Source organism: Sinohyriopsis cumingii, chromosome 16, assembly GCF_028554795.1.
Source record: "Sinohyriopsis cumingii isolate HCF-2022 chromosome 16, ASM2855479v2, whole genome shotgun sequence".
Taxonomy (NCBI): Eukaryota; Metazoa; Mollusca; class Bivalvia; order Unionida; family Unionidae; genus Sinohyriopsis; species Sinohyriopsis cumingii.
Genome location: NC_142976.1, coordinates 9,019,212 through 9,246,609, shown reverse-complemented (window position 1 = coordinate 9,246,609; position 227,398 = coordinate 9,019,212). Strand labels below are relative to the sequence as shown.

The following is a 227,398-nucleotide window of genomic DNA, read 5'->3' as shown; positions in this document are numbered from 1 at the left end:
AATACTTGTCTGAAATATAATATGGATGAGTTTGAGAGATTATCCCGAATAAAGCCCTGGAAAACAAGTAAATTCAACCTTGACAGGATATCTCCTGACGTGCCAATACGAGATCTGGTTGATCGGAAAAATAAAGGTTTGATCAATAAAATTCACGACGCCAAGAAAGAATTTCACGCAGATGGTGCAACTCATGTTTGGTCAACGTTCAAGATTATTCGCAATGACAAGGTCAACGCCAAAGGTGTCGACGCTACGACGAATGACAAAAGATCAGCAGCTATTATTAAACAGCTCGATGATAGAAGTTATCGTTTCAGAATAAAATTTGTCATACTTGCAGAAACAGATAACTGGATTATCCGTGACAAAAATGATCCCGTCCACGGTAATAAAAAAAATGTCATACTAAGTAGAAATTCCAAACCAGGTCTATTGACCGGTATTGACAAACCGTATTATGAGCGAGCGTATCCTGTAACGGCAGTTATTTATGGAATCTATGTGATAAACGAAAAACCTAGCGTTGATAAAATGGCGCCAATGAAATTTTCAAAAATAAACTGTGTAGCCGAGCGAGTAATAGAACATTTTACAAACGCGGCCCATGGAAATGGTTTAACAGATAAAAGACGTAAAATAATAAACGAGTGGGGCGAAACAGTTAAAGATACCGGGGCGTCTATCAAAGATGTCACTGAGTTAGGAGAAAGATTAAAATTCCCAATAACCGTAGCGACGATAACAGGAGAGATTTTGTATGAATCAAAGTATAAATCAAAAGGAACTCCAATAAATATCATTGATCATAACGCGCATGCATGGACTAGCGCAGTACCAATATTTCCACGAAATCGAACTGTTAAATTTTATGATGATAACATGTTTGATTTTATTAACAAAATAAGTAAAAACGATCCTGTGTCAGTGTGGTTATTTAAGAGCTCAGATGATGAAAAATATGATCAATTTGTGCGACCTAACGGTGAAATATATCGTAAAGAATCCCTTCATGAAGAAATGAAAAATCTTGCTCAAAGATATTCAGAAAACATTGATGAGTTACTCAGCAACTGTTTTACTGTTCCATCTGTTGCAGCTCATGTTGCTAGAGAAAAAAACTCGTGGAAACCAACCCGAAATGAATTTCTTTTGGATATACAATCAAGTTGTGTCGAGTATGGCCACGGCGGATTGTGGAACACCAAATATAAGTACAACGATATGATATTTGTTGATATGGTTGCGTGTTATCCAGGAAGTTTTCTCGGATACGGAGATTGTTCTAATTATTTTGCAAGGTTCGGTCATCCAACACATGAAATGACGCGAGTATCGATAAATGGACCATTGCCGGATTTTGACCTAACTGGATTTGCTTACGTTGAATCATTCGAGTTTGCTATGGATCTTCATATGATATGTTATGTTTGGTTTGGTAGACATTTCTCAGAAAAACGCTGGGCACCAATAGTTTTATTACGATATATTGTGCGATATTGGTATCGTTGGTGGTTAGTGAGGCAATTATATCATATAAGAAACAAACCGAGGTTTGGTTACCGCCGAGGGAAAATATCAGTCTCGATGAGGTCATTAAGGAATTTAAAGAAAAATGTCCTGACGCTTCCCCCGATGACATCATCATAGAAGCTCTAGAATCCTCGAGATTAAACTCAATAATAGCGATAAAACAGCAAAAGGTCTTGGAAGAAAAATAATAGGAAAGTTTACTCAAGGTGGAGCATATGATCATAAACAACGTCATGCATGATTAATACTGGATGATACCGAATACGATTTTATAGTTGCTGATGCAGCAGCGAGAAATATATTTATAAACCGCGAAGATGTTTATTTATCAAATGAAACACGATTAGGTACGATTGTAAGCTATACGGATGGAGAATCGCCTCAGTATACGCATTTAAGATCATCGATGTTGGCCTACGTGAGCATAAACTTGCTATCAATGATAAATAAATTTCCTGATACCGCAGTTAGGGTTGCAACGGATTCGTTCTATATTGATAAGAAATATCCAACATTGTTGGATGATTTTACGGACGATAATGCATCGTGGGGTTCATGGAGAATAAGGAAAGAAAATATACTTGATTATTCAGAATCAGCAGATGTTACGATCAAAGATGATTATTATAAAAATCAACGATCAGATATATCATCGACAACTTCGTTGTTACCATCGGTATATGATCCAATAGCTAGATATAAAACGATATATATAAACGGACCGGGAGCTATGGTAAAACCACTCGAGCGATCGAACATTTTAGAACTCAGATATGATCGTGCTGACACCAACACATAGACTCGCGCGAGAGATGAAACAACGAGGAATACAATCATGTACTTATCACAGCTTCTTCCGATGGAAGGGTGATACATGGACATCTTTAAGGATGGGCGAGAAATACATTCCAAGGATCATCATTTGGGATGAAATATGCACTGTGTCGTTGGAAACATTAAAAACATTTCTAGATTGGTTGTTAACAAGAAATACTGCTGTAATAATGTGCGGCGATCATGGTCAACCACCACCGTTTGTTGGACCATCTCCACATGGATGGCTAAAACACTTTGTCGATTATTACGAAGAAATGAATGATGATCATAGAGCACTTGATGCAACGTTGAAACAGTTTAAAAAATTAATCAGACTACAACCGAATAAAACTCAGTGTGAAGTAATGCGTGGAATAATTTCAGAAACACCCATGAACGACTTTCTGCAGACGTGGCGACCAACCGATTTAATAGTTACAAGTAGAAAGATAGTTCTTGATACATTTCAACGAGAGTTGTTTCAGTTGCATATAGAAAAATATCCAACATTGCCAGTTCCGTTATGTTATCGACCAGCAGATACACGGCGGCAGAATATTGACATTAATATACCAGGACACCTGACAGAGTCAAGGAAACAGAATCTTGTGCTGAATGATATTATCACAGTTGATATCAACGCTGTTGAAGATGCTCTACGTGCTGATAAATCCCCGTGGACACTTGGATACGCAATGACGATTCATTTATCTCAGGGATTAACTATTACTGATACAGTTGTTTGGATCGTCGATGATCACATCGAATAGTCGAACTCAGTTTATCTTGCAGTGTCTCGAGTTAGAAAAATATCTCAACTGAGACGTCTCGTCATGAACTCGTCAGTGACTAATGATGACCTCGATAAATGTCGAGGCCTTGACGAATGTCAAAGTGATATAATAAGAAAAAAATTAGCTGGTTATAAACAATCTGATAAAAAAAAATAATCGAGAATTTGATCTAGACACTGACGTTGTCATTGCGCTGAAACAACAACAGAATAATCATTGTGCAAGTTGCAATTGTGTAATGTTATGGCGGTATCTAAAAAATGATCCAAGACAATTTACCGTAGACAGAAAAGATAACAGTCGCGGTCATACACGAGAAAATATCATGTTGACCTGTCTTGAATGTAACCGACATAACGGAGCTAGTTAAGTGATCGCGGTGGTAATTGTGTATCCTCGGGAATTACTTGTAATTGTTCACGTACAAATCCACGTTGAGGAGCAGTTGAATCCAGCCTGTAGATTGCGGGTCTACCTAAGGATCTAGTTACGGTGGATATCTTATGTGTGGTAACACTCCAAATAGGATCAGTCGCTCTTTTTTACCACCTTCGAGTTCACCGGGCTCGTATAAATACCTGACAGTGATATTACCTAATACTGGCTGTGCTGAAAGATCACGTCGTTGTGTAGGTATATTTTTTTTTGTAATTGCGCTAATAGGTTTCATGTTGGTCGTTCGAGTGATCTCATTATTTAATGCAGTTATCACACTTGGTAATCTTGCAACCCATTCACGAGATCTTTTATCTTGAATAAATTCCTTCGCGTATTGATATCCAAATAACCGCTCAGCAAGTGTTCGATTAAATCGTTCAACAATTGCCTGATCACGATGAATCTCAGTATGCCCTCGTCGTATTTTGGTATTATGTTGTTTCATCAGCGATGATACTGGACCAAGAAATTCCTTGCCAGGATCAACCTGTAGCAGCTGTGGCCATCGTAATGGTCCTCGTTGATAAATTCGTTTAAAAGCATCGGTTACTTCAAATGCTGTCTTCGTTGATAGCGGTTCTGCATCTTTATATCTACTTGCAACATCAACAACGGTTAGCGCGTATTTGTACGTTTTTCTACGTACAGTATCATGTAGTAAAAACAGAATATCAGCTTGATGAACTTCATTAGGAACACTAACATCGAAATGTGCAAATCGAATTTGCTTAGGTGGTGGTAGGTAAATTTGCCATATTGCCTGTTTAGATAACCACGCTTTAGCAATAGAATGTTTAACCGCTGCTGCATCAGCAAGTTTACTAATTGCTGCTTTATCTTTCCAGTATCCTCTTGGAGAATAATAAATCGATTCCATTTATATATTACCAGCCCCTAGCGCTAATTTACCTTTCATCGCGGATCTTACTAACCAATTAGCTAATTTTTCTTTGATATTTTTATTTTTTATAGAATCTAGTGCATGAATTAATTTCACATCTGCAATATGCCTATGTTGTAGATCATTGCTTTTAGACGCAACATCATGAGCATGACATGCTTTATCAATAGCGTTTATTGGTTCCTCGCCTGGTTTTGGTTGATCCTGATTATCAAGCCTGATATCGAGTCGAGTACCAGGACCGCAATAATTATATCCTGGTAGATGTTTTTCTCCTGGGTATTTAGCCCACGGAGTTTCCGGTAACTTTGTTAATTTTACTGCAATATCACCTCCGCGTTGCTTTTTTTTTTTTACTTGACCTTGGTTTTGGTTTTTTACCTGACTGCACTGACTTATCAGTAGAGATAAATTTGAATTTCTTTGTACCACACCGCGTACACTTATTCGTAACTGCTGATTTATTATTTTTTGTAGTAATAGTTGTTAGTGTATCCGTCGGTGTACGCGTCCTGCACTTCACACAATATAAATCCATAGATATTTTATATAGCATGGATATAATTGATTTCTCAGCGACAAGAAAACGAGAACCTGTCAAACACCATCCTGCGTTACCGAATTCCATCAGAATGATAATAATAGGACCATCTGGAAGTGGAAAGACACAGTTGTTACTTAATCTTATAATGAGATGGTTAAAGTGGGATAAATTGTATTTGGTAGCCCCGTCAGTTGATGATCAACGATGTTATGATGTGCTCAAGGATTTTAATGAAAATGCGCGATTACTGGATGACGATGTTATCAAGTTTATAACTGATATTGATGAAGCACCATCAGTAGATTCCATAGACGGATTTATTAATAATTTAGTTGTATACGACCATGTGATGCTGGATAAACAAACAAACCCAGCTAGAATATTTTCTCGAGGTAGACATAAAAACACTGATGTCATTTACGTTACTCAACGATACACACAAATACCAAAAGTGATCAGAGATAACTGTAATATTTTAGTTGTATTTAATGGAGTTGATACACACACGATGAGAAATATTCATCAAACTTGGTGCAGCGGTGACATGGATATAATTAAATTTAAAAACTTCTTTTCACGAGCGCAAGCTACTCCGCATGGATTTATAACAATAAATTTGCACGATCCTAGAACAAGATATCGTGTAGGTCTTGATAAAATATTTGGATCAATAGCAGCAGAGAGGGTGTAAATTTAATTAAACAGATATCATTAATATAATGCACAATTGTACGTGGTTGATTCAAGGAACAACAGATAAATGTGATAAAAGGTGCCATGGAGAATATTGCAGGAGACATAATTATATTTTATCAAAAAATCCTCATGCTGGTTCACGACATTGTGTTGGATGTAACAATGGCGTTAGAGGATTATATCAGATTTGCAAAAATTGTCACGGAGATCGATATAGAAGTCTGATGGCGTATTACAGAAAAAGAAAATAAATAAATCCAAAAATAGAAAAACCACCAACAGAGATAGAGTATTATTTAAAATTTAAAGATCCTCAAGATTACTCTGATAGCAGCAGAAAGGGTGACGACCGCATCCCTTGTTTGTTTGGGTCAATCAATGACGCGGTATGGTACTTACCTCTATGAAGGGTCACTATTTTTTTTTTTGGTCTAAAAAACGTACGTGACGAATTAAGTGGTCTGTTCACCCTTTCTGCTGCTCCTTTAGAGGAAAGTCAGAGCCCTTTTGAAATGTTGGACCCCCCCCCCCTCCCCGTATACTTGACTAGATCCGGTGTAGTGTTAAATTTTGACCCTCGTTGAATTCTGACCCTCCGGGTCTGCTTTTAACGTTGAAAGTTGACCCAGGGTCAGTTCTTAACGTTGAATTTTGATTTTCACAGTCGTTGAAAACTGATCGCATCGTTGAATTTTGATCAGATTTCCGGGTCATTTTTTAACGGATATTGTTTTAAGTTATGCATACATGGGTTTATGAATCGTCAATAAGGAAATGCTTAGTATGCATAAAATCAACAAAAGCAATGTAATGCAGTACATGTAGTAATGAAATTATGAATATAGTTATCTTCCATATTTGAAATGGATATAATGTAATTTTGTTTGTACTTCGCCTGCTGCGTTCCATCAAACAATCAATGACCCTCTTCGAGCCTTAACCAAACAAAATCAACCATGGGAATGGAGTGAAAAACGATAAAGCGTTTGAAAAACTCAAACAGAATTTAATAAAATAACGCAATAATAGCGTAATTCGATCCTAATAAGGAAACGCAATTACTTGTATATGCAATTCCTGTCGGTCTAGGCACATTATTAACTAATAATGGAAAGATTATTGCCTACGCCTGTAGAGCACTTTCAGATGTAGACCAACATTTAAAGAAAGACATCAGAGTAGTATAGTGGGACGATAGGGCGATAATGGGAATTAGCATTACAAACCACCCTAGGACGAAATGGCGACAACAGTTATAGCGACAATGGGAATTACCATTACAAGGTCCCGTGCGACGATATAGCGACAAGTACTTTGAAGTACAACCTGGGCCTGTATAGCGTCAAGGGAAAATTAACATAGGAATATATCACGGGCCTGCCTAGCGTCAAGGGGAAATAAACATGGAAATATATCGTGGATTATAAACACTGATACTACATTTAAAAAATAATTTTTTTTGGAGGGTTAGGCATCAAAGTCATTTGGTTCTTCTGCTTTTTCTTCTTCTACTTTCTCCATTTCTTTATCCATCTCCTAAATTTTCCCAACATTCCTTTCTTTTTGTGTTCCGACTCAGGAATCCAGTCTGGATGACCTATCGCTCTACATTTCTCCTGGACATTCATCCAGTTTTTGTTCATTCTCTCAAATGCTTCTTTTTCTTTCTGTTCTCTTGTTCTTTCCTATCTTTTGCCCATGTGTCTTTAACGTTCTTGACTTCTTCTTCCAAGACCCTTTTCATAATTTCTTCTGCTTTATGGACTTGGTCCCGTCCCCTTTTGACAAAAGCCCACTCTGTCAAATTGAAGATATCATCCAAAAAACACCTGACTTTGATAACAATTTCAAGAGACTGCTTCAATGTTCCGACTCTTACATATTCAGGCGAGATGAAACCTCTCAACTTCTTTACCTCTTCTTCTATCATCCCTTCAGTGTTCTCCCTGGCTATTTTCAGATTGTTTGCAAAGTCCAAGCTGCCTGGGAACTTCCATTCTCTTTCAAGTCTTTCCACTACATACTCCGGATCTATCATCCAATACCAACTCTCCTTCAACTGGTTAAACAAGTCAGATACTGCTACCACCTTCTTTTCGCTTATTCCGTAGAATGGCGCGAATGACGGGCCCTTTTTACATTTATATCTAAAGCACGGACGTGAAGGAAAACATCCCCTACTTTTGTCTTCTCATATTATCTACTTTTCACACAAAGGTAATGAGACAAAAAACTAACCACATTATATACTATCCACACATGCAGAGATGCCAAATCAAACCCCAAAATCTACCATCCACACACGCCAAGAAGCAGAAACAAACACACCATTTACTATCCACACACACAGAGATGCCAAATTAAACACAAAATCTACTATCCACACACGCGGAGAAGTCAAATCAAACCCAAACTATACTATCCACACACGGGGAGAAGCCAAATTAAACCCTAACTATACTATTCACACACACCGGGAAGCAAAAACAAAACCCAATTATACTATTAATACAAAAGGAAAGTTAAACAACCACACTCTACTATCCACACAAACCTACGTGAGCGCTTACAAACCCCAATAATCTACTATCCACACACGGAGAAGCAGAAACATAACCATAATATACTATCCACACACGCTGAGAAGCCAAACCATAACCACAGTCTACTATCCACACACGCCGAAAAGCCAAAAACAGAACCACAATCTACTATCCACACACGAGAAGAAAGCAAATCAAACCCAAAATTTACTATTCACACACGTCAAGAAGCAGAAACAAGCCCACCATTTACTATCCACACACGCAGAGATGCCAAATCAAACCCCAAAATTTACCATCCACACACGGGAGAAGCTAACAACATAACCACAATCTACTATCCACACACGCTAAGAAGCAGAAACATAACCATAATATACTGTCCACACACGCTGAGAAGCCAAACCATAACCACAATCTACTATCCACACAATCTCAAAATATCCCATCCAATTCATTTTACAAAATATGAATTTGTTACCACCACCCCCCGCCAACTAATACTAAAGGTTAAAGTCAGGTTGCATTTTCTTTATAAACATTTCTTGTTTCATCATAATTTGTGATATTTCGTCTACACTGTAATTAAACAGTATTTGTTTTTTATTGTTTCAGGAAACAAGTACATTGTTGTGTACACCGAGTATTTAACCAAGTGGGTAGATGCTGAGGCAGTGCCTAACAAAAATGCTGTAACTATAGTTAACAGCTTGGTTAAATTCGTATGCATCCACGGAATTCCGGACACTTTAATAACGGACCAGGGCAGATAATTCTGTAATGAACTGAACAAGTTATTTTGTGAGAAAATGGGAATAAATCACAAAGTTGCGTCTCCATACCACCCACAAACTGGAGGTCAAACGGAACGTTTCAACCGTGCTCTTTCTAACATGATCGTCAGCTTTGTGAACAAAACCTGCGACGACTGGGACTCGAAGTTGCCATATGTGTTATTTGCATATAGAACAGCAGAGCACAGTACTACGAAAAAAGATCCATTTTTTCTGGTATATGGTAGAAAAGCCAGGTGTCCTGTCGAGTTACAGTTGCCAACAACATCTAGCACGCAAGATGACTTAAACAACCAAGAAAACTTAAACAAAAGAGTAAACATGTTTATGAAATTAATAGAATGTCGGCAGTATGCAGCAGAAAATATAAAGAAAGAGCAGAAAAAAAACAGAAAATGTATTATGATTCTACAATCAAACCGTCTCAGTTTAAAGTGGGCGTGCAAGTTTTGCTTCATAACACTCGAAAGCTTACAAGAAAAGGTGGAAAACTAAATCCGTTATGGTGTGGACCTTACACGATTCAAAAAGTGTTAAAATCCGGCTGTTATAGACTGAATGGTCAAAATGTAGCTGTAAACGGATGCAGACTAAAGGAGTACAAATTTAAAAATGAAACAAATCAAGACACTGACCAGCGCGGTTCTAACATGGCATATAGTGGCGACAAGAAAATGAAAAGTAACAATTCCATAAAATATGGAAGGAATGATTATATCGACATAAAGCAAATTTATGTCAAGGGCAGTGAACGGAATGTCGTGAGTAATGACAGAAGTACTGTAACTGATTCACCTATATTACCAAATGAAACATCATCTCCTAAGAAAGATGAACATCAAAATGATGGGTATTGTAGTGAAAAGGTGAACGCAACGCGTAGCGCTGGAAAACGCAAAAGGGAACCTGAAGTAACCATTAAAGACCATCAAGAGTACTCTAAACTAAAGTCGAAAATAAGTGGCCAGAAAAATCCAGACGATGAAACTTTCCTACCTCCAAAGAAAAGGAAAAGATCTAGAGGTGATTGGAATGAATATGAGGCAAATGATGTTATAATTCTTCACGTTGGGGTTCAAACAAGCATTGTTTTTGACCCACCCAGTAAAAATTGGCAGAAGGAAAAGTCAAGATTTTTTGGTCTTAACGTTAAGAACTATCACAAGCCAGTTCCTACCAGACATGTGAGCATCAATGCAAGTCCAGTAAAACATGCGCAGATGAGAGGTGACGGTAATTGCTTGTTCCGCACTTTTATCTACATCATTTTTGGAGTTCAGACCTATTATGCTGAAATCAGACAGAAGGTTATAGAATACATGACAAAGAACAGCAGAACATATGAACAATACACTAATAAAATTTTAACACAATATTTAAATCAAACACAGATGTGGGAAGACGGAAAATGGGGTACGGATGTGGAAATAAGAGCTGTTGCAAGTATGTTAAACACGAACGTTTACGTGTACTGAACGTACAGTACAGAACATAATTGTTCTTGGAACAAGTATACTCCAATTAATTCTACCTCAGAGAGTAGCATGTACATATTACACCGGAATGACCATTATGAGCCAGTATTAGATGTTGAAGACTGCGAATTCCAAAACCTCTTCAGCAGACCACCTTACGTTCCTATACGTCCCTGCCGAAACACTCGTAGCTGTTCTTGTCAACAACTATAATGATGAAAAAATACTTCAAGAAATGAGAGAATGCCCGGATACTGGCTATGTACAGAAATATAAGGATGCGCACTACAAAATTCCAGGAACCGAAGATGCCGTGAAGGAATTTGACCCTAACGTTTTTAATCTGCTATGTGACCATGAGAACTTTCTTGACTTACTGTTTTGATTGTCAGCTTTTCAACAGATGTGAAAGGCAGGACACCAAATGCTGAAGTTTTGTCAGAAGTGACCAATAAATTAAAACAATTGCATACAGAATCACATTTATAAATCCTGAACAATTTGCAACTGTTCAGGCCATCGCCTTGCTCTTTGTAATGACAATAATACTGTTTATTGAAGAAATATTACAGTTGAAGTTATTATTAAATTTCGAACTTAACGTCCATTTAGGTCGATTAGTTCAAAACGCTTGCTTTTGAATTGAATTATTTACAGTTTATTTCTTAGTTTTCAGATTCCAACTTGTCTGCCAGCTTTCATACTACTATGGTGTTTTCTGTAGATGAAGCGTTTATCGAACATGTTATTTTTTGTTTGCCTGCTTCCTATGTTGTTTTTTTTTTCATTTGTCACCCAGTCCAACTAACTAGCGTACACGGTGTTTTAAAGCAATATTTCTTAACATGGGGAAAAAGATGACTTTTCTATTGCTGTATTCAAGCATTCATAATATTTTTGTAAAATTATATCTCTCCCAAAGAATGGGGAGACGTAGTGCTTTTTGGTTTAAAATGTTCATCATACCGAGACGATTTGCAGAGCACAAGTTTCGGCCACGTAGGTTTAAGGTCAATATAATATTTTGATGTTAAATTGAATATAGTTCATGACCGGTCCATATATTCCTTACGTCTCGAGGGATTTGATATTACTTGGCACAAATTTGCACAATATTGAGAGTATGCTCAGAGAGCCGATTCCAGTCTTGTCGGCTCATGCTAAATGTGATATTTTGTGATCAAAGGTCCAATAGACTATATATTTGGTTTCCGCTCCATATCACCCTTACATGTTGAGGGATTTTGAACAAATAACACATAATACTAGTTTAAATGTAGCAAAAACTTAAGAGATTTTGCTTGCTTTTTGGAAACTTGATTGCTCCCAACTATTCAATTGTATTCGTCAGAATTTAAAAGATTAATGGAATGTTCGCTACCCAAGCACAATATAATTTAATTCCAAGTGAAGGAAGCCATTTTTGGAAATCTTTTAATACAGGTAAATCTTGCTAAATTAGCGATATTTTACGGCCGCGGGTTTTACGTTTTTCTTGTAATAAAATTAAGAAATGTATTTTTAAAATTTAAATATATATATTGTTTACATTTGGTCTAAACGTAAACTTTGTCAATTGATCTCTGCTTCTCTTTATTGTCGGCCAATAGTTACATGATAACCGTTATAAACATTGGTGTATTTATAGGGAGATACGTTATACCCATGTATATTGATAACAGTTGAAATGATTCGCATTAAAATGCATGCCATTGTAAGCTTTTTAAAATCTTGTCTATCAAGAAAGGGTCATTGGTTCTATTCCCAATCGATATGATTTTAAAAAAAAATATATAATGCATAATACATGCCGATGCATATCTGAGATTTTTATTTGGTGTAATATCATGACAAAACAGTTAGCATTATCGATTTTAAGAGTACTGGTGTGCAATTTTAAGATCGTATCAAAATGTCTTAAATGCACGTATATATAAACCGCAAGCGAAGGCGCGGTCACTTCAGAAATATACACGGCATATTAGGTCTAACAAGAGTTACATCGCCACGCCTTTTTTGTCGTATCGCTTGAATATTATTTTGTAATTTAAAATGCAGAATGTTTATGAAAATAAAATAATATGCATTTACCAAAAATAATTTCAAAAATACATTATAAACTAGAAAACGTTAGAACAAATTGCATATCAATACTTCAAAATTCGATTTGAAATAAATTAATAAAAGAGTGCCCTCACTGGGATTCGAACGCTTATACGCTTATACACATACTAAACACACACACACACACACACACATATATGGTTTTCTTAAATAATACGCTGAACCGCAATTGATCCATCACAAACTTTAAACTGAACGTTAATTCTTATATATATATATATATATATATATATATATATATATATATATATATATATATATATATATATATAACCTGCATTTTCATTTAATAAAATCCTAATTTTACCCGATTTACCTACAGTAATAAATAGACAAAGTCGTTCATTAGTATGCATCTTTAAACCGACTGTAGATGGTTTATTCATTATTCACGGGTTCTTATTTACTGTTATAATTATCCTCAGGGACGTAGCTAGTATATGATTGATGATTAGGCATGTTGAACGGCGAAGTCTCGAACTGCTAGAGGAGTGGGGTGTGTGTGGGTACGGGGCAACATTGTTACAATCTAGAGGCTCTGAGATAGCATTTCATGCATTTTGTTGAGACTTTCTGAACCTTGGTACTGTTTTAATACTGTAAAAATAAAAAGAAAACATCAAATTCTTATGAACAGACTCAATAAAATCGAGTTTGCTACTATCTTGTTCGTGTTTTTGCTTCTAATGAATCCTCTTTTCCATATGTATTGTATTATATAAATATAGATTTCATATCGGTTTCGTGAGTGAAACTTAAACCATTGAAAAAAATCGTCAAAATTCTGTGTAGGCAGCTGCCTTGTAGGCAAGTGCCTTTTAGGCAGCTACGCTCCTGATCATCGCTAATATACTGTTCAGTTGTTTACCTGCCCTGTTGAACTTTGCGACTTTACCGAAGTGAAACATAGTCATTCATTTATCAGTTTGTCCAATTTGTCCAAAGCAAAGTTCAGCTATTTTGAAAATGTTCCGCATTTTGGGACATTTTAAAAAAAAGTATAACGGAGAGAATTACGATAGTGACAGATTAACAACATTCTATTGCACACAATTGTTTCCTAAAAAGAAAGAAAAAAAAATTAAGAAAGACACAGCTCAGTGAGTAATAAGTTGATTTCATTTTAGAAGTGGTTCGAAAATCAACGTTGAGTTTTGATAACAGAACATTTTACCCTAAGGTCATAATTTCACCTGAACGGGTCGTTATTTAACAGGACATTAAAAAAGGGTCAGTTTTTAACGTGAAATTTTGATCACGTTGAAAAATTACCGACCGGGTCAGAATTCAACGAGGGTCAAAATGTGATATTACATCTGGGTCGTTATTTAACAGGACATTTTTAAAAAGGGTCAGATTTTAACATGAAACTTTCATCACGGTCGTTGAAAAATGACCCGGCGGGTCAGAATACAACGAGGGTCAAAATTTAACACTACACCGGTCCTGCTTATCTGTATAGTTAATAATCTTGAAGAAATTTTGTTAGAATGGCGCCATCTCTCCACAATAAATAAAAAGTAAAGAAATTAAAACGTATTACAACATACATTCATTCTCGATGAATTCTAAACTTTGTTCGGATTTCTTTAATTGGTCATATAGTGCGGGTGCTTGATTCTTACATCCGACTGGGCCTATTTTTTAAAATAAAATTTATTTTATAACCTTAAATGACATTGTAAACTTTTAACCAAAATTTCCTCGAACTTTTGATAGGACTCTTCATAAATATTTTGTTGTTTTGTTGTTGTTATAGGGTTTAACGCCATTTTTCAGCACAAGATAGACTATACATGGCGGCCAGTTTTAATGGTGGAGGAAGAACCCGGGAAAACCCCGGAAAGAACCACCGACCCACGAGAAACTACCGGCAAGCTTTCTCACATATCCATATTGGCCGAGCCCGAGACTCGAACCCAAGCAGACAGAGGTGAGGTGGCAGTGATCCGTGACGGAGAGCACTTTTGACCACTCGGCCAATAGGGGCCCCCATAAATATTTTGTAGATAACGAGTTTGAATGATACAATTTGTAACAGTTATTCTTTGCTTTTTAATGATGTTCAACCGTTGAAATCAATATTTTCGTACTATTGTTGTCGTTGTTGCTGTGATACAACCACGACAGTTTGCACAACTACCAGTCCGATAAATCAGCCCTAAAACTGTACTTGTATGGATTTTTTGGGGGGGTGGGGTGGGGGATTTTCGGACTACGCTAGGCCTACTCTACTGCTCTTAATCCAAGTCACTATACTTAAATTATTTATATAACTGTGTCTAAGAAGGAACACTTGAACAGGGTCTTAAAAGTTACCTAATCACATAATGCGGTCAGAAAATTCAAATAATGCCTTAAACTAGTTATTTCATGGAGGTTTGGGAACATTTAGCTCAGCCAAAGATTACTTGAGAATATCCGAATAAAAATAAACCTATCCTATTAGCGTGTGAAATTAGCACGGACTTTTTCCCTTCTGCGTCATTTCAAATATTTCCAGGTAGAGTGAGATTACGATCTTAATATGAAATTCATACTTTCTGTTTTCCTTCCTGTAACTGAGTGCAAATGAACCACATAATGATACGATACGAAAACGTGCTTCTACACTGAAAGCTGATCAGCTGACTGAAGTTAGTACAGTAAACTCACCGTCAACATTATCAAATGCTTTGCATTCTGGGATTGAGTGACATCATAACTCATTTACATATTTGTTGTGTACGCCATTTTGGTACGAAATTTTTTAAAAGAATAAGCGTCACAATCTGTAATACATCACAAACATCGTTTTAGACATATATCATCTAGAGGATATTTTATCGTCTTTGAATATCACCCAAGAGAACGGGCCTGCGTAAGTAATATTTTGCGGCGTCAGTATGCAATTATTTCAGTTTTAACCTCGGCACCTGCACTTGTGACAGGTTCACCAAGGACGCTTCTACGAATGGGGAAAGCGACCAAGTCCGTAGTTACATCGTAATTTGCATCCACTTGTGATGCTGTTACATTTTGCAGTTAGTAATAGATTGAAAAAAAGAACTCTTCTGAAAGTATAGAATTTATGCATTTGAAATTATTAACATTTTATGGGCATTCTTTTTCAATACGACTGAAGAAAAAAATGTCGGAACTTTGTCATGCTTTGTTCACATTCAGAAGCACTGAGTTTAAATTTGTGTAAAATAATTTTCATGTATCATATCAATATCACAGTTATGAGAAACAAAGTTTACATTTGACATCGGGATGAAGATGTACAGACGTTTAATGCACATATGAGACTCGCATCTTCGCGTTGCATGTGAACGGGCCTGTGCAGTGCCTCTGCTGTTGCAGATTTCTTGTACGATTAACATTAGCAGTATATGTTGCCAATGCCACTAAACATATTTGCCTAATAAAAAAAAATCAAACTAATTTTTGTATTTCCATGAGAAGTTCTATACAAGCTCCATAGTTTCATTAGGTGAAGTGGAAGAAATGCTTATTAACATTTCCACCACATTACATTAGCATTTTGTTTCTTTTTTTACACACACCTCCCATCTACTCTTTTCACATAGCAATGGTTAACATTATCAGGTCATTCAACAGAAATAAAGATTTGATTACTGACATGGAAGTACTGCACACAAATTGCTATTTTGTTAAGAGTGCATTTTGTGTACATTGCCCCCAGTTACTAGTATTTGTACACCCTCTCATTTGTTGGTACCTGCCCCCACCCCCAAACATTTATAAACATAAAAACGCATTAGAGACATTACAAATCTAGGCCATTACATTTATTGTTGTTTTCAAAGATGTCACGATTGTGTGTGCAAATACCCACAATACAATGTGCATGCACCTTGCACCACCATTTTGAATCCGTAACAAACCTTTATCAGAATTAGTCATCATGCATTTTGAAGATAAAACTGATTTAATTGTTGACAAGGATATTTACGTAATTGAAATGATACATAGATTGTACTTGAAATTAAGTGCCTCTATAACAACAAAATAAAAAACAAACTGGAAGTTCCCTGGCTTACATTAAAAGACGGAAAAGTGAAGTCAAACCATAATTATGCATATTGCAATCAATGTTGACATTTTTTAAAAATATTTTGTATGATGCCCCTAAGCTTGTTTCTTTTAAAGTATTTCCAGGCAGTGATCTTCGGGATACAATATCAGTTATGGAAATGAAATTTCATAGCATGCTAGAACATTTATGTGCAAATACTTTTCACGAAAACAAGTTATTGTGCCAAAGTCAGCTGACAAACCGAATTATTAGTATGGTCAGATATTGTATTTGTGGTGGAGAAGATGGACGTAAGATATTGAATGAAAGCAATGTTTTCTCATCTTCAGTGTATTAAAAAGAAACGTGTCCAGTGGAACATGAATGTGATGAATGTCAAAACTGATTATTCTTTAAATGGTTTTTGAAATACTAAATTATATATTAACGATTGGCTTCTTAACTTTAACAATAATCAGTGATCAATTTCAGCATATAAAAATTGAAAATTGTTACATGTTTCTACTTGTTTGTGTATTTGTCTGTTTACTGACATTTCTGTTTGTTTTTTGACAAATAACAAAGATGGTTGAATTTCAGTCTTTTACTTAAAGGAAAAAAGTGAAAAGTCGTGCATTCAGTCCTTTGGCTTGATCATTATGCTTTTTTACACTAAATTATGCCTTACACGTATCTGTGTTCGATTGCGCGTTTTCAGTATATCCCCCTCCCAAAAAAAATATTAATAATTTGTTTTCTTATACAAGTGCCTTTGGACGCCTCTACTCCATTTGCATACAAGCGCTTTTTGACGCCTCTACGCCATTCTCATTCAAGCGCCTTTTGATGCCTGCTGTAAACAGCAATTTTGAGCAGGTCTTCGTAGTGCCACCTTCGGGGGAAAACCTGTTAGATACTACATTCCTTGCTGTGAATGACCATTACGTCAGATCACTTGGTCGCTGTTTATGCTCAGGTTGAAAATGTGCTATTTAAAGTAACTGGGTCATACTCTCCACTTTACAAACTGGAGGCCGCGGATTTCATTCAGTACTTCCCAAGAGTTTTCACGATTAGAATCACAACAGTGGAAGCTTCAATGACTTCGGTAAAGGCTCTGATATTGATGTAGGCAGCAATTAGTTTTTATAAATTATCAAATTCAGATGACAGATGACTTAGTGATGAAGACACAGACAAAGCACTTGTAAATTTAGGGTATGAGAAATGGCAGCTACGGTTGGTCACGCTGCTTCATTGACTTGATGATAAATGAATTCTCTGAAGATTTTAAAGCACATAAAAAAATTCTTCTTGAAAAATAATTGCACAGCTATAACGATCAGACTTTACTTTTAAATTTTTCTATATGTGTACCGAAAAAGTAAAATGGTTAAAATTGCTGTTAAACGTAATATACACTGCATTTTTTAACCGTTAACAGGCAGGCCAATGTGTATGGAGTCAAATAGCTTACAGGTTTTCTATTTATAGTGCACTACACTGGGTATCTTTGCTGTATGTGTATCGCAGAGCTAAAAAGCCATACACTCTTTATAGGGTCTGTGTAGGAGACTTTGACAATCAAAAGGGCAAAGTTAGAGTGCTCTTCTTTCATTACCAGAATGAACAGTAGATTCCACTGGAGAAAACAAATGTTTAATTGCTTGATAATGCTTTGAATAAACATAACTGTGAGAGATTGTTAAGTACACCGCTCCCTCGATAACTCGCGATCCCGCTTATAACGCAGTGTCTGTCTTGGCTCCCAATTTTTCCAGAGAAAAAGTATTTAAAATATCTTTAAAATATGTTGAACATGAAAAAATTACTATAAGAATTGATAAATTAAACCTTGATACATTGCTCGTTTTATCATCGAAAATGGTGATTAATGCCCGTAAAAATATAATCCATATTTTGAAATTTGCAAGTTCTAAAGAAGAAATAATTTCAGAGATCTCGAAAACGCTTAATTACGCGTATTTGGACGCCAATTTTTGATCTCGGACGCAGAAAATCACTGAGGCGGGAGTCCTCCATACGCATGTAACAGGTGCGCGGGAAAATTCAAAGATTTGCCGGTCCTGTTTCAGCCACCTGCTTTGTGGGAAAATGTGTTGATCAGTTAACTGTGCTGATACTTACAATGACAGAATTCAGTGACTGAAAGACTCTTTGATGTACTGTTGTCATTTTATAAGAGTACATTAAAAAAAAAAAAACACGATGCAACAGCTAGGCAGCTAGTTCAAAGGCTTTGACTAGCGGCTGAGTGAGAAAATGTACTGATATTTAGTGATTGACTTCAGAGGCAGAAAGACCCAGTTTTAAAATCTAGCGAGACCTCTGTTTAAAGATATCATATATTATGTAAGTTTTTATGATAAATAGTTGTCAGTATACTGTAAATAAACAGTCTGGTGAAATAGCGATCAATGAAAACTTCTGGTAAATGCTAACAGGTGGCAACAGAGAATGAAATAAATACCAATTAAACATCTTCCTGTGTGAAAGTCACATTCTAATCCTTTAATTCCGTTTCAGTGTAAACATTATAATCACAACATATTCTGTTCATTGAAAACATGAAAAGAGTCAATCGACCGTCACATCGAAACTCGTGAGTACTTCTGTGAGAACCTAATTACATGTACATGTCGGCTTTGTTTTGATCAACAACTTGGGGAAGTGTTTGTTGCATTTTTAAAAAAATCGATTACAAGAGACCTCGGGTGCTGGATTAAGGGTCTTGGAGCTGCCTTTGACGTAAAGCAAAACAGTAACAGAGACAACGACGATGATAGTGACTTCGAATGTTTCAGTGAAACTGATGTCATTAATGCCGAGGCTGTTTGGGAGAAATTCGTACAGACTCGTGGTCCTGAGATGGGCGTTTCTCTTGATGATATGGAGGAGTGGATTTGTGCTGACAATGATTGCCCCACAGCCGAATACATGTCAGATGAAACTATAATTATTTCTATAGCGAACAAATTTGCAGCAGAAGATGATTCTAACTGGAGTAACACAAGTGTTGAAAGTGATGCAGATGCAGATGTTGCACCCCCCACCCCTCGGCACAGGAAGCAATCAAATATTTTGATATTGCCATAAGGTGGCTGGAGACCCAAAATGTTGACTACGTAAAGCTCATGCAGTTGAGAAATCTGAGGTATTTTGCTCAGCGGCAGAGAAACCAAGGAGTAACACACACACACACAAAAAAAATAACTGATTTTTTCAAAAAGTGAATTGATATTTGTCAAGCGTGGCACAAACGGCAAGTATTAACTTGTTCAAATTTACATTGTTTTAAATTTGTAGACCAATTAAATACGTCTGTGCTGATTAACCCTTGTTTTTTTTGTTTTCCATTTTACTTCTTTCACATTCAAAAATATTTATCTATCTATCGTTCGATGACACTGTTTCTCGAAAAGAGTCGATCTTTTGTATATAAAAAAACGTTTAATTTGGATCAAACAAAACTAGAATGTATCCAATTCAACATAAAAATTAGTGACGTAGTACACAATGTGTGAAGTGGTACACATGTTAAGCGAACGGAAACCACGTGGAATAATGTTTTCGATGATCGCCTCAATATACTGTAATTTATCCTGAAATTAATGTTGTCCTGTGAGGAAATAATGAAGTACACCATTATGAAGAGATATTTATTAACATTTAATCTCAGAACGATTATAAAGTGAGTATTCAAAAGTATAATCTGCCTACACCCCCACCCCCCCCCCCCCCACCCCCCGGGCTTATTTCTCCGTTATGTCGTCAATCACTATTGGTTTTGGGCTTATTTTATAGGTCCCTCGATAACTTGCGTCTCACTTACAGTGCGGTTGATGTTTCTGGACCCTGATGTGCGCGAGTTATCGAGGGAGTGGTGTATTGTTAACAAAATAAAAAGACTGAATTCAGGTCCAGGCTCACTAACCCAACACTTACTGCTCTACTACTGTGCATAGCAATTATAGTCTCAGCTGGTACAAAGTGTTTTAAAATGCAATACGAGAGTCTTGCTTTTTAAAGCTTAAAGTATTACAGGGATGGTCCTGGCTTTTAAAAAGCTGTCGCCAAAAAAATCGCCAACCTCAATATTTTGTCGCCAATTTTCAAAAAGTGTCGCCAGAACAAGTAGTGTAAATTTTTCCAAGTGTTAATTTAGTCTATTAATGTAACAGGGAATGAAAATTACAGAAGATGAGTTAGTTAATACTTTAATTACAACAAGCATTAACAAAATGTTACAAAGTGTTACTTGAATATCCGTCGCGATTTTAGGGCTGCCCACTTGTTGAATGCAGTTGCAAAGTCTAATTTTTCACATCTGTACATGCTGATTCTCATTAAATTCTTGAGAGATGAGATGCAGAGTTTATTTCTGATGTCAGTTTTTATGAGGTTCATCTTAATGAATCCACGTTCACAGTCTACAGTGCTGACAGGCGACACCAGTAGTCTCTCAGCTGCCGCAGATGCGCAAGGGTACATTGCCCTGGATCTCACTGCCAACTGAATCAAGTCCTTAACACCTCTATACACCTTACCATTCCTGAGAACTTGAACCCTAGCATAAGCCACAAAGCCAGCCAACTCCTGACTAACCAATGCATTATCAACTTTTGTTGACATTTTAATAATAATAAAACCCTATGATCGTACATTGCAATGTAAGATAAGTGACATATAATGTGACCGTCGATTGCATGCATTCCGTAATTAAATGCCCCCCCCCCCCATGGCTAGCTTCACAAAGCTTGTAGTGAATTGCTTTTTAAATCCCAAGAATGATTACTGAATGCTGTATAAATTTTCTCGACAAGCAAAATAGGATCTCCATTCCCACGAATGAAACTTACACGAGTCAACACCTGGCAATATTGGATCATATATATAAGCATAAATTCACACCCAATTTAGGGATTCTTTCACTCCTGTATTTTGAGAAATAAATAATTATTTTTGTATTTAAACACAGTAGTCAGTACTTCAAAGGTTATCAGTTTTCTATGATGGTTCAGCAAAACTATTGATATATGTAAAAAAAAAAAAAAAAAACAGAAGAATTAGCCATTCAATTAATTGTATCTGTTCTATTCGCGTCTTCAGAAGTCGGTCAGTTGTAGGTATAGTTCCGTAGCATGATGGACTGTATCACAGCATACAGTACTCGGCCCAAATGTCAGCATAAGCAGATTATGATGTAACAATGCACTGTAAAGATGGGGTTGTCAATACGAAGAAAGGATCATTTGTGTAACAGATAGATTCCAATGCATTGCTTAGTCAAGTTTGTGGCTTCCTTTCGTTCTTCCTTTTAATTTATCCAGTCCAAATCTATGATTGTATGTACAAATTAAATAACCAAAAAGTCGGCCGCCAAAAAGATCGCCAATAAGGAAAAGAAATCGCAATTTGCGACATTGGCGAAGCCCAGGACAATCCCTGGTATTATATACAAAAACCTGAAGCATTAATTGATGCTAAAATCCCAGACGGATAAATAAATCTTTTTGTGGATATGCTCATTTAATTTTTATCATGTTATATGTGGATTACTCTCTTTGTCCACTTGGATTACACTTTTTCCTCACCAAGGGTTGGCATGTATGAGCAACATAATTTGATGTATTATTAAATAATAAGTCACAAAATGAGACCTTCATAATTATGTGGGAAGAACAGTGTTGTTAGAGAATCAAAATGGCGGATATGGAAATACGCACATTCTGTGACATCACATGAAAACAAAGGTTTGTAATTTCTAACCTGACTGTTACCAAGGATTCTCTAAAATTTTTGACTTGTTGGCATTTTATAGCAAACATACTCTGATATAAACAAGCAGACTGCTCACTGTCTTTTTTGGTGGGGTTTCTAGACTAGTCATTTTTATTAAGGACTAGAGATGTCAAAATTTTTTGAAATTTCTACGGGTACCTGTCAGTCCAAATGATCGATTACCTAGGTACCTAATCAAAGGGAAATTTTATTAAATATGAACCTGGCCTGCTTTGTTGTAGGTTCACATGTGGTAAAACCACCAAAAGAGGTATACACATAATTTACTAGTACAAGTGGCAAACAAAAAGCGTAATGTGAGCATAAAAAGAGCAGTCTGTATATTCCATGCTATAATACTATGAAAAACGTACATTTAATTTTGCTACTTGTCTGGATGTGCAGTTAAAATTTAAGTCGTAAATCAGCTAAATTCATGTGGATTAGTAGTTAATAGACGAGTATAGAGGTATAAGTATAATTATTACTAATATAAGTGGCCAGAAAAAAGCATAATCTGACAAAGATATCGGAAACGCTTAATTTCGCATATTTGGATGCCAATTTTTTATCTGGGGCACAGAAAAACATTGAGGCGCGAGTCCTCTGTATGCATGTAATAGGTATGTGGCAAAATTTAAAGACTTGCCAGGCCTGCTTCAGCCACCTGCATTGTGGGGAAAATGTATTGATCAATTAGCTGTGCTGATATTTACAATGACAAAATTCACTGACTGAAAGACCACTTGATGTACATACATGTTGCCATTATAAGAGTACATCAAAAAGAACATGACACATTAGCTGGGCTGCCAGTTCAAAGGCTTTGACTGGCGGCCAGGTGGGAAATGTACTGATATTTACAGTGAGTCAGAAAGACCCTGAGTTGTACATGTGGTTATCAATAAAAGTACATCAAATAAACAACTTGAGCTTTCGTTATTGTGTTCATTTCAGAATGTATCCGAATAAGTGGTGCATGAGAATCACGACATGTTGAGGCTTAGACAAAATGCCATTCGTAAATTTGGATAAGTATTTTGGGGTTAAATTGCAAACTTATGAAGATTGTAACAAGATTCAGAAGGCTGCTAGAATTGATAGTTCGGATAAGACGGTAGCTAAGTGTAAGAAAGTGTGATGCCTAGCTTAGCTGCTAGAATTGATAGTTCGGATAGGACGGTAGCTAAGTGTAAGAAAGTGTGTGATGCCTAGCTTAGTGTTTGGAATAAATCCTTACTTGGATTGACAAAATTCAGTATCACTGTGATGGACGAACAAGAGCTATTTAAGACGTACATTGACTGACCATACTTTTTTAAAAATGCCCCTCGCCTTAGCCCGGTTAGTTCTAGTGTTGTAGTGAAATCTATTCATCAATAGATCAGTAGCTGGGCCAAGTTTTGATATCAATTACGTTGACAAACAAACTCCTGCCTATTCACAAGCATATGTTTTGATAGCTGATTGACCATTAACCTTTTCTCGGGTAAGGTAGCAGCTATCAATTTCCTGTATCATATCCTTTGATGATAAAATGTATGTGTTTTAAGATCAGAATCGGTGATCTAGATATATAATAACTGCATCTTGTACACTATTTCGTCATAAAATTAGTTTGAAACTGTAAGTGAACCAGTAGGCCTAACGGGAAATAATGGCGGACTTAGCTAAGTCTGGGATGTACCAGTTCATTAGATTGTCTGTTTTCGTACATCATTGTTCAGATATTTTCAGAAAAATTTACAAATCATTGAAAGCAAAGCCAAGGTATTATTTTATTAAAGATTCAACTTTAAACTGCAAATTATATAGGTCAGAAATGTAGAGGACAATGCTTTGTTGTGGAATTCGCGAGATGCGCTTTAAGGTCTAAGTTTTTTTCTGAAGCAAATCAGATACTATTTAACCATTGCCTAAAATTACTACAACGACGTAGACAAATAAATAAACCATAAATTTGCAATCCTGTCAATGGACTGTTGTAATGAAGCTATATTAAAGTGAGTGATTACATTACGAAACCCTCTCCATCTAAATATAGATGCACTCACGTCTGTGTTGATTCTGTAAGAAAGAAGTGACTGCAACTTTTGATGGTGGGACTCCTGTTTTAACCAAAATGGAAGTCCGGTACTCCTTGTTTTAAAATCCTAGCGAGATCTGATCTGAGCATAAAAAGATCAGTCTATATATTACATGCTTTAATTACAGAAAAAAAACTGCTAAATTCAGTAGTATTTAGTACTAGAGTATAGACACTGAAGAAATTAATAAATTATTTATGCATAACACTCACTTCAACTAGTCTACATGTTTACTGTAATTTTCGTATATAGTCGCAAGTCCACAATGATGATTGTTGTATTATCCTCAACCTGCCATGGTTCGTCCCTTAACGATGTTCATGTGCAACATGTTTTTAAGTTTAACAAAATCCTTCTCCTCCAACATTTTTCAGTCATATCGATACATGTTTTTGTATTGGTTCTTATTTTATATGTATATACCGGGTGCCGTTTTGTTTCAGTTTAGATTGGTCCACTACGTTTGTAGTATTAAAATAGAATGACTCTAGGGCACGTATTTTCACATTCAAGAAGCTGTTTTCTTCTGTTTGATGTTAAATTCATGCAAAGATTACATTTACACACATGGTGAATTTTGATTAGATTTTTTTGATTGTTATTAAATAACAAAGATTTTTTCCCTCTTATATTTAAGATGTCTGTTTTGTTCATTTTTCACTAACATGGTATAAGAAGTGCATGTTACAGTAACCAAGTTTTAGTTTCCTTTACTGTGAAAAAAATGTGTTGGGATTTCTCGCTACTAAAAAGGGTCCAGTAAACAATCATATACACCGTGACCCTGACTTAAACAGTTAACACTTACTCCAGGGCCATAAACTTGAGCCAAAAATGGCATTAGTTAAACTCCACATTTCTATTGTGCTTTCTTTTATTTGAATTGTAGTACATATTTAAAAATTTTATATTCAAATATTTCTTAATCAGTACTTACTGTCACTGCTGAAGAAAGGTATTGACCCAGTTAACCCTTTAAGCCCCGATCCCGTCTGTAGGCGTGATCCGGTTTCTGCATTCAATGGCCGATCCCGCCTGTAGTCGTGATTTTTTTACTGCATTCAATGGCCGATCCCGTCTCCAAGCGTGATGAATGTGTGTTAGATTCAACGTCTCTAATTGGTTAGAAATGGGTTTATTCCAAGAACTAACAACTATTAAACCAATCAGAAATGATTTTACTTTCATTTGCGGAAATTTGAATTGTTCAGAAGCTAAGGGCTCCTGTTTTGAAAGCGGTTTAACTACACGTGTTCTGGTCATGAAAAATCGTAAATGATGGCGGACGTAAGAGTGATTTTTGATGAGAGCAAAAATGAGGAGTTTCTCGGGTTTGATCTTGAAAATACTGAGCAAGCTGAGGAAAGATATGTTCGGCAGTTGGATATTTTGTGAGATTTCGATTCGGACATAGAAGTTTCTGAGACTGAATCGTCCGAAGATGAGGATGCTGACAGCGATGATGATCGAGTTCTTGTGGATAAACGTTGCATATAATTTTGTAAATTCTGTATAAATAAGTCGTGAAAGACTTGGACAAATAGGGGAAAAAAAATACATCACTGTGTAGACAAATTCATTTGTAATAAATGGTGAAACTTTCTTGGATTTTAATTGGATATAAGCAGAGAAATTAAGGTAAGAGTGAATGCATGTGCACGATGCTTACAAAATTTTTCAAACAGGTAAAAACTCTGGGGCACACGCAGCTAGACACAGCTTAGCGCTGCTAGGGCATAGCAGCAGTGATACTGATAATGGGTCTGGGGCTGAATGAGTTAATGTCATCAGAATCTCAATACGAGCACGTTTAAGTCGTGAGAAAAATGGCCCACGAACCATAGGCAGGCACGAGGTTAGGATGGTCAGGCTTGAAATATCAACATTGATTCTTAAATAGCTCACGTGAGAAAGGATTGTAATATTGAGGATGGAAATAAGAATATAATGCACCCTTCACTATTGATGTTAATTCAAGCATTTATGTCTTGTTCAGAAGCAGTTATTAACTACGTTTATTTGCTGAGGGAGGGGCTTGGTTTGTATTTTGCTGCTTTCTGCTCATCGAGACCACAAGTCTTGATTTAAAAGCCATGCTGAAGTTGCTAGAATTGATATTTCATGTAGAACACTATGTGTGATGCCTAGCTTAGTGCATGGAATAAGACCTTTGCCTGACGTAATTCACTCTCACTCTAATGAACAAACAAGAGCTGTATGTCACTGGTGTAAAGAAGAAATTTCAACTCGTTGGCAACAACTGGTTCTACTCATCTGGAAATTCAGCCACTTCAGGTATGCCCAATATGCTTCTGGTAGGTGTTTGCAACTTTTGATGATGGGACTGTTTTTTCCCCAGATACGAGTCCTGAACTAGTTTTAAAATCCTAGTGAGACCTCGGAATATAAATCTATGGTCATATTTTCATGATACATGACCCCTCCCCCAAAAACTATGCAAACATTGCCATATATTAGATGATATGCAGCCACGTTTTTAAGAAAATGTATTTATACATTGATAAAACGTTCTCTTCATAAGTGTGTATGTGTTAAGCAGATATATTGACAATGACAGTGTTTTCAATAAACCTGTATCCTTGGGTTTTGACACGTGGAATTGAAATATGACCCATTTTTGACTTGCAGAATTCGGACTTGTGCCTCTTTTATGATGCACGTAGATTTGGGCTGGAGCATCAATCTTAATTACCCTTGATTCACCTCCGTCTTAGTTTCTTACTAAGAGTGTGCTGTCCATAATAAATTTACTGTAGGAGGCACTAATTGTTGTTGTTGTAGGGTTTAACGTCATTTTTCAGCACAAGATACGCTATACATGGCGGCCAGTATTAATGGTGAAGGAAGAACCCAGGAAATCCCCGGAAAGAACCACCGACCCTCGAGAAGCTGCTGGCAAGCTTTCTCACATACCCACATTGGCCGAATCCGAGACTCGAACCTACGCAGACAGAGGTGAGATGGCAGTGATCTGTAACGGCACTGATTGTCATCTGGTAGAGTTCAGTTTTACATGTTGATGGCCAGTACTATCTCACCAATGGAAGATCTCTATGAACTGGGTGGAGCTAACACTTAAGTGCAACAGAATTCGGTTGAATTTTTTGAGTTTATTTTGGAAGTTTATGATAGAGGAAGAGGAAACAGTTATTTATGACATGAATGGATAGATGTTTTCCTTTTAAAACTCAAATTGATAAGTGTTATCAGATGATACTTCCAGAAAGCTGCGTTACCTTGGTGGTGGGTAATGTCAGTTGGCTATTGAAACATGTGACTGAATGTACAAGAGTTTGTTTTCTCTGCATTGCCAAGGCCACGTTGAATATATTCGACCAGAGCATAAACAGCGACCATGTGATCTGACGTAATGGTCATTCACAGCATTGAATGAGGTATCTAATAGGGGGTTTCCCGGAAGGTGGTGCTACGGAAACCCACTAAAAATGGCTGATGTTTACAGTAAATGTGAAAAGATGCTTGTATCAGACATGATTTTTCTCCGTTTTAAAAGTGGAATTCCGCATTTCTCCTGACTTGAATCCGATTATTTTTCTTGATATAGTCCCTTTTTTTACAATTATGTCCTATCCGGGTTTTTTCCAGTTTTTTAAACGGTCTGTTCAAGCCCATTCCGCAAAGACCCATGTTATGTATTCCCTCCATATATTAGTTAGCCCATGACTCTCGTAAAGAGTATTCTGATTGGTCAAAAGTTTAAATTCATCCAATGAATCTTCGTGTAAATGAAACTCGTGGCAGTGGAAAGAAGAAGCGTGCTTACAAAAATGGCGTCCCGAGTTGTTAAGAGAGACCATGACATGACAAGTTTTAATATAGGTTTTAAAAATGTATGATAATGGCTGGAGCGAAAAGTCTACGGAAATTTAGTTGGTCATTTGTAAGAGGATTGGCATTTTGTGACCTCTGCAATAAATATATAAATTACGGAAGTCATGGTTGGAATAGTCTGGAACAGATGTAGCCCTGTCAGAATATGTGCACTGCATGTCACCAACACAAGCTGGGGCTTGAAAGGAAAAAGGCTCATTGAGAAGGAAAAGAAACGATTGCACATTGAGCCAACAAAATCATTGGTGAGAAAAAGGAAGGCTAAAGAAATCTTTGATAAAGCCGCATAAAGAGCTCGACTGGCTCATCAAAAGGTTTTGACCAGTGGACATAAAGACATGTGAATATATGGGATTATTTGTATATAGGTGATGTACTTGGGTGTTTATTTTACAGATTTGTTACGAAAAGACAAAAGTATAATATGTTGGCAGCAAAAAATGCCTAATTATTGACTTAATTACAATGTTAACACTGACATGCGCATGAAATAACTTAGGCGCCAATAGTATTGGAGAACAAATTCATGTGACAATAAATATTGTGAAATTATTCACGTTGAACATTTTTGGCAAGTTTGTTAATTTTTTGAATGATTATTTTGTTATATATTATGATCATAAGTTGCACCAGGAGCAGCTTTTCGTGAGTGTAAAATGCATTTTTGATTGGGGGCACTGCCCGTCAAAACCCAGTAGGGGGAGGACGCCCAAACCCCCCTTTCATATTTTCAGCTTTTTACAGAAGACCAAAATCATGTCTGTTGTATGATAATCGGGTACAGGCATCCAAATGCACTTGTATGCGAATTGGGTCGAAGCGTCCAAAGGCGCTTGCATGAAGTAAAGGGTTATACCAACGCCAACACAAGTTATTCTTATGGATTCAGCAAGAGTATCAACACTCCTCTAGCACCACTACTTTATTTTAATTAAGTTTTGGCACAATAGTCAGCACTTGTACTCCAAGCTCAACACTGGGAATACCTGTTAAATTTTTATAAAATGAATAACATTTGGCTACTGTTCTAGTTTACTTGTATATTCAGCTCTAGTTGCTTTACGCAGTGTATTGAAACACAGCGAATGCATTGAAATTCTTGCAATTGAGGAATATGACATGCATTTCCGTAACTAATCCATATACAGTATTACACGATGGATAGATACTTCAGTACTTTTCCCATTGAAATGATGGCTGTTGCTAATGTTGGTAACAACTCTAGAATGGGTTGCATCTTCAAGGTACTCAGTTTGATGGATAAACAAATTGAAGACCATTAGATGTATCCCATGACTGAGTGATGTCTGGTTGCCCAGTCTTCACCAGAAGGCTTATTGAGTTCTTGTGGCGTGTACTTGATCCTAAAGGAAACCTGCTAACCCTCAATATGGCCACCATGGCTGGTTTGAAACTGTTGCCTCTACTCCCCAAAAGGATTGCTATATGAACAAAGAGTTTTTATCAAAAGACTTGTGATACCTAGTTTGTCTTAAAACTGGCACCAGTCACACATCCATGTCTTGAAAATCTTGTCATCACTTCTAACCTAAATGGATGGGGTTTCACCAAAAGACATCTGACATAACCACCACATGAGCTAATTTGAAAATCTTGTCACTGAACAATAACATAGTTTCAACACTTGGCAATTAAAAGGAAGAAATGGTCTTGTCATGCACTATATAATGATTACTGATGGAACATTTATTTTCAGAAATCAATCTGATTAAAATCATATCTTCACAGCCCTGCGTAGATCTGACATACACTAACGAGGTCGTGTTCTGTCAACCTTGTGAAATCACTGAAAGTGGTATGTGTCATTCAGAACATATAATGACTAACAATAATTCTAACACAAGTTTGCAATGCTTTATCAGATGGGTAATAAAAATAAGTGTGCTGGAAATTCGAAAGGTCACCACAACATACTTTTATTAACCCTTTACCTCATGTATGTGGCTTTGGATGCCTCTACTCCATTCTCATTGACATGCCTTTGGATGCCTTTACCCGATTTGCATAGAAGCGCCTTTCGACACCTGTACACCATTCTCATGGAAGCACCTTTCAACGTCTGCTGTAAACATCAGTTATTTTGAGCAGGTTTTCAGTGTGCCATCTTCAGGGAAACTCCTGTTAGAAATTCTTTCATTGATGTGAATAACCATTACATATGATCACATGGTTGCTTTTACAGATCTGGATGTAATCTGTTATTTAAAGTATCTGGGTCTTATTCTTCACTCTCCAAAATGGAGGCTGCAGATTGTGTTCAGTATTTTCTGCAGTTTTCACAATTAGAATCACAACTATGGAGGTTCCGTTAACTTAAGTAAAGGCTCTGGTGATGCAGGCAGCAATTAATTTTTATAAATTGTCAAATTCAGATGATTTAGTGATGTATACGCAAAGAACTTCAATTACGAGAAATGGAAGCTATGGTTGGTCACACAGCTTCACTGACTCAACAAAGAATGAGTTCTCTCAAGATTTTAAAGCACATTAAAAATTCTTCCATGAAAAATAATTATACAGCTTTTACAATTGGATTTTACTCTGAAATCTTTCCATACATAATAGATGTGTACCAAAATGTAAAATGGTTAACGTAACATACACTACACTGCTTAACAGTTATCAGGCAGGCCTGTGTATGTGGAGTCAAATAGGTAACTATACTACGTGTATATCAAACGGCTAAAAAGCCATACACTTTTGTGAGGTAAAGGGTTCATGTTTGGCAGATCAACAGGTGGGAATAGGGACATTTGATTGTAATCAGATTGTTTCAGCCATGAAAGATGCACCCAGAGTCCTTAGGGTTTCTTCAAAGGGGGTGGTAATTAGTGTATAGAAATTGATGTGCACATCTGGGTATAGGTTAAGTTATTACATCTTTGAAGAACATTATGAAGTGCAAGATCCATTCTGTTGGTTCAGAGACTGAGAATTATTGTTCTATTTTCAGATCCCAGCGGTTCGTTCATAGGGTACTCACTTAGAGAATCTTCAATGTGCGCCCTGGCAAAATGTCCTCATTCGCTGGGCTAGGCGGCAAGGCAGATAAGGGAAAAGGGAAGTTCACATCGATAAATATCAATGACATATATAGAGGAAAAACTGTACCAACTCTAAAGACATCAGGTAAATAGTGCATCTTCACTATCTTCTTGTCGCTCCCTTAGAAATGCAAAGCTGGTGGAAAATTGTCTAGATTAACAATTTTGTGTCGTCTGCAAAGCTGAGGAGTGATAAAAATCATGTTTCCAATTGTCCTGTTACCATTTGTCACTTATGAAGAAATTGACAAGTGTATTTAGACAAACCACCAGGCATTGTGTACATGAGCCTCTTTCCTCAGACAAACTGATTGTTGCAATAATGAATGGGCAGTGCTCAAAATATCCAGTAACCCGACGGCCCTTCTAATTTTAGATCGAGACCGTCCTGTATTTAAAGTGAGTGTCCATCAGGCTTGTCAAAATAAAAATAGTTTGCCTAAGAAAACTTTGATTGCATTGATGAGATGAGTACTTTTAAGATGTTGACATACATGCCATAACACTGCAAATCTGAATCAGGTTACTAGCTCTATGTGAATTTGAGATCTAATTTTAATCACATGGAATTTTTGCTAAAAATATAGTTTTGTACTCCCAGAGCCCCCTAACATGGTCATGTTTCGAGAAATAATTTTCAGTGATCTTTAAAAAAAACAAAAAAAAACCACTTTCAGACTATACCTGCTACATGGAGTATGTATAAACGGTGATCAGTAATCATTGGAACTGGTTTATAACTAACTATCCCTTGGGCAGTTTAAATGGCGACAATTAAAGGAAAAGATGTCGGGTATAAAATCGAAAGTTTCACATTAACTGGCCTACAGTAGCTAGTGAGATGTGCTGAAGGTTGCAGTGGGTAAACCCATTGTGCTAATTTGCATTGAGATGATAGATGAGTGTACAGTAGTTATTACATATTATTGCCTTGTATGAGAATGTTTTATCAGCTATACATGTGAACAGCAGCAAAGTTTCTTTGAAGTCAGATTTTACTGCATATATGAATGAAAAAGCATGATCATTTCACTTATGGGCATGGTGTTCATGTGCAATTCATTTTTATTAAATTTATGTTCAAATTTTAACTATTGCTATGTTGTGTGACAATATTAACATATTTTTTGCCATTTTAAAGTTCAGTTCCGCTTTTCTCCTGACTTGAATCAGATTTTTCTTGATATAGTCAGTTTTTTTCATGTCGTCTCCAATCTGGTTTTTTTTTTTTTAAAATGGTCTGTCCAGTCCCATTCCCTAATGACCCTTGTAAATTATTTGTTCCATATATAGTTGGCACACGGAATCTTGTACCGATTTTTCTGATTTGTCAAAGGTTTAAATTCATTGAGTGATTCTTTGTGTAATGGAAACTGATGGCAATGGAAAGAACAAGCATATGTGCCACAAATTTTAATATTGGGCATGGTGGCAGAGACGATGTGATGAAGCACATCGGTTGCACACAAAAAACACGTAGAACTTGGGGAAAATTAAGAATTCAGAGATTTCAGCTTAGGGATATTTTAAGCCATCAGCGTAAGACCAGCACGCTACCAACGCTGAAGCATTATTTGTGAGTTTTCTTGTTGAACACAATCTACCTTTATCAGCAGGAGACCATGCTAATTATGTTCCCAGACTCGAAAATCGCTTCAAAATTTTTCTGTAGAAGAACCAGAAGTGCTGCAGCTCCTGTGCATTCCTAACAGTGACAGCGAAAGAGTATTTTCTCTAGTGAGGAAAAAATAAGACCGACTTTAGGGCCTCCTTAGCTGCAGAAAATTTGTCAGCAATTTTAGTCACCAAAATCAACCAGCAGACAAGAAGTCTGAACTGTTTAGAAAACAAATTTATGATCAGGAAGTTCAAGTCTGCCACAGTATCATGTCTTGGTTAATGACCACAAGAACAAATGAAGTTTATGAATACCATAATAAATATAAATGCAGATATATTTCTGCATATATGTAGTGTGTTAGTTTTATATTGCGATCTTGATATAGGGAAGTATTGACGGTCAGAGTGGATGGAGTTATTGTCATAGTATTTTTCACTACTTTTTATCCCTATTTTCACTAATTGCGAGCCTGGAAGGTTGGCAGCTATGTTTGCATAAGCATTGCCAACATGATTTTTCAAAACAGAGTATTATTTTTAAAGGGATTGCACTATGTGGTTGCATCTATAGTTATTTGGCAAAGAAAAATGATTGAGAAAGAAAAACTCGCTGATTAATCTGTGAAGGCTTCAGAGCTAGCAGACACTCAAAATATTAAACCAAGCTCCTCCGACCCGGGGTCGAGCAACTGTGAAGACTATGAACCTAGCCAACCTGATTTTTGACCCAACAAAAAGGGCAATATTCCTTCCAGGAGAGCTTTATAGAGTCGCAGCCCAACAAGAAACATATACAAGTTCCAGAAGAAATATAAGAAAAAGCATCATGGCGATGATGTTCCTTAGAAAATAATATAGTTCTGGAATTTCAGTGTTTCATTTTATTGGGCAGAACTCATTTTGGTCTATAAATGGATCTTTGTCCCAATAATAAGGGTTTAATAATCAAACCAATTTCCCAATTTTAGCAACGTACTGAATATTAGCCAAATTTTTTAGGACAATGATGATCTCTGATCCCCTTCACACTTCTAGAGAAAAATCCTTTCTGACAAGTGTCCCAAATCTGAAACAGAAAGATTGAAAATCTGTATCAGATGATCAACTTGTTTATCAGGGCTGTATATGTACTGTGCAGAAGAAGCACTCTTCCCTTTGATAGATGTGCAGTACTTGAATGGGGTTGATAACATTTTTAATTTAAAAATTCACATAGGACACTATCATAGATATTCAAAGCTAGATGACTAATGTTATCAATAGATTTTTGTTTGACAAGATAATTTCCAATCATTGTTATCATGGTTGATGAGAGTACTGACCTAATGGTAGAAACACTGCACGATATCAGGTCAGGAGTTGCAGTTACAAAGTTCCTTGTTATGTACATTAAGAAGATGGAGGTGCCCTCAACAGATTTGCTGAAAATCTTTATTCTCTTCATCTGGGTTCTGCACATATTGTATCTTTAGCAACAGCAGGGGCTCCAATTATGACAGGTAGGCTATCAGGTGTACAAGTTAAGTTGAAAACAAAATGTATTCCAATTACTCTGTGTATTACCAGACAGTATCTTGCTGTCATTTGATATAGTGAAAAATTGTGATATGCTTTTAAAAAAAAACGGGCTTAATTCATTGTATCATTGTTTTAAGATCACTCCATAAATATACCCCCTTGTAGTATGTTTCAACAAGAGTGTGTTGTATAACTTGAATAAAAGTAAAAGTTGCATTTGTTTGTATTCATTATCAGTACAACATTGATTTTATGATGGTGTTACTTTGTTTTATGAATTCAAACTGCAGTTAAGTCAAATGCTTAACCCTTTCATCACTGGGTAACTTTGGGAGCATAGAGTCTTCAACACTACGTAACTTTGGATTTGTAAAGCAAAATGACTTGTAGATTTTGAAATAACATAACTGCGCCATTTTTAAAGATATCTGCTGGATTAAGTGTCAAAATCAAGGTTAAAAATCGATGTATGACTAATTGACTAAAATTGCATATCTGTTTCAACTGTTAAAATACAGGTGCAGACAGGTAACACAACAGGTAAAATACAAGTAATTGTCTACTTACCTCTTAGAAGACTTAGAAAGTTCCCAAAACTTGTTCAGTTGACCCTAGATGTACTCATAAATAATTCCAGTAGCAACATCCCTGGCAAATTTCATGGTGTCCATAATAATTATAATTCCATAAAATGCCTTGAAACAAATGTTTTTGGTTTTCCAACTTCGATCAAACAAAACCACGTGGAGCGTAGACTTCCTCCGGTTCAAAACCTTCAAAGTCCTCTTCATCGTCATCACTGTCACCCACAAGCACATTCTATTGCCTCTCCAGTCGCCTTCTCTCATCATCTGACTTTACTAGGTCGAAATCCTCTGATAATTCTAAATCTGACACTTCACTCTCATCTGATCTTTTTTCTAACTCTGCCATTTTGGATACAAATTTCACCATTCGGAAGAGTTGTTAAAAGTACCTACTTTGTTTGATATTTTTAGTTGTATACAAGCTAAACTCGAGATAATCCAAATATAATATCTACATTACAAGTAGGAAGTTATTAGAGGTAAACCGGTCCATAGTGTTGAAAGGGTTAATGGTCAGATAGAGCTTTGTTACTATTAATGAATGTGAAGGATTTGTTACATTCACAACTAATCCACCATGCTAATTATTTTTAGCATGCCCCCTTTTTTCATTGCATTTTCAGTAGTGTTGTTTTTTTCCAAAGAGGTGAATGTAGACTTCAGTTTTCACTTAATATTTTTATAATTTATTTTTCTTTATCCTTTAAGGTAATATTTAATCTACAATTCTACTTCTAAATTTTGAGTGAAAGTTATGAAATGATCCCGTAAATATTCAGTGGCAAAGAACTCTTGATGCTTTTCATCAATTAATGAATTTGCATTTGTTTCAGCACCTCGGCAACATGGGTTGCAGAGTCTGGGTAAAGTGGCCAGTGTGCGGCGTATGCCACCTCCAGCTAATTTGCCAAGTTTGAAGAGTGAGAATAGCGGAAACGACCCTACTATAAATCTAGTACCTACAGGAGGAGCAGGTATGTAAAATTTTCAGATAGTGAATGTTGGTGTTAACTGTGACATTTTCAGACATTTGTGTGAATTTTCTGATATTTTTACTGAAATGGTTAGATACACCAGAGCTAGAAAATTCTCCTCATCCACATGTGGTGGCTGGAAAAGAGCAAGCTGGGGGTGTGGGGGTGCTCTATAGGTCATAAACCAGAAGAGCTTATGGAATGGTCTGTTGTTTGTTTTCTCTGCTCCTCTTGAACTACTTGGAGGATTGCAATGAAACTTCATTTGATCATACATCTTGTGGCCTAGTTGGTATCGGATGAAATTGGTGTTTGGTTGCCACAGTACCCATTTAGAAGTTGAAGATCTCATTGCTAGTCCTTTTGAATGGATGGCAGAGGTCTCAAAAACGCTTAATCGCGCGTATTTGGATGCCAATTATTTTTCTGGGTCGCAGAAAATCACTTAGGCGGGAGTCCTCTGCGCATGTAATAGGTGTGCAGCAAAATTCAAAGACTTGCCAGTCCTGCTTCACGCACCTGCTTTGTGGGAAAATGTGTTGATCAGTTAGCTGTGCTGATATTTACAACGACAGACTTCAGTGGCTGAAAGTTGTACATGTTGCCTTTATTATAAGAGTACATCAAAAGAACATGATGCAAAATCTGGACGGCAAGTTCAAAGACTGACTGGCGGCTGGGTGAGAAAATGTACAGATATTTACAGTGATTAAATTCATCAGGCAGAAAGACCTTTGAGATTTACATGTGGTAATTTATAAGAGTGCATTAAATAAACAGCTTTAGCTTTCAGTATCGTGTTCCTTTCTGAACATGGCAGAATAAGCAGTGCACATGACCTTAGGATCGAGATATGTTGAAACATAGACAAAATGCAATTCGCAAATTTGGATAAGTGTTTTGGGTTTAAATGGTCAACTGCCAATGATTTAAACGAGATTCAGAAGACTGCTAAAGTTCTTGGAACGAATGGGACAGCAGCTAAGTGTAAGAAAGTGTGTGATGCCTAGCTTAGTGTTTGGAACAAGTCCTTACTTGGATTGACAAAATTCAGTCTCACTGATGGACAAACAAGAGTTATGTCGGTCTTATAAAGAATGTAGAAATTGAACTCGAGGGCAAGCAATAATTCTTGTAATTTTCATGGTTTTTAGGGAGGAGACTGCAACTTTTGCTGGTGGTACTCCTATTTTGACCAAAATGGGAGTCCTGGACCCCTAGTTTTAAAATCCTAGCGAGACCACTGGATGGTCTATTCATCATGGTGATTTCACTAAAAGACACGATGTCTAGATGGTCCTACAAAACATGATGCCTATTTGGCATCCTGTATGGCCAATTCAGCAGCCATTTTGAATTTTTTTCTATTGCTACCTCTCTCGAATGGATGGTATATCAGCATGGGGTTTTCCCTCAATGCCTTATTGAGATGTCTAGTTCTAAATGAAAATGGTGCTATCAGGTATTTAAAATGGCCTTTATTGCTGCTAGTTCTGAATTGTTGGTCATATCAACATTGTTTTTTTTTTATACAAAAAGTGTCTTTACAGACTGCTGAATTGAACGTAATTTGATAGCATCCTGGCATGGAATACTTGTTGCAAGTGATGCAGAAGTGCCATCAGATTTTGTCAGAAGCAACCTGGTATAAAACCATTAGTTTTGCACACAAAAAATGTTTGTCTATTGTTCTGTATGGCCAATGAAAACCTTTTTAAAGACTCGTTACAAACTATTCAAGAGAGGTTCACCAAGTTAGAAAGCATCCAAGCATGCTCTTTCATGTTTGCAAATAATGCTCATTCATGAACTTTACCATCTTGCATTACTACATGTTTTCATTGCTTGTAAAAGTTTGCTTGAATTGTTTTGAATTTATTTTTCTTAACATTATTTTAGAACATTTAGTTAGCACTACATTTTGCAAATATTGTGCTGAGGTACCATTCACTATATAAAAATATATATTGATCTGCCATTTATTATAGATGCCTTTACTAAAAGAATTTCAGAATTGTTAAATTAAGAAAGTAATATAGTAAAAAGTAATTTTTAGCTACTCTGGCATTTGGGCTGTTGGTTAGATGTCAGGAAGGCATTCTCAAGCCTACTTGTCCCTCTTTTTATTGTTTTTTTACCATTCTTTAAAGAATCTATTCTAGAAAAGAAAATTTCAGCTGGGTGGGGGAATTTTCAAATGTAGCAGAGCTTGGACCATGACTTCCCATGCTCAATTTCATGTTGCTCTTTGGTCTTTTCTAGGATGGGGCACGAAAGAGAAGGAGAAGGATTCCAGCGGAAGTCCGCAGCCCTCGTCGCAGCAGCAGCAGGCTACAACAGCACAGTCGGGGCAATCAAACAAGGTACACTAACTATTCCTCAGCGTCTTCAGGCCATATGGGAGAAGTTCGAGTACTTTTGTTCTCTATGTGTCAGTGCCGCAAGTTGTGATTTTTTTTCCTACTTTATTACTTAGTTATGTTAGTACAGTAGTCCCCCTCTTATAAGGCCACCCCTAATGCAGCAGGGAAGTGGCCTTATAATGAGGGTGGCCTTTCTAGAGGGGGATGACAAATGCAAATAGTAAATACATATGAAGAAATTCACAAGTACATTTAATTCTAAAACATTTAATATTACATTAAAAAAATCACATGCATGTTGTGAAATAAATGTAAAACAAACTGTCGTCATTTTCAAAAGAATGCTATGAATAACCGTTGATATAGTTTTAAAACTGTCTTTATAATTATGTTACAGATCGCATCATCTGTCACTTTGTTGGTAACAGTCTAAAAAACCAACCGGCCTCGTCACAATTAAAAATATCCTTGCTGTCATATCCCCTGCATATATCGATTAGTCTTTTGTTCCAGTCTTCGACAACTTCATTATTAACATCAGCTGATTCTCCACTAAGGACAGACCACTTAAGTATTGTATTGCACTTGAAATCTGTGTTACCATCCGTTACTTGTGGTAAAGTCGTCATATCCCAAGACAAAATTGTTGCTTTTTCTTGTCATTCAAATCAGGATACAAACGTCTCCTGGCTGAAACAATCTTCCTTTCTCCGTCCATTTCACCTTCCCACTTCTGCAGAATTGTTTCATTATCTTTCATGATATTGTTTATCTGAGTCTTCCCGACATTAGTTTTCTGCAAGGATCCTTGACACACCCACCATCCATCAGTTGAATTACTTTCACTTTCTCTTCTAAACTGAGCATTTTTCTTTTCCTCGATGACATATTGATCTTTTTGCAGTAAGTTATTCATGTTGCCAACTACAATACTGATAAAACAATTTTGTATGCATCTAAACAAATGGCCGTGTGTTTTTAAAGGAAGTGATCTTTTTCACGTGATTCGTTAGACACAGTCTGGTACCCTATTGTTGTTATATATTTCTTTACACTAAGTTAATTTACATCTCTGATCGGGTTTTTAAAAAAATGGTCTATTTGGTCCCATTCCACAATGACCCTTGTAATGTATTCGTTCCATATATTAGTCCACGACTCTTGTACAGAGTATTCTGATAGGCCCAAAGTTTAAATTCATCCAATGAATCTGCTTGTAATGGAAACTGATGGTAATAAGAAGAACCGTGTTTGCAGCATAAAAAATGGCAGCCTGAGTTGTTGAGAGAGACCATGACACGAGAAGTTTAGATAAAAGTTTTAAAAAACTTATGGGAATGGCTGTAGTGAAAAGTTGATGGAAATTTATTGGTCAGATTATAAGAAAACTGACCGCTAGAGATCTGCGTTTTGTGACCTCTGCTCTACGTCAATCGCGGTTGGAAGATTTTGGAAAGGCACCTATAAAAGAAGTTGGATACCGAAAAATTGAAGCTCAGAAGGCATCTGGAAAATGCAGTTAATTACTGTAAGAAGAAAGATTTCTTGCATGAGAGAACAGATGTAGCTCTGTCAGAATATGCACACTGCATGTCGCCAATACAAGCACCAGCTTGAAAAGAATAAAGGCTCTTAAATGATTGCACATAGAGCCAAAAAAAGGCAGACTAAACAAATCTTTGCCAAAGCCGCAATAAGAGCTCGACTGGAATATCAACATGTTGTGTCCATTGGAGAAAAAGACAAGTGAATGTATAGGATTATTTGTATATAGCTGATGTGCATGGTTGTTTATATTACAGAGTTTTTATGAAAAGAGAAGTATAATATATTTGCTGCAAAAATTGAGAAATTAGTTTGACTTAATTACGATGTGAACACTGACATGCATGTGAAATAACTTAAGCACCAATAATATTGGATAACAAATTCATGTGACAATAAATATTGTGAAATTATTCAAATCAAGTTGAAATTTTTCGGCAAGTTTGTTTGTTTTTTTTCTCCAGATGATTATTTTGTTGTATATTATGATCATATGTTGCACCAGGAGCAGTTTTTTATGATTGTAAAATGCATTTTTTGCCGGATTGGGTGCGCTGCCCCTCGAGACCTTGTTGGGGGAGGACTCGTAAACCCCCCATTCAAATTTAAAGCTTTTGGGGGAATACCAAAATCGTGTCTGAACTTCATCTTTTAGGATTACATTCAAAAGATGTGAAAGTTTGAAGAGTGGAGTGGACAAATGAAATTGATTTTTCTAGTGGCAGTTGTCATACTATTATTCTTTCAAAATTGAATTGGCAAACAGCAAATGTGGCACCATGCATGCCATGTGGGTACATTTGTTTTTAGAAATTGCGTTTTGGTAATATGATCACTTACATTTTATAGCTTTGGATACAAAAATCCATGACCGCTCTGGTGGCCTAGTGGTTAGAGCGTCTGCTTCGGATGTGGGAGGTCGTGGGTTTGATCCACTGCAGAGTCATACCAAAGACTTACAAAAATGGTACTAACAGCTGCCTCACTTGGCGTTCACCATTAAGAGGTTAGTGTTAGGATTGGTTGGCCTGGCGTCAGGATAATGTGTCTGGGTGGGACATCATGCTACATGTCTGTGGCATGATGCCCCAGTGCTAGACATCACTATAAACTGCCACACTGCAGACATCGTAGTGATATGACAGAACAATTGTTAAAGTTAAAAATCCAAATCAAAACGCACATATCACAAAAATCCATAGATATGATTGCAGATTTATGCTTTTAGTTTTTGTTATGCATTGGTTATATATCATTTGTTTTGCCACTTTTTATTTTCATTTAAAAAAAAAGAAGGAAATAACCTTGACCATACATTGCTTTTGAAATTCCAGAACATAGAATTGTTCTTTCTGTTTCTGATCTGAAGTTCTTTGATGATAAATCTTGTCTCACATAACATTTAGATTTTGCTTTCTATGAATTTTATATATTCGCTAATTTAATGTGTCCATTAAATGACGAAAACAGTCTGTTGGAGAGGTACTTCTAGACAGTGATGTGGGCCCTGGGTGGCCAAGTATTCTAAAGCACTCAACATTACATATACGTGTGGGTTCGATTCTTTGGCTTGGCCAATGTGGGTACATGATAAAGCAGACCTGCTAACCCTTACAATTTTGCTGCAATTTTTATATAATTATCCTTAAGATGGACTTACAGCATAAAAGCAAAAACTATGGGAAAATGATAATTGCCAAAAGCGCTGGATAACTGGTTCATCTTCATCCATGCTTGATTTGGATCTGGCTTTCATATTAGAATTAGTGAAATTAGTTAGGGAACCAGACTAACTTTATAGCTGCACCTCAGATGCTTTAAACTGTACCTGTTTGTTCATGGCGAAGCTTCTGCTTCTGTATGATCTTACTGTTGATTATAGATTATTTTTTTAAAAATTGCATCCAGTAAGTGATGCATGCTCAAGTCAAAAGGGAAATAAGCCTCTTGAAAAGTGTTTTTAATCAGCACAGAAGAATAAAAAGAAATTTTCAGGTTCTTGTGAATAAAATGCCAATTTGAGTGTCTCGTTGCTGGAGATAAGATGACCATCGTCATGTGAAATGTAAAAAGCCTTTCCAAGAATTACATCAAGTTGAGAAATAGCAATAAACCATTGACTTGCATATGGTTTGGAACAAAAGTTTGCAGCTGTAAAGTCTACGTGTACTTTACAAACTTTTCATTTGATCATATTATCGCCGAATGTTTAGAATACCAAACTTATAATTTCGTTTTCCAGCTTAACAATAGCAGTTTATGATATTCTGTTACACCTTATTTAAAACTGGTCAAACTTGTGGAAAGAAATCAACTGCCTTACTGAGACAGACTTGTCAGGGTTGGCAGGTCTGCCCATGGATCAGTGGTTCTTCCATAGAGTTTTCTTCAGTTCACCAGTTACACTGGCTGCCATGTATCCTGTGCTGAAAAAATGGCATTAAACCCCATAACAAGAAGGCAGTGATGTCTGCCATTAGTATCCCTCAACATGTTCACTTATGGCTTCACATTGACTTTACAAAGAATAATAATGCAAGCACAACAGTTACAATTTTCAACAAATATTTTTAGAAAATGCTTTCTTCGATTCTATCAAACACAAATTATTGTTTACATATTGATCCAAAACACAAGTTGATATGTTTTCATCATCAAATGTTTACTTGCAGAAGTCTGACAGTGGTAACAAATAACAAATTATCAATGGAATTTGGTTTATTGGCACATGTGATATTGGCATGAGATAAATTTTGCCTGGGTTTCACCACATAGTTTCTTGGCCGGACAGAGGGAGAACTTCAAAAAACAAATGCTCTCACTTGGTTTATGTCAATAAAATTAAGTTTGACTCGTGCATCAAAACAAGTAGTAAACAAAAGGATACCAATTACAGTATGTACTTGATTGGAGACTTTGACTTTATGTTTATTATGAAACTGAACTTTAGCCTGCATGCATGGCAGATGTCTGTATGACTAGGAGCAGTGGTAATTTTCCAGACACTAGACTGGTACACAATCTTCAGAGAGGGAATGTACTCCAGTGACATACTCTTGTACCTTGTCTAAAGTTGTTTGGATGTATTCCAGTTTTCATGGCTATGATTACTGTAATTCACTGTTGGAAAAGAAGAGAAAAAAATGGTTTTTGTTGGTATTTTCTGTTTCTTGTAGTTGAAGTGATCATCCATGCAAGGTTTCTGGGTTCTGTCTGACTTAAAGCCTTTAGATCAGGGGTCGGCAACCTTTTTTACATGCATAGCGTGCCACTTTTTTTTTGATTAATTACAAAATGAATGAGCGCGTGCCACCAGTAAAAGAGTAACACTGTTAAAATTTAGATTTTTGGCTGCCCTTTGCATGCCACAAAAAACCTCTTGACGTGCCACCTGTGACATGCGTGCCTTAGGTTGCCGACCCCTGCTTTAGATGTTGCTGGTTGAGTTTCCAGAATTTTAAGATTCGTTTTTGTACTAATTGTACAAATTCTATTATTTGTTCTCTGCATTGGGTTTTTTCATTAGACATGGCCATTACGATTGAAGCATTTATCAACTATATTTTTATTCGTCCTTCTGAACAATGTCTTATCAGTTTTAGTTGGTTTCAACCATTAAAAAGTGACATGGTGAATGGCAGGTTTCATTTGTCATGACATACTGGATAAACTAGTTGCACAAAAAGGTGTTTCAGTATAGACTTGATCATTTGAAAAGGGAGTAAGAAACAAATTTAAATGGGAATTGCTCCAGGAAATTGAATGTAGTGGGATATACATGTTGGACTTCATTAAGAAAAAGCAACATCCCTAGGATGTGCATTTTGAACCGTATGCAATGGCAAGCTTATGCATGGGTCAATTGTGGGGGCGAGTACACCATTTGAAGTCAGAAAATTGTCAAGAAATGAGAGCAAAATGAACTTAATACAAGAAATATTCATAAAAGAGCTGGAAAGCAAAAAAGGCAAAATTGCAGATCATGTTTACAAGAAAAGAGGCTTGTAAGGCACAAAAGATAGAGCCTATTTTAAAATGCTCCAGAACTATTTCAGAGTAAGGCTATTATATATATCATTGCAAATTCCTATTTTTGCTTTCATTGCTGATAAATGTCTTAATCAACTGTCTTATATTTGAAATTGTAGATTTATAAAGAACTTGTAGTATGCTAACAAACATCATGTCCTGCAATAAATAAAATATGTCTCCCTCTAAGCTGGTTTCGCAGCATTGACAAAATACAATCCAGGAAATTGCTAAATCCTTTCCAGATATCAAGAGCCCAGTAGCTTCAGGAGACCTAGAGGCCCCCAACCCTCATCTTCTTTTGGTTATTGTCATTCAAGCATTTTGATTTCAGGCTATTAATCTCTAATTGGTGCAAAGTATTTTTCCTGTTCCATTGATAGATTGTCTTGGTTCCAGTTGCACTGCTATCAATCAGACATTACTGATCCCATCCGATACATGCATTGGTGGATCATGATAAATGTAAGCATTGGTGTATTGTTACATCTTTGAAGAACAGTTAACCTTACCCATTAAAATCTCTTTGCAGCAACAGACAGGTTCAACAACAGGGGCATCTACACCACAGCAACAACAGCAGCAGCAGCAGGGGCAAACAACTCCCTCATCTGGGGGCACGAACACAGCAGCAGCAGGGGGCAAGTCATGGAGCAGTGTTATGATGGGCGAGCCAGCAGCCAAGGGAGTGGTGGGGCACCAATCCCCCCTCTTTCAACAGGAGTTTCCAACTCTAGCTGCATCTGGGGACGAGAAAGAGAAGGAAGCAAACAAGAAGGAGGAAAACAAGGAGCCGCAATATGGACCAGGGCCAAGCTTGCGGCCGCAAAGTAAGATAAAACTAGCAAAATTTATCTTTAGTACTTTGACCTTGGCAGGCAGTTGTGATATTTCTCCCGATTTCTCTTTCAAGTTGAGATGGTTTTACTATAGTTTTTGCAGGCTTGTTATATTTAGGGTTCTGGGCTCTCAGTCTTGGAAAATGTTGGGGTCTTGAAAAACTGGAAATCAGAATATAAAATTAATTCTTATAAAGCAGTTTTGTAAATGATGGGGCAGGTTGGAGTTTTTTGTATGTTCAAACACTAAGCATCCAGGCACGGCTTTATTTAGGAGTTTGCTGGGGCTGAAAAGGTACCCCTTTACATTTGCCAGAATCAACCAGAACTTTTAACTTAAGCTGATCTGACCGTTGGGCCAGCTGAGCTTATGGTATGTCCCTGTATATTGCGTGATACCCATCTGTCCTCTTTCAACGTATGCTTATTCAGCTTCACAAAAACCACTGGACCAATTTTGATTAAACATGGCAGAGTGCATCGAGGCATTCGGGCCTTTGATATATTTACAGATAATTCTGATTCATTGTCAAATATGGATAATGTTGCTAAAAATAGAAAAGCCTTCAAACAACTTCCTAAAAACCACTAGACAGAAAATTAACCAATGTTTTTAGTATCCTAACATGTAAGGTTTAGGGTTTGTTCAAATGATGTTGATCTGCCATTACATTTGTTAATAATAAAAGCCTTTAAATTACTACTTTCAAGTGGCTGAAAATTTGAGAGATTCTTTTTCTAAAATTATCACTTGTTTAATGCAATACCCCCACCCCCTATGACAACATTAGTTTTGCAATGAAATTTCAACATTTCAAGTTCACTTGCAATTTGAGGATATTCATTGTTAACCAGGAGCAAGTTTGTATCCTCACTTTTTCATTACATCAGGTATGTGCAACTTTCTCTAGGGCATAGCCTTCATAAGCGATTTTCAAAGCCACACCCTATGGTCTAAATAAGTGGATAAAAACAGATAGTGAGCCATCAGTTACATATGTCTGCATTGAATCTTGATTTACAAGGTAATGACATCAAAAGTGTTTTAAAAATGGGTAATTGATGGCAAGATCCATCGATAAAAGTACACGGAAGGACCTTGTTTGCTTTGACAGTTTTGACACTGAAACCCATAAATTGTTGTATAGTTTTGTAGTACAAGATCCCTCACTAAATTGTTCAAGAAAAGAAGGGAAGAAAAAAACTACTTTTCAAATTCAATTTTTTTTTTATTACTGTGCAAAATCTATACATAAACCATGTATGAAAAATAACTTGATTTTTTAACTTTATGAGCATCAAGTCACATGCCAACTCTAAAGCTTTCAGTAACTGGTGAGTACCATATTTGAGGTGCTAAATACTGCAACTATATCTTATTTCGATCTTGATAACATTTTTTGAAAAACTAGTTAATATTGGTGTTTCTTTGTGGTATTGGTTTAGCCCATTGGCTTCCTCATGTTCATTGTACAAAAAATGATGCCATCCAAGTTTTCTATCACTATACTATTATGACAAGACCTATTTCACTAGCTGTTGCATAACTACTTGGCAAAAGATCATCTAAAGTTTTCGCCCAAGAATGTGTCAGTCACTTAGAGTGACTTGTGTTGTGGGTTATGGTGAATTGGATTGTTTCTTCTTTTTTTTCCCCCCAGCAAGTATGTGATATCTGATGGGTTTTGAATGTATATATAAAAAAGCCTTAAACTGTCTCGAGCCCTTCATATGATTTCAGATGCAGGTCATTGTATATAACTTGACCCATGTTTGTAAAAATTTTGTGCAGTCTGTGTTTCTGTTTTCAGATGTAGGGAATTGGCGAGAAGGAGGTGGTCGTGGCGTCATGCAACAGCAGCAGCAAAAGACAGAGAGCGAATCACCTCCCTTGTCACAATCTCAGCCGAACCAAAGCGAAACACAGCAGAATGGCCCCCAGATGACCGGTGGGGATGGCCCTGCCCTGGGCCCCCACCCCCAGCAGTCCCCCATGCCTCTAAGGCCGGGGGCCAGTCAGGGGCCCATGACCATGGGGCCTCCACCTATGGGAATGCCTCCACAGTTCAGAGGAATGATGCCACATTATGTAAGTTGGACAAAATTGATCTTTTTTTGCAGGTAGTTTTAGTCTGAGTTGTTTGGTGCTGTTAGTAAAACGTGAATTAGGGAACGAATATCATGGCAAATTCCCAAGTTCATTGTTTTGCACTTGGAAAATCTGACTTGAGCTAACAGTGTCTGTTTATTGCAGCATTTATTTACTAAAGTTCTTAAATTACCCACATTGCACCACATTTCTTTCCTTATTTTGTGTTTTTGTTTTAGCTTGCCTGGCCATAAGGCAGAGAGTATCCAAGTATAGGTGACTTCAAGTTGCATACAAGTGATGCTGATGGACTGTTAAATATGTCATAACTGTCAAAAATAAAAAAATAAAAATGACTTTCAGAAACCACTCAACAGAAATTTGACTAAACTGTACAGAAAGCATCTTAGTATTGTGGGTTCGAACCCCAGCAGAGTCATACCAAAGACTTGTACAGTGGTAGTAACAGTTGCCTTGCTTGGCGTGCAGCATGACTGGTTAGCTTGGTGTCAGGATAATGTAACTGGGTGGGACATCATGCTGCATGTCTGCATCAAGATGCACCAGTGCTAGACGTCGCTATAAACTGTCACACTGCAGACATCATAGCAATATGATTGAAATTTTGTTAAAGCTACATTAAAAATTTAAAACACACACACACTCTTAGTATGAAGACTTCAAATTTATATGGTGATGATCTTGTCAAATATGGCTGTAATTACTAAGCATAGTAAAACCTTAAAATGACTGCTTGAAAACCACTAATAGAGTTTGTTCATTCGTGAGAGAAAGTACTATACATGATTATTTTTTTCTGTTTAAAAACATATATATTTAATTTCAGTAACTAAGAACAAGTGAAAATTCAGGCCCAGGTAAACAAACCCACGCATGTGATGTTGGGCTATTCTTCAAGTCACACAGCAGTATGATCACACATTACATTTATATAATTATTTAATGAATGTAAATAAGCATTACTTGCCTTGTTGAATCTGTTCTGTTCTAATCCACAAAAAAATGAAAGCATGTTAAAAAACAAAAATTGAAACTTTAATCCAAAGAATCAGTGATGTTTAATTCTATGTGTATGTCAGCTTAGAAAGATCATTAACACTAACGTTTTTAGACAATGTAGCAGCCAAGTACTCCAAAAAAGTACTGACTGGGACACTGGGTGGCAGAGTCACTTGAGCTTGCTAACATTGGTACGTGAGAAAGTTTTTGCTAATAACTTCCTTTGGATTGGTATTTTTTCGATGTGATTTTTGTTTTCATTTTCTATATATGTATGATCATGCTTTAAGCATTTTGTATGTTGCTCTCATGTTTTACTTACATTTAACAGAATTTGAAAACTTTGTACATATTATATTTTGTTATATTTAACATGTACATATATTTGGAAGGGTTTATCTTGATGTGGTTTTTGTATGCTTCATTTTTATAATAAAAAAATTTGAACATCTAGCGTTAGTTGGTACCACATAGCCTCTATTGTGCTGAGATGCCATAATGTGCTGCTACAGATCTTGATTGATTTAATGCCCTTTAAGAGTTAAAGCTGTTAAAGGTCTTTCAATCAGTTATGAGCTGACTAAATTCTTTGCGTTACTTATATTTACAATACCAGTTACAGGTTTTGCTTTCATGTTTTTTCAGCTGTACAGAGGGTTCCCACCATACCCACCTCCAAGTTATCAAGGGATTCCAAGACCACCATATCCCTATGATGCAAGGTAATATTTACAGTGGTGTTCCTCATGTTCAACATTAGGAAAAATAACAATGTCTTTTCTTCATGTCCAAGCGTTCAGTTAATGGCACAAACCATAATTTGTTTTTGTGATAAAAAACATCAGTTCCCCAACAATTTGTTGTTTTATTATGAAGGAGAAATGGTTGACAGTATAACCTGCATCTTGCTTTGTTACTTGCTGAGTCTAATCTATCTTTAGAATTGCTTGATTTGTCCATTGTTTAAATTCAGTGCGGAAGAGTACTGCTGATGCAGGCTTCATTCTGTTTCCAAGATAATAACCACAAGATTTATGGTTCCTTGAATATATACATCTTAATATCATTTTAATAAGACCATAATCTTGGTTCTAAATAACATTTTAATAAGCTACTTTCTATTCTGAATATACAGAAATTTTGTGCATGTAAACTGTTGTGATTTAGATTAGTCATTACCATAGATTGAAAATTTCCATCAGTTTAAAATTATATTAGAGTTGTTCGCAAACAGGTTGCTTGCAATGGCCATTTTCCATTTTGGGCCATCTGAAATATATTAATATACATAATATACTTGATGGTGTATTAGCGCACAGTCAGTAGCAGGTATTTCAGTCTTTTGCCAGTCTTGCAAGCATAATATGGAACGTATTCATCAAGTATTGGGAGTTTAATTTTATGTGGGTCACAAAAGTTTGATGATACTTATCCATTGTTGAAAAATGCTGGTTTTATTTGACAAAACTGCACAGTAGTGTTGAGATTGGGTTTCAGAATATATTTGAATTCTTTCGTCTTTCTATCTTTGTCTTGTTTGCCATCATTTGTGACAGCATGAAATGTTGGAAAGACCATAATAGGATAAATTAAGCTAAACAACACAAAAGTCTAGTGATAAATTGTCTCATTTGTTATTCTGTGTAAAAATTTCAAGCAAACATTGGACCCTCATTTATCAAAATGTGTTTGTCATTGTCGATTTAGGTAGCCAACACCTTGAATCCTGATCTGTCAACAGATCATTTGGAGGCAGTAAGCATCCTGGGTCAACAGATTGTGATTGTAGATCTAGGTAGCAAACTGCTTGGGCCTGATCTGTTAGCACTGTATGATTGAAGATGTCGGTAACAAACTGCTTGGGCTTTGTTCTGTCACCACATTGTGATTGTAGAACTATGTGGTAATTGCCCCGAGTTGATGTGTGATTCCATATCTAGGTATCAGACAGTTTGGGCTGTCAACGTCATTGCACATGTAGATAGCAAACAGTTGAGTGCTGTTTACATATGATACCAGATCTAGGTAGTAAACATCTCGCGTCATTACATTGTGATTGCAGATGTGGCAAATAAAACAGCCTGGGCCCTAACATGTTACATTGTGATTTGAGATATAGGCTTGTATCACAGCGTGGGATGCCTGTTATATACAGGTAAATAATGTAGACTGTAGGGCTTGGCTTTCCTGAAGTTCCAGTGTGCTCTTGTTCAAGAGGTACAGTTTTATTGCCGACTTGTACTATGTGTAGTGAATTTAATGCTACATCATTATAGCCAACCATTCAGGATTTTGCAGAATTTTATTGTGAATTATTTTTTTTAGTGTAAATTATATATCATTACAGTGACAAAATTCCAGAAAATCTAAACTTTTGGGGCTTCACATTTGAACAGGATTTTTCTATGTGCACATGGGTAGGGAGAAAAGGACTTGAGCACTAATATCTTGCCCTGGTACATTAAACTCTTTCTCAGTGTAAAAAAAAATAACAAAACAATTGTATACATAAACAGAACTGAATAGATGAAAATGCTGACAGAGAATGTGATGAAACAAAAGGTAACTATTATGACCAAAAATGTTGATGTGATTCAAGGTTCTGAAACTGAAGCAATGGATACCGCATTTACTCTCATTGGATTATAGTTGTTACTGACTGTGTATAGGTATGTATGGGCTTGTAGAAAGATGTGGTATGATCATACAGAAGTTTATTACATTCAGTGAACTTGCTAATAAATTCCGGACAGGCTTCCAAGATTCTGAAAAGTAGATATGATTTCTGACGAGTATGTTCATGGATTGGCATCTCTGTACCAGGAGTTACGATGGGTTGGTGTTTAACCTTTCTGATGTTCCAATGTACTTTTGCTCAACAGAGATGAAATTTGACAGTTGTTTTCTACCTTGTGTAGTGAATCTAGTGATTGATATTCCTCCAGTACCAGGATCTGTGATGGTCCATTTATTCAGCGTTCTGGATGTGCAGCCAGACGTGTGTTCTGATCCGCCCAGAACAGGGCAAGGGACTTGACTCCAATTGCTTCGGCATGATATAACTTTTAATTTATTGCCATTAAACACCAATCAATCCTGTACCTTGTAGATACAGGCACCCACCCCCACCCCTGCCTCAACAGAGACAGCCACAGCAGCAGCAGGGTTCTGATGGTGACGAGAACTTCAAGAGACCAGCCATTATCACAGACAAAGATCTCAGGGAATTTGATGAAATCCTTCGCCTAGATGATAAAGGAGGATGGGCTAACCCACAGGAAGAAATAGACTACACGTATGACAAACTTTTTTGTTGGGTTGAGATTACGACTTTAAGCACAAGTACTGTTGATGTATGGGATATGTGGATAGTTATTTACCCCACATCTCACAGCATGAGCATATAAATTTTGTCCTGTCTCTCCATCAGTGTTAACTTTTTATTGTAATTAATTTTATTGCTGAGGAAAATGTTGTAAACATTAAAACCACATTTACACAAGTATAATGCACAGTCCACTTAAAACAGCAAAACCTCTAATCATATATTACTTTATATCAACTGGGATGGCGTTAATCTCTGGTATGCTTGCTTATTTCATCAGTATGCATTGTTAAGCCCACCAAACACTTCAAACGCATCCATAATGGCCTGTTTATAAATTATATAGTTCTATATTTACATCTGTTGAACTTCTCCCCCAATCCGACTGGTTTGCTCAAGACTAAATTCCCTAATTTGGCAGTTTGTAAAGAGAAGTGAAAACAGTTTTTCTACAAAGTTTACAGTTTTATTTAAGAATGCGTACACGAGTGCCATGGATAAAGAACAATTTTGTTTATTGTGTGATTAGCAGATTTGGTGGTGGTGCAAATGAGTATGTCAGGATTTTGAAACTGTTTAAGAATTTTAAACAAAATTTTTAACAGGGAAGTCTTCATAAATTTGTGTTCATTTTTATTTAGGTTGCATATGTGTTAGCCTATTGACCTTTCTTGAGAAACTATACTGTTGAGATGGAACTGTGAGGTATATCATGAAGTAATCATAAAACACTGATCTTTTTGGTCTTGTGAATGGCAAGTCTCATCTGTGTATGGCAAGACATATAGGTATTAAGAATAATGAGACATTGTATTAATGTTCATGAAAGTCATGTGGATTCTGTGAGTCATTGTATTCAACTGCTACTTTGGTATAATACTGTATGACTAAAGTCTTGATATGCTAGGAGTTAACTGACTTGCATGCAAAGTTACACAGAATAGTAATGGCATTGACATGTTAGACACTTGTACATTTCATGAAAGACTGGTGTGATGTGATACATTGGATTTCATGGAGGAGTATGAGAATCAAGAGAGGCCACTAACATTGAGAGAGTAATAGAGATCATAGAGAGCTTATCTTACTGAAGTTTTGATGTTAGAGATTCTCATTTGTTTTATACTTTTCCCTCTGCAGTGAGAAACTGGTGTTCAGCGATGAGGAAGATGAGGATGGCGGTAGACGTGAAAAGAAAGATAAAAGGTAGAGTGTCAACTTCAGGGGCAGAGGTGTGTGATAAGGATAACTTCAGTGATATTGGTATGGTTAGGATGGTTATGTTTGTGTTGCTGGTGAGAATGTCTTTTTTTTTCACCATACAAGAAGTAAAAGGTATAAAATAAGAGGTACAAAATAGTGATGGCTTGTGAAAATATCCAACCATCTACCATCTGGTCTGCTTTCAAGACATAAGCTGAATATTTAAATAAATAATGTCCATAGAATGGAAAGTTTTCATTAGTTGTACAAACGTCTAAACTTGTGAACTTAGTTTGTGCTCGGGATTTTGTCAACCAGTCCAAGAGGACTCGCCTTCATAACAGAACGTTTGATTGGCTCAGAATTAAAACTCTACCTCAGACTAAATTCTAAAGAGTAATGGTCTTCTGATCTGATATTGTACCCAGATTAGACCCAAAGTTACAGGGCTTTTATTACGACGGTTCATAAAACCTTGAGAAATCGAATCATTTAACTTAAGGTTACATTGAAAACTTCTTGAATTGAACAAATGAGAAATAATGTTTGAATTTATTGAACATGTCGAATTTTGCCAAAAGGTCATGGAGTTTATCTGAAGAAAAAATGTATCAAATTCATAGTTTTTATGTGCATTTTCAAAATTAAGAAGCAAAATGTGATAAAATTAGTTCATCAAAACAATACTGGTTGACAAATGGAGCAGCAGTACTTTCCTGTAGTGGTTCAGTTGTTTTCATAATACTTCTGTTGATATTTTTGCAATGTTTAACAAAGTTACATACGGAGAGTTAAAAATTTTGTATGTGAAAAACATAACTCTTTGTAAGCATTTTGAAGACAAAATAATTCTGGTCCAATAAATAAGGCGAAGAATCACTAGACCTGATCAAATTCTTGTAGAAGAATGGGATGATGAATATGGTTGCTTGGATGGCTAGATCAGATGGTTTTATTTTGTATGATACTGTTAGGAATGATGCAGTTCTATTATCCTTTACAGTAATAGTGTTGTAAGAAATGGGACAAAATGGTTGTCATAGCATATTGAGCTATATGGGCCATTTTTTGGCATTTTTGTATTGTTGAGCATTAGGGATGTGTATATTGTTGAAGGCTAAATGATGTCCATGATAATTTGTATGCTTCTGGTAGTGATGACTTGATGCATCACCCACTTGGCAGATAATCTTTCTTTCCACTTGTACCAAAGCCAGATAATTGAATTTTTTGTGTTCAGAAATGTTGGAATGTGATTTTTTTTATATATTTTTTTGCAATGCATTGTTTGAGCTTCAGAAGGACATACTGTTTGAATGTGATTTATGTTTGGATTATATTGCTTGAGCTCTGTAATCACATAATGTTTGAAGATTTTGTAATTATACCCAACTACAAAAGTCCATCTTGTGTACCAATCTGTTTTAGAAAATATTCACGTACAGGCAAACAGACTTAAGTAATATATAGTTTTTTAAAATAAAAAAAAATAGTTTTCAAATGCACTGTAGAAAACCATTATTTGGTTATCAGAGGACACAGAAAATTGTCAAGTACAATGCCAGAAGTGAAAGAACAGTCCCTTAGCAGAGGGCTTGAATATGGTAAAGATGTTAACCATCTTAGTCACCACCATCTGTTGCATTGAGAGAGGATTGTTTACCGTCATATGGTGATGGGCTGCTTCAGAGTTAAACCATTGCTTGAGCAAGATTTGGAGGGTGGGGGTGGGGGGGTGGAAATGTACATTTACCTGCACTTGAAGGTTTTGTTTGGGATTTTGGTGGGGTGAAGTTGGTAAAATATTGCAGAATATTGGAGTAAATAGTGTTCGAGTTCATTGTAACTGTACTCCATGGACAAATAAGTGGCGTAGACCGAAAATTACATGATGTTTTAGATAATTACTGTAGCTTTTCAGACAAGATGACTTTGTTGCCCACTTGCCTGACGATCTTTCTCTCCAGTGAAATGTGTACTTGTTTGTGTCTTTGTCATCACTACAGCTGTCTGAGTTGATGTAAAACATTTTTAATATTTTACAAGCAGTGCACAAAGTTCTCTTGGGGCAGAGAAGTTATGATAGTGTTTCTGCACAGGGCACATACAGCATATTTCTTGATAATATATAACAACAGGATTAAACTGGATTATCAGAAAAGCTAGTCTGGGACCAGAATAAAATAATTTTGACAGGACATCTTCTGTCTTAGTTGATTTAAATTGCTTTTCACTTTTAAGGGTGGGGGATACATTTATTTTTTAAACCGAGAAATCTATTCACAAGTAAATCTTCAATGCTGAATTCTGTTGACTCCACTGGCTGTCTTTGTGTTTACATGCTGAGCTTTTGAAAGGGTTTTTATGATTGACTGATCAGGGATTATTGTCTGCCCTTGAGATACCAGCAATTAATAAACTGAAGGAATATATCTTCACAAATAATGTAAATGAAAAAGAATGACCAACGTATAGGAGGCTCAAAGACCACATGATGTTTTAGATTATTGACAGTAGCTTTCAGCTAAGATGACTTCTATCTATCACCCACTAGGCTGATGGTCTTTGTCTCCAGAGAAATTTGTACTTATTACACATGTCATCACTAGGACTGGCTAATTGAAGTAAAATTTGTAATTGTTTTGCAAGCAATGCATACATTTCATAGGGCAGAGAAGGAAAGTTATGATGGTGTGTTTGCACTGAGCACATACTTTGTACTTCTTGATAATATAGCATCTCTAAATGACTGGTGTAACAGGAAAGCTTGCCAAGGGCTAGAAGGAAATAAATTTGACAGGACATCTGCCATCATTTGTTATTTAAATTTCCCTGGGGTTTTTTCTTTCCTTTGGAGGGTGATGGTGGCATTTTTTAATGATATATTTGTTGCTCTTTACGTTGCTGATTCAAGGAAAATGACGATGACGATGCCAAATTAATAATAATTTTGCAAGCAGTGCACATAGGTCTTCTGTGGCATAGAAGGAAAGTTATGTTGGGTCTGCGCAGGGCACATTGTACTTATTAATAATATGAGATATTTCAAGGACTGGTGTAACAGGAGTACTTGTGAGGGTCCAGAATTATGGGTCTTTTTAAATTGTGGAGTTTTATTTACTTTGGATGGGTAGTGAAAAAATTTTCAAATTCAAGAAAGCTATCCAGAAGTATTAACTTGAGTCTCCAGTCACGCTAATGCTGAACTCCATTGTAGCTAGTGGTTGTCCTTGTGTTTACTTACTGAGCTTCTAAAAGGATTTATGATTAACTAATCTGGCATTACTGTCTGCCCTTAAGATTCCAGACATTAATAAATTGAAGAAAAATATCTTCTCAAAAAAATGTAAAATGAAGAAGAATGACCCAAGTATAGGAGACTTTTAGACCACATGATGTTTTAGATTATTTGCAGTAGCTTTAAGCTAAGATGACTTCCATCTATCACCCACTAGGCTGATGGTCTTTGTCTCCAGAGAAATGTGTACTTGTTTGTGTACTTGTCATTACTAGGCTGGCTAATTGGATGTAAAAATTATTGTTTTGCAAGTAGTGCATAAAGATCTCTTGGGCCAGAAATGGAAAGTTGTGATGGCGGGTCTGCACTGGACACAGATTTTACTTGATAGTATAGAATATCTAAATGATTGATGTAACAAGAAAGCATGACAAGGATAAAAAGGAAATAATTTGGACAGGATATCTTCTATCTTTGGTGATTTAAACTGCCCATGTGGACTCCCAATCACACTAATGCTGAACTCTGTTGACCCCACTGGCTGTCCTTAAGTTTATGCCTTGAGCTTTTGAAACAAGTTATGGTTGACTAATCTGGGATTAATGTCTGTCCTTGTGATGTCAGACATTTATAAAGTGAAGGAATGTCTTCACATTCATGTAAATGAAAAAGAATGACCCAAGTATAAGAGACTCGTAGACCACATGATGTTTTAGATTATTGACAGTAGCTTTCAGCTAAGATGACTTCTATCTATCACCCACTAGGCTGATGGTCTTTGTCTCAAGAGAAATATGTACTTATTACACGTCATCACTAGGACTGGCTAATTGGAAGTAAAATTTGTAATTGTTTTGCAAGCAATACATAAATTTCATAGGGCAGAGAAGGAAAGTTATGATGGTGTGCTTGCACAGAGTACATACTTTGTACTTCTTGATAATATAGCATCTCTAAATGACTGATGTAACAGGAAAGCTTACCAAGGGCTAGAAGGAAATAAATTTGACAGGACATCTGCCATCATTTGTTAATTAAATTTCCCTGTTTTTTCTTCTTCTTCTTCTTCTTTTTTTTTTCCCCCCTTTGGATGGTGATGGTGAAATTTTTTAATGATGTATTTGTTGCTCTTAACTTTGCTGATTCAAGGAAAATGATGATGACGATGCCAAATTTATAATAAGTTTGCAAGCAGTGCACATAGGTCTTCTGTGGCATAGAAGGAAAGTTATGCTGGGTCTGCACAGGGCACATTTTACTTCTTAATAATATAAGATATTTAAAGGACTGGTGTAACAGGAGTGCTTATGAGGGTCCAGAATTTGGGGTCTTTTTAAATTGTCGAGTTTTATTCACTTTGGATCGGTAGTGACAGATTTTTCAAATTCAAGAAAGCTATCCAAAAGTATAACTTGAGTCTCCAGTCACACTAATGCTGAACTCCATTGTAGCTAGCGGTTGTCCTTGTGTTTACTTACTGAGCTTTTAAAAGGATTTATGATGAACTAATCTGGGATTACCATCTGCCCTTGAGATTCCAGACATTAATAAACTGAAGGAAAATATCTTCTCAAATAACGTAAAAAGAAAAAGAATGATCCAAGTATAGGAGACTTTTAGACCACATGATGTTTTAGATTATTTACAGTAGCTTTAAGCTAAGATGACTTCCATCTATCACCCACTAGGCTGATGGTCTTTGTCTCCAGAGAAATGTGTACTTGTTTGTGTACTTGTCATTACTAGGCTGGCTAATTGGATGTAAAAATTTGTTATTCTTTTGCAAGTAGTGCATAAAGGTCTCTTAGACCAGAAATGGGAAGTTGTGATGGCGGGTCTGCACTGGACAAATAGATTTTACTTGATAGTATAGAATATCTAAATGATTGATGTAACAAGAAAGCATGACAAGGATAAAAAGAAAATAATTTGGACAGGATATCTTCTATCTTTGGTGATTTAAACTGCCCATGTGGACTCCCAATCACACTAATGCTGAACTCTGTTGACCCCACTGGCTGTCCTTAAGTTTACACATTGAGCTTTAGAAATGAGTTATGGTTGACTAATCTGGGATTAATGTCTGCCCTTGTGATATCAAACATTTATAAAGTGAAGGAATGTCTTCACATTCATGTAAAAGAAAAAGAAGGACCCAAGTATATGAGGCTCAAAGACCACATGATGTTTTAGATTATTGACAGTAGCTTTCAGCTAAGATGACTTCCATCTATCACCCACTAGGCTGATGGTCTTTGTCTCCAGAGAAATTTGTACTAGTTCGTGTATTTGTTATTACTAGAGCTTTCAGATTGTAAAGAAAAATGATGATTTGTTGGTGGGTCTGCAGAGGTCACATAGAGTTAATTCTTGACAATACACAATATGTATATGGCTGGTATAACAAGAAAGCTTGCCAGGGTCTAAAAGAAAATAAATTGAACAGAATATATTTTATCTTTTGGTGATTTAAATTAGATATGATTTCGACTTTAGACTGAGGAGGGCATTGTTTTAAAAACCAAAAAATCTACCTACATGTACAACTTGTGGACTCCTAATTACGCTAATGCTGAACTATAGTCGTCACTGGCTGTCCTTGTGTGTTTACTTCATAGCTGCCAAGTGTCCCGTTTTTTTCTGTATTTGTCCCGTATTTTGGACCTGAATACAGGTGTACGTTTTTTTGGCAAAAAATGCATTTATTATTTTTAAAAAAATATTTTAAAAATTCCTTGCAATTTTCAGTTTAGAACGGGCACTCGGTTCCATTCTGATATAAATGTATTGCACGCATATAGGAATACAGTTCTACAATATGATTGGTTCATTTGAAATCGAGTCTACAATGCCTGTCTTTATCCGCCATATTGGATTTCGCAAACAATTACCGCTGTCACTGTATCTCATTTTTGTAATATTCAACTTCTAATCATGTTGAATAGGAAAGCAGAATATTCAGAATTTTCTCTAGGAAATACAGGAAAACTGAACTAAAAGGACAATTGTGCCGTCTTGTTTAGATTTGTGAAACCATCTAGTAAAGGAGAAAACTCTATGTTTTGCAAATTGTGTAACATGATTTCGCTATTAGGCGCCTATGAAATAAAGAGCACAAAAAAAGCTAATAAACATCAGCTTGCTGCTTCATCATACACAACTCAGCCTGAACTCACGACATATGTAAATACCAGAGAGAACCTTGATGTAATTTGATCGAAATTCGGTTTATTAAATTTCTTTTGGAAATTAACCTTCCTCTTTCAGTTACTAGTGTTGCTGGCGATTTATTTCACACGTTTTCCAGACAGTAAAATCGCAAAGGATTACTCATATGCTAGAACGAAAACAGTTCAATAAGAAAATCACACAGAATTGAGATCATCAATGAAAGTTGATACATTCAGATTGATAATGATTGGAAAAAATAAGGTGTGGAAAAGTGGAAAAGGCTACTATAAAAAGTCTGTGTCTGAGTCTCTTGCTCATTCTGAATGGGCACCCAAATGGAATATGGTACAACACAAGCATCTTTGACATTAAATAATTACATAAAGCACTGTCCTACTTTACTGATGGTTGTATATGTTGTAAATAGTTACATATGCATTAAAATTTTAAAAATCAGTATTTGTCACAAGAAGTCAATATTTTTTCATTTGGGGGTTGGCAGCTAAGCTTTTGAAATGGCTTATGGTTGACTAATCTGGGATTACTGTCTACCCTTGAGAAAGTTCTTTGAAACAAATCTCACAGTATTTAGATCATCAATGAAAGATGGTTACATTGGAATTGGTCCTGATGTTTTAAAAAAACAGGGTGTGGAAAAGCTCTTTAAACAGCCTGTGTCTGAGTGTGAGAGTGTTGCCCATTCAGAAGGTGCAAGCAACACATGCATCTTTGACATTAAATAAGTTAGTGTCCTACTTTACTGATGGTTGTAGATATAAATAGTTACAAATGTGAAGTTTTAAAAATCATTATTTTCTTCTGAAAATTGTTATTTTTGTGTTGGTGGGGGTGGCAGCCATGCCAAAGGCAGTGGACAAAGGTTATGTTGGTGGGTCTGCACATGGCACCTACATTGTACTTTGCCATTTTCAGATCTCCTAAATCGTCAGTTTAGTGGGAAAGTAAATTTGAGTGCACATCTTCCTTCTTTTGTGATCCAGATTTCCGTGAATTTCACTTGCTGGAGGAGGAATGTGTATGTATTTTCCAGGAAATTTGTTAAATAGATAACCATGAACAGATTTGTGAGCAAGAAGAAGCTGTAGAATTGAAAGGGTTTCTTGGAATTCTAACATATGCACACACATGCACAGCTTTAAACAAGCCTACTGTGCCGGAATTTGTTCACCCCATATTATCATATCATAAAATATGGTTGCATCATTGGGCGTTATTAATATTAATTTAAAATATGGACTCCAGACAGTGAAGAAAGAGGTATCTTGTGATCCACAGCTTATTAACAACATTAACTGTGAATTTTTTACTCTGCTTTTGTATCATAAAATGGACAGGTGCTAATTAATACTTTATTTGCAGGAGTGGTGAAAAGTTGACCAAGGAAAACCACAAAGGCAGCCAGGATAGAAAGGCAAGTGAGGAAGAGAGTAGAAAGGATGACGAGAATGATAGTTCAAAGTCCCAGCAGGTAAACTAACCGTCAGACTGTTGCAGGCTGATTGGTTGTAGCTGTCTCCTCTGCCACTGCTGTTGCTGATAACACACTGCTTTAGATCATTCATTAGTATTGAATATTGCAGATAAAGATGTATGTTTATTCATGCACAATGTACACTATCCTCCAAATTGCATTTACCCAGAGCTGACTTGGCTTAATTTGCTGGTATATTGTTGTGTAAACTATTTTCTAGTTCATTACATACTCGTTTAATTTTACAGTGATGATCTGGCATCTGGAAATTTTCATTCATTATTTTCTTAAGGTACACCGAGAATGGAACTGTTTGGCCATTTTCACTGTTCAGCATATGTTGATATTAGATGCACCTAATCAGAATCTTATAAAGTTTTATTCTATTTACACTTACAGTTATAAAACTGGCTGTATGTTTTAATCCTAGTTAGGAAAGTTTGGGGGGGTGGGGGTGTTATGGCATATGAATACATATTGGCCTCGCAGTCTCTGTTTCCCTGCATCATATCAAAATTGTTCTTTACACTGACTCGGAACATAAAAATGTTTGTCAATGTTACACTGACTTGGATCATGAAAATGTTCAGTTTTGTGTATTTATTATATCAGGTAGATAGCTTATACACTGATCTACTGTTGGAGGATGGGGTTTGCATAATGCATGAATAAACAGACTTTTCACTCAATGTGAAATATAGCTCTTGAGCTTTAGCTTTCTGATGGGTGACTGGTCATGTCAGAACCTGTGAGTGGTTTTTGGGGTTCTGAGAGGCACAATAGTAGTTATGCTTGTCGCAGTTGATACTTTTTTCCTGTTAACAGTTTTAACATCAATAACCCCAAAATTTAGATATGGTTGTGTTGAAAATGATGCAATTGTACTCTTACAAATAAATTTCTCTGACTTTAGATGAATACAGTATGAACAATTTAAAAATTGCACATCTGCGATTTATATCCCAGCTGTGATAACAGAAGGGGAATAAATGATTGTTTTCAATCTGTATATATATTGCTTTGCATCTGTCCAGAATTGGAAGCTGTGGTGGTTCAGTGGTTAGTGTGCTGGACTAATGAATGCAAGGGTGTTGATTTGAATCCTATCATTGGAGGGCCCCAAGTGGTCTAAAGTGCCTTCCATTACGGATCACTGCCATCTCACCTCTGTCTGCACCGGAGTATGTGGGTATGTGAGAAAGCTTACCAGTAGCTTCTCATGGGTTGGTGGTTCTTTCTGGGATTTTCCCAGGTTCTTCCTCCACTATTAATACTGGCCGCCATGTATAGCCCATCGTGTGCTAAAAAATGGCACTAAACCCCACAACAACCTATCATTGGATCAGCCATTGATGCTTACTGAGGTTGTGTCCTCAGAGAAAGGACTACTTTGATTGCCTTGGTACTAAATAACTTATTGCTGTGCCATGAAACTTGAAATCACATGTTGGTCCAGAGCACAAGTTTGTTGTTGATACTCTTCTTAAACTACTTGAAGGATTGCTACAAAAATGTACACACCTTTTTTTTCTGCTTCTGTTTTCTTGTGATGGCTAGTTCCACTGTTGCCAACACAACAGTCGTCTTAAAAACTTTGTTGCTGTTACTTCTCCAAAATGGATAGTGGTATCAACATGGGGTTTCTAACCAGAGAATTTCTTGTGATGTTTTGTTGCACCTAAAGAGAGCATCACTCAAATCAATCGACTCTAAGTTTGTATAGAAATTTAGAACTTTTTGGGTTTCAACATTTTTGACAAAAAAGGCTTGTTAGTATTATTTAGTTTAAAAAAACACTCGTGGTAGACTAATCAGCTTTGTGATGTTTTTATTTTTGGCAGTCTGTTTAGATTTTTTAATTGCAGTTGAGTGGTTTTAATTTTTTTTCGACATCTGGCTAAACAAGGATTTGCAGCAGCAATCTTTGTGTTTCATCAACAATGCAGGATTATTGTTAAACATTTCTCTTTGAAATATTCTCATTTCCTTTGCATTACTGGCTATTATTCACTGGCATTGTGACAAATAAAAAGTGGCTATATGAGGTTACTTTTTGAAGAATTCCAAAGAGGGGGTAGGCATGTAGTGCTAACATTAGTATGATTGCTTATGCATTTTGCACGTTTTCACACTTGAATAATCAAGAATTCTTGATTTGCAGTTTGTTCAATGAATAACATTACATCTGCTATAATATTGTCGGTTGATAGAAAAGGTTATAAGGAAATCTGCTGGTGCTTTGCGCCATGTTCTGCATTATTTTCACTTAAATAGTCTGGCACGGTTGCACAGAAAATGATCCATGACTTGTGGTTGACAAATGTGCCTAAACAATCCTTTTACATTAAATGTGTAATGCAATGAAAAACATTGAGATCACAGATTTGAGCTCTTTTTTAAAATTGAGATAACAGAACACAATCCTTTTTGGTCCCATGTTTTCTCAAAATTGTAGGGACAGCTTTAACAGATTTCACTTTTGTTTAATATTAACAGTATTTCATTAACAAATCGGGAAGGAAACCTGATCAAACTTAATTACTTCTGCATGAATACAGTTTATTGTTATACCTCTGTGGACAAATGGTTATAAAAACCCGCATAATCATGGTGTATAACTAGCAGCTATCTATGCTTAGGGCTGTTCCAGTAAAACATACTTGGGACCCAGAAAAGGCACCAATAGATCTGACTTAGAATTTTGTACAATTTTCACATGGACTGTCAGGTTTCCCTGGAATATATAGACCACAAAAAGATGCCTTCCCTGCTAACCATCTGTATTTAAATGGAACTGCCCTTGTATTATTAGCACCTTTATGCCAAAGTAACGAGGTTACACATTTTCTGGAATGGCTCTCGTAAGGTGCTTGTTGCTTTTGTCAGCTTTCTTGCCATGCACAAGGCAAAATATTCAATTTTTTAATGAAAGAATTGCACATTGTAACTTGAAACATTTAGTCCAGAATTGCCAATGTATTCCTAGTCTTCAGCATGGTCCATTTAAGCTCCAAATGGTCATAGACCAGTAGCACTTCTGTAATGGTCTATTGGCCAGCATCACTTAGCACTAGTATGTTGTTGCTCCATTATTGCACCCACCTTGAAAATCTTGTCACTACTCCTCCTAACTGAATGGTCATATCAACATGAGCTTTTCTTTGAAAAACGTCTTAAGAAGGCTGGTTGGACCTAAATGAAAATTTTGTTATTGTGACTTGTGAACAATGGTCACATTCATGTATGATTTTTGCTGAAAGACTTATGATGTCTACTTAGCACTAAATTAAACTAGTGCCCAGCTGGAAAATCTCATTATTGCTGCTCCTGGATAGTCATATTGACCTGAGTTTTCACTAAAACTTCACCGTCTAATGGATCCTAAATGAAAATGGTGTTGATCATTCTGCTGTTATATCTGCTATGATGGCCATTTTTTACTCTTTGAGGATGGTCATACTGAAGTCCAGTTTTTTCGAAATTACTTATGTCCGATTTGTCCTAAATTGTCATCCAATATAGTCCCCACAACTACCAGCTTGAAAATCTTAGTTCTGCCTTCTGTATGGTCAGATCTACATGGAGTTTTCACCAAAAGGCCGATGTTGATCCCAAATGAACTGGTGCTTATTGTGTATCAAATATGGCCACCTGATGGTCTTGACATTTGGTAATGCAAAAGAATTGGTCTTGCCTTATATTCCAGAGTGTGTTTTGGGCCAGTAGAGTGTCCGCCTCTTTGAGGGACTCTAGTTTTATAACAGCATATTTTACCAGTGTAAACTATGCTATATAAACATTTCCAGATGTATAATACAGCAACATAATTGAACACTCTCTGGATTTATCTTAGTCACTAAATTAGGTGGTGCATTCAAAAAGTTCTGTTTAATGTCTCTGTTCATTATTGTAATTTTATTTTGCATTGTTAACAAAATAACCTTGAAAAACTGTTCAAAACTAAAGATTGAAATACTAGATTTATACAGTGGTTGTCTAGAGCTCTTGGCAAATTGTAAACCAAGTTGATGCAATAGAGGGAGGCATATTGCATTTAGTAAGCTAATCTTCATGTGGAAAGTTGAAAACGTTGGCAATTCACTTTAGCATTTTAACTTTACCCAGGTTTATAACATTGTAGAAGTCTGGACAATTATCTGTTTAAATATCTATTTATTATAAAGGAGCATATAATGTATTCTATATATTATCATCCTACAATAAAAATAAACTATATATAAAATAATTTAAAAAATTTGGTAAATCGCTTTAGTCCTGTATATTGTATGATGACATTAAATATGAACCAGATAATGTAAGTAATGTCATCATAAATGTCAGTGATTAGTCTTCCTGTAGTACAGATTGTGTGCAAGAAATGAATGTTCTACACACATATATTTGTTTACTAAATACACAGGGTCTGTAGGGGCCTTGAAAACACCTTGAAAATTCAATAATATGAGTGAAAAACAAAGGGTCCCCGTTCTGGATCACTGCCATCTCACCTCTGTCTGCGTGGGTTCGAGTCCAAGGCTCGGCTAGCGTGGGTACGTGGGAAAGCCTGTCAGTAGCTTCTCGTGGGTCGGTGGTTCTTCCCTGGATTTTCCAGGGTTCTTCCTCCACCAGTTATACTGGCCGCCATGTATAGCCTATCTTGTGCTGAAAAATGGCGTTAAACCCTAGAACAACAACAACAACAAAAACAAAGGGAGGTACTGAAAAAAGACAGTGACAGCTGCTGATGATGACTATGCATTGAAAGCAGAGATCTATAGGAAAACTTCCTTTATCGTGACATGAAAATAATTTGAGGAAAAGTGAAAAGGACAAAATTGCTGAACTTTGAGGTCTTGAAAAACAACTTGATGACAAGCTACAAGAACTGAAAATTTCGCTCTAAAATATTTTGGACTTTGTAAATAATGTGGTGTCAAATGAAAATTTGTTCAGTGACTACATTATTCTAATGCCCAGATGTAGGATGTTTAAAATAAATGGGAAAGATATCAATGATCATATTACTGAATTCATGTTTTATTTTGTTTTTTTTTAAATAAATTTGCAAGAAATGTTCCTCGTATTGAGTAATAGTATTAACTTGTGTTTACATACAGTTTCATTTATGTATCCTTTAAACTTAATGTCATAATGCATCTTGAAAAACACTATTATGAATCTTGAAAAACCTTGAAAACTTTGAATGAAATATGCTACTAACTCTGAATACATGCAGTACATTGTCTGTTATTGTGTCTCTCATAATAACAAAATTATAGAGAATGAGGTTGAGAAAGATTAGAACATGCCCAGTTGCTTTAACATTTTAAAAACAGATGTAGGCAGTTTGATTGCTATTCCATTTGTAAGTCCAGTTTTAATTACTGCAAGGCTTAATGGATCAAGTGATCATTTTCAGGGAGAGGATCGTCCCTCAGGCCCACGTGAAGCCTGGATTCAGGGAGGTCCTATGCCACCGCAGTATCGAGGACCCCGCCCACCACACCCTGGCATGGATGGGGTGAGTCATGTTTATGTTTACAAATCTGTTGGCTTTATTTTCCATTTTATATACCTTTTATGGAATTTTCACGTTATCCATTATATTCTATTTTTGTTTATTTTTTGCTTACATTTGCACACTCACTAGTTAGTTTTGGCCATATATTCAGTGTTATTTTTATTAGCAATACAGGCGAATTCTTCTATAACCTAATTTATTATAAGACAGATTTGGATATGATAATGTGATATCATGACCCTTTGTTTTCCTTTTAGCTTTTCTGGTCATGGATCAGAAGAGCTTACGGGATGATTTGTCAATTTCCCTTCCATTAGCTCAAGTTTGTTATAGCCACTCCTACCTTATGTGAAGCAATGCCATGAAATTGAACACGTGCATTGATCCAGTGGTTTAGCTGGTCCTAAATGAAAATGGTGCACTTCTGACTTGCCGCATGGCTGCCACATTAACCAGCCCTCTGGACAATCTTGACATCACTACTGAAGGGTCATATGTACATGACATTTTTTAACTAAATGGCTTTTTTATCATGTGTAGCTGGTCTTCAAGAAAATCAGGTTGATATGATGTCCGATAGGGTTGTGATAATGGTCATATTGAAAATCTTGTGATTACACCTCCTGCACAGTCATATTGAGATTTTTTTTAAATGTGTTTTTGCCATTGGTGACTATTCTGGCATCTTGTTTTGTCAGCTCTGACAAGCAGAGAGATGCTGCCTGGATGCATGATTATGCAGATCTCACAAGATTTGTATGAGTTGCATATGCCAGAATTACTTTAAAAGTGCATATGAAAATGTACTCTGCATTGTATATAGTTACTATTTAACTGTGTACCCTTAAAGTGCTTTTCAGCACAAGTCATATCAGTAGAGCAGTGGTAATATTAGACAAACACAAGTCTTTTTTTTTCAGGTAGGCATTTGTTTACACATCCAAGTCCTTAAGCTTGGTATGAATGGTTTTTAAACTAATATCAAATGGCTGATTCCCAGTGTGGTTAGTCTACAAATGACAATTTTGAATGGTAAATATTGGTTGATGACATGATTTTTAAAGTTATGATCTATAACAATGTTAGAGTTTGGAAAATATGAAAGGTGAAACCATTGAGTGATTTTGAGCCCCCAAAAAATGGGGTTGAATACAAGTTCATTGTACATGCTGAATGGACAAAAATAGATGACGTTCATGTCAACCCCCCTTTTGTGGTATTGGTCTATTTTGAAATGTTGACTTGGCAGAATACCAAGCCAGAGTAAAATATAGCCCATTTAAAAGTAGGGTGCAATTTTCATTTCTTTGCTTGAACAGTTTAGCTCTGCATAATCTTGTGCTACAAAACTACTTAGCCTTTAGAGGGTTAAGATAAACTAAATCAGTGAGAATACGGTATTGGTGGACATTAAAAACCCCAATACTGCATCAAACCAATGAAAAATCTGTCATAATAGTTTGAAGAGCACCAGTTGAAGAAAGTTAAACTTTGTCAGAGCTTATATTAATACAGAAATTTCTTACAAAAGATGATAGCTGTGAGGTGAGGAAAATTGTACACAACAACCATAAAGAGCAGTTTGCCAACTTGTTCAAGCCGGCTAAGCTTGCTGTGTATATGCTCTATCAGATAGCCAACTGTGAGTGGGTGGTTCTTGGAGCAGTAATATTCATAAACAAATAACGTACAGATTAGGCTCAGAAACAATTGTCAGATTAATGTTTATACTTTTAAAAATTTAGATTACATTAGATTTCTAACAGTGGAGCATGAAGAAAGGCATATTGAAGTGGTAGGGAAATATTGAACTAGTCATTTCCTCTCTCTACCCCCCCCCCCCCATTTTTTTTTTTAGACTACACACTTGTTTTGGTGATGAGGGGATCTTCCCCCTTTTGATAAAATCATGGCTTTATGGATGGTCCTATCAGCATGGAGTTTTCACTAACTGGTCCTAAATGAAAATAATGCCAATTTGACATCATTATGGCTACCACGGCAGCAGTCTTAAAAATCTTGTTATAACTACTCCAGAAAAGTCTTATTGAATTGGGGGATTTCATCAACAATCTTCCCATGATATCTTGTTTGTTGGTCCTAAATTAAAAAGGTGCTTAATATGTGAGCCAGTATGGTTCCAACAGTAGCCATCTTGGAAATCTTTTTATCATTGTTGCAGAAAGAAAAGTCAAATTGACATGGTCCTTTCACCATGCTTAGTCCTAAATGAAATGGTGCCAATCTAGTGTGTAATACAGCCGCCACAGTTGCCAGATTTAAAATGTCACTATTACTCCAAACAGAAATTCAAGTATCACTGTTTCTCCTCGTATAAGAATATGGTTTTGACTAAAACACTTAACTTATTTCCTTAATTAAAATTATGCTAATCTGATGTTCAGTATGTGGCCATCTTGAAAATCTAGATTTTTCAGCTGTCTTTCAATGGAAAGTCATTTTCACATAATGGTTTTCATCATCAAAGTTCCTGTGGTGTCCTGAATGAACAGAACTAATCTGCACTATGGCCACCATGGTGACTAACTTGAAAATATTGCTATGCTGCTACTCAAATGGATGGCTGCTATCAACATGGGTTTTTCACTGATAGACTTGGTATGACACCTGATTCATCCTAAATGAAAATGGCACCAATCAGAAATGGATACCACAGCCCCACAGTAGCTAATTGAGAGGTTTTCAAGGCTTGGCACTTGAAAGGATGCAATGGTCTTCCTGGAAATTATCTTTGCTCAGTAGAGCTTGAGTCCAACTGAGGCACTATCACTAGTCTTTTGATCACACTTTCTTATATATGTTGTAACATTTATTATCTGATTTGATTCAAGAGTGCAGGAATATAATGCATTATCTTGATGTTCCCGTAAATGTTTGCGGAATGAAATATATGATTGATCGATTTGGCATTTAGTAGCACAAAGCCCTTTTTAGTGAATATGGAGGCATTGGAAGTAAATTGTCACTTCCAGAGATACATAGTTGTTTCCACCATGGGCTGGTCAGGGCAGAATTAAAATCCATAGCCCACTGACTAGCTCGGAGATGCTGTGGTATCTGACTTTGACAGGTCTGGGCAAAATTCATACCAGTAACCCACTGAATGTGAGTTTGATAATCTAGCACCTGAGCCACTCAAGCTTCAGGTGGTCAGGATGGGTAAGGGTGGAATGTGTGTTAAATTGTTGTATGGAAAGTTGTATATAATAAGAATTTTTTTTTTCTCCCCATTTATTTTTATTTTTTCTTTGGAATACGCTGAGGCACCATCTCATCCTTTCCATTAACCTCTTTTGCACCTGTGCCACTTGTGCAGCTTTTGTTGCAATAAATTTACAATATATTTCCATCACGTTATCTCAATTTTTTGTGGTATTGCTTTAGTTCAGGCTTTAATGGACTTTGCATCGAAGCCTTCCAAAAAAACAGACCATTCTTCTTGCAAGGTGAGACTAGTGTTGCAGTCATATTCACCCCTATGTGCTGCATTAAGCTTGTTAGATGACTTAGACTGGCTAGAACAGAAAACAAACTTTGTGAAGGAATGGATCCTAATTACTCTGGTCAGTGTGTCTCTGATCTGCATGGCTAAAATATTGTCAAACTTCATATCTTGGGCACTGCTTATGATAATGATCATTTTGATGTCATTCTATCTGCACTTTTATGCGATAATTCAGTGGGCTTAATTTCTAATCAGATTTTGACTGGGTTTGGTATGCAAGCTTCATTCATCAATACCTTGGATGATTTTGATCTGATTGACATCTGTTGGTATTAATGAGATGATTTTGCATCTGATTGGCCAAGTATGTGAACATGCCAGAGCTGATACAATTTTTAATCGGACCTGGTATGTAAATTTGTATCAAGATCTTTGAGTTTTGTTATGGCCAAGATTCACCTAGTTTAATGAAGGTTCAGGCTGTAACATGGTGAGAATTGAACACACAATGCCAAACAAGTGCTTGTATTTGAATCAGGGGTCTAGTCCTGGGAGGTAAGGAGAGATTCACAAAATTAAGTTTGTTTTATAATTATGCTCATTTGTGCAGAGAAAATGGTGCTACATGCATATTTTGAACAAAGGAATAAATTAATAGACATTGTAGTAATCATATGCTTCAAGCTTAGATGTGTCAATTATCAGGTGAGTGATATCGGGCCCACTTGGTCCTGTTTCTTCCCTTATCAAATTTTGCATTTATTTTCATACACTCCCCCAGGAATTTTTTTTGTAATTTTCGTATTTGCTTAAGATCACTTTACCAATGTTTATACATTCTGATACATGCACCCGAACATTTTACCAGTTATCCAGATGTGCCGCTAAACACATGTAAGTATTTTCATTAATGCAATACTTCTGATGGCAGCTTGATGACCTGTACATGATATTGATTTTAACAGCGAGGCTGGCAGATGCCCCCATTTGACTTCATGGGACCCCGAGGACCCTACCCACCGTACAGAATGGCTCCTCCTCCCCTTCAAGGACAGGTTAGTAGTGATGCTGTATTAGGGCAGATAGGAGTAATAATATTGCATATGCAACTTAGTCCCATCATGTTTGATCATATATTCATTTTCATTTTTTTAAATAAAAAGACAAATTTTACAATTTGATTGGAAAAGATCAGGTTGGTCTTTTTGGGGACAGGGCCATATTCTATAAATTGTTTCAAAACACTTAACAGAAGGCAAAATCAGCCTCCTCGTGGTGTATATACTGTTGTCTTCTATCACCTCCACTCCTTTTTTTTTTTAACCTCATTTCTTTGCTGCATGCTTTGATCACTCCTTTATGAACCTTGGCTCCCTGTTTAATACACTATATTTAAAGGAAAAAGCACACAATAATTAGAAAATTAATTCTGGTGTGTATGTGCACGTATGCAAGTAAATAAGGTAAATGATGATTAAGTGCACATTAGCCCCACCCATACCCAGTTAGGTGCACTGACATTTGCACTAAAGTAGTCGTCAGAAATTTATTGGCAAAAAAAATTGTTTTGGATCTTAACTTTTTCCTTCATGGGAAGACTTTTTACGGTGTATAGTTGGTCGTAAATGAAAGTAGTTCTGTCTGGACATCCATTATAGCCACTACACTTGCCACATTAAAAATGTTCACCTACCTTAATTGGTCTTGTGCCATCCTGTGGTGGCCACTTAGTCTATGCGACCCCAGATATTTGCTTTAGTGGGAAGGCTTTATTTAGATAAAGAAATAACGTGAATTGAAGTGCAGATATTTCTTATCTCACTGGTATTTAATATATTTTAGATAAGATAAAAATGCATCCTTTTTCATTATGGTCAGGAGTCATTGATTAAAACTTGTCGGTAAGGCAGGCAAAGTTCTGCTTGTGTCCCAAAGAATAGCCTTAAACCACATCTTTTGATTTTTTTTAAATACATCACAGGCTTCTGACAGAAATCCAATCTCTTTAACTAGGCTAGACTTCTGGCTTATCCAGATCTTACTTGTAAGGTATGAACAGCTGTGTCCAAGTGAAACTTGAGCAAGCTGGCTGATCAAATAGTCCTTTCTTTTACCATTATGTAAGCTGTCAATCTATGGTGAAATTATTGTTTTATGATGATGCACGATACAAATTCAGATTAGTTACTATTTTAAATCCATAATATTTAGTTTAGAGGATGAATTAATTTGAGAAGGTTATGTTGATAATGTGGAAGAAATTTGGGAGAGAAAAACGTATATTTTTCATGATTTTGTTGAGGAAAGCACATAAAATAATCAAGATAACATAATAAAAATAAGAAATATAATCCTTATCTTTCTGTGAGTGAGATTATATTGGGTACTTCACCTGTTTTGACATCAAGTTTTCCCAAAGTATTAAGAGTACGGGGAAGAGACCATTGACTCTGGAGGTAAGTATCACTATGTCTTTATAAGGGTTGAACTTTTTCCCTTTTTTTTTTCTTTCTCAAGGTTTGGTATTGAAGAAAGAATATTTGCTATTGGTTAAAATTCAATAGTAAGAACAAATAAGTGCCAGGATAGATTATATGCCATCTATTTTTTTCACCTCCCCGCACCCCAACAGAGCATTGCCTCCTCAGATCACTAACAGAGTTCATTTTGACCCACTTTTGAGTTTCGGATTTGTAAATTGCTTAAGTCTATTGCCAGCGTAACTCCTCATCTACTACTTGCTATATATTCCCATTATTGTTGGTTCATAAATTTGTAGAGCAAATCTTTAATAAAGAGATGATTACAGTTTCTGTACTCCTTTGAAAATGTAGAACTGAATTTACGGTATTTGTCTTTTTTTTCTTCTTTTAATTCATTAACAAAAGATTACCAGTGATCTATATTCAACCCCTATATTCCACTTGATTCATGGATATAGGGTTTTCTAATTTAAAATTGTGATACACCAATAATTCTTGCATTTATCAGACTCGATTATTCAAACTCATGCTGTCTGAATACCTGGTGTGTGTGTGTGTGTGTGTGTGTGTATATATATATATATATATATATATATATATATATATATATATATATATATATATATATGCATGCATGCACATAGAGAAGCAGTATATATATAGAGAGAGAGACACAGTTGCAGGTTACAAGTGGGTAATCCAATAAATTGGCCCCTTGAACTTGTTTTGATAATGATGGTTGATTTGAGGATTTGACAACATCTATTCATAAAAGCTATAAAGTTTTGCAGACCATCCTCAACACATCAGTGTTAGACTTATTTTTTCATGTGTTATGAGCTACAGTCTGTTGAAAGGTCCTCTGGATGGTGTGTACAGGATATTTCTGTATCCAGTCCCATGTTTGAGAACTTTTAAATGTACATGGAATAATGCAATGCTATGTCCTGTGGCTACATGTCATTGTTGCCAAATACTGGTGTGCCTAAACTGTACACTAGTGTGTTCCAGAATGATTTGTATGCAAAATAAATTGCATATCCTAATGACATCAGACCCCCATTGAATCATCCAGCAGTATCAAAACGGGTTTCCGGGTTTGATTTATTGAATAAATGAACGAATAGCCACTTCATAATTACTAACACAGTAATATTGGTTTTGTTGAAATTTAAGATGTAAGGTATCAAAAAATAAGAAGATAAAAAATAGTAGTGTTTTGTAATGGGTCCCTTTACTTTTTTGACAGACTTAGTTGCTTTGGTTCAGTGTTAAACCCAATACAGACTATCCAGTCTCACTGACATTGAGATCATCTCTTGTTTTAAATTTGGTCAGTCTTTTTGTAGTTTGTCATTATTGTTCTACATGAATTTTCATTGATGTTTATGTCTGGTAGCTAATGGCCAGAGAATAATCTGAATATTGTTTGCAGCTTTCCTCAAGTTGCTGTCCTTTATATATTCACAAGACAAGTGTTTTCTTGAAGACTCTCCACCCACACAAAATATTTACCAACAGGCCATAAATTCTGATCAATATATTCATGAACCTCTCTTAATTGGTAATGACTTCAACGGTTGTCGGTAGGCTGATCCTATTAAAAGTTGCACTACCCCAAAACATTGTGGCGTTATTTTTACAGGGAAAGTGACTACTGTACATTCCCAAACATTCCAGTCTCCATTCCTCACTGGGACTTTTTTTTATTCACAAGTACCTCTGTCTGGACTAGTAAATCCCATGTCTTGTCACCAAAATTGAAATGTTGGACCAACCTCTATCAAAAGTCCAGTTCCTTTACTCACAGCACTAAAACAAGACAGTGACAGTATTTGTTTTTGTTTTTTTAGACTGGTCTTCTTTCCAACAGTGTATCTTTTAAATTGAAACATCTAAATTTCCTCTTCAAATTCTGTGAGAAACGGGTAATGTCTCTGCGGTTCTTGTGCACCAGACAATAAAGTACATGATTGTTCCATGTGTTTTGCCTCCTGTTTCAAATTAGAGTTCCACTATGACCACAATCACTAAATCTTTTAAATAATTTCTGGATCATAGACCTGGATATATGTTACTTTTTATACATTCCTGCCAGTGATGTTATTATTTTGATTTAAATGCAGCGTGGTCTTTTTACGCTCATGTGACAACTACTTGCTTTCTGGTGCCAAGGTTCTACACTGGATGTTTGCATTCTAATTACAGCAACAAGATGCACTGCTGTGTTATATTTGATTGTATTTATCCCCAATAAACAGTATATAACTCAAATGTGAGCCTTGAAATTGGCGCAGATTTCCTTGTAACCAGATGGATTGAAAAAATTCCTGATCCTGCTTTATTTTCACTACAGGACAACTAGTGTGAAGGGAAATGTATTAGTCTTAGCAGGGTCTTCCAAAGTTGTTACCATAGTTTACTGGTGGGGGGGGAGGCTCCTAGTTGATATATACACACACACACACACACATACATACATACGTGTATACACACATACAGGTATTGAATACACAGTGAAGTTACAACATTAAGCTTTTATATTACCTGAAAATTGACAATAGAAAAACTTGAGTGATTGGCACATAAAACTAATTTGTCACCAGACAGTGGTGGGGGTATTCATAAGAGCTGTGGTTATCATTTTGGTCAAATATGGTTGCAGTCTGAATTGCTGTTAACTGATTGCAGATTAAGTAATGTCACAATAATTAAATAGTGGCACATAATGATTGCAGATTAAGTAATGTCACAATAATTAAATTGTGTCACATTAAAGTTTGAAATGAAGTATAATTTTCATTAGATTAGACAGGCTGCATCTTTGTTAAATGGGGGTGAGAGTTGTATATGTGTCACGTTTTTTGTGTTGCATGTGAATCGCATGATGCCTGTACGACTTTCTCAATCAGTATATTGTTCATCAACAAGGTTGCAATCTTTATGAAGTTTTTTCTTTCTTTCTGTATTCAGCTGAACTTTGGTACTATTTTAGTGTATAAAGTTTGTACCCTTCTGGCAGGATGCGAGTGGCAAGATGTGGGTATGACTTTACAATATTGACGTCAACAGTGGTAGATCTGTATCGAGTTGTTTCTTCTGTATTCAGCTGAACTTTCACTTTTGTACCAATTGAGTAGATACTTTAAGTTTTTATCTGTCTGGCAGGATTCATTGCATCTCATATAACAGCAACATAAAGCTACATCATTACCAATACCTTTCACAAGCAAGAAGCTGCTTGCAGTGTTTTCTCCATGAAATATGAATCCTGCTAAGTTTAATGAGTCGTCCTTAAAACAGAACAAGCAAACCACTCGATTAGATGTGAATGGAACAAAATCTGAAATGTTAATATTAATATTGCTCAATCTGATTATGTTTTTCTAAATCAACTGTAGTAATCAAGTGCTTACAGAATGTTTTTTGCCATTGAGCATTGAGATACTTATATTGTTATTGGAAGCAGTATGCCAACTGTACCTGGTGGGGCTGTAGAATGGTGGGCATTTTTGTCTGTATTTGCTGCTAATGTCAGCTGTCACACAGTTCTAATGCATATGACATGTCATTGTCATATGATTACTGCCACTGTGCCAGTAATGAAGACAAAGAACCAAGATCTATTTCTACACGCTGAAAGTTATGAATCACATGTTTGTAGAAAAATACTTTAAACTGTCTCTTGATAGGTACTGTTTTCACAAGACAATCCTCCCTCCCCAGTTAAAAATGGAAGATTCTGCATATAAAAAGCCAGAAGGGGAATTTCATAATCTGTTAAAATCCGGGAGAATATGATGTTTTAATAAATTGTAATGCAGGCACATTTGAGAAACTTGGTGTAATATTTATTGTCTGGTTAATGATGCTGTTTTTTCATATTCACATGTATACTCAAGTGTGTACTTTAGATCCATGCATACAAACAGACGCCTTTTTTGACAAAAATAAAGATGCCAGTATTTTGTCTGCAGCGTCTTCCCTTCCCACCTCACAGTGGACCCAGTCCAGTACCAAGTCCCAGTACTAGTCCAGGTCAGGGGCCACCAAGCTCTGGGCCAAGTCCTGGTCCTCCAGTGACCTCCCCACGGAAATCTGGAGATGATGATGATGAGGTGTGGCGACAGAGACGACAGGAGAGAAACCAGGAAGTGTCCTCAGCCATCGAGCGGGCTCGACAGAGACGTGAAGAAGAGGAGAAAAAGATGGAGGCAGAACGTAAAAAGGGAGCTGCTGAGAAATTGAGACAGCTTGATGAAAGAACAAAGAGAAAAGATGGTGCTGCTGTAAGTTACAGTACAGATAAAAGGAGAATGTGTCAGTGGGCTAATGTTGTGATAAATGTAAAGTACACTTTGGTATTGGTGGCAAGTGCAACAGCATAATTGCTATGATTAATGAAGTAAAGTACACTTTGGCATCGATAGGGAGTACAACAGTAAGCAGGTGATTATGGTACACATCTCACAGTTCTCGCTTTATTAGCGATTAAAGTAATACTTAGTTACATTGATACATTGGAGGTGTCCATTGGTTATATTACAATAACGCGACCACATTCTTCTTATAGTTTTGACCTGGACATCTAAGTCTAGTCTAAATTTCAGATATGTAAATTCAGGACTCTAGTTCAGATATGTGTTGTCTTGTTGTTCTCAGATTTGCTGACTTTTTACATCCACATCTCGATAGAGGATGGTAGGTAGGAATCCTAATATCAGTTCTTCCCAACACCTTCATACCATCAGATTCTTCTGGACACAGATTGTCCCTCAGGTTTTAGTTCTGCTGCTTTTAGACTAATAGAGCTTATGGAATGGTGTGTTGTCCATTGTTCGTCTTCTTTCTATCAAATAGCTTGAGCTTGTTATCAGTATTCCTTAACTATTTAGTGGATTGCTATTAAAACTTTATAGACATTGATCCAGTTGTCTACTTGGTTATAAGTGAAAATTTTGGTGCTTGGACATGCAATATGGCTGCCCACAGTGGCCATCTGAAAATCTTGTTATTGCTGCTCTTCCTTAAAGGATGTTCATATTAAATGGGGTTTGGGTTTTTTATTAAATAAATGTAAATGTTGCAAATCGGACTGTAAATACGTCCACAATTTATCTGTCATGAAAACCTTGTTTTTGCTACTCCACCTGAATGAAAAGTAATATTGCCATGGAGTTTCCAACAGAAGACTTGATGGTTGCTAGCTGGTCCCAAATGAAAATGGTGCCAGTTGCTCATCCCATATGGCCACCACAGTGGCCATCTTGAAAATATCATTACTGTTCCAGAATAGATTGGTGGCCCCGGGTGGCTGAGTGGTCTAAAGCGCTCTCAGTTACGGATCACTGCCATCTCAACCTCTGTCTGCATGGATTCGAGTCTTGGATTCGTCCAATGTGGGTATGTGAGAAAGCTTGCCAGTAGCTTCTCGTGGGTTGGTGGTTCTTCCCGGGGTTTTCCTGGGTTCTTCCTCCACCGTTAATACTGACCGCCATGTATAACCTATTTTGTGCTGAAAAATGGTGTTAAACCCTACAACAACAACAACAACCACCAGAATAGATTGTTGTATGAACAGTGGGGTTTCACCAGGTGACTTGTTATGATGTTTGGTTGGTCATAGATCTGACATGTATAGTTGCCATAATGAGTCTTAAAATCATGTTGTCACTTCTTGTGAGATCTGATTGGTATTAAATGGAAATGGTACCACAATGATATCCATCCAATATGGCCACCATTGCAACCATTTTAAAAATCGTAGAGTAATTGCTCCTTGTAAATGGAAAGTCATTTAAACATGGTGTTGACTTGTGATGTATGGTTGGTTCTGAATGATAATGGTACCAATTCTACCTCTAGTTGTACAATTGTGGCCACTTGAAAAAGTCTTGTTGCTGTTCCTACAGAACATACGGTTGTATTGAAATGAGGTATTCACAAACTTGTGAACTGGGCAAAGCTAAGGCATATAGAAATCACAAGAGCATAGTTGTGATCCACAATTAATAAGAATTCCACACTTTTGCATGCAGAACTTGTGAAATTGTTGGAAGTTTCTTTGGTTTTGAGCCCCTCTATAGTGTAAAGTGAATGCAGGTTTAGTCTTGTGAACATCATTACAAGTAGAAACAACCAACCATTTAATATTCAAGACTAAGTTGGGTGTTTCAGAATAATTGTAAAATACATGTGGCTTTGTTGAACAAGCAGATTTTATGTCTGTGCAAGTGACCTGTTCTCTAGCCACTGCTGTGTCACTGTTTGAATTTTTTTTTTTTTTTAAAATCTTTGAGCGCTGAATAAAAAGTGTTAACAGAAATTGCAAAGCATGGATACATGTTTGAACTTAAACAAATACCTCTGTCCATTAAAGAGTATTCGAACTAAAACAAATACCTCTGTCCATTAAAGAGTATGCAGATGTAGGTAAATACAAAAGATTCTTGGAATCCCTATAATTTGTTGCAACAGAAAAACGTGTAATAAAGGGTTTTACAATTTATGCCTTTCCTCCAAGTGCAACCTTGGTTTTATTTCCAGAAGACAAGATTATAGTCGCGCATGGCTTGGTGGAGAATTGCTGATTTTTTCATCAACTTCAAGTTGGTTGTAGCAGAAATGTGCAAACTAAATGGCTGAATGAGAAAGTGAGGGATGAAGTGGTGTTGCTATCAAACAAGATTAAGATACCAGGTTAGATGAGCTACCAAAGAAGAAACCAGATTTGAGTCAAAGTTTCAGAATATTTGCTGTTATAGTAGATATTGTTACAGCATAGCATCAAAACAGGATGTATGCTGCATAATAGATGCAAATTTGTGGGGAAACGAACCCTTTTATGTCGGCAATTGAATGTTTGAATTTGAGGACAAAAGCTAGCACATGCCCAACAGAGTTGACAGATCACTTTTGGAGCTGGGGTATCCATCAGAACCTGTGAACTGTGGACACATTTACAAAACTGCCATAAAGAACAGTTTCCCAGCTTCTTGAAGCTGGCTAAGTTAGCTATGTTTATGCCCCTTTAGACGATAGCCTCTGAAAAATGGTTCTTATCACAGAACACTGTTCAAACATGGGTAAGGAACAAATTAAGCCTGGATACAGTCAGCAGATTAAAGCTTAAACAAGAGGAAGAGGGTGCATTTTGTGAGGATATGTATATCAATATAGACCAAACAGTGCAACAGTCAGATAGAAAACAAAAGTTTAAAGAACTCTCGATGACCCCCTCCTCCTCTCCTCCCCCCACCGATTTTTTTCTTCTTCAGCTTCACGCTCATTTCCATGACTGATGGGTGGGTGACTATTGTGATTGCAGCTAGTCTTTTATTTTTCATTAGATCACCACAAAATTAAAGAAATGTCATGGTCATCATCTGGAGATGTGCATGTTAACAGCAGCGCTCATGCAGTCTTCATTCAAATTATCCTTTTTTCCCCACAGATGAATGCAATGCTTGACATATTCTTGTGAATGGAGCTTTTTTGGGATTGCTGTTAAACTTTTAATATTATGATTGTCATCTAAACATGCACATACTGATGAATAGTTGTGCTCCAGTGATTCCAGTAGATGGCTGTGAAATTTGGTGTAAAATCATTGTACATGCACTGTTCAGGAACAAGTTATGCACTTTTTTTTAAGTTGTAGACACTTCATCAAGTATGTGAGAGATACTTGGGTACAGATGTATCCATGTATGTATGGATGGAGTTTAAGGCACATCAGCACAATCCTGTCTAGTGTCACTTCATTTCAGGTATCCCCAGAATGGTATATAGAACAAAGATGGTGCCAATAAAGGTTTTAAATTCTTAAAATAAGAAGTCTGATTTTTTTAATATCAACTGAACTCATAAAATCAAAGTCCAAGACCTAGTCTGGAGCACCATCAGAGATTCCCATATTCCCAGATTGGGCATGAATGTCCTGAAATTGCTGAGCCATGGACCAAAATAAAATTTTTAACAAAAATAAACACAAAAATTCGCAGCGTTTGAAGCCATATGAGAATATTTTCACCCCCTTTAAAGTCTTCTCTGATAATTTATGTGCTGTCAATTTTTCGGTCTTCTCCAGTCTTTTCTGGCAATTTGTGACATATGATCAGAGTCTGCCATAAAATAAGCAGTAATAATGAGAACAGCTTGTTTTGGTCCTTCCTATTCTTTTTCTGGAAATTCGTGTTGTATGATCAGTTTTACACTAAAATACGGAACACTTCAGTTAGCTTGTGTTTTCTTCATCATTTACTGTGTTTGTTTTCTTGAATTTGATTTCTATAACATTTTTATTTATTTGCAAACTGTAATTGGCATTTGTTTCTGTAAATCTTTAATGTGTGTCTTAACTTTAAAATGCTGGACAGGAATTGTAAGCCTACCCTGATTAACATGAAATGTTATTGGAAAAGTAGCTTCTGGCAAAGCTGAAAATAACCAGAGGCAATTTGGAGAACAATTAAAAGAATGCAAAGAGCTGTTTACTGTAAATAGTGTTATATAACTGTACATAGGCAGTTTTTTAATGTTTTTAAATGAATTTATTCTTCTGGCTTCCGCCTGGAATTTTTCTTTGTTGCAATAAGTGTCCCTAATTTTTCACTAGAATCATGAATTTTGTACCCACTCTTAAGAAAGCATGTATGGAACGTTAAGCCTGTATTCCGTCTCCCACAGGGTGGTGACTGTAGGACCTATGTATTTGAACAAATTGTTTTACTATTCCCTTTTTTTAAAACTTGTTTCAGTTTTTATTTTTTATTTTAAAGAAAGGAAATGCAATCATTTTTATCTGACATTGTGAAGCTTTAGGCTTATAGGTAATTTGTATCACCAAATATCCCACCCAACCCAAATTGTCACAAGGAGGAAGGAAAAGTTCTTAAATCAGAAATGCATATTTTAGATTATTTAGCTCATTGCTTATGGTTGAAAGTAGATATAGTTCAGCAAATTATTCTTGGATGCCAACTTTCATATTATAGGATGAGAAAGATGGAGACTTCGAGAACAAGTCAGATGGCCGAGCTAGTGAAACACTAAGCGACAGCAGTGAGAAGAGTGATAGGCCTCAGTCTCGGGATGGGAACAAGTATTCTCAGGTAGTGGAAAATTAGTATACAAATATAGATACCTTTCATGGATATTCCATTAACAAAGATCTGCCAGGTTCAGTAACCAATTTGCATAGAGATCCAAAATAAATGTGATTTTCCTGTGATACCTGGCACAAAAAGAAGCTGAATTTTCTGCATATGAAGATCAACCTACATAACTTGTAGCTTGTAACATCGGTATAGCTCTACATTCATTGTTAGAGAGGCCTACAGAGCTGCTCTACTTGAAAAGATAAAACCATTTAGATTGTCTTAATTTAAAATTCATGTGCAAAACTGGTGTGAGAAAAATTACAGGGTCTGTTAAGCTTTGTCTAATTGCCATATTTTTATATATTTTTTAAAAATATATTTGTTTGTTTGTTTTGGGGAGTCTTTTTGAAAAATTTCCAGAATAAAAGCCAATCTTGTTTCATGCGAGATATTTTCCATCCATTTATTAAGAGCTGATCCTAAAATGTAAGGATTTCACAAACACCTGTCAGGGAGGAGAGCCTTTCAATTAACAAAGCATCTTATAAAACTTGCTAGTCTAAATGAACCATGAACAAGAAGAATCAAGCAACAGGAGCTGTGATACACTTGATTCAAAGATGAGACAATCTTAGTTTTAAAAAAATAAGATTTGTACCATCTTGCATAAGCGGAATTATATCACGTGTGGGGGGAGGGGTTGCTGAAGTGACAAATATGTTTTTGCATCAGTAGTGGAGATAATGAAGAAAAGAAGTATGCAAAATATGGCCTGCGGACTGCATCCAGCCCATACTCTGGTTTGATATTTACATGGTTTTAAAATTCACTTCTCTGGCCCATGTCTGCTCTAGGAGATATTACAAAAGTATTGATTTTGTACCTCAGTTACTTTGAAGTGGGTTATGACAGACTACTAGGTATGCAGGTTGCCAAAATTACAAGCTATGACTTTGGTTTCTTTTGCACAATCTTGGCTACAGACCTGCCAACTTTGACTATTAGTCCTTTTGAAATTACCCTTAAATTAGAAGACTTGAAAAATAACCAAATTTAAAAAAATGAAAAATATTATCTTTACTGTCAAATTCAGATACTGGCATTTCAAGGTTTGGAACATATCCTAGTTTTCATACTAGGTTAAGTGGAATTGGTATCGAAACCTGATTAGCTTTACATGAGTGCTTGAGACACAACAATTGGCATGATTTTCATGAAAAATGCCTGCTCAGTCAAAGCTTTTGCTTAATCTTCAAATGTGGTCCAGCAAAAGAAAATGCATTGAAAACTTGTTGGCACAAATTGCTTTAACATTTGTACAAATGATGATGATGATGATGAATTTCATTATTACAAGTTCCATCTGGACTTTTAACACTCAGAAATTAAGCCACCTACCATTTCCTAAAAGTAAAAAAAAATCCATTTAGAAAGTCCCCATCATTTCTGATAACTTCTCGTGAAAGTGTTGTTTTTCTTTGCTTTGTTCTTTTTGTTTTAAAGTTAATAATTCTAAATTTGTGGTAGGTAGTTACATAGATAAATGAGTAAAACGAGCAGTAAGTATTGCTTTGAATAGTGTATCTCAAACACACATGATAACCATTTCTAAAATTAGAAAATCATTTTAACTTCTCGAACTACTCTTCAAAATTTTGACCAAATTTAGCCGAAAGCATCCAAACATGAAGTAATTTAAGGTTATGCTAATGATGCAGATTAACCATTCAGTATTGTTGGATGAAGATGCAAGGGAAAAAATACGTAAATAGTTGTTTTCATTATATGCACAGTGAACTGTTTTGGGAAAAATTTTGACAGTGCTTTATACCGAGTCATATTTATTGGCCAACTTCTGCAGTTTGCCATGTGGCAGATGTTTTCGAGTTAGGAGTAATATCAGGATAATTAGCACCTTTGTTCAAGTGACAGACTATGATTTTGCAAGATTTCTTAAAGAAACTACTTGCATAAATCCAGGAACTCAAGCTTCTGTTGTATAGATGAAATTATATTGACAAAATATTAGACCTTTGATTTCCGACTGCTTTATCAGTCCGGTAACTATACAGAGTTGTGAATTTGGCAGAGATGTTATCTTTGACCTTTTCTTATTGCCTAACTGTTTTACTTGTTTGTTGTTTTTTTTTAAAGAATATAGAAATGAAGATTGTGTAAGAATAAAAAGTGACATGTTGCAGACACTGGCAAGTGGTCAGAAGGAATTTGGTTCACAATAGAAATCAAAACAAATATACTACCAATCTTTTTTTGACAGCCTGGAGGTCAGTCAGCTCAGTATGGGGGAAAGCAGTACAGCCGCAGTGTCCCTCCACGTTTCCAAAAACAGCTGTCTCAGGAGGGGGCTCCTCAATCTGGTGGCATGCGACAATCGCCTCAGCAACCTCAACCCCAGTCTCAGCCACAGCAGGGCCCTCCCACTTCTCCACAGCCTGGTATGCCCAGCCAGATGCGGCCAGGTCAGGGCCCCCCACCTCCATGGGCATCTTACCCCTGGGCACACATGCCACCACATGCATTCATGGGATTTAGACCTCCTTTGGATATGCAGGGTAAGTTGAATGGGTCTTTATTACCATTATCATTTTGGTTTAAATTTTGTTTGCTGTTTCTTGTATTTCAAATTCAAATCGAGGAGTACAGAAGTAAATAAACTCTGGATCATTTTTCTTATATCTTCTTTGGATTTAGCTCAGTTGCTTGAGTGCACTTATAAACTTAGCAAGGAGAACCCTGTCTTTTTATTAAGGCTATATAGTTCCACATGAGCAAGATACAAATAATGTGGCAGATTTCAGCTCTGGAGTACTTTAAGCCACTTAAGTCCAGCAAGTTACCAGTGCTGAAGCATTGTTTGTGAGTTTTCTTGTTGAATATAACCTGCCTTTCTCAGTCAGAGATCAGCAACAGTGGCAGTAAAAGAGTATTTCCTATTGTTAGGAAAAATAAGACAAACTTTAGGTACAGAATATTTGCAACAATTTTAGTCACCAAGATTAAACAACAGGCAAGAAGCCTGAACCGTTTTGAAAACAAATTTATAGCCCAATTAAGGAAATCTGCCACAACACCATATTATGACAAATAGCATGAAGTTTATGTCGGTAAATTTTTCTGTAAATAAATTTGTACATGTAGTCAATGTAAATAACATGATTTGGTTTTATTTTGGGATTTTCATATAAGGTAGTATGTACTGGCCATCTAATTGATGAAGTTTGTGTTAGGGTATAATTTTTCACTAATTAAGAATTCACTCATTTTTATCCCACTGTTCACTAATTGCGTGTCTGGAGGGTTGGCAGCTCTGGACAACTTGCAGCTCCAAGTTATTGTGGTCTTTGCTAAGAAATTACCATGCAAGGTTTTCAGTGTGTTTTGAAGTCCAACTTTACAAGGAAACCTCTTGACAGATTCTCATCTGTGTACAGGTATACATGCCTTGCACAATATAAATGTATAGCATTAGACAAATGAAAATATTAGTTCTTTTCATTCATAATTTTGCTGGCTTCCAAACTGTCAATCATTATCTGTACAAGTTTGGGGACTGATCTATCAGACTATCTTGTTCTATGTTTTATAGCACTTTACTGACATTAAGAATTTGTAACATGTTTTTAAAATTCTATTTTCACCAGGAATGCCCATGTACCAACAAATGAGACGAAGAACTGACAGTCATGGATCGGGACCAGAAAATGCAGAGGACTCTGGTCGTCCAGACATTTATGACCAAGTGACACGTGACCCAAGAGCTTGGTATGGTACAACCCACCCTTATGATGATATGCGCAGGCCACCAATGTTTGATCAGAGGATGTACGCAGAATTTGATGCCAGGGGACATGAGGACCACAGGAGGTAATTTGCTCTTTATTATATGTTTGACTGGGATCTTTACCTCTCTTTATTTATCAAAAACATTTTAAAATTATTTCAAGATTATTCCCCTGTAATTTCTACAAATCTATAACTTAAAGCAAGGGGGTAAGTATTTTAACTTTAATTTGTAAATAGTAAATTTGTGGTCATATTCTAATTTAGGAAGGATAAAAAATACACCGCTGGTTTTGTACATACGTAGAAGCTTATGTTTTGACTGGTTATTGCAGGGAGATGGAGAGGAGAGGTGATCGGGAGTTGGACAAGGATCCTTATGAGCCCATATCTGATAAGGAAGATTTTGACGACTATGAAGAAGAAGACGTGAGGAGGGAGAAGGAATTGGACCATCAACCCATTGTACAGAAGGACCCTATTGATGATACCCCAGAGAGGGAGAATAGACGAACTCCAGTTGAAAAACCTGAGAAGATTGACAATAGCAGACGACCGATTGACAGGTGAGCTTAAGTCTTTTTGTTATTCTTGTCTGGAGTATAACACTTAAGATATGTTAATGTATACAATATAGCAGATAAACTGCATGTCACATATGATGGCCTAGCCCATATCCCCTGATAAGGAACTTGAATATATCATGGAAAACAATCCTCTAACGTGAGCCACTTGATTGTAACTTTCAACATTTTGACCTTAAAAGCAATGTCTTTCTCATCTCGAATGCATGCCATTTGCTAAGTTTAGCTGAGGTATCTTGGTATAAGAATGAAGCAAAGTTATTGTGCATAAACATTTTCTTTTTTCAGTCACTTTCATGGAAACTTTACTTTAAATCTGGACCTCACAGTCGGTACTGTAATGACACATTGTTAAACTCTAATACATACACATTCCTGTACATGAACAGAGATAACATGAACATATTTTCCCTAACTGTAATCTTGAGTGGTTTAAATATTGCACTGCAGATAAGGATGAAAGTCAAGGGTTCTGTTTTCCTTTGCCATGGCTTTCATCTCAAGGAAGGCAGTATGGCCAGGATATGCAACACACTGTCTATATATGATGTACAATTGCCCAGGATACATTAAAGTATCTAGAGCGATTAAAAACTTGTACCCTGGACATGATATAAGTCACAGAATTACATTTTCACTTGCCCTGATCTTGAACTTTGCTGTGGTATGTGATACATCCTCCATATATGATGAATAATTAGCCACGTTTCATCAAAATATCTTAAGTTGTACTAATGTTATACTCCAGACATGGATACAAGTCATGGAATTACATTCTCCCTTGCTGAAATCTCGTGTCTGCACCTTGATCAGATTTTGTATTTGAGATGTGGATTCATGCTAGGTTTAAAGGTCAAGGTCCCATGGATTTGTTGAAGGAAGAATGATTTCCACAAAATGAAAGTTCTGTACCACATGTCTTGACTAAATTTTGTAGATGGCTTGCATTGGATACTGCTTTCTACTTATTTTGGGGGAATTTACAGGTCATTGTTAGAAAGGCTTCATGAAGGAAAATGGCTTTTACTGTGATGAACCATGAAAAACAGTGGACAACTTGCACACTGAAAAAGAGAGAAGCCTTTGACTATTGGGGCTCAAAAGATCAAAAGTTACAATCACGGTAAATGAAAGAGGAAAAATTTGTCCGCAGAATAACTTTCGGACTAGTTCTTTTACCAAACTTTGTGGATAGCTTTCGTTTGTATTAATAATTGAACAGTTAGATTTTGGGTTCTCTGGTTAGAGGTCACAGCCACAATAAGTACTATGAAATAATGGTTTCTGCATACTTACTTTACTTCAGGAATTCATACTTTGACCTTTATGTCAATAATCTCCCTATTCAACCATGCCCTACTTGTGCATTCATTGAAAACTTTTAAACACGGGACAGGCATTTTTTGTGCTGTTGTGGGATTGCTTATATTAATGCAAACCCCCCAAAATAACAATAAAAGACTTAAAGGTAATAAAACATCAATGGAAATATGGCTGAGATAATCTGGAAGAATGAGGCAGGGCTGTGGACAGTGTAGTACAAGTGGCACACAAAATTTCATAGGGCCCACTAATCCTGTCAGCTGACCTGGAATGAAGTTGCAAAAATATTAATTACGTATGGTCTGTTGTAATATTTTTCCAGTATAAATGAGGTGATAGCCCTTCAGTGGCCGTAGTTTTTTCCTTTTTTTTCCCTCTCATCTCCATTTTTCTTGTTGGACACACTTTTTTCCTCCTTTTGGCAACCCTACTGACCAATTTTTTATATATATTTTATGCCGAAAATTTATTATACACAACATGTAAGGTGGTTGTAAAGTGAATTGTGATGCATGTGAAGTGGGAATTTGAAGAAGTTTGCATCTTGGTCTAAAAGAGACATGTGTGAAAGCATGCTTTTTATGAAGGGCAACCAGATAAAAAATCCCCACTAAAGTAATTTACTTAAATTTTGCACAGTTTTTTTAGTATAAAATATCCTTATTTTGCCCCTTGACCCCCACCCCACCCACATTTTCTTTTATGTGGTAAGTAGCCCTTCTTCGTCACTAGTTTTTGAAAGCGGGTTGCTAGAAATACAGAGGTCCTTCTAAGTACAATATGTGTCAAGTAATTACTGTAGTCCGATAGTTGGTGAACTAAAATGTCTTTATTTTCAAGTTGGCAAAAGACATAAATATGCAAGAAAGAAGTAAATATGCACAGAAAAGAAAAAACTAAAAACCATCACAGTAGTGTAGTGTACAACTGTACAGTAGTCCCCCTCTTGAACGGGTCCCCTGACCAGCGGCCACCTGCTCCTTACATCCAGAATCCGTTGGCACCGACGAGTTTGTGTTCAAAAGTACCCCTCGCGAAAGGCCACCCGGCTAACGCGACCAGCGGCCAGCATATTAGTGCAATAATATAAAATTTACCCCTCACAAGTGGCCGCATTTTATTTGAATATGTATCCAGAACCAGTATTTTATTCATAACGTGTGTTAAGTAATCCGATTTCTGTTTCCCGATGTCAGGTTTTCGTTACTGAAAGAAGTGTTGAGTAAAGTACATGTACCACAATGGTTAATATTATACCATTTACGCCTCACGAGAAGCCAAATTTATTCCATAAAAACTGAGAAAGACTCAAATTTTAATCCATACAAAAGGGTAAGTATATGTATATGTAATCCAATTAGCCATACTGCTGTGTTATCATAAGATGTCCGGTTTAGTCACTCCGATAATTGTTAAGATTACAATTATTGAACAGTCTAACAGCTGAGAAGTGGCAGTATCGATGTACAGTACCCAAGTCAGCAAGAAAATGGTTTGATAGTTTTTATGGCTTCCCTTAGTAAAATGTTCACTTTGATAATTAGTGGCTAATACTACTGACAATAATTGTCAAAATTACAAATCCTAATGGTCGCGAGGTCAAATCTGCGTGATATTAAATGGTACATATCGAAGCCGTTTTGGCTTCACTCACTTAGTGTAAAGAAATGTATAAAAACAATAGGGTACCAGACTGCGACTAACGAATCACGTGACAAGATCACTTCCTTTAAAAACACACGGCAATTTGTTTAGATGCATAAAAAGTTGTTTTATCAGTATTGTAGTTGGCAACATGAATAACTTACTGTAAAAATATCAACATGTCATCGAGGAAAAGAAAAATTATCAGTTTAGAAGAGAAAGTGAAATTAATTCATCTGACCGAGAGGTTGGGGGGGGGGGGTCGAGGATCCTTGCAGAAAACTTGTCTCGGAAGGACTCAGATAAACAATATCGTAAAAGATAAGGAAACAATTTTGCAGAAGTGGGAAGGTGAAAAGGACGGAGAAAGGAAGATTGTTTGAGCCAGGAAATGTTTGTATCCTTATTTGAATGACAAGAAAAAGCAACAATTTTGTCAGTTGAATTGGGATATGATGACTTTACCGCAAGTAACGGATGGTTGCACATATTTCAAGTGCGACACAATATTAAGTGTTCTGTCCTTAGTGGAGAATCAGCTGATGTTAATAATGAAGTTGTCGAAGATTGGAACAAAAGACTAAACGATATATGCAGGGGATATGACAGCAAGGATATTTTTAATTGTGACGAGACTGGTTTGTTTTTTAGACTATTACCAACAGAGTGACAGATGATGTGATCTGTAACATAATTATAAAGACAGTTTTAAAACTAAATCAATGGTTATTCATAACATTCTTTTGAAAATGATGAAACAGTTTGTTTTTCATTTATTTCACAACATGCATGTGATATTTTAATGAAAATATTAAATGTTTTAGAATTAAATGTACTTGTGACTTTCTTAATATGTATTTACTATTCGCAATTTGTCATCCCCCTCTAGAAAGGCCACCCTCATTATAAGGCCACTTCCCTGCTGCATTAGGGGTGGCCTTATAAGAGGGGGACTACTGTACTGGCTTGATAACTGAACAAGTTGGTTACTGCTGATGTAATGTTTGGGAATCTTGTTGATTGTCTTAAATTATCTGTAAAAGCTTGGTAACAGAAAATAAATGTGTACATAAATAAAAGTATATACTTTAGACTTAACATATAATTTTGTTCTGTTATAAATAATTCTTTTTCCTGTCCCAACACTTAATTCCAGTAATTATGTGCATGTGTAATTGTTTCTCCCTGATGATTAATACTTTCATGTTAACAGGGAAGAGAGGATAAAGCCCATTGAAAATGAGAGGAAGGATGATGAAAAGCGGCAAACAGAGGAGGAGAGGGATAAGGGGAAGGAAAGAGAGCGAGACGATAGGGATCGCCGAGCGAACCGTGAAGAGACGGATAGTCGCAGGGATCAGCCATACGATCGTAGAGGTCAGGAGTCGAGGGATCACATCAAGCGGGATACCCCATGGAGTCCATCAGTCCAATCTCGTAGTAGCGGTTACCACAGTATGTGCAGCTTGTTATTTTAATAGAAATGTGCTGCAGGTTAGGCTAATTAATGCCATTTTCCATAACAATGCAAATGTATATTAACATCAATTGTGAAAACACATTGTTTTACTGGCAAGACGGTCAAAAAAGTGGTTGAAAAAGGTATTTAATGTTATATTGCTAAGACTCGTGAGTATTTCATTCAGCTTTGTCTGCTAAGATAAAGAGAAACAAGTCTTGTCTCCACTAGGAGTACCTGTTCATGTAATCAGTAAATGCTTACCTAACCTGCAACTGTTCATCACCAAAAGTAATGCATATAAAATGGGTATTTGAAGAAATTTGCACCTTGGTCAAAAAGAGACGTGTGTGAAAGCACGCTTTTTATGAAGGTCAGCCAGATAATGATCCCCACTAAAGTAATTTACTTAAATTTTGCAGTTTTTCAGTATAAAATATACCTATCTTGCCCCTCCCCCCTTTCTCTTTTATGTTGGAAGTAGCCCTTCTTCATCACTAGTTTTTGAGCTGTCAAGAAAAAGAGAAACAATTCTTCTCTCCACTATGAGTACCTGTTTCTCTGATCAGTAAATACTTACCTAACCTGCAACTGTTCATCACCAGCAGCAATTAAATTTCTTTTCATTATGTCTTCAAATACCTTAGCCACACACAAAAGAAACTAGGATCAGCTGTAAAATGATCTTGAACAATAATGAAAGCAATGTGAAATATTAATATCTCGGTAGCCACAATTGAAAGTACCAGGGGAAGTTGTGTTTGATGTTGACAACATCAGGGATGTTGATTTTCCATATGTAGGTGGAATTCCACATTCTCTGGAATTGGTTTTGCACCAGATATCTAAGCTGATGCTTGTAAAAATTAATTTCACTTCCCGGTCTGTCGTTAATGTTCTACATTGATATAAGGTGGCATATACATGTAATCAGCTCAAAAATTGAAGATTAAACTTGGTTGTATTTGATCTATCACAAGTTAGGACAGAATAGGATTCATATTTCATTACAAGAAAGTGTCAGATTTAATGTCCCTTGACATTCTTTGTTCGTAAACCCAAAATCACTATTTGAAGTTTCAGGAATATTGGAATATTGTGCTGAGACATGCGTCTGTCATTCGGTGAGCTTTTGTACTTTTTCATCTTGCAGAACGAGAGCATCCAAGCTGTCCACCCCCAATACCATTACGAGAATCTCAGCAAAATCTGCCACCAAGGAGCAATTACACTTCACTGAAACGGACAGCTTCCAACATGTCTACTGCCTCCACAGCTTCTAATGACAAGAAAAATGATTCTCCAAGAGACGTGCAAAAGACTGAGACACCTGAGATCACAGTGAAACCTTCCAAAATAGTAATGCATTTTGTTGAAATGTCTGCTTTCTAGACATAACTTGCATTTGAGATATTTTATAGTGTTTTGACAGAGTTGTATTCATATCATGAAAATTGAAGCTTCTCTAGGGAATTTTCTTCTAGTATAATTTAATATATTGAGACATCTCCATTGATGCAACCACAACATATTTCCGCATTCTTTGATCGATGAAATGTATCTTCTGAAACCCAAGTCTTCATTTGTTTGCCCTCTTGCTGAAAATAATACATGTAAATTGATTGACTTAAGGAATTTTTTTTTAATAAATGTATGTTACAATAAGCAGAAACTTTCTTTTGTAGGAGCCCCTTAAAGAACATGACACTATAAAAGAAATTCCAGCTGAACCCAAGAATGACAAGCTTGAAGAGCAAAAGAAAGAGGAAAGGTAAGATTCTGCTTTTGTCATTATTAATATTCCAGAGATGAGCCAAGTTGATTGTTGAGCAAAGTTCAGCAGTACGCATCTCTGTAGCATTTCGTTTTTTCTTGATTACTTATAAAAGTGCATTCAGCCAAGAATGTAAAGTAACTGTATCTAACTTTATCGCAATGAAAATTTTAAGTTTGTAGTATGGAAGAGACAGCTGTGAACTCATTTGCATGGATGGCGAGGTGGTACTATTTCTTGTACATGTTTGTAAAGATGTATTTTCATTTAACAGCATTGTAACACACTAACGGCTATATGGTGTCGATTAAAAGTAAACTTCTGCTACTAAATACATAAAAATGAAGAATTGCACAAAACTTCACAAAAAATAAACTTTTCCAAAATAATGTTAAAAGTTCTACAGGATAAGCTATTGAAGGTAAAGATATTGAAATTCCTTTAAATGTACATCTGATATAAAGGTTAAAAATGTAATTTTTGACTGGATATAATCATGTACACTTTTCATTTAAATGGGATAGGGAGATGCATCATTCCTTTTCCTGGTGTGTTGTCAACAGTTTTGGTTAAACTTTATACATTCACCATAAAGTGGAATGTACTATATATTATCTTGTTTCTCTATGTATCATTTAAGAACTTTGTTCTATGCAGTAACTCCTTGATCAGTAATCTCTCGTAAATACCCTACTGTACTAATCCTTGCATAGAGGACTACTGAACATGGAGCTGGCATATGTGCTGTTCACATTATACTTGTTTAAAAATTCATTCAGTGTCAGCTCTACATGCAGATCACGACCTTTTTAAGACCAGTTTTACTTTATCTTATGACAGTCCCTGATATTCATAATTTCAAGAAATGTTTTAATTTTTATGCATTGTTGAGTTATATACAAGACCAGCTTTACTTTTATTGGTTTTCCCCTTCAGGTCGAAAGCTTCAGATAGCATCCCAGAAGATAAAGAAGACAAATCCTTTGAAAAGGAAAGGAAAGAAGAGCGAGGAAACAGAGAAGATAGGCGTGATAGAAATGTGCCTCCTGCCAAGAGAATGCGAGATGAACCTGGTCAACGAGATAGAGACCACTATGGCAGAGGTGGTAGGGAGTTTGTGCGAGGTAGAGGAAGAAGTAGAGCACGTGGCTCAACTGTATCTAGAGGTTACAGAGATGGAAGGGGTCGTGGTGGGGGATCACGGGAGTACAGAAGTTACGAGGGTAGGTCCCGAAGGATTGGTAATAATTATTCAGACCAAATGGTACGAACAAACACTGACCAGGCATCAAAAAATGATCAGGCAGAGACATTTACCATGGGAAAATGGGAAGATCATCAGGCAGAGGAGAAGGATGGTCACACTGAAAGTGAAGATGTGAACAGGAGACCAAGGGACAGGGAGGAAGAAAGTGATGTATCATTGGATGAAAATAGTGGTTCGTACAGTGAATCCTCTAATGGCAGGGTTCCAGAAGCAAGAGATGTGTCCAGGTCCAAAGCTCCAGACAGAAGAGATTTCAGCAGGTTAAAAGATGAAAGAGACAGGTATGTTCAGAGAGACAATAGAGGGAATCGAGATGGCAGAGGTGGTTTTCCAAAGTCAAATGATAATAGACCTAGACGAAATGAGGATAACAGACAAAGGCGAGATGACATGGGATACAAAGATCGCAGAGAAAAGGAAGACAGAGGAGACCAGTTCAGGTCCCAACAGTATGATGACACTAGGGATGATCAGCATGGGAAGCAAGGACAAATTAATGGGGGTCCTTTTTTACTCAGAGGAGAGCCTTCTCGAAGAGGTAGAGGTGAGTTACTTTTAGTCTATCCGGGAGCTGTTTACTGCTACGAGTGTTGATAGTTTCCACATAAAATATGTTCATGGTGCAAGTCCCTTTACAGATATGTATTGGATTCTTCACCTTGATCAGTGAATCAATTGACCACCTGGCCTCCTTGGTTAGGGTTGTGTTTATGGATATGTCAGTTATTTAGAGGATCGGCACACAAGAAATATCCACATGCATAACGTAAGATTCAGAACTGAGAGGGGCCCCGTGTGGTCTGTAACGTTCACCATTCCGGATCACTGCCATCTCACCTCTGCCTGCGAGGGTTCAAGTCTCAGGCTTTGGCTAACGTGGGTACATAAGTAAGCTTGCCAGTAGCTTCTCATTGGTCATTGGTTCTTGGGGGTGGGGTTTCATGGGTTCTTCCACCAGCAGTTTTACTGGCTGTCATGTATGGCCTACCTTGTGCTGAAAAATGGTGTTAAACCCAACAACAACAACAGAACTGAGAATGTAAGAATGAAAACTTTCTGGCAGATGGCTAAACTTGTGATAGCTAGTGTCTACCATGATATTGTTATTATCGCTACTCCTTTAGAGTTGCAACATGAGGTTTTCACTAAAATTCTTAAGATGCTCACTTGGTTCTAAATGAAAATAGTGCTGATTTTATATCAATATGACCACTTTGGTCTAATCATTTGCTTCAGTCTGACACACCAGGAAAGAGAGACAAAAATTTTAAGAATATCTTGCACACTTGGCAGACTATACAGATGCTGTTGCACATGTCAAAGTCTTAATTGCCTCAGATGGACTATTCTTACTCTGATGCCTTTTTCCTGTTGGAATCATTTTCTGACAGGAGCAAGTTGACTAATTTTCAGATGACTGTGACACATTTCACTTGGTTGAAATGGGATGGTAGTAGAGGAATGTCGACATCAGAACAAGTTTATTTAATGAAACAATGCTATCAAGTTACTTTCTGAGTAAGGATTTCTTCATTTTGTTAAATTTGACCCTACTTCAGCTAACTTTGGCATTCCTCAGCTACCATCTCATTTCAGCCAACTGAAGAATACTAAAGTAGGGTTAAATTTGTTATTGCCTCTCTAGAAGAATATATGGGTATATTTACACAGGGTTGTCACCAACAGAATTGCATCCAACATGGCTGTCACAGAGCTAATTTGAAATCTTGTATTTGCTGGAAAATATCAAAGATGGTTTCAACATTTTGCACTTAGAAGTAAGAAATGGTATGGTCTTGAATTCCTGGAAATTCTTTAATGTCAGTAGTGTCAATCATTTTACCTTTGCCACTTTCAGGAGGCTCTGCATACAGAGGACATGGTGGTTCAAATAACAATGCTGGTGGGCGAAGATACAACTCTGCACCTCCAGGAAGAGGGGGATTTGTAAGGCCATCAAGAGATCAGCACCCAGATGATAGGGATGGTGACATGGGTTACAGGTAAGTCTGCGAGTTTGTATAAAGTGGATATCAATTACATTTTGATTTGAATTGGGAACTTTTCACAATCAGTAAAAGATGTGATGCTTGTAACATGATGACAGAAACACTAGTGTCCCAAAATACATGGGATTGTCGAGATTTTACTGTTTGTGATACCCCAGACTAAAATCTTGTTGGATTGAAACATTCACTGATTCTCTCATTTGGTTGTTCTGTTACACAGCATGTTGGGAATCGGTGCTGGCTGTATGCTTGTTATTATAGACCATGGGGTAACATTCAGCTGTGTCAGTCTAACATATAGCATGGTTATGATGCAGTTATTCTTGAACCCTTAACCAGATGAAGAAAAAAACAATGGATTTAACACGTAAATGTTTCCAGTATATTGTTTCTCCCACAGATTGAATAATAGTTAAACTATGTTATACATCAATTTTTATCTCTACTGGTCAAAGAGCAGATGAACTTGTGTGAAGGTCTTTCATCATCTGTCATTTATCATTTCTCCATCCTTTGCCATAATTTGGTATCACTTCACCTAATCTATATGGTTGGTCCTAATTGAAAATGGCACAACTCAGACATTCAATATGGCCATCTTAAAAAGCTTGTTATTCCTACTCCACCAGAATGGATCGTTTGAAAGAAAGAATTTTCGTATCTTGAATTCCTTGAAATATCATTTTGCTCATTAGAGCTTCAGTCTCTTTGAGGGAATTTGGTTTAAAATTATTAACCACTTTTTTAAGAGTCAAATCAGTGTTTAGACAAACAAGTTTTTTGAGCAGGAAAATAATTATTTTTTTTATGTCCTCAGTCTTTGAGGAACCCTTGTGGTATAATAAAAACAATATTAATTTATATGAGCTTGATAAGTCTGAATTATTGATCATTTACTTGTTTTATAAATATTAATTTGATCTGATCATTTGATCGTTTCATTATGTACTTTAAAAACTCTAATAGCAATCCATGTACAGTTGTCATTTGTGATCATTCAGCTGCATGATTATTTTATTTTTTTTGGTAAATGAAGAAAAGGGTTTTACATGATCTTGCTTTATCATTGATCTATTTAAAAAAATGTTATCACAAAACCAAGTTCACATTACTATACAATTTTGCATCCTGGACATGAAACAATAAATGCTATGGTACATATATACCTAGTTAAAAGTCCATCAGCAGTATGTATAGAATATTCTCAGTTACATTTATTTAGGGAATCTGGTCAGTCAGGATTAAACAAGATGAAAAAGCTTCAGAAATTTCGCTATTGTTGTTGCAGGACAAAGTAGCTTTACTTGCTCTGTTGGTTACAAACAATCAGTGGATGATTATAATAATAATGAGGACTTTGTATAGTGCCTAATCTTTAGAAGCTCTAAGCGCTTTACAACATTAGACAACACATATAAGATAAAAAAAAACATGTTATAATATTATTACAAAAAACACACCATGAAATTAGAAAAACATTAAAAAATAAAAAAACATGCTGAGAATATTTCAGGTAGGAAACATTATTAGGTCTTTAAGTTTGTTCTTGCAGTTGAAATAACTGAGTTTTGAGAGCCCTCTTGAATGTGATCACTGTGTCTTTATGTCTAAGTTCAGTGGGCAATTAATTCCATGTTGCTGGGCCCTGATATGCAAAAGAACGCTGTCCATATGATTATGCATACTTGAGACCTGGGATGCAACAGTTTTAGTGTATGCCTTTTAGGATATGTACATTATCATGTCCTTTTGCCCGTATTTCATGAAAGTTGGAAATTGTTGGACATTGTACTATTTACTTACTTTTGTCAGTGTTCTGTTAAAGATGTTGCATTTTTCTCAACAGTCACTATGTTAAATCAGTAGAGCTTTAGTTAGATTGAATTGTATATTAATTTTTTTTTAAATTTCTTTTGTATTTTATAGAAAGGAGAAAAGGCGGTCTGAGCGCTCATCTCCACCCCCGAGATTTGCTAGGAGAGGTGGGGAACGAGGGCGAGGGCGTGGGAAAGGACGGGGTGCTCCTTCTCTGTCGGCAACCAGTTCAAAACGGCCACAACTGATAAAAGAAAATTCTTCGGACATGGCTAATGAGGAGTGGGAGACTGCCTCAGAGAGTAGTGAAATTCTGGAAAAAAGCAGAGATCCAAAAACAGAGGGGAAGGACAATAGAGACAGGAGAGATGGGAGTTCTAGTAAAAAAAGTTTTTCCAGTCAACGACCGTTAAACGATCGTCAGAACAGGAAAGGAAATTCTAATAGTGATCAAAAAAAGGGAAATGGTTTTGAACGGCCAAAAAACTCCAATAAGGAGAAATCCCCCAACTCTTCAAAAAACGGGATTTCTCCGTCAAAAAATGGTAGTGCTGGGCGAAGGCCCAATTACAATTCCAGTAGGAAGGAAAACATAAATGCTGTGTATAGATTGGATGAGGTGGTGCCCAATGATCAGACTGTTATAAACAATGCCATTAACAGTCTTAATAACAAGTAAGTAGATTACATCTAAGGTTAGATGCATAATTTGTCTATTTTCACCTAATATTTATTGTTGTCTGTTAAAAGGTTGCTGTTTAAGGTATTGCATTATTCTGTGAGAAACACTCCACCTTATCATTTTCAGTCTGTCTTTATTCTTTTTACTTCAGTTTGTATGTTCATTCAGGTTCATTAACTTATTTTCCTGCTTTATGTTGACTAGTGCCAGATTATGAAATTGGTAGGTAACACTGATTGATCAAACAGATTTTGTTGTAAGGAACTGTCTTATTATTGTGGTGGCCGAGTGGTCTAAAGCGCTTACCGTTCCGGATCACTGCCATCTCACCTCTGTCTGCGTGGGTTCGAGTCCAAGGCTCGGCTAGCGTGGGCATGTGGGAAAGCCTGCCAGTAACTTCTCGTGGGTCTGTGGTTCTTCCCTGGGTTTTCCAGGGTTCTTCCTCCACCAGTTATACTGGCTGCCATGTATAGCCTATCTTGTGCTGAAAAATGGCGTTAAACCCTGGAACAACAACAACTTATAACTGTGAATATCAATGAATATAATTTTTTTTTACCTCTTACGCGTTTTATTATTTCCACTCAATTAACAGTAAGATGACATTTTATTTTTCCCCGAGTGGTCTAAAATGCTCGCCAGTACAGATCACTGCCACCTCACCTCTATCTGCATAGGTTTGAGTCTTAGGCTCAGCCAGTGTGGGTATGTGAGAAAGTTTGCCAGTAGCTTCCAGTGGGTTGTTGGTTCTTTACTGGTTTTCCCGTGTTCTTTCTCCACCAGTTATACAGGCATCCAATTTATAGCCTATTTTGTACTGAAAAATGGTGCTGAACAAAATAAGATTTTTTTTCATTTAATCCATATATGAAACTGAAATTGTTTGTACTTTGTGTGGTAAAATGTATAAAAAGATTGCAGCATTTCATAGATTTTGATTGTCAAATTGAGCAGTTTTGACTGATACCCATTTATTCAAGTTCATTGGAATATGACAGTTAATTTGAACCATTTGGCCATCAAGATCCATAGCCTTGACATTGAACTGAAATAGAATCCCATTTATTAATTGCCACCATATTAGTTCAGAGGTATTGTCCTTGTCCAAATGTTACTAACTCTAAATTTCTATAAAATATTCAGCTTTAAAACATTCGTGCCTTGTTGATGACCATACATTTTTCACAACATTTGGCAGGCATTGGGATTGAAATATGGTCATTCACCTGATATGAAGATTTGAAGAATGCCTCAACATGGTTTCCATGCACTATTTTAATAGACCAAAAACAGGATTTTGCAACCTTTCCACCATCACTACCTGTGACAAAAGTGTCCTGTGACAAAAGTGTTTGGACTAGTGTAAGCACAATATTTTAAAACTGCAATCAGAGGACAAATTGTGAGATGTTCAGTGAATCAAGCCTGGCTGCTGTGGATTGCTTTGATATATTGTTCTTAGCACATGGAAAATCGTTTTGATAGTTTAAAGGCCTTGTTTCCAGATATACTTTTCATCTGTTGTTCCAATCCACATATCGGGGATTGTACATCCCAGCATTTTTCCTTTTTTTCAGGAACAAATCCAGCAAGAAGAATGACCTCTCAGATGTATCAAAACCATTGAAAATTGAAAAGGAGAAAAAGGATGCATTGGCAAATATAGATATCAATAATTATGCAGGCAAGTATATAGTTTGATAAAAATAATCATAAGTGAAGTAGAAATCTTCCAAAAAAGCTTGCCAACCTTTAGACTAGTATAACGTCGACCATTCCCATACTTGTGGTGCTGATTTATTTCGCAAACGTTTTCCAGACAGTAAAGTCACAAAGGATTGCTAGTGTGCTAGAACAAAAACAGTTCACTAAGAAAATCACAGAATTTAGATCATCTTTGAAAGATGGTACATTGGAATCGATAATGACTGAAGAAAAAAAAGAAACAAGGTGTGGAATAGGCTCATATAAACAGCCTTTGTCTGAGTGTGTGTCACTCTTGCACTGTCTAAATAGGCACCCGAATGGAACAAGGTGCCTGTTCAGAAGGTGCAAGAGTGCAACACATGCATCTTAGACATTAAATAATTAAGGTACTGTCCTACTTTACTGATTGTTGTAGATGTTGTAAACAGTTAAATATGCATTAAATTTGTAAAAATCGGTATTTGTCCCTGAAAATTAATATTATTGTCGTAAGCAAGAAGTATTGCAAAAAACTATCAAAGCAGAATTCTAAATCAAGGCTTTACACACAAAATTGAGGTTACCTGAAATGTGAAATAAACTTGGATAAATTCCAGTTAAAGATTATAACCTCTTGATATGTATCAAAATTTTGAAATTTTCAAATCTTTTGAACATCACATTATTTACAGTCGTTACTCGATTGATTTTTAATAGCTGTAGCTCAAAATTTACCTTAAAAATAAACCATTAATGCAGACCTTGGTTCTTGAATCTAAGCAACAAGAAAAATTGGAAAGCTAGAAACTGTTCATGTCCTCTGAAATTTCTGTTTATACCTTTATACATCCCTGAACCTGCAGGGGTAAATTTGTTTTGCATGTCTTTTTTTAAACTATAATTCTAATGTACGTTAATTATTGTCATATCAACAATATCTGCAGTGTGGCAGTTTGTAATGATGCCTAGGACTGGGGCATCGTGTTGTGGACAAGTGGTATCTTGTCCCAGCCAGTCAAATTAGCCTGACATCAGGCTGACAAGTCCCAACACTAACCTCTTCATGTTGAGTACCAAATGAGGCATGTGCTCATAATAACTTTGTAAGTCTTTGATATGACTGAAACAGGGTTCAAAAACATGACCACCCACATTCAGGTTGGGTGCTCAAACCATTTAAGCTGCAGCAACAGCCTTTTTTTTTTGCAGAAAGTATCCTTCTCACCAAGATTTTCTCCTTTCTAAGTCCATCTTGGGCTTATTATTAAAGTTGTTGCTTGAATTTTTTCAACTTATGATTCATAAGTTTATGAACTTACTTGAACTTGTTTACTGGAATTTTTGTGATGAAAAGCACAATAGAATAGTTAAGGCAAGACCAGAAATTAAATTTAATACGCATATCCACATTCATATATCAATTATCTGATACATTTTTTAAAGGCATCACAGCAGTTCTGACAAATTATTTAACTTTTGGGGCAGTTTTTCTTTGGTTTAACCAAAAAAAATTGTCAGCAGCATGTTTTTTTTTAAAATGTGCATGGTGGACAATTAAAAGTTGACATACAGGATTGTAATTGTGAAAGAATGACCTGGTTAGATTCTGATATTAATTATAGCAACATTGAAGTTGATCTACTTTTGATGGTTTTTTTTTTTGTCTGCTGCATCATCAGTAGAAGCACGTGTACATGTGCTTAACAAACACAACTCTTGTTAGACAAAGATACTTTTAAATACTTTAGATGGCAGTTGCTGTGTTTAGCAACTTGATTTGATGCAATTCTCTTACTTTATTTTAGGAGTGGTAATAATTGATGACCAGCCAGAGGTTAGTTTTGATGACCCTAACTTCCTGTTTGAGAGTAATGAGGGGTTTCAGGAAGTCCAGTCAAAGAAGACACTAAAAAGCAAACAGAAGGCGCAGGCTCAAGAGGCTGAAATGAAGAAACAGACCGAGATGCAGAAGAAGCGAGAACCCTCCTCAAAGGTTAATGCTAATGTGAGATTGAGTGTATTCACTACATGCTTACTAGTTTGTTCTCTCTGTCTCTCTGCCACCCTGTAAGCTGAAAGTTATTTTGCTTCCCTCTTTAAATATTTAAAGTTTTAATGTTTTAGGATAAGTTGTTACAATTCATCTGTGAACACCTTCCTGGCAGATACAGTTATTGGCAATGCCATTGAACTGTTGACGATTCACAGTGAGTGCCATGTGACAATTTCTTTACATTGAACTTGCTACCATTAAAATTATAAGACTTTGTCTCTGGATCATAATACTTTGCTTAAAACGTGGAATAATACAATTTTAGCTCAAATTTCAAAATCAAATTTCAAGTCTTTTGACTGAACATAATGTTGCCACGCAAGATGTTTTGAGTCAAACAAATTTCTACAATGAATTTGAACATATCTGCCTATATAAAATGTATAGATTCCCCTTGTCGTCACTTTTCTTTTTATTGTCCGCTTTTAACAATATCGTAGAATGTGTATGCAAATAAGAAGTTGTAGCACAGTTGAGGTACCAAGCTAAACATAACCAGAATCTTGTGCCTAATACACAGATCTTTTTAATGCAACTGCTTTCATTTTCAGACTGTTTGGGGGGGGGGGGTGTCTTTTGTGCAAATGGATGGATTTATTGAATAAAACAATCTTTGTTTTGTACTTAGTTCTTTCCTAAAATTTGCACTCGAGATATTTGGCCACCTAATGTAGCTTGGGAAGGGAGATTCCTTTCCTATGAAAGAGATAGGTTGGAACAGGACACTACTTAGAATGTGGAAATAACTTGACAAACAGTAACTAATACAGTATTCTGAGAAGTTGGACTGTGCATGGAATTCTTGAAACACCCATAATCGGAACATGTCATATGACGTGAACTATTTATATGTCCATGCATGCACATGCCCATCTATTTACATTTGCTTATCCAGCCCTAAAGTTAGTTTAAAAAAATAGAGATTTTCATGAAATTGTGTCCAAGCATAGAGTATAAGTGTGCTGTATGTCACACGCAGTAACAAGGCACCCTTGCATTGTACAACATGACAGAAAAAGTTAATTAGGGATGTATATTCTTGTTGGGGATGTTAAACTTTTGACGCTTTAATGACATTTTAAGCAATTGCATATCTAACATAGTGTGATGCATACTATAGCCATGCCTTCAGTAATGTTAAGGTCACTGCAAGGGGAAAATGTAATTGTGTTACTTGTATCCTAATCCGGAGTATACCTTCGAACCACTAAAGATGTTTAATGAGCATTGAGCCAGTTGTATATCGTGTCTTGTCATTATTTGATACTATAGCCACACCCAGTCTCAAGATCGAGGTCAAAGCAAGGAAAACTTTATTTTGTGACTTGTACAATTAGTGTTCAGCTTGGAACCAATGAATCTATTTTAATGAAACTTTGATAATTGTCACTGATTTTTTTTTCTTCTCCATTCCCCCCCCCCCCCCCCAAGATTTTCATTGTAGTGATTGTGGTGGAATTTCCCTTTTAACTTTTATGTAATGGGGAGTTTCGGTGGGGGTTTTATGTTTTATAGGAGAATAGTATAAATGAATAGTCCCCAGATAGCACATTTCAATAGATGTGTGATAAATAACGTTTAATGAGTAAAGATAAAACTTTATTATTTATCTTCATTATTAACACAGCAGCAGCAGTTATAATTTTATGACCATGGCACTGCACACAACAGACATAACCAATGTATGCTGAAAACTGCATTTCTGACATTGTACAACCTTACCAAGTGCAGTTGGTAAAATGGTTTGATAGAAGACTAAACTTCCTATATTTTTATCACTAGGTGCTGGCAAAGCCAAAAGGTGTTCATTCATCCAGTGACAAGCCCCGGTTCAGCAAGCTCAGCAAGCTGCCCCCCAGGCTTGCAAAGCAGCGAGAGCAGCAGAGAGAGAGGTCTAAATCAGGTTCCACCTTCATGGCTAAAATTGAAAACTGGGATAATGAACTGGCAAACCATATTCCTCCACCACCCTCAGTTAATAACACTGCCACTGTGACACCTTCTGTTATGAATGTGAAGGAGGAAATGGAAAATACCAAAAGTAAGTCCTATATGAACATGTTTTGTGTAATAAAATTTGTTAACATGTGCTTGCATGATTAAGCAAATTTGACATGTACATGTTGACATCAGACTCAAAGGCCATATATGCTAGAATATGTATGTATCATGCATCTTAATTATATTTTCCATGTCTGCTACACTTCATATTGGCATTCCAAGGCAGTCAGCCTTGCCTGGGGTTCTTACAGTCTCTGAATGTCTTTGACAGTTTTGGATAAATGAGGTAGCATTTTCAAGGCCTTGAATGTTTGGGAAATCGAGCAGATTATCCTGAGGTCTTTAAAAGTCTTTGATAATTGAAATAAACCCAAACATTTTAATTTCTTTCCATAATCACAAATAAAATTGCCAAAAGTTGTTAGATTCAGATGTCGAGTTTTCCTGGTTTCTATATTTAGATGACCCATTCAGTTTTATTTCATCATTAAAAATATTAGCAAAAATAGGTCTTGGAAATTTATGTTTGTGGTCTTTGAAAGTTTGGGAAAAGTCTTTGAATTCAGCATTCAGAATTCTGTATGAACCGTTGCCAAATGGATGATGCAGCATTGTTTCACCCACTGAAGCAATTTCATTTAGTGAAAGACACCATATAACTTCTCTGAAACCTTCCCATTCTAGTTGTAGTGGAGGTTAAGTCCAACTGCTATTTGTAGCCCATGTAATCAGATTATTAGACCTTGTTGTTGTTTCTTCTTTTGTTACAAGTATTGATATCACTACCACATAATTCCTGAATCAAATGCTGACTTAGATGATTGCTTTAAATCTGCCTAAATGTAATCAAATGGAAACTTAAAATATTCTGAGTATGCAGTCAGGTTTAACTAGGCAGAACTTGGCTTATACTTATAAACATGCAAAGTATTTGCAACTGGTAATGCAAATTTGTGCTAGTGTAACTTGATTAAAGTTCCAAGAGCTGAAGAAAGATGTACAATTGTTTGTGTAGTATTTTGAATTCATGGCCATTGCTACCAAATTTGCATGGTCAAGTATAACACTCTTCAGCTTTTTGGACTTAAATAACCAGTTCACCTTTTGCACCTGAGAAATTCAGGTATGCTCCATGGTCCTACATTGATTGTACCATTGGTAGAATTTTCAAGCTTTGATGGTAATGAATTTAACTTTACTCATACTGTGATAATTATGCATAGTCATTAAGTCATTTGGCCCCAATCCTGCCTGTAGGCGTGATGAGGCTGTACCCTATTTCTGAGCTCGGCAGCATCAAGATCATTTAAGAGACACCAAAGTGGGTGGTATTACAAAAAAGCAGACAGATATAGCTCTACAATGATTCCAAATAATATGGAAGATGTTGTTGCACTTCAAAATACAGAGGGGAAAAACCTTGTTTTTTTTCACCCAAAATTTGCTCATGGTCGGAATGCGATTTTGTGTCCGGATTTTAGACCTTTTGACCTGAGATCTAAGGCAGATTGGTCTGAACTGCACATAAACAGGTGAACCTTTGCAAAAACTAGGATATGGTGGGCATTTGCAATAAAGAGTGGTCTCCATACGAAAATGATGGGTCCATTAAATAAAAGCTATAATAATAAAAAAAGCACTTTTACCCTTCTGCTCATGCGCAAGTAAAATAATCGATGGAAAATGATGTTTCTAATACGACTTGGCGACAGTCTGGATCACTGCCATCTCACCTCTGCCTGCATGGGTTCGAGTCCAAGGCTCGGCTAGCGTGGGAAAGCCTCCCAGTATCTTCTTGTGGTCGGTGGTTCTTCCCAGGGTTTTCCAGGGTTCTTCCTCCACCAGTTATACTGGCCGCCATGTATAGACCATCTTGTGCTGAAAAGTGGCGTTAAACCTGAGAAAACAACTAGGCATTAGTCTCACTGAAAATCTGTTGAAAGCCAATGTATTTAGAAATAGCCCCCAGAATTCCTTCCTACTAGCATTTCAGGTGAAAATTACCAAAACCCTTGAGGCTGAATGAATTTAATAATCTAGGTTCTTTTTTGTTGTTAATTCATAAATTACTTTTTGATGACTGATGGGATAAAGATCATGTGCAGTGTGCTGGATAGAGACGTTTGAAGCATTTGAAAGACTTTGGACTCCTGGGCTCCAGCTCTTTGATGGAGCACGCAAGGGACATGGAATAATTGGGCCCCTGCTATTTAAATGAGCACTTTAGAAACTTGTGGGCTAAATTTTTTCAAGTTGTTGACCCAAACGTTTAAATTTGGCAAAAACTGTTATTTTCCTCAAATGAACTCCTTGAACCAAGGTTTTGTGCCTGCCACATTTCGCAGAGCATACAATGCTTTGACCCATATGTCTAATCTCTCTGTTAACATTTCCGCACAATAACTCTAGTTTTTCAGGACCTCATGTAACCAAACATTGTGGACAGCTTGCACGTAGAGTAAGGAAGAAACTTATTGATTTCTAGTTAAACAAGTAAAGGGACAAGTTTTCTGACTGGAAGAAGAACAGTGGTTTCTGTATAATAGCAATAGTTCAGTATCACATGCAGGAACCAGACTTTGTTAATAGTTTTTACTTGGGGTAAGGAGGAAGATCCTCAAGTTTGTAATCATAATGTCAAAGGTTTGGTCACTGAGAGAAAAAAAGGGTTTTAACACAATGACATCAGTTGGACAGCTTAATGATTTTGGGGTCAAAGATCAGGTCAGTGGGATTGAAGGTAGAAAGATCATTTTTGCATAATAACTTCACTTGTAAGGCTTACACTTAGTGTGGATGAGATGTCTGGGGGTCGCAAGGTTTACAGTCAGGATCCTTGCAGCGTGAAGAAAAATTGGTTTTGCAAAATTGTTTATTCTGGAGTAAGTTTATTTGCTAAACTTTGTGGATGGATTACACCTGAAGTAATAAAGCAATCTCCAGATCTTGTGGTCTAGAGATTAGAATGATGATAATGACAAGTCTGAAAAGAAAATAGTGGAACTTCAGTTCAAGACTTCATACCATAACCAAAGATTAAGGTAAAACGTGACTTCTTGATCAGTAATGTCCTCATGTTGTTGTAGGGTTTAATGCCATTTTTCAGCACACGATAGGCTCTACATGGTGGCTAGTATTAATGGTGGAGGAAGAACCCAGGAAAACACTGGAAAGAACCACTGACCCACGAGCAGCTACTGGCAAGCTTTCTCACATACCCACATTAGCCGAATCCGAGACTCGAACCCACGCAGACAGAGGTGAGATGGCAGTGAGCCATAAAGGAAAGTGCTTTATACCACTCAGACACTCTGGGCCCCAGTAATGTCCTGTCAACTGTGTCCAACTAATAGTAGTCAAATACAAGATGCATGATAAACATTTTCCTTTGAGATAGTTAGAATTTCATATGGGTGATTGTACATCATTGTGAACAACATAAGATGTAATATATGGTACATTTTCTGGCCAGGTTTTAATCATGTGCACATCTTATAAACACAGAGGCAAACAAACACTTATTTTTAAATCATGTATGAAGTGGAAATGAGAATGTTCCGAGACTTTTGCTATTTGACAGCGTTAGTCAGGAATTAATTGATTGGTATTTAAGGCACATGAATCTGTGAAGCATATAATGAGCAATTGGAATATAGTGTCTTGCCCCCAGACATGCTACAGCAGCCATCCCATCTTGGTCTGGACATAATTCAAATAACCTGCATCCTTATGTACAAGCCAGTAATCACTAAGCCACAGTGGCTTCCCCTTGTACAGATCATGAGGCTGGGGACTGGATTTCACTTTTTGGCAGGAAAATAAGGGGATAATGGAAAATGTCAATCTTTTTAAGTTTGTCTTGAAATGGAACCTGATAGTGCATTTTGATTCTGTAGTAGTGTCACACAAGGCGTTATGATCACTGTTTACTAAATAAAACTAGGAAAGCGAAAATTGGCATACTGTTTCCGGTACTAATTAGAAACAATAACATCTAGAGTGAAAAATAATCTGTACATGTATTCTTTCCCCTTTCAGATTTGTTGGGGCCATTTTCCACAGCTGTTGGCACTCTGTCCTCGCTGCCAGTGCAACAAATGCAGCAGTCTATACAGTCCACCAGCATTACTGTGAACTTGCCACCAGCCCCAGCACCAGCTGTCAATGCCTGGAACAAGCCAATTAGTTTTGCAGCCATTACTGGTTCTGCACAGGTTCAGGTGTCAGCAACAGAAACCTCGTCCAAGTTTGACAAGGGGGATCAGCATGACAGTGGAATAGATGTAAGTGATCACCCCAACTCTGCTGGATCATCAACCCGCAGCTCACCTAGCGCGGAAAATAAGCTCAAGAGAGATATGAAGGTACACGTGCAAACAGCATGCCAATGCATGGTTTTAGTGTCCTGTACAGATGTAGTGTCTCATTTTTTTTAGTAGTAGTTGTTGCATTTTATTGTCTTTGCTTAGTCTGCAATCCCGAAATACACTCAACATGAGCTGTAACAGTTTTCAATTTTTTAAATATAAATCATTAAATAAACTGACGGAAAGATAAAATAAATTTTTAAGTTGTGTTTGTTGGACTTGGCATTTGTATTTTTTGGATTATTGTTGATTGTATCCTGTCAGAGGTGTTTCAATCTCCACTGTCTCGATGAGAACACTCCCAGGGTTAACATTTTTTCCTGGCAGACAGGGCCAGCAATGTTGACATCTACTGGTCTTTTGGGTCAAGTTGGACTAATTATAGCGCAGGCATTAACAGAGACTGGGTATATAGTAATTCTTTTGTTACTTATGTCAGTCCTTCCATCCATCTCACAGACGTGAATGCAACTAGTTTTTTATGGATTGCCAATGAAACTGCAGATGTTGTGGTCATAGCAAGAGGATGCTCATATTGTTCATTATCCCTTTATTCCCACATTTTTGTGTGTGCCCTTTTTGACTTGTGGCTGAATGCATCTAGTCTTGAAGTTTTCAGTGGATCACAATAACATTTGGTATTGTGAGCAATTTGATGTCTATATAAACAAATCAATCTGCTGCCACAATTTTTGTACTTGTTGGTGCCCTTTTGTCTTGTAGCTGAACGTGCAATTGATGACTGAATCTTGTGAACACATCTGGTTCAGAGTTATTTTGTGAATGCAACCATACATGCAGTGTTAGGTGATCGGTGTAATATTTGGTACATATCATGGTCATCAGAAGATGCGCATGTTGACCGGTCTTTGTACATTTTTTAGAAGAGCTCTGCTCATATTTTAGTTGAAACTTTTTTCCATCATTTGGGCATGTTATATAGCTTCACAGTGCTGGTGCACCATGATATCCAGTGGTGACCACCCAACCACACATAAATACGGTAGGGATGAGATGAGGGAATGTTGAGGGTCTATTTTACATGATCAAAGTGTACAACATTACTCGAGGTTTTCATTAGCCTTTCTGTTAGGCACAAAGCATGTATGTACCTGTGCATCTGTGAATAAGATGAAACAGTCTTTATTCATCATACATCTCCTGGCTATGAACCCTAAAAATAAGGAACAAAAAGAAAAATTATATGGGTGTAGGTTTTTATTAAATGTTTTATTTTGACTTCTGTCACATTGCTGTTCACTATGGTCATTTTGTCATATAAAACAATCACTACCAATATAGGAAGTTGATTCATCAGTATCTTCATTTTGCTGGATCGTTTGCTTCTGAGATTGCATCATGTATAACTACTGGGAAAATGCTCAGTAAAATAAAGCATACAGCATCGTCTTCAACTCTTTAACCCTTCATGATACGTTTACACATCTGAAGTTGTACCCTGCTTCTGTGGTCTGTACTGTTAACATCATGTATGATACATCAAAGTGGGTGGTATTACAGAAAACTAGACAGAAGTAACTCTACAATGGTATCAAATAAAAAAGACTTCCTACTGTCATTACAAAAGTACATTGAAGAAAGAAAAAGAAAAGAAATTTTTTTAGACCCAACTGTTTTAGGCCAGAAATTGTCACTTGTCAGCTGGAGTTTGTGTCCAGATTGTATACTTTTTGACATGAGATCTAAAGCAGACCAGTCAGAACTGCGCACGGACAGGTGAAAAGTTGCAAAAAGTAGGATAAGTTTTGGGATAGAATGGGGTCAGGACGCAAAATGATGTGTCCAGTAGGCAAAAAACAAAGTTCAGTTCTTACCACACTGCACATCCACAAGCAAAATAGCCAGTCCAAAACAATGGCTTTAATACAAACTAGGTATGGGGCTAAACAAAAATCTATTGATAACAGATACATTTGGATGTATTCAGAAGTAACCCTCAAAATGCATTTCAGGCAAAAATGACAAGGATCTCCAAGGGTTAAGGGGTTAATAAACATGTACTAACTCTGGAACTGGCATTGAATTTTATGGATGCTAGTGTGGAAATTATCCGAATTTGAACATGTCATCATTATGCAGATGAAATTTGGTGTTGAAACTTCTGAAGGGAAAAAATAAAGCAAAATACTGCAACATGAAATATTAATTGACTCACTGGATTTGCTGCTGGAAGTAATAGTAGGCCCAGTGAAAGTATTGGTTGCAGGCTAAAAGTCCAACAGCTAAATCATTCCCTGGTATTCGTTCTGCATTATAGAACCTCAGTTACAAATGTTGTGTATTTTGTGGATATTGGCATCTTAGATTTGAAGCACTGGATATTGATAAATTATAGTGAATGTTATTTGGTGGTGGTAGTGTGATTCAGAAGCTGTTTTACAATTCAATGTTTTGGATACTATCTATTTAATCTTCGTTATATTTTGATTGATTCTGAAGATGGCATTTTGCAGACATGAAAAATTGGTTTATAAGCTAATTTTAAATTATTTTTAAAATTATTCTACAGTATATTGTAAAGATAATGATTAGGCCGTTATTTTACAATTTTCAGATTGTCTCTAATCACCTTTTTTGATGTCTGATCTGGGGGTAAATTAAGAAGCAATGTTGTTTTACATTTCACAGTATTGTAGTATAAGTTGAGGAGTAGAGACAAGGTTAGAGACAACTTGCATTGAGGTGAAGTGTCCTGCTTTTAGTATTGAAAATATGTAGTCTCAAGTTTTGTACAATTTCAGCATTTGGTTTTGTATAATTTCAGCATTTTTTGCCCTTTGCAGTTGGAAACGCATGATATATTTTTTATTTGCTTGCCTTGGTGTTGTGTTCTGCAAACTGCCCATATCAGGTCTGCATGATCCTTGTATATGCCAGGTTTAATCAGTTCAAAATAGTTCTGTTTAAATGTTTAGTCTTTATGTCTTATGTTATTGATTAGAAATTTCTCGATGTATTAAAAGTTGTATTTTATATGCCCACTATATGGTGGAGATTAGTCGTGTTTTGACATTCATCTGTTTATTTTGTTTCTATCCAATAACTTATCTCCTGTTATCAGACTTTGTCATTAAGTAGCATTTATGTAAGGAAGATGCCCATCAGGTTTCGAGGTAAAAAGTCTAACTGACAGAAGAGAAATTACTTCGGCATGACTGTAATTGTACATCTCAACCAAAATGTTTATGGCTTGTGGTTAGGATTTGGTTTGGATTTGTGCTTTAAAGCACAGCAACAGGAGTGGATTATATAGTGTCGAGCGCAATTGGAATAAAGTGCCTTCTGCAAGTGACTCGCCACTGTAGTTGACCAAGGCCAGTTCCTTGGTTGGAGTCAAATCTGCATCCATTTAGTTTTGTTTCTGGCACGCTAGCCTCTGAGTGACTGCAGCTCCCTTTTGGTAAGGAAGAAAAATTTTGATTTTGGAGTCTAAAGATTAATGACTGAGAGAAGAAAAATGTTTTATGCACAGTATGTTCAAGCTCTACATCACAGACCTGGACATTATGGTCAGCTTGCACATAGAGTAAAGCAAAAGCCTTTTGGTTTGGGGTTCAAAAGGTCAAAATGTCAGTGTCACTGGATCTTGAAGAGGAGAAAAGAGGTTTTTACACAATAAATTTTACTTCATGACCATGCACCTTCTTCAAAGTTTCTGAATGGTTTACACATGGTGATTAATATGTTGGTTCAGATCTTGGTCAGATCTGCCTGTTTGGTTGCTGTATGTCTTTGGGCAAGGACACTTTACTCCAAATGCCACTGCATGAAATTACCTATATTTGTTGTGCCTTTAAACACCAAACCAAACTAAACCAATTAATAATTGGGGGCCTTAGAACAAAATCAAACATAAAATTCCAAAGCTGTCCATTATTCCGAATATTGTCCTTTTCTTTCAACTTTTACTTCTTAGGTGTCCCTTGTCACTCTATAGTGTTTGTTATTTTGGGTGTCATTTGACACAGTTTCAGTCAGCATATGCAGTTCTTTATTCTGATGGACATTTTCCCTAGTTCTTGGGCTTTTACTTCTATCTGTGTCCCTTTTTCTAAATATTGAGGGTTTTTTTGCACATGCTTGTCAAGCAGTGCTTTATATTTTATCTCCTCCTTGGTGATATTGTAAAGGAAGGTATTACCTTGTACATATTTGTTTGGTTATTTCATATTTTTCTTTCAGTTTGCCACAAGGTGTTGGCAAATGGGGCCATAAGAAGGCTGCTTGGTAGACTAGCCCAATCTAATTGGTGTGAACTGTTGTGTGATCACATGGATGAATGCCCATTTTGTGCTTGTATGGTCAGATGAGATATATGATTTAGCAGAAAGCTGTTGCTCCTATAGAGGCAGATAGAAGGCAATCACATCCTTATCTTTTCAGGACATCCTCCATTTCCAGGAGGATTTTAGTGGCACTTTCCATTTAGAAGGTTTGCAACACCCATTTGCATGTCCCACCTTTCTAAAGCAAGGAAAGCATTACATCTCTTTCAGGTAGATCCGCACACAAGTCAGGGAGATGCTGCCAGGATGCACAAACTGTGCAAAATCTTAGATTTTTTGCACTTGGAAAGCAGGGATGTGGGAGAGCCCCCTCAGATTAGTTAAAGTTGTGCATATACATATACACTTCTGTGTAGTATACAGTTTTTATTTAACTGTGAAGATAAACTGAATAAATAAAAACCTGAAAATGAAAAATAAGGATACTTATTTTGTTGTCCATTCCAACATATGCAGATGTAGCTTAAAACAAATGATGTTTGGAGATCCTCTAATTATTTATAACAGAAACACGATGTACTAGAGGAATCCATTACCACATGGTGAGATGATAATCAAGCATGGCTGGGCAGGGTGGAAAATTGCTATTCTTTTCAACTTTAAGTCACTGCTGGCATGAATGAGCAAAGTGAACATCAGAATATAGAAAGGCAGGATAAAGTGGAGTTTCACACCAAACCGAGGACGATGATTCTAAAAGGATGTCAGATGCCAGATTAGATGAACATGCAATTTGATGCAAACTTTCAGAAACCTTGGTTTTTTAGTGTAGATGGTTAAAACACTAAAACCAGATGTGTTTGGTGTAATACTCACAAATGGGGGGGAGGGAGTAACCATTTTACATTGGAAAAAGCTGTCAGAATTTAGAATGTCAACTCTTGCAGAATGTGCAGAGTCCCCAGATCATGTGCATTTTGTGGAGCAAAGATATCCGTAAGACATTATCTGTGAACTTTCGAAAGCTGTACAAAACAACCATAAAGAAGTTTTCCAGTTTGTTGAGCTAGCAAAGGTAGTTTTGTGTCTGCCATTTAGACAGCAGATTGTGAAAGGGAGTTTTCAGCACAGGACATTATTTATGAACAGATTAAGCTCAGAAACGGTCAACAGATTAATGCTTATACTGCTAGAGGGCGAATCTTGTGAATATTGCAGTGGAGATTAAAGAGTGGAACAGGAAAAATAGACTGATATTTAAGTGTTGAGTAAATGGAATCCTGGATGGTAAAGGTTGCCCAAGGCTCTCACTTTTAGAAATCAAAGACATCTTTCTGTCTGTGGGGTTTGATTAGGTTCTTTTGTTATTCAAACCGCCTTGTCAGCCAGTGGATGAGGCATCCTTCAGCAGCATTGTTCTAAAGGTGGTCTTCCTTCTATACCTGTGACTGTTTTGGTGACCTAGTGGTTTTAGTGTCCGCCTCTGATGTGGGAGGTCATGAGTTCGAACCCTGGGCAATTCATACCAAAGACGCAAACAGCTCTTTTGATTGGCGTACAGCATTAAGTGATTAGTGTTTGGACTGGTTATCCTGGTGTCAGAATAATGTGACTGGGTGGGACATGATGCTTACATGTCTGCAGCATGATGCCCCAGTGCTAGACATCACTGTAAACTGCCATACTGCAGACATTGTAGATATATGACTAAATATTTTTTTTAAAGCTAAGTTAAAAATCCAAATCTCACACACACACACACAACTTCTCTACCTAGCAGTGAAATTCCAACCATTCTGGTAAACCAGGGTTGTTTATCATTCAGTGGTAACTGCTGTTCTCTCGTTAGCCACCTTTGGTTTCTGGCTGTAAATTTGCTACCTTTGGTAGACTCTGATCCATTTAAAATACTGTCTCAGCCTGATCTGTACAAAGTATGATCAATATTGATTCCTTTGCCATTATAGGGACTCGCTTACTCTCTGTGTGGTACATTTCGCAGCCATAAATGCCCATAGGTGTTTTAATAGCTCTCTTTTTGTCTGCTCATGCTTAACAGCCACTGTGTGCTTCCTCTCTATCCAAAAAGTAGGTTACAGTACCAGCTTAAGTTCTGGGAATATCTTCCCTGACAAGGACCCACATGTATTTCAGCCATTTGAATTGGGTGCATTTCAAGTAATCGCAGTCACTATCTACAGAAAGGCACAGGAGAGAGGATATTAAATGACCAGCCTCAGTCCTTCAATACCTGGTTCTTCCTGGTTTCAAAAAAGATGGGGAAAGTTCCAGCTAATCAGACCATTCCATTTTGAAAATGTTTCTACAGGAGGAACCTTTCAAGATGGACTTCATAGAATGGTCATCAGACTCTGTGATGGAGTGATCTCCATTGTCCTCTGGGATGCATATTGTTCCATCTCTACTTTTCCTCACATTTCTAATTAGACGGGAAGATCTTCCAAATTTAAATCATCTTCATGGCCTCACCTCTGCACCAAGAGCATTGTTCAAGACAATGAGAGCAGTTGCTGTCTGCCCAAGGTCACCATTGATTTGGAGCCATTATTTTGATGACTATTGTAACACACTATAAACATTTCTGATGGCCCAGCCATTGGCTTGGATTCTCAAATTGCCACCCTTGTAAGTTATTTTGAGCTGCAGAGACCGGCATCATACATTTGTGCCAAAATAGAACCTCTTCTGGTTTATGGTCCTTAATTTTTTTATAAAAAGTTCGAGTCCTTGGACGAAGCTTCCTTTGAGAATATTTCCCTTGAGATCATTGTAGATAAATGTCATGTCTATTGATCAAGGTTGCCTAAGGTTTGATGGCAATTGCTGGTCAATATCTCTCCTTTATCAACCAGGTTTCATTGCACAAAACCAGCCAACTTAAGTTGGACCACTTTCTATAGAGACCTCTAGTCTCAGTCATATATATATTGGTACTGGGGTTGGTTGATCAAGATAGTCTTTAATGCCCAGTTAGAAAAGTTAAATTCTATTAGATGCTTCAAAACATATTAAAAATGATTCGTTTTTGCATTTCTATCTTAATAACAAAGGGAAGAATGTGAAAATACACATTTGTTTTATTAAAGCTTGTCTATTTTAAGTTCTTGTAGAAATATATTTTTCCATTTGTTCTTTTTTTTTTTAAATTAACCATTTCTACTATTTTTAGCAGCAAAATCTGCCCAACATAGTATCTGATGGGAGCAAGTATAACTGTGTCCATGTATGAAGAAACTGATATACATGGTTGTTTCATTACTAGTTTTCATGTCTCAGGTCAATCTGAAAGGAAAAATGTTCAGTGTGACCCTAAACTAATTATATTGATAGCTACAATGCCTGATGTACAACCACAGATCAAAGGTTTATGATTGGTAGTGGTATGAACTTCTTTATTGGAACATGACAATGATACTGAACAGTAATGGCTAGTATGTCTAGAAAAAATAACCTGTGTTCATTTCATGCTTGCAGGCAGATGAGAAGACCCCTACAAAGAATGAAGGTGACAAGATTAACTCTCCAAAACCTCAGCGCCAGCCCAAGGTAAGACCTTGAAACTAGATGATTTAAGAGTTGGGGGGTAATGTTCATTGGGTTAAGAAACCATGATGATGCATCATTCCATGTAGGCTGCATTGCTGCACAAAATTAATGATGGCCAACCCATACGTGGAAGATGCGTACACACAGTGTAGTGTTAACATGGTTTTGGATGCCCATTATGTTGCATGTTATGAATTCAGACCTATTCCCATGATATGCATTATGTAGATAACAATTTTACTGATAGAGACTTTCAGGCCATCGGGAATGTAGTTAATAGACCAAATTTAGATACCATTATGGGGGTGGGGGTTGGATACATTTTTTTTTACACATTGTTCTTGAGTTTGTTTGTTTTTTGTTTCCTTCAACTTTCTCTTCAGTTCTTTAATCCTATTTGAAATTAAGGGATGAGATTTAATATACATACACAACATCGCTAGAAGGTGTCATATACCACATTAGGGTCCTGTTGCTAAGGTTAAAGTCATGCCTATATATTTTACATTTTCCAACTGTTTCCTTTTGGTTCTAGAACTGTTTGGCTGTTTGAGATTATAGGATGAAACTTGTAATATTCTCACCATCATGAAAAGATGTGTCGTGTGCAGTATTGGAGTTTTATATTCCAAGTTCAAGTTTTTAGGTCAATAATTTAATTTCCATTAGAAGCCTTAGGTGGCCACGTGGTTGAAGGTTTGATTCAAGGACTCTGCTACAGTTGTGTCTGTGAGAAAATTTGTAGATAGCTTCCCTTGGGTTTTTTTAATATATTTTTATTATTTCTTCCTGGGTTCTTTCAACACCAGATAGACTGGCTGCCATGTATATCCTATCTTGTGCTGAAAAAATTGCATTTAGCTTACAGCAACATTATTTCTCTTAAACTTTCTCCATCTCTCAGGAAGTTGGTAGAAACCACATTTGGGATACTCTCTTAAGGGCAATGTCATTGCTCATTTTACATTTTCCAACACCCTTTCCTGACAGTTCTGTAACTTTTAATCCATTTAATATTAAGGGATGCAACTTGGTATACTTGTACATCGTAACTTGGAGGCAAGATGCATAACACATTGGGATCCAGTTTCTAAAGTCAAGATCACAGCTCAGTATTTTTTTTTTCTCCATCATACTTCAAGAAATGTTTGACATCAAGTAATGCAATTGATTGAAAGAAATGCTTGAGCAACAGAATGTGGATTTGCTTTTTTAATTGTTTATTTTTTTTAAAGTAGATCTTTCACATGATAGAGTACAAATATTGATGTGCCATGAAAAATAGCTGAAGGTACAGAAAAAGGAAAAACCTCAAACCAGTTATTTTTTTAATATATGCAGCTGACACCATCAAAATGAATTTGTACAGAAAGCATCATATTAATCTAGTTTTCATGGCCATCTGCTCCTGCATTTGGCTGTTGGCTATGTGATCAAGCTCAGGCTTGTTTCTTTTTGATTTTCAAGTGGATAAGTATATATTAAATTTTGTGGACTCCTAACTTCATTCTAGTCCCCAACAAAAAGAACGGCATTGATTACCGTTTCAGCCACAATAAAGTGTATTCTAGCCCAGTAAATCGTAAAAGTATTAATAATGCATCATAAGTCAAAAAGAACCTGTATTTGCCTGACAGAAATTAACAAGTTCTTTGAATTCAGTTGCACAATATTCAGATTGTGCATAACGCCATTTTTCAGCACAAGATAGGGCTATACATGATGGCCAATATAAATGTTGGAGGAAGAAACCCATTAAAACCCCATTAAGAACCACCAACCTATGAGAAGCTACTGGCAAGCTTTCTCACATATCCATATTGGCCGCAACCGAGACTCGAACCCATGCAGACAGGTGAGATGGCAGGTGATCCGTAAAGGTGAACACTTTAGACCACTTGGCCACTTCTAAAGAAAATTTCTCCTAATTGGCCCTTACGTTGTTTAAGCAAATGCTTTTGTCTTTAATTATGTATATGCTGTTGAACTTTTTTAAATAAGAATTGACTTCGAATTTATAATAAAAATTATCATTACTCAAAAGAGAATTATTATTGATTTATGCTTGAAAATTTGTTGGGATATTCTGCGGGCTTTTCTGACTGTTTCATGCAAGTATCATCAGTAATTTCTAAGATATTTAATGCTGAAGATATTTGTACATGGTTGACTTTAACTTTCAAATTGTATGAATTGTTTCTTCAAAGACCACCCGTCAGTGCAGTAATCATTATCTCAAGACTGGTGGTGTTTCAAAACAGATTTTACTCTATCAAGAGGTTGTTTTTGTGATTGTAGGCTGTTCGAAGTGAGAAAGTTAGTGTTAAGGAGGTGACAAGTAGGCCTGAGAGTGGGAAAGTGATTAAGAAACCAGATCTAGGAATTGGGATAGATAAAGTTCGCTCAACACCTCCTGTTGTGATGGAGAAACCACAACCTATTCAGCTGCCTCCCAGTTTCAAAGATACAATCTTTGGAAAGGTAAGTTCGTTTATGTTTGTTTTAATGGCATTTTCCGCACATTAATGGAAATATCATGATGAGTAAATTCATAATTGAGGGTTTCCTAGCATGTTTTGGTTGCTATGATGAACATTAAATATCTGTCAATCCCATGAAAAGCATGATTTGAACAAGTTTAATTTCTGAGTAAACTGGATGTGCTGGGCTGCCCATAACATTTTCACACCTTCGTGTAAAGTTTGTTTTGTTTCATAATAGATTATGTTCATAATAAACACATTTCTTTACTTGAATGAAAATTAAGTTGTGAGAGTATATGTTAAATAAAGTATATGTTCTTTAAAGTAAATTTTTATTCACCTGCGGCAGGGTGATGATGCCAGTGAGATGAAACTGGATTTCACATTTGATGCTGAACTGGCCAAGATAACCGAAGAGAAATTGGAATCTGAGAAACTTCAGTTGCATGAGCGAGCTCCATCTTCTGACAAGATGTCGATGAGTGGCGTAACGAACACGAATCAAGGCATAACCATCAACTCGCCCACCTCCCCAGCTGCACAAGACCTAAACATGAAAATTGCCTCTGTCAAAAATGTATGGGATATTCCCTCTGTTGCATCCTTTGAACAAAGGTAAATGGATTTTAAAATTATTTAATGTATTCGGATTTCTGACTGAAAATAATAACTGAACATCCTGTCACCTCTTGATATGTATGCATACATGTCGACCATTATGCTTTTGGCATAATCATTACACTTTTTCCACTAAATTGTGCCTTATACGTAAATGTATTTGGATTAAGAGTTTTCAGTATACCCCCCCCCCCCGAAAATTAATCTGTTTTCTCATTTTTATTAACATCCCATTAATCTTCAGACCGTATTCTTGAAAAGACTGCTTCTTCGTAACTACGACATAAGAGTACGATTGTCTGTAGATTTGCATGCACTTTTCTGACAGTATTATGTTCTATTTATAGTAGCTGCCCTATTTCCAAGAAACATGCTGGTTTCTACTTAAACTTTTGATCTTGGTTTTCATTTCTAGCAGTTGTATGGCTTAGTTGTGAGGAACAGACTGGTTTTCTAATTATTAATCTTTGCTCGCAGATTCTTTGTTCTAATTCATTTCTGGTACAGAACCAGTCTGTAGGTATTTGGCGCTAAAAGTCAAGTCAGGTTTATTCTAGTCAATGCATGTGTAAGAGTAAAAATGTTTTTCAAATAATTTCACAGATGGATTAGATAAAGACGGAAAACTGATTCAAAGATGAATACATGATACACAATACAGTGTTCCATTCTAGGGCAGCTTTATGTCCATTGCAGGCTGTGTGTATAAAGGATTTTAATATTGGTCATCGTGGTAAAACAGAGAAACCTTGAATTAGCTCATTTTAATACTAAGGTAACCTTTTTTACAGCAGAAATAAACTGTGGACATGAATTTTATAAATGCATCAACGTTATTTACTCGGTTATAATGGAACACAGACTACCCCTAGCCATAGAAGACTAGTTTGGTCCTTTGTTTAAATGATGTTTCCCCCGAGTCCAAAATTCTGATAACAAGATATTCATCTGCAAGAACAAAATCATCAGATATTGTTTAGCAGAAGATAATTCACTTAAAACTTCAGACATCATGAAAATTCATAAAGTAGTTGCATTCTATATTTTGAAAAATGTCTCCATCAGTGTACATGTCAGGTTGTCCCTGTCATATGATGCACCTTGCTGCAGGAAAGGCTGCCGGTAAGTTAGAAGGAAAACTGAAATATCAAGTTGGCATTCTACCTGATGATGTACTTCATGCAGATGGAGTTGGTGTGCAATGGCAACTTATTTCCCACCTAAAAGACCCAATAACTGGAAGATATAAATTTCCTCTTCTTTGTCATGTTGTGAAAGGAATATTGGTTCTTTACCATTCTAATGCCAACTATGAGAGAAAACTGAATTCAGATCCAGACTCTCTAACCCAGCACATAGTACTCATCTGGTGTGCAAAACATTCATAATCTCAGCTGGTACAAAGTGTTTTGAAATGCAGTATGAGAGTTTGTTGCTTTTTAAAGCTCAGAGTGCTGTATATGAAAATTTGAAGCATTAATTTATGTTTAAAAAACAGAGGGGTAAATAAATAATTTTGTACATATGTTCATTGAGTTTTATTATGTTATATGTGGGTAATGTTTTGGATTACTGTCTTTGTCCACTTGGATTTTACTTTTTCCTCACCAGGGGTTGGCATGTACGTATACGTAAATGACCTGCTTATTTCTCCTAAAGAAGCTGAAGCAAACATGTATTCAACTGATATTCTTTTTAATTCATCTGGTCATCGACCAAAAGAGCTTAGGGGCTGGCTGGTCTTTTGTCTATCATCAATCTGTTACAAGTTTGTTTTCATTAATAAGCTACACATTCATCCTATTGTTTTCTCTGTCCTGATTAAAAAGGAGGCCACTTGGACATTTCATAATGGCAACCGCTATTACTAAATGGATGCACATATCAATGTGGGGTTTTCACTACATACAGAAATGTGACATCTAGTTGGTCTTGAAAGAAAATGGTGCCAGTCTGATGTCCAGGATGTCTTGAAAATCTTGTTTCCTTTCCTCCAGAACAGACAAGTAATAACGATGTATGGTTTTAACTAGAAGACTTGTGAAGTCTGGTTGGTCCTAAATGAAAATTGTACTGAATAGATAGCTAATATAGTCGTCACAGTAACCATCTTGAAAATCATGTCATCATTCCTCCAGAATGGAAAGTCACATTAACATGGAAATGACTTCTCATGATGTCTACTTTGTCATAAATAAAAAGGGTGCTAATTTAATGTCCAATATGACCATGCTTTGTAATTTGATGCTACTTCACCTAAATGAAAAGTTGTATTGTCATGGCATTGTCACTAAATGTAGTTGGCCTTGAATGACAATGGTGCTGATCTGACTTGTTATGTCTGATTGTTCCTAAATGAAAATGACTACCACTTTTCCCCTGAATGTAAGTAAAATGTTTCCTTGGGTTTTCAACTTAAGATGTCTTATGATGTTTGGTTGCTTGTAAAGGAAAATAGTACCAATCTGGCCATCTTGAATACCTTGTTATTGCTACTTTTCTGACTAAAAGGTAATAATGCAATGGGGTTTTCGTCAGATTTTTTGGTGATTTCTAGTTGGTCTTAAAAGAAATGGGTGTCTACCTGATGGGCAATATGGCCTTCACAGTGGCCATCTTGAAATTGTTGTTTGGAGTACTTATCCTGAATGAAAGGTAATATTTTCACTTTTCCCTGACATGATATCTGGTTGGTCATGAATCATAAGGTGCCAATCTGACTTCTAGGATGGCTGCCACAGTGGCTATCTTGAAAATCTTGTTAGTACTTATATATCGCTGGTGAAATCGACACTGTGCTTTCAACTGAAGATTTCTTATAATATCTTCTTGGTACTTCATGAAAATTACGCCATCATGATGTTTGATATTTCCTCCATGGCACTGCTTGAAAATCTCATTATCGTTACTCTGGAAAAAGAGCATCATATCTACTTGGGGTTTCCACCAGAAGACTTCATATGATGTCTTGTTGGTCCTAAATGAAAGTTTTTTAATCAGACATCAAACATCTCGACCACAGTAGTTGATTTTAAAATCTTATTGCTGAAGAATATCTGAGATGGTTTCATTACTTCATATAATAAAAGGGAGAAATTGTCTTCAGTTGAATTCCTGGACTAGCATTACTAAAATGTTGACAAAATCAGACAAGTTCTGCATCTGAGGTTACTAATCACCACATTGGCTAAATCTACCCTGTGCTACAATATTATCAAAAAAGAAGCAAAAATTTTAGACACTGACATATCTCTTTAACTCTACAGTGTGATAGTATAGACAGTTGAGAATTGTGTAGAGAGGTATAATTTTGTATGAGAACTAAACTTTCAATCAACAATTGCAGATCAAACAGATACATAGAGATTCTAAAATGCTTTGCCATTCAACCCAGATCTTACTGGAAAGACTTGTATAATCAGATATTGTTCCACAATTTGGCATAGTCATAAAACAAAAGTTGTATAGCAGGCTCACAATTATAATGTCATTATTGTTCTCACACTGATGACATGCTCAGTTTTCTAGTCTCTGAACGGGTCATTTACAACAGATACTGCTTAATGTAAAAGATAGTGCATCGCTGCCCATGAACACTTTAAAGACTCTTAACATTTAAGTCTCTTGTGATTTACCACCATACTAGATCAGTGTCAAAACCAGACACAGGGTAACTTTGCACTAGATATACAGTTCACTAGTGTTTGAAACATCATAGAGCTCACTTCCCTTTTGCCTTCATTCTTCAATTTTTTTTGTCTTACTTGGAATCCCCCCATTACTTGACCAGATTGGGTACATTACCTGAATTTATAAAATTCTAGATGTACCCCTGCAATGCTATCCAATAGAAATTTAACTAAAAATTACAGTTATCTAGAGGGATATTGATATCTGCTTACTCTTAAAGGTGATCATAATCATAAAAATTGAGCAGGTTATTTTCATCCCTTGGATCTTGTTTTATGATTGTATCACCTGAATCTCCAAGGCCTTTTTTCCCCCATTTGCTGAAGTCTTATTCATAATAAATTTTGTGCTTTTTCTATGTGGTAATGCCTTTTTTTATTTTTATGTGAGTTGTTGCAATTTATGTTTAAGCATGGCTGGTGGCTCTGGCTCAGTGGTGGTGTCTACAGCCTCATTCCACACCTACAGCTCCAACTTGGATGATGAGACCTCGGGCACAGGCATGGAACTGGAGACTGTGGTAGGCATGGGAGATGAGAACAACAGTAACAGCCTGAGACCTGGCACTTTGTCACCCCAAGGACAGGACAACCTTTGCTTCAATGGCGAGTCTGATGGCAGGACTGCCTTCTCCACAACTGATGTTGTGTCCTTTGGCCCCGGTGATAATGTTATGGGACCAATTTTCACCACTGCTAATATGGGCCAGGGATTTTCTAGCAGTGGGCAGGCTTTCTCCATGACTAATGTAAACCAATCCTTGTCCGGTGGAGATACGGGACAGGTGTTCTCCAGTGATGCTGATGAATTTGTGACTGAAGAAGATGTGGGATCGATGTTTGCATCATCAGATCAGGGAGATGAGACTAATCAGAAGATGATGGTCTTGGAACAGCCAAATGTCTGCAAGGTGAGCAGTCTTGTACTGTTGCCTTTCACAAACTTAATTTGCCTTCTATACTTGTTTCTGGATTTATGGTGGAGATGTCATTAGCAAATAGCTAGGCATAAGTAGGACATTTAAATCGACTACACTGGTTGCATCAGCTATTTCAGTCTCATAAAGTTGTTAAGGAAAGGTTAATCTTTTGCAGCTTGTAGTCGGACTGCTATCACTGACAGCTACATTTCATTTTTAGTTTTATGGAACTGCCTTTTTTAATGCGTGACGAAAACATTTTCAGCCCATTACTGGATATAGGCTCCTTTTTCCCACAGAATTCAGTTACAATAAAATCATTGGACTACAATGAAACCGCAGATTTTATTTTTATAATCGTTGGTGGAGGGGGTCTATTTCCACACAGAAAGCTTAAAATTGCCAATAATTTCACAATCAAGACTATCTCAGATTTTACCGAAACCTGATTTGCTTATACAGTCTTGAAAAAGTATTCTGTATTGTTGGTCACCTAGTCACTTTTGCTTTGAAGATAATGAAAAAGCAGATAAAGCATGCTCTATTTTCTTGGCAAAATATATGAATGAAAGCTGCAGGAACAAGCTTCAGAAATGTCAAAATCATAATTGTAGTTTTATTTTCATATTAGAACAAATCCCATAGAGGAGGTGCTAAATAAATAGGTACATTTATACATGTGTGCATTTTGATCTCATCCATTCCTCACGTTTTGCAGGTCAAACCCCAGCAACTGCAGTACATGACATCCTCTGCAATCCCATCTTCCTCTCATCATCAATCACAGAACTCGTACCAGGCATCGCACACACCTTCCCATGAACAACAGGGACTGCATCCTTCAGTACAGCAACAGCTGCCCATGTCTTCTAGTATAAGCCTGACCAGTTTATCTGCAGTACCCAGCCCTCCCATGATGCTTCAGCAGAGTCAGCATCCCTTCCAGACCTTTGCCCTTGGCACCCAGATACTACAGCCACATGCAGAGCCAAGGGTAAGTAGGGATTATAGTCGGCAAATGATAAGAGTCAAGAGTCCTCCCATCCAGACCTTTTCCAATAGTACCCTGATGCTCCAGCTATCCACAGAATCCAATGTAAGCAATTCTAGTTTTGGGGCTAGAGAGGCTAGGGCTTAGTTTGGGATTAGGTCAAAAGTATTCAGATTTCCACTTTTTCTTCAGCCCATTATACTGTAACTGCCCTTGGAGCAAAGGCCAGGATAAGGAAGGGAAATGGAGATAGAGCATGGCACGGTCTTCAGTAAATGTGAAATTTAAGTCAAATTAAGACTTGATCATTTCAAGTTGTCCACCAAGTTACTCTTCAAAGCAACATAAAATAACAGTGCAGCCTCTTACCTCCATTAATATGGATTGATTTAACTGTATGAAGTTTGCTTTCAAGAGGAGGTGAAATATTGTTGGTAGACAAAATTAAGAAAAGAAATATCACTAATAAAGATAGCTGTTCAGAAAAAATTCCATGTATTGCCAATTATTTAAAGATAGCTTTTGAAAAGAAATATGACATAGCAGATTAATAAGGATAGCTGTTAAATGGTGATGACTGTTGAACTGTGCATGATTGGATGTAAGTTCATATTGTTATGGCCACTGATTAATTGGGAGATTCAAGTCCTAATTCTATGGTTTATATTTTGTTGATGTTGCCATGGACTTGCAATTTTTTTTTCATCAACCTTCCAATTGATTTGACAGTTATGTATCTTTTTAGTCGGTCATTTTGTAATTTCATGCTGAAATCAATTATGACCCAGGAAACCTGTTTTTGCTCAACCACAGTGAAACGACCTTAATGAATTTATATCTGTGATCTTTTTTCTTCTGTTTTTTTTTTTCTTCTCCCATTTAATTGCGTATCCACCAATGCATAAATTATGTGCACTTTGGAAGGTGTTGATCAAGAGTCATTTAAGATCTGCATAATATAAGGTGTCCTTCCTTCATCTGTCTTCATTTTACAAATATTATAAATGTGCATCATTTTCATGAGATAGTGATTTCAAGTTTAACAAAGCCATTTTATCACACAGTATGCACATAACATCGTGTTCATAATTATATGTGGTTTTCTTCTGTAGAACAAAGTCAATTTTTCATGCATACGTAGCATTGTACATTGTTAATAACTCCAATTTTTCTTGTTAGCTGAACCAGGCCAGTTTTGGTTTTGGTCTGTCGCAGGCCCAGCCACTGACTCAACTAAACCAGCCACAGTCATTCACACAGCAAAACCTGTTCCTTCCAACACCCCCAGCACAGCAGCAAGACCCATATCAACCAGCACCACAGACTCAGCTCTCCTCCTACCAGCGGGGAAATCAGCCTTTTGGCCAGCAAAACACTCCTTCCCAACAGAACACCATTATGGTCTCCTCAACATCTTCACTTATGTCTACTTCCATCAAACCCCCAGCACATAATGCATATGGTAAGTTAGGTGTGAAAGTTCTCTTCTTTTTTCTTCTCGAGTAATATATTTGCTGGTTTAAAATTGACCCCCCCCCAAAAAAATAAATAAAAATAAAATAAAATTAAATTAAATTGATATCTTTAGTCCATTTACATACATCAGTATGTAAATAATTCCATACATGCCATTAATCCTCAGTGGTTTTTTTTGGCTCACCAGGCCTTAAGGCTGTGTGAATGCTTTGTTCATTCACGCTTGTTATCGACAACTTGTCAAAAATGACTTGACTCATTTGTACATAATATTACAGGGATTTGTTCAGTGGCTGCTGATCATGTGTGCCATTACTTTAAATAGTGAAAAGAAATTTTATTCAACTTCTCAGATAATGCAACAGAATTCATCAAAATTTTGCAGAACATGTGCTGGAATAAAGGTCTTTAAATTTTGTATGATGCCAATCCACTTTTAGTAATGGGCACAATTACAAGATATAGGAAAAGAAGCTCAGCAACCACTTGAGAGAATATGAAATAAACTTTACAGAAAGCATATTGGCATAAAGGTCTTTCAACATTTGATTAAATGATGCCAGCCCATCCTCAGATGCAGTCACTAAAAGTAGGAACAGGTGTAAATGATTTCTCAAAAACCACAGCACAGATTCTAACCAAACTACACTGAAAGCATCTTAGCATAATGCCATTTCAAGTTCACTTGGATTTTTTATTATAGCCCAAAAAGAGTGCAAAACCAGACTATGACTGCTTTCACAAAAAGCAATGCTTGCATGAAGGGATTTCATGTAAATGTAGATAATATTGAACATCAATCAGTTATACATGGCTACCATTACTAAACATTGAACATAAACCAATTTACAGAATTCAAGCAAATTTGGCACAAAGCTTGTATAAATGCTTTGGATCTGACATCAGATGGCAGCCATTACTAAATGTAAATCTTTTAAAACATTTCTTCTCAACAGCAATGAACAGAATTTGAACCTTACCAAAAGCATTTTGGCATTAATAGTTGCCAAATGATGTCAATCTTCTATCAAACAAGGCAACAAAAAAAAAAAAAATTGAAATGACTTGAACACAGAATTAGAATCAAATTGTACAGAAATTGGTCCTGAGAGTCTTTCAGATCTGTGTAAGTGGTGTTGATCCACCAAAAAGTGTGGCCACCATTGCTAAACATAGAAAAACATTTAACATTATCTGTTTTTTTTATATAGAAGGATGTTTAATAAATTTGCAGTCATTGACAATGCATTGCTGGCATGTCTCCCAATATTAGATAAATTGTTCTGATGTGCCGGAAAATGTAGATGAAGGAACAAAGTAAAGAAACTTTAAAACAAATGTTTTCTGACAGCATTGAAAGAATCATTCTAACATATTCAGCAGATGTCAGCCACATGTGTGATCTCTGGCCTGTTTGAGCCTTTCAGTTAGCTAAATAAGCCTGTTAAGCAAAAATAAAAGTAAACTGTTTATAAATTGACAGGAATTCTAGCTGTACAAAACATCATGATCTCAAAATACTTAAATATTAATAATTTTCAGTGGGTACCAATTTTCATTCCCAATTTTCCCAATATACAATATGACTAAAATACTGTTGCTTGAAGCATAATTACTAATGAAACACTTTATATATATATATATACAGTAGTCCCCCTCTTATAAGGCCACCCCTAACGCAGCAGGACAGTGGCCTTATAATGCGGGTGGCCTTTCTAGAGGGGGATGACAAATGTGAATAGTAAATACATATGAAAAAAGTCACAAGTGCATTTAATTTTAAATATTTAATATTTTAATTAAAAAATCACATGAATGATGTGAAATAAATGTAAAACAAACTTTGTCATCATTTGCAAAAGAATGCTATGAATAACCATTGATAGTTTTAAAACTGTCTTTATAATTATGTTACAGTTCACATCATCTGTCACTTTGTTGGTATCACTCTAAAAAAACAAAACCAGTCTCGTCACATTAAAAATATCCTTGCTGTCATATCCCCTGCATATTTTGTTTAGTCTTTTGTTCCAATCTTCGACAACTTCATTATTAACATCAGCTGATTCGCCGCTAATGACAGAACTCTTGATACTGTGTCGCACTTGAAATCTGTGCAACCATCCATTACTTGCGGTAAAGTCGTCATATTCCAATTCAACTGACAAAATTTTTGCTTTTTCTTGTCTTTCAAATCAGCATACAAACGTCTCCTGGCTCAAACAATCTTCCTTTCTCCGTCCATTTCACCTTTCCACTTCTGCAGAATTGTTTCATTATCTTTTACGATATTGTTTATCTGAGTCTTCCTGACGTTATTTTTCTGCGACATATCTCTCTCTCTCTCTCTCTCTCTCTCTCTCTCTCTCCCCCCCCCGGTTGAATAACTTTCACGTTCTCCTCTAAACTGAGAATTTTTATTTTTCTCGATGACATATTGATCTTTTTGCAGTATGTTATTCATGTTGCGAACTACAATACTGATAAAACAATTTTGTATGCATCTAAACAAATTGCCGTGTTTTTAAAGGAAGTGATCTTGTCACGTGATTCGTTAGTCGCAGTCTGGTACCCTATTGTTTTTATACATTTCTTTACACTAAGTGAGAGAAGCCAAAACGGCTGCGATATGTACCATTAACATCACGCAGATTTGACCTCGCGGCCGCAAGGATGCGTAATTTTGACAATTATTGTCAGCAGTAATAGCCACTGATTACCAAAGTGAACAAGCTCAATATCTTAATAAGGGAAGCCATAAAGGCTATTAAACCATTTTCCTGCTGACTTGGGTATTGTACATCGATACTGCCACTTCTCAGCTGTTACTACTGTTCGATAATTGTAATCTTAACAATTATCACTGTGACTAAACCGGACATCTTATGATAACACAGCAGTAAGGCTAATTGGATTACATGTACGTACCCTTTTGTATGGATTAAAATTTGAGTCTTTCTCGGTTTTTATGGAATAAATTTGGCTTCTCGTGAGGGGTAAATGATATAATATTAACATTAGTGGTAAATGTACTTTACTCAACACTTCTTTCAGTAACGAAAACCTGACATCGGGAAACAGAAATTGGATTACTTAACATGCGTCATGAATACAATACTGGTTCTGGATACATATTCAAATAAAATGCGGCTGCTTGTGAGGGGTAAATTTTATAATTTTGTACTAATATGCTGGCCGCTGGTCGCGTTAGGCGGGTGGCCTTTCACGAGGGGTACTTTTGAACACAAACTCGTCGGTGCCAACGGATTCTGGCCGTAAGGAGCGGGTGGCCGCTGGTCAGGGGGGCCGTTCAAGAGGGGGACTACTGTGTGTGTGTGTGTGTGTGTATATATATATATATATATATATATATATATATATATATATATATATATACATACATACATACATACATGCACACACACACAAATTACATCAGAGTATGAAGCTCACACATCACTGATTTTTAAGACAAAACCACTGAATTAACATGTATCAATCATGTCTGCTGATACCCCAATGTTTGTCGGGTAAATAATCTTGAAACTGTTGAATTAAACAAGCCCAACATTCTCGAGTCACGGAATAGGTTTTTGTTGTTGTTTTTTTTTTGTTTTTTTTTCCTCACATTTCTGCACAAGTTGCAGATGTCCATGAAATGGCTTGATTGGTGAGTTTTTAAAGTCCACTATTACAGTACACTGAATACAGATCTTCATCAGTGATGTATTAATTTGTAGTCTTTATCATAAAGTCGAAGTGATTTTGGTTGGTTTGTGCACATTCCAGTCTTCAACAAAGGAGTGATCAAGTGATAGTTAAGATCTTAACATCTTGATGAGCTAAAAATACATTAAATATTGACAGGTTGCAATTTAAGTTGAGCACAAGGGGCAGCTGGTAATACGTTTGGTTCACATGTCGAGTGATGACTTTATCCAAAATCGATGGGGATCTAAGCTGAATGTTAACATTCTTAAGCAACTTGTTAATGCCATGGTCACCTTAAAGTAATAAATGTTGTATTGATATGGGCTGTTTTTTTTTTTTTGTTGTTTTTTTTTTTTTACAGCACACGTACACTTTAATAACAGATTAACTTTTTGCTGTTGCAGCTCCATCTGATATTGAATGTGATTGATCTTGACAGGTTTTTGATTTGTGCTTGTACAGGTGATAGTATATTTTTAACCATTGAATAGAGTGTCATTGTTGATATAGTTCTGTCATTTTGAGTTCTTCATTTGGGGTATTTGTGGAGGTTAGCCCACATAATTCAGTACTCACAAATATGCAAAGTCTGAAAGGCAAACTTATGAATTGGTATCCACAATTTTTTTTAAAATCTTTTTTTATTATTATACAGATCATGAAAATTTAGACCCACAGTAATAAATTACACTTTATTTTTTTTTTATTCAGAACTACTATTTAAGTTGCTAATTCTTGTTTTTTATAAGTAGACAAGAATTCTTTTTCAGTACACGCAGACCACACCATAAGACTAACTATTGCAATTCAAATTAAGAAAGAATATGTTAATTTGTACCATGGGAATGACTGAAATTCTTACTTCGTAAACTTCAGCTTCTTGCATCTTGGATATTTTTGTTGTAGGCACAACATTGCCGGCGAAAAACCTGGGTCATGGCTCACTGCAGTTCGGACAGACAGCAGGACTGAGCAACACGGGACTCCAGCCTTCCCAGCAATTCTCATTTATCCAGTATGATCCCAGTAACCAACTCTATGGTACCAGTCAGATTCTCGGAACATCTCCGACCACACAGAATGTCAACAGCTCACAACTCCTGGGTTCTCATCTCATCACTAGGTACCAGTATTAAAAAAATCTTCTAGAATAAGATGGAGCATATGCATAATTAGTTGAAATCTGTAATGAAATTTTATTTAGCATGAAACCTAAACTGGAGATCAACAGCTACTGAGCCAGAAACTGAGATCACCATCCACATAACATAAACAGAGCAATTGCTACATAACATGAACAGATCAGCAGCTGGAAAAATTGAACGCAAGATCAACAGCTTACAAAACCTATACTCCAGATCAACGGGCACAAAGCAAATATGGTATAAATTATAAATGTATATCCCAATTTAGCATAGGGGAAGAAAATAAAAATGAAACCAAGTTGAGAAAAATATGATAGATCTGTAAATGTAGCTATGCCTTATTCCAAGAACTGACTGCACATTATATGTCCAGGACATTCTGATTTGCTGTTGATGAAGCAGTAGGCAACTTCAAATAAGCTTAAAAGGGTTTCAGTTCAGATTTTCACAATGTAAAACTATAATGTACTTTTGCTGATTACATTGAATTCATGACGACCTAAGCTCTGTTTTGATGGTTGTCATATTCCCATTCAGACCAAATTTGTAGGGCTTTATTTCGATCATAAAGCAACTTTTCTTCAGTATATTAGATACAGTGGGGGCAATTTTTTAAAATAAAAATACCCTGATCTTAATAAGACTCATTGCGAACACCACGGTGTTGATCAAAAGGACTTGCTTCTGTAGGTCAGTAGAGTTGAGTATGGCTCAGTTGTATGCAGCAGATCAGTCTCTGTCTTGCCTGCAGAAGCTCGTCTGATAACACAATCAGGGATGTTTACTTTGTCTATTATTAGGCAACAGACTCGTATTCTCTCAAACAAAAGAAATTGGCTCTTCCATATACTACCAAACCATTCAATCCATCAAATCCTATGTATATTGTAACCTTTAGATGATAAAACTTTTTACACCCCAAAACCACCTTTTGGTATACATGTTCTTCCTTGCCCAGAAGCAGCAAAAATGAGTTTGCAAATAAATGCTGCAAAATTCTGCATTACAAAATCATCAGTTCTCAAAACCTTCCAAAATAATATTTGACCTTTAGTGAATTCAAGAAGTCTTCAGCAAATCCTGTCCTTTTTCAAATTAAATTCAGTGAAATCAGAACCTCCTATCATAAACTGTACATCCCAGTATATAAATAGTGTGAAAGATGCAAACATAGTTAGAATTGCCATTGCAACACCCCATGGCACCATCTTGAATAGGTTACTGGATAAAGGTTTATTTTTTACAAGAGAAATTACAGCAGTACTGCAAGCTTTGAACTATGTTGTAACCTCTCAGTAATATAATTTCACCATTTAGGATTCCCTTCGTACATCAGAGCCTTGAAGTGGTAGAAATCTGATCTGGTAATATCACTAGTTTTACAGAAATGTGTAGTGCTGCCAATGTCCATCCATTCATTCATGTCGTGTCATGCCCCATCAGTGTTATTGCCCATATCCATCCATCACATCACATCGCATCTTGTGCCATCAGTGGTGTTGCCCATGTACGTTCATGACATCACATCACCTTTCAGTCACATTGATCACAAATTCCATTTCTGCTTAAAATATTTTGAAGAATGTTTAAAAAAAAGGACATTTAATTTTGACCTGTCCTTTTGTTTTCACCCAAGAACTTTTGAGAAACTACATTAATTGAAGTCAACATTAACATAATTAGATCTTATGTCTCAATAGTGCTAGGGAATAAATTTTAATCAGACGATATTTTTATAGTGCTTATTAATTTTCTGATTTATTTTCTTCAGGTCAGGAACAGGACTACAGAATTTAGGGAACCTTCAGCCAGTACAAACCCAAACCTCCTTCTACCAGCAGGCACAGCAGGGTTCCTCCCTACAGCAGACTGGATTTTTCCCACCCACTCAGCATACCTCCACCAATATGCAGGTAAATGCTCATGGGAAATTTTTATTAAGATTTTTTGTGACATTGTTTTTCATTTATCAGGGAGTACTCTGAATGGAACCAAAATTCTACCAAAAATAAAAGTTCTTGTTGGTTGTTACTTTCCCCATTAGATCCTTCCAATTTGGGATTCCTGTTTGCTTGCTAAAGCAACTAATGAAAGACTTGACTTTTTAGTTGTCATTTTTCTTTCAATCTTTTGATTTGAATTTTAACATAGCGTTAACAATTGTTTCATCACTATGATGTCTGCAGTGTGGCAGTTTATGGTGTTGTATATCACTGGGGCATCATCCTGCAGACACATAGCATCATGTCCCACCCAGTCTTATTATCCTGACACCAAGCCGACCAGTCTTAACACTAACCTCTTACTGCTGGTTGCCAAGTGAGTCAGCTGCTCGTACCATTTTTATGAGTCTTTGACCAGTAGAGCACACGACCTTTAGACTGTTGTTAAATTTTAAAAAGGGGGGGGGGCTGAACACTTTTGGACGTCATTTAAAAAAATTCTCTAAAAAGACCCTTTAACTAATCTCTTTGATAGTATGAACCATAATTTTATATTTGATTTGTAGGATTTTTAACAAGAATGTTTCTTTTGTATCAGTTTTTGTTTAAAACCACATAATTGATATTTTTTGTTGCTTGTTGCAGTTTGGGAATAACACAAACAAGTTAGAGTTAAGTTTCCAGTTTCTTCAGGGATTGCACCAACAGCAGCAACAACAACAGGCTGCAGCAGGGACACCAACCACCCCTCAGTTCAGCTTGTCATCATCATTTGGCAGTACTGGGCCATCAGGTCTGAACATGCCACTTCAGGTGCACAATGCAGCTGGACACACTGCCCAATCTGGTCACCATATGAACCTTAACCAGCCCCAACAGCAGCACACTCTTGGTGGAAAAGGTTCAGCACAGTTTGGCTCACAAGCAACCCAGCAGATGTCGCCAGCTCCAAACAGCTCAGTAAGTCTGCAAGTACATCATATTTGTTTCCTAACATTTCCATTATTGATATCAATAGATTCCAAACGTAAAACACCATTCCAGTATAAAAGATGTATTTCCTTAATTGTGACCTAAAAATTCTCGATTCAAACAGAAAATGTTTGAAATTAGAAATCCTGTACCTATGAATTTTTCAACTTTAAAAAACTTTAGACAAGAATTGTTTTAAGTCAGATCTCATTATCTTGTAAAGTAACTGGTTAAAAATGTAAAAAATTAAATACTTTAGTTAATTCCACACAGCACTGCAAAATTTTACTACTGCAAATTTAAAACAACCCAATTCATTTCACTCAAAATATTAAAACGAAATGCTTTAAACTGTAGGTAATGATGTTCACCTGAAAATTTACCAAGTTACAGATAGGAAAATTTTACGATACAGTGTGGAACATATTTGCAATGCAGTGATGTAACAAAAATGTTCGTGTTTGTAAAAGTGGACAGTAATTTTTGTTGGTGTCTGGTTGATAAAGAAAGGCTGATAGTCTACTTTCTGTTTTAGGAACTCCATTACATTCAATATTTCCTAATCGTATTGCGCAGGGGTCCGCTTCAGATGACTTAGAAGAACAATAATTTAAGTGGATTACATGAATGGCCTATATATCTTCCTTCAATTATAGGAAGCTAACCTCATCTTTCAGAAAAATATGCATTTATTTGCAACTTTACACCAAACTTGCATTTTTAACAGTTGTCAATGTATAAAAGGGTATTATAGGAAAAGAGCACTCGTTGGATTTGCTTTGGAAATTTGTCTGGCATGCAGCAGTAAATAGTAAAACGTGACTTTTGCATAAATAAGTGTGAGCAACATTGTTAACATTGTATGGTGTAACTAGTTAATTACATGAATATGGCAAAGTATATCAGATTTATATTAAATTCCATTAGAAGTTATCCACCGTGGATTGTGTTTTGTGAATGCATTTACACATTTCTACTAATACTGGAACATCTTAGATAATGTGCATGAATTCTGAAATGTTTGTAGGTCTGTCTCTGCTATAAAATGTTTTGTTTAAGACCCAAGAAAAGTGCAGCATTTAGTGCATTTGAATACATATATACTTAATTGCACTGCATTTAGTAATTGTTTGTAAAAAAAAAAAAAACACTGAAATCTAAGAACTGAAATTTTTTCAGTTTTGATGCACACATTCTTAAAAATTCTGAGGTAATGGAATTTGAACAGCGTTTAAGTACGAGGTCACATATCCTTGAAAATTGGAGTCAAACTTGCCTAGCTTTTGGAGTTCACTTTAATAGATTTGCACTCGGGTGAGTTTGACACTGTCCATTTGATATCATGATGCAGGTGGTGGTGGTGTTTGTTTTTTTTGGGGGGGGTTGTAAGGTTAACGCCATTTTTCAGCACACAATAGGCTATACATGGTGGCCAGTATTAATGGTGGGGGAAATCCCCGGAAATAACCACCAACCCTCAAGAAGCTACTGGCAAGCTTGCAGGTGTTGCAATTGTTCACATTTTTGTTGCATTTGATCAAGATACATAATTTTTTTATTGCCATTGAAATATTCAGTATTACTTACGATTGGACCTATGTCTTTAGGATACAGACTTGTGCAAATTTTATTTAATAAATTCTAGTCTCATGAGTTTTTTAAAACCCTCTTAATTTAACAAATAAGATGTTAACTACCAGCAGTCTTCTGATCTCAACGACAGTTATGCATATTTTCATGTGTTTTTAGATGAAGTCTTCCCCTCACAGCCTACCCCCCTCCTCCACTCAGAGTTTCAGCAGTGCACCTGGGACAAATGTCAGCTCCAAACCCTTCACTCCAAGTAGCATGCAGAACAGACAGAACACTGGCCCCAGATTCCAAGGGATCACCTTCAACTTTAACACAAACATGCAGCCAAATGCTGCTCAGCAATTTGGAGCAAAGTTTAACCCATTTGTTAACCAGACCATGCCTTCTGGAGGTGAGTAGAATTGTAACCATATCAAAAACTACATTATTGTGGTCAAATTTTCTTCAGTCTATGTTTGTGTTGTATCGTTCATATTTTGAATCGAATTATATCTATATTGATTGAACTTTGTTTTGAACCTGCCCTGATGAAATTTTGCCTGTTGATGCATCATGATGTGTAGTATATCAATTACATTTTCTTACTCGTTGTGGCTAAGTTTGATTAGACCCAACGAATAGCAAGTTCATTTGCTGTTCAGAGCAGCGTGGGTCTACAGGTATGGCATATCCCCTAACCTTGGCTTCAGTCCTTTACACTAGTCTGTATATTGTTGGCTCCTAATGTGCTCCAGTTGGCAAAAGGAATCCTGTTTATGAGTAAGCACCTTTGTTAGTGGATAATTTATGAATGTTGCCAAGATGGTTGGATGATACCAAGGAACTCTAACAATCCACTTAAAATGACTTGTTGAAAGTTAAGATTTATGTATACCAAAGAATGTGTAAAGTTATTTGTTTGAACATTTCCCAGTGTATTGTTTAAGCAGAATTTTATTGGTTGATTTTAGGATAGAAGGTAAAGTAGCACAAGATCTGCTGTGATGATGAAAACTATCTGTCAATCCCTTGATACAAATGATACAAAGTCAGTTTTACTCTGAGTGGATCTTGATATGCCTGTACTTCGGTTTCACCATATTATAGTACTCGGTGTGGATGGTGGAACTGAAGGAACCAATATGAGCACGATTTCCAAATGGCCTTGCTAAAGCTCCATTTGCATTAATTGAGTTCTGAACTGAAATTTTATGTTAGTACAAAAAACTGCCTGTTATATTCTGTGAAGGGTTATGAAGTATAAATGTGACAGTCCATTTGTACATAATGCATTTTGTTTGCTGTTGTTGTCTTTGGAAAGAATTGCAGATGTCCAGAATCACTAAAATTTAGATTGGTCTTGCCAAGCACTCCCACCCCCAATTAATATCTCAGCCATATATTTGATATTTAATATAAAAATTTGTTTAAAGAAGATGCAGCTGGTTGTGACTAATTTTTTAAAATACTAACTTTCTATGACCTCTAAAAGTGGGACTTGTAATTTTATATTGACCTTTCATGTACTTAAAGTCTTGGGACCCCTTAGTATACATGCCAATCATTACGCTGTTGGCATAAACATTATGCTTTTTTCCACCAAATTACGCTAGACTATGGATTATGCTGTTTCTTCAGCAGATATTGCAAATGTATTGATGGGAAAGCGTTCAATGTTTGTAAACTATTAAAGCAGATCATTCTCAAAAGCTTGCTGTTGGTTGTTCCTGTCACCTAGAACACGTTTGTGCCAAATCGCTGCCAAGAAACTACCAGGTAAAATTGATGAAATGTTAGACATTTACTATTGTGTTTAGTAATTTTCTGTTAATGAAGAATTACTCCAATACACACAGAGAAGAAACAGTGTGACTGTGGAATTTCAAATCCTAAATAATAAAGTTAAAAAGATCTTAAAATACTGACCAACAAGTTGGCTTTGCCTGTCAAAATTTGTAGAAAGGTTTATTTATGTGGGGGAAGCCCTTGTGGAGAGATATTGCAACACTTACAGAAATTGAGGTAGTGTAAAAGAAGACAGAAGAAAGCAGCTTTAGCCAAAGCTGATGGTGTTATATTGGTTTAGGGACAGAGGAGATGAGCTGCAGGATGACCAGAAAAGAATAATAGCTTAGAAAATTTTTAATACCCTTTGGGTTTCAGGAGAAACTTTATTTATTGTGCATTTCTCCTTAGGGTTATTGCCTCATTTGAACAGACAAACAAGTTGTAGCAATCAGAAGAGCTTTCTGCACACAAGACAAGTGCAATACTTCAAACCTGTATAGAAACCTTTAATTTTTCATAAAGCCATCACAAATTAACAAGTATGAAGAATTTTGCATTTAGACGTAATTCCTCACCCTGTCACTTGCCCTAAAAAGCTCAGCAGCAAACTGAAGGTAGAATTCAAATATCAAAGCTTTCTTTGTTGAGGCATTGGAATACTTTAATAGGAAATTTGCCCACAGTTTGCCCATTTTTACAAATTCAGATGTTGACATTATCAAAAGGGAAGAATGTTCGTTCAGCATTTTTGCATTCTATCTGATGCAAATGCCTCAGATCTGCCCATGTGACAAGGTACAGGATGAATTCAGAAGATTGAAGTCGCATCCTTTTCCAGTCTTCTGGAGGAATCTAGATCTGATAAGCAGTGGCATGTCATTTAAACAGAGTGATCCTAATGACAGTTCTCAGCCTTCTGTCAAATTAGCATCAGTAATGCTGTCTTTATTATGCATCCCATAAGCTAATGCCAGTAATGAAAGAATTTTCTCCATAATGAAGAAAAACAAAACCGAATCTCGCTCAACAATGTCTCTTAATACCAGGGAGGCTGTCTTATGAACAAGGCGAACTCTGTGTATAGTAATTTTCTATTATGAAGAATTACTCCAAAGATACAACTATGTACAGTCTAAATCAGGGTTCTCGAACTCTAACCATCCAGAGGGCTGCATGAGGGCATTTTTGATGGCCCATGGGCAGCACCACCTTTGTTACCTCTCATGACACCTTGTGACACCAATCATATTGCTCTGAAAAAGAGCTTTGACATTGACAATGGATTCTTTTTTACCCCCAGTTTCTTAAATATTAAATATTAAGTCTGAAAATACTTTCAGTGGCTGTTGCAATGCAATTTTAGTGTTAGTGCCTATGAAGTGGACTGTCATTTTGTTTATTGTGAACTTTTCACACTTCACTTTTTTTCAAAGATTAATATAATTGGATACACACCACCACTAGAATTATGGCAAAAAATCAGGTGACATTTTATTTTTAATGGAATAAGATTATTATAATAGGTAAATGTAACAAGTTGACCATCATTTTTATGTATTGTTTTGAATATTTTTTTACTTATTACTGGCATTTGTTTTTACTTGCTTTTTACTTTTAAAAAAGGACTTCATTTTCTTTCCTGCTGCTCATTGTTTGAAAAATTCGCTTAAAATTGTCTTTTGATGAAATCCTCAATTTATATTGGGGCCTTGTTCCCACCCAATACCCCTTTTGGTGAGGCTTTTAATGTAAAATGTCTTTCTACACCTCTAAACTGCCCCTTGAAACCCTGTTCATGTTGTTTTCATATTGTAGGCAGATATGATATAACAATCATAGTAAGTTACTGACATGGTAATAGAACAAGAGCTTGTCATTGCCATGTAACAAAGGGTGATCCTGCATATTTTGTCCTGACATTTGTTGGGCATTGTTACATGTTAAGGATCTTGCAAGACGTAACAACAAAACAGTGAAGACATGAAACTTCGTCAAATTTAACACATAATTTCCCTAGAAAAAACAAGGTAAAAATGAGAAAAAGCACTTGGTTTTACGAATCAAATCCAAAAGTAATCCAAGAATTAAAAAACAGAAGTCCTAGCAATAAAAACTCCTAATGAAACTGAGTTTGAATCCCAATGAAACCCAAATTGGAAGGCGATGACATATGCTGTGGTCAGTGTCAACAATTCTTTGTAGAATCACAGAAAATAGTATTCCAGTGTTTGAATTCTGTGTAAATTTCAATAACTGTCCTTGTCCAAGAATTTACAGCACAAGTGTTTCCAGTGAAAACAAACTTGAAATCCAAATAAATTGAAGAAAACAAAATAATTAGCCCAAAACTGGTCACAACATAAAACACTTTGACTTCTCAAGTGTTAAGGCAAGAATAATTATTATTTCTCAAAACATTAGTAATAAAACTAACTGCAATGCAAAATAGATGCCTGGATGTGGTCATTTCTCTGGGAGAAAAAACAACAGAGTTTGAAACAATTGCTATATGTTATTTGTCATTACTCCAAGTATGGCCTCGATTTCACTTCATAAATCTTACTCTGAGAAAGAATAAAAAAGGTTTGTTTACTACAAACTATCATAGGTTCTGAATCAAGGTCAGGAACTAGGTCAGCATTAGATACAATGTTTCTATAAAGTTGTTTGCATCACAAATTTAAAAAATCAGTCCGATCTGAACTCTATTCCCATAAATAAAGCTTCATTACAGTAGCAAGTAATGGAATAAACAAATTTAAAACTTTAAAACAATTAAATCAAATTCACATAACAGCATACAAGTCTTGGAATGCAAAAAAGCTTATTTTTTTCCCTGTCCCAAGACTTGCGGTTACTATAATGTACCAGAAAGTGTTGTTGTACCAGTTCATTGTTGTTGTAGTAGGGTTTAACGCCATTTTTCAGCGACGATAGGCTATACATGGCGGCCAGTATTAATGGTGGAGGAAGAACCCGGGAAAACCCTGGAAAGAACCACCAACCCACAAGAAGCTACTGGCAAACCTTCTCACATACCCACATTGGCTGAATCCGAGACTCGAACCCATGCAGACAGAGGTGAGGTGGCAGTGATCCGTAACGGAGAGCGCGTTAGACCACTCAGCCACTCGGGGCCCCCCCCACTTTTGGTTCAAGATTAGCTGCTGCTTTGGTTTCAGCATTATCCTTCCATGAATCATGGTTTCCTCTCAAACTAATGTTGTTTTTATAATTTAAAAAAATCATTTTTGTTCTCTGCTACAAATTCACCAAATAGCGATCTTTTATTCCACTGTACTATCTTTAAACAATCATTAATGACAAATCAACTTGACACCACAAAAATATTTAACATCAAAGTGATGGACATTCCCAGTCAAATCTATTTGATGATGATATTTTATTAACATTGGTGGCCCACCACCACTCCATCCCCAACCCCAGTCTTGAAGGATTATATTTTAAAAAAATACTTTTTTTGTGCATCTTTTTCATCATTTGGGCACAGGCTACACATTTTTAATTCTAAAGGTCTGATGTGCTGAAGATCGTGAATGAAAGATTTTCATTTTTTCCATTAAAAAAATGATCTTAATTATTTTCCATAAAAATATGATGGAGCTATTGCTGCTGTTGAAGGTAAAAGTTGACACCAAGGCTAAATATGTAAAACACAAATGTACCCCATCATTTCTTCACTTGTGCTACTATGTATTAGCATGGACTTGCATCACTTTCAGACAAATTTATAGTTATTTTAGATTTTGCCCATGCATCTTTTGTTAAAGCTTTTGATGAGGTCAGTTTCTTATGTGCATTTGTATATAGAGTCATGTTACTTGTTACATAAATATATTTGGATGTTTTCTCTTGGAGATAAGCTTGACATGAAGCCCATAGCTATATTATTCTTCATAAAGATGACAGTGCTAAATGTCTGACTTGTGTATGAAGTGAGTTACATGGACAAGTGCTGAAAATGTGCTGACAGTTCATTTTTCATGCGATCTTTTCATTCTTTACATATCAGTTTAGTGTTCACTGCTTGACATATTACCATCTCTTAAATTTACATTTATAGCTGTACTCTTTTGGGGGTGGGGGTGGATTGTATGCTACATCTGTGTTCTAACATAGCTTTAAATTGAACTGTATTTCAGGTCAGGTTGTACGGCCGTCGATGTTGGTGGGTAATCTAATGCGTCCAGGTGGCCCTGGAGTATATCCTAATCCAATCCAGCGCCCAGCAGTACAGATCCCCCCTCCCCGACCCCAGTTACCACAACATGTGGCCTCAACTACTTCAAGTGGGACCTCTGTACAAGGACCACAGTTGAGTGCAGGTAGCAGCAGTAACCAGCAGGGTTTGACCAGAGCAATGCAGGACAAGGCAATGCAGGCCAAACAGAGACAGGACCTTCTAGCACATACACAGAACTTCCTTAACCCCAATAAGGTTAAGGCAAAAAATGGGGGGCCACAGAAAACTGCAGAGGCCTCAGTGGATGACAAGAAAAACTCATCTAGCACCAGCACACAAGCCACCAGTGTAGCTGGCAGCACAACTAAAAAGGATGAGGTGAAAGTGGAGGAGAAAGCAAAGGACAAGAAATAATTTCATAAAAATTTTAATAGTGAAACTTGCACGGCCACATGGTAGTTGTAACTTGAATTGCTGCCCAGAAGGTATTAGATGGATTTATTTGAATTAATAAACATTTTCAGAATTAAACAACAAATTCTTTTGAACATCATGAAGTATTGGTTTTGTAATTCTTCTGGTGTAATTTCAGCATAACAAGAAATTACAAAACAATAATGATAAAGCAAATATTAATGTTCACCTTTGCAGTGGTAAAGTTAAATATCTTGTTCTGCTCCTGTCAGAACAAAAACCTTTGATAAATAAGGAAGTGAAAGTTTTAAAAGATGCCAATTCATCCCCTTAAAAATCTGCAGTAGCTGGACTGTCTTCACAGATGCTTATTACAAATTTGGACATGCCATAAAACTTAGTGTCAGTATGGATTCTTTGATGGATTGAAAAACTATTGGCATGTAGATGTTTACTAATTTAGAGAAGTCAAGAAGTGTTCAAGAATTGAAATGAAAAATGAGAACATCAGATCAATGGGATTTAAGGAATTGAAACTGCCACTGACCTGAAAAAGCATTGAACTGGACAGATCTTCAAATATATTTGCACCAAGGAGATTGGAAGGACTCTGATTGCTCCTAACTTCATTGGGAATTAATTTGTTTCATACATTTGGCATATAAGTGTATGTTTTTGTAGCGCGTCCTTGCTGTACAAATGCCAGTACACAAAAAAGCATGACTGGAAGCACCAATGAAATGGGTCAATACTGCCAAGGTTTGCTGCAACGTTGGCATACATAGCATGCATTTGTTTTAATGCAATCTTTATATTATTGAATAACATCATGGAGGAAGTAATGTCATGCTAAGTTGAAGCATTTTTTCTTCTTTTTTTTTTTCTTTCTTTCATGGCATGTATTGCAAAGTGAAATGGTATATACTTGAACTAGAATCTTTTATATAGATATATATATATATAAATATACACATATATATATCATCAATCATTTAGCAAAATTTGCCAAAACCATTACTTACGTGGGGATACAATTTCTTCCTAATAATTGCTAGTGCTTAGCCATTTGGAAGCAGCTGAATCAGTATTGATTTAGGCATATTTTGCTGACCCGTTATTTATTTCTTCTAAGGAAGACACAACATTTTATATTATTTGATTTCTTGTTTTGATTGAGAAGCTGATGCATGGTCAAAATTTCAATTCTCATACAAGATTTTCTTTAATGGAAAGCTTTGTTACTGAAGAATATGCATGTGATCCTTTAAAAGGAGAGTGCCTAGATAAACTTGAAGTGACGCACAACAGGGCTTTCTTTGGATTATATTTGTCTGTATGGATTAGAGGGTTGAAAATTTAGGTCATACATGGTATAGAACATTAGATTGTTGATTGATCAGGGTTAGCACTTAGTTTCTGCGTGGTCGACTTGAGCAAGCATTAGTAACTGCCTTTGAGAGCAGCACAGTTTGCAAATTATAAGGGCTTGCTGTGATTGTGGAGAGGACATGTTTATATGCATTGCCAAGTTTGATGATGGAAATTACCAATTGTAAAGAGTTGATTATGTAGAGAGTTTCATATGCATGAACAGAGAGAGGTGGTTAACTTTCATACTTTTGGTTTGGGCAAATTACTTAACATGCAGACCTACGAGTCAAATAAAGATAATATTGTGCCAGGTTTGATGATGAATGGTTTATAAATGAGGAAGGTACATTCTCACGTAAAATTAGAGTTGTCTGCCTGATTTGCCCTGACAACAAAAACTTTATTGGAGGTTGAGATGGTGGTTCAAAATCTTCCCTTTGCTGCAGGGTGAAGAATGTAAGTAAAGGAAAGGTTTCCTTGCTGCATTAATGATGAACACTATGGCAAGTTTCCTACTCTTGGCAAAGAAAGAGGTGTCTTTGGTCCTGTAACTTTGCCCCAGTACGGGATCAGGATTGAGAGCTGTTCTATTTGTGTAGCCAAATTACATTCACTGTATTTGCCCCATATAGTGAAAAGGTAAATGGTGCACTGATGGACATTTTTGTGCTTGAATTTCTGATATCTACAGTAGCTACTGTTGGATGTGGATAAGTCTGCTGCTACCATGAATCAAGTTTTAATATTATTCTTGTATAATGGGAAAAAATGTATTATTGTGTAGTTCTTGATTAGTAGATGTCCTGTTTTTCTGAAGTTTTTTGTATTTATAGTGTTGTTTGATATATATTTTCTAACAGTCACTGGCTAGCTACTACCACACACTGTGGTGATGAATTGTCCTTAATATTACATAGATGTTTAATTTTATGATGGAGCATTAGTTGATTATGTCAACACAACCTCTTCCTTTTTTTTTTTGTCTGCTTCTGCTACTGTAGTGGCAGCTGAGGATGAGAGATCTGTGTAGATTGGTAGTGTGATTTCTGTGTTTATGGTGTGTGTATTCTACTGAGGAACAGTGCAAGAAACAATCTTAACTGAGGCATATTTGTGCACAGTTTGGTCATAATGATGTGCAATTAAGGGAACAAGAGGTAATTGTACAAAAATGTAAACAAACACTGCTACTTTTACAGTTCTTCAGTGCATCTTTTGAGTTGGAATGTCTCCATCAAAATTTTTATTTGTTTTCCACATGAATGTTTTTATCTTCAAAATCTTGCTTCCAGTTAATACTTTACACGGCTCTGAAAAAAAATAAAGGGCTCTTTTGTGATTATTCTGTGTTGTATGCGTTTTTATTTATTCCCCAGTCTGCAGAGTTGGAGTCCTATAATAGTCCTGTTCATCTTCAGTTTGTTTCATAGAAAACTTGCCTGGTAATTATTGAATTTAAAATGTATTAGTTGTAGAGCTTCATACTAATTGGACCCTGATAGTTTGGCCTTTTGTCATATATTTTTTTCTTACAGGAGTTCTAATGGTCCTTGAATTTGGTTTCTGCAGCAAGGTTTGCTTGATCGTAACCAGATATAGGATGCAGCTTTGTATTAGAGACATTCAGTGAGCTTGACTTCAAGTCTCCCACATCATCATTTTTAGAATTTATGCCTCAAGTTGCAGATTTTTTGGACTTTGATTTCCACACTTTACCAGGCTGTATTTATTTCATCCAAATATAGCATGTAGCTTTATTATGATGAACAAGTTCGATTTCCAGCATTCAGCAAAACCATTTAAAAGAATTATTCTAACATGTTGGTGCATCATGTTGGCTTAGGTTTCTACATTACCAAAGAACATTGGATTAAAACCAAATTTGACTTGTAGTTTTATATTGAAAAAAGTCGTTAATGAGATCAGTTTGCATTATTCCACAATAAATGTAAGAATTTGTTTACCCAGATTTCCCAATGACCTAAGGTTGGAGTCTGCAGCATAATAATAATTATAATTTTTTAATTTCTAACAAAATTAGTTGTATATTTACAGAGTGATGTCCCCTGATTGTCCGTCCATCTTGATTTTCATTTCTGTCGGACCACTTTACTATTGTTGGATTTAAATCTGATTTAGCTTTGCAGATTTATGTTGAAGATACCTCAAAAACAGTTTAATTTCCAGCATTCCAGTATCATTTCAAAGAGTTGTAGCGCCTGAAAGCTTGTCTTCTTAATTTGGCTTCTAAAAAGATGGTTGGGTTTCAGCTAGATTTATCTTTTACTTTAGCTTGACAAGACTTTGAAAGGAATGGATTCTCAGTATTTCCTGTAATTCCGAGTATCCATCGCCTTAGCATCTTGTTTTCTCCAGCATGTGCGCCGCTGCTTAAGGCAATGTGAGCAAAATGGTAGTGAGCAGGACCATTTGTTTACCAGTCACTAATTGCTCTAGCTCTTAACCTGTAGCATCATTTGCACAACTAAATGTACTTCGAAACTGCAGGTGATGCAGTATTACAAACAAAAGATCGCTGCTGTAATACTTAAAGTTGGTCATACTTCATGGTAAGACTAACTTGATTAAACAGTTGAGGAAATGACTTGGTAGTAAGTTCCTGCAGAATCTAGGCAGGTTAACGTGTTATATTTGTAGCAGCAGAATTGTTTTCCCTTTTATTCATTTAAAAGTGAACTGGCCCTTAAAAAGTTTGTTGTTTATTTACACATCGACACAGGTTATTTAGTACTCTGGCAATGCAGTAAAGTGCCTTGCCCAAGGAAACGCCATGGTAGCTGACCCAGGCTGATTTGACGGTTGGATACCATTTTGGTAGCGAGTCGGCACGTTAACCACTGAGCCACCACCTCTCTAGTACAGTACAAGTTGACAAGTGACAAAAAAAACTTAGGTTGACCCTTACAGTATAAATGAAATATCACTAAAGTACTAGGGTGATGAGATTTTCTTTACAACCTGCTGCTGTAAATTACGGTAAGAGTTTGAATGCTGTCAAAGTATATATAAAAAAACACCCCCCAAAACAATATTACTGCATAAATTCAAACTTTAAAATTAGAATTTTGAAGTTTTTTTTTTAATGGTATGAAATTTAATATTTGTTCTACTGGTGATAGTCCCAGAAGTGCCAGCCCCAACAATTTGACTGCAAGACTTCCTGAAATTACTCTTAAATATATGTACTTGTGGAATAATAGCAAAAAAATACAAAAATGAGATTGTTATGGTCATATCTGGTATTGGATTGGTCTTTATTTGGACTTTCATAGAAGTTTTAGTACAATTGGCCAGGGAACCGGATTAGCTTTACAGTAGTACCTTGGATGCTTTAATCTACCCGTATTTGCATCTCCTCTACCCCCCCCCCCCCCCCCCCCCCGCCGAAAATGACTGAACCTTCGAGCTTTTGCTTATAGCTAGAAATGTCAATAATATAAGTATGTCCGACACTTTACAGCAAAAAGGAGTTGGCCTCCTAGGTTTTTAAAATTCGGCACAGAAGTAGAAAAAGGAATATTCCGATTATTGTAGGAAAGGCAATAATATTTGTATGTCAGTATTTCCTCCTCCACCGAATGTACTGGTTGCATTATATAGCTTACCATGCGCTGAAAATTTGTTAAACCACACAAAGCCACTAAGTCTCATTCGTCCAAAATGAAACTGGTACCAGGCTGGGACGTCATTTGAACTTTATCGGGGGGGGGGGGGGGGACTTGACAAGCTTGTTAATTTTCGTATATAGGCAACAGCAAATTCGAGGTGGTGGCCGAGCATTGCAATATGGCCATTATATCAGTCATCTTTAAGATTTTATTACTGCCACATTTCCTAATTGGAAAGTTTTGTGGACAAGGGTTTTCACTGAAGATTTGTTACAATGTCTAGTCGGCCATAAATTAATACCATTGCGATATCCAACATGGTGGCTTTCTTTAAAATTGTATCACTACTGAATGGATTGTCATATTCACTTCGGGTTTTCAACTAAAGAGTACTAATGATGTTTTATTAATTCTAAAGAAAATGGCGCTTTTTTACGTCCAATATGGCCGTCAAAGTGGCTAATTTGAAATTATTTTTATGCTTAAAAATACCAGACGAGGATTGAATACTAAAGCAGTTAAAAGGTCTCCCTGACCAATTGTTATAAAACTTCTATGAAAGCCCATGAAATATATGAAGACGTGTCGCAAATGAAGCCTAGACTCCATGTGAATTTGACAATAGTGTACTGCCTACTCCATGTTGAACTCCTTGCCCAAAACAGTATACCTTTAAATCAGACAGTACATGGCTTTCTTTACCTCACTGTAGAGGTGCTGGTGGGCGGTGTTGTTGATTGGTGGATTGTACCTTCTTACAAGGTGTACGCTTTATTCCGTTCTCGTTATTTAGGAGATGATCATGTTATTGCCCGGACCGAGTGAATATTAATGTAAAGTGTGAAACTTATAGGTGGAATAAATAGAGATCTGAGCAGATACATAGAACAGAATGACACGAGCCCCCCCCCAAAAAAAAAACAACGCTTTAATCAATTACATAAACAACTGTGATAATAAACTTTATTTTAAATCTTTCACCTAATTTCAGACAAAAATATATTTATATAAATAGCTGATCTGTTTTAAATTATAGAATTGGTTCACCATATAATCGAGTGAACAATCGAAGTCATTGCATTGTACAACTTCATAACCTGCTTATTACAGTCCACTCCAAATTCACTGGTCGTTCCTTTAGGTCCCTTAGCTTTTTCCCTTCTCCAACCTCCCTACTGTCTCGCTCCTTTCGGCCCTCAAACTTTGTGTGGGTAGGTGGATGCGTAGATTTTTGGATCCATAGGTACTTGGATACGTCAGTGGAGCTATTTTCCTTTAAAAATAAACAGAGAAGCAACCTATAATTTCTGTCAGCTGTCCTATTGAGAACAGATCATTACTCCCTTCTTGTAATGTCAGATATCGTTCTATGGGAATTCAAACAGATACAAGACCAAAGGCTATCTGGTCAAACTAAACATGGCAAACCATAAACAAACCTAGTTTCTTAAGATTAATGTACTTCATAAGGGCTATTCCATCCTGACTCGCATTAATATCACACGAGACATAACAGTTCCGTTCTAGACTCAATTACACAAATAAATTCATGAAATTCATTACATGACTTAACTACCTTATTTTCAGCGAATACACTCATTCAAGTCTTAATCATACGTGAAATCATCTAAGATCGGTGAATTCACACGGATTCTCGTAACTCGTATCAACTAATGTAATGTGTGAAATTCTTAGATTCCTATAACAATTAAGACGACAAAATCAAACAATTCGTCAAACTTATATAAAGAAGATCTTTGTACCAAATCAGATAGATGAACTCAAACACAGTTACACTCGTATCAAGAGAACTGATCTACGGATTTAAACAAATTCATGCAAATATAAGCAAATCATTATGTTGGTGTCAACGAATTACATGAGATTGCCGCAAATACCCTGTGCTTTCAAGCTTTGTTCGCTTCTTCCGCCGAATTGTCTCCGTCGACTTTTCAGACATCCGGTCCCTTTGACAAATGTTTTACTAGAGAAATTTTTGCTAAATTCAATCTCGGGAGTCCCTTATATTTTTACTCCTGCAGGAAAAGTGCAGACTGATTAGATTATTTCGATGAGGGCAATTTTAAAGTTAGGTAATTATGTGTGGGAAATACGCACCTTCTTTAACGTAACCAATCAGGATTAAATATATCTACCGCCTTTTATAGCTGGGCGCCAATTTTTGGTCAGCCTTAGTTTTAGATTTCCAAACCTGATTCTGGAAAAACAGCTCTGACAGTTCCGATATAAAATCGAAGTTAACCTTCCCTTTTCTAGTCTAACGGTTAAATAAACGAAGGCTTAATTAAGAATCACTTCCTCTTTTGACACAGACATTATAAATCATTGCAGTATAGCGATTTAACAAGCACTTGTCCCTATAAATCTAATTAATTGTTCTCCGGCACAAATTGGGGGCCCCGAGTGGTCTAAAGCTCTGTCCGTTACAGATCACTGCCATCTCACCTCTGTCTACGTGGGTTCGAGTCTCGGATTCAGCCAATGTGGGTATGTGAGAAAGCTTGCCAGTAGCTTCTCGTGGGTCGGTGGTTCTTTCCGGGGTTTTCCTGGGTTCTTCCTGCACCATTAATACTGGCCGCCATCTATAGCCTATCGTGTGCTGAAAGATGGCGTTAAACCCTACAACAACAACAACCGGCACAAATTGATGTCCTCTTTATAGATACAGAAATTTGCATCATTACACTCATATATTTCATACTTTGAGATTTACAGGTAATTTAAACCACGTTCTGATTGCTGATTCGCGCGATTCCCAAGCTTTAAACGTATTCTGATTAAATTGTCTCGTTAGGCAGGAGTGACTCAGGTGAAGATTTACATGCGTATAGTTGCTGCCGGCAATGTGGCATGTCACAATACATGTCCGGGAAGGTGTAACGTTAGTTAAGTATGTGCTACTCGACATACGGTTTCTAAATCTGCATCTGTTTTATTACACACAAACAGTTACTATTAATTAAGGTTTAATAACTATCCATCATCATCAGGAGTTCAACTTGCCCCAGTTATTTCCGCATATTCCAAGTCTCCAAGATCGCGTGTAAATTTCCGTCTGGATTCAGTAAACAAAGACAACAACGTAGCTTTACGTTCTTTTCGGAAATATTACGGAACTGTCTGAACTTATCAACATCACTTCCATCACCTGGTCTTGTTACAATGGATTATCAATAGCACTGCCAACATCTGGTCTTCTTACAATGGATTACAACTAGTGAGGTCATGAAGTGCTCTGTGTTACCACTTGCTACGGCGGACAAGGACGTTCCCTACATGTATGTATAAAGTGTGTGTATATGAGAGAGAGAGAGAGAGAGAGAGTGAGACGGACGAGAGCCGAAGGTAAACAAAGACAATTAGTTAATTGAATCTCAAAGTTCATGCGTCGTTCCTGGTTGTTTCTTGAGTAGAAAAAAGGTCTCCTTTGTTCATTTATATTCTTGAAAAACTTACCGTAATTCATTTGTAATCAAATCATAATGACAAGTCCTGTTATTTCATATTCATCGTAGACTGAATGTCGTGTATTTACATGTGAAGTATAATAATGCAAATGTGAAGGCATACATGGTTGATTTAGGAGAAGAAAAAAGAAAATGATGTCGTAAACCAAGAAACTGAACAATTAAATAATGAAATAATAATTGCCAGTTTATATTTGATCGTGAATTTCAAAGATTAGGTATAAATGGAATGACATTTCCAGGTTGCGTCGTAACTAACAAGTTTCGATAGCAGAAAAAAAAAGCGCTTAGCTCTTCGTTTATGTGCATTTGCACCGCCACAATTTACACACACATACAGATGCATACATATATATCTTGAGAGTATTGTTCTGTTTTTTACATTTTCCATTTTATTGCTAAATATAAGACATAACTTTACTATATTATGTATATGACCGATGATATTGTTTGCAGTGCCTTCATATTTGTATTACATTTTGCCATGTGAAGGCGCCGAGTATTAATTTCGAAAGGTAACTCAGCAATTTAAATAAATTCAAACGCCACAGAATAAAGGACATTGAATGAAGTGACACATATTTATGTGTAGAACAAAATTAATGTCTCATGTCTGTGTAGGCAGTTCATATTTTTTCTTTCTTACTGAAGTGTCTATTCGCAGCCGCCATGTACCAACCTTTCAAAATATTATTTGCACGGCTACCGTTTGTCCATAACACCAGTGAATGTATTAGGGACAGTCAAAAAATATTCTGAATAATGCAACCTCAGCTAAACATAACATACTGATACGTTTCTGGTCAGTATGTCCATGCATAAAGACACCTAGTCCAAACAAAATCAACTTTTATTGCGCAGCTTTAGTTCTGCTTGTCATATTTATGTTAACATCCCCTATTGTTATGAAAATAGTTGCAGAACATGAGCAATTCAATTGAATATTAACTGAGGAATTATTGTGTAAATGGTATTGATAATATAAGATCAAACTTAGCACATGTAAAACCCGTTATAACGCGATTCGTTATAAAGTGATTCCGCTTATGACTCCACGTCAGCATGGCTACCGTTTTTTTTTTTAAATTTAAAGTGACCTCTCTTTTTAACATCCTAAATACATGCTGCTGGAAAATCCTCATCACCGTGCACCGTTTCTGCCATATTGGCATGTATACAATTCAGAATTGAAGTATATTTATTATCTGATGAGACCCTATGAACAAAACAAACGATATATGATCATAAGGTTAGTTAAAACTAATTACATTGAAATTTCAATGCACATTTTCTATGGGAAAGGTTTTCAAAAAATTTGTTAATGAGATCCCGTTTAAATCGCGATGTTATTCTTTGGACGCAGAGCATCGCGTTATAACTGTTTTTATTTGCATAACTCGTACAGGGATAATACACGGCCTACTTTATGCAAACGTTTTCTGGAGCCCAGATTTGAAATTATTTCCCAAGTATAGGTACATATATATTTGATACCAAAAATACTTACAAGAAAGAGTTTTGAAGAAAAAATGTAAAGGAGCATGAGAAAACATGATAATATAGTACAGAGGGAGTCACTGTTGTTTAGCAATTAGCGTGCGAAACTAATGGTCGCAAAATCTAATCCTGGCAAGATCAAGATTGGCTGGCATCTTTGGTGTGCCTCTGAGAAGTTACTTTACTCCCATTGCCTCGACACTACAGCAAAACACTGACTATCCAGACCCATCAGGGGACATAGATTCAAACTGGATCAGCTAATTTTGGTCAATAAAGTAGAACAGTAAATGGATTAAATTGATTCCGTAACCGTACCTTTGACTCCATATATAAAAATAAAAAAGTATTGATGTTTGTAGACATTTGATGTATGTAAGAGCAGAATGAATTTTTTGTTGGAAACAACACAAATATTACTAAAATATTTTACTATGACCAAAGTGTATTTGTGAACAGAAGTGTCAAAGTGCTTTTATCCAAGGTAAATTTGTTTGACTTAGATCCCTTTCATATATGGTTGTTGATGTGGGGTTTAACGCCATTTTTCAGCACACGATAGGCTATACATGGCGGCCAGCATTAATGGTGGAGGAAGAATCCGGGAAAACCCTGGAAAGAACCACCGACCCACGGCAAGCTTTGTCACATACCCACATTGGCTGAATCCGAGACTCGAACCCATGCAGACAGAGGTGAGATGGCAGTGATCCGTAACGGAGAGCGCTTTAGACCACTCGGCCACTCTTCATACATGGTAGGTAAGTGATTAACTTTTATAACCCTTTAAGTCACGACAGTTAAATTTGCATAGGCTTGGACTTCAGAATATCTTTGATCGGACCGTTATGAGTCTTTGATCATATTTGATAAGCATCGAAAAGTGGCTATTATTTTGTAATAGACAATACAAAAATCGCACAAAGATGGAAAAACCGGAAACGTTCTGAACTTTGGGACAATTGCGCAGCATGGAACAATAGCCTTACTCCAGTACCATATTGATGGAGAAAAACGGGAAGATGATTTCTATTGTCAAGCGAACTGATCTATACTGCACACAAAAACTGAATAAAGGAAAGAAGGATTTCACATCTTCTTGCAAGTGAGGTCACACTATTTTGACGGCTTTATCAATCTCTGAAGGCTTTTTCTAAGAAAAGGAAACATTTAAAAGGAGAATTATATGGATTTAAAGTTAATCCACTTCCTATGAACTTTCTCAAGACATAACCATTGCAGAATACATAGGCAGATTTCCGCATAGAGGGTATAATGGGCGTGATATAAAGAAAGAAAACAGCAACTACATCCGGATGAAACTTGCGTTGCGAACGTAATTAACAGAAAAAACAAAGCAACAACCTTTAAAGGTAGTAGAAGGGTCAATGAATAGAGAAAATAACAATGATTACAATAATCAAAGCAATGAAATACATTTTAAAAATATGAAATACTGTATCAATAAACGGGAAAAGAAATCTAACTAGGTATCATACAACGTAGCAGACTACATAATCGGTGTCGGATAGATGATAAAGGCACACCCATTTGTAAAAAGTGTAAAGCACATCAATGATTCATAATATCCTTTGATAACATTATTTACGGCACAACAAATTAAAGACATTGAAAGATTTGTTTGTTAGGACATGGGCTGTGTTTTATGTATCGACAAAACTTAAAACCAAGGAGAGTTCCACGTGACGAATGCGGTTTATAAAGACTTGTCAGTTGTAAAAAGATCAACCATGGATCATCCACTCTGTTTCGGACCAACTTTAATAAACACAAATTCATCAGCAAAGGCCTATTCATCATTCCTGCATGACACTGCAGATAACCTAAGTGACAACGAACTTTCAAACTTAGTTGTAGGCAGTGATGATGAATTGGCATTATCCAGATGTTTACCGGGAAGCTCACAGGTGTTGTGCACAAGGCATTTGAAGAAAAAAAAATGCTAGAAAGTACATGGAGGACAGTGTTGGATATACGCTACAACACAGACAAAATATCATCACGGCTATCTTTAGTAAAGACGGTATCGTTGAATCTGCAGACTTCGACACATATTCCACTCGTGCTGACAGACTCCGCAGGAAAATCGACATTTTGGATGAAACGGCGAGTGAAAAGTCTTTTAGAACCTATATTGACCAGAAATTGCTGCAACTTCTGGAAAAATATGTAACAGAACTGGTTAGGAAAGGTCGAATTCCGTCTAATTGGACAAATAACAATTCGGATGGTGCTAACCATATTTTGAAGTCTGCGGTCGATTGGAAGATCCAGGATCTTCCAAAGTTCATCAACACGCTGTACAATATTGTGCAAGATGAAGAAGCAGAGAGGCGTTGAGCAACAAGGAACATGGGCAATTACAAATTAACGGAAATGTTCTTGCACGATTACATACATTTGGTTAGATGGACGAATATTTATGAGTATCAGAGGGAACGAAGAGTGTCAGATGCCATGGAAAACGAACCATAATGCTGCTGTGTCCACGGATGGAACTAGAACGGTAGTAATACCATCTTCGGGCGGGGATAAACCAAACCAAACGAAGAGAAAAACAGCGGAAAGGTCGAGACGAAAATGTCCTGAAAATTCATGTTATAAATGCATTGGTCAATGTGTTTTGTCATTATCGTTCATTAAAAAACATGAATTCTTTTCGCAAGGCCATTTTACTTACTGCAATACGTACTGACTGGCCGTAGGAACAAAATGTCATGAAAATACATGTATAAATGCATTGGCCATTGTATTATTTCATTATTTTTCAATTAAGAAAGAATTATTGAATTTGATAAAGAAATAAAGAAAATACGAGTTCTTTTCGCACTTATTTCTTCTTTCCTCGATTTCTTATTTCACCCATTAGTACAAACTGATTAAACCTACCTATTCATTTAAGTAATAGTGTAATGTATCGTTAACGCCTGCGGTTACGGGAACGGTAGATGAAGATCATGTAAGATGTGTGATTGATTGGTTTGAACTAGAACAATGTTGAGCCAGGAGGTATTTCTGTTTTTGTAACAAAACATAACGTAAGAAGTAATTCATTGTGTAGATGCTCGTACAGAAAATGATTGATTCTTCGACATATGTACGGATGGATGGATGGATGGATGGATGCATGCATGCATGCATGTATGTATGTATGTATGTATGTATGTATGTATGTATGTATGAGGCATTAAGAGATTAGTGTTAGGACTGGTCAGCCTGGTGTCAGGATAATGTGACTGGATGGGATATCATGCTACATGTCTGCGGCATGATGCCCCAGTGCTAGACACAGGGCCGGCGCTACCATATAGGCAAACTAGGCAGCCGCCTAGGGCGCTGATTGATATCAGGGGGCACATTTCTCCAAATAAACAACAGTTCTGAAAAATAAATAAATATATTTCAGTTTTATTGAGGGTCGTTTCTTATCCTGGTTTATTTCATACAGGGACAAATAATCGGGTGGATTCAGTCTGACCGAAACACCAGGCTGACCGGAACAAGCAAAATGAGTTAGTGAAAATCGCGCGTATACCAAACTTTCAGGACGTAATTACGTTCGCGTGTTTTTATAGCCCATTTATTGTTTATAAATTTTGAAATTGATATTTTCCGGCGGAGGGGGAGGGGGAGCCAGAATCTAACTTTGCCTAGGGCGCCAGATAGTCTGGCGCCGGCCCTGGCTAGACATCACCATAAACTGCCACACTGCAGATATCGTAGCGATATGACTGAATGTTTTTAAAAGCTACGCTAAAAAGCCAAATCATATACACACACATATACATATATGCATATTCACATATACCCCAACACACACACGCGTTTCCAATAATCCAATAACATAGTTTATTAACTGTTTGTACAATAACCACCTATTGTCACTAATTGTACAATAACCACCTATTGTCAAACTTTTGCTATGAACAATTTCTATAAGCGCTATATTTTTCCACGTCGAAGTTAAAAGCATCGATCTTTTTTAACTGATACAAATTTGTCCTGCCTAAGATTTATAGGTACTGTAGCGCAAAATCTATCTGCATTTGTTTACCACCAATCATCTGCTAAGCCGTTCTACGAAAAATAAATATTACCAAATATGTTGACTGGTTGCCTATTGACTGTTTATTACCGTCATTCTTTACGCAAAAGTAAATAAACGACACAAAAATCGAGTGAATATGTAAACCTTGCGTAATTTTGGCAATTCCCTACTCAGCAGTGCAGTAGACCTCATGGTGTAAATGGAACATTACCCTGTCGCATTCTTTTACATTATTTTGTATGAGTGTCATTCATTTCTACCATTTTAAATGACAGCTAAAGTGACATTACTTCATCACTATAAATCATGTTAAAAGAGCGGTGACAATGACAATGCGAGTAATCAAGTTATCAGTTTTCTTTTTCCGTTGTTTTCATTATAACTTCCCACAATTGTCATATCCTCGGTTCCTGTACCTTTTACCGTTGGTAAATCGGGAAAACATTTACAGTCAAAGACCTAGAGCGAATCAACACAAGGCTTCTTTAATAACTCTTATACAAATTAATTTATTCCTTTGGTAATGTCTTGTCTTCGATGACGACATACGCTAAACTTTCATCCTTTTACTCAGTACTTCCATCTTCAATGATCTCCTGACGAATTTGCAAATAATGGATCTGTCTCAATGTGCATCATATCTACCCCACCCATATGACCGGTGTTTATGTTATTACCGGAAACATCTACCCCCAGCGTGTTTCCGATAAACTTGAATACTTTCCTTCCGCATTCTTTTAGAGTTTCATGTGCGTTTCGATCCTCTACTCCATAAATCGAAATATTTTTAACTCTAGAGTACTGCTCTACATCGTTCACCTTTTTTGTCAGCACCTTATATGTACTTCGTAATTCCACTATTTTCTCCAATTTTTCTTGATTTGTTTTCTCCAAGGTTTTCATTCATTTCTTCATCTTATCATTTTAAACTTGACCATATAACAGTTCATCCCTTAATTTCCCAACGTCGTCACTAATCTGCTTCATTTCTTTCAGATCTCTTCGTCAAGTTCCTCTTTTACTTCTTCAGAAATATTTTCAAATGTTCTTTCGAAACCGTTTGATCGAGTTGATTTTATTTTGAGTTTCTTTGGCCATCACTTTGCCCATGAATCTTATGGTTGAATCTAACTTCCATTTCTATTGTTCATTCTCTCTATCTAATGTTTCCTGTTCCATCTGAGTTCTGAAAATTTACCGGATTGATGTTTGCACACTATCTTGGTGGAAGCTTTCATAACTGTACTCATTTTCTTCAGAACGATCTTTATCGACTTTTATTTTTTCTTCATTGGAGCCGTGATCCTTATATACTCGGAGATGATCACATACCACCATGTCAATATATTATCTGCTTTCTATATGCATATATGAAGCTGCGTTTTTCCTGCCCATGCAGATCGAACGGCGTGCAATTATCAACTAACAATTAATGGACACGGTTTGATCAAAGGCCTAAATTAAACATTTTTATTCTTGTTTTCTAAATGTTTAAATATAATTACATTACCTTCGTCATGGCATTAATAAGCACACACTCTGGTCTCATTGCACTTTAGCGTTGCGCTAATCTAGCCGCCATTAAACGTGCATTATGAAGTTCACTTTCAACAGAAAAGTCCCACAAAAAATCATGATACCTGTCTGTTAAAATTCATCTTCGGCAGAAGTGTAGCAGTACATTAAAACAGACCGTGAATATATACAGGTTCACTTTCCTTTAAATCAGGAGGAAATTTTAATATTTGACATACTGAAATTCTACCTACCCTCGCTGACCCTGGTGACTCCTGACTTCCGAATAAATATTAGCATGTTATCGTTTATACTGTCCCATATCAAATGTAAAAATGTAGAAAATTCTTAAAACAGAAAATTAAATAGAGCATGCAAAGAAAGCGTACATGGTTTTCAGGTTTACAAATGATGTTTTTATGTCTCATAATGCCATAATGCATGCAAGTGTTCTCTCTCTCTCTCTCTCTCTCTCTCTCTCTCTCTCTCTCTCTCTCTATATATATATATATATATATATATATATATATATATATATATATATATATATATATATATATATATATATATTGAGGGTAGTAGGTATAATCATATAACAATGTTTGGGCACATAAGGAGCCTCAAAGTCGGGAGAGCCGCCGGGGGCAAGAGTGGTAAAAATATATAAAATTTTAGGAAATATCAATTGATGGGGTTTGTGCGTGATAACTCTTTCATTGCATATGGCTTTGGCGTATATTGTGAGACATTCACACGTCAAACGTTATCCGTTATTTTGACGGAAACTTGTATGCATTTATAGAGAGTGAATTAAGTTAATCATTGCGTGCCATATTAACGTATTATATAGAAGTATCAGCGTAGCTAAAATAAAAGAAATGTAAGAAACAGTTAATCCATGGCAGTGATTACCTAAAAGAGTGTCTGGCATTTACTCAGATGATTGATCAATATTGTAGATTGCTAGAAAGCGTTATGGGGTTTCACGGTTAGTATCTCCCCTTGAAAACACCAGAGAGCATATCGGTGCAACTCACTTCCGGATAGTTGAATCAACTAAGATGGCAGATGTAGATCATGAAAATGTGACAGACCGCTCACATTATGCAAGCAGGATCGATATCTCACTATCTTAAAAGAAATTCTATCAATATTTGATCAATTATTTTTACATCTTTTATTTTTTTTTCTCACTAATTTACGCTGCTCTCAGCTTTCAAATAAATATTATCTGCCCATTTCAGAACTTCATTATCTTTCCATTACTACCTTATGCTCTAGTTTGTATTATTTGATTGTGCGAAAGGGTATCGCTGCGTAAAATGTTCTTGCTATTTATCTCGCTTGAAGAATAATGAAAATATGTTTATTTTGTACAGATTCAATCATAGCAGTTAATGGAGGTTGAACGACAACGAGAAAAAATGCTAACTTCTTAAAGTTTTTTTATTATTGATTTAGAGTGTTGCTTTTCTATTACTGTTCATTATATTTTTCATGAAATAACTTGAGTTTTTTCAAAATGCACAAATGTCAACCACGCTTGAACAGACAGGCGCACGTACGAGTCTCCTTGATGATTATTTTAAATTTATTTCCTTGGCTTTTCTATTATTGTTCATTATATTTTTCATGAAATAACTTGATTTTTTTTCAAAATGCACAAATGTCAACCATACTTGAACAGACAGGCGCACGTACGAGTCTCCTTGACGATTATTTTAATTTTATTTCCTTGAACGGTTGGAAATTTTAGAGTATACAATTTGGAGAAATATCGATGTTAGACACACTATGCATATATAGGACATTTGTGGCTCTCACCTATCTGTATGTCTGTCTGTCTGTATGTCTGTCTTCTTTCATCTGGTGCATGGGTATGTATATCCTCGAATGAATGTGTGTTCGCATACGTATATTACATAAACATACTTCTGGTTAAAAACGAGTATAAAATGATGCTAAGTTAGAAAGAGTGACTGATAGATAAAGACAACAAATATGAATATTTGTGAGTATCCATTTATTATTGACTTGTAGAATATGTTCTTACAAGCAGTCTCTTTTAAATCATACTGTTTGCAATTTTACATACGGTCACGTGGATCAATATTGATTTAAAAGGCGAACGAAAGTAATATGACTAAATCTGTGAAATAATTGGATCTCTAAAACTTACATACTTGATGCAAGGAAAGTTAAACAGAATTAAACTACTTTTAAGAAGGCTGTTCTAGATGAATTTGCTGGTGGCAATCAGAAATGTTGTCTAAAGACCCCAGCAAATTTGAGAGTTATTACGTTTCATCATAAGCAAAGAAAAATCATGCTGAAAGTTATTGTATGTACCGTCCGATATTTGATGTTTCAAAAGTCAAAAAGAAAATGAAACAACAAAAAACAAAAACAAACGTCATTGGGCATGTTATTTAATCTGAATATTGTACGATATTTACACCCAAATATGAATAAATATTTTGTATGCTTTAATTACACTCATTTATCGTTATGATAGCTAATGTAATTATTGCTTTGTTAAGTTCCTCTGAATACATTAAAATGTTGTGTTCCTCTTTAAAAAAAAACAAAAACTTGCTCTGTTTAAAATATTCAGCATTATAAATCAGCTGACGTATCGAATTCATGTTATAATTTTCTTATCGAACTTGTGTTATAACTTTCTTAACTCGTATTACAAACGAACTATTAGCCTTGCAAAAATAACTGAGAAAGAAGGATATATCAACATATGAAAAATGCAAATTGTTGAGATTGTTTTCGTTAAGGTTATATAACCAAAAATGTGCAATAAATGTTTAAAATCGGAGAGCAGAGTAAAATGTTCCTACAAATGTATCTGAAATTATGGATAATGAATTTATATTATCAGGTATGGACTGTGTATTTAATTTAATTATTTGATATCATTTAAGTATGGAAAGTAAATATTATTTAATTATCTGATATAATGTAAGTATGGACACGTAATCTAATTATCTGATTTAATGTCTATAATTGTTCTCCTAGTATGAATAAAAGATGTTTGACATATATAACTGATTCATTGGTTTAACCATAATGATCTGTAGTACAGCTAAGATACCTTCCTTAGTTGACTTTATGCTTCGCTAACCAAGTGTAAAACGGTGAACTATCGGGAACTGGACAATTTATGTGGGCATGCGCATTGGAGCTAAGGGAGGTAATTTAGGCGCTACGATCAGTAACTCCGTTGTAACCGTGAAACCCCCTTATAGTACAAAGGTAAAAGAAAATAAAAGAACTTCCTCAAATGATACTCTGCTGCCTTTTATCCACAAAGCATTTGAAAAAAATGAATCACGTGCGTTTGGTGACATGGCTCAAAGATATAAATTGTAATTTTACTAGTTCGATTATTTGATGGCCTGTATCACTAAGCCGTATGTATGTATGTATGTATGTATGTATGTATGTATGTATGTATGTATGTATGTAATGTATGCATGCATGCATGTATGTATATATATACGTATGTATATATGTATGCAATATGTTTAGGTACATAGGTAGCATATAACTATGTTTTTGGCACATTTGGGACCTCAAATATAGATCATTTCATTTGAAAATAGCAACATGTATATCTCTCGTCTCTTAATGTCGAGGCGAAAGATGTTTGGATGTGTTCATCTGCTTGGATGTGTTCATTTTATTGGCTGTCTGCTTGGATGTGTTCATTTTATTGGATGTCTGATTGGATGTGTTCATTTTATTGGATGTCTGATTGGATGTGTTCATTTTATTGGATGTCTGATTGGATGTGTTCATCTGCTTGGATGTGTTCATCGGAGTAGTTTACATGAAATCAGCATCGAACTTTGCCGGAAATTTCATCATAGCAGCAGGTGTGACAGAGTTATAAATATGACGAATGTGCACTACCTAAGGTTATTTCTGTTCCGACGGTAACAGGCGAATGATGTTGCAATTGCGGTTGTTGCCACACTCAAAAAATGAGTTCAAGGTCATGTTGCCACATATCTGTAATAAATCGTTCTGTCTGGAATAATGTAACCCAGAAAAAAATCTTCAGCGAAATACAAAACACGTTGATGTAATTTACTGTCTGAATCAGCTGAATTTATTACATTGAACCTTAAGTTTGTTGACGTCAACCAACCGGCGCCATATGTAATTGTTGACAGACGTGGTCGATGTTTTCAAACATGGGCCACACTATAAGTGTCGATTTATATCGGACAGAAACAGATGACTGTAGAATTGTACAAGAAAGTAAAGCATACTTTATACTCAGCTATTAACAATCTACGTAACATTATGCAACGAATGGCATCAGTTACCACTGTTAGTGATGACCTTTGTCAGATGTGTCACTCTTTACCTTTTCCAACCCCTCTCTCTGTCAAAGTTGTACAGCACAGTCTTACGTTTCTAAGCCTTTTCACAAATCAACAATTTTCATCACTTGCGGTGACGATAGGTCTTGATACCTGAAGTAATAGAAATCACATATGGAATCAAAGAAAAGACTTTTACAGGTATAGTACTATTATTAGTGCAATAACAAATAGGGAAATAAATCGTTCACTCGTGTAACTAAGAAAAATTTGTTTTCATTTTCACTTCTAAATAGGCTTGGATAAACCGTAGTTTATTTCTCATAATTTGTTATAACCTCCAGTCCACTGAGCATTTTCGGAGAGCCTTAACAAATGTCAACATCACACTTTCGCCTATTATTATTATTATTATATATATATATATATATATATATATATATATATATATATATATATATATATATATATATATATATATATATATATATATATATATATATATATATATATATATATATCTATATATATATCTATATATATATCTATATATATATATATATATATATATATATATATATATATATATATATATATATATATATATATATATATATATCGTACTGCTCATGATAATGATGTATACAATTTATCTACATTAGAAGTGGATTCAATAAACAGAACATTAGATAACCAAGATAAGACACACTAAAAGTAACATGGAATAAGCATACACCAAGTTTTAAGAAAAACACAAAAGAAAAATTGTATCTTTTATTGGTAGTTTGATGTAAAACACATATACGTTTCTCGTTTAGTGGTATAGAGGTGCATGTGTGGTTTAGTATGTAACACATATGCTTTTCCTATATAGGAGTTTGACGGTACATTTGTACTTTGAAAATATACCACATATATATTTCCATTTTAGTAGCTTGGCGGTACGTGTGTATTTTCAAAATATACTGCATATATATTTCCTATTTAGTAGTTTGACGGTACATGTGTACTTTCAACATATACCACATATATATTTCCTGTTTAGTAGTTTGACGGTACATGTGTACTTTAAAAATATACCACATATATATTTTCTGTTTAGTGGTATGGTATAACATACTTTTCCCGTGTAAGTATGGCGGTATATGTGTGGTTCCAAGTTAAGCACATAACCATTTCCTGTTTAGTAATATGGCGGTACATGTGTGGTTTGATGTAAAACACGTATACATTTCCAGTTAGTAATATAAGCTATATGCATGGTTGGAAATGCAACACAGATAATGGTTCCTTTATGGTAGCAAGAAGGTTCTTGAATAGCTTACACTGCAACACAGATACAGGTCCCGTGCAGTATGGTGACAAATGTGTGGCTTAAAATGCAACATCGATACTATTTCTGTGTATTGTAGACACACATACACATACACACGCACATGTATGTATGTATGTATGTATGTATGTATGTATGTATGTATGTATGTATGTATGTATGTGAATTAGACCACACGAGTAAAGCAGCGTCTTCCTTACTTTTTTAAATTATTTATCACGCCTAGATATCCAACATCACCTTTCTCTTCCTATTCGCACCCCAAAGAGAGATCAAAAGGTATAAAGCTCGGATACTCATTAACTCCCTTACATACTATCTTAAGATTGAGCCTTCTTATATGAATGGCTTGGCGGTAGTTGCAAGACATTTGGCACTCAAGTATACATGGTCAAGCGTAAGGATAGGTTCTTTTGTCTCCTTTTCCCCCCGAGAGTATTTTTCTTTTTTTCTGTTTTACAGACTGAATCTAGCAAATAACAATGGGCGAGACAAAGAATAGAGAAATAAGTAATGGAAACATCCAACAATTCCCCGAAAAATCCGACAAAGGAAATTCGGAAACCATACACGAAACAGATGGCGACATGTCGAAAGCGTCTGCTGCCTCAACAGAAAAGGTCCAAAGACAGTCCGTACTCAAGAAATTCCGGAATGGGATGGTTCACTTTCTTGAAGAAGCTTTATATAGGTAATACGAAATATTTGGAGGAAAAAATAAAGTGAAATTAATGTCAAAGAAAATTCTCCAAACACCGGAAAATACCATTCCTGTAGTAGAACAATGTACGCCGTACATGTCCTGACGATGCGCCAGGACGCAAGTGTTATGGGAATGTTACTTTGTGGATAAGATAACCGTTGACTACAGCTGTAACCAGATTGAAGCATAATTTAGTTTTTCATAAATTTGACACAAATAATAAAATCACATATGCTTTATACATGACTTGGGTGTCTCTGGCCATTTAGTAGCGATTATTATTATATACATAAACAAATTACGCAAAAATCAAATATAGTATTTAATATTTTAATGTTTGGTTAATGATTTTTCTGCCTCAGAATCAATTCTTGAATTAAACAATTAGGCTGTTTTAAAAATATTTTTAGCAAGAAATGAGAAAATACTAGAGTTATAAATTTAGAAAAAGAGACAAAATTATACATAGAGTAACCAAAATGCAATTGAAATCTAATTATCTTATGAACTACATAACTTGGTTGTATGAGCTACATAACTTGGCTATATGAGCTACATAACTTGGCTGTATGAGCTAAATAACTTGGCTGTATGAGCTACATAACTTGGCTGTATGAGCTACATGACTTGGCTGTATGAGGTGGGATCAGGGCCGGCGCAGCCATATAGGCAAACTAGGCAGCCGCTTAGGGCGCTGATTTCATAGGGGCGCATTTTTAATTTTTTTTATATTGTTTATAAATTTGGAAATTGATATTTTCCGGGGGGATTGGGGCGCCAGAATCTAACCTTGCCTTGGGCGCCAGATAGTCTGGCCGGGTCTGGCGCCGGCCCTGTTTGGGATATTAAATACCGTACTTAAAATAGAGGCTGCTTATTAGCTGAATAAAAAGAACGGAAAATTTGCGTAATGTTTTCAGAAAAAAAAACTTACTTATGAGTAAATTGTATGCAATAGAGTGCTTGAACCTAGAACCATTTTCATTTTACCTTGTCGCAGTGCTGATACAACTAGCTCTAACAAGGGAGGTCTCGACTAGTCCGAATATAATAGAGGAGGCGCCAGATCGAAATATTTCCTAATATGGAGTCGCACTTTCATTTTCTTAAAATTAATAGATTCAAGACGCCAAGAATGAATGTAAGCGTTTTTTGTCGGTATTACCACAAACACATAGTGAATTTTCAGAATGTAACATTACGGTCTACGGGAATGGAAAAAGCTGTCTGTGCTCTGAAGGAAAAAGTAAAGACAGAAAAAGAGATGTATAAATTATGCCCAGCGAATTTTTCACCTATTTTATTCGCCAACTAGGGTACACTTGTTTTTAGTATTTAAATATTTAAATAATTTAATGTTTGAAAAGAAGTTATTTTCTGTTAGTTTTGAGATTTTAAAACCGATATTCTAAGATAACTTAATGCAGTGATGTAATGCAGTTTGTTCTTAATAGCGTCGATCCCTAAAATCTATCAGTAATAAATTTGACCCCTAAAATATAGCTGTAATAAGTTTGATCCCAAAGATCTACCTATGATAAATATGACCCCAAAAGTATGTATGTATGTATGTATGTATGTATGTATGTATGTATGTATGCATGTATGATTAACAGTTAACGACTTTCAAAAGTACAACTATATGACGGCAATTAATAAAGGTACAAGATGAATTGGGTATAGATTGTTTTTAGTATTTAAATATTTAAATAATTTAATGTTTGAAAAGAAGTTATTTTCTGTTAGTTTTGAGATTTTAAAACCGATATTCTAAGATAACTTAATGCAGTGATGTAATGCAATTTGTTCTTAATAGCGTCGATCCCTAAAATCTATCAGCAATAAATTTGACCCCTAAAATATAGCTGTAATAAGTTTGATCCCAAAGATCTACCTATGATAAATATGACCCCAAAAGTATGTATGTATGTATGTATGTATGTATGTATGTATGTATGCATGTATGATTAACAGTTAACGACTTTCAAAAGTACAACTATATGACGGCAATTAATAAAGGTACAAGATGAATTGGGTATAGATTTTTAGGCTAGCACCTGCCAAAAATTACAATTTTTCCTAAGGGGTCGTCCATTAATTATGTCAACAAAATAGGTGGGAGGGGGTTTGAAGAAGTTTGACAATTGTTGACATGGGGGAGGGGGGAGTTCAAGATAAATTGACGTCAACAATGTTATTTTTTTTGCAAAAAATCAGCCACTATACCCATTATAACAAATGAGGAACATTTGGCTTCCCAATGGGAAGATGAAAAAGCTAGAATAGAAACTCTCGATTTTTTCATGAATTCAAAGTGTTATAGTCAATTTGAAATCTGTTAAACAAGTTTAAAAAATGTATTAAAATTTATTTGTAGACCTTTTAATTTCCATAATTCTATTTTTAGCATATTTTTAGCATAAAAGCCAGCCGTATAAAATATTGTTAGTTTGTTGGGGGGGGGGGTAAAATTTTATTAGGGGGATCACTGAAAGTTTGACAGTTGTTGACAAGGGGGGGGGAGGGGGGTAAAAAATTGCCTAAAAATTGTTGACATAATTAATGGACGTCCCCTAAATTGTCAAACCGGGCAGCCGAAACAAAAATTGGCCCATTAAAAGAGGTTATATGGTCTAAGTTTAGTACAGTGCTTCTGCAAACTAGCAATTAATGTATGAAAATTTTGTTATGAGTGGTCTCTAATTTACATCCATTTCCTAAATTGTTTACGTGAGTTCACTACGGTTGATCCCTCTCACTCTCATAATACATAGAAACAATTGGTCCAAAAATCCTATTGAAATTAATAAAAATACTTTTCTTTTATTACATTAACACCGATAAAGACATATTTTTTATTACAGCTAGTGAAAATTATACAGTGGCGTCACTGGAGAAGGGGTGAGGGTGTACGGACCGCACCGGGTGACACCATCGGTGACACCAAAATGTCTGTCTATATAATTTTTTACTTTTTTGCAGGAAGAAGGTCCATGGGGGTGACATCATGAGTTACCGAACATAACTGTCTCTAAAAATTTTGAATATTTGTTTAGGAAGGGCGTCCATGGGGGTGACACCATGAGTTACCGCACATGACCGTCTATACATTTTTTGAATTTTTGTGCGGGAAGGAGGTCCACTGGGGTGACACCATGAGTTAGCGCACTGGGTGACACCAACCCTAGTGACGCCACTGAAATTATTGTTTTTGAGTAAGGCGAAGTAGATTCCAATATATTCCCCGTTTTACTGCAATTCACTCTCACCTCTTTCATAAACATTTTTAGTACATGCTCATCCAGAGCAGGAGAGACAAACGCCATCAATTGGATAGAAGCACTTTTGATAATGTGGATTAATTTATTAAAAGAACACAAAACTTTCTAATATTTTTATATGGATCAGGCTCCCATGTAACAATCACTCTTTAGAGGCGTCTTGCATTGTGCTTCGTAATTCATTTATTGATTTAATATATGATACGTATGTCAACCAATGACTTATGTTTGCATATGTCTGACAGCTCCTTGGGGTGGGGTGGGGAGATATGTAGTATGTTGTGGTATCAATTTATTATTATAGCCGGTACGAAACTAAAGTAAATAGCTCGATATCTTCAAAACGGTAACTGCAAGACAATTATGCCTTGTCCCACTTTCGACGAAAAATGCGCTTGGTTATGAATAATAATTGTTATGAAAGTAACATTGTTTGATTTTAGGTCGCGTGCAATTAATTATTGAGTGCCAGACGCTGTTCAACAACCATTTAACCGTAACGTTTAAAATTATAAGTCAAAGAGCAAGTGTCTGTAGTTAAGGAGGGTGACATACCGACATTGGGACTGTAGTGTTAAAAAATGGTATATCCACTCTGGGGACAATGGGAATTTTTCCTGGGGAATTTTATATCTATTTAAAGGACAATGGGAATTTCCATTACAAAACACCTTGGGAAGATTCATGGACAAGATTTGTGCGGACAAAAGGTTGGGACTGTATACGGACAAGGAAAGTTGAACATAGGTTGGGTTTGTTAAGAGACAATAGGAATGATGACGTCACGGTACTTGACATATGGCAACCATGTCCGCCAGGCGTTACATAAAGTTATATGTCCCGCTCCGCCAGGCTTATATAAAGTTATGCGTCCCACCCCGTCAAGCGTTACAGCTTTTCATGGCGATTCACGGACTATGGAAATCCCAGTCAAAAAAAAATCGTGGGCAACTTTGAGGATAATGGGAATTTAGCATGGGGAATACATGACCGGCACTTTTGGGGACAATGGGACTTTAAAACGGAATATTGGGCCTGTATAGGGACAAAAAATCTTGGGTTTTTATTATATGCGCATTTGTTTCTCCGTTAATTTTACATGTCAGAATCGTTCAGTATTTTACGATATTTCACTTGCGCTCACTTCATATTTCATTCATAAAGGAACTACTTTCTGTTGTAAACAAACAATGGACACATATGCTAGCACTTTTGATTTATTTTACTTGTCTGTTGATGAAGTAAACCAACTGAATGAACTAAGGCAGATGTTTCGAGGACTGCCACATACCAATTGCTTTGCCACATTCCGCGTTAACTGTTTTGATACAATGCTTCGGATTTAGGCTAGCTATCGATGCCAGAAAGAGTCTTTACAAATAACATGCAAGTCGCAAGACATAAACTGACCAGATTTATATGGACAATTGGAATTACCATTACAAGAACCCTGGGATGATTCACGGACAAGATTTGTGCGGACAGGAGATTGGGACTATATATGGACAAAGGAAAGTTGAAATGTTCTTATTTTAAAAGTCCTAGACATAAATTGCAAGTGCAAATCTTCGCCAAACAGTTAGGAACTCTTTGGCTGACACATGCGTACGACGATAACATTCAAGCTCCTCACGCTTATTTACTCGAGGATTTTAAAACCGACCACACCCGATTTTTTGCGAATTCGTACCCATCTGTTTCAACACTGGTGCCAAGACGGAGGGCCTGTCGTGTACAAGTCCCCGTCGACTTAAAAAAAAGGTATATAAAAACCTCGGACATTTTTGATCTGTCTCACACCTCGTCAACATAACGTACATTCAGTCTCATGTTCCCGTCAAATTGATTCGTGCCTTGTACGTCATCAGTCGCAAAAAAATCCACAAATGCATACTCGTGTCATAGAAGCCAGTCTCAGAGAAGTCTTACGATTGTTTACGGCGACATGTCAATTATTGCAAGGCATCATTCACATTCCTCATCAAACCAAACGCTTTTTTTTCTCTCAACAGAAACAAAGTAGCCTTGACGCAACTGGCCGATCCCGACATCGACACTCAAACCAAAAAGCAAATTATTTTGAAACCTGGAAGTAGCGATTCTCTATGAGGTGTCATCATTCGCTCCCTCTAAAATGGAATCGCAATGCCCCAAAAGTCATCCCCAAGAAAAAAGCCACTCCCCAACCCAAACATACCCAGAAGAAAAAGAGAAGTGGTGCCAAGACCAGGTCACAGCCCCAGAAAAAGAAAAGGTCCCAGCAAACAGTTTCTTCTCAGAGTCACTACAGTCCGGGCGCAACCTGACATATTCAAACCAGGACCTGCAGCGACGGTGACCGTGTCTCCAGTAGCTTCAGGTTCTTCCACTTCCCCGTTGCTAGCGATGCCAGTCAACCCCAATTTGACAACCGTTCTTCCACCTTTGATGAAAAATGAAACCTGTGTATCCAGGAACTTCCCCAGCGGTGATACCCTCCTGCTTTTATCCGCAGAGACAGCTGCGAACAAAGTACCTGCCCCCAAAATCAAAGTCCAAGAGAGATAGGGTATGTTACAGAGCTTACTGGATTTATCCAAGCAAGAACTGTTCCGATTTCATCCGTTGCGAACCCCTCCATGACGCGTGATGCCTGTCATCAAGTTGATACGACATAAAGAAGATCAGTGGCGACGCATTCCACTATAAAAAAACCATCTGTACCAGACGATATATATCAGTAGTTTTGTTCTCCTGAACCAACAAAGATGTCACCCCCAGAAGTTATCCCTCTTCTACTCCCAAAGGAAAGAGAAGGAAAGGACTGCCTCGTTTAGCCAAAACATTGGAACGTGTTGTCCATCCTGTCCAAATCCCCTCCACCCATACGAAAACAACTCATTCAAACATCCTCGAAAGACGTCGTCGATACCATGTATGAATGTTGCCTGAACGTCTTGAAAGGAATAATACATTTGTCTCAACATCAGAAAGAATGCTTAGCCAAGCATCGACACGTTCTTTGCTAAACGGTCCAGAAGAAAATACCCATCCGTCAAAAGAAAAAGATGTTGGTACAACGCGAAGGAATTTTGCCCATATTGTTGGGACCCTTGTGAAAGGAGTATTGGGAACAATGCTGGGAGGACTCATAAGAGAGCAATATATAAAAGTACTAAAAAGATAAAAGAGACCTCTGGGGTCAAAATACCTCATACGTGATATTTGGAATCCAATGGAAGGACGAAAAGTGACTTTAGTGCCTTACAAAAGATGGATGGAAATACATCGTTGGCAAGAAGAACGGATCCCGCATTTACCTCCCAATCCTCATCTGACAGAGATGTCCCAGTTACAACACAAATTTCAATCGTTGACGAATCTCAGCGATTTATCAGAAACGGAAAAATCTCAACGGTACAGTCAAGTGTTGCGACGACTTAAACTCTTTCACCAAAAAGCTTTAGAAGAAATAGCTCGACCTACTCTGAAAAGTTTTTAAGATCGTGATGAAAAGTCCATCACCATCACCACCAGTGACCACGACAGACGCATCTCCATGGATTCCTTAGGAAGAAGAGGCACGAGAAGTCTTTCAAGCACAGTCAGCAGCGCCCATCCCTAGCAAGATTTCAGCGTCCTTACTGACCCCTTTCCCCACACCCCAACGGGAAGAACTCAAAGCTTGGGTTAAAAAGATGTCCACTCCTCCTTCGAAATAAGTGGAAAAGAAAGAAGAGAATCCAGAAGTGAAACAGACAGCAAGAACAAAGCCATTCCATTACCGTCATCACCACTAACACTCCCTTCGACTTTTACTGCCGTGGCACGTCGGACACGAAAAGCCGTTTCCAAACCAACACCTCACCCCATCCAAAGTAGCAACAGTGAAGAGTGGGTGACATATTAAAAAAAGAAAAAATGTTCTGATGGAGAATGTGTTAGTCAGCATTTACTATGATCCACCCCATCCTGCAGCATACGGAGGAGTTCAGAAATTGTATCGTGCTGCCAAAACCCGACTCAAAAGTGTCCGTTTACCTCAAGGGCAACGATGGTTACAGGAACAAGCCACGTACACCTTTACACAAACCCATTCGACGAAAAATTTTCAGAAGTCGCACCCTAGTGGGTTATCGATCATCAATGGCAAGCCGATTTAGCCGATATCTCTCATTAGGCCACCTACAATCGTGGCTATAAATATTTATTTTGTGTCATCGACGTCTTGTCCAAATTTACCTGGGAGGTGCAATTGACTTCCAAACGAGCACTGAGTTAGTGCGAGCCGCGAAAGAACGCATGTGAAAATATTTTACACATCAACACACTCTCAAGTACGTCGCACCTGATCCAAACGTACAACTAATCTTACCATCGGAGCATCAGATATGTCCCCCCCAAGAAGTGACTCCCGACAACGAAGTGACCATCTTTTAGCTCCTGTTTGGTACGTCCCCGACTGTGGATGCCCCCAATAAAGGCGGAGTGTTGACGACAGGAGATTGGGTGCGCATTAGCAAAACCAAACGCACTTTCGACAAAGGTTACTTACCAAACTGGAGGACCGAATTGTTTCGTGTCACTGGACGAGTGCGTTTCCGTCACCCTGCCGTCTATAAATTGGAAGACATGAACGGGGAAATGTTATAAGGAACTTTTTACTTGCCCGAGTTACAACGCGTGACCAGAAATGAAGACGAAGTGTACGACATCGAAAGCATTCTCGATCGAAGAACACGTAAAGGGAGAAAACGTCGTGTCAGAGAAGTCAAAGTACGTTGGAAAGGATACCTGCGGAGTTTTGACTCATGACTCTTGGATCGACGCTTCGTAAGTCATCGGCTAAAAATAAGAAATGACCACCATGCCCTTCAACACAGCCTCGACTACCACAGTGACCACTCCTTTACAAGAGCAACCCCTGTGGGTGTTGTGTGGAGAACGTGTGCCTAAAACGCAAATCGTCTTTTTCTGCCAAATCTTTGTGGTGTATTGTGACATCGGTGCTGTCATTGTCAATTGTAGTTTGCAACAAGGAGACAAACAATTGTGGACCATTTTACTGAGTGGTTGCAACGGTTACCTTCACCCCAATCCTTCCCTGAAATATTCCTTGAACTGTCACAGCGGGTGAATAGGCGTCCAACGTCAGTCACCCTTCCAACAGTCGCCACCCAAACAGCAACAATCCTCTTTTAGACACTCCTATGACCTCTAGCGACCCCTCGGACATTACAACTCTGGAATTATGACTAACCAATTTTACTTAACTGTACCCAGTGACAGTTCCATGGATGTGTTTCCCCACAATACTTTGTGCTGTTTCACGGCCAAATTACCTTAGGACATCCAACTGCATCACGAAGCCCATTGGGAAGTGGCTTTGGTCGAAATGATTCACCCCATACAATTTTAAAAAATCACTGAAAATCAAAACATTTTTGAGGTCGTAGTTCTGAACGACCAAGTGCAACAGTACTTGAATGAAAACAAAATTGTGGACGCCTCTATATAACAACAAGTATCCCCCGATTAATATATCTGTTGAAATTCCTGCAGGATATTATTTTAATGGTCAACATCAGGTGGACACGATTGTTTCCAGATTCAATGCGCTGTTTGGCAAAACCTAGGACACAACCAAACGAAGTGTCACCTTCGAGTACAATAAAGTGGCTCGTCGCTCACTGATAAAATTTTCGGATGTCAAAATGTTATCAAGGGTCCACTTATGACACCCATCGCCAACAACTTGACTTTTGCGAGTTTTTTTTAGACCCCCGGTAGAACTGAACCAAAGATTAAATTTGGTCTTTGTGTAATCCGATGTGGTGGAGTACAAAGTGGTGGGGCACACATCCGTACTGTTACTGTATGTCATACATTTCAAAGTGGATTCTGCCGAGGCTAATGACCAGGAAGGTGGAAACACATATCACGTTCACCGCAAAGTTGTACAGTCTCATTAGTTACCCGTCAGTAAGTTGTATTTCGACAGCGTCAAGACTGTTATGAAAGGAGATCTGGAACAAAATGTTTCATTCACCTAAGAGAAAGTCCATTTTCGAAAACAATTATCTAACGACTTGCAAGTCTGCATTTGTATTGGAAAATATGAACATGTTTTTCGGATGGAAATACTGCACAACCTAGGGAGTGAAGTGCATCCATCCGACAAAACGAGTTCATATTTTCCCATACAAATGCAGTAACTTTTTATTATATGCTCATTTTCATATTCTACCTAAGGCGTAATTATATAAACAAAAATATACTACAAGAAACAAAGTAACTGAATCTATGCAGTATTCCAAACTAAATACACAAGCGCAGATTCATCATTACACACCGACGTTATTAATATACACATAACTCCGCCCAGATAAATTTGAACTTAGTCACGCTCTAGACATAACTTTAGAAATAAAATAAATCTTATTTGTATCAAAATAGTTAATGCGGAATGTGGCAAAGCAGCTGCATGTGGCAGTCCACAAAACATCTGCTTTAGTTCATTCAGTTGGTTAACTTCATCAACAAACAAATAAAATAAATCAAAAGTACTAGCGTCTACGTCCATTGTTTGTTTACAATAGAAAGCAGTTTCTTTATGAATTTATTTTAAGGTACACGCGAGTGCAATATCGTAAAATACTGAACGATTCGGACAATGTAAAGTTAACGGAGAAAAAAACATGAGCATATAATAAAAACCCAAGATTTTTTTCCCTATGCAGGCCCAATATTCCCATTTTTAAAGTCCCATTGTCCCCAAAATGCCGGTCATGTATTCCCTATGTTAAATTCCAATTGTCCTCAAAGTTTCCCACGATCTTTTTGACGGAGATTTACTTTGTTCATGAATCACCGTGAAAAGCTATAACGCTTGGTGGGGCAGGACACATAAGATTTATATAAAGCCTGGTGGAGTGGGACATATAACTTTATACAATTCCTGGTGGAGCGGGGCTTTATATGACGCCCTAGCGGATATTGTTGCCAATGTCCAGTACCGTGGCGTCATCATTCCTATTGTCCCTATACAAACCCAAACCTATGTTCAACATTCCCTTGTCCATATACAGTCCGAACAATTGTATCACAGGCACTTGATTCTGGGGTAAACTAATGGGTACACTCACCATATAACACCCCAGAATCAAGTGCCTGAGAATTGTCCGCATAAATCTTGTTTGTGAATCGTCCCAGGGGGTCTTGTAATGGCAATTCCCATTGTCCGTATAAATCCTGTCCATGAATCGTCCCAGGATGTTTTGTAGTAGTAATTTCCATTGTCCGTAAAATGGATATAAAATGTCCCATGTTAAATTCCCATTGTCCCCAGGGTGGATATACCCTTTTGTAACACTAAAGTCTCATTGTCCCCCTTTCACTACTTAAGTGTCCTTCCGAATAAATAGAATATTTTACACAGACAAATAATTTTTCAATACAGAATCCAATGCATGTGGTGTCACATAGTTTGATACCGGCAAGGTAAACGAGCCGTGTTAACACTTAAGTTAACGTTCCATTGATGGGATATTAATGTGAAAGTCTGATTTCTGGAAGCAGAAATTCTAGCTGTAATGTATTTTTGACCGGATATTTGCCATATTTGATTGGGAACAGTACACTACAGAAGACATTATCAAATTTAATCTGGAGTATGAAATGCATCACATAAGAAACATTAGCTCTTTTGAGCTCTTTTATCACATTAAAATGATGTGGGTGGATAAAGTCAGGAATCCCGTTTATATATAAGCCACACTATGGGTAATATTAGCATTTTATACATAATATCGCTTTATAGATAACATTACCACTATATTAGCATTAATATTAGCACTTTATTCACAATATTACCATTCTATACATAATATTAGCACATACATATGTATAATAGTATCACTGATTCATATTACCACTCTAAACGTAATATTGCCACTCTATGCATACTATTACCAATCTATACATAATATTGCCACTCTATGTATAATAGTATCAGTGATTCATATTACCACTCTAAACATAATATTGCCACTATATGCATACTATTACCACTCTATGCATAATATTACCAGTCTCTATGCATATTATTATCAATCTATACGTAATAAAATAGCCACCCTATACATAATATGACCATGAAATGCATAATATTAGCATTCTTTGCAGTGCAAAATAACCAATCTTTATATAATCTTGTCTCCCTGTAGATAATATTACCACTATATGCATAATATTACCATTCTATCTTTCACCTCAGTATCGGCCTGCTAATTGCAAAGCACCCGATAAAGACGGCTGTGATAGTTCCAGTACTCTGTATGTTGTGTGCCATGGGTTTCATCCGTTACCGACTGGACGAAGATTTTGCAAACCTCCTCCTACCCCCTACATCCCGCATCCACCGGGAGAAAAACTGGATTAAGAATAATATCCCGATCTCCTTCCGCCCCGTCAGAATGATCTTCAAAGCAGATGATGTTTTAAATCAAGAGTTCTTACTGAAGGTAATTCATATATCTAAAGAGAATGAGTGAGTGTTTGATTAAGCCTTGCCAAATTACTGTTAAGTTAATTAGGTAGGTGCACAGTGTCATTGTAAAATGTGTTTGTGTCCAGCTGTCTCCGTATGTGATTTGTTGCTTGTTTTTGTCCTGGGCCTCTTATATCTGCATTCTAACTTCCTACTTTTATTAACGAATAACTTGCATGAAACTGCAGATGTTGTACTCAGCTCGTGCTTTTTTATCCTTCAGATACGTTACACAATCAGATTAACATTAGGAATACACGCTCCCCAATTCAGCCCTACTAAAAATACGAAAATCATCTTTTCTGTCTATATCATATAGACAGTCTTGATCATTATCTCCCCCTGTCACCTCCAGATATTGCTAGTTTTAAAGCTTTAGAGACAGAATCACTTGCAAGCCTAGTGGGTCCGTTGTTGGCCGGTTGACTGGTATTGGAGGCGTTTTGCCATTTTTGTCCCTCTCTAACATCGATAGATAATTTTTGCAGCATAAGGGAGTGTCCTTCCATTTTTAAGGCATCCAAGTGGTTGAAAGTCCCCCACCATGTCCAAGCATGCCTTTGGGTCTGGGGTATGTAGCAGATCGTAATGATCCAGCATATGATATTGTAATGCCGTCCGAGACCAACCAGTCTATCCAGCAGTCCAGTCATCCATATCGCAAGCATAGTTAGAGTAGATCAGTCAGCAATCGGTTACTTGCAGGCCTACCGAGTCACCAATCACTATAATTACAGGATCTTTTTGATAAATCCATCTGTCTCTCCACACCTACCGCAGTGACGACCGGTTCCGTCTGTACCTCCTTCTATATGATCAGAACTGTACTACTATTCTACTATTCTACTGATGAACCAGTCATCTGTGCCAGTACAACAAACTTGTCCTATGGACCCGGCTAACCCTATGCTCTTGTCTTAACCACAGGGACCAAGAACTTGTCCCATCTGCATTTGCAACAAGGCGTTATAACAAATTGTCTTTCAAATTCCGGTCCCAGCAGCTTGTGCCGTGGACACACTTTCAGTCAGGTTGGAAGGGTTGTGGTCCTTTGCCTACCCATCTAGGGTCTTGCTACTGAAAAAAATACAGAAGTTGAGGTGTCAGAACTGCAGATGGGACAAGTTCTTGGTCAACGATGTACATGTTCTCAATCTGAGTTGAGCGATAGATCTGCCAAGGAAGGTTGAGTGGCCAAACTGAATCTTCTTAAACTACCGCATTCACAGACGTTCCATTCTGTCCAGACTGACTTCTCTTTCACACCTGGTTCTTGTCAGAGGAGCCTTGAAGATGAAAGACTTCAAACATTCAATTATTAAGAGAATTTTGCAATCAAGAAGCCATTCCACTTCGAAGGCTTATGAGAGAAAGTGTTTTTTATTCAGGGATTTTTGCAGAGTTTATAATATCACTTGGAGCGCTTCAATCCCACACATGTCAGATCTGTTTCTACAAGGAAAAAGACGTTATGCCCATTTACCATCAAAGGCAACTGCTTCATGGCTCATTCAGACATCATGGCAGTGGGCATATCTGTCATGATAAGATCTCTCATACCTACAAGCCAATTCTGACTTGAATGGACCAGATTCCATCACATCATTTCCAAAATGGAATTTGTCATTAATTTTAACGTGGCTAAATTCACATAAATTTGAGCCAGACCATAACTGAAACTGCTATCATATAAAACATGTTTCCTGAGAGCTTAAGAATTCAGTAGTCATCGTCTTAGCCTGGTATAGTTGTCACGGATCATGTGGCTGTCGGTCTTATTACCTTTAAGTTTGGAGGGCGGGTTATCTTTCATACAGGGAATCCAGCCTTTGTTTCTGCAAAGGATGCCTGGGGTAGCATTCCCTCCTTCTATTACCTATTCTCCCAATATTAGTATGATTGGGAGAAAAAAAATTATGTTTCTTTGAGAATACTTACTCAATCACATTACTTTAAAAACTCCTAGCTTCCCACGGTGCGATTATCCTCATTGATATATATTACTCAGATGTAACAAAGCGACACTCAGAGCTGGCAGACCGGGGTGGGTGGGTGGGTAGATGGAGGTGTTGAGACCGTAATTGTAATGGGATCAAGCTTTCAAACTTGACTCATTCTACGTTGAAAGAGGATAATAGTATATTTGTATTATGTTTTGTAAGAATGAGAAAATCACAAATAAAAGTTTGGGATCTTAGGTGCAGTTTCAGAGATGGTGTTAAGGGTGAAGGTGGAGGTGCTTGGTGTGGGTTGGTGTAAAGGTAGCATTTTCAAAAATAATTAAAGATACAATTTTCGATAGATTCAGCCTCTAGTTTTCTATCTATCCATCTTAAAAGTATATACTTGCCACTAACTAAAAAAGCATGCACTAATTTACCACCTTGCCTGACTATTTCATTTTCCTGGTAGTTTGGAATTCTTTTGGTCTGTTTTTTACTAATCGTGCCTACATGAAACATGAATCAAATGAATCAATCTACTAATTATTTCTTTCTATATAGACAGACTTTGTTTCTTTGTTTGAAAAGTGGTCATTATTTTGTGAAGATGCTTCTGGTTGTAAATTTGGCGAGGGTAATTTCAGGTGTTTTTGTCAAATACTCCTAATATTGGGAACCGTAATTTTATCTTGGTAACTGAAAATGTTGCTCATAGAATAATTAAAAATAAACAAAAAAAATTGTAAATGATTCTGACATTTGCCCAGGAATCTTAATCTTATGCCAAATTTTCAGCGTTATTTATGAAACAGATATAACCAGAGCAAATATTGTAATACAAGTTTTCACATTATTCAGGTGTTCTCAATATGCAAACGTTCTCAACAGTTCTGAAGTTTTTTTTACGATATCTTCATGATCAAGAACAGAAATTGTAGGTTCCGTAAGCAGGCCCACTTCATATAGAAATCTGAGTAAGAGATTTGATAATAAAATTTCTCAACATCAAGAAAGTAAAAATCAAGAATTGTGTTCATATATATACAGTGTATATATACAGTTCATATATATACAGTATATATATGACAGTTTAGACGTCTATGCCACCGCTTTATAAAATATTTGCTTTGCTCTTTCTTTAAATATAGTCTATTTATCCAGTGAAAGGCAGCATGAATAAAACTTCTATGGGGAAAGAAAAGACGTTGAAAAGTGTAATAATGCACATAGAGCTGTGTAACCAAATTACTAGGTCATGAAATACAATACTGATCGATCCGCATACCTTTTTTTTGGCATATAAGTTTATGTGGAGTATATTTCTTGCCCACAGGTACAAGACATGAGCTTGATGTTGAGAAAAAAACAATAATCTGAAGGGAAAAAATAATACAGAGTGATAAAAATACCTCAGATTACCCCTCATGACCCGTTCTGACATAGGACCTTCTCTATCATACTATATAAGAGATAAATCTTGGGTCATGGTTGGAACAAAGTATTTGAAAGTTACTTACCTTCTCTCTTATATAATTGTTTGTAGATAAATTTAAACTTTTAAACATTTGCAATTTATTTCAGCTATTAGATGTCCAAGAGAAAGTTTCAAAGATAGTTACTTCAGGAAATGTCACATACGAGAAAGTATGTGGAAGGTAAGGGATACATTCTTAGAATAAGCGTATATAGAAGATTTATAAATTTTCTAATAGTGATACATTTTTGTCAGAAGTAAAATTTTCAAAACACCAAAATCTATAAACTGTAAATAACTACCAATCTGGAGAAATTGTCATTCGGACTTTGTCAGTCAGAGTATGACCAGATGCTTTCTAATATGTCACATTTCAAAAATCTTTAAATGATCAGAAAATTGCATTTACAAGCAACAAAACCAATTGGATCCTGTAAAACAATGGAACCATCTGTTAAAACACCAAGCATTCCTGACAAGCAACAAAACTAATTGGATCCTGTAAAACAATGGAACCACCTGCTAAAACACCAAGCATTCCTGACAAGCAACAAAACTAATTGGATCCTGTAAAACAATGGAACCACCTGCTAAAACAACAAGCATTCCTGCCAAGAAACAAGACCAACTGGATCCTGTTAGCAGTGGAAACACCTGCCATACCCCACCTCCCAAAAAAACTTTGTGACAACTTTTGCATGAATGATAGATATAGCTATAGAACTAGGCACAGTATAGATTATACTTGAACATTCAAGTCACAAGCTATCACCCATAAACAAATTGGTAATTTAATCATTATAATGGCTAGGTATTATTGTTTTTTAAATATCTCGATGTCATAATTTTGGAGTGCAATAATATGGTATATTCTTTCATAACCGATTGGTTGATTTTAGGATAATGTCTCTTTTTATTTAGAATTAATGGAAAATGTTATGTGACGAGTCTGTTGGAAATATGGGGCTACGACAGAAACAGACTCATGAGGGCCACAAAGGAAGAGGTAGTCCTGAAGGTGCATGCAACGGAAACAAGGTATGTCTGTGTCACATTTACAGATGAGTCTAAGTGTATTATGTGATGTGCTTGATTATTTTGTGTCTTCAAACTCATTTTGTATTAAGTAAAAACGGGGGATCATGGGAAAAGTGATTATAACAATATATCATTTGTTTTTCTCACTCTTATCTAAATATTCGTTCTTAAGACTTCTTGAAAACATTACATTCACAGTGCAGCAATATAGGTCCATTCGATGTGTCTACAAAGAATCTGAAAGTAAGTACTTTGGTAGCAGCACTATATACACATTACTACAGACGAAGTTTCTTCCAAATTGGTCAGAAGAACAAATTTGTTATGGCTTGGTAGACTAATGTGAATGGAATATATACAATACCGATCCATTTAGTATGTGGAATGACTGGAATACAAATACAATAGGCTATGTAGCAAGAATAAATTACATACATATTTATCTATGTCACTATGAAATACATAAATATTTAAACTGGAATCTTAAAAGTTCGATTCTACATGTCGTCATACAGATACGTGGACTTTCTGTGAAAACACTTGAATAGTTGTAGTTCAGGAGTGCAGAAATACGGATTAAACACCCGTTTCAAAGATCTGATCAATCATGTTAGATTAAATATGTATATAACAAATATTACTTTCACCATTGCAGGGTAGATGCTTGCAAAGTCAACTTACGCTGTGCTGTTTCTAGTAATACCTATAACACGTGTTCCTCACCACAGCTGCACACATGGGCTCTTCTGGGCGAACAGTTTGCCCTAAATGTTGAAATTAAATTGTCAAATGTTCTTGTTTGAAATCACCCAAAAGGCACAGAATCCTCCCCCGATGGGAATTTTCAAAATGTTTATATATATTTTGCTTGTTCTGTGCTTCTAATTCTCTTTTGCCCTTTATTCACCAGTAGGGTGAGATTTCAACTCAAGAACACAATTCAAACAATGTTTTTGATGTTTAATCGAGTAATTGCGACGAGACCATTTTGGCTGATAATGAACAGGCCAGCCGAAAGACTGTTATTAGCTTTGTATCTCCATGAGGGCAAATTCATGTTCTATCTCCAGACTGGGGTAACTTCCATAGGGCAAGTTCTTGTTGCATCTCAAGGCATTTTGGGTAATTGTCCGATGGTTAATCCCTGTTGTGTCTCCAGTGATTGGGAGTAATAGCAAATTCCTTGAAGAGGTAGAAAAAGAAACAGAAAAAGAACAATATTTGGTGCAAGATTTGGTGTAATAAAATAACAAAAACTTTGTCCTAGGCCATTATCTAGCAAGCCTTGATGTACTCTAAATTTGACTCTGTTATCACTAGACCTTTTATGTTATTTTTATTCCAGCCCAGTGTACCTCTCCCCATTTTATGGTTTCCGCTTTCTGGGAGAACAACAGACAGACAGACAAGGTCGAATCTATAAGGCTTCTGTCACTACCATGACATGGCTTCTCCAAACCAATGCTTCTGTGAGTTGATTGGCCCCATTCTTACTATGTATAAAATGTATTGCATTTATATATATCATTGATACAGCGTACATATTATACATATATTTTATTTACATCACATACAAATACACATATTTGCACTTCGAATGGAGTTATGATATGCTCCCAGTAACTGCGTATGGACCGATTGAATTAACTCCTCACATCCCTGCGAGTGTGTCCACTAGAAACTAGTTCTTCGATTTTTGTTGTTGTTCACAATGACATATACAAATTGACAAGTTGATTGTCTTCTTTTTGAGTTTCTATTTTTATTCAGATTTGTTAAATCAATATAAGATACACTCATGATTTAAACATGAAATACGGTTTTTATCAAGAATGTAGTGCACTACAAACATTGTTAGCTTCTTGTACACTGAACCTGAACTGCCAGGTATTCACGTACTGGTGTATGGAAATTAACTTGGAATAGAAACTAAGCAAAATGATGAACCAACAAGAGGTAATTAAAATATTTTAATATATTGACATTTCATCTAAGTCATTATTCTGCTTTAATTAACATTTCTAAAGATTATAAAATTCTCTCTCTCTCTCTCTCTCTCTCTCTCTCTCTGGCATTACTAGTATTGGTGTCAGCCAGTGCGGTAACTCATGGTGTCACCCCCATGGACCTGCACAAAAATTCAAATATTTTACAGACAGTTATTTTGGTGTCACCCTCTGATGGTGTCACGCGGTACGGTCTGCACCCTCCTAGTGATGCACTGCTCTATCTCTCTCTCCTTTGGATGGTTCAACTAAACTTTGCCATCATTCACAGGTCCAGGAGAGACATCTTCGTATGGCACAAGCGAAAATCTCCAATGCTTGCATTTTCATGAATTTTCGCCCATATCTAGCTACTATAATCCAGAGAGAGAGAGACAGAGAGAGGGGAGGGATGGGGATGGCCATTTGGACATTTTTATATTTAATAATTAATAATCGAGTTTCAGAACATTATAATAGGTTTAAAAAAAAAAAACAAAGACAACAAAACATTGAATACACTACAGTATGTGTGCCTCATAATTGACAAATTTAACATATAGGCCTAGAGTGGACTGGCGATTGCAACTATGTATTATTGATATTATGAACACTGTAGACAGATCCCAAGGAAAGCATACACATACCGTTACAATGAACCAGATTACTGTAGGTTACTTTGTACAAGTTCAGTTTTAATGTTTTTGTCCAGTGCCATATATTTTTCTCTCTTACTGCAGATTTTTGCTTTTTTTGTGTGCCTTACACACTAGAGGGGAGAGAAGAATGGAAAAAAAAGAAAGTATTCTGTTGAAATTGTGTACCATTTTAATTTTATTTAGAAAACAGGGACTATTAATACTTTTTATCGTTATTTTCTTATGTCATTTATGATTAATGAATGAATAGAAATTCATCATTGATCTATAGGCCTGCAGTTGAAAGAATGTTTTCATATTTGTATTATTGCACCATGGACTGATCACAATTTGATATACCAGTTGTATTGGTATATCAATTTGGTTTATACCAACACTTTAAATTCCATGTTATTTTTAATATATATATATATATATATATATATATATATATATATATATATATATATATATATATATATATATATATATATATATATATATATATATACATACACACACTTATGCAGAACTTTAATTGCATATCTTTAACAGTTTATATGTAATGAGGGTATATTTCAGGTAACCATAAGGTAAACCGTATTCTTTCATGTACTCCAAACTTACACCATGAACCTGTTTTGATATTAACAGGTTGAGATTGCCATGTCTTTCATAGCAGGAGTTGACTTATTGATTTATTTATTTATAGATTTTAATTGTCAGAGAAATATAAATTCTATAGCATTAGAGTCTACCAGAGATTAGATTTATAAGATACACCTTATGAGGGGAGCAGATGGAATCAAATATTACTCCGTAAGAGGTCAAACATAAGCAGCAAATATCTGAATATAAGACATGTGGATCGTTAGGATTAGCACTGCTTGTTTAAAATTTGCACGACTTATATAAGACGTTGGTCCATTACTTTTGCATACATGCATATTACATGTATTCATACATACTTGCATGTATACACATGCATGCCATCACACATACACACACACACACACACACACACAGGTATTGGTTTACACTAATTGGTTGACATTTTAATATTTTGTTATACAGATCCAAGATGAAATTATCGATTTCGAAAAGAAAATGGTGCGAATAGCAGAAGAACATGACAAACTCTTTGAGAAAGTTTATATTTTCAACCTAAACAGGTATATAGATATATTCTCACCTGAAATTACATTAATGTATTACCATTTTAAGAAATATAGCATTGTCCTTGTCCTTCTGTCCATTGGTCACAAGTGGTTAACTTTGCATATTGGTAATTTTTTTTTTTTTTTGGGGGGGGGGGGAGAGCAGCAGGGCGGGCGAACAGACTCTAATAGGTATACCCTGGAATTGTCATACCCTGGAATTGTAAAAAAATTTATTACCAAAATTCGGTACCAACATGGAGTCGCACCCACCCTGCTGCTATTCGTTTTATCAGAATATTTTATCAAGACCGATTCGATACCGTGACCTAGGATCGTGTAAATTTATCGTCATAAATCCATGTGGAGATAACTGAGCCTGACTAAATAAATTTTTGAATTTAATAATGTCCATGTCACCGCTGCACCAAGTTTGGTGAATATTTCTCAGCGTGTGTGTATCTACGCCATTAAAAACAGCTAGAATATTACAATTATCCCTGATCACTTTTGGAATTTATGTATACCGTTGAGTGACATGAGTAACATCAGTATTTTTATGCCTTCAATAGGATCAACTGATGGTGCTTCATCAATATCAGTAATAAATTCGATAACATCATCGCAGTGTTCATTCAACAATCTCGCACCATTTTTACAAAATGGCATTAAAATCCCGATTTAATTTCACATTTATTTTTCTGCTTCTCAAGAAATTCTTCCGCGGATGGAGGATTTTTTCTTGACAAATAATATTTAGGAGATCTTTTCGAATAATAAATCAGCAACGATCTGTATTTATCTCCACCGCATCTTTTACAGATCTCAGATTTGCCTCGTAGTCCTCGCTTGCAGCCCAAACACGGCTTTGGTCCTGTAGATCCGTTTCAAATAAATCGAATATGATATCTGCAGTATTCTTCGTAACACGATTTTCCGCATATTTCGACGGATCCCTCATAGAGCCATCTGCAATTTGTGGTCATATATAATACAATTAAATATATAATTTTAATTATAATACAATTAAAGATATATTTTAATTATAATGACAGAAAAAAAATATCACCGATATAAATGATCATAGTTATACTAGAGGCAAATATTTAAATGATTTTATTTGTCCTGAAAATGATCCGAAATTCGATTCAGATTATTTGTTCGAGTTAAATACACAAGAAGAACTCCAAATCATTTCTGACTTTAATTATCCTTAGAGATTATTATTCAGTTTTTGATATAACATCATTAGAAAAATCAGTCCACGTTGACAGTAAAAAAGAGTCAATACGAGCACTTCGCGGTAGTATTGATAATTATTTTCTTCGAGGAATAATTATTCAGAATTTTGATAAGTTTTACATATTTGCTTCCGATAATGATTTCGAAAGACTAGCTGATAAATTTATCGGTAAATCATCTGTTAATGAAATTATACCGGAATTTCGATCTAGATATCATGTTTTTGATATTGTTTCGTTCTACAAACAAATGAACAATTTTGATAATCAAGGATCCTGTTTATGCACTAATGAGAAAATATCTCACGACGAGATTATCGATTATTTTGTTAAATTATTCGATTGTTCCCGCGATCGAGTTTATTTATTCGAGACAACAAACGGATATCACGTTCAAGTTAAATCAACACCTGTATCATTACAACAACAACATGAACTAATCAAAAAAGTTCATCAAGATAATCCACATTGGAAACTCGATCATCAAGCTGTATTACACAGTATAAAATTAGCCAATACGAAATCGTATAAACCAACAACCCCCCCCCCCCCCCAATAAGACCTGTGTGTCACATAAAAATGTTTCTGCGGCTGAATTACTTGTTTGTCCAACATCAATTCAACCTAAATAGATATTTTACGTCAATGAGGGTAATAATCTCGGATATAATTCTACTGATATTCCCGACGAGGATTTTGAACGAATTTCATCAGAATTAACTGGTGAATCCGATAATTTACTCGGTATTGTCTCTTGCACAAATAACTACTACATTATCAGGCGAACACCAGGCCATTATTGTAATATCTGCGAGCGAAATCATGGAATAACTATTCACGGCAATGTTGATTCGAAATGTAATAATTGTATCATTGTCGTAAATGCTGATCGATATGTTGTTATTTGTCCCCGTTCAATGAAAGGCAGAAAAATAATTATTGATCGCGGTGATAAATCAATTTCTAATGAAATTAACGATATTTTATCAGGAAAAACTAGTAATAATCAAGAATTAACAACCATCATAGATAAATTGCCAGATCGTGAACGATCTCACGATTACATTAAATATCTACTGCAGTATAAAAACAATCGCACGGGAGATTTTATCTCAAAAACACCGATTATAAATACACAAAGCCACCATTACACGAATCAGGATCAGGATGTGAGGTGTTCGCGATTGACTACATAGACGGATCGGCATGTGGGATGGGAAAATAAGAATCAGCTTGGAAATCTATAGAGGAACATCAATCAGTATGCTGTGTTTCTTATCGAAAAACACTAACTGAGAAAATAAGATCCGATTATAACCTCGAATCATATCACAATATCCGCGGAGAAATAAATTTCCAGCAAGGTGATCGAAGACGTGTTATTGTGCAAATAGAATCGCTTTATCGCGTGACCCGAGTTCCTGACGTATTAATCATCGACGAATAGCACGGAGTTCGAAGACAGATTTTTAAAAACATTTATTCATATAAAAAATACTATGACGAATTATCTTCGCTGATAAACATCTCAGGACGAGTTATTGTGCTTGATGCTGATATTAATGACGACGACGCGAGGATATTTAAGTTATCCAGGCCGAATATGAAGTTTGTCCTGAACGATTATAAACCAGATCATAATAAGAAATTTATCCTAGAAAACTCCCACAATGATAATTTGACACTACTACTTGATCGCTTAAAATCCGAAAAAATAGTTATATTCGCTCATAATAAGACTAATACTGATTATTCCGTAGAAGGTCTTGCTGAGATTCTACAATCTTACGGATACCGCGTGAAATATTATCACGCCGATACTGACCCGACGCAGAAGTATAATGACTTTTCTGATATCAATAGTGCATATGCTGACATCGACGTTGTTATTTATAATCACACACTAGAAGCAGGAGTTAGTATGACAGATCCAGAATTTAAACATTTATTTGTATTTTCGCATGATATGTCGAAGCAACTAAACAAGCAATTCACCGATTTAGATGTGTCGAAGAAATTCATTACTCGTCCGTGTCGCGAGCATGTCCTGGAAATATTCCCACGACAGTTACTGATCTTAGAAAAATAATAATATCACGAGAGAAATTCCTCTCCGATGAAGCACCATGAAGAGTCCCGAGTACAAATGAATTATCAACCGACCGCGGATTAAATTTTATGGTCGATATTATCGAAGAGAATAATTCTAGGAAATATTTTACAGCTCGATTAGCAGCACTAATGAAAGATTCAGGTTACGAGATAATCCAGAAACCACCTGATGATTATGACACATGGATGGCGAAGAAAAATATCCATATAACTCGCGGCAATAATGACACTGATGAGTTTCTTAAAACAACATTAGGAGAGCGAATAAAATATTCTGAATCAAATTCTGGTCCTGATCCTGACGAGGTAATCAGCAATGACAATAATCCAGCTGACAAAAACAATCCAACTGAAATATCTGCGACGTATTACAAATATGATCCTGGAGAAAATCTACTCCCTTATGTAGCAAAGAAGAGATATTTGAATTATTTATTCCAGACTAATATCGAGAAATTACCCGCAGAACAAATCGAATCATTATATAAGAAAACTAAAAATTTATTATTATCTCAACTGGTCATTGTTGATAAATTTAATAACGGCACCGCGATAAATAACAAGAAATTTAGATTAGATAAAATATCTCCCCGATAAAAGATTGATCTGATCGAAGATTTCCTGGTCATGCTGGATTTGCCTGATATTGTCAATGATAATATCGCCGAATCATCTGTAAATGTTTCACGAGAAAAATAAAATTGATTTACAAGGAATTTGGTGCAACATTATCATCGTGCGACAAAAAACATTCTGATCGAAGTGATTTCATATTAAAATATCCCGTCTGGATTAAATCAGATTTTATTGATGATAAATATTGGAGAAGATCATTTATTGATGATTCCGAGTGTGGAGCCAGTAAAGATGTCCTGATAACCGATAAACATACCGAAATATTAAAATTTCATGAATGGAGCATTAATGGATGGTTTAAATTATTTGATGCGAGGGGATAAAATGACTGGGGAAAGTTTCATTAATATTATAATATTATAGGAAAATGCAAGTTTCCCCAGTGATAAAATGACTGAGGAAAATTGCATCTGTGATAATTTTGTTGGGGAAGTTGCATAAACATATATATATATATATATATATATATATATATATATATATATATATATATATATATATATATATATATATATGAAAATGCAAGTTCTCCCATTAACTCATTGATGTGTTATTTTGTTAATCAGACCGTTATTTTAAATTTTGCCTGAATAATAATATAATTATATATATATATATATATATATATATATATATATATATATATATATATATATATATATATATATATATATATATATATATATATATATATATATATATATATGTGTGTGTGTGTGTGTGTGTGTATGTGATGGCCGAATACATCAACACGATGATCTTAGAACATCCCACCGCAGGCTGCAAAATTACTTGCGATACAAGTCGTGCCGGATTCACAATTACGACTATCATTGATGAAATTTACAATGGATTTTCTCAGAAACAATGAGTGAGATATCTAACCCGAAATGAATTATCGCGACGTCGATTACAAGAGAAATATCGACGAAGAAATTTGAATCATTAAAATGCCCTTAAATGATTTGTATCAATATTGATCGTAGAATCATGTTAACATTCTCATCACGATTCGAATTTATACTGAAGTTTCCCAATCATATTGAACCTTTTAATAAAGGTTATTTTATCGAGGATGGCTTTGGGATTTTGCTTAGTCCTAAATCTAGCCCAAGTTCAATTTCTTTTTCAGCTTGCCATCGCAGCTCTTTTTCATGATATTCCTGAAATTCTTCATCTTTTCGCCGTTCTCGCTCGGATTGTTTTTCCAACCGCTGATGTTGTTTTGCCAGCTGTTGTTGTTTCTTTGCTAATTCCTGGTCATTTAGTTGTTTAATTCTCATATTATACTCGCGGATAACTCTATCTAGTTCTTTTGATTTTTCGTCAATATCATCACCACAGGAATTTCGCAGCGAATAAATCTCATTGTCTTGTTTCTGAAGTTTGTCTTTTAACGAATAAATCTCGTTAGATTGTTTCTTAAGTAATTCTTGATCGGATTGTGAGCTTAATACAGATTTCATCAGGTTAAATTTCTGTTTTTCTAACTTAGACACATAGTTACATAATGATTTTATTTTATGTTTCAATTTCACAACTACATGATTTTGATTAGTTTGAACAATTTGAACCTCATCAGGCTCAGGATCAGGAATTTCAAATTTAGGAATGTCATCCGAGTCAATTTCAACTTTAGTGGGAATTTTATTATTGCTGTTCCAAATGTCATATATTTTCGTGTAACCGATTTTGTATTTATCTGCGATTATTTTAGCAGGCGTTTTACCTTTTAGTGATTTTATTTCGGCGATTTGTTTTAGCGACAATGTAACTGTTTTTGGCATGATTATAAATCATTTCTAAAATAATAATAATAAATAATAATAAATAATAATAAATCTGAAGGTTTTGTAAATCAATCAGTTTGTTAATTTTGATGGGTTATTTGGTACTCAAAATCATGTAAATTGATCAGTTTGTTAATTTTGATGGGTCATTTGATGCTCAGAATCATGCAAATCAATCAAATTTCAGAATAAAATAAATATTTCAAAATAAAATAAATAAAATAAATAAATATCTCAAAATCATGTGAATCGATCAAATTATTAATTTTGATGGGGTATTTGATACTCAAAATCGTGCAATCGATCAAATTTCAGAATAAAATGAAATAAATAAATATTTTATCTGTGATAATTTTGTTGGGGGAAGTTCCGTAAATATTATAATATTATAGGAAATGGAAAGTTCCCCCATTCACAATTTCATCATCATTGATGTGTTATTTTGTTAATCTGACCATTATTTATATTTGTCTGAATAATATAATTAAATATCTCAGAATGTGAAAATAACTGTTCTATCATCAATATTTATTAATCATCAGAATGTGAAAATAACTGCTCCCATAATAATATTAAAATATTTATTTTTTGTCAAGTATTAATATCTCCAGACTTTTTATTTTATTATTATTTTTTAGTACTCAAGTGAGTAATCAGGTTTATTGCAATAAAAAATAATAATAAAATAAAAAGTCTGGAGATATTAATACTTGACAAAAAATAAATATTTTATTGTTTGTATCATATGCCAAGGAAAGTAAATCACTAGTCACAAAATACTGGTATCATGTATTATTTTTATTTCGTTATTTCTTAAACTGGGTTATAAACATTTTTATACTTTTCACATATGTTCCCTTTTTTGTGAAACTTGATTTTTATTCTTTCCCTTTTTTTTAGTTTTGAGGAGTCTTTTTTCGAGGCTGTGAACAAGGATGTACATTTGTTGGCATTTGGATTTCCGTTGGTTCTCCTGTATCTTGTGGTCTCACTGGGAAAGTGTAATTTACTGGAACACAAGGTGAAATAATGCATTTCAACAGCTCTCTTTCATGGCTGTAATTATCCTTAATTACAGATGCCGCCACATGTGAAGTTAGTTAACATTACTTCTTAAAATAATGTAAATCCTGCACTTTTAACATTTAAACCGAATCAGTCTTTTAATATCATTAGATGCAACATAAATCAGAAGCTTTATGGCTGTACTATAAACTAAATTATGACCTTTAAGTTTAGTTCATTTCTTTGTATATTACAATTAATAATACTAGCATATATTAATAATAATTCTAATAATAATAATAATAATAATAATGATAATAATAATGACCTTATTTAAAGAGGGTAACACAATTAGCTAAGAACTAATCTACCTTGTGGCCCTCATACAAAGGAATTTGTGTATTTTAACTGCATCTCTGAAGCCACTGGATATATTGGGTTTGGAAGAAGAAAGTAGAGTAGGCATTTCTAATCTGAACTGGAATACTATTCCAGAGCAGAGTTCCAGAGAATTGGAAACTTTTTTAAAATAACTCCTTATTTGGTTTGGGAATTTTATACTGTTTGGCAGACATGTATCACAGGTGAGGAGTATTACCAGCCTATACTAGAATAGGGATTGTAAATATTCAGGAGCACTATTATGGGATATCCTGTACATTAATTTGGCTTTTCTCACACAGATTTGGTCTTTAATAGCCATAAACTTGAATTGAATTTTGTACTGATATGTTTGATGTGTTCAGTCCATGATAGGTTATGTTTCTACCAGAACACCAAGTAGGCTATCATGACAGACCATTTGTAAATTGTTATCCTTCCATGTCAGACATAGTTCATCACTACCAAGATTTGTCCTTTTTTGCCATGTTGAGATAAGTAATATTTTAGTTTTACCAGTATTTACCACCATGCCATTGCATGTACACCAGTTTTCCAGTTTGTTTAGGGCATTCTGTAAAGAAATTTCGAGTTCATGCTTTGTGTTTTGGATGTCTGACAATGTTGTCATCTGCTCAGAGATCTGTAGATGATATTCAGTCTCTTAGTAAAAGTGGTAGGTCATTAATAAATAAAATAAATAGTAATGGACCTAGAATTGAGCCTTGCATTACATGTTCTTTTAGCCTTGCATTACAAGTTCATTTGCTGAAGAGTCAGAGTGGACTAGAAGCTTTTTTAGTGATCCCGATCCATTGTCATTCATCTATATTTGCAATCTTGAGTCATTGGGAGGAATCCAACCTGAAAAAGTTTGCACATGATGGCATTTTAGTAAACTGAAAAGCTAATTTCTTCCTAAATTGGATTATGCTCAGGCCTATCATCAATGATTGTGAAAATTTCATCTGAAAAAGCCACAATATGTTCAGATTGACTTCTTTCCAGGCCTGGAGTTTATTCAAATTGTCCTGGCAAGAAGCAATGGTGGAGGCATGATCCTGCTGGACAGGATGCCAGTCCATTGTAGGTTATCTCCTGGTGGCTATTGGTAATCATTCACAGTCACGTTGACTGGATCAAACAAATCTATGTTCCTTGCTTAAGGTCACAACAGTTAAAACTTCACTATCATAAGTCAAGACTATGCGGAAAACTTCAGGATTTGATGCAGTAGCTTTATGTCTCAAGCCAATATCATCAATCAGTCTGTGTGTTTGAAGAAAATCAGAGCATCTTAAATAAGATAAATAGCTACGGTAAATTGCTGCTTGTTCCAAGTCACTGTCTTGGGGAAAATTGCATAGTTGTTGCAATGACCTATGTATACACACATTAGGGTTTGCTTCAAATCCGACTCAATATCTTGAAAATACATGTCCATTCTGAAGGTAGAGTGTAGCTGTTTTTTTTGCGGCGGAAACATTTTTGCGATTTATGGTCTTAAAAAGATATCGTGAAAATCAAGCACATCAAAATTTATCATCAGATGCATGATGAATATAAAGGTAGCCAAAAGTTTTAACATTTCTAGAAACTTTATTGATATATGCTCTCCACATGTACGGTAAAATTCCCCCTCCTCCAACAAATATTGGAAGCATCCAAATTTGCTTTTCTTATTTTTCCCTGGACGCACCCTGTTTTTGGCACCAGCATGTAAACTGAATAATGAATAAGCAGGAATCACATATATTAGTTCCCCCTCCAACAAATATTGGAAGCATCCAGATTCATTTGTCTTATTTTTCCCTGGATGCACCCTGTTTTTGGCATTTGCATATACATGGAGTAAAGAATCAGCAAAAATCACATTGGTACTTTTAGAAAAGTAGAAAAGAGGACTTGAGCGGAATTGGGCGAAATAATGTTTTTTTTTCATATTTCCGAACTCATTCCAAGTTATCTTATTGCGTGCTTTTAATTGATACAAATTTGATGGTTTACTGGGGGGCTCAGAGTGGACCAACAGTAAATTTCACCTGCTTCACTGGTAAATAATTCAAAACCATAGAAAAGCTACATTAGCAAGTAAATCCACGTGACATTATAACCAAAATTTTAATTTTAGGCGTAGTACTATAAATGATAAAGGCAAAAATACACATCAAGGTGAATACACACAAATTGTATGACCATAAGTGTAACAATATTGAGGAATTATTATATTTTTAAAATATTTAATGAACATGAAAATTACATTCATTTCGATTTTAGCTACAAGTATTTTTTGCTTTGGTGATTTCAAATGTAAACACAAATGTAAACACACCAATAAAATTTCATGCCACTTTTATTTTTCAGTAGTGTATGTGATACATGAAATGTTGAAAAGTAGGACGACTAATATTTGCTTATAGTTAGTAGTATGAGAACCAGACTTAATGACCAGCATTTTTCTTGGCAGCGACCTTCTTAGAGCTGGTTATTATTTCTGGCATAGGGGTGATTTTGGTTCTTTTTAAAACAATTTAAAAATCTGCAGTTATACTTTGGCAGATTAATACACATAATGAAATTGTTCTTACTGAATTTCAACAACTGTTAAACAACCATAGCATGTTGCAATGGAACCTTGAGTATGTCTTTATGCAACTTAGGCTTTTGTTTTGTCCATTTTTCCAACTGCTACCCAAATTTTGGCAAACATTCCTTGCAATCATGGAAGCACCGATTATGTCGTGTGCACTTCTCCTCATCAAAACTTCTGGCTGAAATGAAAGTGGAAAACCCGCTTCTAAATGAAGTATACTTAGATGGTACCCAAGATCCAATGTTAAGAACTTGTAAATGCATACAGCAGCTTCTGTTGCCCAGTACAGTTTTATTTTCGAAGTCAACAAAACTCCACTGGTCACTAAAGACAGAGCTGTGAATTTTCAGTATTTTCCCATCCAGCAGAAAACGCTGAAAGGCATCCGATTATTGTACACCTTGAGTATAACAACTTCTAGATCTAACTGATCCTACCAGATGCTGATGGCTGCTATTCCACTGGGAAGAAAATACTAGTACTCTATATATCTGCAGACACTAAAATATAAATTGCCAAAATCTACAACCTATCTTCATGGGAAAAATGGCTAAATTGTACACCCAGAAAAGGAATCACCATTGAGGTAGGTTTTTACCTGTGATTTTACTATATGCAATACACTGCTATGTGGAAACAATGTATTCATTTCTGCTGGTTTTCATATCCAAACAGTGTTGATTGTTTTCATAATAGTCCACCGATTGTTTCCATCAGTTGAGATTTACATAAAACCCAGAATGTTCCAAATGCTCACGACATAGAGCGCTGAGACTGAATAATGGATACTGGTTGGGGAAACTCGAATCTGTCATCAATCGATATTGAATGCATGGTGCTTTCACTTAACTACAGTGCTTCTGGTTTGCAGTAATCATGGGCGTCTGCAGGAACTATCCCAGCAGGGTGGGGTGGGGTGAGCAAGCCAAAATCAAAGTAATGCCAGTTGGTCAAGGGGAGAGATACCCCAACCCCCGCATTTGGATTGTTCAAACGTTTGGGGTTTGTTTACATATATGCAGTGAGATTCCATTATATACATCTTAATGGAAACGTGTGTGTGCTCTGCAATGGATTCTTAACCAAACAACCCCAACCCCTGTCCATTGTGGATGCCCATGTCAGTATCTTGAGACTACCATATTTTTGTCAGGTTTACCTAACATTGGTGGCACTAATAGGTGTTGGCCTGTCAGGATGCGTGTGCTTCGGTCTGTGCCTGGCCGGGAACCTGATATTCGGGACCAGTCACCAGGCTCTGATGTTTCTACTGCTGGGTGAGTAAACACATACGCATGCACTCATAAACATTGCTGGTGGCCCCGATATCTGCACTTATGTCAGCTTGTGTGTTTCTGCCTGTGACCTGATTAATATTCGTGACCAGTTGCCTTAATGTTTCTACAGCTGTTTGACGTCTTTACAACATACACAAACCAAAGTAAATTCTTTATCTCACTTACTAAATCTCATATATATAAGTTGCATAACATCATGCAATAAATATCGTTTGCCATTCTATCAGATAACACATCCAATAACATGGAGAAAACATGAGACAGGTGCATCACATTATTGATCGAGCTAAAGCTCATCCAGCTTCTTTGTATGTTACAAACACTTGTGTTCTTAATACACTATCTTTATAAATTTGGTATTACAGACTTCGTTTGAGGTAGCTTTAGAAGCAGAAATACTTCATCTTATTCCTTAAAATTATATATACATTAAAACCTCTCTTAAAAGACCATTGCTATGTGAGACCACCTGTCTTGAGAGAGCACAATTTCAATGTACAGATTTATTGATTATATTGCATTGTTAACTGTTATGAGAGACCACCTGTCTTGAGAGACCATCATTTTTTGGCAAAAGAGGTGGTCTTTCAAGACAGGTTCTACTGTATGTATGTATGTATGTATGTATATGTATATATATATATATATATATATATATATATATATATATATATATATATATATATATATATATATATACACACACACAATACCAGCCATCGGTGTGGATGATATATATGTGATCATGGAATCATGGAAACGCATTGGGCTGCAACATCCAGAACTCCCTGTCACTGAGAGGATCGCATTGGCAGTCAAACACGCTGGGGTATCCGTCACACTGACATCAGTCTCCAACTTTGTGTCCTTTGCGTCTGGGATATCAACGGTAAATGCATTCCACCCTATTTTACAATTTTGTTTGTTGGCATAATATGACTTTTGTTGTTGGTATAAGACAATTTTATTTATACAATTTTTTGGTTTGTATAATACATTTACTTTTAAAGGTATGATAAAATATTTTGTTGGCATAATAAAAAAATTCATTGATGGTATAATACACATTTTTGTTGGTATAATACAGTTTTTTGGTTGGTATAAATGCAAAAAATGTTTGTATAATACAATTTTGGAGGTTGGTATAATACAATGTTTTTGTTGGTATAATATAATTTTTTTTGGTATAATACAAACATTTTGTGGGGGCCCTGAGCGGTGGAGTGGTCTAAAGCGCTCTTCGTTACAGATCACTGCCATCTCACCTCTGTCTGCATGGGTTCGAGTCTAGGATTCGGCCAATGTGGGTATGTGAGAAAGCTTGCCAGTAGCTTCTCGTGGGTTGGTAGTTCTTCCCGGGGTTTTCCCAGGTTCTTCCTCCACCATTAATACTGGCTGCCATGCATAGCCTATCGTGTGCTGAAAAATGGCATTAAACCACAACAACAACAACAACAACAAATATTTTGTTGGTAAAATTAAATTTTTTGTTGTTGGTATACATTTTTTGTTGGTATAATACAGTTACTTTTGACTGGTATAAAAGTTTTTTGGGTTGGTAAAATACAATTTTTTTGGTTGGTATAATAAAAAATTTTGGTTGGTATAATAATTATATTTGTTGGTATAATACAATTTTTGTTGTTGGTATAATGTTTTTAGTTGGTATAAATACAATTTTTGTTGTTGGTATAATATTTTTTGGTTGGTATAAATACAATTTTTGTTGTTGGTATAATATTTTTTTGATTTTATATAAATACAATTTTTTTGTTAGTATAGTATATTTTTGGTTGTTATAATACAATTTTTGTTGTTGGCATATTTTTTGGTTGGTATAATACAATTATGTTGTTGTTTTTTGGGGGGTTTGGTAAAATACAATTTTGTTGTTGGTATAATTTTTTGGCGGTTGGTATAATACAATTTTTGTTGTCGGTATAATATTTTTGGGGTTGGTATGATACAATTTTGTTGTTGGTATAATATTTGGTTAGTATAATACAATCATGTTGGTATAATATTTTTTGTTGGTATAATGCAATTTTGTTGTAGGTATAATATTTTTTGGGTTGGTATAATACAATTTTATTGTTGGTATAATAATTTTGTGGTTGTATAATACAATTTTTGTTGTTGGTCTAATAATTTTTTGGTTGGTATAATACAATTTTTGTTGTTGGTATAATACTTTTTTGGTTGGTATAAATACAATTTTTGTTGTTGGTATGATATTTGTTTGGTTGTTTTAATATAATTTTGTTGTTGGTCTAATAACTTTTTGGTTGGTATAATACAATTTTTGTTGTTGGTATGATATTTGTTTGGTTGGTAAAATAGAATTTTGTTGTTGGTATGATAATTTTTTGGTTGGTATAATACAATTTTGTTGTTCATATGATTATTTTGTGGTTGGTATAATGCAATTTTTGTTGATGGTCTAATAATTTTGTGGTTGGTGTAATACAATTTATGTTGTTGGTCTAATAATTTTTTTGTTGGTATAATACAATTTTTGTTGTTGGTATAATACTTTTTTGGTTGGTATAAATACAATTTTTGTTGTTGGCATGATATTTGTTTGGTTGGTATAATAGAATTTTGTTGTTGGTCTAATAATTTTTTAGTTGGTATAATACAATTTTTGTTGTTGGCATAATAATCTTTTGGTTGGTATAATACAATTTTTGTTGTTGGTATGATATTTGTTTGGTTGGTATAATACAATTTTTGTTGTTGGTATGATATTTGTTTGGTTGGTATAATACAATTTTGTTGTTCATATGATTATTTTGTGGTTGGTATAAAACAATTTTTGTTGTTGGTATAATACTTTTTTGGTTGGTATAAATACAATTTTTGTTGTTGGTATGATATTTGTTTGGTTGGTATAATAGAATTTTGTTGTTGGTCTAATAATTTTTTGGTTGGTATAATACAATTTTTGTTGTTGGCATAATAATCTTTTGGTTGGTATAATACAATTTTTGTTGTTGGTATGATATTTGTTTGGTTGGTATAATATAATTTTGTTGTTCATATGATTATTTTGTGGTTGGTATAATACAATTTTTGTTGTTGGTCTAATAATTTTTTTTTGGTATAATACAATTTTTGTTGTTGGTATAATAATTTTTTGGTTGGGATGTTGGTCTAATAATATTTTGTTGGTATAATAAAATTTTTGTTGTGGGTATAATAATTTTTGGTTGATTTAATACAATTTTGTTGTAGGGTATTAATAGTTTTTGGTTGGTATAATACAAGGGGGGGTTAGGGGGGGGGGTTATTGTTATATAATAAGTTTTTGGTTGGTATAATACAATTTTTATTGTTGGTATAATTTTTGGTTGGTATAATAAAATTTTTGTTGTTGGTATAATAATTTTTTGGTTGGTATAATACAATTTTGTTGTTGGTATAATAATTTTTTGGTTGGTATAATACAATTTTTGTTGTTGGTATAATAGTTGTTAGGTTGGTGTAATAAAATTTTTGTTGTTGGTATAATAAGTTTTTGGTTGGTATAATACAATTTTGTTGTTGGTATAATAATTTTTTGGTTGGTATAATACAATGTTGTTGTTGGTATGATATTTGTTTGGTTGGTATAATAAAATTTTGTTGTTGATATAATAATTTTGTGGTTGGTATAAATACAATTTTGTTGTTGGTATAATAATTTTTTGGTTGGTATAATACAATGTTGTTGTTGGTATGATATTTGTTTGGTTGGTATAATAAAATTTTGTTGTTGATATAATAATTTTGTGGTTGGTATAAATACAATTTTGTTGTTGGTATAATAATTTTTTGGTTGGTATAATACAATGTTGTTGTTGGTATGATATTTGTTTGGTTGGTATGATACAATTTTTGTTGTTGGTATAATAATTTTTGTAATACTGTTGTGATTAAAATTTTGTTGTTGATATAATAATTTTGTTGTTGGTATAATAATTTTGTTGTTGGTATTGTTGTTGGTATAATAATTTTGTTGTTGGTATAATAATTTTTTGGTTGGTATAATAAAATTTTGTTGTTGGTATAATAATTTTGTTGTTGGTATAATAATTTTTTGGTTGGTATAATACAATGTTGTTGGTATGATATTTGTTTGGTTGGTGTAATAAAATTTTGTTGTTGGTATAATAATTTTGTTGTTGGTATAATATCTACTTCTACCCATCCATCGTTTACATTGCTTTTATTTATTTGACATTTTGACATTTTTTTAGGTCCAGTGAAAATTATTATGAACATAGCTGGTTTGTAGAAACGTATTTCTCTAGCTCTCCGTTTTTAGAAAGAAGTATGCCTTGTTAAAGGAGATCAGCTCAAGTTACATAGTACTGCATTGTCATATGTGTTTATTTGTGTCTACCTGTGTGCTCCATTTTCTTCTTTTAATACATGTCTGCAGAAATACAAAACTTTTCCTTTTGGCTTTCCATATTCCATATGATGCTCGTTATGCTGTCTTTCTAGTTTTACATCTGTATCTGTACTTGTTTATATAGCATATAACCATTTTTCAGGTGGTGCTGGTGCTGCAGGACTTTTGTGTACCTTTGTATATCTATATTATGCTGCCAATTTACAGGTGATGCCAGTTCTGCAGTCTTTCTGTGTATATGCCGCAGTTGGTATACTGGCTCTATTAATCATCCAGACAACATTGTTTCCTGCCTTGTTGGTAATCGATGCGAGACGAATACAAGCAGCAAGGAATGCCTGCTTACCGTGCTTTAAACATAATAACTACAAACCATCAGCGCTCTGCGGCAAATTTGAGATTGTTAACCCATACTTCAAACATATACATGGGAGAGCAATTATAAATCCTGTGGCAAAAGTAAGTGCATTTGATTTTATTTACCACCAAAATACCCACTCTTTCTCTTTGTATGTTCATTTGTCATGTTCTAGTAATGTTCTTCTACCTTTCTGTCATAAATTTATGGCATTAAGATAATACGTACTTTGTGCAATGGAGCTTTCTAAGTAATTGTCATATATTTTACCAACTATTTGTCTCATGTGAAAAAGATGTCATGTGTCACAGTTGGTATTTTGTTTTAAGGAAATAAATTCAAATTTACTGGCAAATAGATTTAAAAGTAATGCAAACTTCATTGTGGTTTCAGTAATTTTTTCGTCAGTCACAAAGACCAATACACAGCAATGGTTTCTTCTGCCCAATACATAAAAATAGTTTCATGTGCCTAAATACTTTACCTTACAGACTGAAAAGGTGTCGAAATATAATTTATTGTAATTAGAATTTGCAGAGTTGCATACATATGTACGTTAAATTTAATTCAGACATACTTCCCTGATTCATCTTCGATCATTATTCATGAAAGACCTGGATGTCATGGTAAATTAGTAACTGGACTTGATTGAATAGATGCTGGTTTGAATTGTACCACTGAATCGACAGGCTACTTGGTTCATTACTGGGCACGACACTTTATTTCAATTCCCGCAGGACGAAACAACCTTTTCACCTTTCTGTGCCATAAAAAACGAAACCAAACATAAGCCTTAGAAACATTTGAAACTTTTGGTTGATTTCCAGATCATCGATCTTTGGCTTGTCTTGGCGTGGTTAGCTGGTCAGATCATTACACCTACGCATATAAGTACAAAATCTGTTTGCCTTAAGCATCAAGCTTCGGATTTCAAATGACCCAAAAACTTCGAATGGCTGTATTTTGTTTGTAAGTTTCCCAACCCAAGGTATTTTCCAAACATTTTCCAGGTAATTATAATTTTGGTCACACTTGGTCTCACTGGCATAATGATTTGGGGAGTGATATCCATGAAAAAGGGATTTGACCTGGAGAAAAGTCTCCCAACGGGTACCCATGGTAGAGACTTCCTCTATGCACAAAGGATCTACTTTCCAGATGAAGGTCCCAATATAGGGGTATACTGCAGTGAGTATTACATGTCTAAATCATGATAACTGAGCCAAGCCATTTATAGTTTGACTTTATCGAGTTTTCATTTTTCCTTAACTTGAATTTTGCAAATATTCAATTTGAAAATATTTTTACGTTTCTTTTCTATTAACTGTTCATTTTTAAACTGTGTTTCACAGAGAGGGAATTATTTTATTTTGAGTTCAATAACATAATTTTAATCACTCTGTCAGTTTGTATTTCCATCCATGAATACGCTGTCAGGATTATCAGTAACTTCTTATTTTCTTGACTAATAAAGTAATATTTGTCTCCTTCACAACTAAAATATATTTTCAGTTGGCCATCCTTATATATCAATTCGCAAACAGAATATTGCAGATTGGGACTCAGTTTTAGATAACAATTTTCCACAAATTTCAGGTTTATAATGACAACATCATTCAGTATACAGAAATATTGACTCATCTTGTGATCCAAAATTGGTATTATACTTTAGTGTAGCAATTTAGTTATGTACCAATAAAATGCAAATGTTTTAATGATCTTGCATGTCTGATATCTGCACTAGATTACATGGATTATCACAGTAATATCGACAAGATAGATCTCCTGGTTCAGAGGTTACTGAACAACAGTAACACGTTGAAAGGAACCTTAACTCCATGGACAGATCCCTTCAAAGTCTGGGCTTCATTGCAGCAAAACATTAATAGATCTATTGCATTGACTGCAGGTAAGTCTGTTCTGAATGGGATAATCTCTTTCTATGACCTTGACACACCTGGTAACGGATAATCTCTTTCTATGACCTTGACACACCTGGTAACCCATTTTTTAAGGTGCTTGTTCAGAATCCAATACTCCCGTCATCCAACAGGTATTTTAATAGTGATAAATTGATGACATAATTGTGTTTAACTTTTGAAACCTTCATATTCACAATCAAATACTTTTTAAAAATGTAACGTAAATGCAAATATATTTTCTTGTTGGTTAGTCAGTGCTTGTTTTGCCCTTGAGTTTATCTTGTTTTTTTAAGGATATTTTCTTGTACAGAGTGTAATATACCATATTAAAATTAAAATAACAGTGATTTGTATTTTTGTATGGAGTGTAATATACCATATAAAAATTAAAATAACAGGAATTCTGCACAACGTGTATACTGCAAAGTCATTTCTTCACAAGACAAAAAGTGACATTAAGTTACATCAAATGGAAGAGTTTTGGAAATCATTGCTCCGATAAAATCTTGACAGACTAAATCATTACATCGCTGATACTAACTGTGCTGTTGTTCTGTTTGCAGCTGGTTATTTTCAAGACAAAGCATTGTTTCAGGAAGAAATGTACAACTTTTTTCACCACGTTGATTTAGGGAAAGCGTACAAACAGTTCTTATTTTTCGACTATGACTCCTCACCGCCAGTTGCTAGGGTATGTTATAACCATGTGCAGACTTGTAAACATTAATGGTCATGTAGATCTTTATAGTGCCATTTTTTTATTTGTTTGGAAACTGTAATAAATGCATGCATGGTTTCCATTCATATTTAGATCCTTACACTTTGAATTTAAGGTCTTGTGACTGGGTTGGGTTGTTGCGAGTTTCTTTAGAGCCAGAAAATAATATTTTGTTCATTATTTTAAGATAGAGAATTTTTTATTTTGGCATTAAATATATTAATCTAACATACAATGGGTGCAGACTGGAATAACAATAGTTTTTTGCTAGGTATGGGCTTGCATTTTATAAAATCCCAAGTTCCCTAACTCCCCTATCACACATTATAAAGATAGCAGGTTGCTTAAACCTATAATATATAAAATAGTTTGACACCATTTTCATCTATTAAGGTACTCAATTAAACCGACAGATTAGGAACATGAATCATGATAAATGATTAATTTTATGGAAAACAATTTATAAGTTTTATGCATATCATATGGTTTTCATTATCATAATATCTTTTTCATCGATTCTTCAGAACATGAGAATTTTAAAAAAAATCCTCTTTTTAAATAAAATGATTGGATAAGACATCACATTTTGCTTAAAGATATTTTCATAAATTATCCGCTATGCATCTGGGAGTAAACTTTTCCTAAAGCAATCTAGTATTCGAAAACAACCAAATGCATGTAATATGTAATGTCCTATGCATGCAGGCTACCTACATCCCAGGGCAGCAGATTCGTACAGAGAACGCAGACAAGGATCTAGTATCTATGGAGAGCATGAGAAAAACAGTGGATGAGATAGGACTGGAAGGCGGCGAGTGCTTCGTGTACTCTGATTTCTATATTTTCTTTGAGACCATTGAAGTAAGTCAGTCACCCCCTCCCCCCTCTCCATGTCATTAATATATTACAAGATTACTCGATATTAGAGAATCAGAGAGAAAGTTACCTATAGTATATGATCCTATAGTCATTATATATGTTTTCACCCATGAATAGTGACATTGTTTAACTGATTTCTTAACATGATAATCGTGTTCTAACAAATATTACTTTGACAAAGATATATATATATATATATATATATATATATATATATATATATATATATATATATATATATATATATATATATATTCTGCTGATATGTTACATGAATCTATTATGGAGCAGAAGTCTGTATCATGTTATTTCTGATCTAATTTTACAGATATAAAAAATAACATATAGCCCGTCCAATTGATGAATAGTATTTTTGTTTCAACCTAACCATTATGTGATATTAATAGAAAAACATGTAACCCATCCTTTTCATGAATAGTAATTTTGTTTTAACCTAAGCATCGTCTGCTACCAATATTGAAATGTGTAACCCATATTTAGCATGTATGTTTTAGCCCAATCTTATGTGCTATTTTTATAAATGATATGTTTCTGAAGACGGTACCCCCTATGTTTTCAGTATTTACCGGAGGAGATAATGAAGAGTTTCCTCATTGCCAGTGTCTGTGTAGTACTTGTCAACTTTCTACTTCTGGTGGACTTGACAACCAGCATCCTCGTTTTTCTATGCGTTATTCTTACAACGGTCAGCACTGCACTCACACAGACACAAACACAGTCATTAAAACTTAAAACAATGGGTATGGGTATATATAATATTAATAGTTGTGGAAAATGTCAAAACTGCGAGAAATTAGGTATGTGCCAAAGACACTCTGACCTTTTGAAGCTAAGACTGCTTATTAAGGATTTAAATTTTACATAAACACTGAAACAGACCTATATGTATGTATGTATGTGTGTATGTGTGTGTGTGTGTGTGTGTGTGCGTGCGTGCGTGCGTGCATGCATGTATGTATGTATGTATGTATGTATGTATGTACACTTTTGCTGACAATTTGTCTAAAATCTATGCCAGTTCTCAATAAATCAGCATAAAATGCGTTATATTATGCAAACTCTGGAATAGGCTGGGGTGGGGATGAAACGGATGAAACATTTTCTTTCTAAATAGAAAATTGTCACTGTTCCTCACTTGAAGCTGGTAAGCGATGTCACTATATCCACAGATTGCCTGACCCAGGTGTCAGCCTCATTTTGAGTTGCCATTTAAGTTTTTTATGCATTGAATTGTTGTGAAGAAATGTTTACAGATTCGTAATTTCAGTACCAGATCTGCTGGTTCAGACCCTCAGATTTCATTTTCGCTTCTTGTTGAAGATGGTTGTTAATTGAGGTATCAAAGGACAGTTGTTTTTGCAATCCATGGATAAATAAACCCGTGACTGAAATATAGTTTGTCAGAGTAGTGAGAGCACCACTGGCAGAGATCTTTACTCTCAGAATTAATCCTACATGGTGTTATTATTATTATTATTATTAGTAGTAGTAGTAGTAGTAGTAGTAGTAGTAGTAGTAACAGCAGTAGTAACAGTAGTAGTAGTAGTAGTATTAACAGTAGTAGTAGTAATAGTAACAGTAGCAGTAGTAGCATAGCATCTGAGATTTCCATGATGGCAAATGTGCATGTTATTTCTTGAATTGTTTTGAGACAACAAGACATACACATTTATCTCATTTCAGATTGACGTAATAGGGACCCTTCATTTCATTGGCTTCACACTGGAACAGAATATGGTCATTCTGTTAGTGTTTTCCATCGGATTATCTGTGGACTTCTCTGCCCACTTTGGATACATGTTTCTGACAGTAAAGGGAAGCAGAAACTGTGAGTGGAAATGAGCCAAAATATTTCAATTTTTGCTCTCTCTTTCCTTGACTCTTCTATCAAAAGTAACTCTACAAGTTCTGGTACTCCTAGAATGCTGTAGATTTTAGCCATATCATGTGATTAACTCTTCACATTTATAGTATTCAGTTAGATCATTGTAAATTCATTATTAGTATTTCAATATGTATGGTTACCTGCCATTTGTGCATTTTGTGTTATCTACAAGTCCGATACACAGCTGTTAGATCTGCATATTTGGAAGAGAACATTCGGTGGAGGTATAACCTCGTTCATTATTTTTCATGTCATTATCAAGTTTATGACCTTATTTTACAGTGCAAAAGGTATTTGTGCGCTAAAATAATGTTCTAATGGCATTTTTAAAGGCCTTCTTCTTAAAAGTATTCAGCACATTCATCGGGTTTAATTAAGTATATTGACTTGAACATTCAGTCAAAATAGATGTGTTCATACTGGTAAAAGCATGTTCATTCTTCACATAGAATGAGGTGATTCCTGTATGGAAGACAACAAGCAATTGCAAGTTATTTTGTTAAAAACGTGCTTGTGCTTACAAGAATCTTAAATCTTAATCATTGTTGTAATCTTTGAAACTATATGGTGTAAATGATTGTATCACATTGTACCATTTCACATCAGATTTTTTGTGTGAGCATTGAGCTATTGCTTCTAAGCAGTACAATAGATCTATGTCTGTGTGAGCATTGAGCTATTGCTTCTAAGCAGTACAATAGATCCATGTGTGTCAGCATTAAGCTATTGCCTTCATGCAAATATTGTATTTATATATGCTGCTAAGCAATACAATAGATATATGTATATGTATTTGTGGGCATTAAGCCTTTGCTTATAAGCAATACTGTAACAGTAGGTCAATATGTTTGTGGGCATAAAGCTGTTGCTTATGAGCAGTACAATATGTACATGTATGCGGGCATTGAACTTTTGGCTTTTAAGCAATACAGTAGTTTTGTATTTGTCTGGTCATTAAGCTACTGATTCTAAGCAATTCAGAATGTTTGTGTGGGCAGTGAGCTTTATTGACTCTAAGCAATACAATTGGTCTGTGACTATGTGGACATAGAGCTTACTGCTTCTAAGCAATGCAATAGGTCTTTGTGGGCATTGTGCTTCATGCTTTTAGGCTATAAAATATGTCTGTGGGCAATGAGCATATTAGTCCTATGCAATACAATAGGTCTGTGTGGGCATTGTGCGTCATGCCTTTAGGTAATAAATATGTCTATGTGGACAATGAGCTTATTAGTCTTATGCAATACAATAAATCTTTGTCTATTTGGGCATTGAGTTTTAACTGCTTCTAAGCAATACAGTCGGTCTGTGTGGGCATTGTGCTTCATGATTTTAGGCTATAAAATATGTCTTTGTCTGTGTGGGTAACAAGCTTATTGCCTATAATCAATACAATAGATCTGTGTATATGTGGGCATGGAGTTTATTGATTGTATTAGCAATACGATAGATCTGTGTATGTGTGGGCATGGAGTTTATTGATTGTAAGCAATACAATAGATCTGTGTATGTTTGGGCATGGAGTTTATTGGTTGTAAGCAATACAATAGATCTGTGTATGGGTGGGCATGGAGTTTATTGATTGTAAGCAATATGATAGATCTGTGTATATGTGGGCATGGAGTTTATTGGTTGTAAGGAATACAATAGATCTTTGTATGTGTGGGCATGGAGTTTATTGATTGTAAGCAATACAATAGATCTGTGTATGTGTTGGCATGGAGTTTATTGGTTGTAAGCAATACAATAGATCTGTGTATGGGTGGGCATGGAGTTTATTGATTGTAAGCAATACGATAGATCTGTGTATGTGTTGGCATGGAGTTTATTGATTGTAAGCAATACGATAGATCTGTGTATGTGTTGGCATGGAGTTTATTGGTTGTAAGCAATACAATAGATCTGTGTATGTGTGGGTATTGAGTTTACTGCTTCTAAGCAATACAATAGCTCTGTGTATGTGTGGGCCTTGAGCTTATTGGTTGTAAGCAGTACAATAGATCTGTGTACATGTGGGCCTTGAGCTTATTGGTTGTAAGCAATACAATAGACATCTGTACGCGTGGGCCTTGAGCTTATTGGTTTTAAGCCATACAGTGGATCTGTGTATGCGTGGGCCTTGAGCTTATTGGTTGTAAGCCATACAATAGATCTGTGTACATGTGGGCTTTGAGCTTACTGGTTGTATGCCATACAATAGATCTGTGTACGCATGGGCCTTGAGCTTACTGGTTGTAAGACATACAATAGATCTGTTTACATGTGGGCCTTGAGCTTATTGGTTGTAAGCCATACAATAGATCTGTGTATACGTGGGCCTTGAGCTTATTGGTTGTAAGCCATACAATAGATCTGTGTATGCGTGGACCTCGAGCTTATTGGTTGTAAGCAATACAATAGATCTGTGTACACGTGGGCCTTGAGCTTATTGGTTGTAAGCCATACAATAGATTTGTGTATGTGTGGGCATTGAGCTTATTGGTTGTAAGCAATACAATAGATCTGTGTACACGTGGGCCTTGAGCTTATTGGTTGTAAGCCATACAATAGATTTGTGTATGTGTGGGCATTGAGCTTATTGGTTGCAAGCCATACAATATATCTGCGTACGCATGGGCCTTGAGCTTATTGGTTGTAAGCCATACAATAGATCTGTGTACACGTGGGCCTTGAGCTTATTGGTTGTAAGCCATACAATAGATCTGTGTACGTGTGGGCCTCGAGCTTATTGGTTGTAAGCCATACAATAGATCTGTGTATGTGTGGACCTTGAGCTTATTGGTTGTAAGCCATACAATAGATCTGTGTATGTGTGGGCTGCGACCTTATTGGTTGTAAGCCATACAATAGATCTGTGTATGTGTGGACCTTGCGATTATTGGTTTCAAGCAATACAATAGATCTGTGTATGTGTGGACCTTGAGCTTATTGGTTGTAAGCCATACAATAGATCTGTGTATGTGTGGATCTTGAGCTTATTGGTTGTAAGCAATACAATAGGTCTATAATTTGAGACTATAATTTAGTGTGTTGATTTTGCCATTTAGTTTAGGTTTCATACGTACTATCAAGTCTCAAGATTTATGTAATAATGATTATTTAATAGCTGTACAATTTATTGACAGAAATTAAATTAATGCATGCTAGTCTTCAGGATCTAATCATTTTTGTTGTATTAGGAATTATAATTGACACTGCGTACTGAATATCATATCATAAAGAATAAATTAAATACAGAATAAAAATATAAAAGCAATATTTCAGTCCGAGCTAAGGAGAGTCTGCGGCTTATTGGACCAGCTGTATTCCATGGAGCATTTACCACGTTTTTGGCTTTCATCGTGATGGCATGGTCTGAGAGCTATTTTTTCCATTTATTCTTCTCTGTAAGTTGGATAACTGAATTTAAATATATGTGCTATAAATAGCACACCTGTGTTATTACGTGAAGAGGTAATGTTGTTGTGAATTTACTCTAACACATATTCCTTCTAGCAATATATGTACAAATACATCCAGTTAAAATATTATTTGTAAATTATTTGTAAGTTTTCCTACCTAGAGCATGAGACAAAGTTTTCACAAATACTGAGTTGCTTTCCTGCTCTGAGCAACAAAATGATTTGTATAGTCAGCAATTTTTAATAAGCTTTTGTTTGGCAAATGCAGGTCACATCGTGGAACAAAACTGGATAAAATCTTTCTATTCTAATTGGATAACTGAAAAACAGTTTTGCTCCATTTCTGATGATTGGTAAACAATAAACTATCTTGATTCATGAAGTTTAATGAAAGTGATAGTATATATATATATATATATATATATATATATATATATATATATATATATATATATATATATATATATATATTCATAACATTATTTCTAATTTACTTCTGTTTTTCTTTTTCTTTTCACACTATAATTTCAGGCAATAATGACTGTTGTACTTTACGGATTATTCCATGGTCTATGCTTCCTCCCTGTTATCTTGTCTTTGATTGGTTCATCTTCCTATGACCAGGATGTTGACAAGGACAATCTCAAGGGCAGCTTAAATCAAGTGCAATCTAACGGTGACTCCTTGTTACCAAAGGTCACAAATTCAGATTGTTTGGCATTAAAAGACTGCGGTATAGCACTTCAAGAATCAAAGGAAGGGACAGGAAGTGAAACAAGTTTTTCAGAATCTGATATCACATTACATTTAGAAAAGACAAAGCCTGGTTTTACAGGAGCTGAACATACTAACTTAAAAGAAGTGCAGAAAATATCCAAGGATGAATGTGATGAAAAAGCAGCGACTATGTGCAATTCAGATCCTCTTGTTGCTTCAGTGAGTTACGGCGAACATACTGAAGTGGAACGATTTTGATTTACACTTTATTTATGCTAGAATCTATATCAAAACAATACTTACAAAAGATTTAATTCTTTTGTCTGTTTGTTTTGTGTTTATACTCTAAACCAATAATGGTAATTTAATTTTATTGGGTAAGGAACTTATATACTTAATGACAGATTACAGAAGAAGAAAAAAAAACTAATGCAACTATTTAAACTTCCCTATGCTAAGATTGGTCATTATTTATGTACACAGTGCTGAGATCATTAGGTAGTGTTATTTCAGTATCCAATAAACGAGGCTTTATTTAACAAAACTTATCTTTCTTTCCGTATAATATAATGGTTAACATAACAAAAGGTTTATTTTAATATTTTGGTTATATTTTGGAATGTCATTATATTTAACCTGTACGTTTCATATTGCGTGTGCAGATTCGATTAACATACTAAATATCATTTGTCATACCAAAGACTTATAAAAATGGAACTGGCAGCTGCCTTGCTGTGCGCTCAGCATTATGAGGTTAGTGTTAGGACTGATAGTTCTGGTGTCAGGGTAATGTGACTGGGTGGGACATGTCTGCAGTATAAATCCCCAGTGCTAGACATCACTATAAGCTGTCACACTGCAGACTTCGTGGCAATACGACTGAAACATTGTTAAAATTATGTTAAAAAAATCCCAATCACACACAAACACACACACGTGCACAGACACACACACATACACATATATAATTGTATCGCAATAATGTTGTTTTCCACACATGATGTTAAAAAAGCGTCTTGGCTGGCACAATTCAACCATAGTTTGTTTCTGTCATGTTCAGGTAGATTACGTTACTATTGTTTGATATTTTTCTAGCATTGTAATTACAGTAGTTATTGATTTTTGTTATCAATTTGCATGTTAACCATATTTCTAAGCTTAAATCGAATCATTGCGTGCAACTGCAAATCAAGCAGTTTACGTCCCATGTAAATATACAAAAATTGTATTCGATATTTTGGCCTTTGTAAGCTTTATCTGTACCGACTGAGTACTGTTTTCATTATAGCCCATGCATTGTAGCCAGGTGTGAAGGAAATAGTATATATTTACCTCTGTCAAAACACGAGACATTAGGTCAGCACATGTCTTATGTGTATGAATCTTCCTTGGAGAATGGTTATGGATTTCTATTAACAAATATCCTTTGATCACGAGCATAACGTTATACTTATAAATTGACCTATGTTTATTGTTGTAGTTCTGCTTCAAGCTGAAATAGTATAACTGATATCGCGGCAACTCGGGCTTGTTTCTTTTGTACATGAAGAATTATGTCTCTTTGTCAACCAAAACTCACATATTTCTACTAAATGGATCCAAAAGACTCAAAAGTATATTTGGTACTAAGAAAAACTCTCGCTGCTTTCCGTTTTAGCACAAATGACACACTAACCTTTTCTAATATGGCTTCTACTGTTACCGCAAAAGTTATTATCTACTAAAATCGATCATTTATGTATTTATACAGTAATGTAAACATTTTAATCATCCAATTACAGAAAAATGTTCCGCAGGTTCTCTTGAACTGTTTAGTGTATTAATTACCTGCATTATTTTATTACTCCTTGCTGCGAAGACACATTAACCATTGCTTCATTTTGTTTGTATTCATGTTTGCTATATGATGGTTAATGCTATACATGTATGAATTACATGTCTTATTTCTTTCTTTCTAATTAATAAAGTTCTTTACAATCTTCTCACCAGTCTTCCTGTAAACATCGCATCGTTTCTTTGTTAATATTTATTTTATTTGTTCAATTCAGACTTTAAAGATAAATTAAAATTTCTTGAGGTCTCCCTTATGATTACCAAATTAATTAAGTGGATATTTATACCCATAATTGTCCCAAAGAACAACTAACACTACTTATGAGTTGACAGCATACGAATACGTAAACGTGTGTACACACACTTCTTATGATTTTGACAGAAAAAGTATACATAAACGTGTGTAATTCACTAAATGACGTACTGAACCTTCATTGATGGAATTCACGGACGTATCTTATTTGTATTTTATTGAAAATGTACATTGACAAATACAGCCACAACCGTTTTTTATATTTATCTGTTCTTATTCTGGAATGATTGTTTACATGTATTTATGTATGCGTGTGCAAGTACGTTTTGTCTGTCTGTTTATCTGTCTGTCTATATGTATGTGCAAGAACTTAAAGAGATCTTATTAAAAGTTTCCTCGCTTTTCCTTACAATTATTTATATTCTTAATTATTTTCTGATGAGATCACATTCTCAAAAACTCTGTGTTGCTTAGAAAAGCTTCCCCTCCAAAAAAAAAAAACCCCCCACCCCCAATAAAAAAACATCTGCTAGGATTACGAGTCTCCATGTTTCAAACCAAATAAAATTTTGGAGAGATGTGAATTTTTAGCCATTGTTATCATATTGATAAAAGAAATCGCTTTGTTTCCCGTTTTGACAAAAAATTCGTTATTTCCCATTTTGACCAGTTTAAATACTTGAAAATATTTAAAATTACAGTAGGTCTTTAAGCAGGACATACATCCGATTTTAGAACGGAAGCGTGTCTCCATTTTCCAATTTTATTTAATAGGTATATTGTACTGTCACGTGCCCACACGTTACATGTTTACACAAGATATATAATAACCTTGACAATTATACAAGAATGCACTACAATGTTCAGTTATGACATACCGTCTCCTATTTGTAAAACAATAATATGCAAACAATATTTAAAAAGACCTGAATTAAGCTTTATGCACCGATTTTTGCAGTTTGTACTTTTACATGATTGATATAACGCTGACTTGGGGCCTTAAATATAAAACAAGCACATGCTAAGACAGTCATACCCAATCATTATATATATATATATAAATATAAATATATATATATATATATATATATATATATATATATATATATATATATATATGAGAGGGTTTATGCAGTATAGTTCTTTAGAAATCCGACTCGTGTAAGGGATAATACAGCACTAAAATAAAGGACACGTTTACACCAGCATAGTATACTAAGTTTCGTCTTACCACTCCTATAGGGACACGTGTTCCTTCGGAACACCTCTCATTGAATAATACAAAATAAAAAATGAATTATAGAGAGTTAATGTAGCGATTAAAAATTATTAATAGGAACTCTTTCAATATACACTTAGTTTTGAGAAAAAGAAATCATAAGTGTAATATACGTACTGGCAAATGGGTCTGTTTTGGGTTTATGGTCACAGATATCCGTTTTTTCCACATTTTGCTAATCGAGTTTACACATATGACATCTTGAACTGGTATTAAGACAATAGCTCAAAAGGAAAATCATTAGGTTTCCTATATAGAATTCAGCAAGTGAAAATATTAATTTTCACTGTACTTAACAAAAGTAATAAAATATATCTTATATATAACGTTACAACTCAATAAATGGGCATTTTTTTCTGTAATGTTAATATAAAAGTATATAAGCTACAGCAAATTATATCTTTTACTGTTTAGAATTTTCTGTTAAAGAAATTTGATATATTTTAACAGAGCAAAATAGCTGCGAGAGAGAGAGAGAGGTGTCCAACTTTTCCATTTCATAGAAACCCAGCTTTGTTCAATTCTGATGATAGAAATGATAGCTAGATATTTCAATATGGTGGAAATTTAATAACCATTAGTGGTGGAAATAGTTTTATTATGTAATAAGAAAGTATCACTGTGCGAATGAACTAGATGACCCCATTGAGTTTCCACTCCCCTGGTTTATGCAGTTTGACGTTGACAAAAATCACTCGTGCTTTATTCCTTCTATCAGCTGCAGAAACCGTCACCAAAAAGGTCATAACTATATACTGAAGAACACGGTTTATCGGTAAAGGAATCTAGAAAGTTTTTCCTTCCGGAGCAGCTTTGCTATATTTACTGGGGTTTTTTACGGATGATTGTGTAATAGCCATAATCAATGTTTCATAGCCTTTCTCTGCACACACACACACACACACACACACACACACACACACATATATATATATATATATATATATATATATATATATATATATATATATATATATATATATATATATATATATGAGGTTTTTCTGAAAACATATTTGGAGACAAGTCTTGGGTATTTATAGATGCTATTATATCTATAAATTTAACGTTTTTCATTCCAACTACACTTTCATCACCGAATAACTGACATGATGTTACCTACTCTTGTCAGCCAATGTGGGTATGTGAGAAAGCTTGCCAGTAGCTTCTCGAGGGTCGGTGGTTCTTTCCGGGGTTTTCCCGGGTTCTTCCTCCACCATTAATACTGGCCGCCATGTATAGCCTATCGTGTGCTGAAAAATTGCGTTAAACCCCACAACAACAACAACAACAACCTACTCTTGTTCTTGGTCTCGGTAGCTTTGACTACTTTATTTCCTTTGTCATGAGTGATTTCCCTTGTACTTTCTTTTGTCTCCCTTAAAATGACTTTCAAAAAAATGTTATTTTGTTCATACCCCTTTGCTTCGGTCACGTAGAAATAATTTCTCTTGTTGTCTTCTTTCGGCACTGACTCTCCTGTTCTTCATTTTGTCGAAGTAGTTTTTAATTGCTTTACTTTCAGCAATTAAAATGACCATTATCGGATAGTTTAACAGATTCCAGGAGAAATGAATATGCCTTATCAAGCTCAAGGTCATGAAGCTGACCTCTAGTAGGATCTTCTTCTGTCTTTTTTCACCAGTTCCCTCACTGCGTCCTGCCTATGCATATGTCTAGGAGACTTCAAGTTAACCTACTCATTCACAATATAAGGCAGAACGATATCTTCATTATAACACAATCCCAAAGAGACAGAACACGAACTTCACGACGAGAATTGCCTTCCACATCTCCTTCCATGCCTCGTTAGCCTCCAGAACTTGTAAGACGACCAACCCAGCCGGGACACTATTCTCCACGTCATCTCTTAAAATATCGCTCGTTCCTCTTAAATATGTCAAGAAAGAGGAATACATGACAAGCATGCGTATCTGCCACTTATGGACAAGCTGCTGTTATTCAAGACACAAGTTTTGTTGCATGTAATAGGTTTTAACACGTTTTCATGTTACTCATTAAGGTACAAATGTATATAAACGAAAAATGCATCGCTAGTTCTGTCAGTATTGGACCTGATGTCGTTGGAAATGATAGCTTTGAGTTCATAAACATTGTTCGTTCTGTCCATTCATAGAAAGGAATGAGCTAATATGAACTCTGGGTCTCTAGCTGATGGTATATTGTCCAGAAGTTTTGTTAGCGCAGCGGTGTGTTTTGTCTGTCGACTGTCACACTTGTGCACGATAACTTATTTTTGAAGTTGCATTTACCATCATATTGCTACACTATAAAATCAATTTACCCATCACACATCAAAACTGTTTTTAAAAGTTCCACATTCTTCTGCTTTTGTTAATTTATTAAGAAACAAATGAAACGTCATTGGTTTGTGAAAATGGGAACGTAGCCACTTTATGTAGGGCATCAATGGTTGTTTGACTGAAATAAATGAAGTTTTCGTACTAGTGTCCTGCACATTCTCGTCGCTATTATAGAGACACAGTTTCAACATAGTCACGAGAATCTTACAGCATTCATATATAAAATATCTGCGCAATTTCGACTATATATTGGAAAAGACAATAAAATAATATGAGTGGAAAGTTTCCTTCCGGAAGGTTCATAATATTTACAAAATAAAATCTTAGTTGTGATTAGAAGTCTATTACTAAAGTTACAATATTAAATGTGTAGTAAACAACAGATAGACCTGGGAATAGAGGAGAATTTTCAATGTTTTACACTCCTACTGAGATAAACATGTTTATCCCTAAAAGAAAACCAATGATTCAGGTCATATAGAAAATGAACTTGATTCTTGAGAACAGTGTTACATTACCAATAGTATATAATGAAATAAACGAAATAAGTCAAATATTATATATATAGGTTCGAGTCTAAGATTCGGCCAATGTGGGTATGTGAGAAAGCTTCCCAGTAGCTTCTCGTGGGTCGGTCGTTCTTTCCGGGGTTTTCCCGAGTTTTTCCTCCACCATTAATACTGGCCGCCATGCATAGCCTATCGTGTGCTCAAAAATGGCGTTAAACCCAACAACAACATAGATATTAACTTGCAAAATTGCAAATGTTGTCTTCGAAACGTATTGAGATAACAGTTTTAAACAAAGCTACAATACATTTACGAACTTGCCAGGTTAATTACGAATAAATAACATACTCAAAATTTGATTCCGCTTGCATAAATGTTCTCAAATTTGAGTTTAGATTAATTAAAATGGTTTCGCTGAAATTTCACAAAGAAAAAAAGATCTTAACTTAGGAACTTACAGAGAATACACTAACAATCAGTGTCAAATCCGTGACAAATCCGACCCAGCTTTAAAAAAATACTTCAACTTCTAGCTTCATCTTCAGAACCTGATATATTTTAATATATATATATATATATATATATATATATATATATATATATATATATATATATATATATATATATATATATATATATATATATATATATATATATATATATATATATATATCAGCAACAATCTTTTCAATCTATGGTAGACTTTGTATCACTGATTACTAATAAATGTACTTGCATACAAAATTTTAATTTAGCTAACGAAAAGATAGTGTTGTATATTCAATGAGCGGAGGTAGATGATGTATTCACTTTTATCTTGTTGTGTGCAAAGTATTAAATTTACAATTGGAACATTGTAATTCCCACCCTCATATTTCACATTTTAAATCAGTTTTGAACAGTATATATTTAATAGAAAAAAATACAATGCTTATAAGCGTTCTGAAAGTGAAACATTTCTGAAGAAGTAAACTTTGTCCAAATTTGGTAAAGAGGCGAACCTAGGACCTCATGCCTACCATCTTTTCATGTGTCTGGGGCAAAAAACAGAATGGATTCAAACAATTTAACTGTATTTTATAATTGTTAAAGTTACAATTCCATTCAAGAGCGATCAATATTATTTTCGTTTTCTCAAATGTTTGCACGCCACCAATGTCCAATGCCATTTTGACCGTAACCAACCGATTCCTCCTTGCACAGCATTATGCTACTTGAATAATAGCTGCTGCTGGAATCTTTCGGGTTATATGCGAGATGGATTACTAATACAAACCCTACAATTTGTCATCAACACCCTCGTCCTCAGCCGACATTTATCTTCAAGCGTATCAAGTTGTAGTATTGAGAATGTGCGTCGATGATCACTTTTCTTCCTTTGTTATGGTCTCCTCCGTTTATGATACAAACAATGTTTGGATAAAGGTTGACATTAATTTAAAGACTTTCTTCTCAACGCTGGATGAAATTGTCCCAGCCATCTTCTGCTTTAAAATCGGAGAATATTCCTTATCAAATCATAAAGAAATGCAGATTATTTTACAATACACAACTCCTTAACAATAAAAAGTCCTGCCTGTCTAGCTTAAGAAAGGCTTCTGTATTTAAAGTAAATTTCACTGCAATATGATTCAACCTTAATGTCTCCACGGTTTTCTGAACAAATAACAACAGATTGAAAACTAATCGATTCCTTCGTAAATTGGCCTCGTTGAACATACTTGACAAAAAGACGTTTCCGTTTATCCCTGGTTTCATAATTTAGCACAAGAAAAGCAAACCAGCGAGATATCACAATAGTTTTTTTTTCTCTTCTGGAAGTTGGTTTTTACCATATGCACACCTCTCTAGATACATCATTAAGAACACCAATTCATCAGCCATCAAAGTACACATTGCCAAAATTTATTCGTTTTCGTTTAATGAAAAAATACGTATCGATCTCAACAACAAATATAGGATAAAAACGGAGCACGTATCCCCAAAATGTATTGTTTGGATTTGCTATAAAATAATTTTGCAAAATTGCCATCCCCATCACCGAATGTCTCTCCTCATCCACAGTACATAGGAACGAAAACTAGTTACCATCAACAGGAAGAGGTCGAATCCTATTTTACAGAGATTTTGTCCATCATGATATATGTTGTCTTCACTTCGACATTTTGTGCTTGTTTCATGCGGATCTTTATGCTACCTATACATGGGACCACCACATTACCAGTTCCCTTCTGGCTGGCTTGGCTGGGCTTTTTTGTGGCTTTTTTTGCGTACATATGGAATACACTCCAGCCCAGTTGATCTATGTTGTGGTGTTTACATGGGTCTGTTCTTGGACCGGTTCTCTTCATTCTGTACACTCAGTCGCTCTCAAGTGTCATAGATCATCATACAGTGTCTCACCAGTTCAAATCTAGCCACCCAACTGATATTGATGCTACCATCCAAGGTGTAGAGAGGTGCATTTCTGATGGGAAATCATGGATGACATGTAACAAGCTGCAGATGAATGATGATAAAACTGAGGCCATTCTGATCACAACACAAAGACTTTCTCATTCACATCCTTTACCCCAAACAATAAATATCAGCAACACCAACATTAAATTCACACAATCAAGATGGTCCTATAAGTGGTGAACCAGTTTAATAACAGTAATACATCACTTGCTACTATCGCACCGCTTTCTTTTTTGGGTTATCCAATCAGCAGTCAGCCTTTCCGCTTGGCCATTGACTTCGTCTCGAAAGTTCTTCCGCCCAGTGATGCCGTGTTAACATCGCACTATTTATCCATAGCTGTGAGACTCGTGGAGGGCAGGAGCGTTTTCAATTTCCGTGCAAGTCTAGATGACTTGCCTATTGCCCTTTTTTCATGTGGTGTGTCTAGGGCATCTGTCCTCTGGCGGAGCCTAGCCCTCTCCAGGCCTGACCACAGCCGATTTCCTCCAACTTGGTGGCTTGCCTTGGTCACGAACACGTAGCCAAACAGCTCAACGGTCATTACAACTTCTTCATTTATAATTACTTCAGGAGAAGTATTTATAGTATTTGCCATTAACAGAAAAGTGTTAATCATTGGTAGATTAGATGTTTAAGTGTATACAACCTGAATATGAACCTGAATTATTTTTGATAAAAAAATATTTTGGGATCTCCGTAAGAATTAAAATGTATTCATCAAAATTTGATGTTACATACCTAAATCCATCAGGAGTAACTATTGTTTGTGGTAATACAAACCCCAAATTAGAGATTTAAAAACTGGTTCAATTGTAATTTATTTATTTATTTATTTAATATTTGATGTGTATTATGTTTATTTTACAAATCAATATTCTGAGTCAGATAAACAGTGAAATAGATTTTGGACAATGTCAAGTACAGAATACAAATGTATATAAACTATATAATCATGAAGAAAAGCCAACAAATAATGCAAATCAAATGTACATAACACCTCCCTCATAAAAAGAAAAAAATATGAACTAAAACTTTCTTTTAACTATTAGTCAAATATACATGTGATTAAAACTTACAAAAGATGAAGTCTCATGAATAAAACAAAATATGCATGAATAAATACAATACTTCTATGTACGTGAAAGTGTATCTGCAATTAGATTATCTTTTCCCTTAATGTGTCTGATGTCAATACAGTATTCCTGCAACATTAAACTCCACCATAAAAATCTCTGATTTTTGTTTTTCATCTTGTCACTGAAAGTAAAGCGGACGTGATCACTAAACACAACAATCGGAGAAGGAGCTGAATATACACTTCAAAGTGTTGCAAAGCCAATACAAAATCCAAAACTTCCGTCTCAATTGCAGAATATTTCCTCTGATGCTTATTTAATTTTTTTTAAAAGAAAAATAACGCTGGATGATGTAGACCATTTTTATCTTCCGGATCAACAGAAATTTTAAATGATTGACTGAAATTTGAAGCTGAAAGAAGAGGTGCTCTATTAAATATGGTCTTTAATTTATTAAAAGCCTCCTGACATTTTTCAGACCAATGAAACTTTATTTTCTTACTCAACGAATTGGTTGGGGGTTCAGCAATTATGAAAAATTGGAGCAAAAGTTCTTATAATATCCAACCATACCTAAAAATAGTATCGACTGCTTTTTACTGATAGGCATAGGGAATTGAGAGATAACCTTGACCGTTTCTTCTGATGGTTTAATTTATCCGTGGCCCTCAATATGCCCTAGACGTGTAACACAAGCACTGCAAAACTCTCTTTTTTAATAAATTAATTGTCACATTTTCATGACTGAGTCTATCAAAGAATTTTTGTTTAAAGTTTTCGTTCCATGCGTGGTGATAGATGATGATGTCATCGATGTAAGCGTCACAGTTATCTAGACCAGATGCAATCATGTTGACTGAATGCTGGAAAGTACAAGGCAAACTTTTATCACAAACGGCAGCTAGAGTTATGAATGCCGAGATTTCCTTAATCATTTTTGTAAATTTAATTTTGTCAGATGAAACTTGGTGACATATTCTGCGTTTCCATTTTGTCAATGCAGTCATCAACTCTTGGCAATTAAAATGAGTCTGTTTTAGATACACTGTTCACTTTTTTCTATAGTCGGTGCACATGGGGAAAAATTAACTGGTTTCTGCACAAGATTAAACGGTCAGCTATAGAACTCCAGTTGCTTTTACATGGTTCTATTGTTACGAGTCTAGGCTCTTAAAATAAGTAGCAAAAAAGAGTGAAGAAAACAAGCTATGTAAAATTTAACAAATAATTTATTTCCCTATAATACGAAGTAAAAAAAAGAGAAGAAAAAAAATCATACGGCATTGCGAATTAAATCCAACTTTTAATCCAATAATTAAAAAACACAAGCCCTATCAATGAAAAGTTCAAAGTGAACCACAGTCGAAATCCCGATGAAAATCCGAGATGGAAGGCGATAACATAAGCAACAGTCAGCATTGCACTGATGTGTCAACAGTCTCTTCTTGAATCACAGAAAATATTATTCCCGTCTTTGAATTCCTTAAATATTCCTGTAAATGTCTTTGTCCAAGAATTAATTTCGATCACTTTTGTATTTCATGGGAAAACAATCACTTGAATTAAAAACTTTGAGGAAAATAAAAATTCAGCCCCAAACTGGACACAACATAAAACAACTTGACGTCTCAAGTGTTAAGGCAAGACTGACAGAATTCTTATGATAACATCAGTTATAAGACTAACTAAACCACAAAAGAGATTCCCGGATGGGGATAAATAGTTCATCCTTTTGGGGAAAAAATAGAAGTTTGTTTACAAATTAACACGTGCCTCACATCACGTAATCCCGGTATGACCTTGACTCAAATAAATGGTTCTTACTCTGAGAAAGAATAAAAAAATAAAAAAGTTGTTTACCAAAACTGTCACTAATTGTAGGGTCACCAATTAGATACAAAGTTTCATTATTAGGCACTTACATCCCTGAAATAAATAAAAATTAATCAAGTCAAACAGAACTGAACCTATATCTTTTTTAAAAAATCCAAGTCCTAAGCAATATTACATTACAATAACATGAAATGGAATAAAAATATTTTAAAACTAACAAACAATTAATTTAAACGTGCATAACCCTGCCACCTTAAAAAGGTATAATAAAGCTTTCTTTTGCCATAGGTTACTTATACATAAGGTTTATAAAAAAATAACATAAGATTTTTTAATGAATGGTAAAAGTATACATGAAATAATAGATTTCTATACAAGAGAAAGTGTATCTGCTATTAACTTGTCTTTTCCCTTGATTTGCCTGATGTCAGTATTATATTTTTGTAACAACAACTCCACCAAGATAATTTCTGATTTTCTTTCTTCATCATGCCGATGAAAGTAAGGGGGCTGTGATCACTAAACAACAATCAGAGAAGGAGCTGAACTAATGTAAACTTCAGAGTGTTGTAATACCAATTTTTATCTTCTTGAATCAATACTAGTCCAACCCCAACATCACTTGCATTAATGTACAGTTTAAATGATTGACTGAAATTTGGAGCTGTAAGAACTGGTGCACTCTTAATTATGGCTTTTAACTCATCAAAATGCCTGACATTTTTCAGTCCATTGAAATTTGGTTTTCTTGCTCAATAAATTCGTCAGGGGTTCAGCAATAATGGAAAAATTGGAACAAAGTTTCCGATAGTATCCAGCCATACCCCAAAATCGCATCGGTTGCTTTTTGCTGATATGCACGGGGAATTCAGAGATAGCCTTGAAGTTAGCATCTATAGGTTTTAACTTATCCATGTCCCACGATATGTCCTAGAAATGTTACACAAACACGGCAAAACTCACATTTGGATAAATTGATTGTAAAACTTTCATCAGTTAGTCTGTCAAAAAATTTCCGAATTGTTGCTAAATGTTCTTTCCAGGTGTCGTTGTAGATGATGATGTCGTTGATGTAAGCATCACAATTATCTAGAACAGACGTAATCATGTTCATTAAACATTGAAAAGTACTTCGCGAACCTTTCATCCCAATCGGCATCACTTTATATTGATAAAGTCCATCTAGACTTACGAATGCCGAAATTTCCTTTGCCCTTTCCGTCAGTGGAATTTGTCAAAATTATTTCAGAAGGTAAAATTTGGTGACGTACTTTGCATTTCCGATTTTATCAATGCAGTCATCGATTATTGGTAATAGAAATGTATCTGTTTTAGTCACACTGTTCACGTTTCTATAATCAGTGCACATGCGGAAAGTTTTATCCGGTTTCGGAACAAGTATACATGGTGAACTCCAGTTACTTTTACTCGGCTATATGAAATCATTCTCCAGCAAATACTGAATTTCCTTTTTCAAGTATTCATGTTTTAGAGGGCTCATCCTGTATGGGTGATGTTTATACAATTTCATCGTCATGGAAAATTTTGTTTGTTTTTGTAGGAACATCTGGAAATAAGTGTTCATATTTGAATAATAACTGTTTAAGTTTACTTATTTCTTGTTGTTGCAAATGTGAAAGTTTCTGGTCTAAATTATTTATACTTTCTGAATTCCGAAGAATTGTTACTCCAAAATCAATAGAGTCTGATTGAATTCCTTTGGTTAAATCCTCATTGAGTGGGATAGGTACAGCTAAATTAATTGCATTATTAACCTGTACTACTATTTTAATTTAACTCATTCATTTTCTTCTTAACTTTGTAAGGGCCGTAATATCTAACCTGAAGAAAATTTTGAAGAATGAGCAAGAGAGACAGAACCCTATTACCAGACTCAAAAGTTCTCTCCATTGTAGTTCTGTCAAACCATGATTTCACTTTTGACTTGAATTGCTGAATACCAAGTTGAAGAATAATTAGCTAGAAAATTTCAGACCTAAAATTTGACCCTTGATCCGATCGGACATATTTGGTAAGGTCAAATTGAGTCAAACGAAACTTTATCAAAGCTTTTACTATTGTTTTAGCTTTAATATTCATCAAAGGAATTGCCTCTGGGAATCTTGTCGATGCACACATTATGGTCAACAAGTATTGGTTACCTGACTTGGTCTTAGCTAAGGGACCAATACAGTCTACCATTATTCTGCTAAATGGTTCGTCAAATGCAGGTAGATGTTGCAGATTAGCCTTAGGTATCTTCTGATTGGGTTTTCCTACCATTTCACAAGTATGACAAGATCCGCAGTATTTACAAACGTCACTTTAAATTTTTGACCAATAGAAGTGATTCAAGATCTTTTGATAAGTCTTATTAATCCATAAATGACCAGCCAAATGAGTTTCATGAGCCAGACAAAGAATTTCCTGTCTGTATGGTTTTGGAACTACATTTTGATAGTTCACTGACCACTCGTCACCAGCAGGTACCTCGGGAGGTCTCCATATTCTCATAAATATCCCATGTTTAATGAAATAACAAACATGTACTTATGTGGCTTCAGTTTCACTAATGGTCTGTTGAAACAAACAGGAGATCTCAGGATCTTTTTCCTGTTCGACGACAATTGATTGTCGTTTGCCACCCTGATTAGAACAAAGAGAATGAGTAGTTAAAAGAAGATCATTGTGATCAATAAAGATCATTGTGATCAATATCCTTTGATTGATCCAAACAAGGAGTGAAAGTGACCTCGTCAACAGCCTGACCACCACATGTGTCAGCTAAAGGAATCATTTCCAGATCAACATCATTCTCAAGAGCTTTATTTGCCATAGCTCTAGTAACTGCACAAGATGGATATAAGTCGGGTAATTCTTTTTAAATAGGATCGACTTTCTGATCAAAACAAGGCTTGTCAGTTGCAGGTGGATTAACCACAACCTTATCTCAGCTAGGTCGTTGCCTTGTAATAAATGAATGCCCTCAACGGGTAAAGAAGACAATGTTCCGACTTTCACCGGTCCTGAGGCTAAGTCTGATGACAATTTACACAATGGAGAGGAACATTAACAAAGCCGCACTCTACTCCCTGAATAAGAACACTATCATTAGAAGAAGACTTCTCTTAAAAAGTCAAAGTACCTGACAATAAAAGACTAAGATGCTATTGTAGCCCTTAAAATTTTAATTTGGATGGGATAGGCAGAATCAACCAAGAGTGATATGAAACCCTTCGACATGAATGGTTCATAATTATCCATAATAAAAATCAGACTGAGGCTTATTAGACCCCACAAATGCATTGCTTTCAATACTTGACCGTAATCTTGAGCTCTTAGAAAAGAGCATTTGGAATAGGTCTGTCTTGATTCTCTTGCTTATTTTTCAATTTGTAGTAATCATAAATAACGTGTCCTTTCTTCTTGCAATAGGTACACATAGGAAGAGAAAGGGATTTCTGATCATTCTTATCAGAAACTTGATTTCTATCAGTTGTGCCAGATTAAAATTTAGAAGGGCTTGTATTAGGCTGAAATACTTTTTCCTACCAGAAGAATGCTGAGTGGACGATTTGCTTACAAAAGAATCTTTATGAGATATGGAATACTCGTCAACAGCATAAGCAGCATTTTCCAAGGTTTCGACCTGATGCTCATCAAGATATGTCTTAACTTCACTATGGACACAATTCTTCAACTCTTCAAGTAATACGAGTTGTCTGAAATTTTTATATTCTTGATCAACGTTCTTGGCTAAATACTACCTGTCAATTAAGTACTCTTTTTCTCTTGCAAATTCAACATGAGTTTGTCCAGCTTATTTTTTATAATTCGAGAATTTGTGCCGATACACCTCAGGGACTAACTCATAACCCTTTACTATGCATCCCTTCACCAGATCATAGTCAGCACTCTACTTTACTGACAGGGATGCATAGATGTATCGAGCTTTGCCAGAATGTGCACTCTGTAATAATTGAATGCAATGCTCCCTTGGCCATTTCAAATTTTCAGCAATTGTTTCAAAATAAGGAATATATTTGTCTATTTATTTTTTTCTAAAAGGGGGCACTAACCTAATATTCTTAGTAACATCAAAACTTGAATTGGTATGTGAAGTAGAGACGTGCATTTCACTTGCCAGTTCTATTTCTTTTATTCTAAAGTGATATTCCCTCTCCTCTTTTACTCTTTGCATTTGCATATGCATCCGTATCTTTCTCTGTCTCTCTCTCTCTCTTTCTCCGCTTGTAACTGCATTTGTTTTTCTTCTTTCTGTAACTGCATTTGTTCTTTCTGTAACTGGATTTGCCTCTCCCTCCTCTTTCTCCGCTTGTAATTGCATTTGTTTTTCTTCTTTCTGTAACTGCATTTGTTCTTTCTGTAACTGTATTTGTTCTTTTTGTAACTGGATTTGTCTCTCTCTCCTCTTTCTCCGTTTGTAATTGCATTTGTTTTTCTTCTTTCTGTAACTGCATTTGTTCTTTCTGTAACTGTATTTGTTCTTTCTGAAACTGTATTTGTCTCTCTGTCTTTCTCCGCTTGTAACTGCATTTTAATCTGTTACTTCTCTTTTTCTTTCTGAAGTTCAAGCAATTTCATCCAAAACAATCTTTTCCACCAAATACTGGACCAAAGTTTTTTTTTTAATTTCTTGCTTCGTTAAAGAAGGTTTTGCCTCAGAAAGATCATATTTTCTGGCAAGCTGAATCAATTCATCGTTTTCCATAACAAAATCAGAGGATTTTGTTGACTCAACTAATGTATTGCCCTCAATACATGATCATGACTTTGACCTCTTAAAACAAGAGCATTTGGAATATGTCTGCCTTGATTTTGTTGCTTATTTTTCAATCTGCAGCAATCAGAAATAACGTGCCCTTTCTTTTTACAACAGGTGTATGTTGGAAGACAAGGATCTCTGATCAGTACTATCAGAACTACCTAAAGGTTGTGGCAGATTGAGATTTGGTAGTGCTTGTATGAGACTGAAATGGCTTTTTACCAACAGATTGCTTAGTGGAAGACTTACTGATAAAAGAAACTTTGTGAGTCAAGGAATAATCGTCAGCTGTACGAGCAGCAGTTTCTAAAATTTCGACCATTTGCTCATGAAAGTAGGTTTTAACGTCCTTGTGGACACAATTCGTGTACTTTTTATTTTATATGAGCTGTCCGAGGTTATCGTCTTCTTCACCAACGTTCTTGGCTGAGCACTAACTATTAACCCATTTCTCGTGCAATTTTCGACATGGGTCTGTCCAGTTTCCTTTTTACAGTTCATAAATCTTTGTCAACATGCCTCAGGTGCCAACTCATAACCCTTCAAGATACATTCCTTAATCACATTATAATCAGCACTTTGTTGTACTGTCAGTGACGTATAGATTTCACGAGCTTTGTCAGTAAGTACACTTTGAGTCCAATGATCTCTTCGTCATTTCTCTAATTTTTCAGCAATATTTTGAAAATTAGGAAAATATTTATCTACTTCTTTTTCTTTAATATTCCATGTGGTGCCATCGTCTGAAACAAAAACACAATCGAGTGAATCGCGGGAAGGTCCTCAAACTGTCTCAATCGATATTAGGCCAACTGTTATATACGCGCAACGACGCTATTGTTTCTCTAGTTCGCTACCCTCTTCTGATTATTGAATAAAATAATCGTATGGAAATGTTCGGGTAAAGGGTCTACAACTGTTTGGCATAGACTGAAGAAACGGGAGTGTTTCCCGTGTATAATAGTTTGTCCTAAATTGCTTCCGTAATTCATAAACTCAGTCATGGCCCCCATATTAAAATTCCTTAAACGCAATAAAAACATTGCCACTTATTACCGTTAGGTTGTGATATTTCCATAGGATCTCTAAATATCCATTTGGGCTCTTCATTAGTCAAGTATGTTTCTTCATTGATATTTTAATAATCCGTGAATGGCAGCTAAAGGGTGTGGCAATGGTGTCATTTAGACGATTTCCATAGATCCACGCGCGAGTGTTTTGGTTATTGTACTGAGCCATTGTTTTCACCTCTTGTACCCTGGTGGTTGTCTTTCTGCAATATTCTTAAGTGTATCTGAGGCGATCCATTGAACTGTCTGAAGCGTCCCTGGCAAGCCGTCTAGGGTGTAGGCTGTTCTGGGTATCGGACCCGGCTCTTCTTATGTTCCCATCACCGCCGCAACTTTCTTCACTACGTCACGCTTCACATATTCTGCTATGGCTTCACGGTTTTGACGTTAAATTTATCACAGTTGTTTAAACTGTTATTTCGAGACTGGCTCGATAATTTGTGGAACATACATTATTCGCGTGTGTTGAGTCCGTTCTCAGCATCAAATCGAGTATTTCTAAACGTTTTTGGATTTTATTACATACCTCAGTTATCGGCTTTGCTCCTCTTCACATAGAAAGAGTGTCATAAAATCTCTCTCATTATCTAGTGAGTGGGTATGCCATCATTATATTAATACTAAACGTATTTATTTAACAATATGGTGATCATCGCTGAAAGTATTTCTTCAAGAATATGTTTATCATCGCTACATTTACTGTCGTTGCTTTACTTACTACATTCATTATCTTTGTCGCTAAGTTTGCTCGCTAACGTCGGCAACTTAACGTTTTAATGCACAATATTATGCAATGACTTTTTATTCTTTTTTCATATGTTTGACCAGTTTTACGCGTTATTATTCTTCTAAAATAATCCCCAAGTCGATTAACTTCTCACATTAGCGGATACGTATTTTGAAAAATCATACATCTTTGGCAAATCTGTATGACTCATTTAAGCGAAATAGCTTTTAATCTTTTCTGTGACATTACATATACTCCATTGTTCGAGCAGAATATATATATATATATATATATATATATATATATATATATATATATATATATATATGTGTGTGTGTGTGTGTGTGTGTGTGTGTGCGATACAGTTCGAATAATAATGATTGGTGTTCACCACGCGAGGACTGATACAAATCATAATCGTGTATGTACGTGGACGCAGTTTAGTCACAATCTCAACCGATTTCGGAAATAAACAGTATTACAGAATTTTAAAAAATGCACAGAACTTAGTCATTTCAATCATCAATTTATATTTCTAACCTGACTGTCGACAGCTGGTTCCAAACACGGTCATCTTCTTGGCGTTTCGAATCAAACGAGAGTTTATTT

The 227,398-nt window shown here is 35.9% G+C and overlaps 2 protein-coding genes, 1 long non-coding RNA gene and 5 other non-coding genes across 17 annotated transcripts; 7 read left to right on the top strand and 1 right to left on the bottom strand.

Annotated features, from left to right (window-relative positions):
• The first annotated feature begins 15,359 nt into the window (after window positions 1-15,359).
• LOC149779911 (uncharacterized) lies at window positions 15,360-144,008 on the top strand. 10 transcript variants are annotated; one of them, XM_089936605.1, is made up of 38 exons: window positions 15,360-15,518; window positions 31,416-31,591; window positions 36,065-36,205; window positions 38,468-38,568; window positions 44,675-44,972; window positions 46,793-47,070; window positions 48,736-48,812; window positions 51,200-51,385; window positions 52,556-52,621; window positions 60,408-60,459; window positions 65,939-66,040; window positions 70,472-70,561; window positions 75,967-76,278; window positions 80,986-81,102; window positions 83,369-83,663; window positions 84,753-84,975; window positions 85,227-85,457; window positions 89,656-89,897; window positions 91,055-91,260; window positions 91,587-91,672; window positions 92,612-93,486; window positions 94,801-94,945; window positions 96,878-97,441; window positions 99,026-99,132; window positions 100,940-101,139; window positions 102,970-103,228; window positions 107,227-107,552; window positions 115,298-115,369; window positions 117,668-117,850; window positions 118,199-118,467; window positions 122,572-123,070; window positions 123,798-124,073; window positions 125,250-125,532; window positions 130,164-130,380; window positions 132,174-132,315; window positions 132,991-133,305; window positions 135,067-135,301; window positions 140,841-144,008. In XM_089936605.1, exons 2-38 carry the CDS (start codon window positions 31,477-31,479, stop codon window positions 141,293-141,295), a joined length of 8,640 nt encoding a protein of 2,879 aa, XP_089792731.1. In that variant the 5' UTR covers window positions 15,360-15,518; window positions 31,416-31,476; the 3' UTR covers window positions 141,296-144,008. The 10 variants fall into 10 exon arrangements, with proteins under 10 accessions (XP_089792731.1, XP_089792732.1, XP_089792738.1 ...); XM_089936606.1 differs by having other exon boundaries at window positions 60,408-60,463; window positions 65,943-66,040; XM_089936612.1 differs by having other exon boundaries at window positions 60,408-60,516; window positions 100,940-101,127; window positions 118,202-118,467.
• On the top strand, window positions 55,105-55,182 carry LOC149779916 (small nucleolar RNA SNORD83). The gene has a single exon (XR_016415250.1). It is a non-coding gene; the product is annotated as a small nucleolar RNA SNORD83 (small nucleolar RNA).
• On the top strand, window positions 56,006-56,083 carry LOC149779915 (small nucleolar RNA SNORD83). Its single transcript, XR_016415252.1, has one exon. It is a non-coding gene; the product is annotated as a small nucleolar RNA SNORD83 (small nucleolar RNA).
• LOC149779914 (small nucleolar RNA SNORD83) lies at window positions 56,556-56,633 on the top strand. The gene has a single exon (XR_016415249.1). It is a non-coding gene; the product is annotated as a small nucleolar RNA SNORD83 (small nucleolar RNA).
• LOC149779913 (small nucleolar RNA SNORD83) lies at window positions 57,477-57,554 on the top strand. Its single transcript, XR_016415248.1, has one exon. It is a non-coding gene; the product is annotated as a small nucleolar RNA SNORD83 (small nucleolar RNA).
• On the top strand, window positions 58,033-58,110 carry LOC149779912 (small nucleolar RNA SNORD83). The gene has a single exon (XR_016415251.1). It is a non-coding gene; the product is annotated as a small nucleolar RNA SNORD83 (small nucleolar RNA).
• A 3,300-nt stretch (window positions 144,009-147,308) lies between the features above and the next one.
• Window positions 147,309-162,797, bottom strand: LOC149779910 (uncharacterized). The gene is made up of 3 exons (XR_016414961.1): window positions 162,738-162,797; window positions 161,249-161,357; window positions 147,309-147,568 (listed from the first exon to the last, which is right to left on the bottom strand). It is a non-coding gene; the product is annotated as an uncharacterized LOC149779910 (long non-coding RNA).
• Window positions 149,109-210,617, top strand: LOC149779909 (patched domain-containing protein 3-like). Its single transcript, XM_089936601.1, has 19 exons — window positions 149,109-149,594; window positions 163,000-163,228; window positions 174,776-175,022; window positions 178,573-178,646; window positions 179,387-179,503; window positions 180,849-180,972; window positions 183,201-183,298; window positions 189,963-190,083; window positions 194,195-194,318; window positions 195,056-195,228; window positions 198,943-199,194; window positions 200,104-200,281; window positions 200,838-201,002; window positions 201,579-201,706; window positions 202,439-202,594; window positions 203,193-203,318; window positions 204,317-204,461; window positions 207,783-207,904; window positions 208,451-210,617. Exons 2-19 carry the CDS (start codon window positions 163,020-163,022, stop codon window positions 208,892-208,894), a joined length of 3,003 nt encoding a protein of 1,000 aa, XP_089792727.1. The 5' UTR covers window positions 149,109-149,594; window positions 163,000-163,019; the 3' UTR covers window positions 208,895-210,617.
• Window positions 210,618-227,398: the final 16,781 nt, after the last annotated feature.

Excerpts from the sequence above, each read along its gene's own strand:
- LOC149779909 (XM_089936601.1), top strand. The coding sequence starts at position 163,020 with ATGGGCGAGACAAAGAATAGAGAAATAAGTAATGGAAACATCCAACAA. Across the intron at positions 190,084-194,194 it reads GTAATTTACTGGAACACAAG|GTTTACCTAACATTGGTGGC; the intron begins GTGAAATAATGC and ends TATTTTTGTCAG. Across the intron at positions 207,905-208,450 it reads TTTTCCATTTATTCTTCTCT|GCAATAATGACTGTTGTACT; the intron begins GTAAGTTGGATA and ends CTATAATTTCAG.
- LOC149779911 (XM_089936602.1), top strand. The coding sequence starts at position 31,477 with ATGTCCTCATTCGCTGGGCTAGGCGGCAAGGCAGATAAGGGAAAAGGG. Across the intron at positions 44,973-46,792 it reads GCCAAGCTTGCGGCCGCAAA|ATGTAGGGAATTGGCGAGAA; the intron begins GTAAGATAAAAC and ends TTCTGTTTTCAG. Across the intron at positions 91,261-91,586 it reads CAGTGAAACCTTCCAAAATA|GAGCCCCTTAAAGAACATGA; the intron begins GTAATGCATTTT and ends TTTCTTTTGTAG.